Source organism: Peromyscus leucopus, chromosome 19 (assembly GCF_004664715.2).
Source record: "Peromyscus leucopus breed LL Stock chromosome 19, UCI_PerLeu_2.1, whole genome shotgun sequence".
Classification (NCBI taxonomy): domain Eukaryota; kingdom Metazoa; phylum Chordata; class Mammalia; order Rodentia; family Cricetidae; genus Peromyscus; species Peromyscus leucopus.
This window is the reverse complement of record NC_051079.1, coordinates 21,336,540-21,619,147: the sequence shown is the minus strand read 5'-3', so window position 1 is coordinate 21,619,147 and position 282,608 is coordinate 21,336,540. Positions and strand designations below refer to the sequence as shown.

Below are 282,608 nucleotides of genomic sequence, written 5' to 3'. Positions count from 1 at the left end.
TTTTTCGAGACAGGGTTTCTCTGTGTAGCTTTGCGCCTTTCCTGGGACTCACTTGGTAGTCCAGGATGGCCTTGAACTCACAGAGATCCGCCTGGCTCTGCCTCCCGAGTGCTGGGATTAAAGGTGTGCGCCACTACCGCCCGGCTTAAAATTACATTTTTTAACATTCGGCCAGTTCCAGTTCCCGCCCTTATTTTAGAAGGAAAGTAGCGCGTTGTTCTCTGGGACTTGTAGTTAAAAGGTTGGGGAGCGCTGATGAATTACTTAAGGGAGCTCTCAAAAGCGTCTTGCCTGTGCAGGGTCTCGGGTTGAATTCCCTTCGTCAAGAAAGTTAAAAAATTAGATAAAAGAAAGTCATAACATAAGATGATTGGTACTCATAAAACGTTTCATTCCCTTTCTTTACAAAATAAATTGCAACTGAAAAACTATTTAGTCAACAAGTAGAGATCTTTGTCTTAAGAGTCCCTTGATACCTGGGCAATGGTGGCACACACCTTTAATTCCAGCATGGCAGAGGCAGATGGATCTCTGAGTTCGAGGCCATCCTGGCCTACAGAGAGTTCTGTAGCAGGAATCTTAAAAGTTCTTATTAATAAAATCAAACCCGAGGCCAGTTATTGGGGTCCATGCTGGTAGATCAGAGAGACAGGACAAGCCACAGCTATCTCACCTCGCCAGATCCTCAGCTGGTCCTGTTTCCTCAGACTGGAAGCCTCTGAGTCCTCATCCAGAATGAATCTCAGCTGAACTGTGTTGCTCCATAGCCTGAAAGCTTAACCAGCCCCATGCTTAACCAGCCAAATGCTGGACCAGCCAAATTCTTCGTTTCTGGTTCTCACGCCTTATATATCTTTCTACTTTCTACCACCATTCCCTGGGATTAAAGGCTGGCTTTCTGGGATTAAAGGCGTGTCACCATGTTTGGCTATTTCCAATGTGGCCTTGAACTCACAGAGATCCAGAGGGATTTCTATCTCTGGAATGCTAGGATTAAAGGTGTGAGTGCCACCATTTTCTAGCCTTTGTATCTAGTGGCTGTCTGTTCTCTGACCCCAGATAAATTTATTAGAGTACACAATATTTTGGTGAACACAATCCACCACAGAGTTCCATGACAGCCAGGGTTACACAGAGGATCCCGGTCTCGAACCTGCCCCCCCCCCCAACAAAAAAAACTCAAAACCTGATAGAACCTTGTTGAAGAAGCAAGTAGCTACTTAAGGATCTTCATGCTCATCTGGTTCCAGGACTTCTCTGTTGGTAGTCCTCGGTCAGGAAGAGTTGAATGATAGTTGAGGAAGTAATGGCTTCTCTTTGCCACAACAGATTAGAGATTTCTGTATATGGGTGGCAGTGGCAGTGGGCATCCCTCTTTGTGTTAGGAATTCCCTCTGTCTCCAGGTTAGGATGTTGGAGTGGATAGTGTTACAGGCATACTTGGAGTCAGTATAGATGTTAACCTGTTTGTCTTTGGCCAGGGCGAGGCCCTTGTGAGGGCTGCTGTCAGTTCTGCCTGTGGCAAGGTGGTATGGGGAGGAAGGGACTTGACCTCGAGGAGAGTGTGTGGGGTGGGGGAGTGGGGGTATCCTTGGATAATGGCATATTTGGCTGTGTGGGAGGGCAGTGTTGGAACTGCCATCTATGAACCAGTCGTGGTCTGTGGGGAGGGGTAATTAAGGATGTGTGCAAAAGGATTCACGATAAGATCCAGGATCTCAGAGCAGAAATGAGAGGGGAGATATGAGTCAGTGGCTGGGGAAGTAATAGGGGGTGGGGGTGGGGGGTGGGGAGGGGGTAGTGCAGGGAAGGGTTCAAAGGTGAGAGGGTGGGGTCCAGAAGAAAGGTATGGAGGATCTACTCCTAAAATGAGGGTCAGGAGAGGGCGGCCCAGTGACTTCAGAGATCTCTGAGTGAGTGTAAAGTTAGTGTATAAAGCAGATTTGTGGGACAGAATTTTGTTAGCTTCTGGACTTAGAAGCACAGCGACAGCCAGGTCTTGTAAGCATGAGGTCCATCCTCTTGGGACCGTATCCATTTGCTTCAACAGATAACCTTCAGGAGAATAAGTATCTCCTGCCTTTGAGGAACTGCTAGCACTTGTCCTTGATTGGAGGAAAGGAAAAGAAAGGAGGTCCAAGGGCATCCAGGAGTCTCAGGGTAGAGGCTCTGGTGAGACTGTGTGAAGAGGAGAGGTTCCATATTTAAAGGTCCAGTAAAGCCATGGAGTCTCTCTTTGTCTTGGTAAGGTACATGTGAACAGCTCTTACCAGAGAGGAAGAAACAGACCTAGTTAGCAAACAGTCGGGGTACAGACCCATTGTAACATGAATCTTAAAGGGTCTTATTAATAAAAACAAACCTGGGAGCCAGGTATTAGGATGAACGATGAAAGATCAGAGAGACAGAACACAAACCACAGCTGACATCACCTTGCCAACTTCTCAACGGATCTCATTTCCTTAAACTGGAAGTCTCTGTGTCCTCATCTAAATGAACTACTGCTAAAAGCCTAAAAGCTTAACCAGGCTCTAGTTCCTGGTCCTCACACCTTACATACCTTTCTGCTTCCTGCCATCACTACCTGGGATTAAAGGCATGTGTCACCATGCTTGGCTTTTTCCAGTGTGGCTTTGAACTCACAGAGATCTGGATGGATCTCTGCCTCCAGAATGCTAGGATTAAAGGTGTGTATGCCACCATTTTCTGGCCTCTATGTTTATCTAGTGGCTGTTCTGTTCTCTGATCCCAGATAAGTTTATTAAGGTACACAATATATTGGGGGACACAATATCACCACAACCCATGCCTTCTTTTTGGACACCTAATAGCCCTCGGAACCCAGAGCATTGAGACTGTGGATTGGCAGAGCTTGTCCTGGAGACTCGGGCTGCAGGAGAGAAGGTGACCCACAAACTGCACAAGGAAACTAGGAGAAATGTCAAGGGACGCTAAGTCCTTTTGTAGGGCTTGTCCCTGGAACAGGCTACTGTCCAAGTAGGTTGTTGAGAGTTTAGAGTATTAGGCTCCTTCCTTGACAGTAAACTGAGGCGTGAACGGAGGAGTGGAGAGGGGGGTGTGGTGATATAGTAAAAAAAAAAAGGCGACTTAAGTTGAAAACTGAAAAACAGGCAGCGCTGGGGGGATGGGTGAAAGGAGAATTGAGGGGTTGGGGACTGTGGCCTCATTGATTTTCTGGTCTTGAACCAGGCAGGAGAACTCTTTAGATTTTATTTACCCATACCATAGGAGTGTAATATGGTGAGTGGGAATTAGGAGTCCTGCCGGGAGGAGGTGATGAATGAGAGGTGTTTGGCCTATCCATGGATTTGGCAATATGGCGTATTGTTCTTGTGTTATGTAGGAGGAAGGGTCTTTCAGAGAGACAAGGAATGAAGAGTGATGGCAGGCTATGGAAGGATTAGCAGTGTCCCATACCCTAGGGTGAGCCGAGGGCAGCACAGGATGAGAAGGGGTTTTAGGTGAAGATGGTTCAATGTCTAAGTTCAGGTCTGTGGTTAAGAAAAAGATGGAGGTTATTTCTAAGAGGGGTATGTAAATAGAGGCTTTTAATTAGGTGAGGAGGTGCCATCCTAGGAAGGGTACGGGATAATTGCCATCACTATACATGTGTGTGTTAGAGATAAGAACCCAAATTGACAGGGGAGTGGAGGGGTGCTTCTGGGTCATAATGGGACCCCAGACACTCTGGTAATTGTAGAAAGGAAGGAGAACTTGTCTCCCTGCCATTCGGCTAACACAGAAAAGGAAGGAAGGAAGCCTCTGTGTTCAGGACGAAAGAGACTCATCTCCCGGCCACCCTCCCTGTAACACTGACATCAGATGAGCCATAGTTGCCCTGGCTAGGGAAGCTGAACTCAGACCTCCTCATTTTATTAATTCCATGAGTAGATGGTAGGAAGTGGTGTCAAGGTGGGGTGGGGGGAGCACAGGGAGTCCCGCTAGATGATACACCTTCCAGTGTCCCCATTGTCTGCATGTGGGGCACGCCCATCTCAGGGGCTAGGGATTGGGGCTCCCATATCAGAATGAAAGAAGTCCACACACCCAGATCTCATTACAATAATAAGAAAGATTGGGGCTGGAGAAATGGCTCAGCAGTTAAGAGTTCTCTTCCAGAGGACCCTGGTTCAAATCCTAACACCCACATGGCAGCTCACAACTGCCTATAATTCCATTTCCAGGGCCTCTGACACTCTCCCTCAGATGTACATGCAGGTAAAAACCAATGCACATGAAATAAAAGTAAGTTTTAAAAATATGAAAGCAGTACCCCCTGCCCCACTTCCCCAATCTTATGGAATGTTCTCCAGTGAGAATTAACTAGATGTGCTGAGCTCCAGGGCACAGAATTTAAAATAACAGTCATGAACTTCAAAGAATTCATGGAGTTTAAAGACACAAAGAAACAGGTCAATGAACGTGAAAAGAAGTTAACGCCTGAGTGAATCCCAAGAAAACGCAGACATGAGGCTGATGGGAATGATGAAGACAATCCAGAATTTGACAATGGAGTTCAACAAACAGAAACACAGAACATGACTCAAGCTGAAATGAAGATGGAATTTATGAACCTAATAACCCAACTAAAAACTCAGGGAAAGCCTTAGAGTTATAATGAATCAACCTGAAGACAGAACATCAGGACTTAAAGTAGAGGGCTGTTTTAGTTATGGTTTCTGTTGCTACAACAAAACACCATGACCAAAAGGCAAGTTGGGGAGGAAAGGGTTTATTTGGCTTACACTTCAGCATTGCTGTTCATCACCGAAGGAAGTCAGGACAGGAACACAAACAGGGCAGGAACCTGGAGGCAGGAGCTGATGCAGAGACCATGGAGGGAAGCTCCTACTGGCTTACTTCCCATGGCTTGCTCAGCCCACCTTCTTATAGAACCCAGGACCAGCAGCCCAGGGATGGCACTACCCACCATTGGTTACTAAATGAGAAAATGCCTTACATCTGGATCTCCAAGAGGCATTTCCTCAGCTGAGATTCCTTCCTCTCTGATGACACTAGCTTGTGTCAAGTTGACACACAAAACCACCCAGCACAAGGGCCTAGACCAAATAAGAAAGGATACGGAAAAAAAAAAATTAAATACAGGAAAGGAGCATACAGGAAGTGTGAGACATCATGAAAAGACCAAACCTTCCAACTACAGAAATAAATGAGGGAGAAAAATCCCAGGTCACTGGCATATAACAGAGCTTCAATGAGATCATAGATGAAAACTTCCCCAAACTAAGGAAGGACACATACATACCATTACAAGAAACACACAGAACACCAAATAGACAAGACTAGAAAAGAAAATCCCATGGCATACCATAGTTAAAATACTAAATATACAGAACAAAGAAAAAGTATTGAAAACTGTAGGAGAGAAAAAAAATCACTAATCACACACAAAGGAAAGCCCATCAGAATAATGGCTGACTCCTCAGTGGGAACTTTGAAAGCCAGAAGAGTCTGGGACAATGCGCTCCAAGTTGTAAAAGACCACACCTGCCAACCTAGACTAATGAACTCAGCAAAGCTATCTGCCATAGTTAAAGGAGAAAGAAAAGCTTTCTATGATTAAAAAAAAAAAAAAAAAAGTCTTAAAAATCTATATTCAGCGGGTGTGGGGGTGGCACATGCCTTTAATCCCAACACTCAGGAGGCAGAGCCTGGCAGATCTCTGTGTTCAAGGCCAGCCTGGTCTACAGAGTGAATTCCAGGACAGCCAGGGCTACACAGAGAAATTCTTGAAAAACAAACAAAGGCCAAAAAACAAAATGTATATTCAGCAGGCCAAACCTCAAGAAAATACAGGAAGCAATATTTGGGGCTGAAGAGAAGAATGAATATTCTATAAATATCTGTTCATTTGTTGTATTTTGTCTTTTAATTCTGATACTTATTTTTTGTCCATATTATTTGTGTATTGGAGAAATCGGATAGTGAAATAATCTACTCTTAATGGGTTCATATTAATATGCATCTTTCATTTCAGAAGTACACTTTTTTTTTTTTTTTTTTTTTTTTTTTTGGTTTTTCGAGACAGGGTTTCTCTGTGTAGCTTTGCGCCTTTCCTGGGACTCACTTGGTAGCCCAGGCTGGCCTTGAACTCACAGAGATCTGCCTGGCTCTGCCTCCCGAGTGCTGGGATTAAAGGCGTGCGCCACCACCGCCCGGCTCAGAAGTACACTTTTTATGAAATAAGATGCACCAGAGTTTGGTGCATACATGTTTAGGACAGAAATGTCTTCTTGGTTAATGTTCCCTTCTTTATTTCTTCTGATAAATTTCATCAAAACACCAAAGAATACACATTCTACTCAGCAGGACAGAAATGTCTCTAAAACAGATCACATCCTGTGACACAAAATGAATCTTTACAAATTTACAAGAAGATTGAAATAACTCTGTCTACCTTTATCTGACCACAATTCAATAAAATGTAAAACAGACAGCAAACTATCTCTAGTAAATACACAGATTCATGGGGATTAAATAAGTCATTCTTGGCTAGTGAGTAGGTCAAAGAAGAAATCAGGAAAAAAAAAATAGAGAATTTTCTGGAACTAAATAAAAACACAATACAACAAAACGTCTGGGACATATTAAAAGCACTCCTATGAGGGGAATTTATTACTCTAAGTGCCACATTAAAAAAAATCAGAAAGAACACAAATGATGCATCTTAAAGTTGTGGAAAAACAAGAATAAAGCATAAACCCACTAGATGGCAAGAAATAATAAAAACCAGGGTAGAAATTAGTGACATAGAAAAAAAAAAAACAATTCTAGGAATCAGAGGCTCTAAGAGACCATTCTTTGAGAAGATAAAAAGTCAACAGACTGTTGGCCCAATTAATCGAAAGAAAGAAAGAAAGGAAGGAAGGAAGGAAGGAAGGAAGGAAGGAAGGAAGGAAGAAAGAGAAGACTCAAATTAACAGAACTAGAAATGAACATGGAAACATTACAACAGATACAAATAAAATTTAGAATATTATAAAGGGAATACTTGCACTCCACTAAATAACAGAGGTGGGAGGATCAGGAGCTCAGTGTCTTCCTTGGCTACATAGCAAGTTTGAAGCAAGCTTGGGCTACCCGAGATCCTTTTTGAGAATAGAAGGGAGGGAGGGACTGGACAGATGATTCAGCAATTCAGAGCTCTCCCTGCTTTCAGAGGACCTGAGTTTGGTTCTCACTGCTAATGGTCCTACCTGTAACTCCAGATCCAGGGGATGCAATGCCCTCTTGTGGCCTCTGAGGGCAACTGCACACAAGTAACAAAAACACGCATGCACACATACCTTTCTGTGGCTCTGTGACCAGAACTTTTTAGTTTCCACCTTCTCCCAGAACAAAATACTTTTGGAGCTCATTGTTTTAGTGTTCCTGTTTAAATAACTGAAAGCTGAAGGGAAGAACATCATAGTTGCTAGTCTCTCCCTAGTTTGTCTTAACCAGCCTTCCTTGCTACTTTAGCAGTCTACCTCCCAAAGACCCTAGACCAGTGGTTCTCAACCTTCTTAATGGTTCCCCTTTAATACAGTTCCTCATGTTGTGGCGACTCCCCCCCCAGCATAAAATTATTTTTGTTGCTATTTCATAACTTTCATTTTGCTACTGTTGTGAATCATAATGTAAATAAATATTTGTGTTTTCCAATGGTCTTTTGGGGTTGAGATCCACAGGCTGAGAACCTCTGCTCTAGACTCACTGAGGAACCAAATCAGGTATCAGAGTTCTCAGAACACTTTTGACATTCTCGAAAATTATTAAGGACTAGCCTTAATAATCTTCTTCCCAGTGGCCCAGAAGAGAAGCTACATATGGCGTGAATTATTTTCAGGAAAAGAATCTAAGTATACCAAGCTCTTTTGTCCATCTATTTTGTTCCTCTGGGATAAAATTCTGTCTACAAGGCTTCAGTTCTGCTCTCATGCCTAGCTCATTTCTTGCCTGATTTCTCTCTACATTTATCTGCTGTCCCCTCGAAGTTCTATCTTAATTCTTTCATCTTAGTTCTGCCCCATCTAGGTTCTCATCCATCCAGTTCTTTCCCATCTTAGCTCCTCTCCCATCTCCTTTTTTCTCATCTTGTTCTTCTCCATCTGGCTCTTCCTCATCTTCCATCTCATCCCTCTAGTGCTTTCTTGTAGCCCTTCAGTCTAGTTCTTCCCCATCTCAGTTCATTCCTCTCCAGTTCTTACCCACCTAGTTCTTCCATTCTCTTTTCTCTTCTCCATCTGGTCCTCCCAAGTCTCTGAGGTTTACAGTTATATATCCATGTAATAGCAATGCTCTGGTTAAAGCAAGGTCACCAGGCTTGAATTCCCTCAGGGTCAAAAGGAGGGGCAGTAAGATCCACACAAAAGAGCAGTAATTGCCAGCCTTCACCTGCAACCCAAAAGGGAAGTGACTAATGAGGAATAGAATCAACTGAGGGCTAAATTCGGTTAATATCTGAGCAAAGGGGATTTTATGTGCTCAACTATATTCTTAGAAGTGGTTAGTTAAAGTGTTAGGAGTTTATCAGTGATGAGTGGAAATAAAACTGCCTTATTTTCCTTTGGCTCCTTATCTGTCCAAGCTATCTTGGCTACTGAAGTTTTCTGGCAGGATGGGGGAGTGCACTTGGTGCCTGGGCAACCTGAGTCAGCTTGATGTACCTGTAAGTAGAAACCCTTCAGTTCTGAGTTAATAGTTGAAGGTAAATCTAAAACTAGAGATAAAACTTTCGAAAGGGGAAAGTTAAGCTTAATTAGCACATCCGCCAGGCCCTCTCAAGCAGGTAGTCTGGATGCTTAAGTCTGTTCTTAGAGAGTACAGAGGTGTCTCTGATAAGATACTTTCGTCCGTCCGGGGATGGTTCTGGCCGGATGCTGCTAATGATGATAATGACAGGCCTGAAATTCGGGATCCTGGCTGCGCTGCTGCACAGAAGGTTATCTAAATATTCCTCTAGTAGAGGAGAGATCGTGCCCAATGAATGATGGAAAAGCTACAGTAACACATGAGAAATTCATAGCAGGAAACGGCTAATAATCAAAAGCCAATATCACCAAGACTCCTTGAGCCTCAGCTTGACCTCTGGAAGGCCCAAGGCTTCTTCCAGGTATTAGCTTTATCCTAATCAGCTGAAATCCAACTTCGTATATTTTTTTGCAGCTTGCAGCATGACATCATTGGCCTCTGGTAAGGATGAAACTGCTGAGAGTTCCGAGGACATTGCTGGCTTTTAGTCAAAAAAAAAAAAAAAAAAAAAAAAAAAAAAAAAAAAAAAAAAAAAAAAAAAAAAAAAAAAAAAAAAGAAACTGTACATTTCTACCTTAAACTGCCTAGTCAGTTTCTACTTCCTGGTTTTATCGTCCCTTCACTCTCTGAAGAGGAAACCCTAACTGCCATTATGGGATTGGGACAATGAATGATTTGGCTTTTACAGCTGAACTTGAGTGTCGGATGTGGCAGTATCAGGGCATCCCTCCAGAGTGCCTTGCTAAAAGGACTCAAACGTCAGAAATAGGGAGGAAAGGAAGTTCTGGATCAGTGTCTGGAAAGGATTTTAAAATGTTCATTTAAAATCAAAGTTCATTAGAATCTCTTTGTGGGCTCACAAGAACCTCCATGTATGGGCTCAGCAGATACACTCCCTTCTAAAAAATGGCCAATGGGAAACAGCCATTGAAAATGTAGAATTGGGGGCTGGAAATGTGGCTCAGCAGGTAAGATTGCTTGCTACACTCTCATGCAGACCGATTTCAGATCCCTAGTACCCATCTGAAATAGCTAGATGTGGTTGCATGCCGGCCTGTAATCCCAGCATTTGGGTGGGGGATGAAGACCAGAGGATCCTATGGGGCGTTTACCCACCACCCCCACAGTTCCCCAGAGTTTTCTTGAGTGCAATCAGCAGGAAATATTAGATAGAAGGATTTATTGCGGAGAATATCGCAGAGATAAACAGATAGAAAATAAAGGACAGCCTTGAGAGGGCCTGGAACCTATTCCAACGGGCCCCAACTGTCTCTGGCCCACGGTTTTTATAGAGACGCCAAGGGGTGAAGCAAAAGACCTCCTCCCCCCCAGCACAGCCAAGTGCAGACCATCTCAGACACCTGCACTCAGGCCCGTGGTCCTGATCATCCTCTATTTGGACCTGCTGGGTAAAGCCACGAGGAACCCAAGAACGGGCTCCCACAAGATCCCTAGGGCTTGCTTGTTGTCAGCCTACTTCTAGGTTCAGTGAGAGACCCTGTCTCAAGGAAAGGAGATGGAGCAGTGGCTCTCAAACTTCCTAACGCTGAGACCCTTTAATACAGTTTCTTATGTTGTGGTGACCCCAACTATAAAATTATTTCCATTGCTACTTCATAACTGCCATTTTGCTACTGCTATGAATTGTGATGTGTTTTCTGATGGCCTTAGGTGACCTCACTCTTGGAATGCATGGCTTGGTGAGATGGAACGAGCCACCAGCCTTCTGTCAGCCTCAGTTTCCCTACATGGCAAATAAGGACTATGTGTTCAAGTAGAAAGTTCAAGTCCTCTTAGCTGAATTATTCTAAGTCCAGAGAAATCAGATCTTTAATTCTTGTGCTGAACCACTAGGTGGCCCTATATGAGCAGAAATAGACAAAGCTCCTACTTCCTAAGACTGTTGGTCTACGTGCTTTTTCTCAGGTGCCAGTGAAGAGGCTCTTTTGTAGCTGCTTACATGGGAGGATGTCTCAGAAATATTGATCAGTGTAAAAACCAGCTCAGAATACTATAGACCTAACAGGGACCTCTGCCCCAACCCGGTATACACTCAATTTCAGAAAGTTTTACATGTCAACTTGATTTAGGAACCCCTAGTACCCCGGTAAGGCATTATTTGAGTGTGCCTTTTGGAGAACATTACTATGTGAGCTGGAGTGGTCTAAGAGGGGAGAATCTTTCATTGATGTGGGTGACACCATCAAAGTGGCCGGAGACCCGGAAAGAATAAGTGAAGGTAAGAGGATCTGTTCTGTGAAATCTGGGATAGAAATTTTCTGCTGCCTTGAACATCAGACCTCCAGGCTGTCCAGCCTTGGACTCAAAGATTTGCATCAAGAATCCTCAAGTTTCCCAGGGTTTTGAGTCCTCTGCATGTGGAATGAGCCGTCTTATAAGCATCCCATGGTCTCTAGTTGGCAGACAGGTTGAGATGTATGTCAACTTTCATCACCTTCCTGAAAAAATAGTGCTACTTATTTTTAATTTTGTGTATGGATATTTTGCCTGCATGCATGTCTGTTTGCCACAATGTATGCCTGGTGCCTGTGGAGGTCAGAAGAGGGCATTGGATCCCTTAGAACTGAAGTTACAGGAGGTTGTTAGCTGCCGTGTGGGTGCTGGGAAATGAACCTGGATCTTCTGCAAGAGCAGCCAGCATTCTTAACTGATGAGCCTTTGCTTCAACCCCTCATCAGCTTCTGTAACACATGACCCAATTCTCCTGGTAAATTCTATGTTATAGCAAAATTGATGAATTCTTAGCCAAACTAACCAAAAGGAAGAGCAGGCCCAAAGTAAGGAAATCTGAGATGGAAGAGGACATTGTAATAGATGTTACTTAAATTCAGAGGGTCATTAAAGAATATTTTTAAAAGTGCATATCCAATATATTTGAAATCTACAAAAATGAACAAATTTCTAGACACATATGACCTACCAAAATTAAAGCAGGAGGTCATAATTACATAAACAGAGCTATAACAAGCAATGAAATTAGGGCAGAAATAAAGAGTCCTCCACTTAAAACAATAAAACCCAAGACAGGATGCACTTAATGCTTAACTTTATCAATATTTAAAGATGAACAGCCTGGTGTGCGCCTTTAATCCCAGCACTTGGGAGGCAGTGGCAGGTGGATCCCCTGAGTTTGAGGCCAGCCTAGTCTACAGAAGTTGGAGGACAGCCAGGGCTATGTAGAGAGACTCTGTCTCAAACAAAACAAAACAAAACAAAACAAAACAAAACAAAAAACATAAAAAAAAGAACCAATGCTAGTTTTCCTCGAATGGAAGGGAAAAGATCATTACAAACTCATTCTTTTTTTTTTTTTTTTTTTTTTGGTTTTTCGAGACAGGACTTCTCTGTGTAGCTTTGCACCTTTTCCTGGAACTCACTTGGTAGTACAGGCTGGCCTCGAACTCACAGAGATCCGCCTGGCACTGCCTCCCAAGTGCTGGGATTAAAGGCGTGCGCCACCACCGCCCAGCCAACAAACTCATTTTACAAAGACAGTGTTTGCCTTATTCCAGAACTGGATCAGGGCAATACAATAAAAGGAAACAAATATAGAACAATTCCTTGATGAATACCAATGCAACAATTCTCAATGAAATGTTTGCAAACCAGACTGAAGATCACATTAAAAAAAAAAAAAAATCACACACCGTGACCAAGTTGGCTTTATTCCAGGCATGCAGGGAAGGCTTAGCACATGAAAATGAAAATCATGGTCGGAAGTACAGAAATCACTGACCAGAAAGTGTAGCCCAAACACCGAGCTATAGGTTCAGTAAAGAGACTGTTACAAAGCTAAGATGGAGGGCAAGTGAGGTGGTTCACTCAGCAGGTAAAGGTCCTTGCCTCCAAAGCTGACAACCTGAGTTTAATCCAAGGGACCCAAACAGTAGAAGAAGAGAGGTGACTCCTGTAAGTTATTCTCTGACCCCCCACATTCATGCTGTGCCCCCTTTCTGAACAAACAAACAAACAAATTCAATTAAAAATAAAATTACTAAGTTTAGTTCTCTGTGTACTAACTTCTTCAACCATAAATTAGGAATGGCAATATTTATCTGACAGTTGCTATGATGATAAAGAGCATATTAATAGTGATTCCTAGGACATAACATACATTGTCAACATTTTTAATTAGGAACAGTAGAGATACAAAAGAATCGAATTCATGATTCCTGTATTAGCCTGTTTCTCTCTGCTATACTGAAATGCCAGAGACTGGATACTCTACTAAGGAAATTGTTTGTTTGTATCCTAGGATAGCCTCAGTCTTGTTATGTAGCTAAAGACGACCTTGGATTTTTGATAACCTCCCAAGTGCTAGAATTAAAGGTATGCACCATCACGTTTATTCAGTTCTGGGTATTGAACCCAGGCCTTCATGCATGCCAGGCAAGCCCTCTGCCAACTGTGTGTGGGAGGCCAGCTACCTGTCCTGTAGTTACATTGTTGGTGTATACCAAAACCATGGATTTCAGTGGCTTGGCTTTCAAAGTTTACTTCCTGCTCTTGTCAATAACATTGGCTTCACTAACAGGGTGGAAGTGGCCCTTGACTGTCTATAGTCCAGCGGCTCTCAATTTTCCTAATGCTGTGACCCTTAATATATGTAATATATAATTTAATCTTCATGTTGTGGTGACCCCCAATTATAAAATTATCTTGTTGCTACTTCATAGTTGTAATTTGCCACTGTTATGAATCGTAATGTAAATATCTGATAAGCAGGATGTCTGCTATTCGCTCCTGTGAAGGGGTTGTTTGACTCCCAGAGGGGTCACAACCCACAGGTTGAGAACCACTGCTCTGATCAGTCAGCAGGTTCCATTCCTTTCCAATGGCTTTGCTCTTTGTAAAGCGGAATTTGGCTCTACTACTGTATGCTAGCAGATCGAGGAAGGGCGAGTGCAGCCTGGCACCGGTTTTTAAACGAAGTTGCTGCGGCTTCCATCTGGTTTGTCCCCTCCGAAAGTAACGTTGACTTTTGATCGCCACTGTGACAGAGTTGGGAGATGGCGCCTCTAGAGACAATTAGGTCTATAAAATAGTTGCTAAAAATGCCAGGCCGCGTGAGGAGACGTCCCTCAGTCTGTACTCCCTGCTGATCGAAGGACTTCCACCTTTGCCCTCACCATGGCAGTGGGTGCCCTTTTCCTCCAGCACACCTTCTATCCGAACGCAGACCAGAGCGTTGATGAGCCCATCAGCAGAGGAGGCTTCAGAGCGTATAAAGCACGAGTGTGAGAACAAGACACAATTCCTCACCTCTTAGGGGCCAGGGCGACAGGTCCACCTCCTAGCTGTTGGCCTGGAGCTGGGGGCTACGTCTCAAGTTACTCCTCATGGATGGCCTATAGGTATTGGCAAGCTAGGGCTCCGCCCGATGGACTCTCAGCTTCTGCTGTGCTTGGCTAAAGTTATCAGCAGATAAATCTAAATTGTTCGTGATTTCATAAAAAAAAAAAAAAGGTGGGGGGAGCATGTTCAGGTGCTAGATAAGCCACTCTGTGGGTAAAAGCACTGCGCAAGCACGAGGACCAGAGTTTGGATCACAGCCCCACATAAAAAGCTGGGTGTGGTGGCACCAACCGGTAACTGCTACTGGGAGCTGGGGGAGACAGAAGGATTGTTGGAGTTTGCTGGCTGTCAATCAGCCTAGCTCCAGGTCACAAGGGCATAAGGTGGAGCGTGACAGATCAGGACACCTGATGTTCTCCTCTAGCTTCCACACCTGCCTTTGCATGAGCATGTGCGAACACCACACCGCACAGACACCCCCACACACACACCCACACACATACACACTCACAGAGCGACCCTCAGGAATTGTGATTCATCTCTTCCCATGCTTGCTTTCCCTTTCGATTTTCACAGTGTTGTGAAGCTCCTACCAAATGTCGTAGACGCACCCTTGAAATTCAAGGACTCCAGAACTGGCATTCAAGACCCAATTCTTTCCCAGACTCCAGGACCCAATTCTCTCCTTTATGAAGTCAGTCACGGTAACCAGAGCAGGCAGAAGTGTGTTGCCTATGTGTGCTCTATGCCTGCTCCTCGACATGCGTGAGGCTGGGAAGAGAATTACGGCTGCAGACCAGGAGGAAGTGGAAATTGATCTTTGTATCCAGCAGGTGCTCCAGGGAGGGGGAGGACATCTATCCCAGGGCTTGGTGGCAACTCAATGACAGTGCTTACCTAACACGTACAAAGTCTTGGGTTCCACCCTCAGCACCGCAGATGACCATGTTGACAAATAAATTAATTATCTCTTAGCAACAAGCTACCCACGAACACAGCAGCAACATTTGCCTCATGTGTTGAGTTTTCACAGAGCCAAGCTTTGCTCCTCTCTCCCAAGTCTTCCAGTCTCTTCAGGGCAATACGATCAGAAGCCAAGAGTCATGGCTTTGGTGAGGGCTTTCTGCATAAGTACGAGAGCCTGAGTTCAGATCCCCAGCTCCCGTATAAGAGCCAGACACGGTGGCATGGACATTGAGTCCCAGTGCTGGGAAGATGGAGATAGAGGGGTCTTGGAGGTCTGTGTAGAGAAAAAAGTGATTCTTTCACACTGAGTACCTTTCCTCCACCCCTGGTTGCCCTGGATGACCCTCTGAGTGAACAAATACCTCATAGGCTTTGTGACAATAAACCATCGTTAGCAAAGGGCCCTTTCACCCTGGGCTGAGAAATGAGGATGCTATCTGATGGATCAGGACTTTGGTTCCCAAGTCCATCCATTCTAGAAGGGCTATATCAGAACTGCTGGTCTATAAGATAAGTACTGTGCGTGGGTACTTCAAAGTCCTCTAGGAAGCATGAGTGACCTCCACCATTCCCTATGTCTTCCCTCCTTGATGAACCTCCCTACCTCCCAAAGCAGCCATGGGCAAGGTTCACATTGCAGGAAGACATTTACCTGACCCTGTTGGCCTCCTCCTTATCCTAGCCTTTATGGCACCTATGACCCATACATGGTTCCCAACTAGGTGTGCCTCTGTCACTCCAGAGACACTTGGCAATCCTGTCTGGGAAACATTGTAACTTATCACCACTGGGTAAGGCACATTAGTGGGTGTATTAGTTACTTTTCTTATTGCTGAGACAAAGCAATCCAATAAAATACTTGACATCATACTTTAGAGACTTTCAGAGAAGAATGTGATGGTTAATATTGATTGTCAACTTGACTGGGTATGTCCAGTTACTTAGACAAACTTGTGGGCATGTCTACGAGGGAGTTTGTTGTTTGCTTTTTGTTTGTTTGTTTACACAGGCAGGGTTTCTCTGTGTAGCCCTGGCTGTCCTGGAACTCCCTCTGTAAACCAGGCTGGCCTTGAACTCAGGGGTGTGGGATTTATTGTTAACTCCCAGTTGGAGGATGCAGTTCCTCACTGCAGAAGAAGCCATTGGCAGCCGAGCAGGAGACAGCTAGTCACACTGCATCCTCAGTCAGGAAGAGCTTGCCTTTTCCCTGTCAGGAAGACTGAGACCCCACCCCATAGAATTGTTCTGCCTGCAGTGAGGATGTGATTTCCCTCCTCAATTAATCTTATCTAGAACTCCCTCACAGACAAGCCCAGAGGTTTGTCTCCTAAGTAACTCTAGATTCAATCAAGTTGATAACCAATATTAATTATCACAGTTTTTTTCTGAAAGTCTCTGAAATAGGATGTCTCAGGCTGGACCTGGTGGTACAGTTCTATAACCCCAGTTTGTGGGAGGCTAAGACAGGAGGATTGTAAATTCAAAGCCAGCCAGGGCTACAGAGTGAGTTCAAGGCAGATTCTGGGCAACTTAGTGAGATCCTGTTTCAAAACCAAAAGTTTAAGTTTGTCTGGATTCATTTACTAAAACAGCAAGAAAGAGGAAGAGGAGGAGGAGGAACAGGGGGAGCAGGATGGGGAGGATGGAGGGGAAGGTCTTACCCATCATAGTAGGTGGCAGAGGATGGAGTTAGGATTCAGTGGGCTTGGCACATTGTAATCCAATACAGTAAGCACCTAGTATGGCATCGGACTTTGAGTCCTAATTTATCCCTGTACCTTTGGCCATATGACTTGAGCAAGGCTTTCAGTTCTTTTGACTGTAGCTTTCTTACTATGACATGGGTATAAACCTTCACGAGTAGAGTTTTGGAGAGGATTGAAAGCAACCCCATTGCAAAGAGGCTAGCATGAAGGACACACTTGTTACCCTCGCTCTGTAAAACTTTATGAAGAGTAGCTGTGTTCTTGTACAGAGTTCATGGATAGCGTGGCTATTGTGAGCCAGATGGGAAGACAGAGGGAGGCTCTGCGCTGCGATGGTAGAGCTGGGATGGAGTGTTCACTGTGTGGTTTTAGCTGCTATGGCGATGCTGCAGTGGATCGTCATTGGATTGTTTGTCCCCTGGCCGTTTTCTGACTCCTCTCAGAAATGTCTGTTTCAAGGCCAGCAGGAGGTGGGGCTGGGGAGATGGTTCCTTCAGGAACGTGTCTGTTGTGCAAATATGAGGATCCGTAGCACCCACGCACAGAGTTGGCTGCAGGATGCACTTGTACTCCTAGCACTGGGAAGGCAGAGATAAAAAGATGCCTGGGGCTTTCAGTGAGAGAGTCTGTCTCAAAATATAAAATAGAGATGTGGCTGAGGTGACCGCTCTGTGAATAAAGTGCTTGTTATGCTATTGTGGGGACCTGAGTTTGAATCTCTAGAATGCGTATAAAAGCTGGTCACAGTAGCACTCAGTGGAATCCCGTGAGCGCTCTTACAGCAAGAGTGGAGAATCTCCAGAAGCTCACGAGCCAACTAGCCTGTCACAAGCAATGGAAAAAGAGACCAACTCTCAAACAGTGTGGAGAGAACAGACACCCGAGGTTGTCCTCTGATTTCCACATGTGTCCTGTGACATGCACACAACCACATTTACACACATAAATGTGCCCCCCCCCATTCAAAACACATCATACGAACAAAGACTTTTGAAAGTAACAAAAAGTAAGGCAAAGAAGTGGTTGAGGAAGATGCTCCAGCCCGACCTCTGGCCTCCATGCAAACACATATGTGCACCTACACACATGGACATGTGAACACATAACACAAAAATAATAAAAACTAAACGTTAGCATAACATTTGCCTTGTGGATAGAATTTTTGAAATAGCATTAGATTGGAAGAGAGCCCACTCGTTTACTGGACTGACCCAGAAAGACCTGCCCCACATGTCCCTTCTCTCTTTTTGGTTTATAAAACTTGGGGTCTTTCAGACAGCTCCAGGGGACCTGTCAGGATGCCCCATCCTCACTCACGCCTCTGCAGTCACGTGCCCTCCTTGGGATGGGGGCAGAGGTTGTACGATAATTGAGAAAGGTTGGCAACAAAACATTTAGACAGAAGTGCCCTTGCTGCAATAAGCTCCCTTCTGGGCCTTCCTGAAGCACAGCCGTGGGCACAGATCTGTTCTTCCCAGTATTGTGTAGGAGAGCAGATGATCAAATGCCTCCAGATGTCTGTCCAGGGAGGACTGTGGCTCTATGAAAGAATGAGGAGGAGACAAGTTTGCGCATCTGTGAGGTGAAGTGTGTGTGTGTGTGTGTGTGTGTGTGTGTGTGTATGTGTGTGTGCATGTGCTCACTCACATGCTTGCACATGTGTGTGGAAGACAGAGGGCAACCTTAGGTGTCATTCCTCAGGTACTGCCCACCTCGTCCTTTTGAGACGTTGTCTCTCACTGGCCGGGAACTTGCCAAGTAGGCAAGACTGACTAGCTAAGCTACCCCCCCCCCCCCGGGATCTGCCTGTCCCCATCTCCCCATTGCTGAGATTACAAATACACAACATCACACTCGGCAATTTTTACGTGGTTCCTTAGGATCAAACTCTGGTCCTGGTGCTTGCAAGGCGAGTGTTGAATGGGCTGAACTGTCTCCTCAGTCCCTTTAAAGTGAATTTCTGCTACATATTGCATAAGACAAGCTGTGAACAGAAATGTCACATACGTGCCTTTGTGCCACACAGGTATCTGTGACTTCTTGCTTAGCTGGGTGCAGCGGAGGACGGCCACAGAAGTCTAATCTAGAGCAGGAAAGTAAGGGGGTCATCATCTTTGGGAGCTGTGACAAAGGTAATCATTATGCCAGAGGAACAAAATGATCTCTCTGCAAACCAGAGAATCCCCCAAAGGTGAAACTGAAGGACACTTGAACAAATCCTCTTGCCTTTGCTCACTCACTTTTATTTTACTTTTAATTTTGAGGTAGCCTCCCCTCAGGCTGGCCTCCAACCCTCTCTGCAGTCAAGGACACCCTGGACCTCTGCTCCTACTGCCTCCTCTCTGCTGAGTGCTGGGGTCACAGGCGTGTGTTCCCATGCCCAGGTTATGTGGCGTTGGGGGTGGAACCTGGGGCGCATGCATGCTGGGCAAGCATTCTATCAACTTCGCCATTTTCCCAGTCCTCGTTCATTCAGCTGCTTCTGTTACCAAGTCTAGAGACTGAAGTGAAGCCTGGTACTGTTGGACTCCTGATAGCATTGCTGAAGAAAATTGTACTCAGACTTTCTTTTGGGACTACCAGCTCCTAAATAATGACACGGAGACTTATTATTAATTATGAAAGCTTGGCCTTTAGCTTGGGCTTGTCCCCCAACTAGCTCTTATTACTTAAATTAACCTGTTTCTATTAATCTACATTCTGCCACATGGCTTTTTTTTTTAAACCTCTTCTCCATTCTGTATATCCAACTTGCTCTGTGACTTGCTAGCCTCTCTCCTGCACCTATTTTCATCCCCCTAAGTTCCTCTTTCTGTCTGGAAGTCCCACCTAACCTCTCCTGCCTATCTATTGGACATTCAGCTTTTTATTAAATCAACCAGGTACCGTAGGCAGACAAGGTAAAACAGCGTCACATCTTCACACGGTGTGATGAAATATCCCGTAACAGAAGACATCTCTACATGGCCTCATGCTGGGAACGGTTAGTAGATGACTTTTCAGGACTTGGAAGTCACTTCTGTCCATCTCAGTCAAAATGACTGCTCTTAAAAAAAATGACTACTCTTCACTTGGACCCTTGCAAATATCTGCTAGGTGGATTCTTTAACATCAGAGGGCCCAAACAGCACTTTCAGAGCACACTAGCCCTGCCATCTTCTGGACACGGGCACCATGGAGAGCCACGGTGCTCATTAGATGGGCACACTCCTGGATACCTGGATACTTCATTTTCCCTCTCCACCATCTCCCTCTCTCAACTCAGCTCACCTTGCTTCTGCAGCACTTTATTCAGGACCCCAAGAATGAAAATTTCACTGAATGTGGTTGGAGCATGCCTGAAATTTAAGCACTCAAGTATAGAGACAAAGTCAGCATAAAGGCTTGCCTCGCTTCATAGTGAGTTCAAGGCCAGCTTGGACTATATGTGACCCTGTGTCTTAATAGAAAAACAATTAACTAAGCATTATGATGTATTCCTGTAATCAATCTCAACACTTAGGAGATACGAGCAGGGGCATCAGGAGCTCAAGGTCATCCTTGGTCACTCAGAAAGTTCAGTACCAGTCTGGGCTACAAGAGATCCTATCAGCCGGGCGGTGGTGGTGCACACCTTTAATCCCAGCACTTGGGAGGCAGAGGCAGGCGGATCTCTGTGAGTTCGAGGCCAGCCTGGACTACAGAGTGAGTTCCAGGAAAGGCACAAAGCTACACAGAGAAACCCTGTCTCGAAAAACCAAAAAAAAAAAAAAAAAAAAGAAAGAAAGAAGAGAGAGAGAGAGAGAGAGAGAGAGAGAGAGAGAGAGAGAGAGAGAGAGAGAGAGACCCTATCTGAATTTTTTTCTTCTTCAAGAAATCTCATGCTGGAGTGAGATTAGCCTGAATCTCTGGTGCTTGGTGAAAAATGGCTGGAGGTGGATCTGTGGAGGGGGAACTGTGCCCAGGAGTATATTTTGGGAAATAAATCTTTGTATGTGTGTTTTCTGGGTTTCTCTTTCGTCTTCTCTATAAATTGTAGCACAGCTGCTAGCAAAACAGAAAGAAACAGATTTCTTTCTCTTCCTACTTCTGGCCCAGACTGTGACTAGACCCCATTCCTCCTACTGATTCCCGACTTCGGGGGTTCTGGTAAAGTGAGGAACATCAGACTTCAGATCCCGGATGTGCTTTTACATCCAAGTGCCTCTAACTCGAAGCCCATCCCTTCACCCTTTTCTTTTCTACTAGGGCTTAGTTATGTTCCCAGTAAAGGTCAATGCAGTGGTTCTCAACCTGTGGGTCGCAACCTTTTAGGAGTCGAAAGAACCTTTCATAGGGGTCATATATCAGATACCCTGCATATTAGATATTTACATTATGATTCAGAACAGTAGCAAAATTATAGTTAGGAAGTAGCAATGAAAATATTATGGTTGGTGGTTACCATAACCTGAGGAACTGGTTGTATTAAAGGGTCACAGCATTAGGACAGTTGAGAACTACCAGGCCAATGGTTCTGGCTGCTACCCTGCCTTGACCTCAACTTTCTCTCAACTGTGACAGTTCATTTCCAAGTCTATACCCCTACAGGGCCAACTGCCTCCCAAATCCTGAGAGAGAGAGAGAGAGAGAGAGAGAGAGAGAGAGAGACAGAGAGAGAGAGAGAGACAGAGAGAGAGACAGAGAGAGACAGAGAGAGAGAGAGATACCTGATTGGCTCTAGTTCAATCAACTACAATGACTATTGCGCTTTCTTGTTATTCAGAATAGCTATGCCTTTATATTGCCTGTCTGACTTTGTAGGTGTGGACGGCCACTTCTAGCAGCTGCCAGTCCTCTAATTTGGCCGTCTCAGGACACACTCCTTGGCCCACTTCCCGTCAAAGTATCTGTACTTGGAGGCTATGGATGTGGCTCGGTTGGTAGAGCACTTGCCTGCCACGTGTGAACACTTTAATGACAGATGTCCAAGCTGTTCTCCAGTGTCCTCCAACTGGCTCTCCTCTAACACGGTTTAATTCTGTCACATTGCACCTGGATTTAGAGTTAGACCTAGAAGGACGAGAGCTCCGTCTCCTCCTAGTTTATTTTATCATTGTCGTTGTTGTGCATGTCTGTGTGAGTGTGACTGTGTGGGTGTGCCACATATGCTGGAAGTCAAAGGTCAGAAGGCAATTTGCAAACATATGTGTTTTCTTTCCAGCACAGGTTCTGGAACCAAACTGAGGATGTCAAGCTTATGTAGTCCCTCTCCCAGCCCCCTTCCTCAGCTCTGTTAAGGACGGACTCTCAGAACTAAGCACTGCTTACAGATGGTTACCGCCTTGTTAGAAAGGGATGTAACAAAGGATCCAGATGAATCTAGGGGCAGAGATGCAGAGGCAGGGCCTGGGAAAGCAGGGAGAGCCTGCTCGCCTCCTTTGGGTGCCTCTCTCCAAGCATCTCCTGTGCGCGGTACCTGAGAGCTAAGGAAGTCTTGTCCAAGAGTTTTGCCTTCCCAGGGGTCAGTGGGGGTGGAAAGTTTAAAACCTCCACTTCAGTAGTCCTTCTGGTGACTGGAATCATCCCGAGGCTCTCTGGGGCCCACCACCTAAGTCACAACGGGAGCATAAATCTCAAGTATTGTCAGAGAGTTGTGTTGTGAATGAAACACACTCCACACACGTAGGGACCGCTGGTGCTTTACGAGTTCTGTGACACAAACTAGGAATAAAGATACTCTAGAGAGACACTTGCGCGATCAGAGTATTAAGACAAAGGTGCCCAGAATTGGAGCTTCCTCAGGAACGTCATGCTGGGAGAAGGCTGAGGCTCGGTGCCAGTCGGAAGAGGAGCTTGTCGCCACAGGAGACACTTCACACAGAGCTCACAAGTTCTGATAATGAGCAATGAGCGGAGACAGCGGTGGGTCAGTAGTGGGCGGTACCACATCCTTGACCAGGAGCGCTTAGTTATCTATACCCACCTCCCGCCCTCTGTTTAAAATCGGACACCGTAGAAGGAGCTAGAAGGTGGACTTGGGAGGGTCACTAGATATCGCTGTCCCTCTCCACAGTGTGGCTATAGTGAATGTGGTGGTTTGAATAAGAATGGACACCGTAGACTCATAGAGTTGAATACTTCATCACTAGGGAGTGACACCATTTGAAAGGATTAGGAGGTATGGCTTTGTTGGAAGAAGTGTGTTACTGTGTTATTTTGAAATTTCAAAGCCCATACCAAGCCCAGAGTTTCTCTCTCTTCCTGCTGCCTAAAGATCCAAATGTAGAGCTCTCAGCTACTTCTCCAGCACCATGTCTGCCTGCACACTGCCATGCTTCCCACTGTGATGACAATGGACTAAACCTGTGAACTGTAAGACAGTCCCAGTTAAATGTTTTTCTTTATAAGACTTGTCGTGTTCATGGTATCTCTTCACAGCAATAGAACACTGACTAAGACAATAAATAAATCTCCTTTCTGTTTTTGATTATTACTTTTTTTTAAATTGGCCTATTGATGATGGGTGGCTTAACCAAGCTGGCTAGGGCTGCCAGGGCCCACCAAGGTTCTGATTATTTTTTAATTTATTGTTTCATGAGCATTCATGCTTTACCTGTATGTATGTCTGGATGAAGGTTTCAGATCCCCTGAAACTGGAGTTATAGGCAGCTATGTACTACCATGTGGGTTCTGAGGATTGAACTGTGTCTTCTAGAAGAGCAGCCAGTGCTCTCAATCACTGAATGATTTCTCCAGCCCCCCACGCCCAGGTTCTGTTTCTTATAACTCCAATATCAATACCCTACCTCAGCCCCTAGTCAGTACCCGGATGCTTGAGAGCAGAGGTCCTGACTGGCTTCCTTGGAGCATCTACCACCCTTTGAAGCCACTAAACTGTCTGGACAGTCAGCTGATTGTCACCCAGGGCTTGGTAGGTGATAAGCAGAGTTCTTCAGAGGACAGACCCTGAGGCCTCCAGGTAGTGATCATCCACGGGTCTGCTGAAGAGCAGATAGTTTTTCAGGCTGCTGGCCAGGGCTGCAGGAGGCCTGTGGGAGTGGATGTTTCTGAGGACAAAGTCCTGTAATAAATTACGTATACCCACAGTGCTTAGCCACTTCCTCTTGGGGCCATTCTATCTCCTCTGTCCTTTCTTTCCTATACTGCCGGGAGCTTGGAACCTGTCTCCCTACCTGGATCTTTCAGGTGCCCAGGGTGGAGGGGCAGGGAGTCAATAGGACCGCCATACTCTGATCCTGACAAGGTAAGAGAGTCCTGGGATATGTGGAAGGAGGGGTTCCAGGCAGGAGGTGGGTCTGGACACACAGACCTGGGAAAAGGGTGGGGCAGGCCTGTGGAGTAGAGGGCTGCGGATGCCACCCACCTCCGGACGTAGGAAAACCAAAACCTCAGTCCAGCAGGTGATAGATACGGCAGTTGATTTGGGCAGCAGGCTTACTCTGGAAGGCTGAGAAGGTTGAGAAGGGCTATGAAGTCCTATGCTACAGGAGAGCCAGCACCACTCAGGAAAGTGGCCACTGCCACCTCCCATTCAGTCCTCTCTCTGCTGGAAGGCCTCCCACGAAATCCAAGGGGCTGAGGACAGCACAGGTACCGTGCTGTGGCCCTGTTGTACCATATGAGGAGGTCCGTTGTATTTGTGAGATTCTCCGGTGATATTGTCTCCATTTTATAGGCAAGAAACTGAGGTCTGGGCTGAGGTGTTTCAGCCAGAATCACAGCTGATCTCGACTTCCACCTAGGTTCACCCACTTGATCCACAGAGGCAGGTTCCTGTGTTTAGTCAACTCTGAGGGAGGCTGAGGCATTGGTTTGTGGCAAAACAGGCACTCACTGGCCTCAGAGCCTTCTCAACGTTTGAGTGTTGGGTGAATGAGACGGTAAAAGAGATAGAAGGCTGTAGGTACCTCCGTTTGGGGCTTGGTGTGTACCATCCCCATTCATGGAGGAGGAAACTGGAGACAGAAGTCAGTAGAGACCGCTGAGGTTTGGGAGCTAGTAGTGTATGGGTCCCTACCCTGAGCCTCCTAAGTTGGGCATGTGTGTTTCGTATTCCTAGGCCTTCACTTAGGATCTACCTTATATCTGTGGATGCCAACTTTGTTCTAATTCATAAGACCTCTGAACTCTGGTCAGGACTGTAGCTTAAAAAAAAAAAAGCCCATGAGGATCCTGAAATTTCCATGCTTGTACAGTAAGCCCTTTACTGACTGAGCCATCTCCCCAGCCCTCCCTCCCTTGTGCCCGAGCCCCCCAAAAAGTTCACTCAGTTGGTATTGCTTACTCTTCATGATTTCTGTCTCAAACTGAGCAAGAGAACACAGGGACAATTGTCGTCGGCGTACCTGATGTGGGCCAGCCTCTTCTCTGACACACTGTTTTTTAACCCCCAGAACTCTCTCCCACTCCTAGGCAGGGACTCAAGCAGGAACTGTGATGAAAGTTCTCCGGTACCATCCTATTAACTTAATCTGAGTCCAGAAGGTACTCACTGAGATTTCCAGGTTGTGTCCCAGAAAAAAGAGCTGCATCAGGGACACATGGATAATGAAAGAAATGGAGACTGTTTATTAAGAAAGAGAAAGGAGCTGGGCGGTGGTGGCGCACGCCTTTAATCCCAGCACTCGGGAGGCAGAGCCAGGTGCATCTCTGTGAGTTCGAGGCCAGCCTGAGCTACCAAGTGAGCTCCAGGAAAGGCGCAAAGCTACACAGAGAAACCCTGTCTCGAAAAACCAAAAAAAAAAAAAAAAAAGAAAAAAAAAAAGAAAAAGAAAATGTTGCAGGAATCTTAAGAGTTCTTATTAATAAAATCAAACCTGAGGCGAGTTATTGGGGTCCATGCTGGTAGATCAGAGAGACAGAACAAGTCACAGCTATCTCACCTCGCCGGATCCTCAGCTGGTCTTGTCTCCTCAGACTGGAGGCCTCTGAGTCCTCATCCGGAATGGGTCTCAGCTGAATTACCGCTCAAAAGCCTGAATGCTTAACCAGCCAAAATCTTCTAGTTTCTGGTCCTCACGCCTTATATACCTTTCTGCTTTCTACCACCACTCCCTGGGATTAAAGGCTGGCTTTCTGGGATTAAAGGTGTGTGTCACCATGCTTGGCTATTTCCAATGTGGCCTTGAACTCACAGAGATCCAGAGGGATTTCTATCTCTGGAATGCTAGGATTAAAGGTGTGAGTGCCACCATTTTCTAGCCTTTGTATCTAGTGGCTGTCTGTTCTCTGACCCCAGATAAATTTATTAAGGTACAAAATATTTTGGGGAACACAATACCACCACAAGAAAAGAAAAGAAAGAAAGAGAAAGGGACTCTCATACAAACACCTTCATATATTTGTGCAACACTCTGGTGATATTGTCTCCATTTTATAGGCAAGAGACTGAGGGCTGGGCGGAGGTGCTCAGCCGGAAGCACAGCTGATATTGACTTCCACCTAGGATCTCCATATTCCAGGTACGGCAGAAACAATAATAATGTTTCAGTATTGAAACAGGAAGCAAGACAGTGCCTTTATGTAGCTTACATATACACCAATAATAGAATAGGATTAAAAATAAATGAGAAAGCAAGATGAAGAGAAAATCAAGGTGGGAAAAGTGGGTCAGAGAGCTGGGAAAGGTCCCAGGCTCAAAGGCCCCGGGCCAAAAGTCTCCATCTTTTATAGGTCATGTGTGTAGCTTCTGCCATACCTGGAATATGGAGATCTCAGAGCCTTTCTTAACATCTTCTTCATCCTCCCCTCTTCCCTCCCCACATCCCACTTCCTTGTGCCCCTCCTGGGAACCCTATCTCTTGGGTACACAGGTTCTGGTTTGTCACCAGTGTGTGATCTGGGTAAATCTCTTTACTTTGCCAAGCTCCAGTTCTCCCAAATATATGAATGATTATGAAAACATTATATATATATATATATATATATATATATATATATATATATATATATATGATTATCTTGCAACTAAAAGGGATATTGTACCTGCAATTCTTGAACTAATAAATTCTGTAACAACAGCAACGGGGTGTGGTTCAGTTGGTAGACTGTTCCTCTAGCATGAACTAAGTCCTGGGTTCAGTCTCCCTCAGTGCATAAACTGTAAGTGGTGATGCATGCCTGTGATCCCAGTACTGGAGAGAAAGAAGGAAGATCAGAAGTTCAAAGTGGTCATTGGATACAGAGTGAGTTTGAGGGCAACCCAGGGTACATGAGACCCTATCGATGATAATAGATAGATAGATAGATAGATAGATAGATAGATAGATAGATAGATGACAGATAGGGGAAGAAGGAAGAGGAAAGACAGGAAAGGAAGTGGGAAGACAGGAAACAAGCTTGTGCTTGTATGAGAGAAGCATAACAGCTTTTGATTTCTTGACGCTGGCAGGCTCTTTTCTTAAGGCTGACCATTCACAGTGTCCTTCTCTGGGTTTCCTCGGGCCACTGGCCAGACTGGGTTAGTCCTGAATGCAGGTTTGTCTGGCTTAAATCCTGTCACCCACAGAAGTGTGCTGACATGACCTGGGACCCCCTGCCCTGGCTGCGGCTCCTCTCTCCTGCATCAGCCTTCCCTTTCTTTGAGTGGTGACTCCCATGTCCTGGACCCTGGCTCTGGGGCCATGTGGAGAATAGGCAATCTCTGGTGACCCAGGATAGCTTCTATGACTTACTCAGGTCTTGCCCAGCCACAGATATCCTTTCTACCCAGAGAATACTCATACCCTTTTGGTAGGCAAAACTCTGGTATCTTTGGGGCTGGCATTTCACGGGCCAGGGTCAATGCTGGATTTTCTTTTCGGAACCTAGTCTGCTTGCCTGTGAGGCAAGAGATCTCCAAGAAAAGTGTAGGTTCTGTGGCTTACATGACAGAATGTGGACAAAGTTCCCTACGTGCTCTGGCACAAGCCCCCAGCATATAGCACTCCCCCGTCCTCAGCACTTGGGTCTCTTCCCACCCCCATTTCACAAGTGTTTTTCTACTGCCCTCATACTCAAGTTCACTGGCACCTGGGAGAGAACTAGTATAGTGATTCTGTGGAAAGCTTTGAGAGCCAGAAGTTCACAAGTCCTCGAGGACAATCACCCTAACATCAGGTTATCTGGGATGCTGGGATGCTGACCCCATGTGTTAAATTCCATTTTTTTTTCAGAGTTTTCAAGGGGGCCTGGGCTAGGATGAAGGCCTCAGATTCTCAAAGGGCAGAGACTTTCAAAATATAATAGTGTTCCCTTCAGGACAGTGCCTCATCTGCCTTCCTGAGCAGATCTATCTATCTACCTACCTACCTATAATGTATGTATGTATGTATGTATGTATGTATGTATGTATGTATGTATCTATCTATCTATCTATCTATCTATCAATCTATCTTCTTACCTACCTATATCTATTTATCTATATATCTACATATCCATCCATTTGTTCATTTATTCACCCATCCCTCCATCCATCTACACATCCACTAATGTATTCATAATCCACTCTCTTACTCACCTCAATCCATCCATTCACTGGTCCACGCATTCATTTAGAAAACTGAGCGCTGCATGGTGAGTTCTCAAGTCTCACACAATTCTTGGAGAGCCATACACAATGCCATATAAAAACAGGACCAACTGCTAAGGTAGAAAACAGAAGCTTCTGCATGTAATGTGACTAGGTGTATATGTATATGTCTGTGAGTGTGTGTTCCAAATCCAGATCAAATACATAGACACAAAGATAAGAGAAAGCGTGTGGTTTTCAAGGCCTGCATGAAGTTCAGGGTGTAGAGGTGGTATGTGAGATAAACTATAAGCTGAAAAAGTAGACAGGTTATGATACTGAAGAGTTTTAAAAGACAGCTGGGGCATCCACATCTATAAGTCTGTGGGGGCCATTCTTATTCAAACCTTCACATTGCACTCTCTGGCCTCCATTGACTTGTTTCAGAGCTCTACCCTTGCCAAGCTCCCCATCTGGGATTACAGGGGTCACCCAGTTTCCATCTCTGGTATTAGCAAATTGTATTTTGTGCTTTTCTTAATTTTACTGAGTTATTATTTTGTTGGATTTCTTTTTTGTTGTTGTTGTTTTTTGGTCAGGTTTCTGGTTGTATTGATTTCTTGTTTTGTTTTGTTTTGTTGTTGTTGTGCCAATTTCTGATCTACTTTAGAAAAATAATTTCTTTCCTCTTCTTACTTTAGGGTTATATTTTCCTTGCTTCCACAGCTTCCTAACATGGAAGCTCAGGTTGTAGATCTCAGATCTTCTTCCCTCTTTTGTGATCTACATTTTCCATATGTACTTCCTTCTCTGGATTTCTCAAATATTGATCAGCTATACTTAGTTGGTATTTATATAGTTGATATTATTCCACCTTTTTCTTGGGAGTTTTTTTTTTGCCCATGTGTCTAGAGGTATATTTATTAATCTCCAAATAGGTTAAGACTTCTCATTTGTTTGTTGGTTTTTTTCTGAGACAGGGTTTCTCTGTGTAGCCCTGGCTGTCCTGGAACTTGCTCTGTAGACCAGGCTGACCTCAAACTCTCAGAGATCCGCCTGCCTCTACCTCCTGAGTGCTGGAGTTAAAGGTATCTGCTACCACTGCCTGGCAACTTTTCATTTTTTTTTTTTTGTTATTGATTTCTAATTCAGTTGCATTGTAGTCTGAGGAGATGCTTTACATGGTTTATGTTTTTTTAAACTGGTAAGGTGTGCTGTAGGTGGAAGTTTCTGTCCCTCCTGCCAGCATTAATTGTAAATGCTCGGCTGATAGCTCAGGCTTGTTAATAGCTAACTCTTACATTTAAATTAATCCATATTTCTTATCTATGCTTTGCCACATGGCTCAGTACCTTTTCTCAGTATGACCTTCCCATCTTGCTTCTTTCTGCTTCTGCTGTGACTCTCTGACTCTGCCCTCCTTCTTCCCATCATTCTCAGTTTGGCTCTCCTGCCTAACTTTGTCCTTTTCAGCTATTGGCCAGCCAGCTTCTTTATTAAACCAATCACAGTGACAGATCTTCACAGTGTTCAAAAGGATTATTCCACAGCATTTCCCCCCTTTCATCTAATTAAAAAGGAAGGTTTTAACTTTAACATAGTAAGATTATATACAACAAAAGCAGTTATCGAGTAAGAATTACAGTTACAATATCTAGTCCATTTGTATTTGGCAAAATAGGGAAATTATTTTATTACATATTTTATCTTTGTGACTCTAAAGTTTTATAACTAATTTACTTTTTATCATAGTTAAGAAAAACTTTAACTATGACTATCTAGTTTTCAGATCCATCAAAGACTCCAGAAGGGTGAAATGTTACTTAATGACATGGACATATAGATGCCTGGACAGTCACACTAGGTTCTTCTGTAATGTTGGGCATCCAACTTTGGCCTGTAGGCCTGGTATATCTGACAGACATTTCTGAGAAGCAGGGAATTTTGAAGGGCTATCCTACGTTGTCTTGGCAAAGTTTGGCAGTTGCTTTTGTTTGTGTCCTGCTGGTCCAGTTTGGACAGTATATTGTCAGCAATTGAGGCAAGGGCAGTTTTTTTCCCCCAAATGGCTAACTTTTGCCATAAAGGAAGTAAACTTCATATGGAGGTTCTTCACTGCCCATCATCTTCTTTTGAAGTAAATTGGTACTGTCAGGAGCAAAGATGTCTTACTGTCCTGAAAAGCCTTTTGCCATGAAAACATTTTAAGTGCCATTATCAGTAGATCTTTGAGGTATTTGAAGACCATCTATCTATCTAAATATATCTATGTATGACCTTGAAAACATACCTAACATGACTATAAGTTTGACTATTATAGATTACTATTAATTTGTATTTCTTAATTATTCATTATATTTTTAAATGAGCTGTATAAACACAATACTCCAAACAAGAGTATAAATATAAATATAGTATAACAAAATTAACTTTAAATTTGTATCAATATACAAAAATCCATACCAATGTAAATTTTTAAGACTAGTAGTTACTTTTTTGTCTTAAAAGTAGATTCAATAACTTACTCTTTTAGCCTATCATTTCTTTTTTTTTTTCTTTTCTTTTTTTTTTTTTTTTTTTTTTGGTTTTTCGAGACAGGGTTTCTCTGTGTAGCTTTGTGCCTTTCCTGGAACTCACTTGGTAGCCCAGGCTGGCCTCGAACTCACAGAGATCCGCTTGCCTCTGCCTCCCGAGTGCTGGGAATGATAGGATAAGCCGGGCAGTGCGCCACCACTGCCCGGCTTATCCTATCATTTCTATATCTTCCCTTTTTCTTTTCAGAAAGCGATCCTTAATCTAATCTCCTTTGTTGAGCTTTTTTCCTGACCATTACCAATAACAATGCAATCAACCTGCATAAATGATAATAAATATCCATAACCCATCTTTTGAGAATGTGGGCACCATTCTCTAGACTACTTCCTGTTGTTTGGGGGTGCTGGTAATCTTTGGAAGAACCTCGAGAAAATCAGGATAATTGTTAGGTCTTGGCTGGAGTATTCTGTGAGGCTGGATCATTTTAGTCAGCATCCTTGAAGCTGTTCTGGATGCTGGATCACCTGGACCATCTGTTTTCATTGGTGTCTGGTCTCCTTGCTCTGAAAATACAGAAACTTTTAAAGGTAACATACACATCTATATTAATATAGGTATAGACTGTACATTGTATATAAGTCAGCCAAAGATGATTGTTCTTGTTTTATGTTTGAGCAGGTAGAATACACATTGTGTATTTTGTGTTTTTTCTAGGTTTATTGTTTTATGTTTGTAGTCAGAATTTTCAGGGGGTCTTTCTTGATCAAACTTTATTTTCTTTAACCCAGAATGAATCCACAGCCTCTCATTTCCTGTGGAAATAAAACCATAACATCTTCCCCAAAGTAAAACACCCTTTGTCTTAAATTTTGAAGTCAAAATATTTTCAAAATGTATAGGTTGGTTCAATCTATCAATTTTCATAATCCAGTGTCTCTTAGCAGCCAAAAGCAATTAAAGACAACACAATAACATACAGGATTCAGACTCTCTGTGTATTTTCCATCTTTACGTGGCTTATTTCTTTTATATTAACTTATTCCCCTTTTAAGGACTTTATTTTATTATTTTAAAGCTATATATATGACTGTCTATACCTTCTCTTTTTTGTCCCAAGCCTATGTATATTTTTAAACACATTGTAACCTGTTTAGAGGTTTTTTTCCCATCTGAATCTGTCTTTACTATGTATCTGTAATCTTTTCTGACTGCATGAGTAAAACCCCAAACCTGCCACACTGTGTACTGGTGGCACTCTCATTGGTGGCTCAAGCTCACAGGCAGTGACTAGGAGATGCTTCTCTGTATGGTGGCCTGTGTGAGAAACTACAGGAAACTGCCATGCCGCTTAGTTTATGGTGTACTGGCAGCTGCCAGGAGATGCATCTCTGTACTGTGGCCAGCCTGAGAAACACAAGACTAGGAAGCCAAGTTCGGCCCCTTTTTATGTGTATTTGGAACCTTTTTTAAAAGCTTTTCAGGTTTTATGAGGATCTTTGTTGCTTGATGGTGGGTGCCAGTGTGCAATTATGGGCCAGTAAGGAAAGTGATCTCTCTTAACAAATATTCCATGTGAGATTGAAAAGAATGTATACACTGCTGTCTTTGGACAAAGTGGTGTATAAAAATCACAATTTGCACACTTGTAGTGTCATCTTTGATCGATGGTGGTGTTGAGGTTGTATATTTTTCAGACTGATTTTCTGCATGTTGATTCTCTCCATTTCTGATAAAGCGGACTATAATGGTGGATTCTGCTACTTCCTCTTACAGATTTATCCCTTTTTGCCTTATTATTTTAGCACTCTGTTGTTAGGTGTATAGATGTTAGGGACTTAGTTTTTTGTTGTTGTTGTTGTTGTTTTTAAGAATTTAATCCCTAACTATCATGTAATATTTCTCTTCATTTCTCATCTTTTTCAAAAACTGAAATCTGTTCTCTATGAAATTATATGCCTATTCCAGCTTTCCTTTGATGAGTGTTAGTGACATGAATCTTTCTTCATCTTTTTAGTAACACTATGTCTTTATAGTTTGGAGAATTGAGGAGATGAATTAATACAGTCACACAGACTTTGATGTACTCAAGGCAGATCTTCTGGAGAAGTCCAGAAAAACAGGGCTTCATTTGGGCCTGGTGATGGATATGGCCACCAGAAATGGTGCTTTTGGACCTAAATTTTTTAGGAGCCTGGCAGTAGCCCTAAACCTTCAGAGAGATTTCACAGAAATCTGAAAGAGAATACAGGAGGCCAGCTAGAATTCTTTAGCCCACATCAAGCACAGGACTATTGGAGAAATTATTTTGGCCACTCCACGTAGTTAAAAGGATATTTATTTAATGGCGTAACTCACAAATTAAGTAATGGGTAGGTCGCAGGGTCTGGGGAAGGTGTATTGCAATCCAGCGGTGTTCTCCAGAGCTCTGCACAATCCACCTTTCACAGTTCCGAGTCCCGGCACCGAGCGAGCGCACAGAGAGAGTGCTGGCCATCCAGCTCTCGGGTCCCCAGTCGCCTCCCCTCGCCCCGCCTCGCCTCGTAGGCCTGACAGTTGCCAGAGTCTCAATGGGGGTTGGAACTTCCAGATCCAAGCTGGAATGGCTACCCACTACACAGGACAAGATGAGACTTGGGAACTTGTTGGCTCTGCTTATGCAATGAGAGGAGGTCTGGCCACAAGTCGTCCCTACAGCTGAACTTTTCTCCGCCCCTCCCCACAGTCACGTCTTTACCTTCCCACCACTGAGTCTGGTAGAAGTGAAAAAGTGAACTAACTGGGCAGTGAAATGTAGCATAATAGCGGCATGGTAGCAGCATTGCTCTGGCAAGTCGTAAGCAGATCTGAGACGACCTGGGCAGAGAGGCAGAGATGTTCGGGAAAAATCCCATCTGTAGGGTTAAGTCCAATCCTCTTCAACAAGTCTCTGAGGCCCTGGCCCCCTAGTCCTGCATCAGGCACATTGTAAAGTCTCATAATCTGACCTTGTAGACCCCTCTTTGCCTCTGGCCTCAGGCACAATTTTGAAGCTAAAGTCTGTGGGGTCTAACATCACAGCTGCTTGCTTATCTAGGGGCCAGCAAGGGTTGAGGCTGAATCACCTCAAACTAACTTGGATTAACTCCACTACAAAGTGGGGAACTTCAGTGGAAGGAGCTGTCCGATCTTAATCCCCACCAACAGCCCTTCTTGAGTCTCAGGTTTCCTAGCTACTAGCTCAGGCGGACAGTCTTCTGAGTGTGTGCTACAGTCTTTGTGAACGAGTCTCAGAAGTGGTACTCCATCACTCCCAGCCATTCTATTTGTTCTAGATCTACCCTCAAAGTAGAGAGGACCAATTTCCATCCACTGAAATAATTTCATAAAACAAGGTGCTTTTATTAGTCAGCTTTCCATTACTATAATGAAATACTCAATGTAGGCTATTTATGAAATACAAAGAAGGCAGTTTTGGCTCGTGGTTCTGGAGGTTCAACTTCAGGGTTGGGAGGCTCCATTAGTTTGGACTTCTGGTGAGGGCAGCATACCATGGCAGGGGTGAGTGTCATCAATTTCAAGTCAGGAAGCAAGGGGAGACTAGATGGATGGGATGAGGTCACATACTCCACTTAAGGGTACACTGCCCTCCATGACCTAAAGTGACTGCCCCATCTCTTAACGGTCCACAGAACTTCTCAGTTCCACCACTGTGTGTAGCACAAATCTTAATGGTCTTAATAACAAAAACCCATAGCCAGATATTGGAGATATCAGAGAAGCAGAGCAGCCAGCCACTAGGAAGACTTCTTACCTCTAGCAGTCCTCAGACTGAAAGGGCTGAGCTCCTGTCTCCACCCCACCTGATTACTTCCTCTTCCCGCCCAGCCAAATCACTTCCTGTTTCCTCCTCCCAAGTGCTGGGATTAAATTGTGTGCCACCCCTGCCTGGCCTCTAGTGGCTAGCACTGCACTCTGATCCCCAGGCAAGCTTTATTTGTGAGAGCACAAACAAAATATCACCACAACCGTGAGACACAAGCTTTTCATTGGTACTTATGAGGGACATTCAATTATACTCAAAACAGAGCAGTACGTCAAAGAATTGGTGAACTATTCTAAACTACCACAGTAGCTAATAAAACTAGAGTTCTGATGTAGGAGGCCAGGAGGATTCATTTGCCCCGCTGAAGCCCCTTCACCTGGGAAGTCACCTCAGCATGCAGAGGGACAGTGGAAAGCAGTCCAGTGGTGGAGCTGGAAGCTGAGGGTGACTGCTCTCTTTTTCATATGTATTTATTTATCATGTGTGGCAGGGGACATATGGTGCCACATGTAACAGTTGAGAATAGCTTTTGGGAGTCACTTTCCCTATTCTACAACATGGGTCTCCAGGATTTGAACTTACGCCATCAGGCTTGGTGGCAAGCATCTTTACCCTGTCACTCACTAGCCCCTGTGGCTTTCCTTCTGTAACACAAGTCAAAATGTACAGACCAAACAGCAGGGAGAAAAATCTGCAAGCAAGATGGTTCTTGCTTTGTTTGTTGAAAAGGACTGACCAAGGCTGAGTCAGGTTTCTCTATGTCTTTTCATTCCAACACCTCTCTGGCTTCCTTGAGATGGAAAGAGGGCCCAGACTCCCTGCAAAGACCTGGGCCTTCTTGAAAGTCTTCTCAGCATTCTGACAGATGTTTATACTTCCCCACAGCAGAGGGTATGGGGACAAGAGGCAGATTTTAGAGTTAGGGAGAAGATTCTCCTTCTTTGCTTGTTAGATGAAAAGCTTTGCCAAGCAAGGTAGCTCAGTTGATAAAGAGCTTGTAACATAAACTAGATTTACCCCTCCCCCAAATCCCACATTACAAAGAAAATCTGGGCATGGTGATACACACTTATAAGTTCTGGGAAGGCAGGGATAGGCGGATCCCTGGGGGGTGGGGGGAGTCCCTTGCCAGCTAGACTTAACTACTTGCCAAGTTGTTCCAGGCCAACGAGAGACTCTGTCTCTCAAACCCAAGAAGAATGGTGCCTGAGGAGCAACATCTGAGACTGTCCTCTAGCTCCTGTTGTGTGACATGGTTCCTGGGAAGATGTGAGCAAACGTTTACTCACCCCAGATAGAGAGCCGTGACAGACCAAACTAAGATGCCACTGAAGTCCAGCTTGGTGAACCAGTGAGTTTTATTGAGGTTACTTACAGGAGTAGAAATAACTCCGAGATGGCTGCATCGCCAAAGCCCATCCCAGCATGGTGACAGCTCACAAAGCTGGGAACCTGGAGCACACTGCACAGTCTGCTGGCCGATTGACAAGTGGGAGTGTCCTTTCCAGGCAGCTCAGTTAGTCTGAGCCTCTTTCTTCTTTCTTTCTTTCTTTCTTTCTTTCTTTCTTTCTTTCTTTCTTTCTTTCTTTCTTTCTTTCTTTCTTTCTTTCTTCCTTTCCTTTCTTCCTTCCTTCCTCCCTCCCTCCATCCCTCCCTCCTTTCCTCCCTCTCTTCCTTCCTTATTTTAGATTTTATTTATTTTTATTTTGTGTGTTTGCTTGGATGTATGTCTGTGCACCCTGCACATAGAGTGCTCCCAGAGGGCAGAAGAGGGTGTCAGGTCCCCTGGGACTAGAATCACAGATATTTGTGGCGCTGGGAACTGAACCCAGGTCCTTGTGAAAAGCAACCCATCTCTCCAAAGCCCTCTGGTCTGGGCCTGTTCCAGGCAGCTTGGCTACTCTTTGCCTTTTCTGGTGGTTCAGTTGGTCTGAGCCTGCTCTAGGCTTCTTGAAAGTCTCTCTTAGCACTTCTTATGCCTATATAAGTTGCAGGGTCTGGTGAGCCTGATGCGTTCCAAGGACTTCCTGAGGCTATTGTGTTGCTTGTTTTCTGTTTTAGCAATATTCCCTGCTGGATGGAGGATGGAATGTTTCACCTCCCTTTAGAGTAGCCTGCATATTAAGGAGCTTCCCTCCAAAGATGGAATGTTTTATTTGGGAGGAAATGACTAAACAATACCTTCACCACACATTTGCACACATGTACATATATACCCACACATACATGAACATACCATGCCAAGTCTCAGCATTCCCCAGCTTCTATGTTCTCTCCCTGTAGAATGGTTTTTGATGCCATCTATTCTCAGAGCTGCCCCACTACTGGGCATCCTTACCAACCATAGAAGCCATAACTGTAACAACCCCATTTCCAGGGGTTTCCCATGCCCTTTCAGTAGATAGCTAAGGACTGTGTCCCTTCTGGCTCAGGCCTGTGCTAGAGGCAGGCAAACAGGAAATGAACACCATAGATTCAGCACCTGCCTTGCCTGTTAACATATCAGAAAAGACAATAGCACTCAAGTCCGAATAACAGGAAGGGCATCTCCATGAGTGGGAAGGTTGGGGACCTGAGTTCTCCCATCTACCTGAGTGCTTCCATAGCACTCGAGAGCTTCCAGAAGCTGTAACACTGGAGAGCAGCCAGAAGCCGGGACAGGTTTGGAATGTGGTTGATCTGAGCTTAATTCCCAACCATACAGTTCATCAAGGAAGTGACTTTTCCTCTTTTGAGCCCCAAGTCAAATTCAAGGGGCCAGGTCTTGAGAGGCTGGAGGAATGCTAGCTAGCTCAGGACCCTTCTGAGCTATATAAGGAGACACTGATTAAAAGGTTTAGATCAAGGACTGTCTTAGTCAGTGTTCTATTGCTGTGAAGAGACACCATGACCCCAGCAACTTTTATAGGAGAAATCATTTAATTGGGGGCTTGCTTACACTTTCAGGGGCTTAGTCCATTATCATCATGGCGGGGAGCATGGCAGCATGCAGGCATGGCGCTGGAGAAGTAGTTGAGAGCAACATCCTGATCCACAGGCAGAGAGAAAACTTGGCCTCGCGTGGGCTTTTGGAACCACAAAGCCCACACTCAGTGACACACTTCCTCCGCCAATACCACACCTACTCCCACAAGGCCGCATCTCTAATCCTTTAATCCTATCAAAAAGTTTCCACTCCCTGGTGACTAAGCATTTGAATATATGAGCCTATGGGGGTCACTCTTATTCAAATCACCACAAGTAAACAACCTGTGTGCAGCTGAGCCCTTCCTAGGACATATGCTGATGACCAGTTTGCATGGATATATGAGCAGTCAGAATTCTGGATGAGGTGGGCATGGAGGCACATGCTTGTAATCCAGAACTAGGAGGCAGGGACAGGGGGATCCCGAGGACTCACTGCCCAAAGAACCTAGTCTACTTGGAGAGCTCCAAGTTCCAGTGAGAGGACCTTGTCTCAAAAAACAAGGCGGATACTGAAGAAATGGCTAATTAGGTAAAAATGCTTGCTCTACAGATATGACAACTAGAACTCAGGTATAAGCACCCATGTCTCTGAGGGTGGGGCTGCCCACCTGTAACCTCAGCCTTTGGAGGTGGAGTCAGGGACCCCAGGGACAGCTGTCTAACTCCACTCTCTGAGTCAGTGCACTCTGGGTTCAGGGAGAGACCCTGCCTCAATACATAAAGTAGAGATGACCAAGGAAAAATCCAGCATCGACTTCTGGTCTCTTCATGCATGTGGGCACGTGTATGCACCCCTCATCACACACACGTACCATACATACACAAAAGGAAGAAAAAAAGATAAATAAAATAAGTAAATGTGATGGATGGTGTCTTAGGGTTTGTATTGCTGTGAAGAGACACCATGACCACAGCAACTCTTATAAAGAAAAACATTTAATTAGGATGGCTTATGGTTCAGAGGTTCAGTCCTATTATTATCATGGTGGGACAAGGTGGTGTGCAGGCAGATGTGGTGAGAGTGCTGAGAGTGCTACATCTTGATCCACAGGCAGCAGGAGTCTGTGCTTGAGCACGGGGGACCTCAAAGCCCGCCCCCACCGTGACACACTTCCTCCATGAAAGCCACACCTCCTAATGGTGCCACTCCCCAGGAGCTTATGGGGGCTGACCACATTCAAACTACCACAGATGGCTCCCGAGAAACAACTCCCAGGCTAGACTTCTGTCTTCCACATGCATGCACACACAACATACACATGCACACATAGGAATACTCCTCCTCCTCCTACCTCAAAACTTGGGCTTCTGGATGACAGGGCACTGCCCTGCTCCCTGAATGGAGCCCAGTGCCAAGGGTCAAGTGTTCTTTGAAGGGAATGTATGATGAAGAGGACGAGAAACACTTTCTTACACACAGGCTGGGAATGTGGCTCACACATCCCGCTATTCAGAGCTATTTCTGGAGCCAAGCTCCAGTCAAGACACTTGGGGATGGGATGGGCTGACAAATTCACAGGGCACCTGTTCTTTAGGGGCTGCACACTGACAGGCCATGGGACTGATGTTCTGTTTTTTTTCCTCCTACAGGCTACAGGGAGCTGCTGACCTGGGATGTCGGTGTTCCGGCTGGTAAGGACAGCACTTACTGTGGAAGTTTCCCAAGGCTCGGTGGAATCACTTTCAGGAAAAAAAGAGAGCCAAAGAGACACCAGGAGGCAAATTCTAGAGAGAGGGGATGGTAACTGAGAACTAGGAAGGAATCCATTATTGAAAGAAGGCAAGTGTGGCTAACATTTGTGTCTCTGCAAAGTGGCCACTTGGGCACAGAAATTCCTCACTTAGATTCAGGGACATAAAAGGGGGGGGGGTTACTGGGATGGGGAGACAGCTCGGTCAGCAACATGTTTGCCTTGCAAACAAGAGTACCTCAGATTGATACCCAAGAGCCTACTTAAAAAAAAGAAAGTAAATGAGAGGAGAGAGAGAGAGAGAGAGAGAGAGAGAGAGAGAGAGAGAGAGAGAGAGAGCGCAGGTATGTTCGGTATTTGCTTGTAATCCTAGCTCCGAGTCTCAGTTGTCAGCCAGTCTAGCTGAGTCGGTCAATGTCAGTCTGTGAGAGATCTTAGCTCAAAAAACACGATGGGCAGCCCTGAGGAACAATGGTTGAGATCGTCCTCTGGCCTACACACACACACACACACACACACACACGCATGCACACATACATTCACACACCACCACCTCTGCACACGCACTTTACACACACACACACACACACACACACACACACACACACACGCATGCACACATACATTCACACACCACCACCTCTGCACACGCACTTGACACACTTGGGGCCGGAATGGGGAGCTCTCATTTGTTGTCTTATACAGCACTTGCAGAGAGCTTGCTCAGGATAACAGAGTAGGAATGAGTCTGGATCTGGGTGACCTTTATTCCGTTCATTCAGTACATGTCTATGTTTCATTCGCTAGGTGATGACTCCATGTGTAGGAAGTGGAGTGAGATCTTGTTGATTGTTTGAATCAAGAAACACTGAGAAGATGCCAGAGCCTGAGAGTGATTCAAAAGAAAAAAAAAATAGGGGTGTGCTCTTGTTCTCAGGCACTGTGAGGTACAGATCAAGTAAACTGTGTGTAGCTGAGCCCCTCACAGGACATAGGAAGATGGCAGTTGTTTGGCTCAGAGGACCGTGTTCTGCAATACTACCTTAATAAAAGAAACCTTAATTCAAACCACACACTTAGGGCAATGTGATTCATTAATATGACCAGGGTACACACTGTTAAACTATATGGCTTTGTAAGTTCTCAGGTAAGCCTTCTAGAAAACACAAGCCACTCTTTATGTGGTACACAGAGTGGTACCATAACTGTGCTTCTGGTTTTGAATGAGTGTACGTAGCTGACTTACACTGAGAAGCAGCAGACACATAGCAAACAGCATCAGATTGATGGCTACAGCATCCAGAAGAGGACAGCTGAGGAAGCCCTGTCAAAGCTGACTCTGAAGTTAAAAGAACTTAGAGAGGGATGGCATTGTCCTGTTCCTTCCCCATAGTCTGTCCATGGACCTGGAGCTGGAGGGTAAAATAAAAGCCAGAGCACCCAGGACTCAATGGGGGTAGAAACAAGCAGACAGAAAACATGGAGTAAGGGTGTCTTGTGAAGGGACAGACTAGTCTACCTTAGTCAGAGAGAAACAGGCTTGGAGGTACCAGGCAGATGGAGCAGGCATGAAGGGTGAGCATCTCCTGGATCTCCAGCCTCCCCAGGCAGATGGCACAGGCATGAAGGGCAAGCATCTCCTGGATCTCCAGCCTCCCCAGGCAGGCTGACTTCTCTTTGTACCCAGCTTTTGTAGCTACCCCCCAGCATCCTGAAACCTCTTCTTTAGATTCTGGCTGGGCTTGTACCTCCCCACGTTTTCCCTGAGCTGCTCTGCACATTCACAGGAGCTTTCCAAGCCTGGACATCTCAAAGTGTTAGGTTACATTAGCATGGATATGGACAGCGCATGTGGCCTAGGCATACAAGACTTCACTAAAAAATATAACTGCAAACTCCAAGTGGCATTATCTAGACCACATTTTGACCTCCCCTGAGAGCCTAGGCACAAGTTGTTGTTGGGAAAAGAAACTCATAGAAGAAGCAGAAGGAATGGGGAGGTGTGCCCCAAATCCCAGACATGGAACTGTTGCTCCTGAAGCACGTGGAGAAACTTGGAAGAAGAAAGTGGTTTTTTGTTTTGTTTTGTTTGGTGTGTGTGTGTGTGTGTGTGTGTGTGTGTGTGTGTGTGTGTGTGATTTTGTCCCACCCGAGTATGGTGTGGGCTGAGATCAGGTGGATCTGTGACTACTGAATGGGGGAGGGGAGCTCTCGAGTGGCCAAGGGGTTGAGAGTTGGTTACCTTCTGTCTGGGGGAGTCTGTTTCCTTAGACTTCTTCTTACCTAATTGCTTCCCATCCTGACTTTAAACTGTTAGAGCCTCGACCTCATGCAATAGAGGTTTCTCCAACTCTATAACCAATCAGACTCTCACCCTCCACTAATGGAGGTTTGTGTTTTGTTTTGTTTTTCCATATCCTAATCTTGAATGCTTTGTCTGTCTCTGACAAAGTTGTCCTATGTTAAGTCATTTTTCAGCAAAAAAAAAAAAAAAAAAAAAAAAAAAAAAAAAAAAAAAAAGTCAGCAAGGACACCCGTGAAACTCTGGGTCAATACACGGCCAGCAGACTGGACATGGCCAGGGCTATCTGTGAGAAAGAGGAGAATAGCCAGAAAGAGAGAGAATGGAGAGACTAGTGAGAATTCAGCAGCGGCGGGGAACCTTTGTAAAGAGAGCAAACGGTTATCTGGAAGGAGGGAAGCTTGGAGAGGTGAGCAGGGCTAGGATGCTAGTGTGGACTTGGAAATGTGTAACAGGAGCGTGTGATAGAGACTGAGGGAGCCTGGAGGTCTTCCTGCTTTGATGTGCAAGTACAGGTGTATGTCCAGGGAGCCATGCTCCTTCTGCCAGATGTGAGGAAAATGACTCGGTTTGGGAGATGGGAACTGGTTTCACAAGTTCCTGAGGAACGCTGGCTGGCTTTTATCTAACCCAGAAATCTTCCTATAGTCCAGGTTGAGCTCATTCTGGATATTTGGCCTGCCTTTGGGGGTTTGCAGAATTGGTGTTTCCTTTGGCCCTGACACCAGGAGTGGTGTAACTATGGTCCAGCTGCTACTGTCTGCTCGTCTATAAATTCTTGAACAAGCTGCTATTGGCTGCTTGGCTACTCATTCATTTCTGAGAGAGGGTTGTCAAAGTAGCCAACCAATCATGTCTCTCCTTGCAGTCTACATGCTCTGGCTCTTTGTTCTTTCCATCCCCATTGGCTAACACCTCATCACTTGGTACAGACTGAGAATACTCTACTTCTCTTCCATCCCTGCTTAACGTGGGCTTCTCTGCAAGGTGTTTATTATCTGTCTTTGACCTTTATTCTCCTTCCTTTGGATTGATCACACTTTCTGCTGGCTGCCCGGTGCAGTCACTCACACTGACTCTCAGCCTTGCAGTGTGCTGTTCACATTGTCTGATACAGCAAGCAGCAATAGCTTCCCCCTACTTGGTAAAGCTGTATATGCAAGGACTTGGGAGACAGACAGCTCAGTTGGCAAAGTGCTTGCCTTGCAGAAAATGGATCCCGGGCCTCTCTTGCCAGCCGACCGAGCCTACCTGGTGAGTTTCAGTCAAGGAAGAAAACAAACAAACAAACAAAACAAACCCAAGGTAGATGACACCTGAGGAATGATAGCTGAGGCTGTCCTCTTGCTTCCCCATGCTCATGCATGGATGTACCCGTGTGCGCATGCACACATGCATGAACACGTGTACACCGAGTTATATAGACAGGGAGTTTAGAGGATCGGCCCTTTGTTTTCCTGCAGACTGCTTAAGTGTTTAGTGACTCCCTTTGACTTCCTCTCTACCTCCCTAAAGAACTTACGGTTCTGCTTGATAGTTTGGTTTTAAGTGTTCTCTGTTATTGACTTCCTTAAGCACAGGTAAGGCCTTAGCTCCTTTTCCAGTGTTAGCCCCACCACCTGCGTGCTTATGGTGTCTATCCATCTTCCACAAAGGGTTAAATCCTAGTTTCCAGCAGACACCCAGGCTGCCCTCAAACTGTCTACGTAGCCAACGATGACTTCAAACCTCTTTTTTTCCCCCTGTGTGTATATATGTATGTGGTGTACTTACCTGTGTAAAGCATGTTCATATATCTGGGCATATGTGCAAGTAAGTGTATGTAGATGTACATGGAGGCTCAAGGTTGATGTTGGATGTCTTTCTCAACCACTCTCCACCTTGAACTGAAAACTAATTCGTTCAGCTAGTCTAGCTAGCCAGCTTGCTCTGGGGAACTCATGTCTCTGCCTCCTGAGCACTGGGATTACAGGCAGGCTGCCATGGCCTCCTGGTTTTTTATGTAGGCACTAAGGATCAGAACTATAGTCCTCATGCTTGAATAACAAGCTCTTTAGCCATTGAGGTTTGCCCCTGACCTCAACCCACTCTTATCAAAGTTTTCTGAGAAATTATCACCAGACAGTTTTGTTGTGTGAACATAATGGAGTGTACCTGAACAAATGAGGGTAGCTACTATAACTGAGTGGCATAATGGGACCACCATTGTGCATGTGGCCACTGTTGATCTAATTGTTCTTATGTTACCTAAGATCAACTGTGAGATTTCCTTTGCTGTATTTTTTAATTGTCTTTTGTCTGTGTGATGGTCAATATTGACGGTCAACTTGACAGAATGTGTGCCCTGGTTTGCTTTTCTGTTGCTGAGATAAACACCATGACCAAAAGCATGCTGGGGAAGAAAGGTTTCTGTGGCTTACAGGTTACGGTTCATCATCAAGGGAAAACAGGAAAGAGAGCTCAAGGCAGGAATCTAAGGCAGACACTGCACCAGAGGCCATGGAAAAACGTTACTGCTGACTTGCTCCCCATACCTGCTTAGCTTGTTTTCCCATCCAACCTAGACTACCTGCCACAGAGGGCTGAGCCCTCCCACACCAATAATTAACCAAGAAAATACCCCAGGGATGTGCCCATGGGCCAATCTGATGGAGGCAATTCCTCAAGTGAGGTTCTCTTTTCCCAGGTGACCAGTTTACGTCAAGTGGACAAAAATAAGCGGTATAATTTAGAATCTAGAGACGGGTCTGTGTTTTTGAGACTGCTTCTAAACTGGGTTAACTGAATGTTGGTGGCACTATTCCTTGGGCTGGAGTTCAAGAATAAACAAAAGAAAGGGAAGGCGAGCTGAGCGTCAGTATCCATCTTCTCTGCTCCCAGACCACACTCTTTCCTCTTCTTGGTTTACTGCCTTGTTTGGACCTAGCATGCCCCGCAGTAGCTTTCTGGGAAAGGATGCGCATTCTGAACAACTCCTGTGTTCTAACGTAGTATAGGCATGTGAGGTCACTGGAACACAACTTTCCCTGAAGACCGGGAAGCCACTTCCTGCTTCTTCTGACTTCCGGCCTTGCTGTTGTGAAGTTTGGACCCATCCTGTCACCCAGCTCTCCACCTCTTGTGTGAAATTGTTTTTAATCTCTCTAAATGCACTTATGATCTTCTCATTGTCCCCAAGAACTTCGAAACATCACTGTGATGTGTCACGGTTGGGTCTGTTTCCTCTTTTTGTGCTGTTTACCCAAGTTCTCCTTGAGTTGAGTTGTCGGCTTTAGAAAGCTAATGGGAAGAACAGTGACTCTTCAAAAACGTTTGCACTGATCAAACAAATTTTATACACACATATATTTGTTCTTTTCCTGAAATACCTTGTACTAAAATGTATAACATTGAATTTATTAGTGTAACCATTTTATCATACATAGCAGTGTTGAATATCTTCACACTGTCGTGTAACAGATCTCTAGAAAAACCGAGACCAATCCCATTGAACATTAATTACTTCTCTTCCAGCCCTTGGAAACCATATTTCTAGTTTCTGTTTCTATTATTTTGACTCATTTGCACATTTCTTGAACAGAGTCATTTGGTGTTTGTCTTTTTATGATTGGCTTTAAAAAAAAAAGATTTACTTATTTTGTGTGTGAGTGCCTGCCTGTATGTACGTGCATCACATGTATGCCTGGTGCCTAAGGAGAGAAGAAGGCATTAGATTCCCTGGAGCTGGAGGTACAGATAGTAGTGAATTTCCATGTGGGTTCTGGGAACCAAACCCTGGACCTCTGCAAGAGCAGCCAGGGCTCTAACCGCTGAGCCATCTCTCTGCCCCATTATCTTGTTTCCTGCATTCCTTCCTGAGCTCTGGCAGCTCATGTCTTCTTCTCGGTTGTCTCTCCACTCCTGAGCTCTTTTGTCTCTGGCCTGCACTTCAGTACTCTTTATCAATTACGTTGAGACGGTGGCCCACGGCATCCAGAACTGTAGCAGCCTTTTCCTCCTTTGCCTGTTTGTCAGGGCCTGGGCCCGATGAACGCTCTGGCTCTTTCTGGACCCTACGGACGGGGGCATGGGGCGAGGTGCCAGCCTCCTCCTGTTTGCTACGCAGCTCAGCCATCCCCCAGTACCACGGGGGTGGTTCTGTCTCCTTTGTCAATCTCCCAGTTGCTTATGGTGACTCCTGAGAGGATGTAAGTGGACAAGCTGACTTCACTCTTGCTACTCTTTTCAAGATCATTTACTTTTGCTTTTGCTTTCAAAATTTGTGAGCATGTATATGTCGGTGTGTTGAGGGGATACACATCTGTGCTTGAGCGCATGCGTAAGTATGGATGTGCGGGCCAGAGCACTATCTTGAGCATCATTCCTCAAGTGTAATGCATCTTGTTTTTTGCTTTGCTTTTTATTGCATCTATTTTGTTTATTTATGTATGTTTGGGTGTGTATGTGTGAGTGTTCATTCACATGTGCTCCGTGCATGTGGAGGTCAAAGGACAACTTTGGTTTTCTTCTTTGACCTGTGAGTCCTGGCGATGGAACTGAGGTCATCAGGCTTGGTGGAAAGCACCTTTACCTTGGTTTTGGAGACAGGGTCTCTTACGGGCCTGGGACTCACCCATCCAACTAGGTTGGCTGACCAGTGAACCCTATAGATCCTCCTGTTTCCACTTCCCTAGCACTCAGATCACAAGCATACACCAGCGTGCCCAGCTTTGTTTTAAAGTTGGGTGCCAGGGATTGAACTCATCTCCCCAGCATTTCATTTTCAAGTTTGAGACAGTCTATCCTTAACTACCTTACCGCACTGCTTTCCATGATTATGCTTGGATGTTATTTGTTTCCTTTGATTTTTTTCCCATCTTAGGAAGAGGTGCTATGGGCAAGGCTGAGTCCAGGCCCTGCTGTGCTCATTGGTCTAGACAGGACAGGCACAGGCAAGCTTGATTAGCAGTGAGGAGCCCTATGAGAACAGCTAAGGGAGAGGACAAAGAGACAGAGAGGACTCTTGCCACCTGGGAGCTTGGGCTTGACAGCCCCAAGACATGTAAGTCTCTAGTGGGAAAGGGAGGAGGAAAAGGACTCAGACCACTGTCCCTTCTCTGCTCTCTAGGGCGACCATGTGTGGCTGGACCCTCCCTCCACCAGCAAGACCGGTGTGGCCATCGGGGGCATTGTCAAAGAAACAAAGCTGGGAAAGGTCTTGATTGAGGATGACGAGGGCAAGGTTGGTATTGGGGTTCCTCTCCAAACCCCTCCCCATGGGGCTCAGGCACTTGCTTGCTAATACCACCAAGGGAATCCATTTATCCCTGGGGCAATATAGACCATGATGGAGTCCCGCACTGGCGGAAGGACATATTTGTCTTGAAAATGTTTTGAGAGTAACGGTCGGGAGCTGTTAGGGGGGTAGGAAGGAGTGAGTGGATGGGCTGAAGCAGGGAGGACGGAGGTCCAAACACTGTTGTGCGGAGAGAAGGAGGCAGGAGCGACATCTTGGTGAGCAAGGTGTGCAGAGGAGGAGGAAGGGACCAAGGTGTCCAGGTTAGAAGCGGACAGCTCAGATTGGCCAAGCTAGAAGCTCCTCTGAGTAAGACAGGGACAACCAAGGACAGTGAGCGGGCAAGCATCAGCTGGTCACTTCACTCCTCCTTGGGCCAACCTCCCTGTCCCCAGGGGCTATCGGGAGAGATGCTTGCAGACAATGGCCTACAGAGGAAGGTTCTAACTGCCTAGGAGCCCCAAAGGCTGGAGGCCAATAAAACAATAACAGTGTTACACCTGCTTGAGTAGTGCTGCGGAGGGTTAAAGCTGCGATTACTTGCACCATATTCTGCTCCAAGAACTCTCAAGGCTTCCAGCTGCACCCTGAGGCTAAGGCAAACCCCCACTGCTAGATCCTACATCCCTATCTGAAGCTCAGCCCTAGCGCCAGCCCCACATGGACCCCAGGCCCTAGACAGGTGCTGACCAAAGCCATAGATGGGTCTGGCTTTGTCATAGGTATCCCTCGACTCAAACCCAGATCAAGCCTGAGACCTCTGAGACCTGAGACTATGGAAGAGAGAGGAGGGTGGGGTTAGAGGACTGCCCTTTGTGGAGAGTTTGTGCCTGTCCTTACAGGAACACTGGATCTGTGCAGAAGACCTCAGCGCCCTCAGCCCCATGCATCCCAACTCAGCCCAAGGAGTGGATGACATGATCCGCCTAGGGGACCTGAACGAGGCAGGTGTGGTACACAACCTCTTGGTCCGGTACCAGCAGCACAAGATCTACGTGAGTTCACTGGTGCGGTGTCCTCGGGAAAGATGGGGGGGGGCGGTCTGGAGCTTGGCACAGCTCCCCTTATCCTTACTCAGTGAGGTGGGCTAGGTACTTGGGTTTCCCCAGTCTCTGCTACAATCCAAAGAAACGGGAGCAAGGCTAGAGAGGTAGTTCAGTCGGTACTCGCCTAGAATACATGAAGCCCTGGGTTTGATTCCCAACACACAAACTGGGCAGAGTCATGTACACCTGTAATCTCTGCACTAGGGAGGTGGTGGCAGGAGGGTTAGAAGTTCAAGGTCATCTTCAGCTACTTGAGTTTGAGACTCATATAGACTGGGCTCCATGAGACTATTAAAAAAAAAAAAAAGCAAAACTGGGAACATCATACCCTGGGGGATGGGAGGCTAGTGCAAACGACAGCACAGTCAGGCATACAGTAGATGCCTAATAAGTGCTGCCCCTCCCATAAATGCCCGCCAAGTCCGCTCTTCCCTCTCTGTGCTGAGCAGCCCTGATTGGCCAGGCTGGGTGGATACTGGAGGATGGTGGGGTGGGCCTAGCCTTCAGTTCCCCTCAGACATGTTGCAGAGACAGTGTCATCAACGGAAGACCCTTACCCACTTGAAACAGTCTTGTGACAGTCCAAATCCAGGGTCCCTTCCCCAGGTTGAGGGGAGCTTATGGACAGATGAAGGTCCTCTCTCAAACCTGGCAGTGGGTGGTAGCTGGACTCATCTCTCATCCCAGTTCTCCAGAAGTCTGGAATGGAGTTTCATACTTGGTGTCATTATCTCTCGGGGGTGCTCAGGGCTCTGTCCAAGTGGATAAGATTTGGAGAGTTACTGCCTGGGACTCCTGAGTGGTCTGGGCAGGCAGGCAGTCTGGCTAGTCTGGGAGTAAACTGGGGAACCTGCGTGAAGGGAATGCTTAGTGGAGGGGGTGAACTTTAGCCTGGGCCTGGCTGCTTCTTCTCTGGCCCCGGGACGTCAAAGCTCCTAGGACTGTACGCGTGGAGCTCCTCCTCTCCTGCATTCCTGCAGGAGTGTCCTTCCCAGGGTCCGAAGAATAATCCATTGGTCTATTGTGGGGACTCTCTGATCTCACCTCCACAGGAGCAGCTGTGCTGAGTAGGGCCAGGGTATTCAAGAGCAGGCTATATCTTGGACTGAAAGTACATAGAACACGTGATTGGGGTCTGTGGGGACAGCAGATGTCACCCAGCCTCCACAGAGACCTCTCAAAGAGGCAGGTAAAAAGTCATTTATACATTCAGCCCATTTTTGTTTGAGCCTTTTCTAAAACGAGACAGGGTGCTACACATATAATTGCTAGGAACAAGCCCCCCAGAATCTCACCGTCCCAGTGGAACCCCCACCTTCCCAGAGGGAGGAGCTGAGGAGCTGAGAGCAGCCCTAGAGGTGCTGCAGCCAAGACGGGGGTGGGGGGGTGGAGGGGCGTGTGTCAGGTGCAGCAGCCAAGATGGGCAGGGGGGGGGAGCGGGTGTCGGGTGCTGCAGCGAAGACAGGCGGGGGGGGGGGGGTCCAGTCCGCGGCTCTGTCCCGGGATCGGCAGGTGCTAACCACCGGCTCCCTTCCGCAGACCTACACAGGCTCCATCCTGGTGGCCGTGAACCCCTTCCAGATGCTGCCCCTGTACACCCCGGAGCAGGTACAGATCTACTACAGCCGCCACATGGGCGAGCAGCCGCCACACGTCTTCGCTATCGCCAACAGCTGCTACTTCAACATGAGGAAGAACAAGAGGGACCAGTGTTGCATCATCAGGTGAGGCTCAGACCCCACTCCTGGGGCGGAGGGTCAGCGATTGCTTCCAGGCCCCAGCGGATCCCAGAAAGAAAGGAACACCCCTCTCGAGGTTCTCACGGGGCCTCTTCTTAACCACTGCTCTTGGAGGTGTTTGCCCAGAACTGCTCCTGTTTGCCCTGCTCCCAACGACATGTCCCTCACACCTCGAGAACATGTCCTCCACAGCCCAAGGACTTATTCCTCCCCATCCTAAGGACACGCTTCCCACACCCTGAGGATATATGTTCCTTGAAGACATGTCCTCCTGACTCTGAGGTCTCTGAGGGCTGGAGGGACATGGGCCCCTCAAATCCCAAGCCTGGTTCTGCTTCCCTGCCTGTCCCAGCCTGGCCTCCCTGGGCACAGACCTTAACCCTACCGAGGGGAGGGACTGTGAACAGAAAGAGAGAAGGAGTAGGAATTTGGTTCCCGAGTCCCCTAACTTGGTATTGCAATCATCACTCGCCTCTTCATGAGTTTGTTTATTCAGTTCACTGGAGATCTTGTTATACTCCAGGCTAGAGGTGTCGCTTATCTGTTAGCATGTTGGTTTGCATGCTGAAGCACTGGCTTCTGTCCACACCACCGCAGGGGCCTGGCGTCTGCACATCTCTAATGCCAGCACTCAGAAGGCGGGGGCGGGAAGATCAGAAATCCAAGTTCATTCATGAATACGCAGCAAAATTTAGGCCAGCCTGGGTTACATTTTCCTGTCACCCAGTTTTAAAAATAAACATAAGTAATAAATACAAATCAATAATAAGTTCCGAGCATAGGAAACAGCAGCAGGTAGAAGAGACGCCATCTTCTGTCCGAGGGCTCATTGTCACAGAACAGTAGACTGGCAGGCAGCCGTAGCGCGTTTGGATGCAGATGATGCTCAGAGCGTTAAAGGGAAGCAGGGGAGGCTGCCTCTCTGAGCAGGGGCACCAGAATGGCAGCCCAGCCTAGACGCCACTTCATGCCCTCAGTCACTCAAACCTCTACCTGGAGAGGTTGACGTTCTTTCCCGATGATGTTACAGGCCCAGGCACACCTGCTGAAGTTCCTTAGGCTCTTGGGTCCCAGGCCGTGTGGTTAGAAATAGAAATAGATACTGTTTTAAAGAAAGGAAGTATACTCCCGAGAGCGGGGGTGGGCCAATACGCTGGGGAAAAGCATCCACGCTCAAAGTGCCGGCCACCAGGCACAGAACCCGTTGTAGGTGTTTACATAGCATCCGCCCCCTCACTGTATAGTATTTTCTCACATGTGCTCTGTCCGCTGTGTGCGGCCCATGTAGGAAAGGTTTCCAGTCTTTCTCTGTCGACTGGCTTCTCTCATGTGTTAAGCTTGGGGTAGCTTCCTCCGGCCCCTATTTTCTGTTATAGGCCCATAGGTAGAAACTTCAAATCCAGGGTTCCAGAAAAGACAGGGAGGTGTTCTGGGACCTACCTGTCTTTATCTGTCCCTCCCTGCCTTGATGCAAGAGGCCTCCCAAACAGAGCCAGGCCAAAGGGCAGGCTCCCTGGTGCCTGGCTCCCCATGGTGATCTTCTGTGGCATCTTGAATGAGCCTAGGTTCTCCTTTTGCCCTGGCATCTTAGCCCTTTCTTGGCTGCTGTGACAGAAAACCAGACTTGGTACTTTACAGACAGGAAAGTGGGTGGCTCTGGAGGGCAAGAACCAGCCCATCTTTTACCTAATCACTTTTCTTTTCATTTGTTTTTCAGAGACAGGGTCTTTTTTTTCCCCCTCGAGACAGGGTTTCTCTGTGTAGCTTTGCGCCTTTCCTGGAACTCGCTTTGTAGCCCAGGCTGGCCTCGAACTCACAGAGACCCGCCTGCCTCTGCCTCCCGAGTGCTGGGATTAAAGGTGTGCGCCATCACCACTCGGCTTAGAGACAGGGTCTTATGTAGCCCAGACTGACCTCAGATTTGCTGTGTAGCTGAGGATGGCTTTGAATTTCTGATCCTCTTACCCCTTGCTCCTTAAGTGCTGGGATGGTAAGCACGCAGCACCATGTCTTGTTTAAGCGATGCTGGATATTGAAATCAGAGCTGGCTCTCCAGGACAGTGAGCCAGCCCCTCGAGTCCTGCCACAGCAGCCAGCGCCAGCTGCCCAAGACATCTAACAAAGCACCGAAGGGAGGAAGCACTCCCATTCCGTCATGGCAGGGAGGGCGCCAAGGCAAGGGACCGAGGCAGCTGCTCACATCCTCAGTCAGGAAGCAGAGAGAGGGGAAGGCTGGTGCTCAGCTTGATTGCTCCTTTTTATTCAGCCCAGGACCCCGGTCCATGGGAAGCTGCCAACCATGTTGAGGGTGGGTTTTCCCACTTCAAGTCGCCAATCTGGACAAGCTCTCACAGACATACCCAGAGGCTTGTCTCCATGGTGATTCCAGAGCCTGTCAAGTTGGCAACCAATACTAACCATCACACAGAGCTCCTTATATAAAAACACAGATTCTGATTGGGTCTGGCTGATGGAACCCGGGACTCTGGACTTTTGTCCGAGTGACAAATGCCATTGCCTGGGAGCCACACTTTCATCAGAAAGACACCGAGTCACTTTACTTGTTCTGCCGTGGAACAACCCAGGTCATAATGTGCCAAGAGTCTTTCAGCCTATTAGGAAAGGAAAGACAACGTACTAACTTCTATCCGGGGTGTTCAACTTATTGACTCTTCCACAACTGTATTGAATGACATTATAGTTATCCTGGAACACATGTGGCCCACAAGCCACAGGTTGGACGTGCCTGCATCACAGACAGTCTGAGATGCCCCGGGGGACCTCAGGGCAAATGCAATGTGGGATTTCTTCTTGGGAAAGTGTGTGCCTGTCAGCATGGCCCAGATGTGGGCCTGAAGGCTGGGGAGGCGGGGGATGGTGGGTTTAGGGAGGTCAGTATTAAAGAATGAAGAGGCACTACATGGTGGTAAGTCTCTGTCTGAGGCCTCATCTCCCTGCACTCTCTGGCAGTGGGGAGTCTGGAGCCGGAAAGACTGAGTCGACCAAACTCATCCTTCAGTTCCTGGCCACAGTCAGCGGCCAGCACTCGTGGATTGAACAGCAGGTCCTGGAGGCCAACCCCATCCTAGAAGGTAAGCCATGATCCTGGGGACTTGGACAGAATGGCCCTCGCCACATGTGATAGCCATTACTCAAGTCATGACCTTCAAAGAGATGGGTGAACAGTGGTGTGGAAGCATAAAAGGAACAGGTGATTATTATAAATGTCCATGATGAGTGTTTGCCACCAGATATACAGAGCATTTCAGCCAGATGTGGGGGAAGCCAAGGCATGGGGACCTCGAATTTAAGGCCTGGACTACATAACAAAACCCTACCTCAGTAAAAATTGAAAAGAGAGGCTGTAGAGATGGCTTAGCTGGGAAAATGCTTGCCATAAAAGCACGAGAACCTAAATTCAATCCCCAGCATCTACATCAAAACCAGGCACAGTGGCACTGGTAATCCTGGCAGAGGAGAAGCAGAGATAGGCAGATCCCTGGGGTTCAAATGACAGCCAGCCCAGCCTAACTGGTGAGCCTCAGATCCCAGATCCCAGTGAGAGACCCTCTCTCAAAAACTCAGGGTATCCTGAGTTTAATCTCTGGCATCTTGCGTGTGCGCGCACACACACACACACACACACACACACACACACACACACCAAAAAGGAAAAAAAAATAGTATTCCTTTTCAAATGAGGTCCCAAGTTCAAGCCAGTTTGAGAAGTGTCTGTGTGTTTCTGGGTTCCTGAGAAGTCGCTTCAGGGTTACATACATTAAGGCTGTGATGGAGAACCCTAGAGAAGACACAGAGGAGAAAGCAGGAGTAGATAGAGCAAGGATTCAGGTTCAGATGCTGATTGGATAGTTTAGCAAGGATGAGAGGAATCAGGATTGGGCAAGGAGGAGGTCAAGCTGAACATCTTGTGTCAGAGTTAATGCCTGCAGCCACCATCTCACTGGTTACCATGAGAGACGCTGCAGTCATATTTTGTAGAGAGCTCACAAGAGCAACCTAATGACAGAGTCTGGACCGAACTTCCCCTTGTAAGAATTGCATTAGGTGCCAGTGCCCCACCCTCGGGTGTTGTCCCTGGTAGAGGTGGCCCAGACACCTGTTACATTGGCCCCAGGTCTGGTAGCTGCTGGGCACAGTTTATCTCTTTCTCTTCCCCATCTCTATGTTTTTACTTTTTTTTTTTAATCTCAAGGAGGGGTGAACATATGTGTGCAGATGTGCACACGTATATATAAGCATAAGAAGGTCAGAAGTCAACCTCAGGCGCATTCCATCTTTCTTTTGAGATACTGACTTGGGACTTCACCAAGTAGGCTCAGCTGGCTGACCAGTCAACTCCAGAGACTGCCTCCCATTTCACCCCTTTCATTTGTGAGGTTATAGGCATGTGCCATCATGCCCAGTTTTCACATGAGTTCTGGGGACCCAAACTCAGGCCCTTATGCTCACAACGCATGTATGTGTGTACATTTATATGCATGCATGCACATGCAGATGCCACAATGCATTTGTAAAAGTCAAATGGCACTTGCAGAAAAAGTGTCATCCTTTTTCTGTCCACTAAGTGAGTCCCTTGGATCAAACTCAGGGCATCGGGGTTGGCTGTGAGCACCTTCACCTGCTGAGCCATTTTGCCAGCTTATGAGGAGTTTAGATTTAGAAGAACTGTGACTTTGAGGTCAGGCTATCTTTAAAAACAAATTTAGTGTAGTTTTTTTTTTTTGTGTGTGTGTGTGTATGTGTGTGTTATTTCAAAATGTGTATGTGGGTGCCCGAGGAGGCCATAAAAGGGTGTCAAATACCTGGTAGCTAGAGTTACAGGCGTTTGTGAGCCACCAACTGTGGGTGCTGGAAGCCAAGCTCCAGTTCTCTGCAAGTAAGTGCTCTGAACTGCCGAACCATCCCTCCAGTCCCCACCTCCATTTCTGATGCAGGATCTCTCACTGAAACTGGAGCTCACTGATCGGCTAGACTGCCTGGCCTGCAGCCCCCAGGGGTCCTCCTATTTCTGCTTACCCATCATAGGCACACGTATGAGAGCCCTCCCTGTAGTCCTGCTTTACTATTACTGTCGTTATTGAAGGTTTGGCACAAGTGACTTCATTTTGCTTCTGACAGTTTTCAAAGTGCTGTGTGTCACATGAGAAGCCTGCAGTAATGGCGGCTAATGGAAATGTGGAAGCCCGCAAACAGCTCTGCCCAAGTTTCTTTTGGTCTCTGCTGCAACTCACATACCTCCTTCTACATCCAATTTCTCTGGGTCGGAGTCAGCCCATGCCACTCCCATAGGAGCTCATGATTTCCATCTTCACCTCTACCTTTTCACCTTCTCTCTCTCTCTCTCTCTCTCTCTCTCTCTCTTCCATTTTGAGAATTTCATCACGAGTACTGTATTTACAACATTTCCCCTCTCCCTCCTCCAACTCATCCTGTGTCCCCCAACTTTATTCATGACCTCTTTAAATGAATGTTTTAAAAGATCTATTTATTCATTATGTATACAGTATTCTGTCTGCATGTATGCCTGCAAACCAGAAGAGGGCACAAGATCTCATTACAGATGGTTGTGAGCCACCATGTGGGTGCTGGGAATCGAACTCAAGACCTCTGGAAGAGCAGCCAGTGCTCTTAACCTCTGAGCCATCTCTCCAGCCCTCTTTAAATGAATTTTAACAAACTTCCCCTTGGAAGAGTTGCATTAGGTGCCAGTGCCCCACCCTCGGGTGTTGTCCCTGGTAGAGGCAGCCCAGACACCTGTTATGTTGGCCCCAGGTCTGGTAGCTGTGGGGCACAGTTTATCTCTTTCTGTTTAAATTCATGACCTCTTCTTCTAGAATTATTTTTATATTTTATTTATTTATTTTTATTTTATGTGTGTGAGTGATTTGTCTGCATGGATGCCTGTGCATCATCACATTCACGCAGTGCCTGCAGAGACCAGAAGAGGATGTCAGATCCCTGGAGCTGGAGTGCAGATGGTTGTGGGCCACCATGTAGGTGTTGGAAGTCAAACCCTGTGGAAGAAGAGTCAGTGCTCCTAAGTGCTGATTCATCTTTTCAGCCTCATCTTCTTTCATGTGTTGTGTGTGTGTGTGTGTGTGTGTGTGTGTGTGTGTGTGTGTGTGTGTATTGAGTGATGCTCATATGTATATGTATTTCAGGCTGCTCATTTTTAGGCAGCATATGTGCTCTATTGGCCCTCAGAAGCCTCCCTGCCTCCTACATGTGCCCCCCCCCCCCCGCAGGAGGCAGTTCTCAAATTCTGAGCCTAGCGTTCACAGCTGTAAGCCACCTAGCCCATCCACTGTTTGGGCCAGCCTTCTTTCCTCTTCTCTCGGGTCTACACTTAGGCCAGATTCCTACTCTTCAGGAGCCTCCTGTCTTCTGGCCAGCTGGCTTTCCTGTACTGCCCTTGGCCTGCCAAGCCCACCTGGAAAACCTTCTCCAGCCTTCAGTTGCAGGCTCTCCACTGCCAGATTTTAGACACAGGCTTTTCAAGCCATGTTCACCTGACACAGCCTCTTTCTCACACTGCTGGAAAGAAATCCCAGCTCTCCTACCGAAAGTCTGACTTCTAACTTCCTAACCGACTCCCCAGGTGCCTGGAGTCCAGAATGACAGACAGGTATCACTCTTACTTCCCCAAGGGAGTTTATGGTTCAGAACCATGGACTCCAGGGTGTCTACTGGAATAATGGGTAAACCTCAGCTGGATATGTTCCTCTTCTCTTATCCCACTCCTTCCCCAAAGCAGGCTACTCCTCAACTATGTGGCAGGAAACCTCCCCCTTCCTCTGAGACCTATAAGAAGGGACTCCCGCTCTGCCATGTGGACCTGAACTCTCCTCAAGGCTTCAGACATGCTGTCTATCTGCAGTATTGGGGTCATGCTGTCTGTCTGTCTCTCTGTCTGTCCAAAGCACTGGTGACTCTAATAATGAACTTCTGCCCCCAAAGGACAACCACCTCACTGTTGGTCCCTGAAACCCTAGACTCCAGACCTTTCATCCACCTCCCTGGAGAACCTACCCAGATGACTTCTAAATGGAAACTTTCTCCTTTCCGCTCCTTTGGTGAGCACCTCCCTTTCTCCCTCAGCCTTTGGCAATGCCAAGACCGTCCGGAATGACAACTCCAGCCGCTTCGGGAAGTACATTGACATCCACTTCAACTCCAGCGGGGTGATCGAGGGCGCCAGCATTGAGCACTTCCTTCTGGAGAAGTCGAGAGTCTGCCGGCAGGTGAGACTCTACCACCGCCCGGGGCTTCCTCCTTGTCGTGCTCCTCGGCCTCTGTCACCTCCCAGATCCCACGTGTTTCTCAATATTGCTGCAAAGGGACAACTGAATTTTCTCAACTTTGAATTTCTTGTCCAGACAACCTGTCCATATGCATATGTGGTATATGTATGTATACATGTTTGCATGTGTGTGCAGATAAGCATGTGTGCACATTTGTGTGGCAGCCAGACGGTTGATGTTGGACATCTTCCTCTATCACTTCTCCACCTTATTTTTGGATGCAAGTCGCTCACTGATTCAACAAGATTAGCTGGTCAGCACACCCCAGGGGTCCTGTTTGTCTTCCCAGCACTAACTAGCATTACAGGTGTACACCACCATATTCAGCTTTTCACATGAGTAGGGGGGATTTGAACTCAGGTCCTTGTGCTTGCACAGCAAGTACTTTACCAACTGAGCCATCTCCCTAGCTTCGACGTATCCACCTTTCTTTCTTTCTTAATTGCTGTGTAGGTGCAACTCTGAACTTCTAATCCCGTTTTCATCCATGTTCTTTGCTTCACTCTTTGGTGCCGACCTTGCCTCACCTCCCCTGGAATTAACTCTGAGGCCTGGCTAGGACAAATCTGAGACAAGGTGCTTTGGAAACTGTGGCAGAGGGACCGGATAACAGAATAGAAGGCCATGTGACCAGAACTTGGGGCGAGAGACAGGAGGATCCTGGGGGTTTGCTGACCAGCCAGCCTGGCCTCCTTTCCTGGTTCTAGTCCAGTGAGAGACCCTGTCTCAAAAAACAAGATAGACTCCCAAGTACGTACATCCAAGAGTGTCCTACGGCGACCACATTCATGTTTGTACACCCAAGAACACACACTCCTACACAAACAAAACTATATATAGATACATTATATAAGTAAGTTATAGAAACGAATTTAAAGTCTAGAAGAAACACAAACCCTGAAGGGTTTCTGAGGAGGGGAAGTGGAGATTTGAGGAGGAGGAGAAGCAAAGTAGAAAGAACACTGATGACATCCTGAATTTTCACAGTGAAGATGTGCTTATAAATAGTATTTACAAACCCCACATCTAGTCTGGCAGTGGTGGCGCACGCCTTTAATCCCAGCACTGGGGAGGCAGAGGCAGGCGGATCTCTGTGAGTTCAAGACCAGCCTAGTCTACAGAGTGAGTTCCAGATAGTCAGAGCAGAGCTGCTATATAGAGAAACCCTGTCTCAAAAACAAACAAACAAACAAACCCCACATCTACAAATCCCACGAAACAGTGAGTTGCGGAGCCCTATGTGGCTTTCTGGGCTAGGGAGTGATGTCAGGCTAACCTCTTGGCTCCTTAGGTGGTACCTAGACTCTTCTGCTTCTTGGAACACAGGTGACCTAGGGGTGCAGGCTGGTCCTTGTGTAAATGCCAGAGCCACACGTGGCTGAAACTGGGGAGGTCCTGGGAGACTTGCTCACACGTCTCTTTCGATGACCTTCCTCCTAGGCTGCAGAGGAACGGAACTACCACATTTTCTACTGCATGCTGATGGGGATGAGCCCGGAAGAGAAGAAACTGCTGGGTCTGGGCATGGCCTCTGACTACCATTACCTGACCATGGTGAGCCCCCAACTCCTCTTCCCAACTTGCTCCTCAGAAGCAAAGGGAGGAAGGGACGGCCTAGCACGTGCTCAAGCCCCAATCTTGACTGCCGAGGAGCTTCTCCTCTAGCTGGGCCCTGAGGTGAGTGCTGGGTCCCCTTTCCTTCCTGTCTGGAAACAAGTGTGTGACCACCTTAGTGGCCTGCCTCCTCTTTCCCTTCTGCTCCGTGTACTCCTGGAACTCCAAGCTAGGGCTCTGGTCCTTTCCCGTATAACCCATCTTCTTCTGAAGCACCCCCCAAGGCCTACAAGAAGCTCCCAGAACAATAGATGGTTATCCACAGACTCTTGTTCCCTTCCCTGTAAGTTCCCCTAGACCACAAGCTCTCAGAACATGAGCTCTGTCCTCCCTGGCCCCTGCTTTCCAGGACAGTGAGATTCGCAGCCATGGTGACATGTTTTACTTCTGGTATCACTTTCCTCGCCTACCCTTTGACTTTGAAGTAATGGTCACTTCTTCAAAGTCCTCATCAGTCCTCGCCTAGAACAGGGCAGTAGTTGTCTTTTGAGGTGTCCCTGTGACCAGCTTTGATCTCTAATCTATCATCTACTTGCCACTAAGGAGATCTCACAGTGCAAACCTCTCTGATAACAATTAGTTACTAGAAGTTCAAACCTTTGGCATAGCTTCATTCTTCTCCAGGATCTAACCCTCCTTGAAGCAACTCTTGAACGCCACCTTCCAAATCCGTCCCACCAACCTCTGCCTTGTGAGAGGCTCAGCTCAGACACCTTCTGCAAGGAACCTCTCTGTACCTCCCAGTAGGGCTAGGCTTGGCCTCTTTGTTTTGTTTTTTGAGACAGTTTCTCAGTGTGACAGTCTTAGTTGTCCTGGAACTCACTTTGAAGACCAGGATGGCCTCGAACTTACTGAGATTTGTCTGCCTCTGCCTCCCAAGTGCTGGGATTAAAGGCGTGCACCACCACCACCCAGCTAGGCTTGGCCTCTTTGGTCTTAGCACTGGTAAGAGCCCGTGGCAGGTCATTGGCCTCTTGCCTGCTCCTCTTAGATATACAGCAGCTGTGAAGAGCTACAGGTCATTCTTTCCTAACTCCTAGCAAGGAGCACAGGTGCCGATTGTATTCGTACTTGAGAAGTGCTTCCTAGGGGAATGAGGCCACTATATCCCCAAGAGACAGGCCAGACAGGTTCAAGATGGATGGGTGGTCAATAGAAACCGGTGAAGGGACTCACTCAGGGTCACCAGTGCTGCCAGCAAAGCCCAGGTGTGCTTTAGCTACGGTGCCCTCAGAGCTGTCGGGGTCAGAGCCTGGGCCCTGGCAGCTCAACAAGCCGGGCCCGGCCACCTATCCTCAAAACGTTAATTAAGCAGACAAGTGTTTGGGCACAAAGTCAAGCATCCTCCAGGCTGGTCTGGACATGGGGTCCTGACATGAAATTTAGGTTTAAATGGAAGACGTGAGCTATGCATAACTAAGCATCCTTGTCTCAGTTCCAGTCCTCCTAAGAAGTGGTCTGACAAGCTATCAGAACTGTGAAATCTCTCCCTCTGGCTGGCACTAGACCTTTCTCTTCTCGAACATGAAATTCCTAGGGAAATTCCAGTTTCTTAGGGTCCGCTGTTTCAACAGTCTGGAAGGCAAGTGAAGGGGCAGGTGTGTCTCCTTAGAATACCTTCGTGTGGTCTTGCCTCTGAAAATCTCTTGCTTTTTTGTTTTTGTTTTGTTTTGTTTTTTTTGTTTTTTTTGCTAAGTTTAGTTACATGGATGTTGCCCTTCAGAGTCCACCCAGAGCTTCTAGGTTGACTTTTCAGGGAACTTTAACTACGTTCCTAAGCCACCTTGGCCTTGCCGGCTCCAGCCAGGCCTTGCCGGCTCTTGGCTGGAGGAGGTGAGATCTGGGGTGACTGGGGTGACCCGGTCAGCTGAAGTGCTGTCCTCTCCCGGTAGGGGAACTGCACATCCTGTGAGGGACTCAATGACGCCAAGGACTACGCCCATGTGCGCTCAGCCATGAAGATCCTCCATTTCTCAGACTCCGAGAACTGGGACATCAGCAAGCTGCTGGCAGCCATCCTCCACCTGGGGAATGTGGGGTTTATGGGTAATGTTGTTCTTGTCTTGATAACACCCCTGGGGAGGACTAGTAGAGGGATAGGAACAGTAGGAGAAAGAAGTATCTGGCTCCTTGCCAGAAGGATCATGGGATCCAACCCAGTCTTGGAAAAAACACATCCTAAAAATGTGACAATGATTTTGCAGTCCCCATAGTTCTGAGGAGAAGACACTGGGCCTTACAGGTAAAGAATCAGGTCATGGGCCGAGGGGATAGCTATCAGTCAGGCTATTGACAGGCAAGCATAAGGACCTGAGTTTGGATCCCCAAGATCCATGTAAAAAGCCAGGCATGGTGGCATGTGCCTGCAGCCCCGGTGGTAGGAGGCAGAGGCAGGAAGGTCCTGGACCTCACTGACAGGCCTGTCTAGCTGAAACCGTGAGCTCTAGCACAGTGAGAGTTTCCGACTCAAAAAATAAAGTGCAGATGGTTAAGGAAACCCTTCACCAACAACCTCCAGCCTCCACATGTGCATACACACCCACCCCAAAAAATTGTTTAAAAGAATCAGATCAGCCACTCCATGGTTAGTGGGGACCCCAGAGAGCTACCCACTCATGGTCAGGGTGAACCAAACTACACAAACCTACGTGTGAACCTACAAAATCAATTTGTGAGAAATCAAAGTGCTAGGAGGATTGAAGGGTCCTGGCCGGTGGCATCCTGAGACATGCCCAGCTTAGAGCACCAGATAGAGAGATCATGCCAATATGAAACTTAGAACAGTAAACCTCAGGGCCTGGGGGCTGGACAGATGGCTCAGTCAGTAAGATATTTGTCACACAAGCTTGAGGGATTGAGTCTGGATCTCTGGGACCCACAGAAAAGGCCAGGTGCACACTCAATTCAATGCAGGGGAGGCTGAGACAGGAGGATTCCTGAGGCTCACTAGCCAGTCAGTCTAGCTAAATTGAGTGAGCTCTGGGTTCAGTCAGACCCTGGCTCAAAAAAGTGAGGTGGAGTTTGTGTGTTTGTAACTCCAGTGATGGCGAGAGGATGGTGGCTAAGACAGGCAGGTCCCTAGAGCTTGCTGACCAGCCAGTCAAATCAAATGATAAGCCCCGGGTTCAGTGACAGACACTGTCTCAAAAAAGATAAGGTGGCCCGAAATAGCGAAAGATACCCAACATTGACGTCTGGCCTTCATACTTACATGTATGCATGTGTAAGTGCATCCACATCCACACATTAATCCATGTACACTACATGTACTAATAATGTACACATGTATGTACCCTACACACATATGCATGCACATAAACACAAAATATAAGGTGGAGAGTGATCAAGGAAGCCACCTGTTGGCCGCTGGTCATACAAATGTGCACACACATGGACATGTACACACACACACACACACCTCCTAAGTGCCATATAGGAACATAATGTAGGCAATAAAAAGATAATGAAAACAAAGAAATGGTTTTCATAAAACGTAGAGAGTGGTGTGTGTGTGTGTGTGTGTGTGTGTGTGTGTGTGTGTGAGAGAGAGAGAGAGAGAGAGAGAGAGAGAGAGAGAGAGAGAGAGAGAGAGAGAGATGCTTGGGATTGGACCCAGATTCTTACGCACAGTAGACAAGCACTCTACCACTATGCTATAGCCTCAGTTCTCAAGCTTTTAAAGTTAAGACAACCCCCTCAGTCCCTGTTAGGCAGCTACTCCTGAGGTGGACAGTCGTGCAAAGAGAAGGAACTTGAAGTAGAGATGTAGTTAAGGCCACTGCTCCCAGCTGGTACTCCATCATCGACATCATAAATACACAACTATCTGGGCTACTAAACACAGCACAGTGGAGCAAAGGAAGCCGGCAGCCTGTCTTCTCTCGTAACAGACCCCAATCAGGCTCACAAGCACCAGCGTCTACTCACTATCCCAACCCAGTCTCCCACCCCCAGCTAGGTCCCAATGTCCCAATGATCTGGCCAGATAAAGGGGACCATGGCCTGTTTCCCTGGTTCAGCTAAGTTGATAATGACTGGTGGTCAGTGGGGATATTCAGTCTCCCGGGAGAAGGTTCCGGGAGAGGTGATATACTCACCTGAGCACAGTGTTTGCTAAGGTGTAGACACAGCCTGCCCGGGCCCTCTGTGCATCACGTCAGATTTCTCTCTCAAGACTACTGCTTCTCTCCCAAGCTGCTGTCTTCGAGAACCTGGATTCCTCTGACGTGATGGAAACTTCAGCCTTCTCCTTTGCGATGAAGTTGCTAGAGGTACTGGATCATTGTATCTGCTAGTTCAGATTCCTGTGAGAGACCTTGGGGGCTTCGGCTGACAGAGCCCCAAATCTGATTCTCATAGCCCTGTCCAGTTCCCTGCTTGTGTGTCCCACCCTCTCCCAGGCTCTGAGCCCATCTGCACTGTGGACTCCTGGGAGTAAACACCAGGGTGGGGGCAGGGTGAGCTGATTATTAACAATTGAAGTGGCCAGTGTACTTCAGTGAATGTGTCTTCTCCCTCTCTTCTGTACCTTCTCCTGCCTTTCAATGGTTCTATTCCCACCCACTCACTCCCTAAGGGTTACTCTTGGGGTCCAAGCCCCATACCCACCAGCATGTCCATTTTGTATTATCCCACATCAGCTGTGCATTTTTCTGGTCCAAATTAGTCTGTGGCTCAGCAAAGAAGGTCCGAGAAAGCAAAAGAAATCCTCACAAACCAGTCACCTCCCAAAGTCCCACGTCTAAACATCACTGACACACAAATTTGTGGACCACGTGTCAACATAGAAACTCAGGGACACACATTCAAACTATAGCAGGTGCTCCAAACCTTTGGCTCATGACAGCTTGTCTTCTCTGCGTGGAGGGGAGGGCTCACTCCTCTCCAAACTTCTCTTGCTCCTTTCCCCAGGAGACCAGCATGTTCAGGTTCACCAACAGGCAGTCTTCCATAAACATTGTAAAGACACTCAGGAGACCAAGGCTGTGACCCTCGCGGTCCTGGTTTCGGTCCAAAGCATTTCCCGACGTCAAGGGGTCTTTGGTCACAAGAGGAACAGGCGCAAGTCCCAAGCCAGACTCCGCTGCACAGGTGTGACACGGTCCCCATCCCTTCCCAGGTGCAGCACCAGGCTCTCCGAGACTGTTTGATCAAACACACCATCCCCATCCGTGGAGAGTACGTCTCCAGGCCCTTGAACATGGCACAGGCTGCAGACCGGAGGGATGCCTTTGTCAAGGTACAAAGCCACAGGGCGGGGCAGAACAGAGATGGATGGGCAGGTCCCAGCTCTTGGGGTAATATTCCTTGGGAGGCCAGGGTCACCAATCTGCATGCAGCCTCCCTAGGTAATGGTGTCTTCCTTTAGCTCAGAGACCAAAGCGTCACCCTGTGTTTCCCCAGGGCATCTATGGGCACCTCTTCCTGTGGATTGTCAAGAAGATCAATGCTGCGATCTTCACACCGCCAGCCCAGGATCCCCAAAGTGTGCGGAGGGCCATTGGTCTCCTGGACATATTTGGCTTTGAAAATTTCCAGAACAATAGGTATAAAGATCTTAACCTGCATCGTTTCTGAAAACCGTATACGAAGGGCTAGGGTGACCACTCAGTCAGTACAGTGCTTGTCAGGCGAGCTTGAGCTTTTCTCCTTCAGAGCTCGTGGGGAAAGCTGGGCGCGAGGGCAGCGGCACGTGCTCGTAATGCCAGTGCGGGATGGGTAAAGACAGGAAGGAGCCGTGTGGTCCAGTGGCTAGCCAGGCTAGCTGAACTGAAGAGACCCAGTCTCAAAAAGCTAAGTTGCATGGCATCAAGGACCAATATCTGAGGTTGATTACACACACACACACACACACACACACACACAAACACATATGCACAATGCACCCATGCACACCACATACATGCACACATGCATAATGCACCATACACACACACACACACACACACACACACACACACACACACACACATACACACACACACAAATGAGCAGTGGTTCTGACCAAGCTTGAGGGTGCCTGTCCCCTTCCCCTACCCTACCCTAGCCATTAGGCTGAGAGCAAGGACTTCACACTCCCGATTCATAATGCTGGGGTGTCTGAAAGCAAGTCTGGGCCTTTCTGCAAATACAGCCTGTGTACGTCTTAACATCCCAGTGCCCAAAGAAGTCTGTGTAAGTAAAAGCCATCCCCAACAGTCAGCTTACTTCCTAGCATTACACACACACACACACACACACACACACACACACACACACACACACACACACGAACCTCTGACTCCCTTTCTGATCTACAGTGACTTACCACATGGGGTCAGGGTGGTAGCAGAAATCAATAGCACTGACTTGTCGCAGAGCCTTTGTGGACCATTCCCGGCCTTTGAGTTTAGAAATGAGTAAACTCAGGCAGAAAAATCTCTGAACCAGTGTCCCAGAACAACTGGAAGCAGGTGCGAGCATTGCCATCAGTCACCACTGTGATGAAGGCTGGGGAAGGAAACCAGGTGGGCAGGGGGGCCAAATCTGGGCAGGTGATATCCAGGGCAGAGTCCATGGCAACAGGTAGCCAGAGGGGAAGTGAAGGCAGAGGTGTTCTTCCAGAGCTTTTAGGGTCGGAGCCTGGGCCCTGAGAGTCCCCTGGAGTCAGAGAAAAAGGACACATGTTCTTAGAGGTGTACACGCATGAGGCTCTGTGTGCCCACGGCATATGTCTGGGGCAGAGATGCCTCACGACTCCAGGGCTCCCCAGGCTGCAGTGGTACCCAGCTGACCCTGCCCCACCCTGAGATGATGGTGCTGATTCCACAGCTTTGAACAGCTCTGCATCAACTTCGCCAACGAGCATCTGCAGCAATTCTTTGTGAAACACGTGTTCACCATGGAGCAGGAGGAGTACCTCTCCGAGAACATCACCTGGGACTACATCCACTACACCGACAACCAGCCCATCCTAGACCTGCTGGCTGTCAAGCCCATGAGCATCATCTCCCTCCTAGATGAGGAGAGCCGTTTCCCACAGGCACGTGTCTGCATCCTCCTCAGAGTGGAGCCTGGAGCCTGAGTCTCTCCTCTGAGGTCAAGCAACTCCATGGTATCGAGTGTGGAGGGCATACCTGTGCACATGGTTGTCACCACCTCCGCCTAATAAGCCCCAGCTCAGCACACCTCCTGCAGGAAGGCTTCCCAGATTAAGGACCTGGATGATTGCCCAGTGGGTAGAGTAGGAGAGCTGGCCAGGGAATAGCCCCTAATCTCTGTTCCAGAGTCTTCACTATAGGTCACCAATCAATGTGAACTAATTGTCCATCAATAGTGAGCCATAAGTCATCCTGAGCCTAACTTGCTTTGCCTCTGTGGGTTCGCCTGCTGACCTCCTCATGACTCTGGGGCCTCAGCCCATAAAGCCTCTGGGTTCTTCCAGGGGACAGACGTCACTATGCTGCAGAAACTGAACAGGGTCCATGCCAACAACAAGTTCTTCCTGAGACCCAGGAACATCCATGACACCCGATTTGGGATCACACACTTCGCGGGTGAAGTATACTACCAGGCGGAAGGTGAGCACAACTCTGTGTATAACCCACTCGGGGCCAACTCAGGATACCATAGGAAGGAGTTAGTCAGGGGACAGCGAAGGATGAACACAGACTGATGTTCAGCTCCCTTTCTCCTCTTACACAGTCCAGGATTCCAGGCAGGGAATGGTTCCACCCACTGGGGGTAGATTTCTCTGCCTCAACTAATGCAATAAAGATAATCCCCCAGGGGCCTGGCTACCAGGCTGACTCTAGATTCTGGCAGACTGACAAAACACTAACCATTGCACACGTCATGTATGCTCTCTGCGTCTGGTTTCTTTGAAGTTTGTCTGTGTTGATGGACGTGAGAGGGACCGACCCAAAGCCCTGATGCTTGCACACTAAGCGCTTTACCAACTGAGTTCTCTCCCCAGCCTCTTTTGTTTCTTCTGATTGCAGAAGAATATTCTGCAGTATTATCGACCCATATTTTGTTTCTCTCTTCAACTGATGGATATTTCGGTTGTTTCCACTGTACAGCTAGTTTATATAACACAATGGATATCCAGTGCAGGCTTTTGTGTGGACATAGATTTCGGTTTTCTCCGCATATATCCAGCAGCGGATTGCTAGGTCATGTGTAGTTTTTGAGGAGCCACAAAACTCTTTCCAAAGCAGCTGTGCTATTTTTCATTTTTAATAGACATGTAAGAGAGTTCCAGCTTTTCCACGTGCATTTGAACTTGTGTTATCAGAGCATGACTTGTAGGAGTCTGTTCTCTCCTCCCACAATGTGGGTCCCAGGGATGGAACTCCAGTCATCAGACTTGGCAGTGGGTACCTTGACCTGCTGAGCCATCTCACTGGCCTAGAATCGTGCTTTCTGTACTCTGGCTACAAGTACCTCATCAGATATATAGTTTTAAATTTTTTCTCATTCTGAGGGGCTTGTGTCTTTTCAGTGTTGTTTGGCGGCTGTGGGTGAGCTCAGGGCCTAACACACATCCAGTTCCTTGCTTTTTGTTTTTAATTGTTTGCTTGTCTGCTTTTTAGATAGGGGCATGATGCATAGCTCATCCTCCACCTCCAAAATCCCTGGCATTGCCTGTGCGGACCCCACACCTGGCTCCGTATCACTTTCTCAGTGGTGCCGAAGGTTTTATTTTAAAGAAGTCTGGTTTATCTCTTTGCCTTTGTTGCCTGTGTCATAGCTTGGAGCCCACTGGGAGGTCTAGTGTCAGGAAGGTTTTCTTTCTCGTTGTTTTTGGGTTGAGGTCTCCCTAGGTAGCCTTGCCTGCCCAGCAACTTGCTGTGTAGCCAGGCTGGCCTCTAATCCCCCTGCCTTCTGAGTGCTATGAAGCAGAATCTCCCATAGTCCAGGCTGCCTTCAACTCACCATGTTGCTGAAAACCGCCTTCAACTTCTGATCCTCCTGCCTCCACCTCCCAAATGCTGGTATTTGCACCACCTTGTCCAGTTTGTATGGTGCTGGGAATCGAACCCAGAGAATCATGCATTCTAGGCAAGCACTCTGTCAGCTGAGCCATAGCTCCAGCTCTTCTCATGCATATTATTACAAGAGGTTTAGATTTTACTTTTAGACATTGATTCCATGAGTTGACTTCACGTTATAGTCAGGTTACTCATAGTATTGAGTAGAGAAGCAAAGGTCTAATGTGTCATCTGTTGTGCTTAGAAGAATGGGAAGGTGGCCAGTGTGCCCTTGTAGTCAGGAAAACAGGGTAGGTAGGCATCATCCGTAGACATCTTTAAGTAGAGATGCGAATCTAGGGACAATCCTTGCATACTTTTCCTTTAGAGAGACAGAGGAGCAGAAAGGCTGGCAACTTACCAAGAGGAAGCAGGGTGCTGGAGGTGGGGGAATTCTGTTGGAAAACTCGGAAGATGGCAGGGCGCCTTCACAGTCCCTGCCACACCCTGACTTTAAGCTCTTGAGAAGGGGAGAGTCCCTGTATTAGTCAGTGTTCCCTAGAAGAACTGAACTAGTGGAATCAATCTATATTAAAAGGGCATTTATTAGAGGAGTTTCTAGGCTCTGGCCTGGCAATGGCTGTCTCCCGACGGGAAAGCCAAGAATCTGGTTCAGCCCATGAGGCTGGATGCCTCAGTTGGTCTTTGGTCTACGTTGGGATCCTGAAAAAGTAGGTTCTAACACCAGCAAAGGAACGCCTCAGGAACCGGATGGATGAACTTGCCACAGAGAGTGAGGGCAAGCGGGCAAAAAGCAAAAGCTTGCTTCTTCTGTGTCCTTTTATATAGGCTGTCACCAGAAGGTGTGGTCAAGATGGGTCTTCTGACCTCAAATGATCCACATTTAGGGTGGGTCTTCCCCGCCTTCAAATGATCCAGTTAAGCAAAATCCCTCACAGGCGTGCCCAGCTGCTTGGGTTTTAGTTGATTCCAGATGTAGTCAAATTGACAACCAGTATTAAGCAATCATAGTCCCAGAATCCAAAGAGGACATTGAGCCCATCCCCTAGCACCCCTAAGTATTCAAGAGTGAGGGTTTTTGTTTTTGTTTTGAAGTGACATGATACTTAAGAGTGAAAGACCAGACTTAACACAGGACACAAGACCAAGCTTTCAGCCAAAGGAGATTTATTTGATCTAGAGGGACAAAGGGCTGGGAACAGGAGACAGGAAAGAGGGGGTGGGGGACAAGGGAGAGGGGGAGGGATACTTGCCCCAGAGGGACAAAGGTCTGCCTCTAGATAGCGAGGAGACAGATGTGGCACATAGGCAAATGACAGTTTATAAAGGGAAAGGGGAAACCCTGTGTTAGGATGAGGTGTTTAACTTTGATTGGCCAGGTTCATTAGGGTAGCCAAAAAGGGGCTTTTGATTGCTGGACTTCAATACTTTCATAGCTGACCCTTGGTGGTCAGCCTCAGGAGGAGGAAGTGGCCAAATAAGGGAATAGACCTTGGTGGCTAGGAATGCAATCTAACAGTTTGGCAAATTAAAGAGAATGGAGAGAAGGGTAAATGGCAAAAATCTGTCAGCTCTATGTTTGCCTGCTCCAGCCTGTTAGGGCCCTGCAAAGGGGATGCTCAGAGTCAGGACACTTCTTTCTCCAAGCACAAGGACCTAATTTAGAATACCCAGAGCCCACGAAAGCCAGACACAGCTCACATCCACAATCTCATCACCGCTGTGGTGAAATGGCATCCGGAGACAGGGGGATCCCTGGAAGTCAAGGACCAATAGCCTGGTGTACACAGTGTTGAATAACAAGAGATCCAACATCAAAGGCAGAAGGGAAGTCCTCTGACTGCCACACAGACACCACGGCATGCTCACGCCCATGATCTCACACATAAATGCACACGCACACTCATACACACTCATGTGCATGCACACACATACACGCACGCACACATGCATGCACACACAAGTTTTAAAAAACAAAACCAGGGCTGGGTATTTAGCTCAAAGTCTTGCCTAGCATGCATGATGCCCTGGCATTTGAGTCCTAGCACTTTATAAACAAGGCATTGTGCTACACACCTGTAATCCCAGAAGTCCAGAGGTAAAAACAGGAGGGTTAGATGTTCAAGGTCATCCTCAGCTACAAAGCAAGTTTGAAGTCAGCCTGGGCCTCTATGAGACTCAGTCTCAAAAAACCATAAAGCAATAAGCAAAAATGCTAAAGTGTTTCCTTTTCCTTTGGACTACCCTGTTGTACCCATGACCTCACATGATCATGGCTCAGAGCTAGCCATCTCTCCTTGTGACCTCACACAATCCTCTCTCAGAATTTAATGACACTGGCCATACTGGGTCAAGGCCTACCCTCATAACCTCACTTCATCTTGTTCATGTAAAGGCCCCTCTCAGGTTTGGGCCACAGCTCAGTCAGCAGAGTGCTCTCTCTGCAATGACGACTGGAGTCAATCCTCAGAAGTCACATTTTAAAAAAAAGAAAAACGCTGGACACAGCCTGCCCTGGAACCTCAGTACTGGAGAGGCAGACCACTATGGCCCTCTGGATAGCAGCTAGCCTATTTGGTGAATTCCAGGCTAATGAGGGACTCTGGCTCAAAAAAAAAAAAAAAAAATCAACAGCACCTGACCTCCACATACACAGGCACATATGGGTACCACACTTACACAAACATGCACATTCACATGCACACAAAGCCGCCTCTTCAAACAGGAGATCCATACTGGATCCATAAGTACTGGAAGCAAGGACCCCAATAAATAAATTTGGGTAAATGCATTATTCAGCCCAGAACACTATCTATGCCCCGTTTCTGAAGGCCAGGTGTTCCAGTTAGGAAAACTCCAACCCTATCAGAATGCCCAAGACCTCAGAAGCAGAATAACTGTATTCATTTAGACAACAGTGGTGAGTGGAATGGGATGCAGGTGGCTGAGAGTTTTGATAGAGGTCAGATGTGACTTAGTGGAGACAGAAGTTCTGTCTGAGTGGAAAATAGACAGTTTGCTTGAGCGGGACATTCTGGAGTCCCTCCAGGCATTCTTGTCTGACTCAAGGGATGGGGGAGACGGCTCTATTGGCCTGAAAGCTGTCCCTGCTGTCCCCACAGGCTTCCTGGAGAAGAACCGAGACGTGCTGAGCACAGACATCCTCATCCTGATTCACTCCTCCAAAAACAAGTTCCTGAAGGAGATATTCAACCTGGAGTCACCACAGACAAAGCTGGGCCATGGCACCATCCACCAGATGAAGGCAGGAAGCCAGTCTGCCTTCAAGGTGGGCTACTCACCTGCCGCCCTCGCTCCAAGGCACTGGCCCAGACAGATGTGACCAGGAGAGCCTTTATTCACAAGTCCCCAGCATGCAGCAGCCCCAGCATGCAGCTGGCACCCAAGGAGGCTTATGCTGGAGTGAAGGAGAGAAGAGGAGAAAAAGAGTAAATAAAGGAAAGAGAGAGATGGAAGGAGGAGGAAGGAGAGGAGGAGAAAGGAGAGTAATACAGAGGGAAGGGGGAAGAGAGGGAAGTATAAAAGAAGGGAGACGGTTGGAGACGTGGCTCAGCAGGTAAGAGCGCTGGCGGCTTTTCCAGAGGACCCGGGTTCAATTCCCAGCACCCACATGGCAGCTCACAACTGTTTGTGACTCCAGTTCCAGGGCATCTGACACCCTCGCACAGACATATAGGCAGGAAAACACCATTGCACGTGAAATTTTTAAAAATCATCTTTTAAAAAAGGGAAGTAGAGAAGAGGAAAAAAGGGAGAGAAGAAATGAATGAGGGGGGAAGGAAGGAAAGAAGGAAGGACGGAGGGAAGGGAGAGAAGGAAGTGAGAAGGGAAAGGAGAGAAGGCATGGGGGGGGTGGAGGAGGAAGTGTGTACATTTGTCCTGGGTGGCAGCCCCCACTGTGGCCCGGGTCCCCAGTTCCCCAGGCGTAGCCCCCCTGCCCTTACGCCTCTTGCTTTCTCTTGGCAGCCGTCAGACTCCACCAAGCGCCCCCTGACGCTTGCGGGCCAGTTCAAACAGTCCCTGGAGCAGCTGATGAGAATCCTGACCCACTGCCAGCCCTACTTCATCCGCTGCATCAAACCCAATGAGTACAAGAAGCCGCTGGTAACCAGGGGAGGCTGGGGGCGTGCCAGGACGGGGGTGGTCCTGAGGGGCTGAGTTTGACACCTAGAGTTAACATCCAGGGCGTGGCCAGCATTACAGCGGTCAGCTGCCCCCATGTCACAGAAAACTGGTGTGAGTCGGTGGCAGCGCAGTGGTTCACTCACAGCCTAGCCTTTCCATCGTCTGCCGTGCGTGATTGGCCAGGCTCTGAGCCTCATTTTTCTCGACTTCCCTAAAGTCAGACTTAGTCTTGTTTATAGGATGTCAGAAATGAAACTGTGGTCACAAGAATGCCCACGTGACCCAAAGTATCTTTGAAAGGCAAGCTTCACCTCCGTAGATGGGTGATCAGCAGTGGCCAGCTCCAGCAAGCAAGCACACGTGGTGGGAAGTCTGCTGGGCTTCTAGGACTCCATGATGCCGTGCATGCTTTTGTTGGTCAGCGTCTGGCCTCACGTTCTTACACGATTGGCTCACCTCTATGGAGCTGTGCAGTTTGACCCTTCAGGCCAAAGTTGACATTTGGGAAGGCAAAACTCAAGAGAATCAAAACTTACATCTGGGAACTAGAAGCTATAAACTTACGCAGAGGTTTGCAACATGGCATTTCCCCAAAAACGGAGTGGTCTTGTCTCAGCTAACCTTTTGATACAAAAGACACTATGTCACTTGGAAGGGGTAAACACAGGTAGGAGGTGATGCTGTGGCTTGTCTCCCTTGTAAGAAGCCACACTTAGCAGGAGGCAACAGCTATTTCAAATGCTGGCACTTAAGAGTCAGGTCCACTCCTGTGGTAAGACCTGCAGGAGCTTTATCCTTAGGTAGTGGGGACAAGGTGGACACCTGTGATGGACTGATCTATAGAACCCGCTCCCTAAAAGGCTGTAAGCACAGGGCTCCCCAAACTAGGGAATATGACTTGCAAAGACAAGATAACTAAAAACCATACCATAGGGGAATATGTGTACATGTTAATGTATGATGAATGTGTGTATTATAGGGGTGCACATATATGTACACAGAGGATAGAGTTTGGTATTTGCTATCTTCTTCTATTGCTCTCCAAGTCATATAGTTCTTAAATTATTTTGTTTTATATGTATGGATGTTTGGCCTGCATGTGTGCGTGCACCATCTGTGTGCCTGGTGCCCATCGAGGCCGGAGGTGGAACTAGAGCTGGAACTCCCCTACAACTGGAGTTATGGGCAGTTGTGAGCCATAGTGCTGGAATGCAAACCCAGGACCTCTGGAAGAGCAGCCAGTGTTCTTAACCTCTGAGCCATCTCTCCAGCAACCACCCCCTTTAAAAAAAAAAAACAGTATGTGTGTGCATGTGTGTCTGTGTGGGCACATGTGCACATGAGTGCAATTCCTTGTGGAGGCCAAAAGAGAGCATCAGATCCCCTGTAGTTGGAATTGTGGGCCTTGTGAACCTCCTGGACCTGGATGCTGGGAACTTAGGTCTTCAGCAGGAGCACATGCGCTCTGAACTGCTGAGCCACCGTTCCAACCCTGCACCTTATTTGTTGAGACAGGGTGTCTCTAAGAACCTGGAGCTTGCAGATTTAATTAGACTAGCTAGCCAGCAGGCCCCTGAGATCTGCTTACCTCCTCCTACCATCACTGATATTGTCGGGACACGCCTAGGTTTGGTGGTGGTGGTGGTGGTGGTGGTGGTGGTGGTGGTGGCATTTATTGTGGGTTCCAGTGGTTCAAAAGGCAGATTGTCATACTTTTCTAGAAAGGAAATTACATTTGGGCTGACAAATGGCTCAGTGGGTGCAGGTACTTGCTGCCAAGCCTGATGTCCTGAGTTTGATCCCTAGGACTCATGTGATAGAAGTAGAGAACCAGATGCCACAAGTTGTTCTCTCACCTCCATATACATGCCATGATGCGTGTGTGCATGTGCGTGTGCACACACACAATAAATAAATGTAATATAAAAAAATCTAATAAATAAATATTACATTAAGTGAAGTACCTTTTAAGTAGAATGCAATTGTATATATTGAGGCTGTTTTATAAAAGCTAGTTGTCTTCGTTTAGGGTTTCTATTGCTGTGAAGAGACACCATAACCACGGCAGCTCTTATAAAGGAAAACACTTCATTGTGGCTTATAGTTCAGAGGCTCAGTTCATTGTCATCATGGTGGGACATGGCAGTGTGCAGGCAGACATGGTGCTGGAGAAGGAGCTGAGAGTTCTACATCTTGTGTGGGAAATAGGAAGTGGTTGGAGACATTGGGCAGTATCTTGAACATATGAGACCTCAAAGCCCACCCTCACAGTGATACATGTCCTCCAACAAGGCCACACCTACTTCAACAAGACCACACCTTCCAATGGTGCCACTGCCTATGAGTTTATGGGGGCCAATCACACTAGTATAGACACAGCAGCTAGACAACACTTTGATTTGTTTTGTTTTGTTTTGTTGTTTTTTGAGACTGGGTTTCTCTGTGTAACCTTTGCTTTCCTGGAACTCACTCTGTAGACTAGGCTAGCCTTGACCTCAGAGATATCCACCCGCCTCTGCCTCCCAAAGGCTGGGATTAAAGGTGTGCGCCACCACTGCCAGCTTAGACAACTCTTATTCCTCATGCTGGGAAAAACCACCTTGCTCTTAGAGGTCCTGCAGGTAGCCACACTGCCTGCCCTAGGTTGAGGCTCACATTCTGTGGTGTCCCTGACCAGAATTCATCTCAGTGGCAGCAGTTACCTGCTGTGAATTGTGGAGGGGAGGTCTAGACTGAGGACCAGACAGGCTCAGCCACTGAAAAGTATGGCCCTGTCCTTCAGGTATCTCATCTCTAAATCAGAGCCAAGCATGCCCATCATGTACGTTGTTGTGGAGAATAAATAAGAAACTACAGACTTTCAGGACATGCTCAGTCAATAACAGCTGGTCATTCACCCAGGGCTGCCCATGGTGACCCTCACCAACCTGCCCATGGTGACCCTCGCCAAACTGCCCATGGCTTGTCTATTTAAAGGGTGTCATCTCCCCTAATACTTCAAGTTGAGAGTTCCCGCCAGAGTCTCAGAGACAGAAGGGAAGCTACCATACGCAGATTCCTGTCAGCCACACTAGCCTCCGACCTCAGCTCTCTCTCCCTCCATCCAGTTGTTTATGTTCTTCTTCTTCTCCTCCTCCTCCTCCTCCTCCTCCTCCTTCTTCTCCTTCTCTCCTTCTTCTCCTTCTTCTCCTTCTCCTTCTTCTTCTCCTCCTCCTCCTCCCTCTCCTTCTCTTCCTTCTCTCTCTCTCTCTCTCTCTCTCTCTCTCTCTCTCTCTCTCTCTCTCTCTCTCTGTATGGGTGGGTGGTGGGTGGTGGGTATGGAGGCCAGAGGACAACTTTTGCTATTGTTCATCAGGCACTGTCTTAGATAGGGTTTCTATTGCTCTGATAAAACACCATGACCAAAAGCAACTTGAGGAGAAAAGGGTTTATTTCAGGTTACAGTTCCACCTCACAGTCCATCACTCAGGGAAGGAACTCAAAACAGGGCCGGAATCTGGAGTCAGGGACTGAAGCCGAGGCCGTGGAGGGTTGTGGCTTATTGGCTTGCTCCTCATGGCTTCCTCAGCCTGCTTTCTTATACACCCCAAGGACCACCAGCCTAGGGGTGACACTGTCCAACTGGGCTGGACCCTCCCACATTAACCACTGATTACGAAAATGTCCCACAGGCCAACCTGGTGGAGGCGTTTTCTCAACTCAGGTCCCTTCTTCCCAAATGACTCTAGCTTGTGTCAAGCGGACACAAAACTAAACCAGTATCCCCACCCTCCACCTCTTTTGTCTCACTCTGTAGCCAAGGCTGGCCTCGTGATCCTCCTGCTTCTGCCTCCAGGTGTCATATGTGTGGGCCACCGTGACTGACCTGGGTTCCAGTGTCTATGTCATTGTCCTTTACGCCTTTGGAGACATTTCAGCCACGCTCACTGCTATCTTCAGAAAGTCGTTTGAAATCTGTGTACAGCACTACATGCTTAAATAGATTGTCCTTCATACTCAACTATATATCAATTCCCGGGCAACAGCTGTCCCCCAATAAAAACAAGCCATTTTAGTTCAATCACGCATTTGATGAGTTCTCCTGGTCTTTGGGGGGGTGGCTGGGTGGGTCCCTAGGCAAGCTGAACCCCCACCCCCCACCCCCCGGCCCCAGCAGGAGCAGCAGTGAGTGGTCTCAGCCCGGTCTTCTCTCCCCACAGCTGTTTGACCGAGAGCTGTGCATTCAGCAGCTGCGCTATTCCGGCATGATGGAGACGGTGCAAATCCGCAGGTCGGGCTTCCCCATCCGCTACACGTTCGATGAGTTCTCACAGAGGTTCCGTGTGCTGCTGCCCAGCCCTGAGCAGAAGCAGGTGTGTGTCTGGCAGCTGATAGGACCCTGTGCTAACCCACTAACTCTTCTCCGACGTCCTGATCTCTAGGACCCTCCCTGGATCCCGGCCTCAGCACGCTCTCTGTCTGTCCTTCCTTTTGTCCTCCTCCTCCATCTCTGCGCTGTATAGACAAGGTGGCTGGCTCACAGTGGCTTCTAGTTGACGCCGGTGGCTTGTGCGGGTTCCTTTTGGATGTCTGGGGGTTCACTCTGCTCTCCCAAGGCCACCAGGTCCAGGATCTGAGGGGTGGCTAGGGAGCTCTGTGGGATGGGATGCTTTGCCATCCTTCTGCAGCCTGCAGCCATCCTAAAGTTTGGATTGGTCCGGGGCAAAGTTCTCCCAAGCTCCACGGAGGCCTCAGGCCCACCAAGTACCTTATGTGCCCCTCGTCCACTTAACCTGGGGTGCAGCCAAGTGCCTGAGTGTACTCAGACAGCCCTTGTTGGGAAGCCTGTTAGGACAAAGGGACCTCTGCTTGAGCAGCCCTGGAGGAGGCTCTCACCCCTCTCCAGAGTCCCTGGCCACTCCTGGTTTTCTCAACAGTTTCAAGACAAGCACCGCCAGATGACCTTGCGCATTGCTGACCTGTGCCTGGGGACAGACAAAGACTGGAAAATGGGAAGGACCAAAATCTTCCTGAAGGTGCGATCCCCTGGCCTCCTGGGAATGATGGGGCGGAGTCCGGGGGCGGGGGGAGTTCCACCCTGCCTGCCCTGTTCCCAGCTGGGCTGTGGGTTCCTCTAGCCATCGGTTCATGCACTGTTTGTCCCATAATGGGGATGTGGGATCCAGACAGGAAGGAGCAGTAGAGAGACAGTGTAACAGGGGGACTATCAGGAAACTCACAGGAAGATGGAATAGCCACAAAAGGTCACACAGAGCAGCGCAGGGTGAAGTTGGCCGTGAGGAAAGAATGAGAAGAGAAGGTTCACCCCTACACTCCTGGTTCCTTGAGTCCGTGCCCAAGGTCTGGTCCAGTTCTATGTTCCCAAGCTCACCAGGGCACGTGGGAGACTCAGTCCTCCCGATGCTTGATAGAAGGAGGAAGGGAGGAAGGATGAGGGGGACGGAGGGAGGGAGGGAGGGAGGGAGGATGAGGGGGAAGGAGGGAGGGAGGGAGGATGAGGGGGAGGGAGGGAGGGAGGGGGGAGGGAGGGAGGATGAGGGGGAGGGAGGGAGGAAGGGAGGGAGGGAGGGAGGGAGGGAGGGAGGGAGGACGGTTGAGCTACCAACCTCTTTCCACTGGCCACAAGACCACTGCTCTCTGTCCTGTAAAGACAAGTTCTGCCTTCCTGGGGCTACGATGACAGGCCTGTGCTTCCCATCTCAGGCCTCAGGGAACTAGGAGGAGTAAGAGGCAGGAGAGACACCCATGGGTGGGGACAATCCATCATCTCACATCGGCTCCCGTGAGCTCTGCTCATGGGCTTTGGGGACGATTTTCGTACAGAAATAAGCCCAGGTGTGCTGTATAGTCCACTGCAGGCGTGTGGCTTTGGGAACAAAGACTGACAGACCGGAAGAGCAAAAGGAGATGCTAGAATAAGTTTGGCGCTAGGGTGAGATACATTTGCAGCCTCATTCTGATCCACATCAGGGTCCTTTCTAGCTAGTCCTCATAGGAGAGTCTGGGACAAAACTGACTTCTGGAGACCAAGACCCGGTACCAAGCAGGGGCAGTGGGGGTGGGAGGGGTAGCAACACGATGATGTCACCCATCCTCAGGATCACCAGGACACAATGCTGGAGATCCGGAGGAGCCAGGTCCTGGATGGAGCAGCGATCAGCATCCAGAGAGTCCTCCGGGGACACAAATACAGGTGCCTGCCCCATAAACCATCCTCAGGTTTGGATTGGTCTGATGCCAAATGCTCTATCGCTATTCGGAGGCCCCAGGCCCGCCTTGTACCCTGTGTGCACCTCCCCCACTTAACCTGGGGTGCAGGCAAGTGCCTTGATGCAGTCAGCCAGCACACCATGTCCCTCAGGCAGGCCTGGGAGACTGAGGCACAAGATCTCCTCAATGGGGACACTTGGCTATGTTGATAATTCTAATGCATAATTGGAAAAGCACTCCATAAGCGAAAGGTATCTGCCTTAATCTCATCTTTACGTGCATCAATATACATTTCACACACACACACACACACACACACACACACACACACACACACGGGTGTACAGGTCCTCATGTTTGCAAGGCAAGTCCTTTTCAGATGTCTGTCAGTAAAGTGACCTCTTCCTTCTTGGCTCCGGGTCTTGGAAGACAGCAGTCTTAGCTCTTTTGTCGCGGTCCCTTTGGTCCCCGGGTCCCTGCTCACTCTCTTCAGTCCATTTCCTCTCCATCCCGCAGGTTGAAAAACCCTTTATTCTGTCTTCAATCTTACCGACTCGTCCTCTGCTCTCTCCAGACACTGAGGGTTTGTTTTCAGTTGCAGTAGTGTGTGTGTGTGTGTCTGTGTGTGTGTGTGTGTGTGCGCGTGTGCACACGCACGTGCAAGTGCACATGCATTGGGTCACATTGATGATTTCAGCTACCAGCCAGCCACCTTGTTTTGTGAGACAGTCTCTCACCTGTCTGGAGTTTGCCAAGTAGACTGGGTTGGCTGGCCAGTGACGTCAGGGATCCTCCTGTCCCCACCCCAAAGCACCGGGATTATAAGCACATACTACTATGGCCAACTTTTTTTCCTTATGAACATAGATTATTGCAGGTGTATTTGTGTGGACACAGTGTGTGTATGGAAGTCAGAGGGCATCATTCAGAAGTCATGTCTCCCCTTCTACTATGTGGGTCTTAGGGATCAAACTCAAGTCACCAAGCCCCACAGGAAGCACCTTTGCCGCTGAATCATCTTTCTGTCCCAGCTAGTTTTGATGCTTGGGACTGGTCACAAGTCCTCACACGTACTAAGCATAGACTCCACCAATAAACTACACTTCCAGTCCCTTGGATAACTCTTTTTTGCCATGGAGACAGTTCTGTGATCAGAACCCCTGATCTGCCCACACTAGACATCAGTAGCGTTCTTACCTACCCCCCAACATAACAAACAGAATCTCCTAGACTTTGCCGAACGTGCCCTGGGGGGCAGCTACCCCAGGCCCGGAGCCGCTGCTGTGAACACCTGAAGGAGGCAGATTAGCTTTGCTTCGTGGTGCTTTGGTTGATACCTTGGCTGCCTATTAGATCACTGGGGAGGTTAGTTCCAGGCTCTCAGGTATATCAAAATCTAAGAATAATAGTCCTTTATACAAAATGGCATTGCCAGGCATGGTTGTACATGACTATAATACCAGCACCCAGAAGGCAGAGACAGGAGGATCATGACTTCAAGGCCAGTCTGAGCAAAACAGGTTTTTTTCTATTTTATTTTATATTTTTTATGTATGTAAGTGTTTTGCCTGCATATATGTATGCGCACCATGTGTACATAGTACATGCGGAGGCCAGTGGAGGGCATCAGGTTCCCTGGAACTAGGGTTACAGATGCCTGTGAGCCATCATGTGGGTGCTGGGAACTGAACTCAAGTCTTCTGAAAGTGCAGCGAGTGCTCTTAACTGCTGAACCATCTCACTAGCCCCCCCCCCTTTTTAAATGGCACAATATTGGCACATATAACCTAAACCTATCCTCCTGTATAAATTGATCCATCTCCAGATAATGCAATGCAATACCAATGTCATACAAGTAGCTATTAAAGTGTATCATTTGAGGAGCAATGATAAAAATGAAAGTCTGTGCAGGCTCAGTGCAGATGCAGTCTTTTTCAAAGAGTTTCAGTTTCTGGTGGCTGAGACTGTAGCTACAGAGCTATGTGTACACAGGTGTATACAATTAGAGGACTGACGGACCTCACTCGGGGGTGTGTGTGTGTGTGTGTGTGTGTGTGTGTGTGTGTGTGTGTGATCTGTCTGTATGTATGTATGTTTCTGTCTCTGTCTGTCTGTCTCTCTCTGTCTGTGTGTCTGTCTCTGTCTCTCTCCCTGTTTCTCTTTGTCTCTATCTGTGTCTCTGTCTCTGTCTCTCTCTCTCTGTCTCTCTGTGTGTGTGTGTGTGTGTGTGTATACATTAGACAAAGAAGAAACATTCTGATATAATTGTTCTACATGGGACCCAGGAATAATCAATATTGAAGTTCTCTGGTTTTTAAATGACTGAGACATACCATTCTAAACCTAAGAAGTTCATCTGGGAAAGTATTAAAAGTAGTAAGAAAACACAGTTGCGTGTGAAATAAAAGGTCTATGTGGGCCAAGCTCCCTTGAGGGGTCCCTGATCTCTAGAGGCCTACATTCAGATTCTGTCGCAGTCCTGGGCTGAGGAGCTGCCAAGGAACTGAAACTCCCCTCTCAGATGACTCTAGGCTGTGTCAAGTTGACAGTTGAAGCTAATTAGGACACAGTGTGAAGGTCAGATAGATGAGTGTGTCATCCTGCCTGTGATGTCAGCTTTAGAAGGTGGAGGTGGGATCTTCAGAGCGAACTGGCTGTGAAATTAGTCACATCAGCAAGCTCTGGGTTTGGTTGAGAGACTCAAAGAATGGAAAGTTAGAAGATTGATTGAGGATAATTTTTATACCATCCTCAGGCCTACACATACATGTGCACACGAGCACATGTGCCTACACACATGCAGAGACACGTGCACACATACACAAGAAAACAGAAGAAAAAAAGGAAAACGTGGCAATTGGTTCTGTTCCTTTATATATCTTGGTAGAATATGAAGGGATGAGAAGAGATTTCTTGATTATTAAAAAAACTGAGTTATATCATTCAAAAGTGTGGGTCGTTTTTGTTTTGCTTTAGCTTTTGTTTGTTTTATCTGAGGTTTTTTTGTTTGTGATGCTGAGGACTGAACCTGAGGCCTTATACTAGACAAATGCTCGACCACTGTCCTCAGTCTGGAGATGTGGGTTGTTAATACTAAACCTCATGACTCTAACCTGCAGGTACATCTATCTGATGGTCTTGCAAAGGCTTCCCAGCGTGAGTCCTACAGATTCCTTCCTCCCTAATATTTTATTATCCACTTTTGTTTCCAGATCAATCCCTTGGCTCCCAAACACTTTGCAGGATCTAAAAGAGTTATTTAATGCCTCTAATTTGCATTTTTCCCTCTAGGAAGGAGTTCTTGAGGCAGAGACAGGCAGCTGTGACTCTCCAGGCTGTATGGCGAGGCCACTGCCAAAGAAAGAATTTCGAGCTGGTGAGAGAGAGAGAGAGAGCTTGGGAAGATGGGCCTTCAGGGGCAGCAGAAAACTGACAAATCATTCACTATTGTTTCTCTGAATTAGAGCTCCCAGGCAGGAAGCGTTCCATTGTGAAATTGATAGAGAATACAGATTTTTAAATGACCAGACACCAGCCCTTCACCTATTTTTTTCTTTACATAATCTCTAACCCTGTGTTAGGGGGAGGTCAAGATATTCCCCTCCAGAATTTTGGGCATTCCCCCAGTGCTGGACTGGGTTGATGGCTTTTCTTCTCCCAACATGGAGTTAATAGAATAACCATCAGAATGGACCTCACATTGCAAGCATTTCTTTCTCTTTTTTCTTCCCACCACAGACCCCAGATAGTGACTCTGCTCTCTGTGAATCAGAGTGGCCGTCACTGCACTCTCTTGGGCCTCACTTGACCCCTTGTTCTCATCATGGCAGTGACTGTAACTGCAGCATTAGAGGGCCATACCAGCACCTGGCCCCGACTTCCAGCACTCTGTGCTCAAAAAGTACACGGTGGCAGCTGACGAGCACAGAGGAGTCACTTGGGGACCTACTGTACAGAGTGCATGGTTTTATCTAATATTAACCACTCTGTACGTAAAGGAACTGAAGCACAGAGGACTTAATAGATTTGCTCAGGAGCGGGGACATCTGGCATCTATAAGTCCGTGTGACTTTCAAACCCTTAGGCTGGGCCACTGAGTCGGTCTTTGATCAGCCAACAGGCTCATCCTGGACACCCAGGATCCTCTATGCCCTGGTATAGATTGGGCGTTCATCCATTTCTTACTCTCCTATTTTAACGACGCCCACCCCACCTGAGTGGGCTCCACACAGGAGCTCATGGTCCAGCAATGCGGTGACCGCGGCTGGCTGCTGTGAAGCCCATGGCGGTCTGCAAGTGAGGCAGCATTAGACATTTTCCTTGCTGTCACAACAACATGCCTGATAAAAAGCAACTTTTATCAGAAGAAGGAAGGGCTTATTTGGGCTCACAGTTCGAGAGGATACGGTCCATTACAGTAAGGCAATCACGGCAGCAGAAGTCTGAGACTGCTAGTTACATTGCCTCCACGGTCAGGAAGCAGAGAGCAATGAGTCCCTATGCTCAGCTGGGCTCCTCCTTTTTATCCAGTGCGGCGGACACCCGACCCATGAGACGGTGCTGTCTATGTTCAGGGTAGATCTGCACACCTCAATTAACCTTATCTTGAAAACTCTTCACAGACAAGCCCAGAGACTTGCCTCCAAGGTGATTCTAGGCCCTGCCAAGTTCACAGTCAATATAAGCCATCACTTATGCTGTTCACCGGGTGCTTATTTAGTGCTTATTTGACTGATAGGCTCTGCTCCAGCTTACAAGTAATTACTAGGCTCATGCACATTGCCATGTATGGATACTGGTAACACCAGCACTGTACCAAAAAAACGGGTCACCAAATTATATTGAAGATCTCCCAGGGAGAGCCGCTCTCTGCTCTCTCAGGAAAGCCACCTGCAGTAAATCTACCTCCCTCCTGCTCCCACAGATCCTAGTAGGCTTTAGGCGCCTACAGGCCATTGCCCGGAGCCGCCTGCTGATGAGACAGTTCCAGACCATGCGACAGAAGCTGGTGCAGCTGCAGGCCCGTTGCAGGGGCTACCTGGTGCGACAGCAGGTCCAGGCCAAGAGGAGGGCCGCGGTGATCATCCAGGCCCACGCCAGAGGCATGGCTGCCCGGCGGAACTTCCGGCAACGGAAATCCATTGTAGGTGGTCACTTGGTATGAACGGGAGGGAGGGAGGGCTGGCCGGGGCCAACAGGGAAACTGATGAGCAGCAATTAAGAGTACTTATGAGACGTGCTTTAGAATATCCAACATTCTCAGGCAAAGATGTTTCAATCTACACGAGTTACTAGGAACACCGCACGAATCCAGGAAGCAAAGTAGGAGAGGCTCCTGCGGCTGTAATTTAGATAGTGCAAAATGTCTGGGAAGAGAGGTCGGCTGGTAAATGTCTTAGCTAGGGTTTCCATTGCTGTGAAGAGACACCGTGGTCACGGCAACTCTTCTAAAGAGAAACATTTAATTGGGGCTGGCTTACAATTCGGAGGTTTAGTCCGTTATCTTCTCAGCAGGAAGCATGGCGGCACACAGGCAGACATGGTTTTGGAGAGGTAGCTGAGAGGTCTACAACTGGATTGGCAGGCAGCAGGAGGAGAGAGTGAGCCACTAGGCCTGGCTTGAGCTTCTGAAACCTCAAAGCCCGCCCCCAGTGACACACTTCCTCCAACAAGCCACACCTACTCCAACAAGACCACACCTCCTCATAGTGCCACTTCCTATGGGCCTAAGGGGGACATTTTCATTCAAACCACCACAGTAAACTACTTGCCATGTTTCCTGTTGCTAGGATAAAATACGCTCACAAAAGCAATTTAAAGGAGAAAGGGTTTATTTGGGGAAGTCAAGGTCACAGGAAGCCAAAGCAGCTAGCCATCATACAACCAGCCAAGAGCAGAAATCAATGAAAGTCGATGTGTGTGGGTGCTAATGCTCAGCTCTACTCATGTAATCCAGGATCAGTTGCCCACAGAATGGTGCCACCCATGGTGGACGATCTTTCCACCTCAATTAATGGAACCAAGACAACCCCCTCCCCCAGACATGCCTACAGACCAACCTAATCTAGACAGTCCCTCACTGAGACGCCCTTCCAAGGGGATTCTAGATTATATCAGGTAAACAATCAAAACTAACCATCACCCCTCACATGTATGAGGCCCTCATATGGATCCTCAGAATCCATGTGAAAAGGGCAGGTGTGGTGGTATGTGTTTGTAATCCCAGTGGGGATACGGTTGCATTCCTGGGGCTTGACAGTCAGCCAGCCGAGCATATTCAGGCAAGTCCAGGCCAGTCAAAGACTGTGTGTCAAAAAGTAAGGTGGATGGTGCCTGAAGAATGATCTGAGATTGACCTCTGACCTTCATATAATTGCACCCTACCCACACAAATGAACATGCTCGCGCGCGCGTGCGCACACACACACACACACACACACACACACACACACACACACACACACAAGACAGCAGAGTAGATTCCCTTCTCATGGGCTCGGGGACGATTTCTCATCAGGGATGATCAGTCCCCTTAAAGGTTCAGGAAATCTGGGCCAATTGTGCTGTGAGAGGCGCTGTCCCAGGAAGAAGAGAAAACTGTTCAGGGGGCAGGAAAGCTCCAGGATTCACCCAGCATGTAGGAGACTGAGAGGATGGGGAAACAGTAGATTAGCATCACTGTTCTCCTGTATTCGGGGGTGGGGAGGGGAGAGAGGGAGAGAGCTCAGCTGGTACAGTCCTGTCTCACCAACTTGAGGACCTGAGTTGGACTCCCAGAATCCACATGAAAAGCAAGACATGGTGGCGTGCACCTCTAATCCCAACACTGAGGATATGGAGACAGGCCGAGATCCCTGGAGGTCACTGGCCCCCAGCCTAGCTGACTGGGTGAGTGGTCAATGAAAAGACCTGTCTCAAAAACGAAACAAAAAGCTTACAATGTTGACAGCTCCTGAGGAACAATGCACTGGTTGTTCTCTGGCCTCCACACACATATACACAAACATAAATACCACAGAGAAAGAGACAGAGAGACCGCTGCGTTTAAAAAATCTCACTCTTCCAGGATCTTACCACTCCCCGGAGGTAGCTGAGAGCCAATCTCCATCCACCTCATTCTTTACTTCCTGGTTCATTTGTCAAATAAGATGAGGCACAGGGACCGGGTAACACCGGCTTTGTCTCTACAGACACACAGGGGTTCTACCACACAAACTACTAGGACAACAAGCCGGCCACGTGAGAGGACAGATCCTCACACCATCCGTGGCGGCAAAGCACTTGGGCCTCCTCGTTAGTCTAGGTCCCAAGGTCTCCCCTGTGGTCCCTTGACAGAAGCGACTGAGGGGGCCTGAGTGGTGGCTTAGCAGCTGGTGTCTGGGTCCCTGAAGTTTGTGGAGTGCCTCAGTGGTCAGGCCAGTGACCACAGCTCTCCTCCCTGATTATTACTGAGAAAGGAAGAGCCCTGAGGAATGATCTCCACTCATTCTAGACGTTAAACTTTATTATTGGGCAGAGTATATGGCTCTATCAGTAAAGTGTCCGATGTAAGAATCTGAGTTTGAGTCCCCAATGTGCATGAAAAAAATCCAGTCACAGTGACGTTCACCTGCAACTCCAGTCCTGAGGAGGCAGAGACAAGGGCCTCTCTGGACTGGAGAACCAGTTGGTGTCACCAAATTGGTGAGTTCTTGGCTGAATAGGAGATTCTGTCTCAAAAAAAAAAAAAAAAGTTAATGGAGAGCAACTGAGGAAGACACCCATGCACACAGACTCAACCTTTGGTCCCCACACTCATGTGTGCACACACCTCCCGTCCCCACACTCATGCACACACGTGCACACAGACAGAATTATTCTTTTAGGAGAAAACATCTTGATTCAGGCAAATAATGGCAAGTTGAGGGATACTAGGCTTCTAGGGTGCCTTGCCCTGTGAGGGTAGGCCGAGTTGCACCCTGGAGGCCAGCCCTGCCTGTCAGTGACCTTCTTTCTACGGGGTGTGTACAGGGACCTCCGGTCATTCTGGCTAACGAGCCGAAGGGTCAGGGTGCCGTCCCTGACAGGAAGCGTAAGTCCATCTACGACACTGTCACCGACACGGAGATGGTGGAGAAAGTATTCGGCTTCCTCCCAGCCATGATTGGAGGTCAGGAGGGCCCAGCCCCAACGCGCTTCGAGGTAAGAGAACCCAGGCAGGGATGGGAGGACCCTTCTTGGGATAACCGGGACTTGGGGTGTGCACTCCACTGACTGAAAGCTTAGCCCATGTCCTTCCTCCCTGTTTGGCCCTCCCAGGATCTGGAAGTCAAGACGCAGAAACTACTTGAGATTGATCTGGATACAGTGCCCATGACGGAGATGCCAGAGGAGGACGTGGATGGTCTGGCTGAATACACCTTCCCCAAGTTTGCTGCGACTTACTTCCAGAAATCAGCCAGCCATACCCACATTCAGAAGCCCCTCCGATACCCGCTGCTCTACCATGAGAAAGACACTGACCACTTGGTACCAGCTGTTCACTGGTTTCTATGTAGCCCAGCCCCGCTCCCCAACCCCAGAGCCCAAAGTCCGAGCTATGGTTCAGAGGAAATAAGCAAAGGGTCCAGCCAGGTCACCATGGGTTGCAGGGCTGGAATCACCCAGGCCTTTCTGTCTCCTTCTCCAGACAGCTCTAGCTATATGGCCCATCATCCTGAGGTTCATGGGTGACCTTCCGGAGCCAGTGCTCTATGCCAGGAACAGCCTGAGTGGCAGCTCAGTGACGAAGCAGATCCACGACAGGCCGGGCAAGGACAGGGACACTCAGGGTCCAGAGCACACCGAATATGCACAGGTACGTGGTGAGGGCAGCAGCAGGCAGCTGTCCATCAGAGAAGGACCGAGGAAGCTGGGTGGAAGCATCATCCACTGGACCCAGTGCCTGAGACTTAAACTGCATCCGGGAAGTCGAGAGTCAGGAATGGCACCAGGATGCCGGGCGGTGGTGGCGCACGCCTTTAATCCCAGCACTCGGGAGGCAGAGGCAGGCGGATCTCTGTGAGTTCGAGGCCAGCCTGGTCTACAGAGCAAGTTCCAGGAAAGGCGCAAAACTGCACAGAGAAACCCTGTCTCGAAAAACCAAAAAAAAAAAAAAAAAAAAGAATGGCACCAGGACTGTTGGGAGTTTGCAGTCATGAGTGGAGAGGGTCTCCTGAACTCCAAATACTGGCTTTGACTCCAACCAAATTCAAATTAACGTTTTAAAAGAGCAACAGATTTTTGAGGCTGGGGATATGGCTCCATTGGTAGAGTGTTTACCTAGCATGAACAAAGCCCTGAACTTGATCCCTAGACAAGGTGGGGCATTCTTGTTATTCCAGCACTCAAATTCCAGAGGCAGGAGGATTAGGATTCCAAGGTCACCCTTGGCTATTGGATGCCAGAGAAAGATGAGAAGGAAAGGGAACAGGGCTGGGGAGAAGACTCAGGGAATAAGAGCATTAGCCATGAAAACCAGGGTCAAATCCCCCAGCCAGCCAGCCAGCCGCAGTAGCTTGAGCATCTGAGCCTAGCACTTCTCTAGGAAACGGGAAGCCGTCCGAATTCCCGAAGCCTGATGCCAGCCTGGTGTGTAAAGTGGTGATGAGGCCTTGTCTCAAAGAAGGTGGGAGGGGAGACTGATGCCTGAGACTTCCACACATGGACTGGCTGTATACAGACAGACAGACAGACACACACACACACACACACACACACACACACATATGCCACTATTGAATGACAGTCCACTAGATGCTAGTGACTTTTCTTCATTTAATCCCCAGGCATGCCAGCCTAAAATTAAATCCCACCCCTGGTGCATGCTGATCTGCACCCCAGCTCAAAGAATAAGTTCTTGATCCACGCTCCACCACACCCTCTGATGGAACCCAGGGGGTTGGGGAGATGGCTAGTCTGGTATACATGCTGTTGCACAAGGTGACACCCTGAGTTCAGGATCCCTAGCACTCTCCTAAGAAGCTGCTTGTGACTGGAGCTGGAGAGAGAGCTGAGCTGTTAAGAGCACATACTGCTCTTCCAGAGCACACAGTCCCGTTACCCGTAACTCCAGCTCCAAGGGGACCCAATGCCTCTGTCCTCTGTACATACCCACCCACAGACATACGTAATTAAAAATAATTAAAATAAAAGCTTTTTTAAAAAAGCTGTGTGTGGCAACATGTGCCAGTAGCCCTAGCACTAGCAGGGTAAGGAGTAGAAGACAAGAGGATGCCTGGAGCTGACTGGCCAGCCAGCCCAACCAAGGCAGTGAGCTCCAGGTTAGCTGAAAGACCCTGTCTTTCATTACTTTTGTGGTTTTGTTTTGTTTTGTTTTGTTTTTTGTTTTTCGAGACAGGGTTTCTCCGTGTAGTTTTGGTGCCTGTCCTGGATCTCCCTCTGTAGACCAGGTTGGCCTCAAACTCACAGAGATCTGCCTGACTCTGCATCCCAAGTGCTGGGACTAAAGGTATGCAATACCACCACCCTGCAGACCCCATCTTAAAAAGGTAAGTGGAGGGGGCTGGAGAGATGGCTCAGCAGTTTCGAGCACTCATTGGCTCTTCCCGAGTTTGGTTCCCAGCACCCACTGTTTATAACTACTAATTCCAGCTCCAGGGAATTCAATACCTTCTCTGGCCTCTTTGGGAACATACACATATAAAACTTAAAAAATAATATGGAGAAGTGATTAAAAATATCCCTGATACTGACTTCTGGCCTCCATATAAACTCACACATGTGCACGTATACCTGTGCCCTCACCCACCCACACAAACACACACCAATGCCTATACACATATTTACATACACACAGTTTAAAAATAACTCACAACTTCTTTTGGCCACCACTGCCCTGCTTTCCTATGGCTTGCTAATAGCTCTGATCCCCGGGCAACTTTATTTATTAACATACAAATAACATTTTGATACAAATAAAATATCACCATAGAGATCAGGCGTGTTCAGGGTGGTATGGCCGTAGACCAAAAGAAATTACTTAAGTAGCAGTAACAGCAGTAGGAACCCACTGTGGAAGTCCAGGAGTGCTCCATACACCAGGTCACTGAGACTCAGCATGGGTACCTATGAGGTCCCGTGTTCTGACTAACAACAGAGGCGTCTAAAAGCCTCTGCAGCCCGGGTTGCATGGACAACTCAGAGTCGCTGAGGCTTCCTGATCTCTGGAGGTGTGAGCTCCACCAGAGTGTGTTAGGTAGTGACTGCTGTGTAACCAGTGACCTTGAAGCACAGCAGCTTAAGACAGGGCAGGCTGGTTCATTCCGAGAATCGGGAGTGTCTTGAACAGTTGGTTCTGGTTCAGGGCCCCTCTCAGAGATGCTGCCAAACCGTCATCTCCCAGGGGAATAATCTGTAGGCTTCACCTGAGTCCACTCCCCAGATCATGGAATGGTGCATTGGTTCTGGCTACCTGGTCCTTGTCCCGAGCTATCTAAGCATCCTTACAACATGGTTTTTCTTCACGTCGAGTGAGCCAAGGAGGGAGGTGTAGTATCTAGTCTTGGAAATCCGCACACTTTGTGAGGCAGGGGCATACCACAACAGGCATGTCAGAAGATCCCATTGGAGGCAGATGGCCTTCCCAGGCAGGGATCCAGAAGACAATCTAGCTGGCAACTCTGCCCTCTAAAGAATGGACATAGAGACAGTGGACTTGCTTCCCAGGGTCAGATCTCAGTTTTCTTCCATACACAGGTTTGTTACGTAGGCCAAGCAGGCCCTTCCCACATTCCAAGCCAATGTTTCACACTTAGTTCCTATATCCAAAACCAGCTTTCCACAGACAGAGCTGGTATCTGGCCCTGAGTTTCCTCAACCCAAGCTCGATCTCACACCAAGCTCCAATTTGGGCAGCAAATTCCCATAGTGATGCCATCGTGGTAAAGTACATCCTCTGTCCCAACATGTGCTACTGGCTTTGGAAATGGACCGGGAAAGTGGCTGAGTGTCAGAGGCAAACAGTCTAGCCCTGGTGGCTCCAGGGTCAACCACATGAGCACTAATACTCCCTTGGTCCCTTGTCTGCTCCCACAGAGAATAAGCAGCTGGGACCAAGGGCTCAATGATATCTCTTCATAAAGCTGAGGTGGTCCCTCGTGGATCACTGGCCGGATGAGCCCAGCTACATCTGTCTGTCCTGGCTCAGTGTCAGCTTGGTGCAGGGATCCAGGCCTTTGTTTCTATCCCATGCATCTGTTTCCTCCTTGGTCAATAGAGATGGTCACAGCTGTGCTAACAGCTGTCTGTGGGCTTCTAGGTGGCCAGAAAGCTGAAGACTGGTGAAGAGGCATTCAAGTCCGACGTCCCTGTCTCAGACAGACCCATGTCTAACCTGGAGAAGGTGCACTTCATTGTGGGTTACGCCATCCTGCGTCCCGGACTCAGGTCAGTCTCTCCTCCCACTTCTGTTCAGGCGATCAGGCCACTTCACTGGCACTTAGCCCAGGGTGGCATCATCCTTATCATCTGCCATGAGGTACCAGCTCTTCTCCTACTCTCTGGCCTGGGCCTGTGGACTAGGTCTCAGCACCGCGGATGTTAGAGACACCCAGGGCTCTCAGCTTGCCCTGTGAAGAAAGCCATGAGGGGCTGCGGAGATGGTTCACTTGGTAAAGTGCTTGCCACACCTACATGACGACCTGAGTTTGATCCCCCAGAACCCATGTCAAAAAAAAAGGAAAAGGAAGAAAGAGAGAGAGACAGGGAAAGGGAGGGAGGGAGGGAGTCAGGGAAAGCAGTGTGTGTTCGTAATCCCTGTACTGGGGAGGTGAGGACAAGAGGATCTCTGTCTTGCTGGCCAAATAGTCCAGCCAAGTCCGTGAGTCCCAGGCTGAGAGACCCTGTCTCAAAACATAAATAAGTAATGTGGGGAACGACCAAGGAAAACGTCTACAAGCTCATACACACAGATGCGTACGTCCACGTGCATGAGAGGGGAAAGGGGAAAAACCACTGGTCAGTTTTGTTTTTGTTTTTGTCTTTGCTGGAGAGAGGTTTAGTATAGAGAGCTTTGTTTGTTTTGTTTTGTTTTTTTCAAGACAGGGTTTCTCTGTGTAGTTTTGGTGCCTGTCCTGGATCTCGCTCTATAGACCAGGCTGGCCTCGAACTCACAGAGATCTGCCTGACTCTGCCTCCCAAGTGCTGGGATTAAAGGTGTGCACCACCACTGTCTGGCCTAATTTTTTTTTTGAAAGATTTTTTTTAGCACCATTGAATTTTAGTATGATTCCTCCTGTAAACCTTGGTCTCTATAATTAGGATGCCTGTAGAATGTAGCAGCTGTTTTTTAAAGTTTTTCCCCCAGCATAATTATTTTTATTAACTATGATCAAACACAGTTTAAGACAGATTTGTCATGGGCTGGAGAGTCATTCACCTTATTTTGTTGTTTTCTTTTATTGTTTGAGACAGTGTCTCACAGCCTAGGCTGTCCTGGAACTCAAGATTTTCCTGCCTCAGCCTCCCAGGTGCTGGGATTATTCTAGCTCTGGGCATTCATCTTAGAACAGGCTTTAGTACAGGACCCTGTAAATAAGCAAGTTCTTCACTACATTATATGTTAAATATATTTGTTTATATTATATATACTGCATGTGCAATTTGCTTTATAAGGATTAGGAGTCTGGGTTGTCTCACTCAGGATGATTTTTTTTCTACTTTCATCCATTTACCTTAGAATTTCATGATAATTCTTTTTAACAGCTAAGTGATACTCAATTTAAATGTACCACATTTTCTTTATCTGTTCTTCTGTTGGTGGACATCCAGGTTGTTTCTGACTTCTGGCTTTTATGAAAAGAGCAGCGATGAACATAGTTGAGCAAGTGTCTCTGTAGTAGGATGGAGCATCCTTTGGGTGTATGCCCAAGAGTAGTACAGTTGTGTCTTGAAATTGATCTATTCCGAGCTTTCTGAGGAATTCCCACACTGATGTTCCTTGTGCCTGTACAAGTTTGCATTTCCACCAGCGATGGAGGAGTGTCCCCCTTGCCTCACGTCCTCGCCAGCATCAATTGTCATTTGTTTTATTGGCCTTAGCCATTCCGACTGGTGTGAGATGGAATCTCAGTGTAGTTTTGATTTGCATTTCCCTGATAAATAAGATGTTGAACATTTCTTTAACTTACTCTAGATCATTTGTATTTCCTCTTATGAGAATTCTCTATTTAAATCTGTACGCCATTTTTAATTTTTTTTTGTTTTCTTGATGTCCATTTTTTTAGTTCCTTATACATTTTATATACAAGCCCGCTACCAGCTTTGTAGGTGTTAAAAATCAACAATAGAAATGGAAGAAAGTACACAAATTCATCAAAGTTAAACAACTCACTGCTAAATGAAAATTGAGTCTAGACAAAAATGAAGAAGGGAACTAAAACTTTGCTAGAGTTAAATTAAATGAATATATAACATACCCATATGTTTATGGGACATAAAGAAGAGGCAAGCTCATAGCACTAAGTGCCTACATTAAAAAATTTGAGAGATTTTATCCTAGGTATTTCTTAATCTAACAAGTTGACAAGCAAAAGTAGACACCATATCTCCTCTTTGCTCACTGCTGGAGGAGGTGGCCGTCTCCAGGGTACGGGACAGCGTCTTAAGGCAGAGGAGAAGAAAAGTAATTTGAAGTGACTGTGAGGTTGGGGGAAGGAGCAGGCTGGCTTATACATGAACCAGGGAGAGGGGACCAAGGACAGCAGCAGGGAAGGAGGCCATGGGCAGAGGGGGATGGGGAGCAAAGATTCAAAGGAGGAGCTACTTTGTAGGTCTTGGGCAGAGGAGATTGGGGGAGCTAAGAACCAAGGGAGGGGATATCTTAGAAGGAAGACTGAAGGCGAGGCCTTGATGAACTAGGAAGGGGGAGCGGAAAGAGAGCATCTGGAAGACACCAGGTGATGGGCGCGGTCCTAGGCTATGCTAAGACCTGGTAAGGTGAGATCCTCCACTACTGTGTACCTGAGCACCGCCTTGTGCTCCTCTCTCAGAGCCTGTGGTCTGTGTCTTTCAGAGATGAAATCTACTGCCAGATCTGCAAGCAGCTCTCTGAGAACTACAAAAAAAGCAGCCTGGCCCGGGGCTGGATTCTGCTCAGCCTCTGTCTGGGCTGCTTCCCACCCTCGGAGAGGTTCATGAAGGTGATGAAGGCTGGGCTGGGGTGGGACTGGATTGGGGAGGGAGGCAGCTTACAGCAGGGACAGACCCTGAGTCCTAAACCCTGGACTGAGTCCAGAAGTCATAGCTAGTGAGCAGCAATATCTACACTATTCTAGGCCTCAGTTTTCACGTCTGAAAGGATGCTTTACTTGGCTCTTTCAAGCTCCTATCCAGGAGTGCAGGATCAATGCCTCTGGTCCCAGGCACAGAAATTCTCTTCAAGACTAAGTTGGAGATGTAACTCAATTTGTAGCATGCTTGCAAAGCATGCATGAAGCCCTGGGTTCAATTCCTAGCACCACCTAGAAATGGATATGCTCATGTACGCCTGTACCAGCTTTCAGGAGGTAGAGGCAGACCTACCTGTCCCACAAAGTGTTGAGCTTACTGATGGACAGTTAGGGTCTATCTCAGTATGACTAGAACCCAGGGCTTCATCTGTGCTGGGCAAGCACTATCAACCACGCTACACCTCCAGCAATGAAAAGTTTTAAATTTGCTTGGGCAGAAAATAGAAGGTGCCTCCATTCTGAGTGTCTTCCTCTTCCCGCCATTTTCTCACCACCAGTATCTGCTGAATTTCATTAGTCAAGGGCCGGCCAGTTATGGTCCCTTCTGTGCTGAGCGTCTACAACGCACCTTCGCCAATGGGGTGCGTGCAGAACCCCCTACCTGGCTGGAGCTGCAGGTAGGTGCTGGCAGGGATGGGAGATGGGCAGTATAGGGTAGGACACCCTGTCCAGCCCTTTGGCTCCTTCCGCCTTCTCTGTGGCATCTTCTTAAAAAAAAACAAAACCATTTATTCATTTGTGTGTGTGTGTGTGTGTGTGTGTGTGTGTGTGTGTGTGTGTGTGTGTGTTTACATGCATACACATACCTGCATACAGAGGTCAGAGAACACCTTGCTGGAGTCATCTCTCCCCTACCATGTGGGTACCAGGAATTAAACTCGGGTCACCACTCTTTCGAAAAGTACCTTTACTTGCCAAGCCATTCCATTGGCCCCTCTGCTGCACCTTCTGGGCCTCCCTGGTCCTTAGCATGGCCCGAGCTTCAAAGCCACCCTCCCTACCTCTCAGTCCACATTCCCGTTTCGTTCCTGTCTCCTGCCTTCCTGGATGGGAAGATACAGCTACCATGCTCTGTAGAGAGAGCCCAGACAGATTTCTAGCTCCTAGAAGGCGATGGTCCCGCCAGTCCGTTGCCTTTGTAGCTCTGTTATTTGTTGTTTGTTTGTCTCAGACACCTGCGAGTCCTCAGAAAGGGTCGATCCAGACAACCAGGACAGAGGGAGCACTCTGGCTCACGCCAGTGCCCTGTACTGGCCCACATCGAGACGACAGGCCTCCTCTGGCCACATTTCTTTCATGTTCTCTCTTCAGTTCCTAAGTCCACAGGGCTTCCTTCCCGTAAGCCCTGAACTGTTGGTGAACATGAAGCCACTCACATCCCCAGTGTTGTGCTTAGGACCCAATGACTCAAACTGTTGTGTCCAAGTCAACCTTAGCACCGTGGGTTTTCATCTGAGTGTGGCAAATTAGACAGAGACTGCCTCTCAAAAGTCCACGACTCACCTGCTATGTGTGGGCAACGCAGACCACTGGACACCATGCCAAGTCTCAGCCAGACTCTGGGTATTCCTGGGGACTCCACAGGGACAAGCAAGCTCAAGGATGGGGAGCTCTAGGTCTGGTGGTTCAGGGACCGAGGACTACAAGGCACCATCTGTCTGTCCCCAGGCTGTCAAGTCCAAGAAGCACATCCCGATCCAGGTCATCCTGGCGACTGGAGGGAGCCTGACTATCTCTGTGGATTCTGCCTCCACCTCCCGAGAAATCTGCCAGCACATCGCTCAGAAACAGGGCCTCAGGGACCATCTGGGCTTCTCCCTCCAGGTCGCTGTATATGACAAGGTATCCACTAGAAGTCTTAGCCTACGCATGCCTCCCCATACACACCTGAGCCAGGGCACCCTGAAGCTAGAGTCTGTACCTCATTAACCTGCCCTAGCTGCATCCTCAGCCACCATATACACACTCATGGGCATGCACATACATACATGTGTGTGCACAGACATTCATATGTATGCGTGCACATACATACACACATCAGAAATGGCTCACACGAGATGTCCAGTCCTCCTGCCTGCATATTCACAGGCCAGCAGTTTCACCTTTACCCAGACAGGGCCAGACATGAACCTTCACCCCTAACACTCAGGAAACACTAACACTTCCCTGTGAGAGTCCAACTCTACCTCCTTCAGGAGTCATTTTGGGGAGTAATGGCCAGACCGTGATCCTTACAAAGATACCATTTGAGGGCTTGGGAGACAGTTCAGTTGGCCAAGCACGGACTGTAAACATGAGGATCTGAGTTCAATCCCTCAGAACGACGTAAATAATCTGAACATGGTGGACTTTGCTGCAGTACTTCAAGAATGGTGACCAGAGGATCCTGGGGCCTCATTGGTCAGCCAGTCTAACCGAATTAGTGAGCTCTAGATTCATTGAGAGAGCCTATCTCCAAAACTAAGCTGGGAGCATTAAGGAAGACTTGCCACCCACCCATGACCCCCACAAAGCATGCAGATACACACATATATCCATGTGTGTACAAAAAGAGGAAGAAAGGAGCTTTGGTGTCCAAGTGGACTCAGAAGTGGCTTCTTGGCCCACGCAGGGCGTCACAGTCCCTGTCTTCCAGATACGGTGTTAAGGGTAGATGTCTCCGTGGGTCAGGGCACATACCAGCAGCTAACCCCTCTTTAACCCGATTCTGGCCTCAGTTCTGGTCCTTGGGAAGCGGCTGTGACCATGTGATGGACGCTGTGGCCCAGTGTGAACAACTGGCCCGGGAGAGGGGAGAGAGCCAGCGCCAGTCCCCCTGGCGCATCTACTTCCGGAAGGAGTTCTTCACCCCCTGGCATGACTCCCAGGAGGACCCCGTGAGCACCGAGCTCATTTACTGCCAAGTCATCCGTGGAGTGTGGTCTGGCGAGTACAATTTTGAGAAGGTGAGGAGCCCTGAGGAGTCGCCCCATTCCTAGGCTGTGGCCATCAGGATGCTCCATAGCAGAGGGACCCAGAGGCAATGGAAATAGCAAAGAATATGACAAGTCAGAGGCAGAGGGATGAGGGATGGGGAGGGAGTTACAAAGGTGCAGATGTGGGACCTGAACTGGGTACAGCCATCTCCCCCCAAGGATGGCCTGTGCCTTCTTCCTGTGGGCTGCAGGTTTGTTTGGGCATCTGGGATCCTTGGCACCCACAGCATCAGGCAGGGAAGGCCTCCCTATCTGCCCCAGGCTGCCCCCAGGCTGCCTGGCCTTTCACGGCAGCTGCTCGGTCGTGGGGACCAGGAACATGGCCTCAGACCTGGAGCTGTAACTCCATTGGTAGATTGAACGAGGCCATGGGCTTGGTCCCCAGCAGGGTATACATGGAACATGGTTGTGAACACCTGCGATCCCAGCAACTGGGGGGTGGAGGCAGGAGGATTAGAAGTCCAATATTATCCTTGGATGCACAGGGAGTTCGAGGCCAGCCTGTGATACACGAGATCTATTCTGAACTGGGAGGGGAACTGGAGAAGAGGGCCAAGAAGAAGAGGAGGAGGAGGAAAAAAGGGAGGGGAGGAGAGGGGAAGGGAAGGGAGAAGAGGAGCCTTGGGTTCACATCTGGAAGGTATAAAATGCCAAGAGCTCCATCAATGGGGTGCTCTGTGGCGAGGAGGCAGCAGATGCAGACACTGCGCCACGTCAGGAGGCTGGTCTGGGGACCCAGCGGCCACAGCCATCCCAGAGATCTGCCTGCAAAGGGCAGCCACTGTGCTCTCTTGGCATGGGGGTGACTACACCCACTTAGAGCAGCAATGTTGGGGAGGGTTAGGACAGGTGGCCGTTCCTGCTTCCTACCTTGTCTGAGTGGCTGGCTAAGCCCACGGCGCTGAGGCAGGAGCAGCCTCGTGTGGAGGGAGGCCTGTGGGCCCTTGCTCACACCCGCGATGCTCCCGCTGTCCCTGGCATACAGGAGGAGGAGCTGGTGGAGCTGCTGGCCCGGCACTGCTACGTGCAGCTCGGGGCCACCGTGAAGAGCGACGCCGTTCGGGAGCTGCTGCCCAGCTGTGTTCCCTCCAAGCTGTACCGGACCAAGTCTCCGGAGAAGTGGGCTAGCCTGGTCACTACTGCCCACGCTAAGGTCAGCCTGGGGCAGGTGGGGCGCTCTGACCCTGAGCCTTTCTTTGAGGGGAATGAGATGGATGGATCCCTCCCCCCATGAGTCTCCCCACACGCCCCGGGTTCAGGAAGCTTTAACAGGCTCAACCCTGACTCAAGGGACAAATGTCTCCTTTAGCTTAACACCGCACCACAGGTTCCTATCACCTCTCCTCCCTCTTAGTCTCAAGTTTCTCTGCCCAGCAGCACCTAGCTGGCCCTGTCTTCCAGGGCTAGAGATTCCACAGCTGCTGAATAGTGACAATTCTGTGACCCTGGCATAGGCTCATCATTACTTCCCTTCATGCTCACCTCCAAGCCCCTCGACGTCCCCTCATCGGGCACATGGGAAATCTTTGGTGTAGACATCTTAAGCATTTGGTATATGTGGGCAAATGGCCAAAGCACCCTTCATATACGGTGTGGCCATTAACATGCCTAAAGTCAGCACATGAGTGTTTCAAAGTAGAAACAAGAAATGACATTTGGTCCAACAGGGAAAGAGAGCTTGGAGACGTTACCAACACAGCATGGTGGGCCATGTTAGGGAGGGAAAAGGCAAGCCAGATGAAGAAGGGGGCTAGAAGGAGGACAGGAGAAGACGCCTCTGCGAGAGGCTCCCAAATATGAAGGAAGCCAGAGTGAGGTGCCCGGGACCCAGGGACACACAGCAAGACGGTCTTCACAGGCACTCCTCAGCAACAGTAAGCCCGTGTTTGTCCGTTTGCTGTTGCCGTGACGAGACAGCTGAGATCGCCAGCTTAAAAGGAGGAAGGGGGTGGTGGGGATGGCTCCGTGGATAAAGAGCTTGCTGTACAAGGCTGGCAACCTGAGTTCAGATCTCCAAACCCATGAAAAGCCAGATGAAGCAGCACAAGCATGTGCAGTCCCAGTACACACCTGCAGGAAGATGGGAGGCAGGGACCCAGGAGTCCGCAGAACCCGAGAGAGAGCCAGCTAGCCCGGCACATGCAACGGCGAGCATCAAGAGACCTTGCTGGAAGGCGAGGACCAACACTGGAGGTTGTCCTCTGCCCTTCCATGTGGCGGGGTGATGGAGATGAGGTCTGGGGTTTTCCACTCCACACAGGCCCCGTATACCCAGTCAAGAGCCACACCGCAGGCGGTGAGGGAGCAGACAGTGGAGGCTGCCCGTTTACTGTGGCCCCTGCTCTTCTCCCGGCTCTTTGAAGTCACCACGCTCTCCGGTAAGAGCATCTGGCATGGCGGGATGGGGGAGGATAAGGAGCCGCTCCTGGTGGCCGGCATGGCCTTCACTCTGGGTCACCTTCTGGCCAGGCCCCCGCCTTCCCAAGACACAGCTGATTTTGGCCATTAACTGGAAGGGGATGTGCTTCCTGGACCAGAAGGAGAGGACGCTGCTGGAGTTGTCCTTCGCAGAGGTCATGGGTCTGGTTGCCAACAGGTAAACCTCAAGCCCGTTACTTCGCAATGTGAGTCCTTCGTTTGGACGTATAGGGAACTCGAGGACAGATACTGAGAGGGGGGGATCTTGTTGTCCTCAGGAGCCGGGCTGCAGTAGCGGGACAAGCATAGCAACCACAGAACTTAGGGACCCCCCTCTCCTAGGGTTCTCAACTCCTAGGGGTTCTTCCAAGCAATCTAGGAAGCCTCCCCAGGCTCCACTACAGCTCCTCGGTCATAGTCTGCAGAGATGGCCTGAAGCAGGTACACAGTGCTGCTGCTCCCGGGGGGGTGGGGGGGTCAACTGTGCAGCACCTTCCTGGACAACTTCCTTGTTGTGTTCCTGAACTGTCTTGTTGCCATGCAAAACTACCTGGCGGGAGCAACTTGAGGAAAGAGGGGTGTGTTCTGACTCATGGTTTGAGGGTACATACAGTCCATCATGGCAGGCAAGGCAGGCAGCTGGTCCCGTGGTGTCCACAGTCAGGAAGCAGAGAGAGACGAAGACTGGTGCTCAGCTCACGGTCTCCTTTCCACCAGGCTGGGATCTGAGCCTGTGGAATGCTGCACCCACATTTAGTGTCTTCCCACGTCAGTTAATCCAATCTAGAAACCCCATCGGATAGACCCAGAGGATTGTCTCATAGGTGGTCTAGATGCTAACAAGGTGACCATCGGTATTAACTATTTCACCCATTCAATAGAGAAGTAAACTGAGGCACACCGGCTAAGGTAACTGTCCCAGGTTCCAGAGCAAGCCTATAGCATTCTGTGTGATGTTCCTCACCATCTGCTCAGAGCAGCCATACATGCAGGGGAGTGGTGTACCTCACTGCCTCTGAGACCCAGAGATCTGCTGGTCACTTGTCCATCACCTAAGGTGCTAGCAACCTGGACTCAGACCAAGCTCTTTCAAGGACCCTGAGGCGTCCCTTGCTTCCCCATACGTAGCAATGGAGTTGTCACCTTCTCAGAGGCTGCTCGGGGGTGGAGAGAGAGAGAGAGAGAGAGAGAGAGAGAGAGAGAGAGAGAGAGAGTAAGGCAGGCTCCTGTCACACTGCACCCTTGTCACACTGCACGCTTCGCACCCTCAGGGAGGCCCCCGGTGGGCAGAGACTGCTCCTGACCACACTGCATGAAGAGTATGAGTTCGTCTCCCCCAGCAGCGTGGCCATTGCAGAGCTGGTGGCCTTGTTCCTGGGAGGCTTGAAGGAGAGGTCTGTGTTCGCCATGGCCCTGCAGGACAGGAAGGCCACAGGTGCCCACTGGGAAAGGGAAGGGGTGGCAGCTTATGGGACTAGTGGAGAAGGATGGCTTTCTCATATCCACGAGACCCAAAGCGAGGCGTAGAGACATAAGCATCCATATTATGGGGTCAGCAAGGTCCCCATCTGAAGGGGGCAAAGGAGGAGGTTACACATGCACCCCACCAAGGCCGCCAATGCTTTCAATCACTAGCAAGGTTAACTCATACCCGGAGGGACTTACACACCATCTCCACAACCACCCCATTATCCCATTTTACAGACACCAGATCAGAGGCTCAAGAGGGGATCATTGACCCAGCATCACACAGCTTCCCTGAAAGCTCTTACTCCAGTGAGAGCTGGGCTGGAACCTATAGGCCAGCATTAGGCTCCAAGACCTCAGTCATAGAGACTGATGCCACTGTAGGCAAACTGGCTGGAAATCAGATGAAAGGGCTCTCCGTAGGAACCCTTAAACTCTGTGAGGGACATCGGGCCAGAGAGGGTGGCCCTGTTACCCCACTAGTCCTCATAGTCACCTAGGAAATAGCATCAGAGGCTTACAGAGTTGCACATGGGCTCAGAGGTCAGGCCACACAGCACTCTGTCCAGGCATGTAAACCACCGGCTGTGAGCTCTGCCTCCTGCCCAGTCCCTACCCTAGTCAGGCTTCGGAAGTCTATTAGGCTGGGGCCGCAGTGAGAATTCCCATGTCCTGCCTGCTCAAGGCAATCGGGTGACATTTCTACACCACCCTCTCAGAGTGGCCTTGGACCCATGGTTCTGTGCCTCAGTTTCTCCATATGCCAAAGGATGCCATCTCGGAAATGCCAGTGTAGTCTGGGGACTTTGGAGATCTCTCAGCAAATGTGGCATCCTTGTCTCTCTCTGTGACCGGGACCAGCAGATGATGCCACCCTCCTGCCCTTCAAGAAAGGGGATTTACTGATCCTGACCAAGAAACAGGGACTGTTGGCCTCAGAGAATTGGATCCCAGGCCAGAATGACAGAACAGGCAAGACGGGTCTGGTGCCCGTGGCCTGCCTGTACATCATCCCCTCGGTCATCAAGCCCTCAGCCCAGCTGCTGGTATGTCTCACGTACATCTCTGATCAGTTGGGGCACTGTGAGCAGAGTCCTGGGATGCTTAGCCTGGGACCTCACTCACCATCTTCCTTTTAGAAATCCACAAGGGTCACGTGGGCATTAGGGCAGCTCCGACAATCTCCTTTAATCCTGAGTAATGGCCAAGTTGACATATTTATGCAGACACTTAGTGGGTGCTCAGTTTAGCCTGTTCTCTTCCTCTCGCCAGGGAAATGTCCTGGGGATGTATCTCAGGGTGTCCACATCATCCCCTGCCCCAAGGATACCCCTGTGCCAGCCCCAAGAGCTGTCCTTTGGGAAGCAGAGATAGGCCTGCAACTCAAGGTTGCCATCCACAGCAGCTCCTAAATCCCTGAGCAGAAATGTCCTAGGGAAAGAGAGCCATGGCTTGTGAGACCCTGAATGGCCACACCCTGAGAACAGGGTGGGCCAGACTCCACAGCTATTGACGCTAATCTAGCTAAAGAAAAGGAACGCCTTAGAGGGGTCCAATCCACTTGGCCGGCTACATAGTCGGCGAAGGCCTATCGCCCCGGGTTCTGACCACTTGCGACCCACTGAGGGAAGAGCCTTGTGGGCAGCGGCTCCTGGGTAACCACGGGCCTGCCCCCTGCAGAGCTTGCTGGCCATGTCACCAGAGAAACGGAAGCTGGCAGTCCAGGAGGTGTGGGCCGCAGAGCCACTGCGTGAGGAGCAGCCCGCAGAGTCACCATACACCCTGGAGGAGTTCGCCTACCAGTTCTTCAGGTGCACTCTTCCCACTCCAGAGGCTGCCAAAGGGCTGGGGTGGCGGGTGGCACAGCCGTGAGTACAAGGAGAGGAAGGCAGCAGCCACCGCGAGAGGCCAAACAGGGGCCAGAGAAAGCCTCAGCACAGGCCCTTACAACAGCTCTGTCTCTGGCAGGACCCCAGACAAGGAGACCATCAGCAGGGCCACGATGCCTATGGCCCGCAGCCGAGGCCACCTGTGGGCCTACTCCCCAGAGCCACTGCGCCAGCCGCTGCTTAAATGCGTCCACGACAAAGCTAAACTTCGGGATGCAGCCTGCCAGATGTTCCTTGATATCCTTCCCGTCGGCCTACCCTAGCAGCAGGCAAGCCTACAGGCATACTCGCCTGGGTCCCTTCCAGACCCACAGCTACCTGTGAGGGGTCAGGCCTCGTGTGAGCAAGCACCTTGCAGAGCCAATACTCAGCTCCCTGCAAGGATATTTGAGGCTCAGTAAAGGGTCTGGAGAAAAGCGTCCATATGAGGTGGTCCCAGCTTGGGGGCCACTGTGAGCCTGGGTCAAGGGCCAGTGAGGGGCTTGATTCAGGGGGGGTCAGTGTGAGCCTGGATCAGAGTTTAGAGTGTGCACTGGTCCAGAGGTCAATTTGGGACTTGTTTCAGAGGTCAGTGTGAACATGGTTGAGGGGGTCAGTGAGGAACTTGCTTCAGGGTTGAGCCTGGGCCCTGGGGCAGCATTGGGCCAGGGTTGAGGCTCTGGTTGGAGGTTCAGCCTGAGACTGCCCGGGTACTATTCTCCTTCACGGTCACACCCATTCTCAAGTACACAGGCGACTACCCTTCCCGGCAATCATGGCACAGCCTGGAGCTCACAGATCAGATGTTCTCGTTAGCCCAGCAGGACCCGGCCCTTCAGGACGAACTCTACTGCCAGATCCTGAAGCAGTTGACACACAACTCCATCAGGTCTGCCAAGGTGTAGCCTCCTGCCCTAGGCTCCGGACTAGGCCTCTGCCAGGGGCCCACAGTCAGTCACACGTAGGTCTGGATCCATACCCAGCAGCCAAAGCGGCCATGAGAGGTCCGGGGCCCTGTGGGCTCTGTTAGTATCTAAAGACGGTTGACGAAGAAGGGACAGCCCCGCCCTACACCCTGCCCACCACCATCCTTTCTCTGTGTGACCTGGGCAGACTGTGGCCTCTCTGAACCCATTTCCATAAAGTGGACAATAGTATCTGTCTTGTCGTCAGGGCATGAAAGTGCCCTGTTGCACTGGGCAGCTGGACTGCAGGCTGGCATAACGTAGCCTTGGTGTGTACTGTGTCCCCCTCCCCTCCCCATGGAAGCACCCGAACCCACGGGCCTGGTGTTCTGCCTCTGCTTCTGAAGTATCTGGTTGGCCTGGGCATGGCAGAGAGCCCTACCCCTGACGGGAACTACCCCACAGGTACAGCGAGGAGCGAGCCTGGCAGCTGCTATGGCTCTTCACGGGCCTCTTCCCGCCAGGCAAGACGCTGCTGCCCCATGCCCAGAAGTTCATAGACTCCCGGAGGAAGAAACCGCTGGCTCCTGACTGCAGCCGCAGGCTCCACAGGGTTCTGAGGTAGGCCTGCCGCCTTGCAACCCCGAGAGCACAAGCTCTGTGTGACCTCAGGTCCCCTGCCAGGAAGATGGGACCCGGTGGAGGACGGGGCAGGAGGCCCAGGAGGGTCCCGGGGAGGCCTGGGTGTTCAGAGATGCTTCTATCAGGATCAACGGGCATCTTACCCATGGCTCCATAGAAGAGTCAACTGATGTCCCAGCATGACCGAGGCATCTTGGTCTACCCCAGGGTGGCTGAGGTCAGAAGCCTGTCTCTCTTAACCCCTGTACCATCTCCTTCCTCCCTACTATCATCAAGAGGGTCTTCCTATGGGGCTCTGCCAATCCCCATTAACCCTAGAGTGACAGTGAATTTGGCATATTCATGCAGGCACTTAGTAGCTGCTCAATAAAGATGACTCTCTTCCTCTTGCCATGGATATGTCCTGGAGACAAACTCAACCTTCCTTGGCCCATGCTTCATTTCCAACATGAGGCCAGGGTGCCCACATTTTCCCCTGTCCCTTGGAGTCTCCTGCCTTCTCTGCCTTGGCCTTGACCGTGATGAATGTGGGCTGGCAGTGAGTGTGAGTGGCCACACATAACTGCAGTCATGGAGGAAGTAGCATCCTTTGAAGGGCCATGCTGGAGTCCCCACCCCCTGCTCAATCCCCTGACCTGTGAACACAAGAACACTCCTGTCCATAACACCATAGCCAACAAACAGTCCCTGGTATTGCTAGGGAGCCATTGTGTCCCCAGCCTTCTTGAAGGTAGGTGGGACTAGGCCCATCTTTATCTCAGGGTCACATGTAGAGCTTACAGGGCAGAGACAAACCCTAGGAAGTCTGAGGAGCAGGAACCCACCTGCCCCCCTGCACTGGTCAGTGAGGGTCCTTGTTTCCAACCCCAAGACTGAATGCCTTGACAGAGGTTGGAGGTTGGGGTGGATACAAGAATGAAAGGAGTGACATTGTGGCTGTCCTCCTCAGGATGGGACCCCGGAAGCAGCCCCCACATCACATAGAGGTGAAGGCTGCTGAACAGAATGTGTCCAAACTATGCCATGAGGTCTACCTCCCCAATGACACCAGTGAGGTGAGTGCCCAGCCTGGTATACGGTGAGCCTCGGGCCTCAGAAGGTTGCAGGACACAGTCTCACCATCCCAGCATGCTCTTTGTTCATTTCAATAGATCCATATTCTAGGTTCCAAAGGGAGTTTCTCACCCACTCCCCACCCCCCACCCCTCACCCCCACCCCCCACCCCCGCTCACTACCCACATCTGTGCCAGCATGCCTGCCTCCATACTTCAAGGCAGCATGGGGAGCAGCGGACTGAGTTAAGGTGCCATGGGAGGTGGGCGGGGGCTACCAGTGAGATCCGAAGAGGGAACTATTCCAAAGGTATGAGTCAAGATTCTAGGTCAAGGAGGAAAGGGAAGGAAAGCCGGAGGGCTGAGCAGCAAGGCTGAGTCCCGGGTCTCGTGGGCCCCTGGAGGCATCTATGGTGAGCAATAGCCGTGGGCCTTGACCCAGAGCTTGCCCTGGGGGCTTGAGGAGGCGGAAGGGAGAGGCAGGAGGTAGGGGACCACTGGGCCCCAGCTGGGATAAAGAAGGTCAAAGTAGAATGCGCCCAAGGCCACCCTCACACTCTCTGCCATGCCACACCAGCATCTGTGACTTGGGTACCGTTAAGTCCCTGCAGTGACAGTTCCCATAGCCCGCCTACAGGGTCACAACACGGGTCCAAAGGGCCAGACCTCCTGGGTCTAGCCTGGGCCCAGGACAGTAAGAGTTGTTACCAAGCAGTATGGTATGTGGGTGGTTTTCTGGGGCCCGTCCTTCTCCAGACAGACAATGGCCAGCCCAAGGCTTATAGATAACAAAAGCAGGCCCAGGGTGACGGTTCAGTCACTGAAGTGCTTGCCACACAAACAGGGGGACCCTGGTTCAGATCCCTGACCTTGAGTAAACGCTGGGCTCCATAGCACCGGGAGGTAGAGACTCCCTGGAGCTTACTGGCCAGTCACCTCAGCCAAATGGATGAGTTCCACATTCGGTGAAAGACCCTGTCTTTAAAAAAATAAGAAATGTGGAAAGCAATTAAGAAAGACACTTAAGTGACTTGAGTGTCTTTAAAGGTGTAGTGGCGCACGCCTTTAACCCCAGCACTTGGGAGGCAGAGGCAGGTGGATCTGAGTTCGAGGCCAGCCTGGTCTGCAGAGTGGGTTCCAGGACAGCCAGGGCTACACAGAGAAACCCCATCTCAAAAGAAAGGAAGGAGGGAGGGAAGGAGGGAGGGAGGGAGGAAGGAAAGAAGGAAGGAAGGAAGGAAGGAAGGAAGGAAGGAAGGAAGGAAGGAAGGAAGGAAGGAAGGAAGGAAGGAAGGAAGGAAGGAAGGAAAAAAGGACACCTGAGGTTCATCCCTGGCCTTCACAATCATGTGTACACAAATGCACATATCCCCACATACCCATATGCGCGCGCGCACATGCGCGCGCGCACACGAACACACTCGCACACGAACACACGTGCGTGCATGCGCGTGCGCGCACACACACATACAGGAGGACACACCCTAGAGCAGTGGCTTGGGAAGCCTTCTTGCCCAAGCTGGGACCTGGGCCTCACCTGCTATCTCTCTGTGCAGACAATGGAGGTGGGCAGCAACAGCCGGGTGCGAGACCTATGTGAGAGCATTGCCACTCGGCTGCAGCTGGCCTCCTTGGATGGCTGCAGTCTCTTCATCAAGATCACAGACAAGGTGAGCAACTTGGGAGGCCAAGGAGTAGAGCAAGATCCTCTTGCCTGAGGAGGCCTCCCGTGACCTGCAGACCTCAGCCTGCCCAGAACACTGCCCTTCAGTGCGCAGCTGGGGCTAGGGGGATGAGGGGGGCAGGGTCTTGGGGTCCCACCCCCTGCTGGTCAACCCCAGTGAGCCCCCAGCCCACCCAGCCAAAACACAGAGTTTCTAGATCCAGCTCCACTGGGTCTCCTCGGAGGATACTCTCCAGAAGCCGCCATACCTGCCTCTGCCTCTTCCCTCAGGTCATCAGCCTGAAGGAGGGAGACTTCTTTTTTGACAGCTTGAGGCAGGTATCTGACTGGGTGAAGAAGAACCGGCCTCAGAAAGAAGGTGAGGGGCATCTCTGTGGAGGGGGGTGGCTGCTTGATGAATCGCTGGCATGGTTCCGGACCCGTCCATCTGCTCTCACTCACCCCCATGTTCCCTAGACATGCAAAGGGCTAACTCCCAGCAGGCAGGGTGAGAGAGGTAGCCCAGAGCCCCGCCTCATGGCAGTGGGGATGGAGGGGGGGGCGCCCAGGGACATTTCTGGAGGCAACCCTACACTGCTTGATGAAGATGAGTCAGGAGCCAGGGAGAGGAAGGACACAGGCTTTCCAGGCCAAGAGTCATGAAGGCTAAGAGTGTTCTCTTCAGGACTGAGTCTCTGGAGCCTGCTGGGATAGGCTCGGTGCCCACTGCCAACCCTCTTCCAGGGGCCGCCATGACACTTCCCTACCAGGTGTTGTTCATGCGGAAACTGTGGCTCAACGTGACCCCTGGGAAGGATGTGAACGCAGACACCATACTCCACTACCACCAGGTACCCATCAGGCGGCCCTCTTGAAGTCACAAGGGCCATTGCCAGCCTATCCCAAATCTGTCCTGAGACATGGGAGAGGAAGGGGGCAGGGAGGAACTCCCTTGCCCTAGGCACTTGCAATGAGGTGAGCAGGCCATGACCCTGAGGGTCGGCAGCTCTGGGGACAAGGTCTACAGTGTGAGCTGGGAAGGGAGAGCATGCAGAAGGCTGAACCTGACGCACCAGCTTGCAGCTTGGAAGGACAACATCACGTGGACAAAGCCCATGTCCATCACAGCACAATGCCAGGGAGCCCTCACTTAGGACTATCCCCCGAGGTCCTCAGCCTTTGCCCGCTCCAGGGTCCTGTCACCTAAGACCCAGTGTGTCTGCCACTCAGGAGCTACCCAAGTACCTTCGAGGGTTTCACAAGTGCTCCCGGGAAGATGTTATCCACCTGGCAGGCCTCATCTATAGAGTCCAGTTTGGCAGTGACCGGTCTCAACTGGCCAGTGTCTCAAAGATCCTGAAGGAACTGGTGCCTCAGAACCTCACGCGACTGATGTCCTCAGAGGAATGGAAAAAGGTCCTTGACAGGGTCTGACTGGGTTGGGTGGGCTGGTTGGCTTGGGACATGGGCTGCCTGCACCTGGGCTTTCCCTGCCCTGTCCTTAGGACTTCCAGATAGGTGGGCATTGCTTTGGCCTGAGTCTCAGAGCCCCTGGGTGTCCATGCCCTGTACGGAGGGCCCCATCTGGCCAGGGCAGCCAGCCCAGGTCCTCAGTGACCCTCTTTTCCATCAGAGCCTCCTTCTGGAATGTGACAAACACCAACACAAGACAGTGGCAGAGGCCAAGGTGGACTTCCTGAAGTGGATCTACCGCTGGCCTACCTTTGGGTCTTCCTTCTTTGAGGTGAAGGTAGGCCTTGATCCACACCCAGCCCCTGCTATCATCCAGGCCCCATTCAGCTGAGTCCTCGGTGCTTGCGACAGAGCGTGTGTGTTCTCACTGTAGCCCTAGCGAGCATTTAAAAAGTGGTCACCCGGGAGCTGAGGAGATGTCTCAGTTGATAAAGTGTCTGCCTTGCCAACATAAGGACCTGAGTTGGATCCTCAGAACTCAGGTCGGAACACAACAATAACAAAGCTGGTCATGCTGTTACCTGCTAGTGACCCCAGTGCTGGGGAGATGGAGAAGTGGATCCCCAGGATTCACTAGCCTACTTGATGAGCTCCAGGACTGTGAGAGACCTTGTCCCAAAAATATATATATATATACATACATACAAACACACATGTACAATACATATATACATATATACTTACATACAAACAGCCAGTGAGATGGCTCTGTGGGTTAAGGCAATTGTCACCCAAGTCTGATGACCTGAGTTCAATCCCTAGGACCCCACATGGTGGAAAGAGGAAACTGACCCCCACAGCTGTCCACTGACCCCCACAGCTGTCCACTGACCCCCACAGCTGTCCACTGACCCCCACAGCTGTCCACTGACCCCCACAGCTGTCCACTGACCCCCACTCGCCCATGTGCCAATGTAGACACACGCAAATAAACACATGTTTAAAAAGGAATGGCACCCACGATTGACCTCTGACCTCCACACACGGGCACACGTGTGCACAGACCGCACACATGGGCACACATACCCAACCCTGTATACGCATGAACACACATGCGAATAGAAAGTGGTCCCCTGCCGGGCGGTGGTGGCGCACGCCTTTAATCCCAGCACTCGGGAGGCAGAGGCAGGCGGATCTCTGTGAGTTCGAGGCCAGCCTGGGCTACCAAGTGAGTTCCAGGAAAGGCGCAGAACTACACAGAGAAACCCTGTCTCAAAAAACCAAAAAAAAAAAAAAAAAAAGAAAGTGGTCCCCTGACCCCCTAGGCTTGTCTGAGACCATTGTGCCTCTCCCTCCGCAGCAAACCTCTGAGCCTTCCTACCCAGACATCCTCCTCATCGCCATCAACAGACATGGGCTGCTACTCATCCACCCCAAGACCAAGGTAGACAGCACCAGGGGCTGTGCCGGCTGCACCGTCGTCGTCGTCGTCGTCGTCGTCGTCACCCAGTCTGGGGGTGGGGGGATGCCTGCCTTCCTGCCCGCCCCTCCCTCCCCTGAAGCCTGGCCTCCTGCCAACGGCCTCTCTGTCCCCAGGAACTGCTGAACACCTACCCTTTCACCAAGATCTCCAGCTGGAGTAGCGGCAGCACCTACTTCCACATGGCCCTGGGCAGCCTGGGCCAGGGCAGCCGTCTGCTGTGCGAGACCTCTCTGGTGAGCACAGGCCCCATCCCCCACCCCTACGCAGCACCCGGAGATGCTGGTGTGTTCCTATGACCCATCTCCACGTGGGAGTTACTCACCAAGAGAGACTGCTCGCCCAGGACCGGGCGAAGCCAGCCAAGGCCTGCGGGGAGGTTAGATGCATCCCCAAGGCTGGCAGCCAGCAGTCACGTCCAAAGACTAAGCTGACTCTGGACCATCCCAGCTCCCTCTGGGGAGAGGGTGGGACTCGGCTCCACCAGAGCAGTGAGCCACAGCCTCTGACCCCACCCTGTCCTGTCTAGGGCTACAAGATGGATGACCTGCTGACCTCGTACGTCCAGCAGCTCATGAGTGTGGTGAACAAACAGCGGGGCCCCAGGGCCCCCGCCCTGGCCAACCCCTAACAGGTCCCATCTGCACCCAGCCCTCCAGGCCGGGCTTCCATCCCCTTCTCAGCACACCAGATCACCCCCCCACCCCGCCCTCACCCCCTACCCACCCACCCCCCACCCCCGGTGTTCACTGCAGAGGCCAAGGAAGGTCTCAAGCCTCCTGGCAGGTGATTGGCAGCCCCCCCCTGAATTCACAATAAAAATTCACCTACCAGGAGGGAGTGTGTGTCTCTGAGGGGCAGGGTGGGTGCCAGGCAGGCAGCCTCCAATCTGGGGGTGGGGGCGGCTCTCTACCCACCAGAGGGTCTAATCCAGATAAAGCAAAGGGTACCGTGACTCTTCCCAAAACCAGATTGTTGGGACCCATCTAGGCTTCCTAGTGGCTTCACCCAGCAGGAGTGCATGAGAGGATGATTTGATCACAGGCCTGAGTACCGGGTGTTTGGAAGGGTCTACACTTGGCTGTACCTAGCTAAGGGGAGAGGTTCTTTGGCATTGTTATAAAAAGCCCTTTGGAATAAAGTTCTGGGCCGGATAAGGATCCAGGCCTACTCGAGGCTGGATCCTGTGTTTCTCTCTGTTTCTCTCCCCTCTTTATTTCTAACTAAGTCTCTCATCCCTCACTCCTCAAGAGTCGCTGGGGTAAATAAACATGGGATCTGGTCCCCCGCCCCAGATGACAACCATACTCTCCAGGCATGGCTTCATCTTCGTTTCCTCCTTCTTCCACACACACACACACACACACACACACACACACACACACACACACACACACTCCCTCCACCGCTCTCTCTTCTTTCTTGTTCTCAGCCTAGGGAGAGGGTGTCCCTAGAGACCTTGCTTCCTGGGCCCTCTGCACGGTTTTTTTTTTTCCTTCCTTGTGGGTCACCAAGGATGCCTGCTGTGCTCCCAGGAAGGCCAGGTGGAAGGCACATGTCAATGTCAGTACACAGGGCTTGGGAGACCTGTCCAAGTGACAGGCTCTGAGACACACCCCCACCACCACCATACACTGACCAAGCTGGCCACCGCCACCGTGCCTGAGGAGTCCTGGCTGATTTCGTTTATAAATCCTGGTGGCAGCCAACCTGGGAAACCTGAAACTCTCTGGGCTGCCTGTCTAGGGGGAAGGGGGTCGTCTCTGAGTGTTTGTTGATCATCCCCAGCAGGGGCACCTCTACACCACCCTCCTCCATCCCTCCCACAAATCACACAGGCACACCCAGTATGTAAATCAGACTTCATTGTGCAAGTATGTGATGATCCCTTGCAGGTCTGAGCTGGCTGGGGCACTGTGTCCCCTGGAAGTGGGACCCCAGCCTTGGTGGGCAGCCCAGAGGCTTTCTGCAAGGTCTCCTGAGTAGTGAAGGAAAGGGGAATCTCAGCCCTCCAGCTGGCTCATCCCAGAGGTGGCTGGATTCACTGATGCAGTGTGAGCACACACCGACGGACAGTAATGTGGTTGAATAACTGAAGGGCCGCCCCACCCCCACTCCAGAAGCCTCCACGTGCATGGTGCTGGCCCTAGGGCTGGGACAGCTTCCCAGGCAAGCCCAAGGGTCTCTCTCAGACTGAAACTCTCCCGGGAGAATGGAAAGGACCGGTGTCAGGCTAGGACCTGTGGGCCAAGCAAATGGTGGATAATCCTGAGCCCAGTTGGTTCCTGTCCCTGGAGGTTGTGGACACAGGAGGAAATGCCTATGAGGCTGGGACAGGTCTCAGCAATAGAAGAAAGTACTATGTAACCCCAAGGTAGACTGGGGAAAGACATCCCAGAGGGAGGGGGAGGCGGCCAGCAGGAATTGCGGGGGTCGGGGAGGGCAAAGGTTCTGCAGGCAGGCCAATGGAGGCCGAGGACCTTCAGACGGAGTTGATGTCCACAGACTTGGGCTGGGCCTTGCGTGAGGTCATGTCGGACAGCTTCTTCAGCCTCTTCTTCAGCTCCAGGGGGAACTTTTCATAGCACCTTTTACACACGGGCTTCATATCGAACTCCACAAACTTGTTCCTGCAGACAGAAAACCCCAGCTGTCTGTGCCCTCCCCACCCTGACCCCAGACAGTAGCCAGAGGCAGAGCAAGGTTCCCTCAGCTGCCAGTCCTCTGCCCCCCCACCCCCACCCCAGCCTGTCAGAGCCAGGAAACCAGGCTCCGGGGTAAGATGTTAGCCAAAGGGCACTGGGGAAGAGGAGATGAACCGCTAGTCTCCCTTCCCTCATAGAGGCTTCTCACCAGAACCCTCTGTGGCTCTCTGCTGCTCTTGGAAGCTTGAGCCCCCCACCTCACCTCACAATTCCAGTCACCCCCATACCCTTCTTCAGGAGGGTCTTCAGGAGGGAGCCAGCCACCCGACAGCTTGCCTTTACATATACTGTTCCCTGAGCCAGAATGTCCTCCTCCAAAGCCCAGGGTTCTTGTAAGTGTGCAACTGCGTCCTTCATCGCTCTCTGGGATCCCTGGTCTCCCTCGTCTGCCTGGCCTGCTCCTGCCTCACACACACCCAGGGCTTGCCTGACGCCGGAAGTTCAGGGAAAGCAGGCTGGAAAGTCGGGGCTGCAAAGTGCCCACCCACCACTACTCACTTCAGCGTGAGCTTCATGCTGCAGGCGGAGCAGGAGAAGCAGTTCACGCACCAGGCTTTGCCGAGGGCTGACACCACTGTGGGGCCAGATGTGGGATTAGCAAGCCCCGCCCAAGCCAGCTGCAGGCCCAGCTGTGCAGAACCAGAGCCAGATGGGACCTGTGGCTGCTGCGGGACAACCTCCCCTCCACCCGCCGCCGCCCCCGCCGCCGCCACCATCCCCAACCCACGACCCCTCCCACCCACCACCACCCCACCAGCCCCTCCCACCCCCAGGAGAACAGGCTGGTTGGGGAAAAGCAAGGGAGGGAGGGGTTTGGGGACAGAGGCCTCACCGTCACCCTCAATCACGTGACTGCAGTTGTAGCAGACATCCCCAAAAAGCTGTGGACAAAGCAAGCCATCAGTGCCGCCCACAAGCATAACAACCCCACCCCCACCCCCACCACTCCCGAGTCCTCTCTGAGGACGCCCAGCCTGATAGAAGCACTCCCCGGGAAGGGCCCCAGGTTGAAATATTGCTCCCCAAAGCTCCCATTGCTCCCCACGGATGCATCCTACTGAAGTCCTCCTGCAGGACTGAGGGCCAGAGTGGGTGGGACCTCATCCCATCAGCCTCTGGGGCCACAATGGCATTCTATCAAATGAAGACGCTATTCGGACAGCTGCTCACATGTCTTACACACAGGCTTCAAGACTCTAAGCCAGGACCCAAGCCTGACTTCTGGTGCACACAGTGGACTCTGGGGTGCCTGCAGCACCCCCACTCATATAAGAGGAAAACCGGGAAGCCCAGAGACCCTGGGAAGCATCTTGCTGTGCTTTTCAGCATGTGAGGACACACTGTCCCTCAGAGCCCATAGCACCACTTCCAGACATGGAGATGTCTGTCTGATCACAGCCCTACCCCTGCTCTCCCAAGGTCCTGAGTCCCCTGACCGCCCACCAGCCCTGGGTCCCGAGGCCCCTGACAGTCCTCCAGCCCTGGGTCCTGAGGCCCCTGACCACCCTCCAGCCCTGGGTCCTGAGGCCCCCTGACCACCCTCCAGCCCTGGGTCCTGAGGTCCCTGACCACCCTCCAGCCCTGGGTCCTGAGGCCCCTGACCACCCTCCAGCCCTGGGTCTTTTCAGGATCCATCCCAGGCCGTACCTGGTTATAGTGGGTCTCACAGTAGGCTAGGCCTTTCTTCTCATAGTGCCTGTGCCCCAGGAATGGTTTCTCGCACTTGGCACAGACAAAGTGCTGAAGGAAAGAAGGAGCGGCTGAGCAACACCAGAGCTGCCCCAGGGACCCCAGAGGACAGGGGAAGGGGACGGACGAGGCTCAGAGCCGGGCAGAAGAACTGGCACCAGTAATGGATGCTGTAGGAACCCGCTGACCCTTCTGTTTTTACTTTTCTCAAGGCGCTGTCTCATGCAGCCCGGGATGTTTTCAAACCCACTGTGTCGTCAAGGGTGACATTGAACTTCTGATGCTCCACCATACCTGCTTTGATACAGCACTGGGGTCTGAACTCCGGTCTTTGTGTACGTAATGCAAGTACTCTACCATCTGAGCTACACTGCCAGCCTCCTCCTCGTCCCTGAACATGTCACAACGATATCCTGGGTCACCGGGATCCTGCTTGGCAAACAGGCCACGTGCCCACATGGGAGGAGCTGCCCTGGTATTTGGTAGATGCCTCCTGTACCACACACACATCCTCCCTGACACACACACACACACACACACACACACACACACACACACACACACACACGCCCAGAACCACCTACTGTCCTTTTGAGTGTATGAGGACACACCATACCCAAAGACAGGGCAGCACATGCCATAGCCTTTTTTAGTAGCCCCTCCCCCCCCCAGCACGGCTTATGGACATAGAGACGGCCAGGCCACGGGAGGGGCAAGCCTTCTTCCCAAGTTTGTTCATAAGAGTGTGTCAGGGCTCAGAGAGAGGCCAAGAGCTGACCCAGGAGCCCACCAGCTCCCTGTCTGTGTGGGGGTGTGTGCCCAGCAGGTCCTTTCGTCCACACCCCACAAGTTGCTCTGGGCAGACCTGTGCCTAACACCTGACTCTAGCATCTTCCAGATTGCAAAGGGAGGTAAGAGATAAGGTGAATGTGGCTGACTGACCATGGCCTGTGGGCTCCCGTCTCCTCGCTCCCATAGAGTTCCTGCCCAGAACAAGGGCAGGTTGCCCTCAGAGAAACGTGTTCACAGGGGACCAGCCAGGGCATGGCCTGCGATGAGGTTCAGACAGACCGTTAACCAGGCCACTTCTTCACGTGAATCTGTGTTCCACTTACAGGCTTACCTCCACATGCCACTGCTTGCCCAGCGCGTTGACCACCCGGCCCTCAATTGGCCGGCGGCAGGCCCCACAGATGGGGACACCCATCTTGTCATGGCAAGGCAAGCAGAAGAGTTCCCCCTTCAGCTCCCGGGCCTCGGAGGTCAGCTCCTTCCTGGAAGACAGCACAGAGTATCCTCAGGGGCAGCCCTGACCTTCTGCAGGACCACAGCAACCCTTGGTCCGGGGTCCCGTGCCTGGGGCCCCTGCTCTGGCTGAGCCAGCTTGCTCTGATCTCTGGAGACTTCCTGTGTGCACCCCCAGACGGGCCCCAGGGCACAGAATCCCCGCCCAGGCCTGCGGAAAATGCCTGTGTACTGTCCAGCTAGCTTCTTGAGAGAAAGGTCTGTTTCTTCTCATCCCAACCCCCCCAAACCAGACTGGGTGTCTGGGGCAAGCACAGAAGGGATACTAGGGGCCTGTAGGAGATCGTCAGCTTCTCTCTCCTCTTCAACACAGTCCCAACCTTACACAGGCCACACTTTCCCCTATTACATCTCAACCAGAGTCCTGCAGTCCAGGGGAACAGAGAGCCCGGGAGAGAGGGATTTCCCACCTGATCCCACCTTTCCCCTGAAAGCTCTGTGCCTCACGCACTAAGCGCCCTCTGTGCCGACCTTGTTTGCCTCTGCCCTGGGTGGGAATCCCAGCAGCCCTGCTCTGTGACGGCCGTGATTGTCTTTGCCATGCACGGGGCCAGGACTGGGCACCTACCCGCAGTGGGAGCAGCTGAAGTGGTCCGGGTGGTAGGGATCGTTCTTGAACATGAGGGGCTGTTCATCGATGGCTAGGTGGCACCGTTGGCAGATGAATTTGCCCAGGCTCTTGGCCTTCTCCCGGCTGTGGCAAGGCCGGCAGAGGTGCCTGTAGGAGGTAAGAGCCGAGTCAGGAAGGACAATCCTCCCTCCACCTCCTCCCAGAACAGCCATCTCCTGGAAAAGGGAGTCTGGAGCCCTGCTTGCGGCCTCAGTGGCATCTGGGTAATTAGAAGTGAATGAGCCCACGTTTGAGAAAGTTTTCCTATCACCAGACACGGAAACCCACAGGTGAGGCCTCTGAAAGGGATGGCCTCCCACACTCTGCAAAAGACAGGGACCAGGTAAGATGGCTCAGCAGGTAAAGGCGTTTGCCACCAACCCTAACGACCTGAGTTTGAACCCCAGCACCTACATGCTGGAAACCATACACACACTCTAGAATGCCCATGTTTGCTGTCTCTGGGAAGTATGTTTCTGCTCCAAGGCTTCCTGGGCCCAGGACATTGTATAATACAGAAGAGACACTTAGCTGCCGTTTACTGTCGTTTACATTACTTTTCACATGTCTTTTAGTGCACGCTGCAGTGACTGTGAGCCTTAGAAAAGCACAGTGCCCGGCAGGGTGGCCGAATCCACACAGGTTTCCTTCATCCCCTCCTCTGGAGTCAGCCGGATGAAGAAGGGCCCCAGTGCTCACAAGCGCTTTCTGTCCCCAGAGACACAAGCAAAACTGTGTCACATGGCAGCCCCTGAACCAGCCACTGTCACCACAGAGTCCTTTTTGTGAGGACTTCAGTCATTTCTGATGCTGCTCCTCACCCTGAGCAACAGCTGTGGTCTTAACAGAGAAGGAAATCAACACAGGTTCTGTTTCCTCATCATTGACGACGGTACAAAGAATTTAGATTCAGGGTCCCTAGGCAAAGATGCACAAAAGCCCCGATCCAATGCCCCGTGATCCCCAATCCCCACTGGTCACTCCGATAGTAAAATCCTGCTGAGACCTGGCCCTCCTTCCCAGGCTCCTAAATCCACAGGGGCAATCTCCCACCTGTCACTAGTCTCCTCAGCCAACTGACCATTAGCTCTTTCAGTGTGTGCGTGTGCGTGTGTGTGTGTGTGTGTGTGTGTTGTATACATATTTGTGTGTATTGTGCACCTGTGCCTGCAGATGTGTGTGCAGGCATGTGCACATGTGTGCAGGTCAGAGGTCAATCTCAGGCCAATCTTCAATTATTCTCCTTATTTTATTTATTTATTTATTTATTTATTTATTTATTTATTTATTTATTTATTTATTTTGGCACTGGGTTTCTCACTGAACCTGGGGCTCACCAGTTTGCCTAAATTAGCCAGTGTGCTCTAGGGATCTGGCGGTCTCCATCTCCCCAGTGCTAGGGCAATAGACGCATGCTCCCATGCCAGGCTTTTAGATGGGCGCCAGGCATCAGACCTCAAGCTTGCCTAGGGTAACTGAACCATTTCCCCGGATCTCACCATTACCCTGTTTGGCTGACTTGTCACAGAGATTGACTCAAGGAGCCCCTGGTCAGGGGGATCCTCTGCTACCTCAATGTTGTCTGGAGTTATGCCACAGAGCGTTACTCTCTACTTGCCCTTAGTTAGGTCTTGTCTTTGGAGCTTAGCACGGTGCTAGGGGCCCGAACAAGGTGTCTGTTGCTACTTGCTAAGCTACCGGCTGTACCTCTGCTGGACCAGGGGTGCCCATCATTGAGAAGTAGCCGTGGACATAATTCTGTGACACGAGCCAAGTGGACGCTGACCCGGGCCAGTGTCCAAGCACAGGCGGCCCGGGCTCCTCCTACCCCACCACTGGCAGCAGCTGTGGCCTGTGGCTGGAGCCTTCACTTCTGTGATCTCTGGAGCGCATCTTCACCCTGGCATCTGTGCTCACCCGAGACGTTTACACAACAGCCGTGGACACAGGCCCAGCCGCCCACTCTAGCCAGCTCCTCCTCTCTGTCTGTGTCTCTGCTACAATCATGGCCTTATTCCCCATGGCTCCCTTCTAAATCAGATGGGCCCTCCTTAGAATCAACACAGCGTTCATCCAGTACAGAAGAATTGTGCTTCAAAGCTGTAGGAAGATATGGTGGCTCTCACGCCACAGATCAAAGGCGGGAGGACGGTGAGTTTGAGCTAGCCTTGTCTACACCGTGAGACACTGTGTCAAAATCACCAAACCCAAAGGGCGAGAGAGATAGTTCCGTTGACGAAGGGCTTGGTTTTGCAAGCATGAAGTCCCGAGTTCAAACCCCAGAATCCACACTTTAAAAAATTGGACACGGGCCACTGAGATGGCTCAGCAGACAAAGGAGCTTGCCACCAAGCCTGGTGACCTGAGTTCCACATCTGTAGGATCCACATGTGGAAGGAGAGACCCAGCTCTTATAAGTTGTCCTCTGACTTCTACCACGTGCCACGGCACACACCCACCCACATAGATAAATAACCATAGTAAGTTATTTTTAAAAGTGGGGCATTGCCAGGCGGTGGTGGCGCACGCCTTTAATCCCAGCACTCGGGAGGCAGAGGCAGGCGGATCTCTGTGAGTTCAAGGTCAGTCTGATCTACAAAGTGAGTTCCAGGAGAGCCAAAGCTACCCAGAGAAACCCTGTTGAGACAAAAAACAAAAAAACAACAACAACAAAAACGTGGATAGCATCTAAGGATTTGCCTCAGAACAATGAAAAAAGTATGTGAGTCCAAGAATGCTCTGCTCAGGGCAGCCAATTCCATGACTAGCAGTGTGAGTCAGCACCCAGGTCCTCTGCAAGGGCAGCAAGCGCTCTTAACTACTGAGCAGTCTTCCCAGCCTATATATTTTTCTTACTAGTTTCAAAATTATTTTGATTTTTTTACTCATGTATGTTTGTGAGTGTATGTCATGTGTATGCATGCCCATGGAAGACAGAAGAAGGTGTTGGAGCCCTTGGAGCCAGAGTTATAAGCAGTTGCAAACTCCAAACGTAGGTGCTAGGAACAAAACCCAGGTCCTCTGGAAGAGCAGCCAGTGCTCTTAACTACTGAGCCATCTCTCCAGCCCTTCACCTTGTTTTCAGTGGCAGGGGCTCCCCCTGGCTTGGAACTTGCCAAGCTGGCTACCATAGCTGGCCAAAGAGCCCCGACAACCTCCCTGTCTCCACCTCCCCAGTGCTGAGATTACAGGCAAGTGCTACCACACCAAGGGGTTTTCACATGGGTTTTAGGGATCAAATTCAGGTTTTCTTGCTTCCATGGAAAACACTTGATGAGCTATTCCTCCCAACTCCTCAGGCACCACTTCATTTCTCTCTAAGATGCTTTAGAGCTTCATGAAGTCACCACCTAGACACTCAGCTGGGTTTCCTGCTTTATGTACACACATGTGTGAGTGCACACACACACACACACACACACACACACACACACACACACCTAAGGATTCTCATGTCCTTTAATCCCAGCACTCAGGAAGCAGAGGCAGGCAGATCTCTGTGAGTTGGAGGCTAGCCTGGTCTACAGAGTGAGATCCAGGACAGCCAGGGATCACAGAGAAACCTTGTCTTGAAAAACACCCAAAAAAGAATTCTCATGTCAAAATGCCTCAGGCCAACAGAAAGGACTAAATACACGTAAAGTGTTACTCTGCAGTGACATGTGCTAGGGTGGAGAGCCAGGCTCTGCCACTTGCTAGAGTGGATGACCTCACTTCTCTGAACTCTGGCTTCCTCTACTGTCAAACGGGGCAAAATTCCCAGCTGCACAGTGCTGTGTGGAAAGACAGACTGACGAAAGATACCACTGGGCAGGAGGTCCTCTCCAGATGTTAGGCACACATAATTGTAAATGTTTCGCTTGTTTGTTTCTGAGACAGGATCTCCTGTAACTCGGGCTGCATTCAAACTCAGCATGTAGCTGAAGATGACCTTGAACGTCTCGTCTTCCTGCCTCGGCTTCTCAAGTGCAGGGAACACAGGTATCAGTCACCACGCAGTTTCTGCAGCATTGAGGGTGGAACCCAGGGTTTTGCCTTCACACTAGACAAGCACTGTGCTGGCTGAGCTATATGCCCAGCCGTAATTTCAAACACTTCAACTGAAATGTCTTTTGAAACTAAGAATTCGGACTTAGCTGTGTTGTATGGCTACCCTATTAGTGATATCAGCCTTGATGAACTTCGATGAGTCACAGGCAACGCCCAATGCATCCCAGCTTTGAGCCACCCCAGAAGGAGCAAGCCTTGGTCGGGGAGACACTGAGGCCCTCCTGCTGACCGTGCTCTGCCGAGAAGCCCTCCCAGGCAAAATCCAGGCCTGCTGGGCTGAGCTGCATAGACAGCACCCCCTTTATAAGGCGTCTGCAGCTGTGCAGGGCTCCACATAAAGGCCATGATTTATTCCACACATCCAAACGGGGCCTAATTATACAGGACAGGACACAAGGACCCTACAGCAAGTGTCTGAAAGAATCCCCTCTCATCTGGCCCAAGACTCCTCAGCTCCAACCCTGGCATGCATAACAACACCCCCCCTACCCCCACCCCCACCAGTAAGCTTGGGATCCTGGCCCGTTGCCATGGTAGCTGACCCCTCCCTACCCCCCTACTAGTAGAAAACCATACCCTTCTGAAATGTCCTGTTGTGTCTATCAATTCCAGCCAAAGACCCCCACCCGGCCCAGCCCTTGCCCACTCCCAGGCTCCCAGGACAGTCACACACTTGGCCTCTGTGGTGCTCTGTGGCCTGGCTGGGGGATGGGGGTATGCACAATCTGAGGATACACTGGAATATTCAGTACGTGCTCCGTGGAAGCAGACCCAGCTGGAAAAGCAGCCTACCCCACAAAGGACCCCTCAGGAATGAAGCCGCTTTTTCAGGTTCAGAGGCGCTGTGGGCTCTCCTGCTCTTCTTAAATAGTCAGGCCTCCCTCCTACAGCTCCAAGGAGTCCACCTGGAGCACCACCCACGGCCGGCTCACCGCTCGCCTGCCTCCCGTCCTTGCCCTCCTGGGTCATCTGCAAGAGGTAAGGGGCAGGGGTGGGCAGGAAGGGACACTGGGCGGAGGTGACAGTGGAGACACCCTGCAGTCACACAGAGCCCTGAGCTGTGTTAACAATTTCTGTGATCCTGAAATTCTTACTTTTTAGAATTATTATTATGCTTTAGAGTCATGGCTTAGGCTGGTCTTGAACTCTCTATCTAACGGAGGATGACCCTGACCTCTTGCCCAGCTCTCAAGTGTTGGGATTACACTCGCGACCACACCCAGTTTTTGTGCTAGGAGTCGAACCCAGGGCCTCCTGCGTACCGGGCAAGCGCTCTACCAGCTAAGCTACATCCCCAACCCAAATGCTTACTTTGGGAGCAAGGAGTTATGCATTTTCATTTGACTCTGAGCCCCCCAAAGTTAGGTAGCCAGTCCTGGCAAAGCCCCACAAAAGCCAATGGGCAACTCCAGTGTGTGTAATGTGATGAGCCACACTCCCAGCTCTGGCCACGGGGGTCCCCTAGGCTCCCAGAGGTGAAACTGGATCCTGGAAGATGCAGGACTCCCTCATACCCCCAGCCTGGGCTGTGGAACACCTCGCCTTGGAAGGGACTCCCTGCTGGTCTGAGGTCCTGCAAAGGTTTCCTAAACCCAGCTCTCCCCCGGAAAAGCTGGTCAAAATGGAGTTGACCCGCTAAGTGTGGAAAACTCCAGAGATCCTGGGCTTCTCAGGTGCCGCGGCAGACAGCATGCCCAGTGCAGCCCCGATGGAGCCCTGCTAACAAGTGCGGGAGGAGCCAGACCGTGGGACAAAAAGTTGTGACATATTGCTCCTTGCAGACCAGGCCAACAGGTCAGAGTTGGGACTCTGGGACTCAGAGTAGTGGGTGCCAAGTACCTGGCTCTTAGCAACAGACCCTACTTACTCACCCATGGGGAGTGGGGCTTAAGGGACCCCTTCCACAATGCCACCCCTGCCTTGGGGTGAGGTTAGAAGAGAAAATAAGGGCTCAGAAGCCCAGACAATCAAGCTGGACCCCCTCTCCCTCCAGTACTAACTCATCCACCCTCTAAGCTGAGGGATAGGCACAGTGCAGAAAGTAACTTCCCGGTTCTGGGTCTTCCAGAAATTGCCCCAGGCCCTCCTACTCACAGGGAAAACCAAGCCTCCGTTGGATTTGGACTGAGATTGAGGTTCAAAATGCCTGAGGCTCAGCCAGCTCCAAAGGACGCAGAAAATCCCCCAGACACAGGAGTTCCCCCTTGGTAGCTCAGCAGCTATGACAAGCTTAGAATAGCTCCGTTCCTCTCCAGTTAGTGACGGGAGACAATGAAGGCGTCAGAGGTCCTGCCTCTGACCTCGGGGTGCATCCTGGGATCCCACAACTGGTTCCGTATTCCCTCCTGTTCTGCTTTTAGCCCCAACATGAATGGCCTGGAGACAGCCCCACCGAGCCTGGCAGACAACTCCTCCCTGGCTTACTCTGAGCAATGTGGACAGGAGACCCCACTAGAGAACATGCTCTTCGCTTGCTTCTACCTTCTGGATTTCATCCTAGCCTTTGTGGGCAATTCCCTGGCCCTGTGGCTTTTCATATGGGACCACAAGTCAGGCACCCCGGCCAACGTGTTCCTGATGCATCTGGCTGTGGCCGACCTGTCCTGTGTTCTGGTCCTGCCTACTCGGCTGGTTTACCACTTCTCCGGGAATCACTGGCCATTTGGGGAAATCCCATGCCGGCTCACTGGCTTCCTCTTCTACCTCAACATGTATGCCAGCATCTACTTCCTCACCTGCATCAGCGCCGACCGGTTCCTGGCCATCGTGCACCCAGTCAAGTCCCTCAAGCTCCGAAGACCTCTCTATGCCCACCTGGCCTGCGCCTTCCTGTGGGTGGTGGTGGCTGTGGCGATGGCCCCGCTTCTCGTGAGCCCACAGACCGTGCAGACCAACCACACAGTGGTCTGCCTGCAACTGTACCGGGAGAAGGCCTCCCATCACGCCCTGGCCTCCCTGGCCGTGGCTTTTACCTTCCCCTTCATCACCACCGTCACCTGCTACCTGCTGATCATTCGCAGCCTGCGCCAGGGCCCCCGCATAGAGAAGCACCTCAAGAACAAAGCTGTCCGCATGATTGCTATGGTTCTGGCCATCTTCCTCATCTGCTTTGTGCCCTACCACATCCACCGCTCGGTCTACGTGCTTCACTACCGCGGCGGCGGCGCCGGCGGCGGTGGGATGTCCTGCTCTGCTCAGCGTGCCCTGGCCCTCGGGAACCGCATCACCTCGTGTCTCACCAGCCTCAACGGGGCCCTGGACCCTGTCATGTACTTCTTCGTGGCTGAGAAGTTCCGCCACGCCTTGTGCAACTTGCTCTGCAGCAAGCGGCTCGCGGGCCCACCTCCCAGCTTTGAGGGAAAAACCAATGAGAGCTCCCTGAGTGCCCGATCCGAGCTGTGAGCCTTGAACTGTGAGCCTTGAGCAAGGAGGTCCTGTCACCAGGCCAGCTGTAGACTGTTGTAGGAGGACCAGCTCTCCACTGGGGCCCACGCTACCAGGGCCAGCTAAAGAAGTCTATGTTCCCTCACCACTTCCTGAGCAAATAAACTAACATGTCAGCAGCTCTTGCCCTGCTCCAAGGTCTTAACGGCAAGGCCATCCAGTCTGAGCAACTCCACCAAGAGGCGGGGGCAAACTACAGGATGCCCTGCCCACCCTTCCACAGGGACTGGGTTGGCCTGCCTTATTTACAGCTCCCAGACACTCAGTGACTTCACTGGTACTAAATAGGGAAGGGAGCCACAGGGACATTTCTGGAACAATGGAGATCTTTCTTCCCCACGAAACTTCCAGCTTCCTTCATACTGCAGATGCCCACAGCAACAAAGCTCAACAGAATAACCCAGAAAGCAAGCTGCCCAGGACCCCGAAAAGGAAGCAGCACTAATCTCAATGGAACTAGAGGGGCGTCTAATATTTCCTTTGAAGTACATGGTGTATTGTGTATCCATACAGAGTCCTTGCCTGCCTTGGGAGATGATCTCATTCTGAGCTTGGGGGACACAGACTCTCGGATAGCCACACATGAGTACATTTCAGACTGACTGCAAGTGAGTCCAGCAAACACAGCTCTGGACTCCCCTGCTGTAACCCTGTTCCCACATCTGCCTCTAGCCTGACAACGTCTGGAGTTTCTCAGTAGAAGGTGGCCTGGTCAGGCATATGGCATAGATGGACAGCCATTAGAGTCCGCTGCAGGCAGGGACCCAGGTGTGTGAACCTGTCTCCAGCTCACTCAAACCCAGAGGGGGCATTTCCACTCCCTCCCAAGAGGCTTCTGCCAGCCTGGGCTGCCTGGCTTTGAACTGCTGAACTTGTCAGCATGTGTTGACCATGCTCATGTATCCTTTTTGTACTTGTTTGTATGACTCCTAAACATAATCAAGCCTTAAGGAAAAGGAAATTATTATGCTAATTCAACCTGACACATGATGTCTTCCCCTGAAATTCTCTTCCCTTCCACCCAAGAATGACCAAGTAAGGCAATGTCTCCCTTATTGTGGTTTGGGTGGCCCCGTGGTATGTCTGCCCCAGGCAGACCTGAAGCCATGCATCATGGAGTTTCAAGTGCCATCCTAGGTTGGAAGGGCTCTCAAACTTAACCCTCCAACCACACCCTGCCCATCAACAGAGAAACCCTCTATTCTTCTATTACATTTCGTCTTCCAAATGGATGCTACTTCCAAGCATGGGGTAGTGGCCTGTGCATGGCTCATCTCAGAAAGAGCACAGCCCAGACTGATGCCCCTCCTGCTCAGTGTTACTTCTCACCAGTACAGGTCTGTCCACCCTGGTGGTCCCTCACCAAGACGGCCTGCTGAATACAAGACCATGGCATCCTTACAGATGCCAGGACCAGGATGAGGTCATGTGCCCCTCCAGAGGCATAGCAAAGCGGCAAGATCACTGTAGGCTGAGACAGAGGGGCTTTGACAGAGAACCAAGTACCCAGACAGGAAGCACAGTCTCGTGGGAAGCTGGAGGGTCTCTGGAAGGCAGCAAGGCCTTTTCTGGCACAGGGGTTGCAGAAGCAGACTTGGGTCAGAGGAGGAGAAACTTGCAGCTCTATTTGAGACCTGTTGTGTTGAAATCTCAAATGGAGATGCCACCCAGGCAGGGGAACTGAGCAAAGGGGAGATCTGGAGGGGACCCCTGGATAGTCCAGATGTGCTGTTGAGAGACCCAAGACTTCATCTTCAAGGGTGGGTACGGACACAGGCCCGAAGAACATCTCTGTGCAGAGAGAGGCTGGAGGAAGCTAGCACAGGACAGAGGTCTCACTGGGAGAGGAGGCAGTTTAGGCAGGAGGGCCCTGCTGTGAGACCACTGGAGGTCAAGAAGAGGACCTGGTGATACCCAGGCTTGTCCTGAGGCGTAGAGAAGGTCAGCAGCTATGCTCTGAAGGACTTTGGGGCCCAAAGGTGTCGCTGGGAGCTCCCCCAAAGCTTCCCCACGCAGGTGGGAGATGAGGTCATGGCTGCAGGGGAGGTGTAGAACCCACAGGGAGGGAAGCAGGGGTGAGAAGAAAGAATAAGGCTTCTTGGAAGGGGAATTGCCAGAGTACCGATGAAGTTTACGGTTCTGAATTTAGAGTAAACTGGGCAACCTGGTTAAGGACCTTCTGTCCGACATCCTCCAGCCACGTGCATACAGGGAGGAAGGCAGACAGCTGGGGTCAGCATGGTGTGGGAGCAGCAGGTGGGGTGTCAGGGGTCATAGTGATTTGTGAACTTAAAACTCCTCATCCATCCATAGCCACTCAAGAATCCTCATGCCTGCTGTCCCCAGAGGAGCCCCCTGCTCAGAGGAAGCCCCATCTGTCCTCACCCTTCTACCCCATCTTTATCCATGCCTTGGGGACTGTGTTCTCCATCTAGTAGGGGTAGAACAAGGTTCACGGCCAGGTCCGCCCAGAACACTGCAGAGCCTGGAAGGTGCCTGGTACCTCGCTGGACCGTGGCTCTTAGAGTGGGGGCAAGAGACCCGCCTCTCTGGCCACAAATGCGGCTGCCTCACCTGCCTGCATTCTTCACAAAGCCCAGGTCAGCCAGCTCCACGTCACACAGCTCACAGCGGAAGCAGCCTGGATGCCAGTTGGTGTTCATGGCCTTGATCACGCGCCCAATAACAAACTCACCTGGAAGAGGAGAGACCTCAGCTGTCAGTCAGGGCACGCCCCACCCTTCGGCACCTCCCAAGTCCTTATGTAGCCTGGGGCTCCTCCCAGTTTAGCCTTGTCCAAGCACCCCTCCTTTAGGGATCTGAAGAGCAATGCTCACTCAGAGAGATAGAATGAGGTGGTGAGTAAAAGTTCCCAGGTTAAGTAGAGTGCCAGTATTGCCACCCACCCCCACCCCACTCCACTGCGCTTCCCAGGTGGCGTCACCAGCTCTTACCACAGAATCCGCAGCATGGGGCAAACAGCATTTGGAAGTCATGTTCGCAGTACTTCCGGCCCTCGAACTGCAAATGGAGCCACAGACAAAAGACAAGCAAGTCATTCATCATCCCCACAGTCCTTTGCTCCTAATACATAATGAGGGAATGGGGTCCAGAGAAGCAAGCCTTCTCAAGCTAGCTGGAGCCGGGGACTGGCCCATGCAGTTTAGCAGAGTGCAAAGAGTGTTTCACAGAGATGCTGTGGGTCCCAGGCTGCTCTTGGGGATTCCGCTGTCTGTTGAGGACCCGAGGATGCTGACTGCAGGCCAAGTTGAGGTGGGAGCTGGGGCTGGGGCAGAACAGGTCAAATCTGAGTCACATGTGCCGCTTTGTCCTCCGTAGCTGACCAGGTCAGTGTCCCTGGAGACTGTAGAAGGCCCATAGCGGGAAGAGGGAAGAAAGAGGACACAGGAAGGGCCTGAGGAATGGGGGTGACAAAGAAAAGCACCCCAGTGCTGCGGTCAGAGGCTGTCATGTATTGTCTCCAAGTGTGACCAAAGCTTGCCTCAGCCTTCCTCTCCCTTAACAATTTACTTTAAAAATAAAAATAAAATCTGGGCCTGGGGCTGTAGCTCAGTTTGTAGAGGGTCTGCACACCATGCAGGAAACCCTTGCTTCTGTTCACAGGACTGCATGAACAGGGTGTGGGGGTGCCTGTCTGTAATCCCAGCACTTGGGAGATGCAAGTCGGAGGGACCAGAAGTTCAAAGTCATCCTCGATAACTCCCTTCTCCTAAAACTATACATGCAGCTCTCCCAGTGAGCCGGAGAAACTGCAGAGGCTTGAACTCCCTCAGCAGCAACATCTCCCCAACACCCACTGTGTGCATTGCTTGGTTCTGGTCTAAAGCCCCTCACAGAGCTTCTCCCCAACGCTCTGCTGCCTCTACAGCCGGCCAGCATCTCTCAGGAGCCTGGGAAGCAAAAGATCCTCATCTGACATGCGGGCCGCATACCCACATCAGTCAACCCGCGATGCCGCCGTCAGCCCCCCCTCCCGAAGAGAGCACACCCCCCTCTGAGTCCTGGTCCCCCCTCCACTCCTGCCCAGTGGAGTGCTGTCAGTGTTTAACTGACTCTGGGGGGGCGGGCAACGGAGGCCCCGACTCTGGGTCTGCCAGATGCCATGGTGTGAATCTCACTGCCAGGCTGGGACCATTCCAATGTCACAAGTGGCGCCGCATAGGCAGAAATAATCTCAGACACATAAAAGACGTGAAAGTCTAATGGAATAATGGGAAGTAGGACATTTTAATTATTTGTTATCTTCATTTCTTAATAAAGTACTATACCCCTGTATACCGATATGGTTTACTATGTGTGTGTTTATGTGTATGTGGGTGCACCCCACCCCTTTTGGGAACAGGCTCTCTCACCAGCCTATGATAGGCTCAGCAAATAGGCTAGACTGACTGACTGGCCTGTGAGCCTCAGGGACCCACCTGTCTCTCTGCTTTCCCAGTGTGGGATTCCTGCACAAGCCAATGTGCCCTGTTTTTTTTACATTGGTTCAGGGGATTCAACTCAAGAGCTGACAATGTGAGTTGAGCACTCTGATGACCAAGGCATTTCCTCTGCCAGCCTGTGCATGAGTTACTTTTTTAACAACAGCCATGTTTAGAAAGGACTTAACTACTTGCTCTTGTGAGCTGGCGTGGGCAATTCAGGGCCCTTGACTTTGATCTGAACTATCTCCATACTCAATGACCCCACTCCTGGTCTCACCTGGTACCCCAGCTTCTCTCCCAGCTGGCTCCCAACCTCTGTATGGCACGTTGCCTGGGGCCTCTCTCTGTCTTCCACTTTGTTTTTGAGACAGTACATAGTTTCCCACAATCTGGTGTTACAGGCGCATGTCACATGCCTTGAACCAGAGGGGTCTTCTTCACGTTATTAAACAATGATGTGACTCCTCTGTTCCAAACCCAAGTGGCTCCGACCTCTTACAGAAAAGAAGCTCAAGACCCCAAAGGAGAGCCGCTAAGATAGAAAGATCGAGTCTCTGTCTACTGCCTGCCACTCTCCGGCTCATCCCCAGACTTCACTTCTGCCACACCAGCCTCTCCCCAGATTTCCCACACGCTTCCACTTCAGTACATATGCTGTGGCTTCTGCCAAGATCTTCTCCTGCAGAGGAGTGTGTGTGTGTGTGTGTGTGTGTGTGTGTGTGTGTGTGTGTGTGTGTGTGTGTCCCTTCTCTTCCGGCCTCATCAAACATCACCTGGTTGCCCAACTCCAACCACGAGTATCCTTATTTCTAAAGCACCCTCACCAGATAATGGAATCACTCCGCCATTGCGTTTACTATCTGACCCAGTGGAGAGCAAGCACCATGGTGGGGTTCTTCCTACTCCGGGACCCGCCCGGAACCTGTCCAGGGGAGTCTGCTGACTCCAGAAGTTCCCTGGTGAGGGATGGGCCAACACCATGCGTGACACTCAGCTCTGCTGCCTCGGAGCTTGGCCAGGTCACGGAGCCGCCACGGACTCTTCAAGAACAGGCTTCTACCCGGAGCCTCCTCACCTCGTAGAAGAGCCCCTCCGGGAAGGGGCGGAAGCACTGCGCGCACACAAAGCAGTGCTCGTGGTACAGCTCCCCGTTGCTGTTGACGATGCGCTCTGTGGGGGCAAACCGGGCCTGGCAGCGCTGGCACAGGGCATCGGCCAAGCATTCAGACATGTTGCTAGAGGGGACAGAAGGAGAAGAAAGAAGGTCAGCGCTAGGCAGCAGACTTGCAGGGCTGGCCCAGGGACATATATCCCTGCTTCAAGCGCTCAGGTGGATCCAACCTTTAACGGCGGCGACAGACACGGCACAAGGTTGTAAGCGTCCTTAAAACGTGAAATTGTGTACGTGTGGGTACGTGGGGGGGTGGGAGTGGGGGAGGAGACACCTGCAGGGCTGCAAGCCAGAGGGCGACCTCAGCCGTTGAGCCTCAGGCACCATCCACGTATTTTTGTGGCAGTATCCCTCACGGACATGGGACGCACCAGGTAGGCTAGGCCGGCTGACTAGCAGGCACCAAGGATACACCTGGCTCTCTGTGTGTCTCCCCACTGTGCTGGGATATAAGCCCATGTCTGCACACCTGACTCTTCCACCATAACCTCCCCACTGTGATGCCTGACATATCTAAAGCCATGTGCTGGTTAGATTTTGTCAATTTGACACGAACTGGAAACACCTGGGAAGAGGGAATCTCACCTGAGGAATTCCCTCCATCAAACTGGCCTTGGGAATGTCTAGGGGGCATTTTCTTTCTTTCTTTCTTTTTTATTTTTCTTTATTAAGAAATTTTCAGCCGGGCGGTGGTGGCGCACGCCTTTAATCCCAGCACTTGGGAGGCAGAGGCAGGTGGATCTCTGTGAGTTCGAGGCCAGCCTGGGCTACCAAGTGAGTTCCAGGAAAGGCGCAAAGCTACACAGAGAAACCCTGTCTCAAAAAAAAAAAAAAAAAAAAAAAAATTTCTACTCACTCCACATACCACCCACAGACCCCACCTCCTCCCTCATCCCACCCCCCAGCCCTCTCTCCCAAGCCACCCCATATCCCCACATCCCCCAAATCAAGGTCTCCCATGGGGAGTCAGCAGAGCCCAGCACACTGAGCCTAGGCAGGTCCAAGCCCCTTCCCACTGCACCAAGGCTGCGCAAGGCATCACACCACAGGCACCGGATTCCCAGAGGCCTGCCCATGCACCAGGGATGGATCCTGACCCCCCCCCCACGTGGGTGCCTAGGGGGCATTTTCATAACTAATGGTTCATGAAGGAGGGCTCAGCTCATGGTAAGTGGTCCTGGGTTTTTAAGAAAGCAGCTGAGCCAACCATGGGCAGCAAGCCAGTGAGCAGCTCTCCTTAGTGATTTCTGCCTCAGCTCCTGCTTGAGGTCCAGGTCCTGCCCTGACTTCCCTCAAGATAGACAGTGATCCAGTGTGTAAGCCAAGGAAACCCTTTCTTCCTCAAGTGGCTTTTGATCAAAGTGTCCTAGCATGGAGACAGAAAAAGACTCTGACACACTGTGAGCAACGTAAACTCTTCCGCTCCTGAGTAGTAATTTTGTCACAGGGGGAAAAAGCTAACACACAAAGGAGCAAAGACCTTCTGCGAGGAAGGGGAGACAGGGGCATGGCCAGGAAGACAAGGGCTCTAGGCTCACTCCACACAGTTCAGTCCTGACAGCTCCAGCCAGCAGCTGCTGGATCTGGAAGAAAGCAGGGGCCTTTCTGTGTTCGGTCAGTGAAGTGTTTGCCACACAAGCCTGAAGGCCTGAGTTCCAGACCCAGAGTCCCCCCCACACACACACCCAAACACACATGCATGCATGCACACAGGCACACACACACACACATTCATGCATGCACACAGGCACACACACACACAAACACACAAACACACATGCATGCATGCACACACACAGGCACACACACCCAAACACACATGCATGCACGCACACACACACACACATTCATTCATGCACACAGGCACACACACACACACAAACGCACATAGGCACACACACCCAAACACACATGCATGCACGCACACAGGCACACACACACACACACACACACACACACACACACGCACACGCACACACACACACCCAAACACACATGCATGCACGCACACAGGCACACACACCCAAACACACATGCATGCATGCACACAGGCACACACACACACACATGCATGCATGCACACAGGCACACACACCCAAACACACATGCATGCATGCACGCACACACACACACATTCATGCATGCAGGCACACACACACACATTCATGCATGCACACACACAGGCACACACACCCAAACACACATGCATGCACGCACACACACACACACATTCATTCATGCACACAGGCACACACACACACACAAACGCACATAGGCACACACACCCAAACACACATGCATGCACGCACACAGGCACACACACACACACACACACACACACACGCACACACACACACCCAAACACACATGCATGCACGCACACAGGCACACACACCCAAACACACATGCATGCATGCACACAGGCACACACACACACACATGCATGCATGCACACAGGCACACACACCCAAACACACATGCATGCATGCACACAGGCACACACACACACACACATTCATGCATGCACACAGGCACACACACACACACAAACACACACACACATGCATGCATGCACACACACAGGCACACACACACCCAAACACACATGCATGCACGCACACACACACACATTCATTCATGCACACAGGCACACACACACACACACACAGGCACACACACCCAAACACACATGCATGCACGCACACAGGCACACACACACACACACACACACACACACGCATGCATGCACACACACACAGGCACACACACCCAAACACACATGCATGCATGCACACACACACACATTCATTCATGCACACAGGCACACACACACGCACACAGGCACACACACCCAAACACACATGCATGCACGCACACACACACACCCAAACACACATGCATGCACGCACACAGGCACACCCAAACACACACACACACACACACACACACACACACACGCATGCATGCACACACACAGGCACACACACCCAAACACACATGCATGCACGCACACACACACACATTCATTCACGCACACAGGCACACACACACACAAAAAGTCAAGCGTACTGACACCCACTTAGAGCCCCAGTGCCAGGGAAGCAGAGACAAGCACGTCTCTGCAGCTCACTGGCCTGCCAACCTAGCCTACCTGGGTGAGAGCCAGGGAAAAGTGAGACATTCTCTCACAAAAAAAAAAAAAAAAAAAAAGGTGGAGATCTGGGGAGATGGCACAGTGGGTAAAGCCACTTGCCACATTGCTACGCAACTCTGAGGACCTGAGTTGGAATCCCTGGAATCCATGCAAAAGACAAGACAGTATGCCAAGTGTCTGTAGTCCTCGAGTTCCTGTCGGGAGGTGGGACGGGAGAATTCCCAGAAGCTTGCAGGCCAGCTAGGCTGGTGTGCCCAAAGTGGAAGGTGAGGACCAATACCCAAGGTTAAGGGTGTAACAGCACATTTGTACACAGTCCAGGGCTAAGCAGATCTCAAACGGCATAAAGAGAACTGTGATTGTACTGTAGCTCTGGGTGCTTTCAGAGCTCACTAGCTGTGACCAGTCCAGGGAAGGCCTGCGGCCTCCTGTACTCCCTGCCAGAGGGCAGAGGGTCGGAGATGGATGGACATTCCATGCCCTCCTTCACACAGTCAGCCCTAGATCAGAGAGCAGCCTGTCCAGCTATCCTCTGAGGAGACAACCAGGCCCCACCCTCAGAGCACAGAACTGCTCATTTCTGAGAACCAAACCCAGAGTTGATCATGCATACCACCCTGTTCCCTTTCCTCAACCTTTACCCCCAGTGCTCCAAACATTCATATTCTGGACAGATGACACACGCTAAACTATCACAAGACATCCCTAAGCTTATAGGGGAGTCTGGGATGAGACGGGGGATTCCCTCTGCTCCAAAGACACTAAAGCACAGCGGTGGAGGCCTGCTGAGGATCACCTGGGACTAGACTCGTGCCTCTTCCTGTCCCCTTATCTCCCAGGGCATCACACAGGCCTGCCATCCTAAACAGTTTCTTCCTCCACTCCAATCCCTGCATAAGAGTGAGGGGGCCTGGGAAGAAGGATGATGGGACTTGTTTAAAAGTTCTTCTGGTATAAAATAAAGAACAATCAGACCACAGCCCATAGAACCATAGAGGCTATATATATAGTATGGAGGTCCCTAGGACGACTGTGGCTTATAATAAATTTCGGTTCTACTCAATTATTGAAAAAAAAAATAGCCAAATGAATGGAAACACATGAACTATGAACCAAAGGCTGAGGGGCCCCCAGCTGGATCAGGCCCTCTGAATAGGTGAGACAGTTGATTGGCTTGATCAGTTTGGGAGGCATCTAGGCAGTGGGACCAAGTCCTGTGCTCATTGCATGAGTTGGCTGTTTGAAACCTGGAGCTTATGCAGGGACACTTGGCTCAGTCTTGGAGGAAGGGACTGGACCTGCCTGGACTGAGTCTACCAGATTGAGTGCAGTCCTCGGGGAGGATTTGCCCTGGAGGAGGTGGGAAATGGGGGTAGACTGGGGGTAAGGGGAAGGTGTGGGAGGGGGGAGAATAGGGGAACCTGTGGCTGATATGTAGAACTGAATGGTATTGTAAAATAAAATAAAATTTAAAGAAGAGAGAGAGAGAAAAAAACAAAACAGCAATATTGGTCAAAGCCAGCCTATCTGGAGGACTCAGAAAACGGAGATTAAAAAGAATATCTAGAATTCAAAAAAAAAAAAAAAGTTCTTCTGGAACTTGGCATGGTAGCACACCCCTTTTAATTCCAGCACTTGAGGGGAGCAGAGGCAGGTGGATCTCTGAGTTTAGGTCAAATTGGTCTATATAGCAAGTTCCAGACTATCCAGGGTTATGTAGTGAGACCCTGTCTAAAGCAAAGGGTTTTTTCTTTTCTTTTTTTCCATTTGTTTATTTATGGGGTGTGTGTGTGTGTGTGTGTGTGTACATATGTATGTGTGTGTGCATGTGTGTGTTCCTGTACCTTGTCTCCATGTATGAGGCTCAGAGGACATCCGGCAGGAGTTGGTTCTCTTCTTCCACCATGTGGGACCCAGGGACTGAACTCTGGTCATCAGGTTTGGTGGTAAATGTCTTAGCCAGATCTTGAACCTGATCTTCCTGTCTCTACCTCCTGAGTGCTGAGAATCAACCCAGGGCTTCAGGTATGCTAGGAAAGTACTCTACCAACTACATCCCTAGCCCATGCATCAAAGTCCTGCAAACTTTAGTACCCTCGTCTGTAAAATGAGTCCGACATCGACTGTCTATAAAAGGCAATGCCCGCTGGAGAATCTGTGTTTCGCACAAGCTACTTCCTGCCTCCGCCACTGGGTCTTTGCTGAGTGTCTGCACTATTTCAGGCACGAGCCAGGTTTGGGGTAAAGAGAGGCTCCCTGTGCGGCAGGCACAGTCTAAGGTTCCAGTGGAAGCTTCCTCCCACCAGCCGCGGCCAGCTCTGGAACGATTTGGCCTGTCTCCCTGGCCACATCAGCAACAGAGGCCACGGGGCTGCACACAATAAACAGGGTTTGACACAAAGACGGCCCTGTTCCTCATCATGTGGCTACTGGGAAATTAACACGCTGCCTTAGACAGTTGTACACAGGATGCATTTTCACCATCAGAAACATATTCCAGGAGCTGAGGATGTGGCTCAGTTAGCAGAGTACTTGCCTTGCATGTAAGAAAGTCATGGACTGGATCCTTAGCTCTGCTTAATACTGGGTACAGCGGCTCACCCCTGTAATCCCAGAACCGAGGAAGTGGAGGCAGGAGGATCAAGGTCATCATCGGTGACATAGCAAGTTGGGGTCCTACCTGAGCTACGTGAGACCCTGTCCGAAAAGGAAAAAGAAGAAAAGCAGAAGGGAGAAGAGTGTGAAGAGTGGGAAAGGGCAAGGGGGCGTGTTCCTATCCGAATCTCCAAATCCATCCAAAACCTGTCAGAGCTAACACCCCTTCGGTCCAGCGGCTCGCTTTCCTTTTATCAAGAGCAGTTCAAGCATGCCACACCTGTCACAACAGAGAACTGGCATGAAGCATGAACCAGAAGTTCAAAGAAAGCCAAAAGCAGGCGTTGCATAAACATGTGTATGCACATTCCTGGGATCTTGCTGGAGCCTCAGTTTCTTTAGGGAGCCCACATCCCTCCTTGTGCCTTGGTCATGTTTTTTGTTATCTCCACCCTGAGGTCACTCTCAGTTCCCTGGTCCCCTGTACCCCGGCCCCGCAGTTCATACCAGACGCAACCAAAGTTGACCTTTGAGGCCGCCATTCCAGTTGGCCACGTGCAGGTGAACCACAGGTCCCTACCTGAGCAATGGGATTGCCGAGGCCTGTGCTGGCCTGTGCTGGGCCCCTGAAGAAGAACCAGCATATGGCAGTCCCTTTGCAGATAACCCCTGATGGCAGATAACAACTGAGTCAGCGCTGCCTCCCCAGTGCCTTCCCGCTGCCTCTGTTCTCGGCCAAAGATGATGTGTGTGTGCGCACAGGCACGCACACTTGTGTTCCTGTGGGTGTGGAGGTCAGAGGCTGAGGTCAGATGTTTTCTTCTCCACCTTATTTTTCAGACAGGCTCTCTCACTGGACCTGGGCCTCACCAGTTCAGCTAGGCTGGCCAGTGAGCTCCAGAGATCTGCTTGTCTCTGCCTCCCTGGTGCCGGGGTCCCAGACAAGAGGCCAGCTTTTTTTTTTTTTAAGATGGGTGCTGGGGATCTGAACTTTGGCGCTCCTGCTTGTACAGTAAGCACTGTATCAACTGAGTCGTTTCTTCAGCCCCACAAACACCTTTTTTGAGGCTCAGTCCTTTAGAATCCCTGTCAAACTTCCCTGTCACTGGCAGGAAGTTCCGAAGAACCTGAGTGACGTCAGCCTCCGAAATATCAGGTCCTCACTCTGCCCACCTGGGACTGTGGCTCCCCGGCTCTCCTCCCCGACACTTCTTCCTCCACCTCCTCCTCTAGGGCCACTTGGTCCTCAATGCCAATGACCCTATGTCCACTGCCCCATCCACCCCCGCCCCCAGCTTTTTACAGTTCTGTTCCAGCCAGGTGGCCCTTGGGCAACCTGTATAGGAGCCATGTCCTCTGTTCTCTCCCCCCAGGGACTCCCAGATTCCCTCCTAAGCCCAGGTTAACCCTCTGAGCTACTGTGGGGACCCCCTAAACCCTGCTGCCCCGTCTCCCTTCTCTACCTCGTCAAGTTCCCGGAGAATCAAGCAGCTGCTGCTTTAGAATCTGTCTAACATGTGCTGGAATCCGCCATATTTTGGTTAGTGATGCCCTTGACCGCTAGAGCCCGGGTTTGTGTATCTACAAGGTGACACTAAAATCACCCATTCTGTAGCCAAGGACGTGGTTCAGTTGGTTGAGTGCGCCTCTAACGTTTCGGAAGCCCTGGGTTCAGCCCTCAGCATGGCATAAAACCAAGTCTGTGATGCCACTACTTGGGAGATCAAAAGTCCAAAATCACCCTTGGCTACATTGTGAGCCAAGGCCAGCCTGGGACACACGAGACTCGGTCTCACAAAATAAAATAACCTCAGTCTGAAAGTTACCAAAGGGATGACACGAGACAACAGGTCTCTGGTGCCTAGCTTCAGTGCCTTAACCTACCCAAGCGTTGGGATCTCAGACTACATCCAAACCAGCTCCAACAAGTGGCGCCTGCTCCCCCACCCTATCTCCAGCCCAGCCCTGTTCCTGTGCCTTGGCTAGCCAGCCTCTCTGAAGGACCAGGAGGGGTTTCCGAAGCAAGTATTGCAGGCAAGTACAAGCTTTTCCGGCCATTGTTGTCTACAACCCCGCCCAGCCTCTCACTCTTGACCCGAACTCTTTGCAAGCCTTGCTTGGCCGGAGTGGGGCGCTGCGGGTACAGTCCCCCACCCAGCTAGCTCACCTGACCATTAGGCCCAACTAGGCTGTAAGCCGCCTCCCCCTGGTGAGGCATGAGCCTCCTCCGCGGGACAGGAATTGAGTTACTGGCTGGATCGCTAAAGGGCAGCCGTCCGATCTGAATAGAAAGGGTATTGTTCCTGCTGCGCTGCGCGGTCAGCTTCCAGAAAGCAGGGCCTGAGGAGGGGACTGGGCCTGGGCAGGTCCCAAAACAGGGCTGGGTTCTATCTGTCCCTATACAGTGGGGAGCCTGAGCTCCTGGGCACACTGCAGTGGGGAGTGCGGAGTACAAGCCAACCCTTGGAACGGTTAAGAAACTGCAAAGCATGACTTGATAGCATATGCCTTTAATCTCAGCACCCGGGAGGCTGAGACGGCGGGTTTTCTGTGAGTTCAAGGCCAGCTTCATCTACTGTTCCAGGCCAGCTGCAGGCCCCACCATGTGCACATGCCACCTTGCTTCTTTCTCTGAGAGCTTGCAGCATGAAAGCCAACTTCAGAACGCAAACCCTGGGCTCCCGTCCCCTAGGATCTTGGCCAACCAAAAGCTGAGTGCCCAGGCTTGAGAATGGCTCAGAGGGCAGAGCATTTGCTTTGCTAGTGTGAGGACCTCAGTTCAGACCCCCAAAACCAACTTTAAAAGTCGAGCTAGCGTAGTGGTTCACCCCTTGGAATCCCGCAGTGGTGAGTGACATGGGGTGGGGGTGGGGTGCCCAAGGCAAAGCAAGGTAGAGCTCTGGAAGCTCCCTGGCCAGCTATCCTGGATAATGTGGTGAACTTCCAGGAACATAAGACACCCTGCCTCAAAAAAAAAAAAAAAAGCACCTGAGGCATAACATCAAAGGTTGTCCTCTGACTGCATACATGTTCCATGTTCCATGCACACTCACTCCATATATTCAGTTGCCTGTGAGTGCACACACACAAAAGAGCCAAGCATTCCAAAAAGAAGCTCACGCTGTCAATATTTAGAGAAGCCCTCGTGATTTTTGCTTGTAGAGGGTGACACAGTGACTTGTCACCCAAAGACAACCACCCCAGGGGAGTATGGGAGCCATGGCCACCGCTGCCTGAGCTATCACTCTAGTCACTAATGCAGGGGCAGAGCAGGGAGCTCTGGGCTGTCACTGTGAGCCTTCTGGGTAAGATGAGAAAGCATAAGTAGCATCTTCCCAGGCCATCCTAAAGAAACATTCGCCATTGCTCCTGTCAACAGGCAACTGAGTCCAGGGCCAGCCTGCTGCTCTCAGGTGCCAAGAACACCCATCAGCAAACCCAGAGACAGAGTGGTACTCATTAACAAGCCCTGCCCAGAATATCATTTGTAAGGGCAGCCAACTCCAAAGTTGCCCAACAATGATTGATTCAGCAAATATTTTTAAAGGACATTTAGAGGCTGAGTCCGGAGGAGGCAAAAGGCTCCAAGTGCCCACATGCCCACTTCCTGATGTAGATGGCTGCAAATGTGCAGAAGCTTAGGGACAGAGTTCTGGTAGTCAGCATTAAACTCATGCCTCCAAAGTATCTCAGCCTCTCTCATACAGAAGTCTTAAATGCTAGAACCCAGAACTCTCTACAGTGTACCATTTTAAAGACATATGAGTGTCATGGTGCACACCTGTAACCCCAGCACTCCAGAGGTAGAAGCAGGAGGATCAGAAGTTCAAGGTTGTTATTTTTCAACTACATATTGAACAGGAAGCCAGCCTGTCTTTAATATTTGTATGTGTGTCGGGGGGGGGGGTCCTGGTAAGATCAGAAAGTGTGAATGCAACTGAAGACGACCAATGGCGCATCTGCAGAAGCAACCCCTCCCTCTCTGCCTACCTTAGGATAGTCTACCTCTTTCCTGTAGTGGGCAATAAAACATGCAAGCAAAGCCAAACCATCTGAAAGCAGAACATCCCTGGGGGGAAATCCCATGGTAACCATCTTCCTCTGCATGATAAGGGGTGGTATGCCTCCTTGATAAACGGAGTCTGCCATGCAAACATGGGAATGCCCCCCCCTCACAACAGCTGATGAATCAGTAAATGGACTTTGATCCCTGGAAGTACTAAGTGTGGGACAGAATCATAATAGACTGTGGTAGTTGCTACATGGCGTGTGTGTGTGTGTGTGTGTGTGTGTGTGTGTGTGTGTGTGTGTGATAGAGCATGTGACTGAGTCATGTGACCTTCCCAGAGAGGGGAAAACGCTTGCCCCATGTAAGGGAGGAATCACAGTGATGAAGAGACACGCAGACACTGTCCTCTTCAGTAGCCTCTGTTGGAAAAGTGGGAAGTTGGGGGGATGAGATTAAGTAGCTGGCTAATCCTTCTTACAGCTTGCAGAACTAAAGGCAAAGGGTGTAAATTATATCGATGCTAAAGAGCTCTTCCAAGGATCCAAAAACACAGAACCCTTGGGGGAGAATCAGAGAGTGAGGAGGAAGAGAACGTGATAGAAACTATAGAAGATATCCTTGTTTGAGCTTTAAGAGAGAATGGTGAATTCATGATTCAGCATGCACATGGGGACATTAATAAAGGCCCAGTATGGGAAACTGTGGTAATGAGGGAATACTGTGTCTGAACTGCATGAACTAGGGAAGCCTCTATACCTACAGTGAAAGTTTGGAACTAAGCTGGGCAAGACAGTGCAAAGGGGTGAGACCCATTGGGGTGAGGAGTCACATAGTGACCCCATAAAAGCGGCAGCACATTGAGATGAAGCAGTGAGATGGTTCACGGAGAATGGCTGTGGATTATGGAGGGGTTCATGGAGTGGGGTCTCCCCCACACAGCAGCACTGCACTACACACAACTGTAATGGTTGATATTGACGGTTGCATTAATAACATCTAGAGCCAGCAAACTGGCCTCTGGGGTCCTGAGCCCCAGCAGTCCCCCTACTGTGTTTCCTGAACGCACACACAGCTGGACCAGCTGCCTCTCATTCCTGCTGCCATGTCTTCCCGGCCACGATGGACTGTGTCTTCTCAAACTGTGAGCCACAGGAAATGTCTCCTTCCTCAAGTTGCTTCTTGTTGAGTGTTTGGTTACATCAACTTTGTTCCCAACATCGTTCTTTTGAAGAAACAATTTACGTAATAAAATTTGGGAGGGGGTGGGGGGCTTGCTAATGTTTCTTTTTAAGGATTCCTTTAGCTGTCTAAGATCAACTGGTACCTGCTTGGAGTGGATAAGGGTGGGCCTTGAGAGATCCTGCCTACCCTCTGTAAAAGGATTATTTATGTAATGCTAAGCCTGGCATGTCTCAGAGATCTCTAAAAGCATCTGAAAGAATGGTATAGACAGAAGTTTAGGACTTTACAGGAATGCATTCTTCACTAATACTACTTTCAGTTCTTTGAAGAGCAATACATCACACTTCAGAAACGATCACTGTAGCCAGAAATCACTTGCTTGGTCTTGGGCTTTTCCTGAGAGCTTGCTTAGAGATTCTAACAGGGGAGCACAGCTGTGACTACCACAGAACCTGGTGTTGAAGTCTCCAGGCCGTGACACCACCCCCTGGCTGGCTCCTTCTCACACCATGGCGCCTTCTCTTCCTCAGCAATGCACAGGGCTCAGGCCCTCTTTCCCCAGCCCAGCCCTTTCCTGGGCCTCTCCAGTTCTCCCCTCAGACTGGCCCACACCTAAAACACCCTTTCTTCCTCTCAGATCTGCTGAAAAACAGGCCTTCACCAATGCTCCTTACTGTGCATCTCAGAGCATGCCATTGGTGACCTGTTCTCGTAACTGAGATGAAGATGTGCTCAAGAGACATTTGTGTCTCTCCCTTTGGCTATCAGACTTTTTTTTGACAGGGTTTTTCTGTGTCACAGCCCTGACTGTCCTAGATCTCGCTCTGTAGACCAGGCTGGCCTCGAACCCACAGAGATGCCCCTGCCTCTGCCTCCCGAGTTCTGGGATTAAAGGTGTGCGCCACCACACCTGGCTTGGCTATCTGACTATGGAAGCAGTGATCCCCAAGAAACCAGAGTTGCTCCAGGACTGCCATCACGGGGAGGAAAGATGCTGAAGCCTGGGCGAGCCAGGAGAGGGGCTCGTTCCCAGGAAGAGATGTCACATGATTCTGACAGCTGTCAGGCTACCTTGCTGCAGAGACTGGAACTGAGACTGGAACAGGGGAGTGGCGGGCAGCACCACACCCTGCCCGGGACCTCTTACCCATGCGTTCCTCTTGCCTTCTTTTAAACCTGAACTTCATGTCAGGACCTGAGGGCGGATTGGGGTGGGAGACAACGTAGCCATTGACAGGACCCCTGCTTCTCTTCCCGGTGTGACCACACTGAATAACTGTCCTTCCTCTGTCTTTCATTATCACTTGTCTATTTAACTGGCCCATTGAGGAGGTGGCTGAAAGAGCCGTGGCCCTCGCTCAAACAGTTCCGATAACATCCTGTCCACTCCACCTCCAGGAAGCCCTGACCCTGCCTCCCAACTCCATGCCCTCAGCCTCCCTGGCTGCTGGCCTCCTGGTTGGCTTCCCAGTCTCCTCACAGCCCTCTCTGCGCAGCAACAATGGGTGCCTTTACAAAGGATGCTACTCCAGGTCTCCTTTGCTGGCTCCCCGCAGCCCTCCTTCTGCTCTTGCCTGCCACTGCCCAGGGGAGAGGTGACAAGAAGGGTCCTGAGGGGTGTGAGCAGAGAAGGGGTACCCCTGCAGTCTGGCTCCAAGGTCTGGTGGGGGTTCCAGGATCCAAGCATGAAGACCTGCCCCGCCTCACCGAGGCAATGGGCACAGAGCATGTGACATGGAGCTAAAGAACCCCCACAGTTCCTAGGACAAGAAGAGACCTACCCACTCCAAAGTCTGAGTCAGATGTGTGTTCCTCCCAGACAAGCCTGGCTAGGATCTCTGTGTGTACGAGGGAAGGAAGCCAAGCCTGGAACTGTGGTGGACAGGGTCATCTCACAGCGACATAAAACACACCAACAGGGAAATGCTTGAAGGCAAGAACCGAAGAGAGCCACCAAAATGTTCAAAGAGGGCATCACGGAGGAGGGGCACTGTGAACATTTCCTCTGCTGCTGAGGTTCCCCGCGTCTAGGGCTTTCTCTGTTCTCTAGGATGAGCAATAGTACCCAGAGCAGAAAGGAGCTCCCTGTTTCCTGTGACCCCATGGCCAGCAGATCTCCTGATCTCTGTTCCCACCACCAAAAACCTTCCGGAAGGTTTTCTCTTTGCTGACTGCCCATGACCGACCAATCCAGAGAGGGCTGAGGAATCCAGACTTAACAGGTGCCTCATGTGTCTGCTCGGGATCCCACTTCCAGTTTAAGATATAGTTGGGTGCCTGGTTTTCTTTCAAAGCTGAGGACTGAGCACGGAGAGGCAAGAACATGGTAAGGATTTCTGCCAGGAAACCGGGGGCAGGGGGGCAAGCTGAGGGGCACACAGAAGTGACCACAGCAGTCTGTGGGAAGACCTTTACCACCTTCCTGGGGTGGGTCAGGTCCTTGTACTGCACCACATAAAGCAGCAGTCTTCATGCTGGGGGAGTACCCAGAGCTGAGGCTGGGGAGGAAGCATTGGGAAGCCGGAGGGCAGAAACGGTCTCACTCTGTGACAGGATACACAGTGTTTCCCAATCCAGGGCTACCCTAGGACTCCCAGCCACAGCTTCAGCGGTCAGCAGCAGTGTGTCCCTGAGGCAGGACACTGTCCTGTGCCTCAAGGGATCTTCAGGCCACGAACCCACACTACTGGGTGTTGCCCTGACTCCCAGGACCCTTTACCAAATGTTGCAAAAGGGAAAGGCTCCCCAGGAGCCCCAGTGTAGCGAGGCATCGGGCAGAAAAAGCACCCCTGCCAGCTCTTGGCTATGTCTTTCCAGCCCAGCTTTGAACCACACACTTGTACCCAGCCATGTTCCAGAAGTAACTGCAGAAGCCAACACTGGCTGGACTCTTGCGGACATGTGACCCACCTCCTGAACCTCTGGAACCTGAATTACCTCATCTGTGAAATGGTAGGAAGGGACCTCAGAACCTCCCCCAGGGGCTGACTGGAGGGATACTCCCTGCCCCTCCCGGAGCCTCTACACTTAGGGTCTAGAGGTAGTTCCCCCACAGGAGGCAACGGCAGGCTAGCACCCAGTGACTATCACCCGGGATCACACAGAAGGTTGCCAGGAAAGTCCATGGCTCTCAGCCGCGTTTTAAGGTTTCGCTCTTGACCTTGGACAAGTCCCTGGTCTGGGTCACCCCAAGGGGATCACTGGCGGTAGAACTACACCTGCCCTTGCCCACACACACCCTCCAGGAAGAGAGTAGGACCCCCTGCCCGACTCTCAGTCCCAGAGGGGTTGCAGCCTGGGAGCAGAGGGGACGCCGGACTTCCTGCTGCGACCCCCGCAGTCCCGCACCCGTCCCGGCCCATGTCACCCTCCACCTGTAACCTAGGCATCTGTTACCTTCCCGTCATGGTGGCCACGCGCCCAGCAGCCTAGCACCGATCCGCAATCCACTGGCTGTGTCCCTGACAGAGGACTCACGGTCCGGCGGAGGGAGGAACACACCCAATCCGCCAGGGCGGCTCCGCCCAGCCGGCAGCCGGGATGAGGGGTGCAGGGGACAGACAGTCTCAAGGGGCACAGGGGATGCCGGTGCAAGCGTCAACCCTGGAGCCACTAGAGACTGACACTAGAGACACCCAACTTGAGTGGGTCCGTCACGTCCTCGCCAACCCGGACTCCGTTGCCACCTCCCGGATTCCGGGCATACTTTTCCTTTTAAAGGGAATGAAGTTATAATAAACATGCACGAGTTCGCACCCCACCCCACCCCCCATTCAGCCTCCCTCCCACCTCATCTGCCCTCCCCCACCCATGCCTTCCCCCACCCACATCCCGAGACACTTTTAAGGGATGTGGTAGGAAAGTAAAACCCAGAGAGTCCGTGCGTGCGCGCACTTCCTTGCCCCAGGCAGCAGGAAAAACAGTCGGACTTAGGTCTCCCAGACACTTCTAGGCACCAACTGCCTCCCGGGGCACTAAGGGACTCCACTAATCTGTGCAGTCCCCTATCGAGAGGGCAAGGTCCAGAACATCTTTCTTGCATGGGGAGCTGAATTGTCCTTAAGACCCGACACCAGCGCTTTCCTGAGAAACGTAATTTGTTTGTTTGTTTATTTTTGACAAGGTTCTGTGTAATCCGTGCTGTCTTCAAACTCCCTTTTGAGTAGCCAAGAACGACCTGAGCTCCTGATCCTCTTCCCCCTGCCTCCCTCTGCTGGGATCACAGAAACACTCAGTTTACACATCGCTGAGGATGGAACCCGGGGCTTTGCGCATACTAAGTCAGCACGCCAGCCAAACAGTATTTCTTATTAAAATCAAACCAAGACTCCCGGTTATAGTGAAACACTGCTGATAAATCAAGGAGGATTATCTGCCCTAAAATGATCTGATGATATGAAAGCATTTAGGAAATCATTTTCTCATTTGCTGAGAGAAACCTGTTCTCACGGAGCTGACATCATCGAAGAGGAGGGTCTACAGTTGTTGTTATTATTATTACTTTTTGGCACGTGTCTTGGTCCTTTCTGTCAAGCTGTGATTTGAGGGTTGGTTAAATACTAAGTGTGAAAGATTCCGCGGTCCCTCTGCCCATGTCAGGAGAAATGTCTCCACAATTGTCAACACAGAGGAACAGGCATGCGAGGCTGGGCAGAAGTCGCCAGCTGAGTGGTTTAACCAAGCATAGAGGTCTCGAGAGAACCAAAGAGAATGACAGGTCAAAGGCAGGGGCTGGGAAGATGGTTCCTGGAACAAGCATGAGGACTGGGGTTCAAATCCCCACCACGGAAGAAGTTGGAGTCCAACCCCAGTGGTGTTGAGGGCAGGGGCAGGAGAACCACTGGGTCTCACTGGCTGCCCCCGGAGCTCTGGGCTCCATGAGAGAGCCTCTATCAACGGAAAACAGTGGAGAATGACTCAGTAGGACGCTCAAAGTCTTCCTCTGGCCTCTATGCCTTCACCTGCCCACCACCTCCCACTTAGCTTGCTCATACACCACACACACTCACACAGGGACGTTGTATGACTTGTGTGATTGTGGGCATGTGGGGATCTGCCTATGGATCTGGGATCATTTGTTCACCTGCTACTCGAAGGACATTGCTCAGCCCCACTAGAGACGCAGAGCATCCAAACAAGACCAGCCCCTACCACGGGGACGCAGTGGACACTAGAGCATTCTGATTAGTGGCTACTGGGCACGTCCTGCAAGGAGTGTGTGCTGCCTTGAGCCAGGAGGCAAAGGGGTCAGGCATTGTGTCTTCTGCAACTGTTAGAATTTGCTGGGGATATGGATGTGGATGTGGCCCTTGCTAGGCATGACAGGTGCCAGTGGGGCACTTGTGTGGGTAAGTGTGGGAGGGGAGGTGGCTTCCTGGACAGTGGTGGGATGTAGTAGCTGGACAAGTGGGTGTGGGGACGTCTAGGCTGTGGGGATGTGGTTTGTGTTGGGAAGCAGGAGGGAGCAGGGGAGGGACTTAGAACTCTGCTACAGATGTGGGAAGCTTGATTCACGTACAAGTTCAACCTTAGCGTTCAGTGGGTCCCTGAGGATGTGGGTGTGAGTAGAGGGCCTTCCATGAGAAGGGAAGGAGCAGCAGAAGAGGTCCGGGATGAATAGGGCAGGCCTGGTAAGAAGGAGTGGCTGAGGAAACAGCTGGGTCAGTGAAGTTCTTTCCTTGTAATCGTGAGGCCAGAGTCCACTTTAAAAACAAACAAACAAACAAGCCAGGTCTGGTGGTATATGAGTTTGTAATCTGAACACAGGGGAAGCCTGGTGGCCTGCCAACCTAGCCTATTTGACGAGCTCTTGGGCAGTGCGAGATGTTGTCTTTGAACAACCAAGGCAGACAGCACCTTAGGAAGAACAGCAAAAGTTGACACTCTGGCCCCCACACATACAAGCACACACATGCACCTGCATCCACACAAACACAGACAAAGAAAGCAATTCAGGGACGCTAGGGAAGCCAGCAGAAGAGCTCTAAGAGCTTGGGAACAGTGGCCCCCATCTCCAAGGACAGGGAGGGATCTGGGATTGGTAAAAGAAGGCCCATGGAAGTGGGGGTTCCACACGCAGCCCTATCATAGAAGAAGAGGAACAGGCACCCTAGAGAGAGGCTGAGCCCAGGAGGCCGTAGAGGTGTTATAACTGCCCTTTTCAGGAAGAGGAGAAACACACAGATCTGTGAGGTCACCGGGTGCGGAATGGTGTTGCCTTGTGTTTGAGCTGAGGTTGGTAAGATGGAGGAACACTCAGACAGAGGCTTGAATCACGTACTGAGGGCTCTGACTTGGAGAGAGGAGCAGCAGGTGGGCTCTGAGAAGTCTGAGGTCAAGGACAGGACATAGATTGACACACAGTTTGCCCCAGAAGGAAATGGAGGTACAGAAGCTCGCCAGGAGCAGAGCTGGAGCTTAGAGCAGATGAGCCTCAGAGAAGACAGCAGATGCCCTGATTAACCCTCAGCAAGCATGTCCTCCCTCCAGGCCTGAGTCCCACACTCTTCAGGAACGGCCAAGAACTCAAGGATGAAGCAGGGTGTGGGGCTTCTTCTAGCCACCATGCCAGACCAATAAGATGAGGATGAAGAGATCTGAAGGCCTGAAAGTGCCTCAGATGGCTTCCTCCAGCCCCTATCTAGAACCAAAAACAAGTCCCACATGAAGAGGAGAATGAGGATCTTGCAGCCCTTCCAAAGTATGGTGATTAATCTTGTCAATGGGATAAGATTTTAGAATAACCATGCAAAAAAGTCTCTGGGCATATCTGGGGTTACCTAACTTGGGTTAACTGAGGGAGGAGACTCTGAATGTACCATTCCATGGTTGAGTTTCCAGACCCAACTAGAAGGAGACAATGATAGCCAGCATGATGGTACCAGCAGGTAAAAGGCACCAGACAAGCTGAGTTCTGTCCCCAGAGTCCACGTGGCAGAAGAACTAGCTCCCACCGGTTGTCCGGACCTCCACAAGGGAGTCACGGCCTGTGCACACCCAAACACGTGCACACACTATGATGGCTAACCGTGGTTGTCAACTTGGCCACGGAATCGACTGAAACCTAAGTCTCTGGACTCGGCTCTGGAGAATCTTCTTGACTAGATCATTTGAGGTGGGAAGGCTCACCCTTAATCTGGATTTATTGCTGAAGATCTGAAGACCCACCCTAAATCTGGGCCACACCTTCGGGTGCAGAACACATAAAAAGACTCGTGAGAAGGAATCCTGCATTTATTTTCCTTGTTTGCCCTCACGCTGGACGGCAAGTTCACCAGTCCTGTGTTGATGTATTCCTTTGCTGGCTTTAGGACCGACTTCTTCAGGACTCCGGCACAGCCTGGAGACCAGCTGAGACAGGCAGCCTCATGGACTGAACAACTACTGGGTTCTTGGCCTTTCTGTCAGGAGACAGCCATTGTTGGACTAGCCGAACAACAGTCTATGAACCACTCCAGTAAAAATCCTCTTAATATAGATTTGTTCTGTCCTGCTCTTCCAGAGAACTCTGACTAATACACACATACACACAAATAAATAAATGAAGTAACTTTTTATAATAATAATAATAAAAATAAAAAAAATAGCCGGGCGGTGGTGGCGCACGCCTTTAATCCCAGCACTCGGGAGGCAGAGCCAGGCGGATCTCTGTGAGTTTGAAGCCAGCCTGGGCTACCAAGTGAGTCCCAGGAAAGGCGCAAAGCTACACAGAGAAAACCTGTCTCGAAAAACAAAAAAATTAAAATAAAAAAATAAAAAATAATAATAATAGTAAGGTGGCTGAGTATAAGCTTTCATCTGCTTCCTGAATGTGGATCAAATGTAACCAGCAGCCACCTGCTGCTGATGCCGCCAGGCCTGTCCTGCCTTGATAGACTGTGTTTATTGGGACTCTGGGCCTAATAAATTTGTTTGACAGATATTTTGTCTCTACAATGAAACAAGTAACTTGTCCACATAACCACTGTGTGGCCCTGCAGAGGAGGCCGCGTGCCCTCCCCAGCAGACAGGAGGGTGTGGAGTGTAGTCATAGGCAGCCACAGGGGATGTACCAGCTCCCTGATGGCTGGTCTACCTACGCTCTCCCCTCCCTCTAGGCTATGACTGGCTTCTGTGAGCAGTCAGGAAGGGGGTAGGCAGTGAGGATAGAGGTAGGGGGGAGGAAATAACATTCCTACCTGGGAAGGACAATCTCATGTAACACTGGAAAGTGCTTAACCAACATCCATTAACCTGAAACACCTGCCACGCCAAAGCCATCCACTGGATAACATCTCGGTGTTTTTCTGACTATTTCAGTCAAATAATACCATCCGCTTGAGGGTGTTTTCTGTTGGGGCTGAGGAAATGAAATGTGGGGAGAGGGCTCAGAGGGAGAAATGGTCTAGGGAGCCTCTAAGGACCAGCTCAGAGACCACTTGGCTCTGGGGACCCCACCCTTCCTGACCGCATGCTTTCTGCTTCAACACAAGTCCATTTTTACTCCCGAGTCTTTACTTTCTCTGTCCATGGACATTCAGTTCTCTTTTGCCCCCGGGACGAATCTAGACACCTGGGCAGCTGGCCCATGGTACTGACACTCCCTTTATATTTCCTTCTCAGGACATCAGTGGGTAAAACTCTGAGCCACGGTGGAATAACCTAAATCTGTATGGCTGAGGCATGGCCACTCATATATCCCAGGATAAACCTTGTCTTTTATTCCTTTGAGTTCTATTACATTTCTTTATTTGTTTCTTTCTACAACAGTAGTCTACACAGTAAGGTCTAGGTGAGCTAAGGTTACACAGTAAGACCCTGTCCCCTCCACCCCCAAAAAGTGTTGGCACGCTTCCGAGTGGCCTCATCATCTTTCAGTCCTGTTCCAGCTGTTTTAACTGACAACTGACTTGGGAAATAAATCGATAGATTTTCAACGCGGCCCTCCAGTGATTTGCTTTGCTTTGATTTAGTTTCTCATGGTTTGAGGCGGGGCTGAGGGGTGCTTTAGAGATGTCCCATTTCAACTTCTCTAGAAGAACATGAGACACCTCATGGTTGAAGGACTGAAAGCTCCCCTAATCTCTTCATCTCTCCTAAATGAATCCAGTTTTAGTTACGTTGTTAACAGAAGGCCCTGCTCAGGTCTTCATCCTTGGAATAGTTTTGTAGTCAAATATTAACTGTTGAAAGCCAAAGGGTAGATTTGCGCATGACATAATGTTGTCTGGTAGTCTCCAAATTGACGCACTTGCTCCAGGAGGGAGTAGCTCATGAGCCTCAGGAGGTAAACAAGAATGTCACATGTCCGGGAGAACAAAAACTTGGGAGATTCTCTTAGCTCCCTCCCAGGGAAGAGAATTCTTGGATGGTCAGCTGTCTGCAGGCTTCCCAGATAGCCCTAGGACTGCAGCTGGGGTGGGCTTTGGGGTGATGTGTCTACTCTTGAGTCGTCCCTACTCTGTGTAAGTCACCTCAGGCATTTCTAACCCAATAAAAGTCATTGGTCCACCAAGGTAGACATTGGTCTAGTTGTTACTTTGGTCTATCATGAGTTCCCTTCCTTGGGTGACCAGTCGTTAAGTGTTGCATCTTTCCAGGGAATGTGTATTTACTGATGATGCTTGTACATCTCAAGGCAGTAGTCATAGCTGGGTGTCTTAATCACCCTCCACCTTATTGTTTCAGATAGGGTCTCTCACTGCTCTCGAACTCAACAAGTAGGCTAGACTGGCTGGCCAGTGAGTCCCAGGGATCTGCCTGCCTCTGCCTCCCAACTCTGAGATTACAAGCTATGTGTCACTACAGTTTTTTGGGGGGCGGGGGAGGTTGCTGTTGTTGTCTAAAATATAACAAAACAAGAGTTTTAGGATCAAACTCAGAACCTCATACTTGCAGGCCAAGCAAACTCTCTCCGCAGCCCAAGGAGGTTAGTTTAGTGAGGTTGGTGTGCTTATAAAGTAGACTTGGGATATTCACCATATTCTTAAAGGGGAATTGATGCAGTTTCATTATAGAATTTTTGTCAGTTCAGTTCATATCTCTGAGATACATGTTGGATGAAGCTTAATAAAACTGGTAGATAGATGTTCATGCCAAGCAGAATAGGCATTTTTTTCTTTATCATTTTAGTTACCACACAAAATAAGTTTAATTATGACATTTTTATACATATCATTGTACTTTGTTCAAATTTGTTTCCTACCACTCTTCCTTGCTCCCTCATGTGTGTGTGTGTGTGTGTGTGTGTGTGTGTGTGTGTGTGTGTGTGTGTGTACATATCCATACATGTGGAGGCCCAGAGGACAAGCTCTGGAGCCATCTGACTTTTTTTTTCTTTTTCTTTTTTTAGACCCAAGGGTCTTGATGCCCCTGCTGCCTTAGCATTGGAATTACACTGTGCCTCGGTTTTTCACAAGTCCTGGGGGTGAAACTTAGGCCCTCCTGCTTGCAAGGCAAGAACTTTATCAACTGAGCCATGTCCCCAATCCTCCTTGCTTCTTTAGAGTCTCGTTGTTCTCTGGTCTTAGGCTAAAGCTGGACCAAGGAGCCTCCCAAGTTCCCAAAACTCTGAGGAGGAAAACACCATTCCACCTGTGTGTCTGACCTGGGAGAGATCCATCCGACAAACGCAGTTACAAATGGCCCTTGATATTCAGGAGTCCCATGTCTCTGCATTTCAGACCATCTCAACCTTGGTCACCCAACCGGAAGCCACTCTGGGGCTGGGGATGTGGCTGAGTGGCAAAGCATTTGTCCAGCATACACAAGGCCCTGGGCTCCATCTCCAGCACAAAGGGATAAAACCAGAGCCCGCTGAGCACACAGACAAGAGTTTCCCTCTGCAGGGCCACAGCCACTCACTGTCTCTGAGACCATGTCACCTGCAAACCAAGACACATTTTGCTTCTTCTTTCCCATGGTGACAACCAATGCTGATGGGCAACCCTTCCATAAGAGCTTCCCCCAAACGCTTTCCCAAAATGGTCAGCAGCTGACCCTACCATGCCCCAAACCTAATGTGTCTCCAGGGGAGACTCAGTGTGCAGCCAAGGGGAACTACCACACTGACCAGCCCTAAGAGGGCAGGAGGCCCCGGAGCCGTTCCCTCTGCCCTCCCCTAGCAGCGTGAACACAAGCACTTAGGGCATAAAGGGTGGCAAGGGAACTTGGGGTTGGGGCAGAAGACCAGAGCTGGCACCCCCACATCACAGGTTCATTTCTTTACCTTGGTGGCTGAGCCGATGCTCTGTCTCCCTGATAGCTGCCAGCAGCTCCTCTGGGGGCAGCAGTAGCTGCCCAGCCTGTTTGGCACAGCCACTCGGAGAAAGACTGGACGGCAACCAAAGTGTCCCACTGCTGCAGCTCCCAGGAGCTCTCGTCTCACCTCTGCCTAGGCAGGAGACTTGGCCTGAGGTCCAAGCCTAGAAGGTGTGGCCGGAAGCACTTTGGGGTCAGCTAAGGACAAGCTAGGACAGGAGAAGTTTAGGAAGGAAAAGCCTGCCTCCCTGGAGATCCAGGATGGCAGGACAAAAGTAGTAAGAGCCGCCCTCGGGTTTCAGAGGGGCTGGCAAAGACAGCTATCAACGTGAATTCTTCCTGGGGTAAAGAGGTCATGAGCCCTTGGTAAGGTCAATGTTCACAGGGCAGATGGCCAAGAAAACAGAACCCTTGGTGCCTAGGGAGATGACCATATGCCCTCAACCTCATTTACCAAGGTTGCTAAATGCCTTTTTTTTTTAAACAAGATGCCTCCTGATAAGTTTTGCTTGCCTTGAAAGGAGGACCATTTATTTTATCTTAATTATTTTCTTTTATACTTTTCTGCTATGAAACTCTTACTGCATTGGAAAATGTGCATGGATAGGAAGAAGAAAAGTCACCTCCGGACTTGGTGTTCACTGGCTCATGTTGTTTACTGGTTTTTGTTTTAAATATTTATTTTTATTTTTACGTGTATGAGTGCTTTGCCTGCTTGCACATCTGTGCACTATGTGTGTGTGCCTGGTGTCCTTGGATGCCAGAACAGGGACCAGATTCTCCAGAACTGGAGTGACGGATGGTTGTGAAACACCATGTGGGTGCAGGGAACTGAACTCAGGTCCCCTGCAACAGCAGCAATTGCTCTTAATCACTGAGCCACCTCTTCAGCCCCTTTGGTTTTGTTTATTTGGAACAGAGTCTCCTTTAGCCCAGGCTGGTCTTGAACTCACTATGTAGCCAAGGATGACCCTGACTTTCTCCTGCCTCCGTCTCCTTAGTGTTGACATTACAGCTGTGCACCGCCATCCTTCTCTGGGGATGGCACCTAGGCATGATTCATGGTGGGCAGCCACTCTACCAGCTGTGCCACACTATACCAGCCTACGAGATAGTTTCGTGTTTGCAATGTCACAGTCTCTTCGTGGCAATGACAGACTTTGTCACCCTCTTGGTTCTGATCTTGGTTTCCCTGATCCTACAGCCCCTTTCACATGGTGCTGACAGATCCAACTCCCAGGATCTCCTGGGAAGAGATTCCAGGAGTCACATGCACTGTGTTAGGTCTCAAAGAAACCCGGGATAAATGGCTAAGTTGCCTATTAACGTCTCAAATCAGCTGGCTCTCAGTGAGTACCTATCACAGAGTCCTGGCTCCTCAGCACCTCTCACCCTTGTCCCCTACCCTAAACCTCGGCAGTCCCCCTTCCCCCAGAGCTTTGCTTCCCAGCCCCCAGCCCGATTCCTATATAACTCAACCATTCGGCGTTGGTTCCCATGAGCTCTCTTGGCTCTTGGCTCAGCTCTTGGCCTCTTGGTTCTTTTTCACGCCTCCCTTCTCTTCTCTCACTCTCCCTGTCTCTCCTCTGCTGGCCTGTTTCAGTCTGAACTCTTCCAGATGCCTCTGGCCATGCCTTCCCTCATATCTACAGTAAAACCCTTCCCCTCAACCATACCTAAGAGCAGCCATGTCCTCATTTTCATCACGCTATGCATACAATTTCTATATCCAGCATTTATGAGCACAATCAATTGATGGAATTTTTGTGTGTGTGTGTGTGTGTGTGCTTTGAGATGGTGTCTTGTGTATCCCCAGCTGGCCTCTGACTCCCTAAATAGTCAAGGATGACCTTGAACTTCTCATGCCCCTCCCTTCACCTCTTGAGTGCTAAGATTACAGGGGTGTGCCACCGAGCCATGTTTATACAGTGCTGAGGATCATCCAGGGTTTTGGGCATATGAGGCGGGCTCTACCAGCTGAGCCACGGCCCCAGGCCCTGGATGGTGGTTTTCATTTGAATCTTACACCCCTTCAGAGTGGGACTCTTCACGGTCAAACAGTGCAGAACCCAGCAAAGGGCTGGGTAGAGATGAGGCAAGCTCAGGATAATTATCAAGAGAGAGAGGTGCTACTGTGTGGCCATGCTGTTTGAAACAACCGGCCAGTGAGTTATAAATAAGTTGGGGGCCGGCACGCAAACTTCCTATCCTTTCGCTGGCTCCACTCTCTAGACCAAGAACAGGGCTCCATTCAGAAAAGCTGCCCAGTAAATATTTGTCCAAAGCAAGTTGTTTTAAACGTTTTGGAAAGTTTCCTGTTCCTGTGCTGGTCACCTATGTTGACGGTGCACACCACACACTGAGAAATTCAAATGTCATTCTCGGTAACACTTCCACCCCTGAATTGAATTTGTGTGCGTGGGGAAGACTTTAGTAAGTCCCGACGTCTAGGTCCTTTTAAAGGCAATTTGTATTTGCTGCTTTATTTTTTATTTTATGTGTTTGCGTGTGTCTGGGTATATATACACACACACCGTGTAGGAGCCTTTGGAGTTCAGAAGTGTCTAACTCCCTGGAACTAGAGCTACAGATGGAAACTGGAGTTTGAGACAAGCTCTCCTCTAGCCCAGGCTGACCTGAGATTCACAGTTTATCTCAGGTTGGCCACAATCTCAAGTAACCTACTGTTTCAGCCTCTCTGATGCCGAAATGTCAGGAGTGAACCATCATTGCCCAGCGGGACATTTTAGCTACCGTAACAACTCTAAAAACCTGATCTCCATGGCAACAGGTGGCAGGGATTGGCTTTGTCGTTTATTTATTTGGTTAGCGATTTGATTAACTCAGTTTATGGAGGTTGTTTCTTCTAAAGAGGACGGCCTCTGAAGCCCATGTTGAGTTCATCTTTTAGCCTGGCTGCAGAGAGTTTCCTCAAAGTCAGTTTAAGCTATTTATTGGTCAAAAGTTGTACGTAAGACCTCTTGGAGAGTTTGGGCAGTTTTGTGTGTGCGTGTGTGGTCCGCAGAGCACAACCTCTGCTCTTGTTCCTCAGGAGCTGTCTACCTCTATTTTTGTTACTGTTGCTGTTTTGGGTTTTGTTTTGAGGAAGAGTCTCTCGCTGGCCTGGATCACACCCAGTACTCCAGACTGGCTGGCCAGCAAGCCCCAGGGATCTGCCTGTGCCTGTCCCTTTGGTACCGGGGTTACAGTTGCCCATCACCATACCCAGCTTTTGTTTGTTTGTTTGTTTGTTTTTTCTCTCATGGGTATTGGGGATCAAACTCGGGTCTTCATGATTACAAGGTAAGCATTCTACTGACCAAGCCATCTCCGGAGCCCCCAAAGGAAGGGTTTTTGGTGGTGTTTGTGTTTTGTTGTGTGTATGGTGCATGAGGATTTTTTTAATTGGTTTTGTTTTTTACCCTTTGCTACTGATGCACCTGTGAAGCTCAAATGCTGCTACCATGGTTGTTTTGTTCTATTTTTGTTGTTTTCCTATTGTTCAACCACCACCAAATACCAGACTTCCTCATTCTGATCACTTCTCAGAATGTGGCCTTCCACACGCACATGGTCTTCCAGTCCCCTAGGGATACGTGTGACTTGTTTTAAAGTCTGGTTTCCTTAAAGATCTTTGGCTTTGGAGTAGCTTATTGTTCAGGGGATGTTGGGTCAGAGATTGTGGGTCTCTGGGTATTATGGTTAATCTTGGTTGTCAACTTGACTAAATCTGGAGTCAACTAAAAGGAAAGCTGCTGGACACTCCTGTGAGGGATTTCTCTTGATCAGATTGTTTGAGGTGGGGAGGCCCACCCACATGTGGGTGGCACCTTCTGGTGGCAGTCCCAGGTAACAGGACATGGCAGAAGGAAACTCTGGTTTTGCTCGCTTGCCCCGACCCTCCTGTAAGCTCATCTACCCTGCTGTGATAGATTTCTTCACTGATACTAGAACAACTTCCTTGGGCTTTGGTGTAGACTGGAGACCAGCAGCTCCCAGGAAACCTCCTCCAGGTCTTCAGCACAAGATTGGGACTGCTGACGCCCCTGCTTGGGGACTGAGCAACTTGCTGGACCTTTAGTCTCTCTGTTCAACAGCCATTGTTGGGCTCCCCAGATCCACCATGTATGTAATTTAACAATACCCCATTTAAGGTGCAGTCATCCTTCTACCGGTCTATTCCTTTTTAAATCTTTTGTTTGTTTTTATTTCATGTGCATTGGTGTTTTGCCCACGTGTATGTCTGTGTGAGCATGTTGGATCCTTTGGAACTGGAGTTACAGACAGTTGTTAGCTGCCGTATGGGTGTTGGGAACTGAACCTGAGTTCTCTGGAAGAGAAGCCAGTGCTCTTAACTGCTGAACCATCTCTGACTAGTACGGATTGTCGCACCACAAACTGGTTTTAAAGAAACAGAATTGTAAGGATGAATTTCTCTAGTTGACTTGGTACTGTCTGGAACTAGCTCTCCAATTCAGTAACACCTGGTTACTAAAGACTCTCCCGGTGACACAGAGTACTGAAAGCACATGGTGTGAACTCCTTAAAGAACTATGAAAGACAAATGTATTTGGCAGTCCTGTTCACCTCTTGTGGGGAATGAAGAATTTGGTGACTGTATATAAAAGTTTGGGAAGTAAACACTGACGCTGACGAGTTACTTCCAGCGTCTCTGGATAAAGTGCAAAGGGGAAAGAGCAAGTTCAGGGATAAAAATTTAATTTTTGTTTATTGATTCGATGTGTCTTTTACGTCATCTATCTTGATCCCATTCATTTCCCCGTTCCTTCACATCCACCCTCCACCCCTGCACCCCCCCCCAATAAAACAAAATTTAAAAGAAACAAAAATAAGGGGGGAAAAACTTAAAATGTCATCATGGAAGCTGCCGGTGACACGGTGGGTCATGTCATGAACCCCTCTGTCCATGTATCTTTAATGCAAGTGTTCAGTGCAGAGTCATTGGTCTGGTTCAAGGCCTCTGGTTTCTACTGCCTTCTCGATGGTGGGCCTTGCTAGGACTCCTCCTGCATACTCCATTGTTGCCCTGTGTTGTGGAGATCCTGCAGCTTTGGCTCTGCAGGTCAGGTCCCTTCACATGCTCCAGCAGATCATAGATGGGGTGGATGATGGAGTGGGCCAAGCCATATCCTTGGGTCTGGGCCTGGGCAGATGTAGGGTTGGTCTGCCAGACATGAAATGGGGACAGCTCCCCCATGCTTACAACTTAGGGAATGGCTCACCCGCACCTGTCTTGTGTGGAATGATGCCCTCCCCCCCCCCTGGCTCATCAATGCCTGAGGCAAGTGGGAGAGCTGGCCCTGTGGTCATAAGAGTGGGAGATCCATCCTTGACCCCCACCAGTTGCAACACTAGGGAGAACAGGGCTTGCACCTCACCAGGGCAGCACAATAGAGTCAATCTTGTTGGCACAGGTATGGGTGAGCCAGGCCCGAAATTGTGAGCATAGGAGAGCTATCCCCACTAACCATTTGTCTTGTGGCGGGATGAGTCGGGGAGAGTTGTCCTCTCCCCACACACACCCATCAACGCCTGGGACAGGTGGGAAAGCTGGCCCTGTGGTCCTGAGAGCGAGAGAGCGGGCTGGAGAGATGGCTCATTCCCAGCAACCCACATGGTGAGTCACAACCATCTGTAATGATGAGATCTGGTGACCTCTTCTGGCCTGCAGGCAGAACACTGTATATGTAATAAATAAATCTTTTTAAAAAAAAAAGGAGTTGGGCGGTGGTGGCGCACACCTTTAATCCCAGCATTCGGGAGGCAGAGCCAGGTGGATCTCTGTGAGTTCGAGGCCAGCCTGGACTACAGAGCGAGATCCAGGACAGGCACTAAAACTACACAGAGAAACCCTGCCTCGGGGGAAAAAAAGTAAGAGAGCTAACCCTGTTAGGGATAAAAAAAATTAACAGGCCCTAACTAAGGGTGTCTAAGTGTACCCTGGGAAAGGATCTTCCCAATTCCAGCAGCCATAGCACTCAAGTTGCCAAAAAAAATCAAACTGAAACCCTCACTATACAACTGACCGACTTAAAGCTGAAGCCAGCCCTGGAGGGTGTCGGCAGTTAAACTGAGGCCACTGGTTGGAAAAGAGCGCGGCCTCTAACTCGTGTGGGAGGAGAGCGCTGAAGAGACAGAAGCTCTTGAACTCTCACATTCTGGTGGGGTTGCTTTGGTTGAGGAAATAGTCTTGATGTAGAAGAAATGTGATAGTTGATTAACGGGCTGGTCGATGTAAAAACTACAGCTGGCACCCTAAAGAGAACAAGAGAGAGTTCATTCTGGTGCCATTTTGAGTGACTGTGGCCTGAGAACGCAGATTCGTGTTACACCACACTCCATGTTCCAGCGTGGAAGCAGTTTCACAGGTTTTTGTTCATTTGCTTGTTTGTTTTATAGTTTTACAGGACAAAGAAAATCAACTTCAAAATACATTGGTGGGTCCACCAGAGGGATGGGCACAAAAAGATGGGGCCAACTAGAGACCCAAGACGCCATCTGATGAATTCTTAGCTCTTGGGTTGGTGGAGGCCAGTGTTCCGCTAAGTTAACAGATTCTAAGAGGGTTTCGTTTATTATCACATGGTGTAGTTCAGATACACAGTGAGGCAAGGAATGGCTGTCTGAGAAAGCTAACACAAGTCCAAGATGAAGTAATTAGCCTCTGAACCTAGAAAATTCCAGTATCTCCACAGTACTGGAATCCAATTTGTCCATCAGCCTCTGCAGACACAATGCCTTCCAGGAGATTTTTTGTGTGTGTGTGTGGTGTTTGTTGTTTTTAGTTGTTTGTTTGTTTGTTTTCTCACAGACACAGCCTCTTCTCAGAAACGCTCTCATTCACAGGCTGTAGCCAAAGGGACTTGAATGGCTGGAAAATTGGTAATAAAGACATTTGGGGAAGAAGTTTTTAGATGGATCTCTCCAAATCGACAAAGGATGTGAGGATACTTATGTTCAGCGAGAGGTGACTTCTACAGAGGATCAGGGATCAAGTAGATAGGATGACCTGTTTTGTGAAGAGTCAGCTTCCTAGTCGCTTTTCTACTACCGTGACAAAACACCATGACCAAGGCAACTTACAAAAGAAGGAATTTAATTGGGGTTTGCTTGCAGTTCCAGAGGGTGAGTCCATGACCGCCGTGGTGGGAACAAGGCAGCAGGCAGGCATGGTGCTGGAGCAGTGGTTCAGATCTTAGATCTGACCCCCAAGCAGGATGCAAGGAGAGCTAACTTGAATGGTGGGGGTGTTTGAACCCCCGAACATACCTCCTCCAACAAGGGTACATCTCCTAACCCTTATCAAACAGTTCCACCAACTGGAGACCAAGCATTCAAACTTGAGCTTTTTTTTTTTTATTTTATTTTTTTGGTTTTTCGAAACAGGGTTTCTCTGGGTAGCTTTGTGCCTTTCCTGGAACTTACTTGGTAGCCCAGGCTGGCCTCGAACTCACAGAGATCCACCTGGCTCTGCCTCCCGAGTACTGGGATTAAAGGCATGCGCCACCACCGCCTGGCAAAAGGGTAGCGTTACATATGAGCTTATTAGGGCCATTCTCAGTCAAACCACCAGAGCTTCTTTCTCAGGCCGTCCGTGTTATTGCCCAGCGGGTTCATGAACAAAATGGTTATGGTGGCAGAGGTGGAGGCTATGCGTGTGCCCAACAACATGAACTTCCACTCACAAGGCCGACCTGGATCTAGCTACTGCTGAACGGCAGATCTGCCAGCAGCAGAGAGCAACAGTGAACCCTCTGTTTGGCACTGGGGACAGACGGAAGGGTGTAGGTAGACAGGGAAAGCAAGAACAGACTCCGTAAGGCAGCAGCATCTTTTCCCAGAAGCCATTTCAAGAAGAGAGACAGTAGAAGGCCCAAGGCAGATAGTAGAAACATAAGTGAAATATTTTATGAAACTTAAAAACCATTTTGTGTGACTTGGAATCATGATGCCTATAAGGTAGGAGCTTGTCACCAGCAAGCTCTGATGTGTTAATGGACTGGCCACATGCAGCTCAGATACAGCCAAGCCCAAGACAGGCCTCGATATACTAATGAACTAACCCCAAGGTCGCCCTGATAGGTTGGTGAACCAGCCCCAAGTTGTGAACCCTGATAGGGCAAAGCCACCGCCCAATGAAATGATACAAGCATGGAAGCTTTGGGAATGGTCTCAAGGATCCCAATGCCCTGCTCCCAGGACAACGCCTTCCCAAAACTGTGTTGATACCCACCAGCAAGAGGACTTGAGGTTGGCCTCTGTGTGTGGTGGCCCTGGCTTCAGTGACCGTTGAATTCCCACCGTCGCTGGGCTCACACACACTCACTTGCCAGCATGAGCAGCTGGCCAACATTCTCAAGGACTTCCTGGACCACTCCCAGTGCCATCCCTCCAGCCTGCCAGAATTGAAGGACTTCTCCGCGGATATGGGTTGGGTCTGCACGCTTCCGAAGTGTCCTCACCAGAGAAGATTACCCAGCAGAACCATGCAGCAGCACTTTCTGCACACAAAAACTGTCCCCGTTGGGTGTGATGTCGGTTTAACTTTCATATATATATATGTTAAAGTATTATATTTTACATATGATAGTGTAAGGAATGTTTGCCTGAATAACCTGAGCATATTCAAAAGACAAATCTCATGTGGATATCCTAATTGCTGAGTGCCTCAGCCCATGCTCTCTGCAGCAGGTGTCTTAACAGGATCAACATACAACAGAGGAGGATCAAGATACACAGGCGCCCTATAAAACAGCCAATCCCAAGTCCTGTCCGCCAACTCCCCGCTCTGGAACCCTCCCGTCCCACAGGGAGCTGTTTGCTTGCTTCAGTAGAACCTGTAGCTTTCACTTGTGCTGTGTCTCAGTATTCTCTTTCCTAGAAATTCAATTCTTGGGTCCAAAAAGTCAGTGATCCCCAGATGAACACCAGCACTCCAGTTACAGACCATTCCCTAGGGTGGACCAGCCAGTGACCTGATGGCAAGCAGACCACATTTGCCCCATCCTGGAATGGTATCACTTTGCCCTTACTTGAAATAGATACGTATTCTGGCTATGAATCTGCCTTCCCTGCATGTACCACTTCAGCCCAAACCACCAGGCACATTATATATTCCACACAGCACTGCTTCTGGTCAAGGAGCTCTAAGGCCAAAGAAGTCCAGCAGTGGGCCCATGCTCATGGAATTCATCTCTTTTACCACGTTCCCTGCTATCTATCCTGAAGAAATCTGACTTGACAAACAGCAATAATTATGTGGCAATGGCCTAGATGGCTGGGGCAGGGTCCTCAAAAGGCTGCTGTATACGTTTAGAATCGGCATCCAACAGACGGTACTGATTTTCATATGGACAAGACGCATGGGTCCAGGAACCAAAAGAAATGAGAATTGGTTCCACTCTGACCATCACTTTAGTGGCCCACTAGCGAAATTTGTCCTTCCTGTTCCCATGACTTTGCGCTCTGCATGCCAGAAGTTTTGGTTCCAGAAGAGAGAGTGCTTCTGCCAGGAAGCACAACAAATGCTCCATCAAACTGGAAGCTAAGATTCCTCCTCTTCCTGGCCGCTTGGGCTCCTGATGCCCTCGGATCAATGGGCTAAGGAGCAACCGGACAACTGATTGATTTAGACTTCCAGGAAGAACGAGGATGCTTCTGCACAATGGAGTAAGAAAGAGGATGCCTCTTGGTGTTACCATGTCAATGAGGATAACCCAGTAACCCAATCCAGACTGGATGGCAAATGGCCCCTCAGGAATGAAGGTGCTGGTCACCCCTCTGTGGTGGTAATCTAATTGTACTGAAATATTATTTTGATTGTATGTTAATAAATAAAGTTGTCCGGGGGTCAGAGCTATTAGAGCCATAGCAAGAGTGTGGCGGTGGTGGCACACGCCTTTAATCCCATAGATATCTGTGTGTTCAGGGATATAGCCAGCATTGGAGACATATGCCTTTAAGACCTAGGGGGCTGTACATTCAGACAGTGACGAGGCAGTCATGTGTTTGGGTTTACAACCAATGAGAAGGCAGAACAACATACTATAAAAAAAATGAACAGACAGGAAGTAGCTCTCTTTCGCGAAGCTGGGACAGCAGGAGGGTGAGATTTTAGCTCTGAGCTCTGACCTCTCGGCTTTCTCTTTTACATTGTTTCTGTGTTTCTTATTTAATAAGACGGTTGGTTACATCAACACCCCTCCATGAAATGAACTCAAATCCGCTGAGATGCCTGCTGAGGGTCGGTGAGACGCAGAATGGCTAGTGGAACAGGGTAGGTAAGGCCACACACAGGATCAGTTACAGTAACAAGGGCTGTAACTGTCATAAGCATGTCTGTCCATGTCTTAGTTTGAGTTTCTGTTGCTGGGATAAAAACTCCATGACCAAAAGCAACTTGTGGAGGAAAGGATTCATTTTACCCTGTAGTTTGTAGTCCATCATCCAGGGAAGTCAGGGAAGTAACTCAAGGCGGGAGCCTGGAGACAGGAACTGATGCGAAGGCCATGAGGAGTGCTGCTTCCTGGCCTGTTCCTTGTGGCTTGCTTTCTATACCATGTTCAATCACCTACAGAGGGGAGGCACTGCCCTAAGTGAGCTGGGCCCACCCGCATCAATTATTATTTAAGAAAATGCGCCCCCAGGCTTGCCCACTGGCCAATTTTGTGGGGACATCTTCTCAGTTGAGGTTCCGTCTTCTCTGTGACTTTAGTTTGTGTGTTGTTTACAAAACACTAGCCAGCACAGTCCTATTCTGTTCAGACAATGTTTGTGAAGATATGCATGTAATGTATAAACACATACATTAAGCAGATATTTGTGTTTCCTTTCCTGTTTGTTTATAATGTAATATAAGACTGGCTGAATAATATCAGTGGTTAAGTGTTACAAATCTGAATTACCAATCTTAAGTTATGGGACATTGAAAGACTAAGCACTCCCAAGGGACTTTACCACCTGTTTGGAAGAAATAATGTGTTTGAGGTTGTACATGAGAACACTGTATCATGTTAGGCAGAATTATGACCTTATTATATATATTGCCTTTGGAAATAACGCATGATAAAAGGAGAAATTATCATGTGTCAAGTTGACAAGGGGTAGATATTTGTCAACTGAATCAGAAATCAACTAAAAGACAAGCTGCTGGACACTCTGGTGAGAGATTTTTCTTGATCAGATTATTTGAGGCAGGGAGGTCCACATGTGGGTGGCGCCTCCTGGTGGCAGCCCTGATAAAGACTCCAGAAGAAGTCAAGTCTGCTTTTGCCTGCCTCGACAAAGGTGGCCTCTGTTGCTGCCACCAATTCCTTCACTAATGTCGGAGCCAGCATCTTCAGGGTGAGACACCCAGTCTCTGGACTCAGCGACTATTCAGTTCCTTACCTCTCTACTGTGAAGCAGGTACTGTTGACTACCTACATCACATCATGGAATCCAATCTAATAAATCCCTTCCTTCATACATGCATTCCGTCCGTTCTGTTCCTCCTGAGAACCCTGATGTACTGAAAACGGATCCCAACACTGTCCACATCTTGTGATTGCTCCTGTGTACGGGAAGCCCAGCTTTACGCACAGATTTCTGCCTCCTAGGGGTGTTCTTTCTAGAATCGTCTAGATCTGTTACATTGCTGAGTGCCTTGTCATTTTTCTTGCTGCTGTCATGGAGCCGCCAAGTTCTCCCTTTGTGTATGTGCTCACGTGCTAAATAAAGAGGCCAACAACAATACACAATGGAGAAAAGACAGTGTCTTCAACAAACAACTCTCACGTCAAAGGAATAAGGGATGTAGTTTATTCTGGAGCCAAATATGAGTGACCATGGTCTTGAAACACAGATTTAGGTAACAATTTCATAAACTTTTTATAGTAACAGAACAAAGAAAGCCATAAAGCAAGACACTTTTCAAATACATTTGTGGGTAAAAAGCAGGTGGGTTATACTAGAAGGGGAGAACTCTAGGCCTTGGATGATATCTGAAAACATGTTTGGCTCTTTGATTAGTGGGAAATCAGGGTTCTGATAAGTTAGTACATTCTAAAAGTTGTTTAATCTGTTGTGGAGATGTTAAACCAAGCTTTATGTGAGAGTACAGAATGTCAGGTCTGACATCGGGGCAGAGCACAAGGAGCAGCTATTGAGTAGGCTAAAGATCACCCCAAACAAACTGTAGTCAGACTCTGCCCTAAGCTGCTTGCAACGCTTTCTGTTTTCCTGACAGATAAATTCTCAAAATACACCCTGATGTGCTGTCTCGGCAGTGAGAACCGATGCTAACAAGCTTGGGCCTCTGAGTGTCGGGATTGCAGGTGTAGGCCACAATTGTGACGCCACCACTGACTCACTTACTGCATCTTAGTTGTCTGTAGCCCCAAAGTATTTTATGGACTAGCAAGATGACTCAGATTGTAAAGGTTTGTGCTGCCAAGTATGATGACTGATTAGCAATGGCCCGAAACCCACATGGTGTAACAAGATTAATTTCTGCATGTTGCTCTATGGTTCCATTTGCATGCCTCCCACAGCCAAAAATAATTTAATAAATGTTAAAAAAAACTGTTAAATGCTTTTGTTAATTCCTTTATGTGTGGGAGGGACAAAGTAGATTTGTTCACACAAAAGAAAAATGTCAACTCAGATTAGTTTTGTAATGTCAGTGACATGGTCCTGCATCTGTTTGTAAAAGGGTTATTTATTTACATGTAAGTAAGTATGAGCATGTGTGTTCAGGTGCCTGAGAGGGCCAGAAGAGGGAGTTAGACTGGGGCTGGAATAACAGGTAGTTGTGAGCTGCCAGTGTGGGTGCTGGGAACTTCTGCATGAAGGCGAAACCATAGAGCAACATTTTGTTGTTGTTGTTTTCGAGACAGGGTTTCTCTGTGTAGTCCTGGCTGTTCTGGAACAAACTCTGTAGACCAGGCTGGCCTCGAACTCAGAGATCCACCAGCCTCTGCCTCCCGAGTGCTGGGATTAAAGGGGTGACCCACCACTGCTCAGCTTTTTTTTTTTTTAACAAGAAAGAAGAAGTTGTTATGGAGTGCTTCTCAGTATGAGCGTGCTTAGAGCCCATGAAGTCACAGACAAGGAAGCACTAGGCCCCTTCCTCTCCTCGCTGGTGGCTGGTGGCTGCTTGTCTCAGAACCCTGAGAGTTACACAGTTGCCAGCAGTCTGGGTGACTGGGCCCACCATCAGGAAGAGGGGGCAGTTTCAAGTCCCATACTCTTCATTAGATAAGCCGATAGGACGGGAAATCTGAAGAGGGGCAAGTCTTGGCCTACGGGAAGGGAAGGAGGGTGGAATTTCTCAAGATGAGGGTCTTTAAAAACAACTGTCTGTCACAGATCGGCACACCTGCCGTTCCCTCTTCTTCTCTATGCTTTTCTACACTGACCCCTTGAACTTGTGACTCTAGATCAAGCATCTTATTTCCCACACGAAGGACCTCTATGCAGCACATCTTCAATTCACAACAGCCAGCCACACTCCAGCAACTTGTCTGGAGCTTTCAACCAACGGCTGCAGGGACATCTGTTAAGGCTTCAAGCACATTTACTGCCCTGAAAGACGGCTGTGTTGACTCATCCCACACACATTCATTTATATCTTTGTTCCAGACCTGTCGGGTCCTGGAAAGGGGTCACAAGAAAGACCCTGTCCTAAAACGGTGACTCACAGTTCCCACTAGCAGAACATGGACAGTGTGCAAAGTAGTGACAGGAGGAAGCAGCAGCCCTGGGTGGTGGTGTGGCCTCTGTGTCACAGGCTGACATGTCTCCAGAAAGGTGTGAGAGAGAACGGCACACACAAGCCACCTTAGAACAGACAGAAAACTGACTTCAATGACATGAGTTTAGCAGGTCAAAATAGCGCTCCTAGGTCATGGAAAGGCAAGCCAAAGACATGAGGGAGGCACGTGCACATCTTGGACTGGAGAGTCAAGAAATGGAAACCGTCACACTCAGAGAACACTGCAAGAGAGGGAGCAGAAAGATCGGGGAGTCTGCTGTGAGACTGTCCCCTAGGAATGTCAGAAGCTACACCCCCTAAGTTTCCTCAGCATGACCGCCCAAACATAAGCTGAACAAGAACAACAGGACAGGCTAAAGTGGATGGGAGACGTCAACCCTGCACAAAGAACTGCAGACAGCTTGGGAATGCTGAGTGGGAGAAACAGTCTTCCCCCGGGAGAAAGGCACCCTAACTGGTTATCCAACACCAAATGGCTAGTTCTGAAAACATACAAATACTATTATACTGACTGAGCAGGTTATATCTGAGAGTGTATACACATATATATATGCATGTGACAATTAAAAAGTCCACGAATTTGAAAGAGAGCAAGGAGGGATATTTGGGAGGGTTCGGAGAAAGGAAAAGGGAGAAACAATGTAATTATATTCTCAAAATATAAAAGAAGTAATAATTAAAAAACAGAAATACATGGAAACCAGAAGAGGAGTGGACTGGGAGTTAGCCCTGTTCTGCTTTCAAAAGGGATAATCTAAGCTCTGCAAGGGTGAAAATTTTATTTATTTATTTATTTATTTATTTATTTATTTATTTATTTATTTATTTATTTTTGGTTTTTCCAGACAGTGTTTCTCTGTGTAACAGTCCTGGCTGTCCTGGAACTCGCCTTGAGATCCACCTGCCTCTGCCTCTCAAGTGCTGGGATTAAAGGTGTGCACCACCACCGACGGGCCCAAGTGTTAATTTTTAAGTTAAAGCGTGTGTGTGTGTGTGTGTGTGTGTGTGTGTGTGTGTGTGTGTGTGAGAGAGAGAGAGAGAGAGAGAGAGAGAGAGAGAGTGAGAGAGAGAGAGAGAGTGTGAGAGAGAGAGAGAGAGAGAGTGTGTGTGTGTGTGTGTGTGTGTGTGAGAGAGAGAGAGAGAGAGAGAGAGAGAGAGAGAGAGAGATAGAGATATCTACCTGCATGACTGTACATGTACCACATGCCTACAGCGTCAGGGGAGGCTAGAAGAGGGCGCAGATTCCAGCCAGATTCCCTGGAACTGAAGTTACAAGTGGTTGCTAGATGCCATCTGGGTGCTGGGATCTGAACCCGGGTCCTCTGCAGGAGCAGCAAATGCTCTTAATCACTGAGCCATCTCTCCAGCTCCTTCATTAGAATTTTGAGATAGACGCAGACATGTAGACGAAAGATAGAGAGAAAGAAAAGAAAAAGAGAAAGGAAAGAAGAAAGAAAGAAAAGATAGGAAAGAAATTCCGTGTACCCTTTCCCCAGATTCCTCCATTTAGCAAAATTTTAAGTGTTAAAAGTGACATTGTTAGCCGGGCGGTGGTGGCGCACGCCTTTAATCCCAGCACTTGGGAGGCAGAGGCAGGCGGATCTCTGTGAGTTCGAGGCCAGCCTGGGCTACCAAGTGAGTTCCAGGAAAGGCGCAAAGCTACACAGAGAAACCCTGTCTCGAAAAACCAAAAAAAAAAAAAAGTGACATTGTTAATAATAACACCTGACAATATCCATTATGCCAGCAAAAATATCCCCAGTGCATCCCTTTATTGCTACAGCCACTCTCAACTATCTTTTATTTATCCCTTGACTACAACACTCACACGATCAGGACCCGGGAGACGAACTACAACACAGCCGCGCATCCCACTCCGGGACTTCCGCAAAGCCTCGGACACCGCCCTTCCGCCGTGGCCGACCAACCGTCGCCTGAGGATCTAGCTACTTCCGCTTGCCGGGGGGAGGGGAGGGGACGCGCCCGAACCCGGAAGTGCCGGCCTCGTTTCCATCGCCGTCCAGTCCGACATGGCGGACCTCCACCGCCAACTGCAGGACTACCTGACGCAGGGTAAAGCCAACCGGCCGGCGGCTGCGGAGCCGCTGCTCGCCGCGACGGCCGCCGAGGAGCCTGCGGCCGGGGACCGGGCCGCCGGGGCGTGGCTCGGCCGCTCGGCTCTGCCGTGGCCGTGGGCGCGGAGCCCCGCCGAGCCGCCGCCGCCCGCCGGCCCGCGGTGCCTCCCGACCGTGACCCGCGGGCAGCGCCTGGCGGCCGGCGGCCTGGGTCTGCTGCTGGCCGCGCTCTGTTTCGGCCTGGCGGCGCTCTACGCGCCGGTGCTGCTGCTGCGCGCGCGCAAGTTCGCGCTGCTCTGGTCGCTGGGCTCGGTGCTGGCGCTGGCGAGCGCGGCGCTGCTGCGGGGCGGCCCGGCCTGCGGGCGCCTGCTGCGCGGCGAGGAGACGCCTTCGCGGCCCGCGCTGTGCTACGCGGCCGCCCTGGGCGCCACGCTCTACGCGGCCCTGGGCCTGCGCAGCACGCTGCTGACGGCGCTGGGCGCCTGCGCACAGGTCGCCGCCCTGCTCTACGCGCTGCTGGGGCTCCTACCCTGGGGCGGCGTGACGGCGCTCCGCCTAGCGCTGGGTCGCCTGAACCGTGGGGCGGGCCTAGCCAACGCTCTCCCGGTGTGACAGCCCCAGTCGTCGGAAGCGGAACCAGCCCGGCGCGAGCGACGGTGCAGGCACCGCCGCACTCCACGGTGCCCAAGCGTGCAAGGACGGGGCACCAACTGGACCGTGCTACGGAGTCCCTGAGCTTGGAGCACCTGCCACGAACTGACCCAGGCTGGCGGGTCTCGAAAGATCCCTGGGCTTCAGCATTCTGAGGTTCTGGGCAGCATGCTCCCCGAAAAGACTGGATTACCTGATTGGTAAACACTGTGCTGTGGAACTGGTTTCCAACTAACTGGCTTTACATTTAAGGGAGGAAAAGAAACAAATAGCTTTTTGACTTGGCTGCTTTAGTGGCTTTGGAAGAACTGCCATCTCCTCTTTGTCATTTAAAAAAAAAAAAAAAAGCAGTGGTATATGTGGTTGAGCATAAGGTTTCCGTTTGGCCGCTCCTTTTCAAAGCCTCCTTATTGCTATTCACTGTAAATCAATCCAGATTATCAGATTAAACACTAAATTTAGTCACTGGATTTAAAATAGTGAGTAGTTAATACATTCTACCTCAGGTTTTGTTTTGTTTTTTTTTTTCTTCAGTTAAGTAGTAAATACGGTGCTTTATATTTAAGGAAAATTAATTGTAAAAGCAATAGACCAAAGAGCAATTTCCTGGATCAAGAAGCCAAATATCCAGTATGATGCGTGCAAAGTTTACAAGGGTTTCTGCTTAGGAATCCTGGGACTACAGGAAAATCTTACACCTGCAGTTACTGTATTTGCTATAAATGAGGTTTTGCCAAGTGTTCAGTATTCCTAACATTGCTTTTTAAAGTACTATACAATTTGGTACTAATGCAATGTAAAATGCTATTCATATATAATTGTTTTGTTTTTGTTGTGCTGGGGTGAATCAACATTTAAATCTATCACAGTCTATTGTCAAAAACTGGGTTCAGTATTGAGTCTTGATACACTAGCAAGTGAAGTGTATTTAGAAGCTTATAATTTTATCAGTGGTTCTCAGACTACACTTGCACATCAAAAGAAGCCACATTTCATCAGTTCCTTTGTAATACTGGTGGATTGTATAATGTTTTCATGTTCAGCTAAATTGAGAACCACTTCTGTGCTCTGACTGACTTGTACAACGTGAAAGTTAACTGGTTTCCAGGCTGCCCAAATGTTGCCTTAACAGGATAAGGTCAGACATCAGCAAATTGCTACTGGCTGCAGTCCCCCAAGATGTGATTCCACATTGGCTAATACCCCTCCATAGACTTCCCAGCTACCATTCTCTCGATCGCTCCCAGGCAGTAAATAGGAAAAGAAAGGCTGTCTGCAAGTAGTGATGTGCACATTGTTGTGTTACTATACTCAAGATATTAAAATTGTCTCAGGAATTCTTTACTTGAAAGTTAAGTTTTATAAATTCTAAGCACAACATCTTATATTTTGACAGCAGTATTCAAAATGCTATATGTAAATTTTTATTGTATAATGTAGAGGTTTATAAATGAAATCATTCTCAAAATGTGACCTGGATGGTCTCTGCATCCCTTTGTGGTTTCATGGAATTTGGTTGTAAGTTGTTTTGATGTTATGCCAGGGGAATGCAGGTGAGGAGGAATATAGCTTCTAATAGTGTAGGTACTGACATTTTTATTTATTTATTATTTATTTATTTATTGGTTTTTCAAGACAGAGTTTCTCTGTGTAGTTTTTGGTGCCTGTCCTGGATCTCACTCTGTAGATCAGGCTGGCCTCAAACTCAGAGAGATCCACCTGGCTCTGCCTCCCGAGTGCTGGGATTAAAGGCGTGCACCACTGCTGCCCGGCCATTTTTATTTTTGAAGTAAAAAGAAAATTGTTTACTTGAAATCTTCAGGTTCTAGCACCCAAATCATCAATATTTCTTCACTCCATACCCCAGAGAGAGCCAGGGGAAGATTTCTGTGTACTTGTCCAACTATGTCCTATCTCTTTTCAACTTGCCAAGTAAGTCTGTATTCATGAACTAAAAATCTGGTAATGTGAGTTAGCAGCTCCAGGACATGTGTTTAATTCCTAGCACCCACCTGGTGGTTTACAACTGCCTGTAACTCCAGTTCCAGAGTATCCGATGCCCTCTTTCAGCCTCCAAGGACGACACCAGGCACACAACTGGTGCACGGACATAAATGCAGGCCAAAAAAAGTAAAAAAGGCCAGTATAGGAAGGGGTACCTCAAAGTGAAATGTTGACTTTCACCCTAAGACCTCTGTCTGGTTTTGGAGGGGTAGGGAGTAGTGAGACAAGGTCTCGTGTATCCCCAGGCTACCCTGAAAATTACTATGTAGCCATTGAACTTCGGATCCTCCTGGCTCTAATTCCCAAATGCTAGGTTATACATGTGTACCACCATGTCCAGATGTCCATCTCTCCCTCTCCGTGTGTGTGTGTGTGTGTGTGTGTGTGTGTGTGTGTGTGTGTGTGTGTGTGTGTGGCTGTCTGTGTGTGTGTGTGTGTGTGTGTGTGTGTGTGTGTGTGTGTGACTGGAGTTAGAGGTAGTTGTGAGCTGCCTGATTGTAGGTTCTGGGAACTGAATTCCAGTCCCTGTATGTGCTCTTAACTGCTGAGCCATCTCTCCAGGGCCTATCTTTGTTATTGTTTTATGGGGGCAGGTTAATTTTGAGATAGTTTCTATGTAGCCCTGGCTGTCCTGGAACTCTCTCTATAGACCAGGCTGGCCTCAAACTCAAGAGATCCACCTGCCTCTGCCTCCACACTCGGCTTTATCTGTTTGTTTGTTTGTTTGTTTGTTTATTTGTGGGGGCAGGGCAGTGTCGAGATAGGGTTTCACTGTGTGGCCCTGGCTGCCCTGGAGCTCTCTCCACAGACCAGGCTGTCTTTGAACTTACAGAGCTCTGCCTCCTGAGTGCTGGGATCAAAGGTGTGTTGCTTTTTTAATGCAAGAAACCTGTCATGGTAAAGAACTTGGGCGCACTCTGTCTTCTACCCTAAACCCTGAGGTCGCCATAAAGCAAATAAAAGGAGATTGTGTCTGAAATACGGATACTGTGTTCCACTTGAAGTGCATGAGAACGAAGATATATGTAGTCAACAAAGATGTCAGTTTACACCAGTGAAGACAAGACACTCAAATCGGAACTGCGAGGAGATGCATCCAAGGGAGATCAGACTCTGGTTAAGTACCCAGAAGATCACGTTTTTCTTCAGGTGTCATTTGCTACACAGAAGAGCAGGTCTGAGGTTTTGAGCCAGCCCTCTTGAATAAAGTATTTCTTACTGTACAACAGTGTAACAGGAAGGTAAAAAACACTCGGAAAGCACAAAGCTGACATGAACACCACCTGCCGTGGGTAACAGTAGTAACTGCACCCGACAGGTCAGATCTAGTAGAAAGCAGAGTTCCTTAAGGCAAGCACTACACAACCGGTTGTTTTGTTAATTCTTGAGTAAATCACATTCTGTATTCATACAAAACAAGGTTTTTTCTCTGACAAACTGTACATATAGAAATAAATTTCCAATTGGACATGAACTCAACTTTGTGGAGGTGCTCCATTTCTTCTGACACGTTAAAAAAAAAAAAAAAAAAAAAAAAAAAAAGATTCCAGCTTTCATCTTCACAGACAACATGGGAGGGAGCATTAGGGTGACGAGGTTGGACAAGACAAAATGGGGCCAACTACCCTGGGTAGTGGCAGCAGTCTCTTCATCGTGATAACCGCATTGGGCTCCTCGAACTCAGCTGCCCCAGAAGAAGAGCTCGGCTACAGTGGTAAAGGCTTCTTCTCGCTTCCTTGGTGAGTCCACAAGAACTTCTTAAATACTATGCAGAGGCCCAGGGCTACTCAGCCCCTACTTCTACCGACCCCTCCCGCCACCCCTTGAAGAGCCTCTCCGTGGAGGTCCAGAGTTCATGTTACTCCCTCTACCCCAGTTACTGCCACTCCGGCCCCCTCGAGAAGATGAGCTGCTGCCTGGAGGGCCACCAAAAGGTTCATCTCTGTGGTACCCATCATGATGGTCTCCATCCAAAGAGCTGGAACGCCCGGACTTTGGCACTCTCTGGGAAGGTCCTGGGCCTGTTCGGCCTGAAACAAAACATGATTTGAGACATGACATTCCATATCACAGTGGCTGCTTCTCTGTAATTTCTGGTACAGCTTTCACTCCCTGACGACAGTGGACCACCAGGAGGTCCTAAGGAGATACACAGTGGCTTTCAGAGCACAGAAGCGGGTTCCTCTGTCCCATCTGACCTCATTTCCACCCTGGCTCATGGCCTCAGCATCTGTGGAGACCATCCATCCCAGGGCTGTTGGACAGAAGGCCAGAAGCCAGCCAAACACTGCGAATCCCCAGGAAACCTGCACCACAGCTGATGGTGTTTTTGCACATACTCAGAAGCACCTAAGATACATAGGCTGCTGCAGATGTCAGCAACAAGGGCTCCAGTTAGGGCTTGGGTGCGTGTTCCATGACATGTGGCACTTTGGCTCCCTACACATGTTTAGTGATGTGAGATATTCTCAAAGAACAAAAATAAACTGGCTTTCAGAGATTGACTAAGTTTGACTTGTTTTCAGATTTAGGATTCCCAGATGTTAGCTAGAAGGAAACTGTCTTAAAAAACCTTCCTTAGGCTAGTGAGATGGCTTGGTGGGTACAGGCACCTGCTAGTAAACTTAACAACCCAAGTTCCATGCTCAGGACAAGACAGGAGAGGAGCAAGTCTGGCAATTGTCCTCTAAGCTCCACGTGTGCACATGGCACCCACGTACAGACGTACAAAGCAAATACAATTAAAAAATGTAAGAGAAGCTACCTGGGGAGAGAAAGCCAGCTTCTTCAGTGGTGGGCCCCATGATAGGTTGCCCATGATGCAATGGATGGCACCCCATACCCATGCACACATGCACAGTGCTAACTGAACTCAGGTTATACAAACAAGAGGAAGATACATTAAGTTGGGAAGGTGCCATGAGGGGATTGGGTCTGGGATGAGTTGACTTAAGTATTTTGTGTTTTAAACTGTGTAATAAATTACCAAAGAATAAATACAATTTTTAATTGTTTTTTCTTCAGCTCAGTGGAACTCAGTGGTACAGTGCTTTGCCTACTGTGTGCCTAGATCCTGTGTTTCATTCCCAGCACTGCGAAAGTAAATGAATCCATAAACAGAACTTTGTCTCCTGAACTGATGTGACTGACTCATCTACAGCATGTTCTTCCAACACAATCGCCAGCTCTATTTTGTCTGCAATGTTTCAATGGAAGTTAATCGAATGGAGATGAAGATGTGATGGGAACTTGCCAAACAATAAGACTGGCTACTTATTATGCAAAGTATGTTAGGTCAACTGAACAGAGCTGTCATCTGGCCACATGTCCTTGGCCAGGGCACCCTGACTGCTCAGGAATTCATCTAGGACCACAGTATATTGAACAGTACTGCATTTAGCTGGCGGGGGAGATGACCGGATACACACAAGTCATTCTGGAAAGACTGCAGTGAACAAGGTAGAGCATCCAGCAGCTTCCTTTCCAAAGCACACCACACAGGCCACCACCCAGCCCAACCTAAAGCCAGACTTGTAGTCACTGTCACTGACTGCTACTGGTTAAAGTGCCACTGATGTTCCTCCTGGGCCCAGGCTGAAAAGCAAGGTACAGGACCTGGGAGAAGATAGCTCTCCCTTCCCCGAGAGGATACCCCTGAGGGCTCTAAATAGCCACTGCTGGAGGATACAACTGCCAGGGCTCAAAGGAGCAGAGTAGAAACCCCGAACAAGGACCCACCCCGAACAAGGGCCTCCCGGAGAGTCTGCAGCTCCCCAGCGGTGGCAAACAAACCACACTCACACAGAGGCAGGGCGGAGGCCGCCGCGGGGACAGACTCCTGCAGCTCTGGGATGGGGCTGCAGCCCTCTTACCTTTGCTTCCTCGGTCCTCCGAGGGGCCTCCCTGGGCATCCATCTCTCTGTGTTCAGAAGTGCCCGACCCATCATGCCAGGGACGTTTCCGGGGTGGTAGGGAGGCCATGTCCATGCCTTGGAGAGAAGAGGAGCGCTCTCTGCTAGCTGGTGAGTGGCCATCATGAGGGGGATGATCGGGGCGGGGAGCATCACGGAAATGTTCATGACCTGGTCCTGAAAGGAAAAACGAAGGTCCATGGTTAAGGATCTGACACTATCATCTCAGCCAATCAGTGCAGCCCAAAGCAACTGGAAATAAGGCCGCTTCGAGCAACCTGAGAACAGGAATGTCTACGAAACAGATTGGGTTGAGCCACACCATGAAGAAAGGAACTCCTCCCGGGATAAGAGGATACAGGACTCCGGTTATCGTCACGGTCTTTAAATGGATTGAAGGGGGTAGGGAGCTGGCTCAGCGGGAAAGGGCTTGCTGTGGGGGAGGAGGACTGGAGCTCAGATACCCACAGCCACATAAAAGCTACATGTGCGGACGGTCCCGGGGAGGCGGCTGGCTAGACTAGCCAAACCAGCAGGCTCCCGACTCAATATCTAAGACGGACAGCCACTAAGGAAAGTTGTTATCTGGCTTCTATACACACACAGACACAAGCATCCCACCTGTATTCATGTACACCCACACACGTGAACACACATACATACACATGCATAACTCACATATATACACATAAAGAAAATTTACTGAGGACTCCAAAAAGTCCACTAACAAAAAATATGTCTACTGGGCTGGACGTGGTAGTGCACGCCTCTAGTCTCAGCACTCGGAAGGCAGAGGAGGAGGATCTCTGAGTTTGAAGCCAGCCTGTTCTCCATGACAGTCAGGGCTACATAGAGAAAACAAAAGCAAAACAACAACAAAAACACATCTACTAATTTTATGGTATGATAAATCAAGATGAAGAAAATTTTAATTCTTTTATCCTTATTTTCCAAATATATGACAATTTAATGAAAAGAATGGTATTATTTGTGTATGTGCTGGTATGTCTGGAAGCCAGAGGCCAATATAAAGTATCTTCCTCGGGTCTCCATTGTTTGGATTTTTTCCTCCTAAAGCCAGGATCTTACTATGTGGCCCTAACTGGCCTACAATTTCTGTGTAGACCAGAATGGTCTCAAACTCGTAGAGATTCACTTGCCTCTGCCTCCTGAGTGCTAGGGTTAAAGGTGTGCATCACTCCTGACCTCACAACTTTATGAGACAGGGCCTGGTGCTAAACCTAAACCAGCAGCTGACTGAACAGGCTGGTGAGTGAGCTCTAGGGATTTCCCCTCTCTCTGCCTCGTCAGTGTGGAACTCCAGGTGCTAATGCCAAGAATGGCTGAGGATTTAAACTATATCCCTAACCCAAATGTACTGTTTTATACTTTTTTTTTCGAGACAGGGTTTCTCTGTGTAGCTTTGGAGCCTTTCCTGGAACTCACTCTGTAGCCCAGGCTGGCTTCGAACTCACAGAGATCTGCCTGCCTCTGCCTCCCAAGTGCTAGGATAAAGGCGTGTGCCACCACCTCGCTAGTATTGTTTTATACTTAACACAAATCTCTTTACTATCTTAGGAAAAAAGGAAAATAAATAAATAAATAAATAAGCTGGGTTCTCCCACTTATTTCTGCATTAAATCTATTGAGATAAAACACCCGAACAGACAGACAGGAAGACAACCGGCCTCCATGGGGTAAAACTAGAAAAGACAGAACCTGGCGATGATCTCTACTTTGGGAACTACCAAAGCACAGGTACGTCTCCTTCCTTCCTTACCGGGCTCTCGGTTTCCATCCCAGGAATCTGGCTTCCGTCCTCCTTCAAAGCGAGGGAACTCGTCAGGAGTGGGGAGTAGGCACTTCCTGGATCCCCCTACGAAGAGGAGCAAACGGACCGCTCAGAGGCCGCCCAGCTGTGCTCAAGGCTGCTGTCCCTCAGACCAGCTGTTCTCAACTGCTCACCTCGTGGGTTGGCACGTCCTCGTCCTCTGAGATCTCGTCCTCGGGATGCTTCATCAGAAGCATCAAAACCCTCTTCTGGACCAAAGTCATCAGGACCAGGAAAGTTGTCCCTTCCTCTCGGTGGAGCACGGCCTTCATGTCTTGGGGGGGCTCCTCTTCTAAAGCTGAGAACAAAAACACAATGTCCACCTTCGGAAATACATTCCTCTTAAGTATGGAGAGAACAGGAAACTTTAATATACAATGTAAATGGAGATAAACATCGTCTATTTATTGATTATTATTCACTTTACAGCACTAACATTACAGTCCTAAGTAGACGGAAGGCAACAACGTGGCAGGATGTAGGTTACTTCCACTGACAGGGATAGACTTTCGTGTATTACTGTCTCATCCCTACTCACCGACCTTTCCACTACAACGGGTACCTTTTGTTGTTGATCAGTTGTTTTATTTTTTATGATGAACATTCTTTTTTACATACACAGATGGAAACAGGGGTGCTGATCTCACAGAGGTCAAAGAATAACTTTCCATCTTGTTCAAGCAGGGTCTCTATTGTTATATTCCAGGTTGCCTGGCCCTCAAGCCTCCAGTAAAATCTCCAGTCTCTGTCTCCTGTCTTGCCAGGGGTAACTTACCACATCTGGCTTTTTCCTTACATGAGTTCCAGGGATCCAAACTTAGAATGTAAAGCTTGCATGAAAGATACTTAGCCACCTCTCCACTTCTGTACGGAACACTATACAGACTTTTGCTCATTGTCTTATTTCCTAAACAATACAGTACAGCCTGCACACTTTTAATTCCAGCACTTGGAAGACAGAGGCTGGTGGATCTCTGTGAGTTCCAGGCTAGCATGGAATCATTGTGAGACCCTGTCTCAAACACACAATACAATACAGTAACATTCTGGAGCTGGGGAGATGCTCAGTCAGTGAAGTGACTGCCATACAAGCATGAGTATCTAAGTTCAGATCTCCAGCACACATATAAAATGCAGGGCACAGCAGGCTGTGTCTACAACCTCAGCTCTGGGAGACAGAGACAAGAGGATCGCAGGAGCTTACAGATAGCCAGCCTAGCTGAACTGGTGACTTGTAGGTTTAATGAGAGACTGTCTCAAAAAATACCGAGGCAAGTGATTGAAGACATCTAATTCAACCCGAGACACACACACACACACACACACACACACACACACACACACGTTCATATATAACATGCACAGTACTTATATACATTCATATTATATGAAGTACTGTAAGTCATCTTGAGATGTTTCTAAAGCACACAGTAGGAAGTATATATGTTATATGGAAACCCTACAGCACTTTATACAAGTAACTACCTAACTGCTTAAGGACTCTGATGTGTGAGAGTCCTCGGAAACTGCCTTCAGATACCAAAGGGTGACTGTATAATTCCTACTGAAAGACTGTCCTAGAAGTACTGCAAAGAAAGTACACAAAGCTATTGGGGGAGGGGGCGGGGAATGGGGGAGAGCTCCAACCAGAGTGAGCCATGGCTATCTACAGAGTCTACAGAGTGTTGTTCCAAGTGGAGGAAAAGCAAACACACAGAGTAGCACAGATGTGGGACAGCACAAGAGTCTAGGCTGAAATCTGTCACGATAGATTTTCAAAAGTATAGACAAAAATATAAATGAAGACATAACAAACTGTGATGTCTGCACAAGACACAGAGATTCAAGAGATCAATGATCAATGATCATTATGCAGACGTCAATCTTATACATCAATCATGACTATCACTGGTTATGCTCAATATCATTTGAAATTACACCAATGTGTTTTCTCTCCTCTACATTGCTCCTAGTCTTTATATCCAAGGGCTGAGAACTCAAGCCTGACCTAAGGTGAATAGGAAGATGGTGTTTATTTCAATCTGACTGGGTTAAGACCTTTGGGCAATTCCACAAAACCTTAGCCTATTTTATAAGCTCTTTCTTTTCTTTTTTCTTGTTTTTAATTTGTGTGCACTGGTGTTTTACCTGCATGAGGGTGTTGGGCACCCTGGAACTGGAGTTTCCAATAGCAGTGAGCTGCCATGTGGGTGCTGGGGTTCAACCCAGGTCCTCTAGAACAGCCGGCGCTCTTAACCTCTGAGCCATCTCTGCAGCCCCGCCAGCCCTTTGTTTTCAATTATAATATCTGGTTCAGATCTCATCAGCTAATTAACCTGGACACCATAAGTCAGATCCAAGACACTCGCTGAGCATACATACACAGTCTCCCATCTCTTTAACTCAGAAACGTTAGTCAGGGGTAGTGGCACACTGCTCTCAGGAGGCAGAGACAAGGCCTGGGAATTCAAGGACAGCCTGGACTGCAGCATGAGACTGTATCACAGCAACTTGAAAGACAAAGGTCTCAAGTGCACAGATCATAAAGAACCACAGATAACATAACTTTAAAGTCTAAATGCTGTCAGGCAGTGGGGTCACACGCCTTTTATTTTAATCCCAGCACTCGGCAGGCAGAGGCAGGCGGATCTCTGTGAGTTCGAGGCCAGCCTGTCCTACAGAGTGAATTCCAGGACAGCTAGGGCTACACAGAGAAACCCTGTCTCAAAAAAACCTAAATAAAACAAAGTAAAAAAATAAAGTCTAAATGCTAACCACATAGAACGTAGGGCTAAATCAACATAGTACTTTCCCCTAGGAAAGGAAAACCATCTTTGTAGTGAGGGCAGGGAAATGCAGAAAACCCATGGAATACACTTCCTTACCTTTCTTCTCTGCGTCCTCGAAAACGTGGGTCATCAGGATCCCTGGAGAACCGTTCATCTCCAGGTCTGCGGCCTTCCCATGCCCCTGGAGGGCCTCGGGCTGCACCCCGGCCATCACCCTCACTGAATTCCCTGTGATCGGGTGGAAAGGGAGGTCCAGGGCCCCCTCGCCTCCATTTCTCTTCTTGTGGTAAGGGTCCTCCTCGCCCTTCAAATTCCCTTAACCGGTGGCCAAAGCGCTTGTCAGGGTGGAAGTCGTCTGGTCTGCTGAAGTCGTCAGGGAAATCAGGGTGAGAGCCACGCCTGTCAGGAGGACCCCTGCAGTCCTGGCCACCCCGGAAAGGGCCCCTCTCAGGCCCATGCTCGGGGCCACCCGTCTGCTCGTGCCGCCTCTCTGACATGGGGCCCAGGTGATGGTTGGGAGGGCCTCGAGAGTCACCTACAAGAAACAAAGTTGAATGTTAGTTACCATGGCTTCCATGAGGCCTGCTGTGCAGGCCTGCTCTACAGTACCTGTCAATTCTAGGAGGTACTTTGCCCTATAATGCTTTCCCTTCTAGGTTCTCAGGGTACTTAGAAGATAAACATCCCAAAGCATCATTTAATGGGGAGACCATGGGGTTTGGGGTACAACTTTCAGCTTTATAATATGACCTAAGGATAATCACTAATCTCTACAGAGTGTCCACTTCTCGGCCACATGTTGAAAACATAAGTGAACTTTCAGCACGAGAATGGACTTTCCTACCCTGTCCCTTCCTGCGACTTCATCAGGGCCCCTGATTAGATACCCAAGAGACACAACAGAGAAAAGCTGGGCTGTAGACTGGGCAGCTGAAAGCTAAGAGACTGTGTTATCAAGAATTCACATCAGCCAGGGGTAGTGGCATACTCCCTTAATCCTAGCACTTAGGAGGTAAAGGTAGATGGATTTGAGTTTGAGACCAGCCTGATCTACAGAGAGAGTTTCAGGCCAGCCAGGGATATACAGTGAGACCCTGTTTCAAAACTGGAAATAAATTTTACACACACACACACACAAATTCACTTCTGCTCATGTAAAGACCACAAAGCCATCACAGGCCCCAGGTCTACACTGCTGCCACCTACTGCCCACTCTAGTCCCTGGCCTGCTGCTTTATGCCATACGGCCTTGTAGGAATCTTAACACAGTCCTCCATAAGGTTCACGGAACCATGGGCCCCTCTAACAGCTGTTTGGGGACAAACGAGTTCTGCTGGCCTTCAACTTTGGGGTTTGCATTTACATCTTATTTTGCTCTTTCTGGGAATGATGGGCCTCAAGTATGTTATTATTAGCATGTTTTACAGACAAGAATTTTATTCGAAACTTCCCAGCTCCTGCCTTTTGCTGCTATTTCTTGTTAATAAGACAACTTTCCTGTATCAGTCAATCAACACTTCTGTTCACTGCCTCCAACTCACACCCTTCCATTTTTCATTTCCCCAGCCATTTCAACTCCTCTCCACTCAGCATGGACTGAAACTTGGAAATCTCAGTATAAAAAGGTGATGTCAGAAAAAGTCTCTGCACTTGAGCTCCACTGTCCTTTCTCCAGGCAGTCTGCAAATATCTGGGTCCACTCCCCTAACGGACAAGCACTCAATGCTCACTGCTCTCACAGCTGTGCTGGTTAGTCCTACATCAACTTGATACAAGCTAGAGTCACTTTCCAAGAGGGAATCTCAACTGAGAAAATGTTCTCATAGACTGGCCCCTGGGTAAGCCTGGGTGCTTGACTGAGGACCCAGTTCTTCTGGGTGGTGCCATCCCTGAGCTGGTGGTCCTAGGCTGTATGAGAAAGCAGGCTGAGCAAGCCACGGAGAGCAAGCCAGTAAGCAGCACTCCTCTATGACCTCTCATCAGCTCCTGCCTCTAGGTTCCTGCCTTGAGTTCCTTCCCTGACTTCCCTGGGTAATGGACTTATAAGCTGTAAGGTAAAATACACCCTTTCCTCCCCAAGTTGCTTTTGGTCATGACGTTTTATCACAGCAACAGAAACCCGAACTAAGACAATTGCTTCTCCAACGTCAGGTTGTCTGAACTTAGTGACAACTGACCAGAGGATATGACACGAGTTCCATCTGGACTTCATTAACCTATAAACACTCATCTCACCATCTCTGGTTAAAAGGAGCCTGTCAACTTTCTTCCAAGGAAAGAAACCTACCACTACAAACGGTGATGTTGTGTTGGTGGCAACTAATCCAGGAGGGGATGGTAAGCCACTTGCATGTCTCTCCCTTCTCCCTCTGGTCCCTAGGAGAAAGAGGGGAGGGAAGGCAGCAGGGCAGGTGGGGAGGAGGAGGGAGAAAGGGAGAGGGGGAGAGAGAGGGGCGAGCAAGATGCGCAGGAACAAGTGGAGACAGACGCAGGTGTGGCAAAGAGGCCACTTTCATTCATTAATGGAAGTACCGCGTGGACAACAAATGCCCTTCCCCAAGGGTCCCCAAGCCTCCAGGAAAACTCTTCCTTTTCTTTCTCTCACAAATCCTTCTGTGTATCTACCGCTACCACTTCTATGGTAGCAACGGGGATGGAAATAAAAGCGCTTGAATCCCTGTTCTTTCTTACCTTTTAATGTCTCACATCAACTCAAAGCTGAGCTTTAAATGTCTAAACTCCAGGGCTATAAATGTTGAAAGGCCTTCTCTTAATCCAATAGGATGGGACAAAAACCTCTAACATGTACCACATGGGGCTGCGGGTTTGGCCAGTTAGTAATAAAGGTGTGTAGCACTGTGAGGTACCATCCCCACAGTGCCCCATGTGCCAATGTACTATTCTTTCCTAAGGGTGCTGAGTGGGACCATTCCCCTCCTACCTCACTTCTGTTCATATTCCCCTAAGTTCTTCCATGCCAACTCTCCTGCCAGCCCAGCCCTTACCCTTTACTCCAAGGCTGCCCACCTGGGAGCAAGGGCACAATGCCGTTCAACCAAATCCTCTGGTTAAATGGTAACTTCCAAATAGCCATACGCCCTAAATGTTGATAGTCTTCATCTTTGCTTTTCATAATATTAGTACATTGCTTTCTTCTTCAAATGGTGCCTTACAATGTATGCAGTTAAAGAGCCAATATGGAACAATGGGGCAAAGGGGAGTGATAATAAGAACTTATTATCACTCCATTAACATGCTGCATCCTCCACCCTATCAAGGAGCCGAAAGCAGAGGCGGTTCTGCTCTTTGGAAGGCCAGACATATGGACCTGCATCCCACAGGCTCAAGAGCCACTTCCCATTCCAGTGTGGGCTGTGCTGGCCACAGACACAAATGCCAGGGCTGTGGTTTCACCACACGTCTCTGGTAGTATGGGACTCATTTTCTCTGCCAGCATCACTGCCTAAGCGAACATTATCTATGGCAACCAAAGACTCAGCAAACTACCACCTAAAGTGACTGTGACCTTCTCAGCAGGTCCAATACAATGCCACCGTATCAAGTGCCAACAAAACTATTTACTGTCAAATGTATACAACAGAGGGAGAATACAAACTTCCTTAGCCAAGCATATATTTACCTTTGTTAGGGCCAGGTCCTTGTCCAGGGTTCAGAGGAGGGATTCGGCCTTGTGCTCCCTGCTGCCCTAGGCCTGGTATCAAGGGTGGGGGACCTGCACTCTGTCCTTCCTGAGGTGAAACATGTAAAGACAGGTGTGAGACCATGGACAGGCGCTTCATGAACAACAACCATAACGTGTGAAAATTAGCTAGAGTTAAATATTTAGCTAGTGACATTAGAACAAAATCCCCCTGAAGTGGGCTGGGGAGATGGCTTGGTAGATAAAGAGCCCTGCAAGCATGAGAACCGGATGGAGCTTGCATTCCCCAGCACCCAAGGAATGTCAGATGAAGCAGCCCAAGTCGGGGACCCCAGTGCACTTGGGTGAAATACAGCTGGAATGGGAGAGTCCCAAGATACACAAAGGCCAGCTAGCTCGTCAGATGCAGGACAACCTGACTCCAAGAAGGTGGCATGCACACACCTGCACTCACACAAAACACAAAGGAATATACACATAAACAATTCTAAACTGGGGAAGGAGTTATTTCTTTTCCACAATCAAAGGAAGAAGCATCTGTATTTTAAACCTCCTGATAGGTTTCAGTTAAAGCCAGAGCTTCCCTTGTAAGGTCAAGCAGGAACCAAGAGAGTCACAGTGTAGTGCCCTAGCTCTTGCCGACCACGAGCTCCTCACACTGGGACAGGCCTGGCCTCTACCAGGCAGGCAGCTTGAACTGTCAAGTTGTGACACCACAACCAACCCTCTCAAGGCTACATCTGGATGGAACTTCTTGTTACTATTTATTTATTTTGTGGCAGAGGTGCACACTGTCACATGCAGAGGTAAGAGGACAGCTTTCAGGAATTGGTTCTCCTTTCCCACCTCATTGAGGCAACATCTCTCTTATCGCTGTTACTATACTGTAAGCTGGTGGCCTGTGAGCTTCTGACCACATCTAGCAGCTGTGCTCGGACAAGATTACAGATGTGTGCCGCTGCATTGGCTTTTTTTTTTTTTTTTAAGATTTATTTAATATTTGTGTATGATGTTTTGCCTGCATGTACGTATGTGTACTACATGTGTACTCAGTATCCATACAGGCCAGAAAAGGATATCAGATCCCCCGGAACTGGAGTTACAGATGGTTGTGAGCCATCATGTGGATATGCGTAATCAAACCCGAGCCTTCTGCAATAGCAACAAGTGCTCTTAACCACTAAGTCATCTCTCCTGAACTCTGTGTGTGTGTGTGGTGTGGTGTGTGTGTGTGTGTGTGTGTGTGTGTGTGTGTGTGTGTGTGTGTGAGAGAGGGGGGGGAAATGTCAATGTGTAGAAAGGTGCACATGCTTTTGTGTGCACATGCATGTGCAGGAAGCCTGAGGTTGATTCAAGGAATCTTCCTCAATACTCTTCCATCTTATTCTTTGAGTCAGGCTCTCAATCAACTCCAAAATTCATTATGGTTAGTCCTGGTCTCACCAGCCAGCTTGCCTTAGGGACTCTGTCTTCACTTCCCAAGGTTGGAAATACAGGTGAGCCACCATGGCCACTTAGTATTTGTTCTGATTCCTCACATTGCCCAAAGACCTTGGAGCAGGAGTCTTAACAAAGCTAAACTAGACAAACCAGGCATGGTGGCATGCACCTTCGATCCCAGTACTTGGGAGGCAGAGGCAGATCTCTGTGAGTTCAAGGCTACACAGTAAAATCTTGTCTCAAACAAAGACAACAAAACAAAAGCAAGACAAAACAGAAAGTATCTGGAAATTCTTTCATACAGAAAATACACTTAATAGCCTGGCATGTGGCACATGCTTTTAATCCCAGCACTTGGAAGGCAGAGGCAGGTGGATCTCTGTGAGTTCAAGGCCAGCCTGGTCTACAAAGTGAGTTCCAGGATAGCCAGGGCTTTTACACAGAGGAACCCTGTCTTGCTGACTGGCCTTTGTATGAGAGAGACTAGCACAGGTTCACACCTCAGTAGTAAAATTACTCACATGTCACAAACCAGTCAGTCACATGAATGGACAGTGACAGTGCAGTCTTGGTGTGTAAAGTCTGACCATCTGAACCAGACTCAGGACTCCACTAATGTACAAAAACTAATTCATTAAAATGCTCACTAGATATGGTCTATAAACCCAGAACTCGGAAGGCTGAGGTAGGAGGACTCAGAGTTCAAGGCTGGCCTGGGTTACATGATGAGTCCATTTTAAAAAACAGAGAGGGAAATGCCATCAGTAATGCACTGCCAGAAATTTCTGGGGCTTTGGCTTTAGTGTACGTGCATACATGCATACATGCCGAGGTCAGACGTCCTGCTCTATCACTCTTCACATTACTCCCAGGAATAAGCTAAGCTCTCTCACTGAACCTGGAAATAGGCCAGCAGCCAAAAGTCCCGTGATCCTCCTCTCTTCCCTCACAGTGCTGGGGGGTTCCAGACGCGAGTGTGACCATACCCAGCTTTCTAATGTGGGTGCTAGAGATTCAAACTCAGGTCCTCATGCTCCTGTATCAGTTGCTCCTATCCCATGAGCCACCTTTCCAGCCCTCAATGGCAAAAATGTCTAAACCGCTCTGCTGCCCACTTTTACCCTGAACAGTTCTTAACAGTATCTTTCTTTCATGCTGCTATTTTAACACCTGATTCCACTGAAGTAAAGCAATGAAAAAACCACTTGATCAAAGTGGGGAAAGTCAGACTTTAGGATATAAGAAACAGGAGCAAATTTTCCATCAAGAAAATTCTGAGATTTGAAATGCCTTAAACACAGTATCAAGTCTTTCAGACTCATTCTAGTAATTCAAGTCAACTAGAAATTTTGGAACCATGATGGTTTTCATGTATAAATTTGACGGTCCTCTTCTCTAACATGTCCAGAGTTTCATTCATCATATAACAGTAAGTTTCTTAGTTTTATAATCCCCCGAAATGAAAACTATTCTTTCATAAAACAAACAAACAAAAAAAAAAGCAGTTAATAACTAGAGTAAGTAGTATACACATGCAAGTACACAGTGAATTAATAAGCTATATAGCTGGGCAATGGTGAAGCACACACACCTTTAATCCCAGCACTCGGGAGGCAGAGGCAGATGGATCTCTGTTCGAGGCCAGCGTGGGCTATGAAGTGAGTTCCAGAATAGCCAGGGCTACACAGAGAAACCCTGTCTCAAAAAACCAATTGATAGACAGACAGATAGACTGATCTACAAACACACACACACACACACACACACACACACAAACACAAACACTGTGGAGTTTTAGAGCAATTTAGGATGACAGTTCTGAACTATATCCAGTTCATTCTAAATTCCATGAGGTGGAAGTAACTCAAATGACATTTTCAAGTTTTGGGAAATGTACAGAATACCACATCACATGCTCAGTAACTCCAATGGTTACATTTCACACTGTAGCACATCTGTGCGCCAAGGCACACATGGAGGTTAGAAGACAATGTGTGGGTGCTGCTCTCCTACCATGTGGGCTTGGGGGACTCATACATCATCAGGTTTGCTTGGCAAATGCCCTGACCTGCTGAGCGATCGCACTGGCCCAAATGGCTATTTTTAGACCATGGACTCTCAGTGGAATCTGGAACAGGGCTGTATGCGCTGAGCGGTACATTGCCTGCCCAGCATGCACGATGGTCCTGGGTTCCATCTTCAGCCTTCTCCTTCCCCAGTAAAAGGTTAAGGGAAAAAAATGGGTTCTTTGGTTTGTTTGTTTGTTTGAGACAGGGTTTCTCTATGTAGCCCTGGCTGTCCCGGAACTCACCGAGATCCGCCTTCCTTTGCCTCCTGAGTGCTGGGATCAAAGGCGTGCGCCACCACTCCAGCAGCTCCCCCACCCACCTGAAGAAAAGATTTTTATTGTATTATCTTTCCCACCCCGTACCCGAGTGTCCTTCAGAGCAGAGCTGTGGGGTCCTTCGCTTGCTGTTGTGTGCCCACAACTGAATTCTAGCAAAAAGCCCAGCTGCTCATTCCCAAAAAATACAAAGACTGAGAACTTCAGAGTCATCACCTCATACGCAAACACTACTAAATCCACTCACACCTCTGCTGTCTTGTGTAATTCACCCCCAAACAACTTAAAACTCTCTTCACACCATCTCTCATGCAGCAAATAATGACTGAGTAGCAAAATTTCTTGAAGACGGAGTCCTTGAAAAACAACCAGATACCTACACAAATACTCCTTCCTACAAATACTACTTTTAACTTTATAATTTGGGGACTGGGTAAGATGGTGCACACCTTTAATTTCAGCATTTGCAAGGCAGAGGTGGAGGGACCTCTATGAGTTTGAAGCCAGCCTAGTCTGCAAAACAAGTACAGCCAGAGCTATACAGTAAGACCCTGTCTTACAACATATATACATATATGGGGGATGGTTTTCTGACATGTGGTCAAGGATGACCTTGAACTCCAGATCCTTCTGTCTCCAGCCAACATGTCCCACATGCTAGCAAAGCATTTTGTCAAATAAGTTACAGCCTCATGATCCTGCAGATGAAAACAGCTTGAAGAGAATTTAATGCACAAAGCATTATTTTTGAGTGCTCTGGTCTGGAATCAGTTCTTCTATAAATGCATCCACTGAAATGAAAATAGTAAAGCAGATGGCATTCAGTATCCTCCAACACCCTCAGGCCATCTTTAAAAGTGGTGCATTTGCCACACACACACACACACACACACACACACACACACACACACACACACACACAGTAAATAGATATAAATGAATGTAATTAAAACAACAGTGACAACGTGTAGAATGGCTGAGAGGACCTGCTACCACATCTAACCAGGTGAAGCAGATTCCTGAGGCCCAAATGGGAGAAGGAGAGAGAGAATCAATTTCTACAAATAGTCCTCTGACCTCCACATGCTTGCTATGGCGTGTGAGCATGTGCACACACATGCACATAAAATAAGTAAATGGAATTTTAAAAAATTTAAACTGGAGTGGACAGAAATGTTGAAGGTGGACTGCTTACGTGCAGGCCGATGGAATAATCAGATTAAAAAGTCCACAATAGACTCCAACAGTTGTGGAACTGCCCACAATCTAACACACTCCCCTCTTATAGCCACAACTCTTTGGAGCCTAGGCACAAGTAACTGTATTCCATTGAAAGCTGATCTGTTCTGGAGGAATCTCTGTGAAAAATAATAAGGTGCAAAGTAAAGACACATGAGATCTACTTAATGACGGTGTAACTAGTTCCTCATCTCCATCTCACCACGTTCCTCCAGCCAGGCTACCACTGTCATAAGCCACTATTGACACTTAAAGATCAGGTGAGCCCAGCTCTAAGTGCTTTTCCGCATCCTTACGAGTACTGTGCAGTACAGAGTCCATTCCCATGTGTTAATGCGTTCAACAAGAAATGAGTAATACCTGATTGAAGGGAGCCCGGGGCCCATCACCTAGCAGAGGTGTTTTTTGCTGCTGGAATGGTATTGGCCCTTGAGATGGATGTGGCCCTCTTGCCGGGTTCTGCTGTCCCTGAGGTCCAGGGGGTCCTTGCATGCCACCCTGGGGTGGAGGTCCCAAAGAGCCCTGGGGTGGCCCTTGCTGTCCTTGTGAACCTGAGGGCCCTCGAAGTTCCTGTGGAGGGCCCAACATGGATCCCTGTGGTGGAGGCCCCTGCAGGCCCCGCATCTCCTGAGGACCTCTCATTTCCTGAGGGCCATGTCCCAGCAATCCACTTGGAGGATGAGGTCCTCTCATCTCTTGAGGTGGGTGGCCAATCATGATCCCTTGAGGAGCAGGACCCTGGTTCTCCCGAGGTCCTGGAGGCCCCTGCATTCCTCTTGGATTCAGTCCCATCAAAGGTCCCTGAGACACTGGACCTTGGATTCCTTGAGACCCTGGTCCACCCTGTATCCCATGAGGATGAGGAGGTCCTTGCATTCCTCGGGGACCAGGTGGTCCCTGCATTCCTTGAGTACCAGGAGGCCCCTGCGGGCCCATGTGGCCCTGAGGAGCAGGTGGACCTTGGGGGCCAATGTGACCCTGTGGTCCAGGTGGACCCTGGGGACCCATATGACCTTGAGGACCAGAACTACCTTGAGGTCCAGGTGGCCCTTGGGGACCCAAAGGGCCATGAGGTCCAGGGTGCCTCTGCATTCCTTGGGGACCGTGCATGTCTTGAGGCCGAGGCAGTCCCTGGGGAGGGCCCTGGGGTCCTTGTGGTCCCATGAATCCTTGAGGTCCCCCACCTCCTTGATGCAATGGAGGGCCTTGTGGTCCCATTTGTCCCTGGGGTCCAGGAGCTCTGAACTGGCCCTGGGGACCTGGAGGACCCATCTGAGCCACCAATGGCATCTGCTGAGATGGATGAGGTTGCTGAAAACCTTGAGGAATCTGAGATATTGGACCTTGTCCAGAAAAGGGCTGAGGTCCGAGAAGAGGGGTACCAGACGAGGGTGGAGGCTGGATCTGATCAGCCTGTTTCTGTGCAAGCCTTTCAATTTTAAGTTGCTGGAAAGGGGAGAAAAAAAAAATTAGTGTACAGAATAAATAAAATAAGCTAAAGCCCTCAAGTAAGACTGCCATATTGCCTTCTGACATCCACATGAACACCATGCCACATACGTACGTGTACACACATGCATGCACGCACGCACGTATCATTTAAAAACAATAAAGAGTGTGGAAAGGATATCAATAAAAGATGATGCTACCTCTACTTTCTTAGCTTACACACCTCTAAAAGCTGTGGATTGGTATACTGTAATGTGGCCATTTCTTGCTCAATTTCGGCTTGTGTTTTTTTCTTCTCTTCCAATTTGATATCCTCTTTCCTGTCATTCAGTACCTCATTTGGAGCAGGAATTGGAACTTTATTTTGCATCCAGGCCTTAGAAAAAAGAGAAAATTAAATGACAGACAAGCATGAAAATTATGGTAGGTTGAAAATATTCTCGAATATCATCAGTATACGTGGCTGAACTGTTTTCCCCTCTAAAGCCAATTCTTTGTGACATAACAGAGTGGGGCAGGTGCATTAGTCATTGGAAATTACTAAAATTATGACAGCTACAAGCTACCCCTCGGTATCCTCAAAAGTTCATATGGTGATGGGTTGGTATCCAGGTGATGACTTTGGGGAGGAAGTGAAATCCTAGGAGGCAGGGGCTTGAAGGAGTGAGTCGGTCATTGGAGGTACACCCTTGTAGGGGATACTGAGACCCAAGCTCCTTTCGCCCTCTCTGCTCTTTGGGAATTAGGAAGTGAGCTTTATTCTGCAACATGCTCCCCATCATGATGTTCTCTCACACCACAGAACCATGGACCTTCTGAAACCATGAACCAAAACAGACTTTTTTATTTTTTAGTTTTTATTGCAGTTATCAAGAATACAAGGCTTTGAGGCTGGAGAGATGGGTTCAGCAGTTAAGAGCACTGGCTATTCTTTCAGAGGAGCCAGATTCAATTCTCAGCACCCACATAGCAGCTCACAACTGTCTGTAACTTCAGTTCCAGAGGATCAGACACCTTCACACAGACATACGTGCAGGCAAAATACCAATGAACGAACACACACACACACACACACACACACACACACACACACACGAATGCAAAGCTGCTAGCCACTTGAGTATTTGTATCAGTGAAGCAGACGACAGCAACATACACTGCCTGCTGATTCTTTCTCTTCCCTCTGACAATGTAAATGATAAAAATGAGGCAATAATAAGAGAAGGCAAAGAGAAGATGGATGTGAAGCTCAGGATTTAACTTTAAAGCAGCAAATGGTAAGTATGTTTAAAAGGAGACTATGTGCAGAAGGCACCCAAAGGGCTGACGAGCTGATCCAAAGGCACCTACTTCTGAGCAGCAGTGAAAGGATCCAGCCACAGACCCCTCAGCACAAGGTGCTGTTAGTGACTCACCTGCTGGAACTGAGCGGGAATGGGCTTTGCATAAGGGACCTTCTTCTGCGGAACCTTCTTCTGATCCTTTTGCATCACTTCCTCCATTCCCCAATCTAGGCCTGGAATTGTCATCTCGATTTCATTTGCTTCATCTTTCCCTGAAACCACAGAAAGAACAGTTAGCCCCTTAAACGAAAGAATGTAGCCACTTAATAAATGAACAAATTGTTGGAAACAACATTTTTAAACTTTATATAGTCTGAATTATTTTTATTCAAAATCCTCAACATAAACCATGTAAGCATTTCAACACAACTTATTAACAAACTATTTTACCATGAAAATAAGATAGAGGTCTACAAAAACTTATAAAAAAAATTAAATGGATGAACATAACTGCCCTTACCCATCTGTTCTTGCTCCATAGCTAATTTCAGTTGTTCTGGTATTCCCATCCCTGGGATGACTGCCAGGCTATTAGGTTCCAGGTCATCTACAAATAATATACCCATTGTCAATAGAGAGTTTCATAGTGTTCCCTACAAATGATGCTTTATAAAAATAAGTAATATCACTGGGTGCAGTATCACATGCCTTTAATCGCAACATTCAGAAGACAGAGGCAGTAGATCTCTATGAGTTCAAGACCAGCATAGACTATATAGCAATAGCAAGTTAAGTCAGTCAGGAATACCCAGTGAGACCATGTCTCCAAACAAAACAAAACAAAAAAAGCAAGCAAACAAACAAACAAATAAAACAAGTGGTATTGCTGGTGAGTTATAAATCAATAAATTATAAAATTAAAACTAAGGCTGGGTGAGCTGATGCACGCCTTTAATCCCAACACTTGGGAGGCAGAAATAGGCAGGCCTCTGACTCCAAACAAAAAACTAAATTATTTGGTGGCTGGTTTATTTGATGTGAGGGTTGAGAACAGGGCATCAAGCATGCTGGGTAAATACTGGATCACTTAGTTACATCCCTTGCCCCAAATTAGTTTCGTAGGAGCCGCCTACAAAACTTACTGGTTTATAATGGGATATCAGGAGACTTCACAGGACAAATTTTAGTCTTACCATACTCTACTCCATCCTCCGACATGCCAGGTAAAAGGTTCAGATTATAGCGATCTCGCATCTTATCACCAGGCCGGTTTCGAGTCCAGAATTTGCTGATGAAATAAAAAGTAATGGGAGAAAGAGCAGCATGGTTACAGTGTTTCCTCTAGGCACAATAGCTCAAATAAGTTTTTAAAATATCGGTCTTTGAAATATTTCAATCAGAATGCAAAACAAAATTTAAACAACCAAAGTTAATGTTTAATACTCCATCTCTTTATTATAATACACTTATGCCAATCACTACAAAAATGGCAGATTAGATGCTGTAACTCCGTGAAGGCAGAGTCAGAACAAGAAATAATAGACTCAGGCTGTGTATGATGGGGCTCCCTTGTAATCCCGGCACTCCGGAGGCAGATGTAGGAGTAGCAGCAGCTCAAAGTCATTTTCAGCTACAGAGCAAACTGGAGTCTAACCTGGTTTACATGACTCTTGTTTTTGTTTTTGTTTTTTAAAAGGTGAGGATAGAGACTAGAATCAGAGAAGAAAATGAAAACATCAGAAACACAGAATGGTAAAAGGGCTGGAAAGTGTGAGAAAAGAAGGAGTAGGAAGTAAAGAGAGCTTTTTTTAAGCTCAAGTGAGATCCACAAAACCCTCCAGGGAAGAAAATGCCAGCGGCAGCTGCCTGCGAGCACTGGGCCCTACTGACGCCCTGCCTGGGTCATCAGCCGCTGCCATCAGAGGACAGACACTGGGCGGACTGCAGCGGGGATGTTCCATGGGTGGGGGGGGGACACTCCAAAGGGACAGCACTGGCTGTGAAGACCTCCACAAAAGTGGAGTATGGGAACCTAAAGCTAAGATTCTCATTGAGCTCAAGAATACTGAAGGCATCACCTCAGCCACTGCCTACTCCAGCAACAACACAGAACACGGGACCTGTCCCGAATCTGGCACAATGTAGCCATAGGCAGCAAGTATCCCACACTGTTGAGCATTGTCAAAAAACAGCTCCCATCTGTTTGGGAAGAAAACACCCCACAACAAATACAATTATAAGCATGAGTACACAGAAATCCCAGTGTGGAAAGTGTAATCTCTCCATCAGAGAGAAGAGGGTGACTGGCTGTGGAGCTGAGCAGAATGAGGGTTGTCTCAGATTGGGTGCCTCCTACAGAATAATGAGTCAAACACACAAAGTCTTCTGTGGTTTGGGTTTTGTTGTTGTTTTATCAAGGTCTCCCTGTGTAGCGCTGGTTGGCTTGGCCTCAGATTCACAGAAATCCACCTGCCTTTGCCTCCTGGAGTGCTGGGATTACAGGTATACCCCACCACAGAAACTCTCATCAGCAGGGATCTAACCTTTTGAATTACTGAGACCAGCAGCTCTCTCTCCACTTGCAGAGCCAGCTACAAAAAACCAAAGGGTAGGGAAACCACACAGTCACCCCAGCTGGGAAGAAATACTATGTTGTACTATTACCCATTTCCTTTAATTTATCCATTGCGGTGGAAGAAAAACACTTGATTCTAACTAATCACAAATACTAAGATTTAAAGGAGGCCACTCAAACACTTGCCCAACCCCAATTTCTGTAAGACCTGCAGTAGTTCGAGCCAGGTTCAACCCCCCGGACTCTGGTGTTTGAACACTTGGTTCACCGCCGGCAGCACTAGTTGGGGAGGTGTAGGTGGCACAGCCTGGCCAGAAGTCTGTCCCTGGAGATTATACACATAGCCTTGCCCTGCTTCCAGTCCTTCCCCGCTCCACGCTTGTAGTTGAGGATGTGACCACTCAGCTTCCGGCTCCTGCTACCATGCCTGCCGCTTGCTGCCAGCCTCTGCCCTGCTACGATGTACTCCTATCACTCTGGAACTACAAGCCAAAATAAACTCTTTCCTAAGTTGCCTTTGGCCATGGTGTTTTGTCACAGCAAGAGAAAGGTAATTAATTAATACATTATCTCAGTGAAATTCTCTTGGTAGCAACCCTGAAATCCAAGAAAGCATGGAATGAAATATTTCAAGCCCTGAAAATAAAGTCCATACCAAATTAAAGAACACATTAAGTGGATACATATCCATCACAGATAGCATCAATTGTCAATGACACAACCCTAGACACACCTGGGAAGAAACCTCAAATGAAGAACTGCCTCCATCAGACTGGCCTGTAAACATGTCTGTGGGCATTTTCTTGATTATTCATGATGATGTAGGATGAAGGGCCTAGGCTATATAATAAAGGAAGCTGAACATGAACCTGAGAATAAAAAAGTGAGCAGTGTGCTCCATGGTCTCTGCTCCCAGTTTCTGCCCTGACTTTCTCAGTAATGGAATGTGACCCAGGAGCTGTCAGATGAAATAAACCCTTTCTTCTCCAAGTTGCTTTTGGTCATGGTGTTTATCACAGCAACAGAAATCCTAACCAGGACAATGTCCAAAGTGGCTTCATCCCAGGAATAAGATGGATTCAATGGATGCAAATCAATAAATGCAAAGCAATACATGAATAGAGTTAAAGACAGGAGTCACATGATCATCAATAGATGTGGAAAAAACCTCTAACAAAGTTCAATATCACTTCATGATAAAAGCCCTGAAGAAAGTAGGAACAGAAGGAAGGACATATTCCTCAATATAATAAAAACTACACATGACAAACCTATAGCCAACATTATAGTGAATGGGAAAAGGCTGTGAAGTATTTTTCCTAAAATCTAGAATGAGACAAGGATATCCATCCCTCCCCCCTTTATTCAAACAATGCTTGAAGTCTTAGCTAGAAGATCAGGCAAGACAGTAAAATAAAAGTGAAAGAAATAGGAAGAGAAATCCCCGTCATTCGTATTGGCCGATGACATGCAGATAGTTAAAAGATCCCTAAAGATCCTACCAGAACATTCTTAAGCTAGATAAGCACTTAAAACAAAGTAAAAGGATACAAAAGAAATCTCCAAAAAAAAGCATTTCTATATACCAATACTGAACTGTCTGAGGAAGAACTCTAAAGGTAACAACAGCTTCAAAAACTTTAAAAAAACAGACATGACAGCCCATATCTATAATCCAAGTACCTGGGAGATGAGTATCAGGATAAAAAGTTTAAAGCTTCCTTGGCTACACAGTGAAATTCAAGACCAGCCTGGGAATAACATGAGACCTTGTCTTAAAAAAGAAGAAAGAAAGAAAGAAAAAAAGGGGAAACAGAAAAAGAAAGAAAGGAAGGGAGGGAGGGAGGGAGGGAGGGAGGGAGGGAGGGAGGGAGGGAGGGAGGGAGGGAGGAAGGAAAGAAAGAAAGAAAGAAAGGAGGAAGAGGAGGAAGAAGAAAACTAACCAAAATGATGAAAGACCTCTACAATGAAAACTTTCAAACACTGACTAAAGAACTAAAGAAACTGAAGAACATACTAGTTGCATTAACAGAATACTGTGATGTTAAAAATGATTAGCAGATTCAACCCAATCCCCTCACAACTCCAATGGTATTCTACACAGAATTCAAAAGGGGGGGGGGATCTAAAACTCATATAAATGAAAATAAAAACCAACAACAACAATAATAAAAAAAAAATAGCCAAATTAATCCTTAACAGAAAGAATAATACTGGAAATACTACAATATTTGATCTCAAATTATACTACAGACACACAGTTAACAAAACTGCATGACACTGGTACAGAAACAGACATGTAGACCTGCAGAATAGAACAGAGAACTCAGAAATAAAGCAACAGGTCATATCCACTTAATTTTTTTAACAACGGTACCAAAAACATACACCAGGAAAATGACACTTCAAGAAACAGTGCTGAGAAAACTAGGTGTTTCTCTATATTCAGAAGAAAGGGGACAGAGGAGAGGGGCAACTAAGAACAAAGGTTATTTATTACATGTAAGAATGAATATGAAACCCACTTATTTGCATGCGAACCCTCCCCGCCAATAGTGTCCCCTATAAAAGTATTTCTAAAAATAATTTGAAGGGGCTGGGTGGCGTTGGTACACACCTTTAATCCCAGCACTCGGGAGGTAGAGGCAGGCAGATCTCTGAGCTGGACGCTAGCCTGGTCTACATAGAGCTCCAAGATAGCCAGAGCTATACAATGAAACCCTGTCTCAGGAAATAAAAAAATTGAAATATAAACCAATATATACATATACATATATGTGTATGTATGTATGTTTCCTACTACTCCTTGAGTACAGACATCTCTTAGTATTAGTACTCACCTGGTATGGTCATTTGAGCCTGAGCAGAGAATATGTCCAAGAGGATGCCAAGCCAAACTCCAGATCATCCCTTCATGAGCCATCTCCATCCCACCTACTTCCTTCTCTACCCTGCACAGGCACCAGTGAAAGAAATTGTTAAACCAAAATTCCCAGGAGAACACTCAAAACAAACACACACACACAAAAAAAGAACAGTAAATACATCAAAACAAAACATGATATTCTTTAGCATTAAAAGAAGAAGTATCACCATCTCTACTGAGTCTTGTCAGTGCTATGTGTTACACTAGTTTTTCAGCAGAAGTAGATTCGCCCAGTCAAACAAAAAGGAACCACAGAAAAGCACGCTTCATAAACTATTTCAACTAAGGAATCTACTTTATTCTTCCATAATGATATCTACATCAAAGACACAAGTGCTGTGTCTTCCACTCCATTCGAGACTTACAAAATTGAAAAGTGCAGGGCACTTTCTCCAATATGGACACATTTGCACAGAGAAATGCAACACTGATCCTATTTATATACACTTGAGAACTCTTCATAACATCCTCCTTATAGTCATTTATAGTCATCACAGCACTGTACACAATATAGTACGTTCTCTGGAGGCCAATTCAAAACAGACTTTTTAATTTAAATTTAGTTTGTTAATGTATGTGTGATGTGTGTGGTTTGCATGTATGTGGAGAGGGAGAGTGTGTGTGTGCACACATGATGGTACACAAAGGGAAGTCTTAGTGAACTTTTAGGAGTCAGTTCTCTTCTTCTGCAATGGGTTCCAAGAACAGAAATCAGGGTGTCAGGCTTGCACCGTGAATGTTTCTTACCTGTTGAGCAGTCTCACTAGCCCAAGACCACTCATTTTCATCTGCGTCTCTTAGTATATTATCTGTCCAAAATCTGCCCTGAAGGACCCTGTCTTCATACTTGGAGAAGTTCGTCACATGCAATGGCCATGTGCGGGTGCTTCTCAAGAGAACACCAATGGAGTCGGGAGTCAAAACACCCCAGTCCCCAGCCACTGAAATGTCCCTAGCTGAGGCCCCCAATACAAGAGAGCCAAGACTCTTCTGCTGCCATACAATGTGGGAATGTGTACACAGGCAAACGCTATCACTTCTCCACAGTAAATGGTACATACCCAACATGCCAGAATAACAGAGAGCCATCAGACCCGCCACTGGCAAACAGTCCTTCGTGAACAGGATGCCAGGCTACAGCTGCCAAACCAAAGAACAGAGAAAGAGGACATGAGTACAAAGTGAGACGGCTGCAGGGAAGGGTCACCAAATGAGAAGCACGTCGAAGGCACACACCTGTGGCTTCCTTCTTGTGACCTCGGAACACTTGAAGCTCTTCTTTCAGGTTTCGAATATCAAAAAGCTTACAGAGATGGTCACGCGATGCTGTGAGGAGCCAGTTGCCATTGAGGTTCAATTTCACTTCCATCACTGTGTTCTTATGGGCGTGACTAGAAACGAAGCACCGAGAGAGTACAGCATGTCAGGATGCAGAGAGCAAGCATCACTTAATGGAGATGGTCCTTTTTGTTGAAAGCACGTGGATGAAGATGGTGAAAGGTGTGGCCTGGTAGTAATAAAGCATGTGACCATAACTAGATAAGATCACACTGAAAATACACTTGAAAACTCTTGTCAGTGCCAGGAATGGGGGTACACACCTTTAACCCCAGCACTTGGGAGGCAGAGGCAAGGCGAACCTCTGTAAGTTCATGGCCAAGTTGGTCTATACAGGTTCCAGAGCATCCAGGGCTACATAGAGACCTTGTCTCAAAAAGAAAAAGAAGAAGAGAAGAGAAGGAGCAAGAAGAGGAAGGAGACGGAGGAAGAAATAAAAGAGGAGAAGAAGAAAACTCAAAAAATAAAATGAAACCACCTCTGTGGATGACAGAAATAAAGTCTAGTATCTAAACACCACTCTCAAAATCCAGCTAAAAGGGCAATGGCGATGGGATTCTGCTGGAATAGAAAGGTTCATCTGGAAACAGGGGAAGTACTTGGAATAAATACACTGATCCTCTATCATGTTCATCAGATTTTAAAAACTATGAAGTTTCTCTCATTTAGAGAAACTTTACCTATGGAAGCAGGCACTAGTTTACAGATAGTCTGAGGGTTAATTTGAACTAAAGGCATGAATGCTTTGTCTCAGGGCCTGCATAATGCTTCTATCCAAGGGATCACAATGTACTGTGTGTGGCCATGTTTCACAGCAGCCTTGCCTTAACTAATTTGAGGTGTGGATGTTTCATTTCCAATTAGGACCAGGATAAGGCATCCACGCGCCCTAACAAAACACATGCATGTAACTGTAACAATTACAAATAATGCTAAGGAAAACCAGAGCTACCTAAGTAAGCAAGTCTCCAAGAGAGGGGAGACAGAGATGGGGAAGAGATGGGAGGTGGGTGGGGATAGGGAGGAAAAAGGAGAGGAAAGGAAAGGGAGGGGGAGGGGAGAGGAAGAAGAGAACAGGAGAGGGATTAAGACTGGAGAGGGAGGGGAGAAACAGGGGAGGGGACAAGGGGAGGAAAGACAGAAAATGGGAGAGAGAAGAGAGAGAAGAGGACAGGGGAGGGGAGGAGGGGGAGCAGGTAAAAAGGAGAAGTGAGGGAGGGAGAGGAGAGGAGAGGAGGGAACTGGCACACAAATGAAGAGAAATCTTTGTATTCAGATGGAGTGGGCCAGGGGAGGTGGGGCCTCGGCTGGAAGGAGGCGCAGGTACTAAGACCACAGGTGACGGGTGCTCTGAGGAGACTCGGGGACAACAGGAGAAACCTCCTCTTCCCACCAGTCCACAGGATAGCCCAGTAAAACTTAGGTCTGGAGCAGAACAAGTATCATCTTCCTTCACTAGAGACTTAGAAAGAAGTCGTATTTAACAAAACATCCAAAGACGCAACTCTTTGTGTCCAAACCACAGGAGAAAGCTAAAAGTCAAGTGATGCAGGCTGCCTTTGGTCCCTCTTCTTCAAGGGACAAGGTAGGATTCCTATCACTTACAGTGTTGCAAGACTCTGCCCAGTCTTGGGATCCCAGAACTTGATTGGCTGTTGGCTATCTTTACTTCCTGAAACGACTAAACCTTTGGTTGGATGCCAGTCTACACACTTCACATCAGCACCGTGACCTGTTGGGAAACAAGTCAGAACAAAGCCTCAGTGGTCATATGCATTGCAAGTGGGGCTCCCTTCTAAACGACAAAAGCCAAAAACTTGGCCGATGAGCTGCTCTTAGTGTTTGGTTGACTCAAACTTCCTGCTGGACCAAGGGCCAGCTCCCCTCCGATGCTGCCGTGCTTGCGGCCAGCCTAGCCTTCTTCTCTGGGAACTACATGAATCTTCCTCACCTACCTGCTGGCGGGCCAGCGAGGCTTTTTGGAAGATGCATTCTGTAGGCTTTTTAAGCCTTTAATGCTATTCCTGATTATGTTAGTACTAAGAGTCAACCTGTACTGCTCAGTTCAGTGTTCCTTCTTCATGGTAGTCTGGGTAGGTTTACACACTGCCACTTTCTAAACAGAAAGACAGTAAGCATATTCCAGGTTTTTTGCTGTTGTTTACTGAAATGCAGGAGGAGAAACAATGTCTGACTGGTTCACACATGAGTTAATATGTGAAAACAAAGAATTAAGTTACTAAAAAGCACCAATGTGAAAAGTCAACTGAACAAAGCAGAGCAATGTTTATGGTTTCTGAAAGGCTGTACTGTACAGGGTCAAGTAGTATTATGTGGTAAATGCATTTAAAAGGGAGTGCAGAGTGAGAACTTTTCCAATAGCTCCCTCCTTCACCTGGAGCAAATCCAAGTCCTGTAAACTTCAAGTGAGAAGGGAAAAGAAGGAATGAACAGAGATTAAAAAAAAAAAACAACTAAGGAAGGGAGAGACGGTCAAGATATTGGAAGTGATCTACATTCATTCAGAAGGCAAAATGCGTTTACCCTGTGTATCACATGGGTTGAGCTCAGACCAGTTCTCCCTCGCCCCCTCCCCTAAGGCAGGTGGGGAGGGTGCACCAAGAGCAGGAAGCACACATCCTGTGATCTCATCCTAAGTCATAAAGGATGTTCAGAAGGAGTTCTCTAAAGGATATATTGATGCAGTGTGTTTTTAAATGTTCTTGAGTAGAGTTCAAATATATTCCAAAACAATTGCCATGCAGCACAGTACTCAAAGGAGTATAATTAATTCAATGGTGTGACTCAAATGTCCATAATACTAAGTTTTTTGGTTGTTGAAATCAATACACACTATCACTGTGGCAAGCAGACATGTGAATGTTTAAGTGACTGTGTGCATACCCAGGTGTAAGAGAAAGATAAAAAGTACAGACACCCACCTGAAAGGTGATCCTTCCTTCCCCATGTGTTTCTGTTTCTATTATCTTAACACTGAACATATTTTATAACTAAGGTATGAGGATAGGAAAGGGAAAGGAAGCTCTGTAGACTCTGAATATTATTAAGAAGAAGAAGTGGGTACCAGCAAGATGTATCACTGGGTAAAGACACTTGTCACCAAGCCAGAAGTGTTTCATCCCTGGACCCTACATGGCAGAAAGAACCAATTTCCCCAAATTGTCTTCTGAGCTCCATACATGCATCATGTACACCCCTTCCCAACATATACACATTACATAATTTAAAATGTAATGTAATTTTAAAATTTAATTTTTTAAAAAAAATTTAAAAATGTAATTTTTAAAAAAAGAAAGTAAAAAAGGACTGGTATGTCTGAGCATGGTTGTACATGCCTACAGTCTTGGTGTTTGGGAGGTGGAGGCAGGGGGATCAGAAGCTCAAGGCCAAACTCAGCCGCACAAGTTAGAAGACAGCCTGTGCTACATGAGACCCTGTCTCTAAAACAATAGGGTCGGGGGCCCAGTGAAGTGGCACAAGTCTTTAGTCCCAGGCAGAGGCAGGCTAGCCTGCTCTACATAGAGAATCCCAGGCTAGCCAGGGCTACATAGTGAGATGCTAGCTATTGCAAACCAAATAAAACAGGCTCAGGGAGAAGGCTTCTTGCTCAAGCATGAGGGCCTGAGCTCAGATCCCAGCACCCAATAAAAGCTAGGGCAGGACTATTCAACTGTAACTCCAACAGCTAGTGAGAGATCCCAGAAGAATGGCTGACCAGCTAATCAGGCCAGAAGGGTGAGGTCCAGGTTCAATTATAGATGCTGTCTCAAAAAATATGGTGGAAAACTGATTGAAAAAAAGACAGCCCAATGTCAACCTCTAACCTCAACATGTGCCCACAACAGGCAAGTGTACCCCTCAGAGATGATAGCACCACCTCCACACACAGAGACAGAAAAAAGAATCAGGATATATGAAACCATGTGGTCCTCCCAACCTGCCTGATGAGACTACAATGCACAGGGAATATAAAATCTAGAGGCCATTTCCATCTAAAAATATAACACACAGCCATGTATATGTGTGGATTTTGACCAAATAGTTTATGCAAAAGCAACATGTGCTCTTCACCACTGAGCCATAAATTTTTTTAAAAACCAATAATACAAACAAGACAATATATTCATTCATGTACAGTACTCATCTAAGTACCACATACTGAGTCATTGTCTTATACTACAAACTCCAACAGATTCTACAGAACAATGTGGCACAACAGGAAACCTGAGTATCCCTGAATATATCACTGGAAAAAACAAGAAGCCCACCCCAGAGCCTCTGCTGGTCCTCCGCTTCCGCCCCCACGTGCTGGGATCACAGGTGTGCACCGCCACACATCAGCACACGTGCTGCCGAGGCAGCTTAGGCGGGCCCGAGGCCGTGTCTGCTCTTAAGCACTATTCTAGATTGGTTTCTTACAAATCAAGACAGGTTTAAAAGTTACATGGAGAGCCAGGCCTTTAATCCCGGCATTTAGGAGGCAGAGGCAGGTGGATCTCTGTGAGTTCCAGGCCAATCTGATCTATACAGTGAGTTTCAGGTCAGCCAGGGCTATGTAGAAGAGACTCTGCCTCAAATAAATAAATAATGAAATTAATTAATTAAAATAAAAGCTTTTATTATGGAGAAAAGAACAACAATATTTGCTTTCCTGTTCAGGTCTGTATGCATGAAGACATCGGAAGGGTGGAGCCTAGCAGGAGCTAGAATAGGGAGACAATTCATCCTCCAGCCTTGATATTATGAGGCCCCTATTCTCTTTACTGTTTTAATTAAAAACATTTTAGAGTGTGTTTGTGTGCTGGTGCTCCAGGCTGGGTGTGAAGGTGTGGAGGGCGGAGGTTGCTGTCAGATGTCTGCCTCTATCATCGGCCATCTCAGGTTTGGTTTTGTTCTGTGTTTTTGGTTTTGTTGGAGACAGGGTCTTTCACTGGTTCCAGAGCTTGCCCTTTCACCACACTCCTGGGTGGCTAATAAGTGAGAGCCCAGGAACTGCCTGTCTCCAGCCCTCCAGTGCTGGAGTTCCCGGTGGTTTGGGGGTCCAAACTCTGGTCTTCAGGTTTGCACAGCGTGAACTCGACCCTCGGAGGCACCTTCCCAGCCCCACTATACTTAGAATACAAATAAACTGGGGCTGGAGAGGCGACTCAGCACTTAGGAGCACTGGCGGCTCTTCCAGAGGACCTGGGTTTAATTCCCAGTAAGCATGCGGTGGCTCACTCATGACCCTCTGTGGCCACAGTTCTGGAGGATCCAATGCACTCCTGTGCTTCATGAGCATCAGACATGAACATGACCGTGACACATAAACATGCAGGCAAAAGACACACACACATAAAATAATAATTTTAACATAAAAGTAACTTAAGAAAACATGAGCAGCCTACTAATAACATTTGTGGCCTAAACAGACATGCGCCCCCGCCCATGCCCCACCTGCAATCCCAGCACCTGAAGGCTGAAGGAAGGTCTTGATTTCAAAATGAGCCTGGGTTACATACTGAGTTCCAGGAAAAAAAACTAAACAAAAAATATACAACTGCTCAAAAATACATAAAAACATGTATAAAAAGAACACATATGGAGCTGGATTGGAGCTCAGTGATACAGCACTGGCCTAATGAGAATAACTACACATACCCCATACACTCGTACATAAAAATCCAAGAATATAATTGCCTCTAAGGGCAAGTCAGTAAATTTAGGGACAAGAGTTTTCACTATGTAAACTGAGTACCTCTAACCCAAATATCCAATATCTGAAATTGCTTATGTACCAGCATACATAAGCATCAAATTCCACACTACAAAACTTCATTTTGTATACAAAATTACTAAAAATACTGTATACAATTACCACCATATTATGTGCAGAAAAATTTTATTTTTAGATTTGGGTTACTAGTCCTTAGGTCACTCAGTATGCACAAGCAAGTAACTCAGGCTCAATATTACTTTGTGAACATCTAATATTGAGGAGAAAAAATTCATTTAAAAAAGTCTACTAAGCCAGGTGGTGGTGGTGCATGCCTTTAATCCCAGCACTTGGGAAGCAGATCCAGGGCAGCCAGGGCTGTTACACAGAGAAACCTTGTTTGGAAAAACCAAGAAAGAAAGAAAAAAAGTCTATTAAATTTACTAAGTCATCGTGGATCACCCTGGAAAGTAGGCATGAAATCTTTAAAGTGTCATAGTTTGTTTTTGACCTATGTGTACACAGGTGTCCATGTGTGTGCATGCCACATGTATCTGGGTGCCTGAGAAAGTTGGAAAAGGGTGTCAGATGCCCTGGAGCTGAGTTAGAGGTGGCTGGGAGATACCCAGTGTGGGTGCTGGCAACACAGACCCTCCTGAAGAGCAGCATGTTCCTAACCACTCAGCAATCTCTCTGGCCCCTAGCATTTTATTTTTAAACTGGGGGTGGGGGTAAGAAAAATAAACTAGACTGGCACAAAAGCAAATTGATATGCAACTGATTCTTTTAATGAGTGTTTCATTATGTTGCTCATGCTAAGCCCTCTTCCCTCAAACTCTAAGTATGGCTGGGGACGGTGTGAAAACCACTCCCTCTTCCTTCTTCAGGAGCCAGAAAACTTCCCATTCCATGACAAAAAGTATTTCAAGCTAGGCGGTGGTGGCCCACACATGCCTTTGGTCCTGGCACTCAGGAACCAGAGGTAGGGGGATCTCTGAGAGCCGGAGGCCACCCTGGTCTACAGAGTGAGTTCCAGGACAGCCGGGGCTACAGAGAAAGAAAAAAGGGGGGAAAGTATTTCAAATAATAATGTGAGATGGTTTAGCAATAAGAGTACTTGCCCCAAGCCTGATGGCGCACGCGCACGCACATACACACACACACACACACACACACACACACAGAGTAAGTGAATGTGAAAAATGGTAGAAAGACTACCACAGATTTATCCTAAGAAAATAATTTAAGATGATTTTTTTTATTTATTTAAAATACAGCCAGATATAGCAGCACATACCTGAAGTCCTAGTTATTTGGAAGGCTGAAGCAGGACCACTTAAGTCCAGAAATTCAAAGCCAGTATAATTCTGTCTCAAAAAAAGAGCTCCCACCCAAAACATTGTTCATAATAGCAAAAATTGGAAATAAAATTTAGAAGTAGAATAAGATTTGCCACAGTCCCCAAATTTATTTTTTTTTGTTTATTTGTTTTTTGTTTTTTTGTTTGTTTTCCGAGACAGGGTTTCTCTGTGTAGTTTTGTGCCTTTCCTGGGACTCACTTTGTAGACCAGGCTGGCCTCGAACTCAACAGAGATCCGGCCTGGCTCTGCTGGAGTTCCAGGAAAGGCGCAAAACTACACAGAGAAACCCTGTCTTGAAGAAAAAGAAAAAATAAAATAAAAAGCCGCAAGGAAAAAGAAGAGAAACGATTACCAGAAGTTGTCCTATGTTCTCCGCGCACACTGGCTGTGGCACGTTCACTACACTCCCATACATCAACATCACACACAACCAAAGTAATGCTTGCCTAACAGAATAAAGGCAACAACGGGACATTCATAAACTACAAATGCTATGAAGTGATTCTAAGAGTGAACCCGGTTATAAAAATTTAGATACACGCTTGGGAGGCAAAGGCAGGCAGAACTCTGAGTTCTAGGCCGGCTTGGACTACACAGTGAGCTCTAGGAGAGTCAGGGCTATGTAGAGAGATTTGTCTCAAAATAAACAGACAAACAGAAAATGAAATTTATATTGGAATAGTGAAACAAATTAAAGGTATTCTATTCGTGTTTTCTAGAGTGTGATACTGTGGCTTTGCAAATGAATAATATGGGGTAAATTTTGTGCACAGCTTCCTTGGTATGATTTTTTTTGTTTGTTTTTTTGTTTTGTTTTTCGAGACAGGGTTTCTCTGTGTAGCTTTTGCGCCTTTCCTGGAACTCACTTGGTAGCCCAGGCTGGCCTTGAACTCACAGAGATCCACCTGGCTCTGCCTCCCGAGTGCTGGGATTAAAGGCGAGCGCCACCACTGCCCGGCTCCTTGGTATGATTTTAATGTACGAAGAAAACTGTGGTGGCTTCTACCTGTTATCCTAGCACTTGGGAGGCTGGGGCGGGAGGATCATGAGAGAACAGTTTGGGCTATTTAGAGAGATTCTGTTTGGGGGGGGGGATAAAAAAAGAAAGAAAAGAGCAAAGGGAGGGAGAGTCACCACTGAATGTCACTCTGGTTAACACCCTTGGTACCAAGTTCCAGATGTGAAGTCACTCTGCTAGGCAACACTCTCAGCACCAAGTCCCACATTAGCAAACCCTATGCATGGCAGTGTTCCAAGTTGGTCAGAGGCTTAGGGCAGGCTCCTTCCTCTGTAACACTCAGAGAAAACATGTGACCATGCATACTATCAAAATCTTACTGGCTCATACATAGCCTGTATGACAAATCCTCTAGTAGAAACTGACTGTGTGCCTGCAGAAGCATACCAGGCATTGTGTTCACAGACACATACATCATGTCTGAACTGACCAGACTGAAATCATCTACGTGTGAATCAATGAGTGGTTAGCTAAGGGAAATCAAAGTAAACTCAGATAATAATAGTCCAATACAACTCTTGAAACTAAAGCAGAAATATGGACTTTTGGTGCTGAAATTTTCTGTATACTGGATACAGTTCATATATTTGTCAAAATTCATAGAACTGTATACCTAAAAGGAGTATGACTTTATGCAAATGCACTGCAGTAAGACAGCATTTAAATAAATATAGGCAGGGCCAGCCAGATGGATCAGTGGTTAAAGGGACTTGCCACCAAATCAGGGACCTGAGTTTGATCCCTGGGACTTACATGGGGGAAATATCAACTCCTAACAAGTTGCCATCGGTCTGACCTCTACACATACATCACAGCACACTTCCCACCCTAAATACACAAGTCAAAAAGCAAGTGCAGTATGGTCCTAGGTATCTAAAGGAAAGTTTAATTAGTAATAATCTTTTAGGAAAGAGTCACTGTGTGGAGATTTAAAGTCACACATTACTCTTTCATAGCACTGGAAATTTCCTGCCACAGGCTCCCATTACTTTGACCTCACCTCTACTCAAAAATCAAAGGGTGGCTTATAATCCAGTTAATATCTTCATTTGCCAACACAGGTAGGCAGGCCTTTGAGCCTAGAAAAACGAGCCTTGGTCCTCAATAAGAACCTTACACTTAAAAGAGATGGCTTAATTTCAAGAACACATGTGAATTGGCAAGACACATCTAAAACTCATTAACTTATACAAAATCACCAGAAAAAAATATAAATTACCAAACATGGTTTATTGATTTCAAATTTCAACCCTAAAAATTTCTCACATCCTGACTAAAAAATGGCTCAGCCAGGAAAATACCTACCAACTCAAACACAGGCACCTGAGTTTGAATGCTCAGCACCAATGTAAAAGCTGAGCATGGTAGCATGTCTGTAACCTAGTGCTGGGGGTGTGGGTGGGGAAGACAGGCCAATTCCTGCAGGTCATTAGGAAGACAATCTAGCCAATTGGTGATTTCCAGTATCATCGAAAGAACCTGCCTAAAACAACCAAGGTGGGGAAATAGAGGAAGACACCTGGCTCCTACATGTGCACCCCACACTCACACTTACTTAAAAGAAATCATTATATTAAACATGATGTTTGTTTGTTTGTTTGTTTGTTTGTTTGTTTGTTTGAGACAAGGTCTCTCTATGTAGTTCTGGCTGTCCTCGAACTCAGTATGTAGACCAGGCTGGCCTTGAACTCACAGAGATACTCCTGTCTCTGCCTCCTGAGTGTGGAGATTAAAGGCATGTGCCATCACATCCAACAGGAACATTTCAGTTTTGAAAGACCAAATTTCAGAAATCATTGAACATTCTTTGTACCCCCAAACACTGAAATTCTAAAATATACATAGCATTTGCAATTTTAAAGGAATACTAACTTGATATAAAGTTTACTCAGGTAGCTCCCATATAGTCTAAAAACATTTGGTAATGAATAATGTTTTTAGGACTAACAACTTCTCGCTCTTGGAAAGGATGTCTAAAAGTGGCATGGTGGTGCACGCCTTTAGTTCCAGTACTCAGGAGACAGAAGCGGGTGGATCTCTGAGTTTGAGGCCAGCCTGGGCTACAGAGTGAGTTCCAGGGCTACACAGAGAAACCCTGTCTTGAAAACCGAAACAAAAACGCAGAGATTTTTTTTTTTAAAGGTTAAAACACTGGACACTAATAAACCTGCATTAAGACCCTTCAGGTCTGCCACAGTTGGGCTCATGAGACACATTCAGCCCTTCAGAGGAAGAAGCCAGGCATGAGGATTCTGAGTCTAGGATGACTAGGAAGGTCACAGTATTTATCCATTTTATTCAGATTATAACCTGACATGGAAAATATGAGGGGGAGACAAGATGTACAATTGCAAAATTTCAAAATATATATTGTTTGTAAGTCTCTGTGTGGAATTCCTTCTAAACACAATACTTAAGAACTTAACCTATATGGTCCAATACATACATGAACACATACAGAACACACACACACAAATCTTATATATAACTTAATAATGAAAAGATGGTTCTTAGGCTAAGGATGTTGCCTACTTGGTAGGTGGAAGTGTTTGCCTAGCATACACAAAGCACTGGCTTCAATAATCAGCATGGCATAAAACTTGTTGTGGTCATACACGTTTGTGATCCCAGCACTCGGAAGGATAAGGATTTCACAGTCATCATATACATCTGTGATCACAGCACTCAGAAGGATAAGGATTTCATGGTCATCCTTAGTGAAGTTAAGGTTAACCTGGGCTACAGGATATATTGCCCTCTCCCAAAGGAAGGTTACTTTAAACAATATTTTAGAAGAAAAAGTTCTAAGACTAACAGGATGTTTAAGCTTTAGTTAAGTTAATGAGCAGATAGGCTAGGCTTTTATACCAATTGGAAACTTCAAATAGTTTCCTAATATAGAAGTGTGGTGTGAAGATCTGAAGCCAGAATGGCTTGATACAGAACATCCTTGATACCTCCCTTTATAGAAGTTCCCTGGCTCCATGAAATTTACTATAACCTTTGTGACTGTGCATTTTCCCAGGACCTCCTTCCCTGTCCAAAACCTCATTCAGATCATGGGGCCCACACAGGTAAACAGCCTTGACTTAACATGGTACATATGACCCAAGGCTCGGTAAACAGTCCGAAAAACAATACATAATGAGTTTTATTTGAAGGTCAGAAGTAATGTCCATTTTCCCATTTTATTTTTCCTGGATCAGGTCATTATATGAACAAATATCAAGAAGAATATACATGACTTACAAAAACACCAGTTTTTCTAATACAGAAAGAAAAGAGGCAAACAATGAATTCAAGTATCATTTTGTACAATATTAACAGTTAAAGAACTGTCACTCAGAGAATGTGTTAAACATTAACAGCAAACTCAGGCTTACTGACAGCTGTGGAAACATAAATGTAACATCAGTTTAAGTGTAAACAAAGCCATGATCCACAGGCTAGACACTTCCAAAGATTAGGAGACTCCAGAACTGGGAAATTTAAGCAGCAACAATAACTTGTGAACTGGTCAGTGAGTTTGGGGCTTATTTGAAGTTTATCTCCCCATTTTGCAAAATCATTCTTAACATATCTAATAACAAGATTGCCTGGGAATGACTGCTAACTGTATGCTTGTTGTGCAAATCTAGAAAATTACATCAGTGACAAACTATGGAACTCAAAGTTGATTCCAGAATGGGGACACTCCTAGGCAGAGTTTTCACAATGTATGTTCCAAGCAACGTCACATCGACTCATATGCAATGATGAAATTTTTAAAAAGACAAGTTTGTTTTTCTCCCCTACACACCTCAGAGCTTCAGTGCTTGCAACATATATTACAAATATGTGGGGAAATTTGGTCACAAAGTTTTTCTCAGTGTATTGCCACATTCACCACAAGACCAATTTGGGATATTTGAAATGCTAGCTCACTATGTTGCCTGACAATGACATACCTAAATTCAGGAAAGTAGACACATTTGGACAAGGAGAAGGAAGGGCCTTCAACCATTATCTGTAATGTGTATTTATTCAAAAAGAAATCAGAATAAAATATGGCAAAATGTAAAGATAGAAAAATTAAACCTAAGTACTATGCAGAACTATTCAACAAACCTATAACAGTTTTCAAACGTATGGTGTTAAAAGTGCGACCAATAAACAAACTCAGACCCAATGGAATAAAAAGGGAGGTGTAAACAGGTGAATTGGTTCCTCCAGTTTTCTACCAATTGCATGTTTATATGGAAAACTCCCAAAGGCAGACCTAAAAGAAACTGCTAGCCGAGCGGTGGTGGCGCACGCCTTTAATCCCAGCACTCGGGAGGCAGAGGCAGGTGGATCTCTGTGAGTTCGAGGCCAGCCTGGGCTACCAAGTGAGTTCCAGGAAAAGGCACAAAGCTACGCAGAGAAACTCTGTTTCGGGAAAAAAAAAAAAAAAAAAGAAAGAAACTGCTAAGTAGCTTAGAAAGTGGAATTAGGCATATAATTTGTAAGACAATATCATGCAACTGAATACTTCTAATATCAAAGTGAATTCTGTTGCATGTATGGTAACATATATGTGAGTCCAACAACCATACAGGCATAAATTCTGCTTAAACTTAAATGTTATACTACTGTTAGTTTTGTACACAGTATGTGGACAGAGTATAAACAAAGGGTACAATTTCCTCCTGAGCAGAGAAGTCTTGAGGATTTTCGAAGGGGGCAACCAGGAGGCTGACACAACAGGAAACTATAATAGTCTTCCAAAACTACCACCTAAGGATGTTCAGAATGCTCATGAGTCCTCTAGATTCTTCAGCTACAACTGAGAAACAATTTTGCTGTTGTTTTGTGTCAACCCACATTTCAAAAATTTAAAACCTGTTTAAAAGTGATTTTAGAGTCTTCATCTAACATTAAAGGGAAAGAATGTAACAACCTAATGCTCTTCAGTGCTCTGCTCTCCCAACTGCTTAGATTAACACCAGGGTCATAAGGCACTTCAGTCATTTAAAAAACACTGCCCCACACGTATGCAGAGTAGTTCAAGTTCCTTTAAAAAATGGTCTACTGAGATATGTGTATATAGGTGTGTGTGTATATAGGTCAATAGTCAAATACCTCTAGCAAACGTTTCCATAGACATAACTTAAGCAGGATAGTCAAAGTCATTATTTGAAAAGCTACAAAAATGTAATCAATAAAGAAACATGCACAGGATTGGTTGTGGGGGCATGGTCACCCATTCCATGAATGCCCAGAGTAAAGCAGGATGATCGGTTCAAAGCCATCCTCAGCTACATGCCATGTCTGCCAGCCTGAGTTCAAAATAGGGGTAGGAGGGCACACACACTGCACCTTTCATTCTAGCAATCGGGAAGCAGAAATGGGCAGATCTCTATGAGTTTGAGGCCACCTTGGTCTTCATAGAGAGTTCCAAGCCAGTCATGGCAACACATGTGAGACATGTCTCAAAGAGAAAAAAAAAAGAAAAAAGATGGCTAGAAGTCTGGCAGTAACAAGATCAGTGCAAAAATCTGTAAGCCAATGGCAATAGAATATGTGTACAGCTTAATGTACTCAGGAAGATGTGGTGGAACAACATTGGAATTGAGCATTTAAGGCCAACCGTGGTAATATTTTGAGAGATTTCTCTTAATAACACGGGAGTTGAGAAGCAAAGCTGGATCCATGCTGTAGTAACAGTACTGGTACAGAAACTGGAGGCACAACTGAAACCTCTCATAAAAGGAGAATCAAGAACAAAAAAACAAAAGCTGATTATGTGATACTCTCAGGTAAGTCTTCCTCCAAAAGTCAGGTAGAGGAGGTGAATTGGCTCATTTTCAGTTGGTCAGATAGTGTCTACACTGTTTTTAATGTCCTAAGTTTAGATACATAATGGTATCCGTATCTTCAAGAAAAGAAGAGATGTGACAAAATGTCACCAAGGTCCCGTGAATCCCCAACTACTGCTAGGAGTAGGTATCTACTGTACAATCTCCTACAGTGTAACTTGCTGCTCTAAGGCTTTTTTCTTTGCACAAATGAAGATTCTGAGATGACACATATCCCAACTGGATCTTGACAATTATCCTCACTTGTTAAAAGCAGAAATGAGAAAAATTCAAATGGGAGATGATTAGTTTCCATCATCTTAAAAGTGCCTCAATAAACACATTTAATCCACACTGATTAAATAAGTGAACATATATACTGGAGTAGAGGGGAATCTCCCAGGAATGATTCAGGTAGTTACTTCTCCACTCTCAGGGAGGCTAAGAACACATACTCCCTGATTGTTGAGTGGAAGCTATGTACCGTGACGTCACTCTGAAGGTGCAGTATAGAGAAGGGACATAACCAAGGGTAACATCAAGTCTCAGCAACAGTATGCATCCGTGATAAGGAGATCAAACAGCACTTGTGTTCTTCTCCAAACAGTAACTCTCAAGTCTAGTCATGAGGAAGTACCTAATAAATTCCAGTTTTGAGGGACAGGTTACAAAATACATCAAAATCATTCAGAAATACAGACTCCAAGACAGTGTGTGTGTGTGTGGGGGGGATCCTGGAAGTTCTGAGATGGAGAAAAAAGCTCTGAGCTGGTTGGGATGGTACAGGCCTTTAACCCCAGCACTCCTAAAGCACACATACAAGCCTACTCTACAGAGTGAGTTCCAGGCTAGCCAAGAAAACATTGTGAGACCTGTCTCAGAAAACAAACAAAAAAGCTTTGCATCTAGAATTCCCAAGCCATTCAAAGCCTTATTATGATAAAGGCATGAAACAAGGATCATAGGAACTCTTTAAAGTGTTGCGCCTTCTCCTCTCCCTCCCTCTTTCTCTCTCTCCATTGTAGCCCAGGCTAGGTTTGACACTGGAACAGTCCTGCCTCAGTCTCACATGTGCTGTGATTGCAGGGCTGACCTTATTCTTTATCAAATAAATAATGACAAATCCAGAGATCAAAAATGTTTTATAAAGTCCAGGAGGTGGTGCATGCCTTTAATCCCAGCACTCGGGAGGCAGAAGCAGGTGGATCTCTGAGTTTGAGGCCAGCCTGGTCTACAGAGGGAGATGCAAGACAGCCAGGGCTACACAGAGAAACCCTGTCTCAAAAGAAAAATGAAGGAATAGTATATAAAAAAAATTTATGAAAAGCCAAAAGTGTTGGCCAGGTGTAGCAGTACACACCTTTAATACCAGCACTTGGAAAGCAGAGGCAGGCAGATCTTTGAGTTTCAAGCCAGCCTGGTCTACACAGTAAGACCTGTCTAAAACCAAAATAAACTACATAGAGTAAGAATGTGGCTCAGAGGCAGATTACTTGCCTACCAGATGAGGCCACAGATTCAAACCCCAACAAAACAAAACAAAAACAAAACTATCTTTTATGAAATAGACTGATTTATTCTGCCCTCATCTCTGAAGAATACCAAGAATAAATCACAGGAATTCTCATTTCTAAGTACAACCTTCAATAATCCCCTTGCACACTATAGGAATAACTCTTGGACACACACTTGTAGTAGCAGCATTCAAAACACTAAAGGAAGAGGAGCTCCGATGTGAGGTCAGCCTGTGCTACAGAGATGCTGTCTAAATCAAAGGGAATGGGAGTCGGACAATGGCTCAGCAGTTCAGAGCACAGAGTGGCTCATCATCATCCCTAACTCCAGTTCCAGGAGGTCCATCACCCTCTGTCAACCTCCTCCAGAACCAGGCATGCACCTAGGGCAAACATACACACAGACAAAACATTTATACACATACAATTCCAAAGAAGTAAAATTCTTTTAAAATAAACAGAGTAACATTAAAAGGTAAAATATTGAGCTAGAGAGATGCTCAGCAGTTAAGAGTGCAGGTTACTTTTCCAGAGGACCTGGGTTTGGTTCCCAGAGCACACACGACAGCTCAGAACTATCTCTAACTCCAGTCTGGGGATCTGATGCCTTCTCACTTGCTCAGGTACCAGACACACACAGTACACATACATACATGTAAGAAAACACTCATACAAATAAATCACTCTGTAGACCAGGCTGGCCTCGAACTTACAGAGATCTGTCTGACTCTGTCTCCTGAGTGCACCACCACTGCACAGCAAAAATAAAACTTTTAGAACAAGTAAAATAATTTGGAGTCAATATATTTTAATTCCAATAGGTACTTGTGTTACCTATACAATAAGTAATAGTAAAAAACTTCAAGAAAAAACAGACCAATCATGTCTCAGACTACTTATGTCATTATGCAATGTACTGAACCCTTTGTAAGCCATAATACTGGCACATGTAAAATGCAGATTACTATTCAAATACTAGATTATTTCAGAAATTACATGAAATACATGAAGCATTAAGCATCATGCTTATGATACATACTCAATAAATAAGAGCTTTAGTTTTGATCTAATCTCTGTCCTGAAGACACTCACTGTGGGACTATTTCAACAGACCTAGTTACCCAAGAAGAACTGTTGTCACTGGGAAAAGTACAGAACTCAGAAAATGACTTGAGGGCCCTTTCCCAAAATAAATCCATTAAATTTTCAGTTTTCAAATGATCCCTGAAAGAAAAGATCTAATTCTCAGCATCTCAGCCTATACAAGCCTCTGGTTTGATTTCCAACACACTTGTGTGTGGGTACACACACACAAACACACACACAGCATACGTGTGTTCAAAATTGCAAACGATACTTTAGCACTACAGATTCTACTAGATTAAAGTGTCATCTCCAATAATAAAAATACATCAACCACTTCCTTTTCATTTATGGTGTAAATGTGTTGTTGATTTTCTTTACATCATTTTCTCTATTTTAAAGAATAGTAAGGTATTTCAGAGGACATATGAAAAATAACAGTAGGTTTAACTCATGAATCTTTATTTTTATTGATCACTTACCTCTAAATCCTACAATGTCATGAATAACCTTAAATCTAACTATGTGATTTAGGGCTGGGGGAACAGCTCGGTGGTAGAGTGTCTGCTATCTAGCAAGTATGAACAACCCAGACTTAAATATACACACACAGCTGGGCAGTGGTTGTGCACAACTTAATCCCAGAACTCGGGAGACAGAGGCAGGCAGATCTCTGTTGAGTTTGAGGCAAACATGGTCTAGAGAGCAAGTTCTAAGACAGCCAAGGCTACACAGAGAAATCCCGTTTCAAAATAAACCATAAAAAAATAAGAAAGAAAAGAAAAAAATGGAGAATTAAGCTGTGTGTGGTGGCATATGCCTGTAGTCCCAGCCACTTGGAAGGGTTAGACAGGAGGTTCACTTGAGTTTGGAAGTTCTGGGCCACAGTGCACTGTCGATCAGGTGTCAGCACTATATATATTTGGAATCACTACGATGACAGCCTGGGAGTAAAGGATCCCCAAGATGCTTAATGAAGGACAAACCAGCCCAGGTCAAGAAATGGAAAAATAAGCCAGACGTGTCAATATATGCCTTTAATTCCAGCACCCAGAAAACTGAGAGATCTCCTTGAGTTTGAGGCCAGCCTGCTTTATACAGAGTTTGAAGACCTTGCCTTCAAAAGCAAGAATAAATACAAAAACAGACAAACAAAAATAAAAAGCAAAAATAATTAAAAGCAGGGAGAAAGTTTCTAGCAAGAAGCTAGAAACTTATTGAAAGGAACAGAACCAGGACCCAGTGCAAAGAGAACTAACAGTGGACACAAGCAATATCCTCAACTACAGTCAAAAGTCAACAAGATGACTCAGTGGATAAAGCCCATACCTCTAAGCCTAACAATCTGAGTTCAGACACACATGGCGGAAGGACAAAAAACAACTCTTCCAAGCTGTCCTCAGACCTTCATATGTGCACCAAGGCATGCGCGCGCGCGCATGCGCGCGCACACACACTAAATAAATGTAAAAACAAGTAAAAATGTAGTAAAGGCTAGGTTAGTGGCAGTTTAATGACAAGGGTTGAGCTGCAGTATAGGATTCTCCATAGGGTAACTTGTCCAGGAAGCCATTCCTGATTCCCAGTTTAATAGAACAGCTATCCTCGGCTATTGCCAAACAATTGCTTTCTTAGCAAAGAGTAAATTGGAAAAATACCTACAATAGAATAAGGCAACATAAAGCTTATAAAAATGTCACAATACGGACCATGATGGATGGAAAGGGGAATGAAGAAAAGGGAAAGAAAATGCAATTCAACCTAAGAATAGAATAAACTAAAACAATTCCACATCAGCCTATAACACTCTCTTCTCACTACACATACACCATGAGGTCTAGCCTCCAGGAAAACGGTGGCCCTAACTCCAAAAGAAAGATGAGATAACTTATCAATTTTACCAGTCAAAAGATGCTACTATTCATATAGGGTTGCCGGGAGGTGGTGGCGCACGCCTTTGATCCCAGCACTCGGGAGGCAAAGGCAGGTGGAACTCTGTGAGTTCGAGGCCAACCTGGTCTACAGAGTGAGTTCCAGGAAAGCCAGGACTACAGAGAGAAACCCTGTCTCAAAAAAAAAAAAAAAAAAAAAAAAAAAGAAGAAGAAGAAGAAGAGGAGGAGGAGGAAGAGCAGGAGGAGGGAGGAGGAGGAGGAGGAGGAGGAGGAGGAGGAGGAGGAGAAAAAGAATCAACTGAGGATTACTACAAGTTTGAGAAAAGTTGAACAGAAAGATCAAGACAAAGGAACAGGTTAAGAGGCTCCAAGAAGAATAAAGGGGAATATTAGAGGAGCCAAACAACATCTGCTTCAGTGGCTACATAAGAGCCTCAAGAGATCTGTCATCAAAAGCAAACATACTGGGCTGAGGTGTAGCTCAGTGGTCAGTTACCTGCCTAGCATGCTTGAGGTCCTAGGTACCTTCACCAAGATTGAAAAAGAGGAAGAGGTAATAAAAGATCTAGCAGAGAAGATTAAAACAGACCAAAGAAAAATGAAACTTGCAAAATAAAGATCATCAGATGTGCTGAGTAACAGATTCAACACCTGTCTCCTAAGAATATAGAGAAATGGAAACAAAGAAAAAATATTCAAATGGAATAAAGATTGCAAACTATAAAGGAGTCAAAGAAAGTTGAAGTTTGTATTCTCACCTAAACACAGAAAAATAATAACTAAAAGTGCACAGAAATGCTGGAGAGCTGACCTAGGTGAAGAGAACTTGCTGCTCTTCCAGGTCCCCGCACTCGGTCCCAGTTACTTGGCCAGCTCGCACCACCTGTACTGCAGCTCCACGGGGTCTACCACCCTCTTCTGGCCTCCAGGGGCACACGCACACGCGCACACGCACACACACACACACACTTACAAAACAAGCATTTTTTCAAAGTATGTGCAAATGCCCAAGGAAGCCAACCTACTCTACATACTAAGTACTAGGCCAGCTAGGGCTACTCAGAGAGACTCATTCATGTCTCAAAAATGAAAGCTTGTAGGGGACAAATGAAGAGGCAAAAACCAGGAGGCTCAAACTAGTATCTAACTTCTTGTCAGGAAAACTGATAAAGATAGTTACCTTTAAATTTCTGAGGGAGGCCTGGCATGGTGACAAAGCCTTTAACACCAGCATATGGAAGGCAGAGGCAGGGAGAACTGGATCTCTGTGAGATTCCAGGTCAGCATGCTCTGAACAGCCAGCTGAGGCCAGCCAGGGGCACATAATGAGACTGTCTTAATAAACAAACAGAAACACTGTATTTAATTCTCAAATAAAAACATTTTTTACGAACTTAAAAATTTCTGAGGGAAAAGTTCTTCAAGAGTTTACACCCTACTGAAGAGATCGCTGAGCAGTTAAGAGCACTGGCTGCTCTTCCAGAGGAACTACGTTTGATTCCCAGTACTGGCATGGTGGCTCACAACTGTATTAAGTCCAGCTCCTGTGGATCGAATGCCTTCTTCTGACCTACTTGGACATCAGGCATCCATGTGGTACATAGGCATACATGCAGGCAAAACACTCATATACATTAAAAAAAAATAACCAAAATAAAATAATTTCTTAAGATAAAATTTGCTCAAAATGCAAAACTGAAATTCTCAAATTTGAGGTTGGAGAGATAGGTGAGCAGTTAAGAACGCTGGCTGCTCTTGCAGAGGACCCTAAATTGTTCCATTTGGTAGTTTATAACAGTCCATAACTCCAGTTCCAGGGAATCCAGTGTGTCCTCTTCTGTCCTCCGTAGGCACCAGGGACACACAGTGTACTTAACATACATGCAGACGAAACATTCATACTCATAAAAGTAAATAAATCCTAGGCCAGGCGGTGGTGGCACATGCCTTTAATCCCAGCACTCGGGAGGCAGAACCAGGCGGATCTCTGTGAGTTCCAGGCCAGTCTGGTCTACAAAGTGTGTTCCAGGAAAGGCTCCAAAGCTACAGAGACACTCTGTCTCAAAAAACCAAAAAAAGAAAAGAAAGAGAAAACTACTAAAATCTGTAGAGGTAAAAACACAACTAGGGCAAGTGAGAAAGACTAAAGATAATTTAATTGTGACATTCTCAATAGCTTATAAAATGAAAGGGTCAAGAAAAAAATATCTCGGGCCAGAAAGAAGGCTTGGTGGGTAAAGGCACTTGCTATAGAAATTTAATTACCCTGAGTTTGATCCCTGGAATCCACTGGAAAGAACCAACTTCCAAAAGCTGTCTTTCTGACCTCAATACATGAACACACAATTCACACACACACACACACACACACACACACACACACACACACAAAACAGTAAAGTAACATTATTTAAAATAATGCAAAGATTATCTTAGCTTGATATTCAACAGGCAGAAGAGCTTTTAACTGACACAGCATTATCATTCCTCAGGTTTAATTACATTATTGTGTTCTGTATGCTGTTTCTTGGCTTTTCATTCCTTGGCTTTTCATTCCTTAGAATTTGTGTGGTGGGGGTGGGGTGGGGTGATGGGTGTGCACAGATGTGTTCCCCCAATGGAGGCAGAGGATAATCTCGGCTGTTGTTATCCAGGTGCTGTGGTCCCCACATTCCTCTTTATTGATCCACTTACTTTTTTTTTTTTAAAGGCAAGGTCTCTCAGTGGCCTGAAACTCACTGGGTAGACTAGGTTGCCCAGCCAGCAAATCCAAGGGATCCACCTGTCTCCACCTCTAGAGTGAACTACCCCCACAACACACCCCAATGTGAGTTCTGGGGACTGAACTCAGGTCCTTATACCTGTGTGGCAAGCACCTGAACACCAGAGCTCTCTCTCCAGCCTGCTCTTCTTAAAGTTTTAAATAAAAAGAGACCAGACAATAGCTATTGTTGAAGAACAGAGCAAATGTATTTAACATCTTTTATAATGTAAAGGGTAACTAAAGGTAGAAAAGCAAAAGGAAAGAAGACAATTAGGAGAAACAGATTTCCTCCAAAAAACTTATCATGAACAGAGACATACTGCCCTAAACTGGGACCAAAAATTTAAGATTTAAGACTATGTAAAACAGGAGGATCTGAGTTTGAAGCCAGCATGGTCTACAACGTGAGTTCCAGGACAGCCAGGGCTGCCTAAAAACAACTAAAATTCCTTTCAACAAAATCAGGAGACAGAGGCAGGGCTAGTGGGTGAGATCACTGAACTAATCACTTTTCAGGACAGAAAGAGACATACTATGCACCTTGTACTATTTTTATAATCAAAAAATGTTTAAAACTCGGAATAGTGGGGCTGGAGATGGCTCAACAGTTAATAGAGCTTACTATTTCTGTAGAGGATCTGAGTTGAGTTTGGTTCCTACATAGCAGCTCCAAACCTCCAAGGGCTTCTGTACACAAATGGTCCACATTCCTACACTAAGGTGCAGTGTACACACACACACACACACACACACACACACACACACACACACTAAGTTATTTTAAAACTGGTATATGGAAGAACTGAAGAGATGGCTCTGTGGTTTACAAGCACTTGATATTCTTGTAGAGGACCTGGGCTTGGTTCCCAGCACCCACATGGTAGCTTACAACCATCTTTAACTAGTTCCAGGTGATCTGGGTGACCTGGTGTTCCACAAATGTATATATGTATATGCAGGCAAAGACTCATATACATAAAGATATTTTAATTCAATATGGGGATTTCCTAAAATAGCTTTCTTAAATACTATTAATGACCTTTGAAGACAATTTATCTTCACAAGTGTAAATGATCACACACAGTTACAAGGCTACCCTAAGGTTAAATTTCCATGAGCAGACACAAATATAAAAGTAAAAAGAAACTTAGACTAAAACTGTCTTAGCAAAGCCATGCAGGGTAGAGCATTACCTGTAACCTCAGCACTAGGGAGGCAGAGGCAGGAGGATCAGTGAAAGCTCCAGGTCACCATGGTCTATGTGCCACACCAACCAGAACTTGACAAAACGAAATCTCCCCTTCTCCCATCCCCTGCTGCTTCTCCCACCAAAAAAAAAAAAAAAAAAACCAAACCAAAACCCCTTTGTCTTAGAAAATACATGGCTTTGGCTTTAACTCCAGAACATGAAAAGGAGGCAGAAGAATCATGAGTTCGAGGAGGGTGGGGGTGGGGGAGAGGAGAGAAGGGGGGGTTATAGAAGCTATATGCCACAATGTTACTAAGCAGTCAAAGACTGAAAATAAATAAAGATAGCATAAGATAGATGAACCTGAGATAGCCTATAGAAAAAAAAAACAAAGGGCACATGAGTATGTGTAATGAAAACAATTTTCTGAGGTAATTTTTTAAGTTGTTTTTTTTTATGTTTGTATAGGAATCCTGATAGCCTATAGACAGAATAGAGCGCATGAGTATGTGTAATGTAAAATACTTTCTGAAGTAATTAAAAAAAAATTGAGAGTGTTTTTTTTGTTTGTTTCTTTCTTTCTTTGTTCTGTTTCTCTGTTTTTCATGGTTTTCCTGTGTAGCCCTGGCCATCCTGGAGTTCCCTCTGTAGACCAGGCTAATCTCAAACTCATCTGCTGCCTCTACCTCCCAAGTGCTGGGATTAAAGGTGTCCACCAGCACCCCCAGCATGTCTTAAATTTTCAGGAGAAATCACTTCTACATTCATCCCTCCCAGCTCTTCCCTGGGTCCCCACCCTCCAGATCTTACAACTCTCCAATTCTAACTTCCACTGGACGAATAAAACAGGACGTCTGTTACCTTGCATGGCCGCAGGGGAAAAAGGCACCTTAGTATTGCACTTCGTCTTCAGCTGGGTTGGTTAGGAAATGGAGCTGCTCATAAAACCAAATTACAAGTGCGATTCCACAGAGGTCAGTAATGTCATGTGTGCTGTTACGGTCATCAACTGTGATTTTCCCAACCTTACAGGACAAGACATGTCAACACCAAAGGAGATCCATTTAACCCGGTCGAATAAAATCTTCAAACAACGTATACCAAAAGCAGGCACGAGTGATATGTTTGGTGTTTCCTCAAGAGTGTATCAGAGATTATGCATGTTTTTATGAGAAAAGCAAGCAGAAATCACATGATCAATGTGTCCCAGTTGAAAAGTGCTGGTTAACCAGGTATGTGTAACAGGGCTGTCTCTGTCTGGGGACCTGTGTGGTGTCAGAATGTGTAACAGTGTGGCTCCTCAGTCATCACAGGACACATGAAACCAAAGTCAAAGCAGTGGGGCAGCAGGAAGGCCTCCAACACCCTCCTCTGTACTTGAAGAATGTTTTCCTGGGGCTGGAGAGATGCTCAGTGACTAAGAGCACTGACTGCTCTTGCAGAGGACTCAGGTTTAGTTCTCAGCACTCAGATCAGGCAGCTCACAACTGCCTATAACTCTAGATACAGGAGATCCAATGGCCTCTGTTGGCACCTGCGTGCATGTGATACCTATAAACTCATGTAGGCACACATACAAAATAAAATACATGAAAATAAATAAAACTTTGGAAAAAATGTTTTCTTTCAAAGCACAATCTTAGGAACACCAACAATAAAAGAAAGAAAGCAAAGGGTGATAGAGAAATAGGTTAGAAGGCAACGAAAGTCCTAATTCACAAATATTCATAATGGAGGATCTGGTTGTTCTGTTTGGTTTTTGTTTTTATTGAAACAGGACCTCACTTTGTAGCCCAGTGTAGCCCCAGTTGGCAAACTCACAGCAGTCCTCCTACCTCAGCCTGCCAAGTCCTGGGATTATAGGCATGTACCTCAGCCACCACACCAACTGAAGTATTTCATTTTGACCATAATTAAAATGACTATTAAAAATGTTCAAAATAAGGGTCAACATTGTGGCTCAGTGAGGAAACTATTTGCTACCTAACAGACTGAGTCAGAGCCCAGGATCCTGAAAGGAAGGAGACCTGAATCCCAAAAATTGTCCACTAACCTCTATACCCAATCAGCTGTACGTACGTACGTGTACACACACACACACACACACACACACACACACACACACACACACACACACAGAGAGAGAGAGAGAGAGAGAGAGAGAGAGAGAGAGAGAGAGAGAGAGAGAGAGAGAGAATATGATATATGTTCAAAAGGGATGGCAATAAGGCTTCATTGGTAGAATGCTGGATTCAATTCACAACACTGCAGAAACTGGAAGTTCAAGATCATCCTGATACATAATGAATTTGGGGGTAGCCTGGGATATATGAAACCCTGACTTTTAAAAAAAAGCTCAAAATAACTCAGGTTCCAAGATATTATAAACCTGTTAAAACACAGCAATGGAAAGAACATTCTGCTATAAATCTATATAGTAAAACTCGGTATAATATCTCAATAAACAAGAATTTACCCACCTATAAGTTTAAAAAGTAGCTAATGGGTCAGGAAAGAGTTAAAAACACATGTATTCAAAAAAAGGGCCTGGTGTGGCAGGGGAACCACAAGTATAAGGCTAGCCTGAACAACACTGTGAGACTGTCTCCCAAACAAACAAATGCACACATGCTAGTAGACAATCAAACACTTAGAGATGGGAAATGTAGGGAGTGAAATTTCCTTAAGTAAGCCCATAATTCTGACAGGAAGGCAAAGGTATGAAGATTAACATAAAAGAAAGGTTTGTTTTTTTTTTTTTTTTGGTTTTTCGAGACAGGGTTTCTCTGTGTAGCTTTGCGCCTTTCCTGGAACTCACTTGGTAGCCCAGGCTGGCCTCGAACTCACAGAGATCCGCCTGCCTCTGCCTCCCGAGTGCTGGGATTAAAGGTGTGCGCCACCACCGCCCGGCAAAAGAAAGGTTTTTAAAAGCCTCAAATGATAGCACACATCTTTAGTGCTAACTCTTGAGTCAGAGGCAGGCAAATCTCTAGCCGGCCAAGATGTACCATCAACCCATTCTCAAAAGAAAAAAGTCATGTTATAGTTATGTGCATGTGTCTTACATATATTATCAATGATACATCTAAAGGAGAATCACTATTGAAAACAGTATAATCACATGCTATCCTAACTCTCAACTCAATCTCCTCCCTAAACAGATCTTTTACCTCATCACTTCCAACCTCTTCATAAATCAGCTAAGATGTACATTCTTTTCCACACTCATGCTATGCCTTTTAGCATCTCCCCTTGGTGTATCTGACATAAGCAATACACATGTGCTTGCTGCCCCGTACTGTGTACAGTGCTTCCTGTGCATGCCCAGGACCCTCAGATTGACCTAGTGAGGAAATTATCATTAACTGTAATTTAGACCAAGAGACACAAGACTACCCTACTAGCCAAGCCAGGATTCTTGGCCATAGCTGAATAATGTCTAAAGTAAATCAAAGAGCTAAGAGCCCAGGAAATGATTCAGTGGTTACAGTAACTGCTACATAAGCATGAGCAACGGAGTGTAGATCACCCCTAGAACCCACATACATGCCGAGAGTGTAGTGGCCCACCTGTAATTCCAGTGCTCAGAAGGCAGAGATGGGGGCTCACTAGGGCAGGCTTGCTGGCCAGATGACAAGCTCTGGATTCAACCAAGACCGTGCCTCAATAAATGAAGCAAAGAGCCAACAGGAAAGACTCCTGATGTGAACCTCAGGCCTTAAGAGCATGTTCACTTGCACACAGGGACATATCCACAAAAGTGAACATGCATGCATGCACACATGAACACACTCTACAAACATATACACATGAACTAAAAAGAAGAAGAAAAAAAAAAGAGTCAAGATTCCCATAAGCAGAAACTATGTACCTAGAATTCTGGAGCTGTCGGAGGTAAGAGGCTCAACCACTATAAACATTAATTACATTTTTTATTTTTCTGTTAAAGTCTTTAATGGCATTCATTTTTATCTGGGAAAGGGCACACACATAACAACCAAACGTACATGGGTGTCAGAGAACAATTTCAGGTGTGTGTTTCTTTATCAATTGGGTCTTGAAGATCAAACTAAGGCTGACATCAAGTTTGGCTGGGAAGACATTTATTTACCTGCTGAGCCATCCTGTCAGTGCTGTTGCTGCATGGTAAAGGTAGCAACACACCCAATGGCTTACTCTTGCTTTTCACTTCTTTGTTTGTTTATTTATTTATTTGTCTATTTATTCTGAGGGCGGGTTTGTTTTCCATACCTTATCCTCCTTTTCCAAAGAAACAATAGACAGACTAGGAGCAGACTTGCTCTCATCTGTTATACAAAGGATGTAAGCCAGTGTTTTGGCTTGATTTTTTTGAAATGAGATTTATCTATAAAGCCCAGGCTGTCCTTAAAACTCATGGCAAGCCTCCTGCCTCAGCCTCACAAGTACTGAGATTAAAAGGATGCACTGTCACACAGATATACACACCCCTGCACCTACAGTGGACTGCAGGCACAGTTCAATGGTACATTTATCTATCATGTGCAAGGCCCAGGATTGTCTCTCCAGCACTGTACAACCGAAACAAAAACCTAACTTGGACCAATCTTTTTGTGTGAAAAATCTTGTTCTGAAAGCTTTAATACCAGGAGGTATGGTGACTCATAACTGTAGTCACAAGAAAGGCGGAGGCAGGAAGACCATGAGTTCAAGGCCAGCCTAAGTTACTTTACAAATTTCAGGCTGGCCTAAAGTTTTACATTTTTAAGTTTGTCCCACATAAATAATATTTAATTTTATTATGCTTCTGCATTCTAAATTAATTCTTTTGTTTCTAGGATCTGGAAAACAAAGAGTTCCGTACTTTATAATATTACTTTTTCTATGGGAAAATCTTCAACCAATGGTAGAAGTAATATTACTTCTTTTTGAGGGTGTGGCTGGGGGAGATACCTTGGCTGGCCTGAAACTCACCAAATAAGCCAGGCTGACCTTGAACATAGATCCATATGCCTTCTGGCTAAAAATTATCACTTTTATAATCACAAAATTTACCAGCCGTCGGTGGTGGCGCACGCCTTTAATCCCAGCACTCGGAAGGCAGAGGCAGGCGGATCTCTGTGAGTTCGAGGTCAGCCTGGGCTACAGAGTGAGTTCCAGGAAAGGTGCAAAGCTACACAGAGAAACCCTATCTCAAAAAAAAAACAAAAAAAGAGAAAAAAGAAAAAAGAAAAAAAAATTACCTAGTTATATAGAAATAGCCTCCATCCTATCATACAACTATGCAATGCTCATTTTAAAATATTGTGCAAAGTTAAAATAAGATAGTATTTGTAGCCATCATTTGCACTGCTCCTGAGGATGTTAGTGCTAGCATTTGTGAACCCTGGGCTCCATCCCCAACAGGGCAAAACAAAACCAAAGACCAAAAAACTTTCTTTGCTTACAGTCAATTTGATAGCTAACAGGGAATGTCACAATATACTTTGTTACTTTAACAGTTCACACATCATCTCTAAGTCTTTGTTATTTACTGCTTCCTGTTAAGTTAGATTGGACATAAAATGAAAAACCGACTCTAGTCAACTGTAAAGACACATCTCATGAAGTATTTACTAAGAGCTCATGTTTAGACAATAAGCTGCTTTCCTACTATCAAGAGACTAATCCAGGGAGCTACAGATGCTTCAACAGTTAGAGGCATATGCTGCTCTTCCAGACGACCCCGGTTTTATTCCCAGCACCCACATGGCAGCTCACCATCGCCTGGGTGGTGGTTTAAATGAGAAATGGCCCCCATAGGTTCAAGTCTGAATGCTGCTTGGTCCCCAGTTGTTGAAAGTGTATTGGGAAGGATTAGAAGGTGAGGCCTAGACACACTCAGGAGACAGAGGCAGGTAGATCTCCAAGTTTGAGGCCAGCCTGGTCTACAGAGAGTTCCAGGACAGCAGGGCTACAAAAGAAACTGGGGGGGGGGGGTGAGGAGAGGAGTGGCACACACCTTTAATCCCGGCACTCAGGAGGCAGAGCCAAGGCCATCTCTGTGAGTTCAAGGCCAGCCTGGTCTACAGAATGAGATCCAGGACAGGCACCAAAACTACACAGAGAAACCCTGTGGGGGGGGGGGGATGGGGGGGTGGCGACAAGGGAAGGAGGGAGGGTGGGTGGGTGGGTCTTGGTGGAGGTGTGTCACTGGAAAGAAGGTTTAGTTTTTTGTTTTTTTTTTTTCTTTCTTTTTTTTTTTTGGAGCTGAGGATCGAACCCAGGGCCTTGCGCTAGGCAAGCGCTCTACCACTGAGCTAAATCCCCAACCCTAGAGTAAAGTTTTTAAAAGCCTAGGCCAGGCCCTGTCTCACCCCAACCCCACCCCACCCCAAACATACACCCTCTACTCCCACCAATAATAAGATGTAGCTCTTAGCTACTACTTGAACGCCATTCCTCCCTGCCTGCCTGCCGCCATGTTTCCACCATGGACTCATCCTTTGAAACTGTAAGCAAGTTCCCAACTAAATGCTTTCTCTTATAAGTTGCCCTGGTCATGATGTCTCATCAGAGCAAAAGAAAAGTAACAAAGATAGCTTGTAATTCCAGTTCCAGAAGACACGACACCCTCTTCTGTTCTCCATTACTCATGTAGGCTCACACAAAAATAAAGAAAAAATATTTTATTGGTTTTTCGAGACAGGGTTTCTCTATGTAGCTTTGCGCCTTTCCTGGAACTCACTTGGTAGCCCAGGCTGGCCTTGAACTCAGAGATCCGCTTGCCTCTGCCTCCCAAGTGCTGGGATTAAGGGAGTGCGCCACCACCGCCCGGCTAAGAAAAAAATATTTTAAAAGAGACTAATATTGGAAAACTCGGTTATTTATTTTTCAGACATTTTGAGACAACATCCCATGTAACCAAACTTCCTTTGTAGCTTAAAATAACCTTGAACTTTGATCCTCCCGCTTCCCCTCCTGAGCACACCGGGATTCAATGCATGCACTAGGATGCCTGGTTTACACAGTGCTCAGGATCGAACCCAATGCTTAGTATATGCTAGGCCAAGCACTCTGCTCTGGCTCCTGGGCTCCATTCCCAGTCCTTACTGCCTGTGGAGGCCTGCTGGGAAGGCTGTAGTGCAAGGCCATTTTTGATGGCTGTAAGTGAGGTTCCTGGAACCAAAGAGAGCACACAGCTCTTCTTAAAACTGAAGGTGTTTATGCCCGAGAGGAAACAGAATTCTACTTGGGTAAGAGATGTTTTCATGTGTATAAAGAAAACAAACAAACAAACAAAAAAAAAAAAAAAAAAAACCCACAGTGACTCTTGGAAGCAAACAAAACAAAACCAGAGTGATCTGGGGAAAAGTAACTAGGGCACATGGAAACAGTAGCATGGTTCGTGTCAAATTCCAAAGCAGCCTTCCTGCAAAGGCCGTCGGACACAGAATCCGTGTGATGCTGTACCTTTCCAGGATTTAAACTAATGAAAAGTAAATAAATAAAAGTGGGGGAGAGCCTGGTGGTAGAAGCACATGACTCTAAAACCAGCTCTTGGGAAACAGAGGCAGGTGGATCTCTGAGTTTGAGCTCAGCTTGGTCTACATAGTGAGTTCCAGGACAGCCACAGTCACACAAAGAAACCCCTCAACACCCCCCCCCCGGGGGGGGGGGGGGGATGGCTCAGAGGGTAAAGAGGCATTTGCTCCCAAGCCTGACAACTGAATTCGTTTCCCAGACCCATTGACAGAGTAGGAGAGAATTGACTCCTATGGGTTTTCCAGTGTGCCATGAGATGCAACTAATAAATGCTTTTCTGATTCACAGAGGGGAACTCTGAAAGACTTTGGTACACAATATTTTCACATCAACACCATATTACCAAGTACTAAGTAGCTCAGATGAAATATACTGAAAACTGTTAGGATGCAAAAGTGTTTGCCATGCTGGGCAATCAATGGTGGCGCAAGCGGGTGAATCTCTGTGAGTCTGAAGGCAGCCTGGTCTACAAAACAAGTTCCAGGACAGAGAGATAGATGGGGGGGGGGGGGGGGGGGGGGGGGAGGGAGGGAGGGGGGGGAGGGAGAGAGAGGGAGGGAGGGAGGGAGGGAGGGAGGGAGGGAGGGAGAGAGGGAGGGAGGGAAGCCAAGCTAAGCCTCACAGCCCTCTTCCCAGTCAGGGTCTTATGAAGCCAAGGATGGCCTCCAACTCCCTGTGCAGCCAAGGCTGACCTTGAATCTTCCTGCTCCAGGCATGAGCTCCCACCCCAAGCTTCCTGCTGGGAACAGACTCTGGCACCAGAAAGAGCAAACTAGGTGCTTGCCGTTCAGTACAACCCTGAAAGACATTTTTAATGTGCAAAACCTCCTGCTCTGCAATCAATGTTATTTTTGTTAACTATTAGTCACACCCAGACAAGAAGTATAAAACTGGGGCTGGAGAGATGGCTCAGAGGTTAAGAGCACTAGCTGTTCTTCCAAAGATACTGGGTTCAATTTCCAGCACCCACATGGTGGCTCACAACCATCTGTAATGAGATCCGGCGCCCTCTTCTGGCCTGCAGGGATACATGCAAACAGAACATTGTATGCATAAGTCAATAAATCTTTAAAAAAGAAATATAAAACTGAAAAAGCAAACTTAGAAAAATTAAATAAATAACCAGTTTCAGTGACATAAAAGAAGCCTACTGCATAAGCATGGATCCTGTCTGTCAGATACACACTTTAGGGTTGGAAAGATGACTCAGCAGTTCATAGTACTTGCTACTCTTTCAGAGGACCTGTGTTTGTTTCCAGGCATCCACATGGCAAGGGACCTGACACCCTCTTCTGGTCTCCATGGGCACCAAGTACACATATGATGCACAGAAATACATACATAAAGGCAAACACTCATACCCAAAAGTATAAAACCTAAAAGACAGACATCCTGAATCTACTCTATTCATATCTGCATGTTCAACACATTGAATTAAAATAAAGGATGCCTCGGGTGAGTTTCAGTAGGAGAACATTCACTATGTCCCATGCAAAGCACTGGGTTTGAATTCCCAACAGTGGGGATAAAAATGACAGAAGCAAAAACAGAAGTCCTACGGAAGTTGAAGGGAATAATATTTAAAACAGTAGCCATCTCTGCCCCAAAGAAAAGAAAATATATAGTCAACTATAAACCTAGCTTTAAAAAAAAAAAGTCAATAGTTTAAAAACCAAACAAAAAAAGACCAATGTCTTAATTTCCAATAAAAATTAAAGAACCAGATGTGATGGTGCAGAACTTGAATCTACAATTCAGGATGCAGAGGCAGATGATCCCTATAAATTTGAAGCCAGCTTGGTCAACATAGTGAGACCCAGGCTATTAAAACAAACCAATGAATAAATGCAAGCTGCCTGCGTTTTTTATGACTTCCTTCTTTTTGGAGCCTCTGTGCGAGGTCTAAAATACTGTCTTTTAGGTATTTACACCATGAGTGAGTTTTGACTAAGTCAGAAACACTGCCCCCTTCATTGACACTACACAAGCTCCCTCGTTAAGGACTTAACCATCCCTCCTTCAGACTAGTCTTTCCATTACCTACCATTTCAACAAGTTTGCATTTCTAGTATCAGCTCCCTAAATGAAAATTCATTTTATTTCTCATTACAGAAGAATACACTGTGGTTTGTGTTTGGGGAGGTATACATGCATGTACATGTGGAAGCCAGAGATCAACAATGGGAAATCTTCCTGAATCATTGTCCACCTAATTTTCTGATACAGGCTCTCTCACTGAACCTGGAGCTCACCAATAAAGCTGGGCTGGCTGGCCAGTGAGCTAAGCACTCCTCCCAACCCTAGGATTACAGGTACACACCAATGCAAAACCATGAACATAAGTGTTGGAGACTAACCCCGAGTCCTCGTGCTCATGTACCAAACACTACCAAATGTGTCATTTCCCCAACCCTTTATTTTAAAAGAGATTTTATAGCAACTAACTTCATGATTTACTTGCTAGAATTCAATAAGCCAAATAACTCAGGTTACTGGTAATTTGCATCTCCAAGAGAAATATTACAACTATAAAGCTAAACATAAACTCAAAACCTAGAATGGCACTATATTTTAACAATATGTAAAATGGGATAGATTGCATCAATTTCTGGAAATTAAGTGGTCGGATCACCAGGAAAGACATTATGGACTATTATTAACATAAAACTGGTAACTAAATAATTGGGGTCCATGGAAATGTAACTAACCTGAGTACTGTGCTATACAACCTCAAGGAACAAGCAGGAGTTAATACAAAAACAGAATGTTCTTCAATTTCAGACATCTTATTACTACCCCTGTTTTTTATAATTGCTTGGTCAGACCCTGCACTGTCCATACCCTAGGTGTGAATTTGGCTCCAGCACAACAACTAACCAATATCTCTTAACACTCCAGTCAGCCAGTTGTTGGCCTGATGTATGATAGGAAAAAGTACTGTAGAGAGGTTGATGGAGAAGCCTAATAATCTTATCTACCAATACAAAAAAATGCCAAAGCCCTTTCAAAACTCCAAGCTTTCTGCTGATCACATATCCAAGGTGAGGGGAGAAAAACAGATAAGAAATTAAGTTAGTTATTAGGCGTCTATGGCATTCCTGTTTACTTAGAGCACTTTGCCAAGTCACAAAATTGTGTCTGAACAAGGCAGAGAAACTAGGATTACTAAAAACAGTGATGATGCAAGTCAAAGGCCAGACCATCTAAATACGTATCAAAGAACAAAGTACTACACCTCTGAATAATCATAAACACTAGATTTAGGTAACAAGACAGATCGTTAAATGCTTCTAGAAGACCTTGATAAGGCCAACTTTAATGTTGAATAAACCAATGGCTACACATATATATACACATTACCTTTATATTAAAGCCAGTACTACAATAATGAACAATAACCTTAAAAAAATAGCTGAAAATACAGGCTTACATGCACAAAATCCTAGTACTACAAAATAAAGCCAGCCATTTGCATCCATGTGTCCCACACCTGCAAACTAAACCAAGCTCAGACCTGTGACATCAGAAGTAAACCACTAGGTCTGTACTAACAGGTAGGCTTTTTTCTCGTCCTTATTCCCTTAACAACTATTTACCTACCACTAACATTGTATTATATAGTACAGGTAATGTAGAGATGATTTAAAAGAACACAGGAGGGTTGGGAGCACACACAGCAATGGACGGCATGCTTAGCATGAACAAAGCCCTGATTTTAATCCCTAGTTCCAAAATAAATAAGGGGCATGTATAAGCTATCTGCAACTACCATTTTATATAAACAATGTGAGCATCTGCAGCTTTGGTATCTGCAGAGATCCTGGAACTCATTAAGAAGGGACAGCCATATACTTCCGAAATAATTTTTACTGTACAATCAAGGAGGCTGTGAAATTAGCTCTGTAAATCACTTAACAGTAACTAACATTGCATACTGTATGTTTAGTAACTACTCTGACAGTTCTCATAAACTCATTTACTCACAAACTAACTCAAAAGGCTATTATTAATCATCGTTTGCTATCAGTAGAACTTGCCCCAGCGTCCCAGATTGCTAAGATCTAAAACTGTGACTAACATCTGGAGTTAGACTGTGTGGTTATAATTTTATATGTTCTCTTTCCTCATATTCTCATTTTTGGTATTGTTGGCTTGCTTTTGTTAGGGAAGAGATGTTATTTTAAGATAACATTTGCAATAGCTATGGCTTAGTTTTGCAAACTTAACACAAACTAGAGTCACCTGAGAAGAGGGAACGTCAACTGAAGAACTGCAAAGATCAGATCAGTCTGTAGGCATGACTGTGGGGGCACTGTCTTGATTGATGACTTTTTTCCCCCCAAGACAGGGTTTCTCTGTGTAGCTTTGCACCTTTCCTGGAACTCACTTGGTAGCCCAGGCTGACCTCGAACTCACAGAGATCCGCCTGGCTCTGCCTCTGGAGTGCTGGGATTAAAGGCGTGTGCTGCCGCTGCCACCACCACCACCACCACCACCAGGCTATTGATTGTGGGAGGGCCACTGCAGTAGAGCAGTGCCAGCTCTAACCAACAAAACATGAAATAAAGGAAACCATAATCTAGAAGAGGAAAATAATAATAGAAGTATTTTCTAAGCTAGGAACTTAGCATGCTAAACTGGGAAAAGAAGCATGACAGAATCTCTGGAGATCTAAAAAATTTCATCTTATAGAGTGGTTAGATGGGTTTAGTGTAAATACATAAAAAAAAAAAAACAGGTACAATTGGTGTATGTGTGTGTGTGTGTGTGTGTGTGTGTGTGTGTGTGTGTGTGTGTGTGTGTATACATGCAGGAGAACAATTTAAAAGTGGTACAAGTCAGGCACAGTAACTCAATGCCTGTAACCCTAGCACCAGAGACAAAGGTCACCATGAGTTTGAAACTAGCTTGTGCTACATGATGGGCTCTGCCTCAAAAGACTAAACAAGGAGATGGCTTAGTGGGCAAGACTGCTTGCTGCACAGGCAAAGGTCCACAGTACCCAGGTAAAAGGTCAGGTGTGGTCATGTCACTTCTGACCCCAGCACTTCAAGGGTGTAGAGGAAGGTGGTTCGGACTTGCTGACCAGCCAGCACAGCCATGAATCCTCAAACTCTAGCCTCACTGGGAGACCGTATCTCAAGGTAATAAGACATCTAAACACAATACCCAATGTACTCTAGTCTTGATGCAAATGGATGGGGTTTGAGCACCAGCACACACCTGTACATATAGACACTCCATACTTAGGATTGAGGCCTTGAATAGGAAACACCACATCCTCAACCCTTTTCTTAAACTACATGGAAACATAGTCTGCGTAAGTATTGTGAAAACCAACCACCCACCAAAAACAACTTCCTTGACAGCTAGTAAGAAAATGTTGCACAATTTCAAGAGACACCAATAGTTGATACAACAGCCCACTCTGTACTCTTCTACACAAAACCTTTCTACAATTAAATTCAAGTATGATGTTCTATATTCTCCATCCTCAATATTTTAGAGACCCATACAAGGTAAACCCAATCCTACTTCCATACAGAATCATCTAAGTATCTCTAAATGAGGAGCTGAAGAAATGGATCAGTTGGTTAGGTGCCCACTGCACAAGTATTAAGGACCAGAGTTTATCCCTACCACCCATAGTGAGGGAAGGAAGTGCACCTGTAATTTCAATGCTGGGAATATGAAGTAGGATCCCTGAGACTTGCTAGTCAGCTCATCTAGAACATCAACTTTAGATATAGTGAGATGGCTGGATGTGATGATACACATTTGTAACCCAGCACTTGGGAGGCAGAGGCAGGGCAGGGAGCACTGTAAATTCAAGATCATTTTAGTCAACATAGTCAATTCCAGAGTAGCCAGGCTACATGAGTCTAGGGGATGGAGGGCTAGATGGTGGTGCACATCCTTTGTTGCACTGCTCAGGATACTTTCCATCCTCATGAGAGCTCACAACCATCTTCAAGCCTCCAACGCCTTCTTCAAGTCTCCAAGGGCACCAGACACCATGACCTTTGGCAAGGTTGACTGCTTAAATTACTAATGTTAACTTACTGCTGTAAAAAACTGAGATCAGGGGCTGCCTTGGTGACACATGCCTTTAATTCCAGTCCTCAGGAGGCACAGGCAGGTGAATCTGAGTTCAAAGCCAGGCTTGTCTACACAGCAAGCTCTAGGATAGCCAGAGTTACATAGTGACCCTATCTCTAAGACTGGAGTCCTAGCAGGCAGATCTCTGTGAGTTCAAGACCAATCAGAACTACATATTAAAGCCCATCTCAGAGAGGCTTTATAAGCGAAATTGTGTGTAGGAATGGCTCCTGGTTTTTGTGTATGGTACTGGATGAATCACACCCATAATGCAAAGTGAATGCTCTGCTATTGTGCTACATTCCCAGTCCCTGACTTTTTTGGAGAGAGTTTCACGTAGTCTAAGCTGGCCTTAAAATCCTGATCCTCCTGCTTCCTGCTGGGAAAAACAGATGCATATCCATTTAACTGGTGTTATGGATGGAAACAGGACTTTGTGCATGTTAGGAATACCATTCAGCTATATCCCCAGCACTGCCCCTCTTTAACCTTAACTAAAGTACTAAAAGCAAGGGCAGTGTGCCAGCACTCAGGAGGCAGAGCTAGGCAGAGCTCTGACTTTCAGGTCAGCTTGGGCTACACAGTTTCAGGCCAGCCAGACTTACACAGTGAGAACTATTCTCAAAACAAACAAACAAACAAACAAACCTAAAAGCCAGGTGTATAATACAGGCCCTTAATCACTGCACTTGGAGGCTGAAGAAGGACAATGAAGATTTCCAGGACACCCTGGGTTAAATAGTAAAGGCTGGTCTCAAAACAAAAACAAAACAAACAACAACAAAAAAAACCCCACTAGTTATTATAGCAGCATGCAACTCAACTCTACTATCTCCAAGAAAACATTGGTCTTCAAAACATTTTTTTTTCATTTCATGTACAACATTTAAAGTAAGCAAGGATGAAAAGAATAAAGCTCAAAAGAAAAATTCCTATAAAAATATAAATGTATACATAGAATACTGAGAACACTAATTTCTTTAAATGATATGCCTCAAAAGTTATATACTGTCTTTTCCCTCTTATACATGAGTTAAAAAAGACCCAGTCTTTTCAGAAATATGAGAGAAAGGATCCTTCAACATACTCTTCCAGCCGGGCGGTGGTGGTGGTGGTGGTGCACACCTTTAATCCCAGCACTCCAGAGGCAGAGCCAGGCGGATCTCTGTGAGTTCGAGGCCAGCCTGGGCTACCAAGTGAGTCCCAGGAAAGGCGCAAAGCTACACAGAGAAACCCTGTCTCGAAAAAAACAAAAAACAAAAACAAAAAAAAAACAAAAGCAAAAAAAAAAAAAACTCTTCCTCAGAATAAGAAACTACCACAAAGATAGAGATAGGCTTGTGTGTATAAAATGAACCAACAAATATGTCAGAAATATTTAAACATCAGCACACATTCTGCAAATGGAAGGAGTCACTCTGGTGTCTTAGTTACTTCTCCATCACTGTGATAAGACACTATGACCAAGGCAAGTGAAAGAAGGAAGCGCTTATTTGGGGCTTCCAGTTTCAGAGGAAAAGTTAAGTCCATAACTATCATGGCAGGACGCATAGCAGGAGACAGCAGGTAAGCAGATGTGGTTCTCCAGTAGTAGCTGACAGCCTACATCTTGATTCACAAGCACAAGGAAGAGAGAACCGTGTTGCAGACAACAAAGCTAGAACAGAGCCATATAAGCCTTTGACAACAGACATATAGCTACAGCCTTTGGAGTCTGCCCTGCTGGATTCAGTCTTGCTTTGGTCCAGTATTTCCTGACTAGACCCCTATTGCTCCCTTCATGTCACTGTATGTTGAAAGCATGTGGCCGCTTTTTGATTTTACAGAAAGTGACAAGAGATTGCCTTAAGTCTCAGAAGAGTTTTTGGGCCTTTTTTGTTTGTTTGTTTGTTTTTGTTTTTCTTTGTTTGTTTGTTTTTTTTTTTTTGTGTTGTAGTTTTTCGAGACAGGGTTTCTCTGTATAACAGTCCTGGCTGTCCTGGAACTCACTCTGTAGACCAGGCTGTCCTTGAACTCAGAGATCCACCTGCCTCTATCTCTGAAGTGCTGGGATTAAAGGTGTATGCCATCACCACCTGGCATTTTCTGGTTTTAGGTTTTGTTCAGGACCGGGTCTTACTATATAGCTCTGTCTATCCTGGAACTACGTAGACAGACTAGCTTTGAACTCAGAGATCTGCCTGTCTCTGCCTCACAAGTGCTGGGATTAAAACCATGTACCACTAGCCCTAGCTTTTGAACAAAATGCATATTTTTCAAGACTATGGAAGCCAGGGAGTGGAATGTGGTGGTTTGAATGAGAATGGCCCCCACAGGCTCATGTTAAATCTATGGCCCACAATTGATGGAACTGTTTAGGAAGAATCAGAAGGTATGGCCTTGTTGGAGGTAGAGTCACTGGGAGCAGGCTTTGATGGTTCAGAAAAGACAAACTATTCCCATTAGCTTTCTTGCCTACTGTGTCTCACAATATAAGCTCTCAGCTACTATTTCAGCACCATGCCTGCCTGAAGCTGCCATGCTTCCCCCAATGATGATCATGGGTTCTAACCCTCTAAACAGTAAATCTCCCCAAAATCTCTTTCTTCTATTAGTTGCCTTTGTCAAGGTGTCTTCCCATAGCAATAGAAAAGTAACCAAGACACAAATACAGACTATATTATAAAGATAACAGTGTTTGTGTTTTTTTGTCTTGAGAAATAGACAGGATTTTGTAGAATGCTATATAAAATGTGTTAAGTAGTAAATTATTCACAATGAAGATCACATTTTTTCCCTGAATACTTTAAAGACACTGTAAACATGCCTTTACACAGTTTAAAATCATTCTACCAAACTAAAAGATTGTTGTAGAGGAGGCTTTAGTTTATTTGGTAAAAATCACAGTTGAAAGCTATGAAGAAAAACTACTGAATCTGATCATGAATGCTGCCAGGTGGTGGTGGCACACCATTAATCCCAGCACCCAGGAGGCAGAGGCAGGCAGATCTCCATGAGTTCAAGACCAGCCTGGTCAACAGAGCTAGTTCCAGGGCAGCCAAGTCTACACAAAGAAACGCTGTCTCTGAAAAAAAAAAAGTATGAATGCTGTTCATTTTCTTAAGCTGTGTGGTGAATGTGTGGGTTCATTTGAAGAGGCCAGAATGAGTCCAGAAGAATACCACGAGTTCTAGGACAGCATATGCTACATAGTGAATTCAAGACCAGCCTGGACTGCAGAGTAAGACCCTTTCTTAAAGCAAAGCAAAATAAAATCTAGTAAAACAGGTCAGGCTTGGTTTGGCTTTTAGAGTCACACTTTGCCCAGACTGGTCTCAAATACTATGTAGCAAAGGATGACCTTGAATTTCTGATCGTACTCCCTCCACCTCCACACTGCTAAGACCAGAGGCATGCACTACCAAACTCAGTTTTAGGCGATACTGAGGAATGATCCCGAGACTCAGTACATATTAAGCAAGCATATACCAACGGATTCATTCCCAACCAAGGCGTTTCCTCTATAACTATTGCAGGGTACCCCTTCCTGTACATTTGTATAACCTAGTAGATACCTTGTAACCCATTTGCAGTTTCAACAATTCAGTGTGATTTAATGTTTTTATAGTTTGATATGTGGTATATAAAAAAACTGTAACCTATATGGACAGTTTTTAAGACTAGTATTAAAATAAACTGGAGTTCCCTCTGCCCACTCTCCCTCTCCTCCCCTACCAAAGTCTTTACTTCGTAATTCTATCGCCATAGCCCAGGTACACAATCTCTGACGACCATCTTTTAAAATCTAAAAGGTTAGGGAGATAGCTCAGTGGCTGGGTTACTTGCCTAACATGTGCCCTGCTGTGAGTAGAATAAACTCAAGTCACACAGCCTGCCTTTAGATCCTAGCCCTACTTCTTACACTGTATGTATGATCTTTGGCAGGTTTATTTAACTTTTTAGTCACCATGTCCTTCATTTGTAAAGTGGAGAATAATCAATTCTTATTCCAAAGTGTTGATGATGATGCTAAATTAAGTACTTACACTGGGCCTGATCACTGTACCAGCTATTATTGCTAAAATCAAGAAGGAAAAACAAAACTTCAAGTGCAGTGGATTTCTGGAGTAGATTCTCTTTTTAAGTATAATGCTTCTCGTTAAAATTTATTTTGGCATTCTTAACGCCTAAATGTAGGCCAGGCGGCGGTGGCTTAATGATTACATGTTTTCAACTTGGCAGTAAGAAGTTTGTTTTGCTTTTAGAAACAGGGTCGCAGGTCTTCTTCCCTCTTCTGTGTCAATAAAAGTATTTCTAACAAGTATTAAGTTTATTCACTGGTCTCTGCTTTTAAAATGATAAAAGCTTGTGAAAATATCTTGCCTACAAAACTTTAAGCACTTTTTACTAGAGAAAAAGGACAAGTGTGTATAAACTTCAGTATATAAGGGACATTAAAAAGATGTTCCCGGGCTAGAGAGATGGTTAAGAGCACTGGCTGCTCTTCCAGGGGTCCTGAGTTCAATTCCCAGCAACCACATGGTAGCTCACAACCACCTGTAATGAGATCTGGTGCCCTCTTCTGGCCTGCAGGGACACATGCAGACAGAACACTGTATACATGATAAATAAATCTTAAAAAAAAAAAAAAAGATGTTCCCAATTCTATGCTATATTCAATTTCATGAGTTTATGAATCAACCAATCCTTTGTACAGCAAACCTCCCAACAATTGCTCTATGTCCATTTTAAATATTATGTTTCTCTTGTATAACTCATTTTTACACGAAGAGTTAAGAATATGAGAAATGACACTAAAAAAGGCAACTGTAAATTCTATACTGAAATGGTATTGTGGCTTCTGAAGAATACTGTGTGCTTAAAGCTGAAAAACTTGGAGGAAAAAAAGACATGACCGTTATTTTTAAATATTTAATTGGCTGTCAGACAGGATAGATTATAGAGGTTTTTTATTGTTTTTGAGAGAGTGTCTTACATAGCCCAGGCTGTGCTCTACCTCTCTCAAGTGTTGAGATTATAGCCATGCACTAAATGTTTTTGCTTTTTTCCCCTTGATGTCCCAAACAGAAGAGCAAGTTATAGAAAAGTAATTACCAACATAATGGAAGAATGAGCTAAAAATTGGACCTGATATCGGTAAAGGGAAACATGAGGTAACAGATACTAAAACTGAGTAAAAGTATGATTTTATGGATGATAGAGAACACAGCCTCAGACTATATGATCATCACCTCCCTCAAACAGCGCTTTCTTGATTTTCTAAAATACCTAACCTCTCAAATTGAGTGCCTGACACATACTACAAGAGAAAGAAGTGTGCCTGCTTGCCTGTCAGATAGGTATGGGTGGACTATATTATTGCCCTTAACACAGGGCAACTGACATTTTAGAAGACAGAACATTCATCCTGTCCCAGCTTGACTTTGGTGTTTTTGTTTTGTTGAGCTGAGGATCGAACCCAGGGCCTTGTGCTTGCTAGGCAAGCACTCTACCACTGAGCTAAATCCCCAACCCCCCAATTTGACTTTGGGATCCCATGTTTTCCATGAGAAGCTACCCTCAGGTCCTTCCTTCTAATTTTTGTTGAACAATTTTGCATTGTGCCAGTGACGACTGTACATCTGTCTCCACCATCAAGTAGAACAGAAACGCTCTTAGTGTCCCAGAATTCAGAGAACAGAGCGACAGAAAACGGTAACTGGAATCTAAAATCTCATGGATTACGTGAGACTTGCTCTCACAACTGTTTGAGCTGTTTAATTGATTTAGTTGACTACATTCCCATTTGTCTCATACACTCACTGAATTATTAAGCAGTAAAAGTGTTTTTACAAGGAAGAAAATGGCATACATATGTATAAGGAAAAACAAAAATCCTAAAAGTACACGGGCATCCAGCATATTTTGTGTATATTTGAAACACCCATATAAAGCCTAAAATGGACAGTCCTCATGTAGAGAATAAAACTCTCATTTAATTAATATACATGATAATATACTTGAGTCTGTGTTGCCTATTTAACAGCTTCCATTTTATCTAAATTCACCTGACTCAAAATAAAAATAAAAAAGCTCACCTTAACTCAAACTTAAAAATATCAACTGCTACTTATAACACTAATTTCAGAGACATTGCTGGGCATATTTAGAGCCGTTTTCAGAGCTCTTCATTGGTATGTAAGGTGAAAAGAAATGTTAACATAGAAAAGATTTTGTTTCAATACAAATTGTTGACCAGTTTTATATGAGAATTCTGTTATCATATTTCAGAATATTGCAAAGTTTATCACTGTAATCCCTTTATTCCTAAGGATTTTTCAAAGCCTAGAAAACATTGACCTATGTCTGTTTAACATCTAATATTTCTAAGAACAGTGAGGAAAGATCCAACGTAAGTATACTACCAGGATAAACGTCAAGTGGTTAAGATTCTAGTTATGGCATTGGACCTATTATTTTTTTAACATGTCACTTAAATCTTCCGGGTCGTGGTACTCTTCCATAAAGTGATTTAGACTAAGCTCTCAAAGACTCTACCTCATTCTTAAATTGCATGGTATCATGACCTTCACAGTGTATATGCCCCTCAATTTAACAGGCACCGACAAGATCCCTGCACTAGCTATAGTGATGCATAACTGTACAGGGATCCAAGCCAATGTGAAAATACATTCAATGATACTAGCTTAAAATATGTGTTTTTAAAATTTTTCAAGTTTAGTTTTGTTTGCTTTATTCTGAGACAGGGTTTTACTATATAGTGCTGGCTGGTCTGGAACTATATATGTAGACTAGACTAACATGGAACTCAGAGAGATTTGCCTGCCTCTCCTAGGATTAAAGCGTGTGCACAACCACACCTGGCATGGTAAAGTATCTTACCAGCTTTAAGAAATTTACAGTTCCACCAAGACAACTAACGGCTGACTCTAACATGAAGGGAAACCTCTGAATCATAATGTCTTGACAAATGTTATCTCTGGTACCCATTCTCAACCCTGAATTTCCCTTTCACATAATGTTACTTCTGAGGCATTCAGGAATCAAGGGCATGGAGCAAAAAAGGCAGTTTGTAAACTAGTAGAGGTTTAAACTAAACACTTGAAAATACTACATTCTGTGCTGGAGAGATGGCCTAGTGGTTAAGACCACTGACTGCTCTTCCAGAGGACCCGGGTTCAATTCCCAGCACCCACATGACTGTCTGTAACTACAGTTCCAGGGGACCTACACCCTTACACAGGCAAAACAACAATGAACAATAAATAAATAAACTTTTAAAAAAAGAAAGAAAATACTACATTCCTAGTGAATAATAAACCAAGTACTTAGAAGTACAAATGGTTTTATTGTAATGTCTGCACTAAGAATATATAAAACACAGCTAATTCCCAAACTCCATTACCTTAGAATTCATATAAAGGGTGTTGACAGCCCCACTATACAAAGTGAAATAACCTACAAATTCCAAGTAAGCCAGCTGCAATGAAGCGCAACTGCACCCCCAGAACTGGGAGTCTGAGACAAGGGACTAAGAACTGTAAGTTCCAGGCTAGTGTAGGCTACACAGCAAGTTCCAGGCCAGCTTAATCTTCCCAAGGAGAACATTTCTCAAAAAGGGAGCAAATAAATAGAGTTACTAACACCTCTCTTTTAGCGGTTAATGTGTTACATGTGCAAGAGCTGTCATGAATATGTGGGCTGTCTATTATTTTGAAATGTCTGTGTCAGGAAAGAGTACTTCCCTAAGGGATACACAAAGATAAAGAAGTGATAGGGAAAAGGAGAGCTCATATTTACTTTATAGCTGAAAGAATTCAAAGATAGTGAAATTATTATTAGTGAAAATTTACAAAATGAATGCAAACTAGAGAACAGCCGTGTTTTCTTGGCAGAGATGGTGAATGTATAAAAAAAATACTTTAATGGAGATACAAGCCAATATTGTGTATTGTGATGATTTAAACAAAAATGCCTTCCCTATTTAAATATTTCAATCAGTACTGTTTGTACACATACCTCGGAGAATTCTTTCCTCATGGCAACGAAGAAAATCCCAGATTCTAACAGTGCCGTCATCAGAGCATGTAGCAAATTTATTATCCGTGGGTGAGAAACTGTTACATGAAGACACACAGCAGGGGAAAGAGGTCAGCATTTAACAGATCATCCATGCTTCTCAGACAGGGAAAAATAAAAACACTGTGCTGCATTATAAACAGGAGAAGGAAGTATCCAGTGAAGAAGCCCTTAAAGAAGAATGTAGTCAGCTAACATATGCATCTCATCAAAAGACTTCAAAAGAATAGGGTTTTTTCTTTTCCATTTCCATCAATATTCAGAGAACTCCTCAGTGCATTACTAGTCCTTTCATTACCTGTGCTCCTTGTAGTATATTTCCTGTGTCAACAAAACATGGGGAGCTGCCTTAACAGTGAAACTAAATGTGTTCTATTCTTACCAATATTTCCGCACATAGTCATTTAAGCCACAGAGGAATACTGCTCAAAACATGAGCATCAGTTTCTGCCTCAGACATTTAAACTTCAAAAATGATAGGCTAAAACACTTTTAAGCAGGCTAGTAAGACTGACTGTTCAAGATCTCCATATACCATGTTTTCACTTATTTAAAAGGCCTATGAAAACTGTATGCCTTCTTCCAGGTGTAAAGCAATCCCATGAATGTTGTACCTTTGGAGGAAAACTTAAAATATACATCAGATTTCTTTTTAAAGCCAATGACTGCTACACAAGAGGGAGCCAGTTTTCTTCCTGGCTGTGAAAAACCATCAAGATTTTCAATGAACTGTATGAACTCCCTTGAACTTCTGAATGACTAACAGTGAAAAAAATATTATGAGCACGACACTGAGGCCAGGTCTATAAAGCAGAAACATGTATATGCAACAAGTTCTGTGGATTCTGAAAGTAGAAATGGTGTTTCTAAAGTCAACCTCTTCCCACATGAAGATGGCACAACCTTAAAAGAATGCTGCTTAGCTTTATTCTGAGGCTGCAGCACTTCTTCAGGCTTCTTTTTGAAACTCTTTCCCCCAGTTTTACTATACATTTCTCACTGTTATGTAAAAACATACAACTCACTGAAAATGTTTTAACTCCACTCATACATTTGCATAAGTCTTGTTATCAACAATGAATCAGAAGAAAAGTCCTAGAGTCTTCTTTGACAAAGGTCTGCTTACAGCTGCAAAGCATGAAGAACCCATTCATTAATCCGTTAATGTTTGCCACGTCCAGAGAGTTATCTGTGAGGTTTTTAGTCCTATACTTTCTTTTTGAAGTCGTGGCAGAACCAAGCCAACCAGGTCTTCACTTAAGCCTCTTTTTTTCCTTGACTTTTGTGTGGATTCTGAAGGTGATTTCTGTAGGCTTTAGATTTTATTCAGTTGTATAATTAAAGACTGAATTCTTTATTTGGAATATTCTTGTCTTACACAGTAGATAATAAAAAGGAATAACGTATACACATTATTAACCATAAATGAAAAGAGAAAACCAGTGCAAAATGTGTCAGACAATACATCTCTAACATATTGCAAAGGCTGATACCAGGACAAAACTACTTCAGAACGGTGCCAGCAAAATGGTGAATGTGTGAAAACAAAGAGATATATTGTGTTCATAAGGTGCAGAAAGTTTCCCAGAATCTGAGAGAGCCCATGCATCTCTGCACCCAGAATACACTTAGAGAGTAATTTAACCATGACAATAGGGACTACAGAAAATGGTATATTGTGTATAAACCTGGCCTCTCTAATCGCCTCCTTATGTGCCTGGAACATCTTGACGTTGTTCATGTTGGATTGCCAATATTTCACATATCCTCCATGGTCTGCTGTCAACATCCACATGTCATTATGTGACCAAGTCATGGCCCTCACAGGGCTATCATGAGCCTGTGAAAAGAGAAAACATTTTAAGTTTTTCTTTAAGAGAATATATGGCTGGGCTGAAAGGAACCTATATTAACTCAGAGCAGTAAACTATTCAATTGTTAAGTTTTACAATGCCAATGAAGTTGACTGTACCCTCAAGTTCTTAGATGAGCTACCATCTGGTGGTTACTGTTACCTGCAATATGGTTTCAAAGTTGAAAGTCAACCCATTCCATAAGGTGAACTCTCCACTAGAAGCTCCAGTGACCAAGCGTCTTCCTTCTGGGGTCCACTGCAGAAGAAAAGGAAGACAGGTTACATACAAGCACCAGTCTTGTAGCTTCACTAATTTAAGAAATATTTTCAAAGGCATTTCTGTTTGCTTGTTTGGGTGCATGAGTGAGTTGAGCCAGAGTTACAGGCAGTTGTCAGCTGCAGTGTGTAGGGAACTGAACTCAAGTCCTCTGGAAGAGTAGCAGGTGTTCTTAATTGCTGAGTATCTCTCCAGTCCCCAGAACCTTTATTCATAAAATATTAGCTTATCCAAATAAAGTAGTCAACACTGTTTTATAGTTGATGTACCTTTATAAGCAAGTGTACTGTTAGAAGAGAACTTGCCTGACACAGTGAAGGGAAGCACTAAGACTCTGGCTCCTTAGCTAAGTTTAAAAAGGAATGTATAGTACTATGCACTTAAAAAGCAAGTCAAATCATAATATGTAAAGAGTTCACTCTTATCTAGGCTACGCAGTTGATGAATATAAATGAGGTGGGCAGTCGCCAGAAAAGTTCAAATGACTGAATGAAAAATAAGAAATCTTTCGATTGCTGTGGGACTCTGGCACATATATAGAAAATAATCGCCGGGCGGTGGTGGCACACGCCTTTAATCCCAGCACTTGGGAGGCAAAACAGTAATAATTACTGTGTTAAGAACATTGAAAATACCAAACCTTTCCTATAACTAAATATTTTTTAAATGTTATGAGAGGGGCTAGTGATGTTAGAATGTTTGCCTAGAAAACAGAAAGGCCCTGGAGTTTGATCCCACATGCCAAATAAACTAGGCATAGTGGCACTTTGCCTGTAATCCTAGCATTCAAGAGGTAAAGGAAGTAGGATCAAAAGGTCTAGGTAAGAAACTATTTGTGCAGATGAAAAATATTAATCCCAACCTGGCTGTGGTGGCGCATGCCTTTAATCCCAGCACTCTGGAGGCAGAGGCAGGCAGATCTCTGTGATTTTGAGGCCAGCCTGGGATACAGAGTGAGTTCCAGAGACACCATCTCAAAAAAAATAAATAAAAATAAAAATGAGAGAGAAAAAAATCAAGGTCGGAGGTGGAGAGATGGCTAATCGGTTAAGAGCACTGCCTGCTCTTCCAGAGGACCCAGGTTCAATTCCCAGCACCCACATGGCAGCTCACAAGTGTCTGTAACTCTAGTTCCAGCAGATCCAACACCCTCACACAGACATACATTCAGGCAAAACACCATAGCATATAAAGTAATAATATTTATTATTTTTGTAATTTTATTTTTTACAATTATTTTATAATTTATTATTATTATTATTATTATTATTATTATTATTATTATTCAAGGCCATCCTTTAATACATAGTAAATTCTGAATGCCCTAGCCTCTGTGAGACACTACCAAAAGAAAAGCCTGGAGGCAGAGGCAGGCAGATCTCTGGGAGTTCCAGGCCAGCCAGAGCTACATAGTGTGATCCTGGCCCCCAACAAAAAGGAAAAAGGAAAAAGGAAAAACCCACATTATGGAGTTCTAGCTCAGCAGTAGAACACTCGCCTAGCACGCATAAGCCCTGAGTTCAATCTCCAGGACCACACACACAAAAGAGTTATTTTATGCTCTTCTAAATTCAAGGCCAGCCTCAGGCTGTATTAATTTTTAAAAAGTAAAACAAGAGTCCATGCTGCCAGTAATAATGATCTACATTAGGAATCCCAACACTCAGGAGGTTGATGATATCGGAAGATGCTAAGAGTTCAAGGCTACCCTAGGCTATATAGTGAACACCAGGCCTGTCAGGGTTCAATACCAAGAGTCTATCTCAATACAGGAAGACATAAGGAAAAAAGAAAAAAGTCTTAGTACATTAGAACAAAAAGCACTACATAACTATTTTAATGCCACAGTTTGTATGCTGAAGTGAATCTGTGACATACTTGCTAGTCACCATTAAAATATAATGTATACCAGGCATGGCGGCATACACCTTTTATCTCAGAACTCAGGAGGCAGAGGAAGGCAGATCTCTGAGTTCGATACCAGCCTGCTCTACAAGGTGAGTGGGTGAGTTCCAGGACAGCCAGGGGTCCACAGAGAAAACCCTGTCTCTAAATGAATGAATGAATGAATGAATGAATGAATAAATAAATAAATAAATAAATAAAGTGATTTATTTTTGCCAAGCATGATAACACTATAATCCCAGTACTATGGAGGGAGAGGCAGGAGGATCTCCATGAATTTGAGGCCAGTCTGGTCTATACAATGAGCTACAAGCCAGCCAGGGCTATATAATAAGACCCTGCCACAAAATAAACAGTTAAGCAAGTGTCTGTGTGTGTATATAATTCATTTTTCCTTTTGTTCAGTTTCACTCATTTTCCATAAAGAATATAAATACACAGAAGGTCAGTACAATTTTATTATCCTATGTAAAAACCAATACTGCAAAAACAGGTGTGCTTAAGAAACATGAAGTTTAGTTGGAAAATGACACAAATATGTGTGACCACTTAGCTCTGTATTGCCTTATCAATAAACATCATTTTGATGATTCTAAATAAAGTACTCCTATCTTCCTAGATTTTTTCATCTGCTATGGTCCCAACCCCATCAATAGTAAACCAAACTGTAAATAAAGCATTTCTTAATAACTTTCAACAGACTGTGTCTCTAATACACACAAATTTCCCCCAAGATCTCATACCTTGATCTCCAAAGAAGAAAACTTATCCACCACACGGAGAAGGTGAAGGGAGACCAAGAGTTCTAGGGCAGCCTGGGCTATACAATACAAGATGAGTTCAAGACCAGCATGAAGTTTATTGTTTTGTTTTTTCTTAAGGGGTGGGGGGCTAAGGATATAATTCAGAGCATATGCAAGGCCCTAGGCTCTATCCCTAGTAATAAGGAGAGAAAATAAAAATACAGAATGTGCAGGCTTCATTTCAAAAGTTTCCTGTATCATAAAAGGATAATAAAGGGCTAGAAAATGACTCAGCAGTTCAAAGTGTTTGTAGCTCTTCCAGAGGACCAGAGTTTGCTTCCCAACACCAACATCAGATAGCTCACAACCACCCTTTAACTCCAGCTCCAGAGAATCCTGACAACCTGAGTTCAACTCCTAAAACCCACATAAAGGTTAAAAAAGGCACAACTCCATAGGTGACCTGACCTCCACATATATATCATAGGGGAGAGCCCCCTATATACACATACAATAATTAAGTTTAAAAATAAAATAAAATAAACAAGGGTGCTGTGGAATATTATTTGAAGATGTGTTACATTCGTTTATGCTGTGGAATATTTGTTTAATGACGCAAAGATTTGTTTAACTCTGTAAAGCTGTGTTACTTTGCCTGTCTAAAACACCTGATTAGTCTAATAAAGAGCTGAATAGCCAATAGCTGGGCAGGAGAGAGATAGGTGGGGCTGGCATGCAGAGAGAACAAATAGAAGAGGGAGGAGCAAGACAGGAGGAAAGGAGGACACTGGGGACCAGCCACCCAAGCTCACAACTAGCACAGAGTAAGAAGAAGCAGAGAAAGGAATATAGAATAGAGAAAAGTAAAAGCCCAGAGGCAAAAGATAGACGGGGTACTTTAAGTTAAGGAAAGCTGGTTAGAAACAAGCCAAGCTAAGGCCATTCCTAAGTAAGTATAAGTTTCCACATGTTTATTTGGGAGCTGGGTGGTCGGCCCCCAAGGAGTAAAGAGTAAAAACAAACAACTACACAAGGGAGCAAGGGAGTTTGAGAGATGGCTCAATGGTTAAAAGAAGATACTGATCTTACAGAGGCCTGGGTTCAGTTGCCAGCATCCACATAAGGCAGCTCCCAACATGGAACTCCAAAGGACTGGGATACCCTCTTCTAGCCTCCAAAGGAACTTCTACTAACATGCACATAGACATGCATGTATACACATCATTTAAAAAAAAATCAAGCCAGGTGGTAGTGGTGCACACTTTTAATCCCAACACTTGGGAAGCAGAGGCAGGAGGATCTCTGAGTTAGAGTCCAACCTGTTCTATAGAGGGATATCCAAGACAGCCAGGGCTACACAAAGAATTGCTATCTCAGAAAACAAAAAACAGAACAAACAAAAACCTGAAAAATTCTAAAAAAAATAATAAAAACTACAAAGGATGGAAGGAGAAAGGAAATGAAATTTAAAAAAAATCATTTATAGGACTATGAACTGAATGTCTTGCCTGGTCAATATGGAAAATAACCTTTTTTTTTTTTAAACTGCAAAATCCCTTCAAAATATTGAGCAATGTGAATATATTCCTGATTATAAAACTGTATTTTGTAATTCCAAAGAAACTACTGGGCACCTTCACATACATAGCTGTTAAGTATGATGTACCATAGGTTTTTCAGCTATCAACAACTGACAGCTTTTCATTCACCTTAGGATGCTGTTTTTCCAACAGCAACAAAGCCATTTTTATTCAAGGGCTATCCTGAGACCTGCCACACTATGAATATACTAAATATTCCAGAATTCTACAACATGATGAAAAACAATTCAGAGCACATTATCCTACCATCAGTGGAGAAAATGGATAAAAGAGTACAATTCAAAGTAAAACTATTATTAGCAAACCAATTATTATCTTAAGCATACATTTAATATAGTATTTAATTTTTGTTTTGTCAAATACTTTTTTGTTCGTTTTTAGAGTCAGTCTATCTATGTAGTCCTGGTTATCCTGAAACTATGTAGACCAGGCTGGCCTTGAACTCAGAGATCCTCCTGCTTCTAGGATTAAAGGCATGTGCTACCTTGCCCAACCTTGTCAAATAAATTTGTAAAACTAAGAATTTAAAAAAAAAAAATACATAACAGAATACTTACCCTCACAACAAATACTGGGCATTTTACTTTGTTTGTTGATGTCCTAACAAATTTTGTTGTAACTGCATTCATAGGATTATTCAACATTCCTATAGGTGGGACCAGCTATTAAAAAAAGAAAAAAAGAACATTGGGTTTTGTAACACCTGATAACACACAGAGAAGAAACCAAGGTACATAGCAAAATAACTATTAAGAAAACTTCAGGACAACTTTCCAAAGCTTTTAGGACATTAAAAGTATTCTACATTAAAAGAAAACTAAGATAAAAAGTTAAACACCTATTAATATTAATCTGGAACTTAATTTCAATGTCTGCTTTAAGTATCAAATTTTCTAAATTACTTCTCAAAGTCAATACAGCAAAGCATGTTTGCAAAACCTCAAATTAAAATTTAATTTTTCTATTAAAAGACTTTGAAGCTGTTCAATCTTTTGACATTGCTTCTGCCTAAAGTTTATTCATCATTAAATTTAAAGGAATATTTAAGTTGAGACAAAATTAAATCAAGGTAAATACAGACATACTACATTATACTTTTGCAAATATGTTAACTATAAAAATGTAAGAAGAAGGGGCTAGAGAGATGGCTCAGTGGTTAAGAGCACTGGCTGCTCTTCCAGAGGTCCTGAGTTCAATTTCCCAGCAACCACATGGTGGCTCACAACCATCAATAATGAGATCTGGCTCCCTCTTCTGGCCTGCAAGCATGCATGTACACTGTATACATAATAAATAAATAAATCTTAACCAAAAAATGTAAGAAGAAAAGACAACTTTGATGGAGAGGTTTGAGGTTTACATGACCAAACAAGGGGGTTTGTATTAAGCTAGTATGATAGAACTTATACTTACATCATTATAATAACCTGCATCCGGCTGAATGGCCCGCATATCTCTCTGATCTCTTTGCCATATCCTATTCTGTTAAAAATAAATTAACTAATGAGTATGTGGCCTTGTGACAGTCATGTAAAATTTAATAAATAATGAAACCTAATGTATTTCTTTTTCATTTATGTGTATGGATTTTTGCCTGCATGTGTATGCATGTGAGTACCAAGCAACATACGCATGTTTAATACCCACAGAGGTCAGAAGAGCGTGAGATACTCTAAACTGGAATTACAGATGGTTATGGGTCACTATGTCCCTGCTGAGAATCAAACCCAGGTCCTCTAGAATAGCAGCTCATGCTCTTAACCACACTGAGCCACCTCCCCAGCCCCAAATGTGTGTTTTGAGTTTTGTTTTTTCAAAGCCAGGGTCTCACTGTATAGCTTGCAACCCCCTACATATACCAGTGTGGCTTGGAACTCAAGAGTTCCTTTGCTTCCAGGGCATTGGGATAAAAGGAGTACACACCAACACACCAGGCTATTTTCTCAAACACAGATAACAGGGATGGTGGTGTCTTAGATGGTCCCCCTCTCCTGCTGCTCCTGTTTAGAATTTTATTCAAGTAGCCCTGACCCTATTCATCCAGTTCCTCTGATCCCCAACACGTCCTCACTCATTTATCATTCTGATAAATGGAAGTGGGGGGAGGAAGCACTGGAAAGATGGCTCTTCCAGAGGACCTGGATGTCAGTACCCACATGGCTCACAGCTTGTTAACTCCAGTTCCAGAGGATATATATAACCCCCTCTTCTTCCCTATATGGGCACCAAGCATACATATACACAGTAGACATACATACATGCAAGCAAAACAATTCATACACATAAAATAAATAAGTTGGTGAGGGGGGAGTGAGGAGGATAGACTGGCAATCATACTTTTGCCAAAACCATTAGCACAAAACAATTTATTTTATCTCTATTTTGGCTTTCTTTTTTTTTTATTCCTTCCAAATTCTAGCTTCATACTCTAGCTTCCCAAATGATATTGCCAAGAAACTCTAAATCAACCAATGCTTTAATCTCAGTACTTGGAGGATGGAGGGGGGAAAGTTTGGGAATTCAAAAACAACCTGTGCTCTATAATATCCTGTCTAAAAAAAAGAGGAAAAACTAAAAAGTCTAAATCTGCCCTTGACACGTTTTGCCATGTGCCTGTAATATATTAACTAGTTCAATGTGCAAACAGGCCTTTAACCACTCAGCTAAGGTATGAAAAGCAGACTAAACCAGGTGGATGGCACAGTAACATTTAACAGGCTAACACAAGTACATGAAGAACTCAAATGCACAGAAACAGCTGAGAGCACTTTAAGCAGATTACCTACAGTCCATGACTATAGCAGGTATTCAATCTTCAGGGTAAATATAGAGCTACTCCTCCAGACTAGAGTTTACCATTGGGAACTCAGAAGTGGGACAAGTCATGTTCTCAGTGCCAGTGTCTCAGAAATATTACTATGTTGGTAGTCACTTATTAGTTCACATACACTGTGGGTCATTTTTCAGAAGATGATTAATGAACTCTTTATCTAAAACGTTAATCCATCCCACTAATTCAAAAAATACCAGTAATACTTACTACCCTTTATTTAGTTTTTAAAAAAACTATTTTTTTGGCCATTAAAGTTCATTGGACTTACCTCCAAATACTTAATTACAGAAGGATTATAGTCTATGGTTTTCCGGTTTACAGCTTTCCTCATCCGTTTTCCATCAAAGGTAAGCTGCTGCATTGCCTGCTGCTGTGCAAAATCGGGGCGCTTATAAAACAGTTGTCGGGGTGCCTGGTGTTGAAACCTCGGCATATGGAAAAATCGTGGAGGAGAGCCAATTTCTGTAGCCATGGTGATGTTTTTCTACTAGGTCACTAGAATAGAAGAGGAAGTATTTTAAGTAGACGTATCAGCATGACAACCGTGCCTAAAAGCATATTTATTTTTTTAACCTGAAAACATTTTTAGACTTTAAAAAAAAAAAATATGCGTGGGTGTTCTGCCTGCAAGATCTGAAAAGGCTAGAAGAAGGCATCAGATACCCTGGGACTGGAGTTACGGATGGATATGAGCTGCCATGTGCATGCTGAAAATTAAACCTGGGTCATCTGGAAGAACAGCCAGTGCTCTTAACTGATGAACCATCTCTCCACTCCTAAGCTAAAACCAATTTTAAGTAGATACTTTTTCTTAATGCTATTTATCTATCTATCTTGGGTTTTTGAGACAGGGTTTCTTTGTGTAGCCCTGGCTGCCCTGGAACTAGCTCTGTAGACCAGACTGGCTTTGAAGTCACAGAGGGCTGCCTACCTCTGACTCCTGAGTGCTAGGACTTTAAAGCCGTGTGCCACCACTGGCCTAGCCACAATTTTTTTTTCTTTAAAGATAGAGCTTCTTTGTGTAGTTTCGGTGCCTGTCCTGGATCTCACTCTGTAGATCAGGCTGGCCTCAAACTCAGAGATCCACCTGGCTCTGCCTCCCAAGTGCTGGGATTAAAGGTGTGTGCCACTGCCGGCCCGCTACAAAATTTTTATGTATGTATTTATTTGCAGGAAGAGAGGACATGTGCTAAGAATTGTATGGAGGTGAGAAACTTGCAGGAATGGGTTCTCACCTCTCATCATGTGGATCCCAGGACTCAACTGTTAAAGGCAGCAGAAGCCTTTACCCTCTTTAACTAAGCCACCTTGCCAGCCCAGTGAACATTTTAGTTTTCCTCCTGTAGCGTCTGTTAACATTCAAACACTCTATTTATTAAATGAAACATGAGGCTGATACTATGGCTCAGTAGCAGAGTTTACCTAGGATGCATAAAGTCCTAGATTCAAATGGCAGCACCACTAAATAAATATAGGAACTAAAAGACCAAAACATTTGAGAGGGCTAATTTACAGAGTAAGTGCCAATAAACATCAATTGTAAAATTTGGCCAGATGGAAGAGAGTACAATGCATAATGACTTAGGGTATTGTGTTTGTTTATTTTGTGTTTCTTCTGGGGAAGAAAAGGCAAGCAACAACTTAGAATTAACATTTCTAAAACCTTACGTGTCCACACACACACACACACACACACACACACACACACACACACACACACACACACACAAACAGAGGCGGAGAAGGAAGTGATGGAAAACAGGAGCTGAATTAAGATTTTTATTTTTATTCATATGTGTGCACAAAGTGTGTGGGTGCCAGAACCCTTGGAGCTGAAATTACAGTGGCTGTTTGCCACCAACCTGGGTGCTGGGAACCAAACCTTGGCTCTCTTGAAGTCCTCTGCTCTACAACTGCTGAGCCATCTCTCCAGCTCCACCCACTACTAACATTTTCAAATAAAATTTTCATTTAGATATTTTACAGTCAACCTATTTTTAAGATTATCATAAAACTATTTTATCCTCTAGAAGTTGTAAAGCCTGACTTTCAAATTTCCCATCAGTAGCTGAATAAAGCAGCTGTAATTTCAGCATTGGGGAGATAAAAGCAGGGAAACACAAGTTCTTCTTTTGGTTTTTGGTTTTTTCTGAGACATGATTTCTCTGTGTAGCTCTGGCTGTCCTGGAACTCACTCTGTAGACCAGGCTGGCCTTGAACTCACAGACAAATCAACCTGCCTCTGCCTCCTAAGTGCTGGGATAAAAGGTGTGCACCACCACTGCTCAGCCACAATTGTTTTTACTGCAAAAGAAAGAATGCAATTTCCACTATTTTTCTGTTCTTTTATTTGGTTTATTTACTCTCCAGATACTTTATGGGGTTCAGAAAAAAATTGTGATATTCTTTAGGTAAAAATGGTCTTGGTGTCACCAGAGAGGTTTCACTCAGCAACTGATGGGAGTAGATGCAAAGAACCAGTCAAACATTAGGTGGAGCTTAGGGAATCAATCCTGCAGAAGGTTGAGGAAGGATTGTAGGAGCCTGAGGAGTCAAGACACAAGAAAATGGGCCACAGGCAGGAGAGATGGCTCAGTGGTTAACTGACTGTTCTTCCAGAGGTCCTGAGTTCAATTCCCAGCAACCACATGGTGGCTCACAACCATCTGTAATGAGATCTGGTGCCCTCTTCTGGCCTGCAGGGATACAAGCAGAAAGAACACTATATACATAAAAATCTTTAAAAATGATATATAGACAGAGAGAGAAAAGAAGAGAAAATGGGCCACAGAATCAACTGACCAGGGCTCATGGGGGCTCACAAAGACAGCTGGGGAGTCTGTATGGGCCTGACCTATGTCCTCTGCATATATGTTATGGTTGTGTAACTTGTTTCTGTGGGACACCTAACAATGGGAGTAGGGGCTGTCTCTAACTCTTTTGCCTGCTTTAGGGACCCTTCTCCTCCTACTGGGTTGCCCCATCCAGCCCTACGAAGGGATTTACCTAGATGTATTATAACTTGACAGTCCATGTTTGGCTGATGTCCCTGGGAGGCCTGCCCTTTTCTGAAGGGAAAGGAGGAGGAGTGGACTGCAGTTGGAATGTAATATATGAGAGAAGAAAAGGAAAAGGGGAAACAATGGTCTTGGTACTGCTCCATTCATCTGCATCACTTCAGTCCCGGTAAGTGTGTGAGGCAAGAGAGGTGGTAGTGATGGTGGGGAGAAAAAGAAATCCTGACTACACACCAAAACAAACAGGGTAACAAAATAGGTATTAATGTGTTACCTCTACAAGGAAGCAGTTCTTGATCTACAGCCCCAGCAGGTTAGTTTGTAACGAGATGAGAAGCATCCCACCTATTAGAGGTGTGTATGAATTTGATTGTGTACAAAAAGCACTTGAGAGTCTGGTGAGGAATCTGCTTACTCAGAAACCTCATGAACACATCTACATCTCAGCAATGAGATTTAAAAGCTTCAATCCAGATATCTAGGCCAATTTTTCTAAAGGCCTAGAATTTTTTCTAAATTTGTTTTGAGATATAGCCTCATTATGTAACCCAGTCTAGTTCTAAACTCAGAATCTTCCACTCTCTACCTCCCAAATGCTGAGTTGTGTGCCCAATCCCTTTAAAAATCGTATTTTGGGCCAGCCTGGGCTACAGAGTGAGTTCCAGGAAAGGCACAAAGCTACACAGAGGAACCCTGTGGGGGGGGGGGGTGTTAAGTCGGGCGGTGGTGGTGCATGCCTTTAATCCCAGGACTGGGGGGGGGGGCAGAGCCAGGAGGATCTCTGTGAGTTTGAGGCTACAAAGTGAGTTCCAGGAAAAAGTGCCAAAGCTACACAGAGAAACCCTGTATTGGGGGGATCATATTTTGGAACCAGTGGTGGTGGCAGCACACGCCTTTAATCCCACCCAGCACTGGGGAGGCAGAGGCAGGTGGATCTCCAAGTTCCAGGCCAGCCTGTTCTACAGAGTTCCAGTACAGTCAGGATTATACAGAGAAACCCCTGGGTATAGGGGCGGGAAGCATACTCTGAGGTGGCAAGATGGCTCAACAGTTAAAGGTACTTGCTGCCAAGCCTAACAACACAAGTTTGATTCCCAGGACTCACATGGTAGGAGAGCAGAACCAACCTCCCACCCCCAACTTCTGGAGGTCCTCTAATTTCTATACTCATGTGCTATCGGGGACTATGGGGGTCCAGCCCCTCAATAGTCCCCTCCCAGGGTCCGGGAACAATCTACAACCAGCTGATAATCTTTGATGAAATGAAATGAATCTATGTACACGAAACTCCTTAGTCCATATACTTTATTATTCTGTGACAGCTATAAGCTTATATTCTGCTCTCATATTTAGGTCATCTTTAGCCTGATTTCTCTCTACACTTGTCTGCGATCCCTCTAGGTTCTGTCTTAATTCCTTCATCTAGTTCTGCCCCTTCTAGGTTCTCATCCACTTTGTTCCTTCCCATATCATCTCCCCTCCCGTCTCCTCTCTCCTCTTCTTGTTCTACTTCATCTTGTTCTTCCCCATCTGGCTCTTTCTCATCTTCCATCTCGTTCCTCTAGTACTCTCCTGTAGCCCTTCAATCTACTTCTTCCCCATCTCAGTTTGTTCCTCTCAAGTTCTTACCCATCTAGTTCTTCCATTCTCTTCTCTCCTCTCTGTCCTCTGCTTTACCGTTATATATCTCCCCAAAATCACAATCCTCCCCTCCACCCAGGACACTCAGCCTGAACTTCCTCAGGCAGTGATTGTCCACTATCAGGATCAAATGGAGGGTTGATAAGAATTACAAAGAGGGGCACTAGTTGTTAATTACCATTTGTGACCCAAAGGGGAAGTGACTAATGAATTAACTAAAGGCTAAATATGGGTAATATCTAAGAAGAGGGATCTTACGTGCACAACTATAATCTTAAATGTGTTTGGTAAAAGATGTTAAAAATCTATAAGTTGCTAGGTCAATGGGAGAAAATAAAACTGTCTTTTTTCCTGTGGCTCCTATCTGTCCAAGCTGTCTGCCGTTTTTCTGTAGGGTGGGGAAAGTGTGCTCAGTCTCTAGGCAACCTGTGTACAGCTAGATGCCTCTGGTGATAGTTAAAGGGAGATCTGGAACTGGAGGTAAGGTTTGGGAAAGGAGGAAGTTAAGCTTAATTAGCACATCCACCAGGCCTTCTCAAACAGGTAGCCTGGATGCTTAAGTCTGTTCTTAGAGAGCACAGAGGTATCTCTGATAAGGTACTTTCCTCCATCCGGTGATGGACCTGGCCGGATGCTACCAATAATGATAATTACAGGGAGGCTTGAACTGGGAGTTCTGGCTGAGCATAGCTGTTAGCACAGAAGGTTATCTAAATATTCCTAGAAGTGGTTAGGTAAGTAGTTAGAGGTCTATAAAGTTAGTAAGGCTGTAAGAAAGGAGGGGTCTGAGCTAAATTGTGTAAAGCTATTACTTAATGTCTACCTGACCTAGGCGGTGTCCCCTTGTGGAATTTACCTTAAGTCAGGAGACTCGCCTGTGGGTTGTTATCACTGTTAATCCTCGGAAATTGGGTAACCACCTGGGTGATGTCTCCTTTAGTCCTTGAAAGTGGCTAGGGGAGATATCTGATTCCAGAGAAAGCCTTTCCTGAGGCTGTTCTCCAAATGCCTGGAATGTGTATGTCCAGAGAGAAATCAGTCTACACTGTTAGCCCTTCTTAGGGAAAAGTCAATTGGGAAAACTATGAAGGCACACATGATTTTCATAACAGAAGACAGCTGATATATAACAAGCCAAGTAACACCAAAAACTCCTTGGGCTTTGGCTTCCTCTGGAGGAATTCCCTGATCCCACCAGGTAGTGACTTTGCCATAACCAGCTGAGTTCTTTGATATATTCCTGCGGCCCGCAGCAATGTGCATGTATACTTGTATACATATACACATACATACATGCATGCATACACACACACCCCACAAAATAAATGTAGTATTTTTAAGTAAAATAAAAAAAGAACAAAAATAAAAATCCTTAAGTTTAGGGAATAGAGTGTAGGGTACTGCGGATTGAGTCTCTAGCATCTCACAAGTAGTAACACTGAGGTACAGCCTCAAGCCCAAAAAAAAGCATACTTAGAAAGTTCTATTTTTTACAATTATAAATTTTCTTTTTCTTTCTTTCTTTTTTTTTTTTTTTTTTTTTTTTTTGGTTTTTCGAGACAGGGTTTCTCTGTGTAGTTTTGGTGTAAATTTTCTAATTTTACTGGAATAAAATGAGTTTTGATAACAAAAAAATTATACTAGTTATAACATGTATAATGTTGGAAGTGTGTGAAATGAAAGCAGCCAAACACAAAAGGCCACATGTCATGACTCTCTTTATATGAAAAACCCAGAGAAAGCCTCTTAACTACAGGTTACAAGAGTCCAGGAAGAAAGGAATGAAAATGTGACTACTCCTTCCAGGATAATAAAGGGGTTGGAACCAGGAAGAGGAGGCAGCTATACAACACTGAATGTGCTAAATGAGCCAAATGGTACACTTTAAAATGGCTTAAAAGCTAGGCCGTGGTGCACGCCTTTAATCCCAGCACTCAGGAGGCAGAGGCAGGCGGATCTCTGAGTTTGAGGCCAACTTGGTCTACAGAGGGAGTTCTAGGACAGCCAGGGCTACACAGAGAAACCCTGTTTTGAAACACACACTTCCCCCCTCCCTCCTGCCTAAGAGACCCTAAAAAATGGGAAATTTAATCTATTTAAGGAAAAATTCAAATCGATATCAAATGAAATAATAACAAAGCTGATGACTGTTGAAGACAGATGCTTCAACTGGAGAGAGCACTAACCAAGACCCAATCAAGGATTGATGGCATGAATGACTAAGGTCCAATGCAAAACAAGCAAGTTGGTGAACAGAACTGGTTCAGCAAGGGCTGGTAAAGTGCTTGTCCCAACTGTAGCACCACATATACCCAGGCTGATGGCAAATACCTGTATCCCTGGCACTAGGGATAAATGAGAACTCTCAGAAACTCAGGACCACCCCTGGCTACTCTGCAAGTTAAAAGCCAACTTGGATTGGGGGGGGGGGAGGTGCAGACAGAGAGCAAGGACAGTGAGTTCCAAACTATATAGTCAGTGAGATCCTGTCTCAGAAAAATATATAAAACCAAATCAAGTTAAGTGTTCTGAGAAAGGTCTTCTTGTTTTGTCTTCTTAAATGGCCAAAGTTCTACTCACGTTAAAGAAACCAGAATTCTGGAATGATGAAAAAGAGCAAAACAAAACAAAAACCCAGGGGTGAGGAGTGGCGCGTTCACACACCTTTAGTCTCAGCACTGGGGAGGCAGAGGCAGGCAGATCTCTGTGAGTTCCAGGACAGCAAATGCTACACAGAGAAACCCTGTCTCAAAAAAAAAGGATGTGTGTGTGAGACTATACTGTAAAACAAAATTCAGAACATTAAATATTAGATATTTCTGTCAAATGCTATAAAACTTTTTTCTCTCCCCACCTTGTAAAACTTTGATGTAAATGTTTCCCCCCCCCCTCCAACTAGGTAAAACTTTTGTTTGCACTTTAAAGATCCTGCCGCAGTCTCAGAACTCAATGCCTTTTCTTTATTTGATGTCTTTAATTTCCTTTGCTCTGATTCTTTTAAACCAGGAAATTAAGAAAAACGGTGAGGTTAAGCCAGGTGGTGTCAGTGCAGGCCTTTGATCCCAGCACTCAGGAGGCAGAGGCAAGTGGATCTCTGTGAGTTCGGGCCAGTCTGGTCTACAGAGGGAGTTTCAGGGCAGCCAGGGCTACAGAAACCCTGTCTCAAAAAACCAAAAAACAAAAAGAGTAAGGTTAGCCCCAGCACTGGGGAAAGTTACCACCTGCTTCAAGGTGAAGCCAAGTGAGCTCCCTGCCCCAGTGTGCTGCTCCTTCCCGTCCTGCTGGTCAGAAGGAAAGCCTGCCTTGTTGAGACACTTTAACTGGAGGGGTGGGCTCTTCCTTTGTGACACCTAACTGATTTCTAAGACTAAGGCCCAGGAAGATAGCTCAGCAGTTTAAATGCTTGCCACCAAGCCTGATGATTTCCCAGGAGCCACATGGTGTAAAGGAAGGAACCAATGCCACCATGTTGTCCTCTGATGTCCACACACACACACCATGTTATCCTCTGATGTCCATCCACACACACACCATGTTATCCTCTGATGTCCATCCACACACACACCGAGACTATAATAACCCTTTAATTACCGTAGTAAAAGGTGTATGTACAATTGCTAAACAAACTTCTATTCTAAGAGCAACAAAGGTAGAATGAGCCGGGTGGTAGTGGCCCATGCCTTTAATCCCAGCACTGGAGAGTCAGACAGAAGACCTCTGTGAGTTCTAGGTCAGCCTAGTCTACAGAATAAGTTCCAGGACAGCCAAAACTGTTACATAGAGAAACCTTGTCTTTAAAAAAAAAAAAAAACAGAGCTGGGGAGATGGCTCAGAGGTTAAGAGCACTGGCTGCTCTTCATGAGGTCCTGAGTTTAATTCCCAGCAACCACATAGTACCTCACAGCCATCTGTAATGGGGTCTAGTGCCCTCTTCTGGCATACAAGCAGAACAGGGTATACATAGCAAATAAATAAATCTGAGGAGAGAGAGAACAAAAACAAAAAAAATTAAATGAATAGAAAGGAATTCAAGAGAGCTGATATTCAAACTGGATTTAAATGGGAGGACTATGACCAGCCAGCACCAAAAAAAGAAGGAAAAGAAAATATTTAAAGAGCACTGAAAGGACACACTGTGTCCTGTCATCAAGACACAAATCAGTCATCAAGAGTTTAAAAGTACAGAAGATGACTGGAGAGGCACTCAACAGTTAATAGTGCTTGCTGCTCTTCCAGAACCCCAAGTTCAGGTCCCAGCATCCAATTCCTCTGTCCTCCACAGGCTCCACACACATGCAGCATACACAGAGAGATACACACTATACACATAAACAAAAATTAAAATAATCTTTATCTTCAAGTACAAAAGAGCTCAAAGAGTGATCCTGGAGAACAGTTCAGTAGGTAAGGGCCCCAGTTTGAATCCCCAGGAAGCACAAAAAGCCAGGCACAGTGGGACACTTCCATAAGCCCAGCACTGGCGGCAGCACGGACAGATGAAGTCCTAGAGCTCAATGGACAGCCAGTTTAGTAAAATCAGCAAGCTCCAGGTTCTGTGGAAAACTTTGTCTCAAAAACTTTAGTGGAGAAGCTGGGCATGATGGCATACACCTTTAATTTCAGCACTCAGGAGGCAGAGGCAGGCAGCTCTCTAGGTTTGAGACCAGCCCAGTCTATACACAAAACAACCAGGGTCACTCGTGCAATCATGAAAGAAGGCAGCCGGGCGGAGGTGGCGCACGCCTTTAATCCCAGCACTCGGGAGGCAGAGCCAGGTGGATCTCTGTGAGTTCGAGGCCAGCCTGGACTACCAAGTGAGTCCCAGGAGAGGCGCAAAGCTACACAGAGAAACCCGGTCTCGGAAAAACCAAAAAAAAAAAAAAAAAAAAAAAAAAAAAAAAAAAAGAAGAAGGTTGAGCTGGGTGGTGGCGCACGCCTTTAATCCCAGCACTCGGGAGGCAGAGCCAGGAGGATCTCTATGAGTTCGTGGCCCGCCTGGTCTACAAAGTGAGTTCCAGGAAAGGCACAAAGCTACACAGAGAAGGGGGGGGGGGGCACGGGGCGCAAAACAAAACAAAATGAAAGCTGAAGTCAACCTCTGGCCTCCATACACAAGCACACACATGTGTCTACAAACACATGTACATACACCCACATGAACTTGCCCCTCCAGCACACATAAGTGATGTGAGGCTCTACTGCCACTGTTACTACTACCATTCCCAGGATGACGGCAATAGGGATACAGACAGGATTACAACACAAATCAGCCTCTGAAAACCTAAAACAGGTGTGGTGGGCCAAGACTATAATCTAGGTAAATGGAAGGTCATCCTTGCCTATGGGCTAAATTCAAGGCCCTCTGCGCTACAGAAGACGGGGGGGGGGGGGGGGGCGCGGCCGCGTGGCCCGCAGAACTAACAGCTTAATGTGAGAAGACATTTTTGGAAGATACTTGAAGAGAAGAAAGAAACAAATTAAATAAAGCCATCTCTCATTCATTCAGCTTATTCCAGGTCATCATCATGTTTTCCCTAAAAGAACACAGTTCAAAATAAGCCTAAACCACCTAGTTCAAACTATAACATCAGAGAGTACAGAAAGCATCTCATGTTGTTTACACTAAGCTCTCAGCTTTTGGCAGATTCCCATAAAGAAAAGTCACACACAATAATAACATGTTTCACATTGGGCATGGCAGTCCATGCCTTTAATCCTAACACTCAGAGGTGGTGGCAGGTGAGTCTCTGAGTTCGAGGCCAGCCTGGTCTATAGAGTGAGTCCAGGACAGCCAGGGCTACACAGAGAAACCTGTCTCAAAAAATTAAAAAAAGAAAACCTGTTTCACAAATAAAGTTTTTACTTTCAAATGTGTAATTAAAAAATAATTTGGGACTTGGGAGATCACTCAGCAAGTAAAGTGTTTGCCACAGAAGTGTTAGGATCAGAGTTTGGGTTCCCACTACCCATGTAACTGCCAAGAGGGCATGGCAGCCCACCTGTCATCCCAGTGATGGAAGGTAGAAATGGGATCCCCAGAGTGTATCCCAGGGTTCTTAGAGTAGGTCAATCAGTGTGCTCTGGATTAAGTGAGAGTCCCCGACTCAATATAAAAAGTAGAGAGCAATAAAGTTATACAATCTCAACTTCCGCCTTCCATCCACATGCATGAATGCATTTCCACACACAATGCACACAACAAACATGCAAAAAGCCCTTCAAAAACAAAAACAGACTTAAAATGTTTTTATACTGAGAGAGAGAGCCTCCCTGTTCAGTCAGGAGGAGCTGGGCAGGTGGCTTAGCAGTAAAAGCTGTCATTGCTCTTTCAGAGGTTCCATTCTTAGAGTACAACTAACAGCTCACAGCCACCCAGAACTCCAGTTTCAGGATATTTAATACCTTCTGACCTCCATGAGCTACTACTGCACACACATGTGATACATATACATATTCCCAGAAACACAGACACACATATAAAGTAAGTATTCTGAAAAACAAACACTACCCAGGAGACTAAGTATTCCAAAAGGTCTATGTCGAGGTTAGTCAGTATCTATCTGCCATCTCCTAAGGGTCTTTGTTCAATGGGGACTCCTGCTCCTTTTTCTTGCTTCCAGTCTGTGTTTGCTTGTTACAAAAAAGAACAGTTTCTAAATAAATTTCCCTGATATGGCTGGGTGTGGTGGCACATACCTTTAGTGCCAGCACTCAGGAGGCAGAGGCAAGCCTGGGTCTAAGTTCCAGGCCAGCCTGGTCTACATAGTGAATTCTAGAGAAGTAAGAGCTATGTAGTGAGACCCTATCTCAAAAAAAAATAAATAAATAAATAAAAATAAACCCTGCTTGTTCAGGATTCTTGTTTTTTTTTTTTTTTAAATATAGGGTCTCATTATTTAGACTGGGCTGACTTTGAACTCAAGGTGCCCTCCAAATTCTTGTACCTTCCAAATTCTGACAGACTTTACGCAAAACTAGAACACCACTAAGAACAGCAAATGTGCCTGCAGAGTGTAGAGCACACCTGTAGTCCCAGTATGTGGGAGGTAGAAACAGAAGGATCAGGAGTTTGGCTACATACCAAGTTTGAGACCAGCCTCAGCTACATGAGACAGGGAGAAAGAAAAAGGAACAGGAGGGAGGGAGGGAGAGGAGGGGAGAGGCCAACCATTCACTGATACCCAGCCGAGGGGCCACAGAGTTGGGGTCTAGTATAACAGAAACTATTACCAGAGGCAAAGTCAGCCTTTCAGCACAGGTAAGAAACATGCATTCAAAACTAACACCCAGCCTCCTCCTACAGTCTCAGAAGACTAACCTTGGTTACATATATGAATATATTAGTATACTGTGATTTTGTGCTGGCACAACAGGAAACTTTTTAAGGAGACAAATGTTTGAAATAGTTTCCTCTAACCTTTAAAACAGTATGTCCTTAGGTTTTTCTGTTTTGTTTTGTTTTGTTTTGTTTTTGTTGTTGTTGTTGTTGTTGTTGTTGTTTTTTAAAGAGGAGGAGAAGTGGTTAACTGGGCCAGTAATGAAACTATCAACATGTTCACTTTTTTCATTTTGTTCTAACATTAATAAATAGGAATCTTGCCTGGTGTGGTGGCATACGCCTTTAACCCAAAACTTAGGGAGGACAAGGCAGGCTACAGGCAGCCAGGGCTACACAGAAAACCCTTTCTGGAAAAACCAAATTAATTAAACAGGAATCCTGAATAAATCAATAATTATACAGAAACCATTCTGTCACATAAAGGACAAACAAGGAAAGAAGCCATTAAACATGTAGAGTCCTCCTCCCACCAAGTCCTTTTTTTGTTACTTGGTCAGTAGGTTACTAGCCTTCTTTATATGAAAAATAATCTTCACAGAAAATTGGTTTAGTTCTCAGTAACCTGTCCCTGACCTCTGAGCTATCCAACAATTCTTCTAGGCAGGACTGAAATCCAACCAACTGGCTTCCCTTTCACAGCTCTTCTCCAAGACTCCCACAACCTCAGTGCAAGTTGTAGTTACAACAACCCCTGCATCCAAACAAAGGCAAAGGCACTGGGTTGACCACCAATGCTTTCCATACTGCATTTATCTCCAGTCACCCCCACTTGGCTTTCACAGACCTTACAAGGCTACATCTATTGAGAAGCCTGTGGGCCAGCCCAAGCCTGTACAATGTGCACAATCTGCTAGGCCAACTCCCAGACCACACTGTGGTTCATGACATAAACAATATTGTTAGCTACACAAAATATCATCACTCTGCATTTCCAAGCACAGGAGTTAGTTTTACTCTACACTCTTCTAAATTTCCCTTGGCATCTCTCCTTGACTTTAACAAATGCCATGCTACACAAAAGACATCCTTACAGGTGGCTTGGCACCGAGCTGAAGGCTCAGCAGTGACACAATGTAGTGCACCTTCACTGCAGTGGTAGGTATCTGAATCTGCTCAAAAGGATAGATTCTATGCTGCCATTTACATCTTTTTTTAACTTCCTTTTTTGAGACAGGCTCTCACAGGTCAGCCTGCCTCAGTCTCCTGTGCTAGGATTAAAGGCCTGCAACACCAGGCCCAGCTTTGCTTTTCTGTTTTTTCTTACTCTGAGTAAGTTTTCCGTTTTGATTTTGTTTGTTTTAATAGATAGGGCACAAATATTCCTTTTTTCTCCAACGCTACAATAAAAAAGCCATAATCAAGTGTAACAAACTAAAATAATAAAATATAAAACTTAAGTTTTGATATGACATTTCTGAAATGACAAACAATAACTGGGGACCATATTAATGAATGCCAGAAGTTATGGATGAGTATAGGTGGGTATGCTTATAAAAGGGGATGTTTTATGTTGATAGACTACTATTTAACTATCATAGTGGATATACAAGCAAATAATAACAATACATAATAAAACTGCAGAGAGCTGGGCGGTGGTGGCGCACGCCTTTAATCCCAGCACTCGGGAGGCAGAGGCAGGCAGATCTCTGTGAGTTCGAGGCCAGCCTGGGCTACCAAGTGAGTTCCAGGAAAGGCGCAAAGCTACACAAGAGAAACCCTGTCTTGAAAAACCAAAAAAAAAAAACCTGCAGAGAACCAGACTCATACATGTACACCTAAAACTGACAAATATCTTCACAATAAATACTCTTTCTTGTAACAGTTTTGCAACTGGAAGAAACTGTATAGAGTACACAGGATCTCTCGTTTGTTTGTTTGTGCATGTGTATGAGAGAGAGCACTCACCTGCCACCATGCACTTGTAAAAAAGTCAGAGGACAAGCTGAGCAGTGGTGGCATACACCTTTAATCCTAGCACTTGGGAGGCAGAGGCAGGTGGATCTCTGTGAGTCTGAGGACAGCCTGGTCTACAGAGCAGGTTGCAGGACAGCCAGGGCTACACAGAGAAACCTGGTCTTGAAAACACACACGCACAAATGCATGGCCAGCTCTATTTGGACCTTTTTGCCCTTTAAAAAAACAAAAAACAAAAACAAAAAACCCTCCATTTTGTTTTTTCAAGACAAGGTTTCTCTGTGTAGCCCTGGAACACAGTCTGTAGACCAGGCTGTCCTCAAACTCACAGAGATCCTCCTGCTTCTGCCTCCCAAGGGCTAGGATTAAAGGTTTTCACCACCACCGCCTGGCTCACACTTACAAAATAATCATTTTCATAAACACTCCAGACCCAAGTACCATGGCACATGTTTTAATCCCAGCCAGAGGTAGGCTCTGGAAGTTGGAGGCCAGCCAGAACTAAGAAAGCTAGGTAGAGTGAGATCCTGGTCTCAAAAAGCATACTGGTCTCAAAACTGACTTGAGTTAGCTCAGCCTGGACTACGAACTCAAGATACAAAAAAACTCAAAAAAACTCAAGTTTTTTGAGATACCCCCGTCTCAAAAAACTAAACCAAAATAAAGTAAAATCACCACTGGTCTCATCAGAAAATGTACCAATTATGCGAAACACCAACTTCACAGTAACAGATACATATTTAACATAATTTAAGTATTAAAAACTCAATTTTTTGTCGATGATAACAAATAACTGTTTTTCCTTAAAGCAATAGACTATCCTCACATATTTCCAAAAAAAAGGATAAATGGCATGTCCTCACATTTTTTTCAACTACATTCTATATAGACTTTATATATTTTATAAAGAGAAGGAGGGGGCTGGAGAGATGGCTCAGTGGTTAAAAGCACTAGCTGCTCTTCCAGAGGACTCAGATGGGTTCAATTCCCAGAACTTACATGGCAGCTCACAACTGTAACTCCAAGTGTCAGGGTACCCAACACCCTCATACAGACATACATGCAGGCAAAACACCAATGCACATTAAAAAAATAAAATAAAAAAATAAAGAGAAGGAAGAAAAATGCAAACCCACACTATGGAACATGTGACTTTGTTATTTCCTTCCACCTTTACATGAGTTCCAAGGATACAATTCCAAGTCATCAAGATCTGTTTGCAGGCCAGGCAGTGGTGGCGCACACCTTTAATCCCAGCACTCAGGAGCTAGTTCCAGGACAGCCAGGGCTGTTACACAGAGAAACCCTGTCTTGGGGAAGGGGGTGGGGGTGGGGGATTTGCTTGCACTTTTACCCACTAACCCATCTTACCAACCCACCTCCCAACTAGCAATATGCTTTCCCACCGCCCCATCCCCGTCCCTCCTTTTTCTAAAGACAGGGTTTCACTGTGTAGCTGGCTGGCATGGAATTAGCTATAGACTAGGCTGCCCTTAAACTCAAGAGATCTACCACCTCTGCCTGCCAGTGCTGGGATGAAAGGTGTGCACCCCCATACTGGGCCCAGCAGTGATGCTTTTAAGGTTCTTCCGTATCTTTTTTACAGTTGATATGTAGCAGGAATCTTAAAAGTTCTTATTAATAAAATCAAACCCGAGGTCAGTTATTGGGGTCCATGCTGGTAGATCAGAGAGACAGAACAAACCACAGCTATCTCACCTTGCCAATTCCTCAGCTGGTCCTGTTTCCTGGTCCTGTTTCCTCAGACTGGAAGCTTCTGAGTCCTCATCCGGAATGGGTCTCAGCTGAATTACTGCTCAAAAGCCTGAATGCTTAACCAGCCAAAATCTTCTAGTTTCTGGCCCCCACGCCTTATATATCTTTCTGCTACCACCACTCCCTGGGATTAAAGGCTGGCTTTCTGGGATTAAAGGCGTGTCACCATGCTTGGCTATTTCCAATGTGGCCTTGAATTCACAGAGATCCAGAGGGATTTCTATCTCTGGAATGCTAGGATTAAAGGTGTGAGTGCCACCATTTTCTAGCCTTTGTATCTAGTGGCTGTCTGTTCTCTGACCCCAGATAAATGTATTAGAGTACACAATATTTTGGGGAACACAATACCACCACATTGATACATTATCATCACAGGGTTATGCTACCTATGACCTAGTGAAGGGCATTCTGGTTGCTTCCCTGGTTTGCTATGTAGTGTAACTGCCATAAACATTAATGTGCAGATTTTTCTGAGAAATTATTTAACTTTTGTATAAAGTACAGTTGCTACACTATATGTAAAAGGATGCTTCTGCATCCAAAGTGGCTGCTTCATTTTGTATTCCCACCAGAAATGAATGACAGCTTGTTATGTTAGGTGTGCTGCTTTTTGTGGGGGGGGAGAGGATTTGATGTTGTGTGTTTTGAGATAAGGTCTCACTACATAGCTCTGGCTCACCTGGTAAGTTATGTATAGCCTAAGCTGGCCTCAAATTGGAGTCCTAAGATTGTAACAGTGTGCACACAAGCATAATGCCCAGCTCAGCATCATTCCACATGCTTATTTTGACATCCATATGCTAATGTTTCTATTCAGATCTTTCTGTCCATTTTCTTAAATCGAATTAGTTTTTTAAATTATGTTTTATGAGCTCTTTGTATGTTTTAGATATCTCATTCTTAATGAGTCTTTTTGTTTTGTTTTGTGTGGTGGTATTGTGTTCTCCAAAATATTGTGTACTCTAATAAATTTATCTGGGGTCAGAGAACAGACAGCCACTAGATACAAAGGCTAGAAAATGGTGGCACTCACACCTTTAATCCTAGCATTCCAGAGATAGAAATCCCTCTGGATCTCTGTGAGTTCAAGGCCACATTGGAAATAGCCAAGCATGGTGACACGCCTTTAATCCCAGAAAGCCAGCCTTTAATCCCAGGGAGTGGTGGTAGAAAGCAAAAAGATATATAAGGCGTGAGGACCAGAAACTAGAAGATTTTGGCTGGTTAAGCATTTGGCTGGTTAAGCATTCAGGCTATGGAGCAATACAGTTCAGCTGAGACCCATTCGGGATGAGAACTCAGAGGCCTCCAGTCTGAGGAGACAAGACCAGCTGAGGATCCGGCGAGGTGAGATAGCTGTGGTTTGTTCTGTCTCTCTGATCTACCAGCATGGACCCCAATAACTGGCCTCAGGTTTGATTTTATTAATAAGAACTTTTAAGATTCCTGCTACATCTGGCGCCCAACGTTTGTGTTACGAATTCATGAAAAAGCTGTTTGCCTGTGGCCTTGTGAGCCCCAGCTCAGGCCCAAGCTACACTCAGCCAGTTGTGGTGGCGCACACCGGTAGGATTTGCTGAAGGAGACAGAGGCAGGAAGATCCCGAGTTTGAGGCCGGCCTAGGAGGCTTGGGAGAAGCTTTGGTCCTGACTTAGCCACAAACAGTGGTGGGACCATGGAAGCAGTGGCTACTGCTCCACGTTGCCAGCTCCTTTTCATCGTGTTGGTGACTGTGGTGATGCTGCTACCTGGGACAAAGGGTTTACTGCTGCTGGTTCAGAGAAGAATTGCCAGGACCATCGTGTTACAAGAAAGCATCGACAAAGGTCAGTTTGGAAAAGTTTGGCACGACAAATGGTGGGGAAAAATTGCTGTGAAGATTTTCTGTTCTAGGGAAGAATGTTCATGGTTCCGAGAGACAGACATTTATCAGACTGTGATTGCTCCAAACCACAGAGGAGGCAAAAAAAAAAAAAAAAAAAAAATCCGCAGGGTACCAGGACCATGCCTAACAGTGACTTTGAAATCTTCAAAAAGATGACAGGATCCTACAACGATGATTCCACATGGACTATGATAAAGCCATTAAGCCGATTAACACCATGGAAAAATCGACTTTGGACTACAAACTGGTCAGAACAATTTCGAGAGGACTAGTTGAGATGATCCAGCCTGACAGACTACTCAAACAAGGACTTGAAACAAGCCCTGAACTTTCCTATTATCCAGAGACTGGACAAATGATACAGGACTTGATGATTAACCCAAAAATTTTCTTTTCAAGATTCCCTAAAGATATCTTCACCCCTAGAAAGCAAAAAGAAAAAGAGAATATAGATATGAGATAGATCATAGAATCTACTCTGAGAAAAAAAGATAAAGAAATAATAGGATAAATAGGTAGATCATTGAATCTACACTGAAGAAAAAGGGGAAGATATAAAAATGACAAAAGGTAGACTAATGAATCTATTATGAAAAGAAAGGAGAAAGAATATGGATATGATAAGATAAAAAGGGAGATTATGGAATTTACTTTTAAAAAGGAACTACTTGTTTTAAATAAGGTAAGTAATGAAAATTTTTTGGTCTGAGTTTATCAGACGTTACTGGACTGGACATTGTTAATATATATAATGGAGTTTTTATCTGAATCTGTCAAATGTTAATGGACTAGACATCATTAATGTAATTTTTGGCTGTATATATTGTATATACTTATTGGATAGTTTTTTCTTGTATTAGTTATAAGCTTTTTTTAATTTTAGACAAAAAGAGAGGAGATGTGGTGGTATTGTGTTCTCCAATAAATTTATCTGGGGTCAGAGAACAGACAGCCACTAGATACAAAGGCTAGAAAATGGTGGCACTCACACCTTTAATCCTAGCATTCCAGAGATAGAAATCCCTCTGGATCTCTGTGAGTTCAAGGCCACATTGGAAATAGCCAAGCATGGTGACACGCCTTTAATCCCAGAAAGCCAGCCTTTAATCCCAGGGAGTGGTGGTAGAAAGCAAAAAGATATATAAGGCGTGAGGACCAGAAACTAGAAGATTTTGGCTGGTTAAGCATTTGGCTGGTTAAGCATTCAGGCTATGGAGCAATACAGTTCAGCTGAGACCCATTCGGGATGAGAACTCAGAGGCCTCCAGTCTGAGGAGACAAGACCAGCTGAGGATCCGGCGAGGTGAGATAGCTGTGGTTTGTTCTGTCTCTCTGATCTACCAGCATGGACCCCAATAACTGGCCTCAGGTTTGATTTTATTAATAAGAACTTTTAAGATTCCTGCTACAGGTTTGGTTTTTTGTTTTTTTTTGGGGGGGGGGATGAGACAGGGTCTCTCTTGGATGGCCTGGAACTTTCTATGTAGACCAGGCTGGCCTTGAACTCAGAGATTCATCTGTCTCTGCCTCCTGAGTACTTGTGATTAAAGGTGAGCACCACCATGTCTGGTGGGATATCTTTTTCAAACATTTTCTCAGGATCTACGGTTTTTCTTATTCTTTTAACTTAATTTTGTTTATATTTATTTTTGAAGCACTAGGTATCAAACCCAGGCCCTTGCACACAACTAGACAAGTATCTCTAACACTGAGCTCTAAATTTATTTTGAATATTACACATAATTCCTAGTAACCAGGTCAGCAGGTTCAGGATCCAACACCTACTTCTCATACCTGCACTCAAACATGTGCAAACCCACAATCAAACACACACATATATAGAAAATTAATTTAATATTCATTTTATGCAATATGATTCTGTATTTTAATGAACCCAGTTTCACACACTGACCATAATCAAGATATAGAAACTGGGGCTAAAGATACAGCTCAGTTGGCAGATGCTTTTGCTAGCACGCCTGAATGAAGCTCTGGGTTTGAACTATACTACACAAACCAAGTTTAGTGGCATATATCTATAATCGTGGCACTCAAGAGGTAGCAGCAGGAAGATCAGAAGTTCAAGATCATGTTCAGCTACACAGTGAGTTTGAGGAGAGCCAGAGATGACACCTATCATTACACTTACAGTCTCTCTTTCTCTACACACACACACCTCATTCCCACATATATCCTATACTGTTCCTTGTACCGGTCTCCAGCATTACCCCTAACCACAGTAACCACTGCAATGTTCTCCATCACTGAAGTCTATATTTTCACATAGTACAAACAAAATTACATCTCATGAAGTTTTTTGAATCTAGTAGCATTTTCCACTTGCAATGATGTTTTGAAAAACTAACCATGCTGTTTTAATTATCCTTTTCTTTTATTGCTAAATTCTATGGAGATAAAGTTTATCCATTCACTGAGGACATTTGGATGTATGCTGTGTTCAGCAATTTGAATGAAACTACTATAAACACCAGTACAATTTTTTCTGTGAATGTATTATCCTTTTCCTAAATAACTAGAACTGAAACTTGAGTCATTTATATTTGTGATTAATCTTCTGAAAAACTGTCAGTACCACTTTATGGTACTAGCCTACCATGTTCCATCCCCAGTACCATTAAAAAAAAGTATGAGGCACATTAAAAAGTTTTCCTTAGCCAGGTGGCCTACATCTTTAATCCCAGCACTCGGGAGGCAGAGGCAGGAGGATGTCTGTGAGTTCAAGACCAGCCTGGTCTACAGAGCAAAATCCAGGACAGGCACCAAAACTACACAGAGAAACCCTGTCTTGGAAAAAAATTCCATTATTTTTAAAGGGTTTTTAAGAACTAGAATTCTGTCAGGCATGGTGGCAAAGACCTTCAATCCCAGGAATCTCATGACACAGGCAGGCAGATCTCTGCATTTCTAAGCCAGACTGGTCAACATAGTGGATTCCAGGCCAGCTATGGGCTACATAGTAAGACCCTATCCCAAAGGTAGGGGGAGGGACAGAGACAAGAAGGGATCGGAGGAAGGCAAGAAGGGAAGTGGAAATGGGGTGGGGATGTCATGTCCTGTTGAGAAACAATAAATACCCTGGATGTTTCAAGACAGCCCAGCAGACTGTACAACTGCATAGCAGAACAGAAACTACCATCACATAAAGAGCCCTGACAGATAAATTCACCTAGTCTGGCAGTCACCAAGTTAGGCAGGAATGACTTATACCAGAACTAGTGGCCACAGCACCATTTTCTCTACAAATCAGGACAGTCACAGCTCCCTTGGCCATCCATGTTCTATGCTATGTTTTTGGAAGTTTTTAAAAATTCTTTTTTTTTTTTTTAAAGATTTATTTATTATGTATACAGTGTTCTGTCTGCATGCAGGCCTGCAGGCCAGAAGAGGGCACCAGATCTCATTACAGATGGTTGTGAGCCACCATGTGGTTGCTGGGAATTGAATTCAGGACCTCTGGAAGAACAGTCAGTGCTCTTAACCGCTGAGCCATCTCTCCAGCCCCAGTTTTTAAAAATTCTTTAGCCTTCCTGATGCTATTAGCTCTTGTGAAGGTAGACTGATTTTTTGCTCTTTGGTTAGTTTTGGTAGTTTGTATTTTAACAAAATTAATTTCTCCCACATCACCAATTTTTAGTGCATACAACTGTTCATGGTATCTCATTAGTCTTTTTTGGTTTGTTTTTGTTTTGTTTTAGTTTTGGTTTTTGAGACAGGGTTTCTCTGTGTAACAGCCCTAGCTGTCCTGGAACTCGCTCTGTAGACCAGGCTGTCCTCCAACTCACTGAGATCCATCTGCCTCTACCTCCCGAGTGCTGGGATTAAAGGTATGTACCACCACCGTCCAGCCTTAGTATTTTAACATCTGTAAAATCTTCTCTAAAATTCTTCTTTCATTCTTGATATTGTGTCTTATTAAGATATTACAGCCCACAAAGGATCACATAAACAAATTTGGTATCCTACCATTACAAAATAAAAATCTCATTGCCTAGTAAAGCCATATCATAGATAGCATAAAGCATTACTTGGATTTGTAAAGATGCTGGTATATGTCAAGTTCATAAAAATATAGCACATACAATTCTGAATTATGTACAACACAATGGCAATAAACAACAATTATATACACTTGACAATGGCAATAAACTATGATACTACAGGCTTATGTATACTGTATATAATACTCTTAATTTAAAGTGTACTTCTATTTAGTGTGTGTATATATACACAAATGTATATATACATGGGTTGTGTATATTTACACACACACACACACACACACACACACACACATATATGCCACCACTGCCAGACTACACACACATATATGTGTATATATACAGTACAACAAACCATGCCTAGTACTTGGTAAACTGAAGCAGAATGACACTTAATTCCAAGGACAGCCTCAGCTACCTAGACAAAAAAATAAATAAAAGTTCAGAGTATACTTTATTATGTCAGCAGAATTTCATATTTGTCTTTTGGCTACATAAAGAAGTCGTGTAGAGGTGCTGGGAAGATGGCTCAGAGGTTAAGAGCACCGGCTGCTATTCCTGAAGTCCTGAGTTCAACTCCCAGCAACCACATGGTGGCTCACAACCATCTGTAATGAGATCTGATGACTTCTATTGGTGTACAGGCATACATGCAGGCAGAACACAATATACGTAATAAATAAATAAATTTTAAAAAAAAGTCATGTAGAAGCCAGGCAGGTCTGGTGCACGCCTTTAATCCCAGCACTCAAGAGGCAGAGGTAGGCAGATCTCTGAGTTTGAGGCCAGCCTGGTCTCCACAGTGAGTTCCAGGACAACCAGTGCTACAATACTGAAACTCTGGCTCAAAAGCACAATAAATAAATGAATGAATGAATGAATATGAAATACATTCCCCCCCAAAAAAGAAATCATGTAGATTGACTGACCTATACCATCACAGTGGGTGTGTAAGCACATTTTGTGGTGTTCATGCAATGACAAAAAAAAAAAAAATCACCTACTAGGTCAGGCATGGCTCACAACTATCCATAACTCCAGTTCCAAGGGATCTGATACCCTCTTCTGACCTCTGCAGGAACCAGGCATGCATGTGGTTGGTATACATACATTATATGTAGGCAAAATACTCATAAACATAATTTTCAAAAGCAAACAAAATAAAAATTAAATAATAAGCCAGGCAGTGGTGGCACACACCTTTAATCCCAGCACTCGGGAGGCAGAGCCAGGTGGATTTCTGTGAGTTGGAGGCCAGCCTGGACTACAGAGTGAGTTCCAGGAAAGGCCCAAAGCTACACAGAGAAACCCTGTCTCAAAAAAAAAAAAAAAAAAGAAAGAAAGAAAGAAAAGAAAAAGAAACCTGTCTCCAAAAACCAATTTAAAAATTTGAATAATAAAGCTACCTTGGTTGTATGCCTTAAATCAGTCATAGGAAGATATATCAAATTAGGGACTGGAAAGATGGCTCAGTGGTGTAAGAGGACTTATGCTCTTGAAGAAGACCCATGTCCAAGTCCACGTGGGGACTTAAAACTGCCTATAACTCTAATTCCAAGATATTTTATACCCTCTTGTAGCATGAATCTTAAAGAGTCTTATTAATAAAATCAAACCTGGAGCCAGGTATTGAGGTGAATGCTGGAAGATCAGAGAAACAGAACAAGCCACAGCCACCTCACCTCGCCAGTTCCTCAACTGGTCCTTTTTTTCTCAGACTGGAAGGAAGCCTCTGAGTCCTTATCTCAGCTTAACCAGCCAAAATGCGTCTAGTTTCTAGTCCTCATGCCTTATATACCTTTCTGTTTTCTGCCATCACTCCCTGGGATTAAAGGCTCACTACTTGGGATTAAAGGTGTGTGTGTGTCACCATGCTTGGCTCTATCCTTGAACACAGAGAGATCCAGGCAGATCTGTGTCTCTAAAATGCTAGGATTAAAGGCGTGGGCTACCACTGCCTAACCTCTATGTTTAATATTGTGGCTGTTCCTTTCTCTGACCCCATATAAGTTTATTAGCCACACCACCACACCCTCTTCTGGCCTGGGAGGGCTCCTGTACACGTGATGCATATAAACTCAGACAGGTGAACACACATACACAAAAATATATAAATAATAAGCATTTTTTAAAGACTTACAGAAATTGGCCAGGCGGTGGTGGTGCACACCTTTAATCCCAGCACTCAGGAGGCAGAGGCAGGCAGATCTGAGTTCGAGGCCAACCTGGTCTATATGAAGTTCCAGGACAGTCAGGGCTACACAGAGAAACCCTGGCTCAACAGAGAGAGAGAGAGAGAGAGAAAGAAATTAGACTTACTGCTATGTATTTTCTAAATTTTCCATCCATAATAAACACTGAGTCATTTTGTAATAGACTACACATTTTAACCACCCTTTCACGAGGACAGGCAGAGCTGGAGAGCTCACTGGTTAAGAGCGCTATGTCTGCAACCCCAGTTCTAGGGAACCTGCCACCTTCTGGCCTCTGTGGGAGCAAGGCCAGCATGTGGTACAGACACACATAGAGGTAAAACACTCACACATAAAGTAACACATTTGAGAAAAACCAGATGAATTAGGGTATAAAGTTGAGAAAGAACTTAGTCTGCAGCTTTTGAATTTTCTATCAAGTATACTATCTTCCAAAAATTAATAAGATTTGTTTTGTAGGTCATACTTATTGATTTCAAACATTGAAAACTCGATTTGGGGCCAGCAAGATAGCTTAGAGGGAAAAGGCACTTGTCACACAAGCCTGACAGCCTGAGTTTAATCCTGAGGACCCATGTAAAAGGTGGATGGAGAAAAGCACCTCTCCAAAGTTGTCCTTTGACCGCCACATAACGCACTGTGGTATCAGAGCCTAAATATATACAGCTACACATAAACAGATTAATGACAACAATGATTTCAAAGTTTTCCCATACTGCCAGATGGCAAGAAAAATGGGTAAGAAATCAAACATTAAAACACACACACACACACATACACACACACACACACACACACACACCTGGGACAGGACAGTGGTGATACACATCTTTGATCCCAACACTTAGGAGGCAAGTTGCAGGCCAGTCAGTGCTACATAGTGAGGCCTTGTCTCAAGGGAGAAAAAAGACCTTTTGCCCAATTAATATGATGATTTATTTCTCCTTTTTTCATTTTTAGATATTTTTATTTTATTTTATGTGCTTTTTGCTTGCGTGTGTACTATGTATTAGTAGAGGTACAGAAGAAGGTGCAGTCCTAAACTGGACTTACAGATGGGTTGTGAATCACTGTGTGGGTGCTGGGAATTGAACCCAAATCATCAAGAACAGCAAGTGCTCTTAATTGCTAAGCTACTCTCCAGCCTGGGGTTCTTTTTTTCTCTTACTGAGTTAGTTATAAGAGCTCTTTACACATTCTGATCCCCTCCATCTTCCTGCCTGCCTCACTGTGGGACAGTGTCTCACTAGCCTGCCACTTGCTGAGATTGTATGCTGACACGCTCTGATGTAAGACTCTCATTAGATTTATGATTTGTAGATATTTTCTCTGTAGATTTTTCACTTCTTTTTTTGTGTGTGTGTGTGTGTGTTACATGGAATCAGAACCCAGAGCCTCATACATGCTAGGTTGTGCGCTGCTACTGTCCAGCTCTCTCACTTTATTTTTAAAAAGATTTATTTTTATTTTATATGCTTTACCTGCATGTACGTAAGTATACACATGTATGCAATACCTGTGAAGCCAGAAGAGGGTACCAGATCTTCTGGAACTGGAGTTACAGACAGTTGTGGGCCATCATGTGGATACTGGGCTGAACTTGAGTCCTCAAAGCAAAGAACAGCAAGTGTTTTTAACCACTTAGCCATCTCTCCAGCCTTACTTTTTTCTTTTTTGTATGTTTTTATGTGTGTTGTATATGTACATGTTTTTGTGCATTTATGCGTGCGTGCGTGCGTGTAGACCAGAGCTTGATGCTGAGTGTTTTCCTCAATTGTTCTTGTTCTTTGAGACCGGAATTTCACTGAGCCATCATTCGGCTAGACTGCTCTTCCAAAGGACCAAGGTTCAACTCCCAGAACCCATATGACAGCTGACAACTATCTGTAACTCCAGTTCTGGGGGAATCTGATAGCCTTTTCTGGCCTCTGTAGGCAAACATACATGCAAGCAAAACACCCATACACATAAAAAAATTTTCTCTTAAGTTCAAGACTAGCTCTGGCAAGCTTAAAACAAAAAAAAAAAGTCCACAAATGTGTATATAACTTAGCAGTAAAAGTGCTGGACTAACATGCACAATTCTCAACAATTCAACAAACAACAACAACAAACAAACAAAAGCAAGGTATATCTCATGGAAACTATCCTGGGCTACATCTACTCCACCCCAATCAAAAAGTCATTCTTCAGGCTGATTGTAATATCACATATCTGTAGTCCCAGTACTCAAGAAGCGATGGTAGCAAGAGAATTGTAGGACTGATACAAATTAGAGGTCAGCCTGGTCTACATAGTGAGTTCCAGGCCACCCAGAGCTACACAGCAAGACCCTGTCTCAAAAAAAAGAAAAGAAAAGAAAAGGAGAAGACAACAAAAGAAAGGAAGAAAGGGAGAAAGAAAGGAGAAGAAGATTAAAACAACCAAGTGGAGACAGCTGGAGCTGTGGCCCAGCAGTAAACACTTCGTAGCATACTAGACTGAGGGTCATACATGCTAAGTTTTTGTGCTCCACCCTTAACATACAAAGCATTTGGAGAGGGGGGGTTCGAGATAGGGTTTCTCTGCGTAGTTTTTCATGCCTGTCCTGGATGGATCTCACTTTGTTTTTGGTGTTCTTTTCTTGTTTTTTCTTTTTTCTTTTGGTTTTTCGAGACATGGCTTCTCTGTGTCGCTTTGCACCTTTCCTGGAACTGGCTTGGTAGCCCAGGCTGGCCTTGAACTCAGAGATCCGCCTGCCTCTGCCTCCCGAGTGCTGGGATTAAAGGCGTGTGCCACCACCGCCAGCACAAAGCATTTTTAAAGAAAAAAAAAAACAGTTGGTTTTCTTTTTATTAGAATCCCCAATGGTTTAATCAACAACCATCAATCACTAGTCAAAACTTTGACAAACAAGGTCCTCACAACCAAAAGTCACTGTCCACAATACAAGTGTAACTGTAAAGTTTAACTTTAGCAGGGAGGCAGGGAAGCTCCAGACAGGGTTTCTCTATGTAGCCCTGGCTGTCCTGGAACTCCATCTGTAGACCAGATTAAAAGCCTTGCCACCACTCCCAGTATCTTTTTTTTTTTAAGTTGGGCACAGACTCAGTCATACCTGGGCTGGCCTCAAATTCATCTGGCCTTAAACTCCTGATCCTCTTGCCCCCATTCTCTAGAATTTATGGCTAACTTTTAGAAATACAAAAACATACAGTAGAGCTGGCACGATGGCTCATCAGGGAAAGGCACTTGCCGTGTATAAACCTGATGACCTGAATTTGATCTCCACACCCAGGTGCAGTGCCACCGACTATAATCCCAGCAGGGGAATCCCTGCAAATTCCAGGCCAGTCAGGGATGCAAATGAATCAACAATCTGCCCCCCAAATATTAAATAAAATTAAAATTGATAACAACAAGAAGGTACTACAAAATCTACTACCTTTAAAAAGCACAAGTCTGGCAGGCGTGATAGTGCTTATAATCCCAATATTTTAGAGGCTAAGGGAAGAGGATCACCATGAGTTTAAGGCCAGCCTGGACTTTAAGATTTCAGCCTCGTCTGAACTACAGAATGCCCTGTCTTACAAACAAAAAAAACTGCCAAACGCCTTTAATCCCAGCACTTGGGAGGCAGAGCCAGGCGGATCTCTGTGAGTTCGAGGCCAGCCTGGTCTACCAAGTGAGTCCCAGGAAAGGCGCAAAGCTACACAGAGAAACCCTGTCTCGGAAAACCAAAAAAAAAAAAAAAACTGCCAAATGAATACACTACACAAAAACAGGGAAATGCAAACTAAATGTTGATCTGTCTTCAAGCTTCCTGGGGCACTTCACACACCTATACAGACAATGGATGCAGGCAAAACACCCACACACACAGAAAATTTAAATCTCAAAAAAAAAAAGGAATGCTGGCCAGGAGTGGTGGAGCACGCCTTGAATCACAGTCCTGGGGATGTAGAGGCAAGACGATCTGTTTGAGTTCCAGGATAGTCAGAAGGACATAGTGAGAACTCTGACTCAACAACAAAAATGCTGGAAAGGATGTGAAGTGTGCAGAAACCTAATCCAGATCTGCTAGTAGAATGTAAACTTCTGCAGCCACTAGGAATTCCTCAAAAAGCTGAAAAGGAGCCAGGTAGTAGTGGCAGCACGCCTTTAATCCCAGCACTTGGGAGGCAGAAGCAGGCGGTGATCTCTGTGAGTTCCAGGCCAGCCTGGTCTACCAAGTGAGCTCCAGGAAAGGTGCAAAGCTACACAGAGAAACCCTGTCTTGAAAAACCAAAACAAACAAAAAGCTGAAAAGAACTCACCATTATGACCAGCTAACCCACTCCTAGGTATTTACAGACCAGAGATACTTGTACACCCTGTGCTACTCCCGATAGCCAGGAAATGGAACCGGAACCAAGCCAGATGCCCATCAATCAATCAATGAAGGCAAAGTGGTAGAACACGGAATCAATCCAGATACCCATCAACCAATGAATGAAGGCAAAGTGGTCAACACATTTATAATTCCTTCACTTGGGAGGCCGAGGCAGGGGATCTCTATGAGACCAGCCTGGTCTACCTCTCAGCGGTGAGTTTATGCAGTATACACATTCAATAAATTTTCATATTTCTTACTGGGACTAGAAACAGTGAAATTACTTTCACTTTTTTGTTTTTTTGAGATGGGGATTCACTACATAGCCTACATTCACTACATAGTGTAGCCTCAAACTCACTATGTAGACCAGGCAGACCTCAAACTGCTTGCCTCCGCTGCCTGAGGTTCTGGGATTAAAGGCATGTACTATCCCACCCATAGCAATTATCACTTTTTTTTTTTTTTTGGTTTTTCGAGACAGGGTTTCTCTGTGTAGTTTTGGTGCCTGTCCTCGATCTCACTCTGTAGACCAGGCTGGCCTCAAACTCACTGAGATCCGCCTGGCTGTACCTCCTGAGTGCTGGGATTAAAGGCGTGTGCCACCACCGCCGCCCAGCTTAGCAATTATCATTTTTATATATAAGGAAATTGATACTCAGAGTTTCATTAACTGACCCATTTTAAAAAAAAAAAAACTGGGGGCTGGAGAGATGGCTCAGTGTTTAAGAGCACTGACTGCTCTTCCAGAGGTCCTGAGTTCAATTACCAGCAACCACATGGTGGCTCACAACCACGTGTAATGGGATCTGGTGCCCTCTTCTGGCCTGCAAGAACACATGCAGACAGAACACTGTATGCATAATAAATAAATCTTTAAAAAAAAAAACTGCTTTAGAGCTGAAGGTAAAGTTCAATGATGTAACACGCACTGAAAACAGGTAATCCCCTGAATTCATACTCTTCACACCCTTTCCTCTTGATCTAAAGCTAGCTGTGATGAACTCAGCCTGCAAACTTAGGCCACTTGCTACATACAGGATCCCATGATTTTCTTTCCAATACATCTCCCTTGGGTCTGGAATTTATAAACACTTAAATTATGAAAATAAGGCACTACACAAATTTTATAAAGTTGCTATTTACAGTCCAAAAAGATTAACAGTAATATAGGTCACATTCTCCAACATGGCAGCGTCGGTGTCTAAGAGAAATGATTTGTGGTGGGATAGGTATGTCACCAAAGAAAACATGTCCAAGTAGAATCTTTTTTTTTTTTTTTTTGTCTTGCTTTGTTTTGTTTTGAGACAGGGTCTCTCTGTGTTCTGTGGCTATCCTAGAACTCCCTCTGTAGACCAGGCTGGCCTCCAACTCAAGAGATCCACCAGTCTCTGCCTCCTGAGTGCTGGGATTATAGGCATTCAACACCATGGCCTGGTCCAAGTAGAAATCTTAAACCTAAATCACAGCTAACAACAAAAATAAACTATTTAAGTATTAAAACCATGTTCAAAGGCAGGTGTAGTCAGGGGCTCAGTGGGAAAAAACAGCTGACAAGATCAGAATCCACAAGGTGAAAAGAAAAACCAATTCCTTTAATTTGTCCTCTGACCTCTATACACACAAACATACACACAAAGTAAATGTAAATTTTAATGGAAAAAACTTTTTTTTTTTTTTTTTTTTTTTTGGTTTTTAGAGACAGGGTTTCTCTGTGTAGCTTTGCGCCTTTCCTGGGACTCACTTGGTCGCCCAGGCTGACCTGGAACTCACAGAGATCTGCCTGCCTCTGCCTCCCGAGTACTGGGATTAAAAGGCGTGCGCTACCACTGCCCGGCGGAAAAAAACTTTTGATAGTGACCATTTAGCTCCAACTAATACCATTTTACCTAAAAATTAAAAACGTAAGTAAAATACCAAATTTTTTCTAAATAACCTCAAAAGGATTACATAAATGCATTCATATAAATTTAAAATAAAAAACTTTCACTAATATCTTTGTTGGAGTTATGAAACTTTAAATTTTCATTCTGAAATACAAAAGTTTGAGCTTGGCAATAATCAAATAATATCTAACCCCCCCCCCAAAAAAAAGAGACTTTCTATTACCTAATGATCTTTATGTTAATGGACTCTGTTATTTAGCAAAGCAAACTCTGAATATAGGGCTTAAGAGGTCAGTAAAAATATTATTAAAGGTTTAGGTCAGGATAAAATTGTGATGACAAAATTCACTAAGCTTTCAGCTTCATAAATAACAATTTACTATTTCATTTGTTTGCTTTTGTTTCGTTTTTTTTTTTTGAGACAGGGTTTCTCTGTGTAGTTTTGGTGCCTGTCCTGGATCTCGCTCTACAGAGCAGGCTGGCCTCGAACTCACAGAGATCCGACTGGCTCCGCCTCCTGAGTGCTGGGACTGTTTGATTGCCTTTTTTTTTTTTTTTAAGATTTATTTATTTCGTATACATGCATGCTTACAGGCCAGAAGAGGGCGCCAGATCTCATTACAGGTGGTTGTGAACCTCCATGTGGTTGCTGGGAACTGAACTCAGGACCTCTGGAAGAACAGACAGTGCTCTTAACCGCTGAGCCATCTCTCCAGCCCTGTTTGCTTGTTTTTTGAGACAGGGTTTCTCTGTATACCCCTGGCTGTACTGGAACTTACTCTGTAGACCAGGCTGGCCTCAAACTCAGATCTGCCTGCCTCTGCCTCCCAATTAAAGGCATGTGCCCCCGAGCTTGGTGGTCAAATTACTTTTTCTAATGCACTGTGACGTAGACCAGCTTTATACCAAAATCCTTCCCAGAATTAGAAGGGTATCAAAATGTTCCCCAAGTCTCTATAGTAAATCAGCTAAATACAGCACTTCAAGTTTTGTCTCAAACCAAATCTATACACTATTTTACCTCTACTGAGCATGGAAACAAATTAAAAATGCAAAAGTACCTAATAGAAACAAAACGTGGGTCTCAAATGCAATTAAGATTAGGAGAAGAAAAAAATGCCACCAGGGAAACAATTAAAGTGTTTTCTTTTAACAGTCACTAAGAGCTTTGTTCTTTGTTTGGGTTAAACATTCACAGGCAAAAGGCTGCCTGTATTATATCCAGAGAGTACATGAAAGTTTTGTTCCCAAGTGGTCTATGTCACCACTGTGGCTTGGTTCCTGTCATCCATAGCTGCCAAATAGCTACTGCCTCCCATCATTCCTGACAGTCTTTACATATGTTAACACACACACTTTTCTGACTTTGACTTCCAATCCAAGGAGGTAATCCCTCAACCAGCCGCTCCCTTACTCCGGAAGGGCCACCAACCACAAGAGTTACAACCCAATATCAACACTTTGTTTAAAAAAAAAAACAACCAAGAATGTAACTCAACAGATGGCTCAGCGTTAAAGTACCTACACCACCTAAGTTCAATCAAGACTCACTTAGTGGAAAAGCGTTCTCCAGCAAACTGTCCTCTGTCCTACCAGCGAGGGGGGAGGGGAAGAGGGACGGAGCGCGTGCACGCATACACTCATATGCAATTCTTCAATTTAAAAAGAAAAAAAAGCACAAATTCTCGGTCAGGTGTGACCCACGCCTTCAATCCCACTCGGGAAGTGGAAGTTAATTAGCAAGTTAGTGCCAGCCTGGGTTACAGCCCAGTAAGTCTAGTGAGGCTCAGGCTGGTCATGCCATCGGTTGGGAGAATGAGAGGATGATTAGCGCTGAGTTCGAAACTTAGGCTACATAGTGAGTTTCTAGGCCAGCCTGGCTACACAGTGAAACTGTATCAAAAATAAAATAGAAATCAAACCAAACAACAAAAGGACCGCTAGCCAAGCCAGGCAGCGCGCGCTTCTCTCTGGCTTGTGCCCGGCAGGTGGAAGACTGGAAATTCTCGGCGAACCTGGGCAACACGACTAGACCAGTCTCAAACAAATAGGAAAACGGAGAAAAGAAAACGAGAGGCGCTTTCTAACACCATGAATATCTAGTTGCCAGAAAGCCTTTGTTTCTCTCACATACTGAGACCAGAATTTAATTTCCAGTTGGAATGGAGAACGAGTGCTTGGTGGGACATTTGCAAGGAACCAGAGAGGACTGAAACTCGTGCAAGAGCGCAAAGCTCTGCCTTCCTCCGAGTGCCCAGCACGGATCTCAATTTTAGAAAGCATCCAGGCTGACTCTCCTCCAGCTGTTTCCCCTGGATTCCCAGGAACTTCTCCGGCCCCCTTCTGGGCAGCCCTCAAAGCCGCGCTCCATTCCACTCCCCTCCACCCCAACGCGCTTCCTTCCTCCGAACTTCGCGTCTCTGCGGCCGGCCTGGCCGGGGACGGCGAGGCCGAGGGAGCCTCACGGCCGCCGCCGCCTCCCCGAAGTCCGTCCACTGGGACCCCCGCCAGCCGCGGCCGGCCCCGCAGATGCCCGTCCTCCCCTCTCCCGCGACCTGTCCCCCCCACCCCCCGAAGCACGCAACGGCCGGGCCCGAAAATGGCGGAGCGCGGCCGCCCGCGGCCCTCACGGGCCCCGCCGCACACTCACCGTGGAGGGCCGGGAGGGGCGCCTGGCCGCGAGCGCGGTGTCCTTTGGTGCCGCGGGGAATGTCTCTCCCGTCCGCTCCTCTCCCCTTCTCCCTACTCTCAATGCCTCTCCTTCAAAGATGCAGCCGCCATCTTCCCCGAGGAGCCACCGAGCGTACGCCTGTGCGTCATCACGGCCCCGCGGGGCTACGTCACGCGCGCCTATGCCGCAGGTCGCCCGTAGGGCTCGTGTCAGAGCATGCGCGCAGGTGAGGGGTGGGGCCTGTGTCTCCGGCGCCCAAACATTGGAGTTGGTTTGGGTGCAGAGCCTAACGCCAGAGCCGTACTGACTTTCTTCACCTGGTGAGCCATCGCGGATGCTCTCAAAAAACATCCCGCTTTATAAAAACTAAATAAGACGGCTTGTTCAAGCCGGGAGGGGTGGCTCACGCCTGGAATCCGAACACTTAAGAGGCTGGGACAGCCAGGACTGTTAACATAGAGAAACCCTGTCTCCAAAAACCAAAAAGAAAAAAATAAAAAGAGCCAAGAAAAGCAGGGCGGTGGTGCCGCACGCCTTTAATCCCAGCATTTGGGAGGCAGAGGCAGTCGGGTCTCAGGGAGTACGAGGCCAACCTGGTCTACAGAATGAGTTGCAGGACAACCAGGACTGTTACCCAGAGAAACCCTATCTCGAAAAAAAAGAAAGGAGGAGGAGGAGGAGGAGGAGGAGGAGGAGGAGGAGGAGGAGGAGGAGGAGGAGGAGGAGGAGGAGGAGGAGGAGGAGGAGGAGGAG

The 282,608-nt window shown here is 46.7% G+C and overlaps 5 protein-coding genes across 7 annotated transcripts; 3 read left to right on the top strand and 2 right to left on the bottom strand.

Annotated features, from left to right (window-relative positions):
- Positions 1 to 39,125: 39,125 nt before the first annotated feature.
- Myo7b (myosin VIIB) lies at positions 39,126 to 109,718 on the top strand. Its single transcript, XM_028867072.2, has 46 exons — positions 39,126 to 39,169; positions 46,638 to 46,751; positions 47,648 to 47,800; positions 49,391 to 49,575; positions 52,561 to 52,682; positions 56,710 to 56,852; positions 58,353 to 58,466; positions 60,419 to 60,572; positions 62,721 to 62,797; positions 63,646 to 63,765; positions 63,930 to 64,072; positions 65,337 to 65,547; positions 65,950 to 66,085; positions 70,621 to 70,787; positions 71,486 to 71,623; positions 75,844 to 75,996; positions 76,561 to 76,659; positions 77,743 to 77,837; positions 81,146 to 81,230; positions 82,779 to 82,997; positions 85,865 to 86,035; positions 86,153 to 86,362; positions 86,523 to 86,690; positions 90,153 to 90,280; positions 92,907 to 93,033; positions 93,621 to 93,740; positions 94,792 to 94,965; positions 95,841 to 96,068; positions 97,084 to 97,251; positions 98,359 to 98,476; positions 98,568 to 98,694; positions 99,788 to 99,951; positions 100,848 to 101,029; positions 101,664 to 101,794; positions 101,952 to 102,109; positions 102,587 to 102,740; positions 103,222 to 103,377; positions 104,348 to 104,453; positions 106,008 to 106,121; positions 106,406 to 106,493; positions 106,859 to 106,965; positions 107,345 to 107,530; positions 107,748 to 107,864; positions 108,888 to 108,971; positions 109,124 to 109,243; positions 109,537 to 109,718. Exons 1-46 carry the CDS (start codon positions 39,152 to 39,154, stop codon positions 109,636 to 109,638), a joined length of 6,354 nt encoding a protein of 2,117 aa, XP_028722905.1. The 5' UTR covers positions 39,126 to 39,151; the 3' UTR covers positions 109,639 to 109,718.
- A 1,137-nt stretch (positions 109,719 to 110,855) lies between these two features.
- On the bottom strand, positions 110,856 to 150,882 carry Lims2 (LIM zinc finger domain containing 2). Of its 2 annotated transcripts, none has more exons than XM_028867079.2 (10): positions 150,573 to 150,882; positions 128,331 to 128,490; positions 125,765 to 125,831; positions 125,385 to 125,505; positions 115,275 to 115,424; positions 114,525 to 114,675; positions 113,360 to 113,452; positions 112,545 to 112,593; positions 112,211 to 112,286; positions 110,856 to 111,637 (listed from the first exon to the last, which is right to left on the bottom strand). In XM_028867079.2, exons 2-10 carry the CDS (start codon positions 128,484 to 128,486, stop codon positions 111,490 to 111,492), a joined length of 1,011 nt encoding a protein of 336 aa, XP_028722912.1. In that variant the 5' UTR covers positions 128,487 to 128,490; positions 150,573 to 150,882; the 3' UTR covers positions 110,856 to 111,489. The 2 variants fall into 2 exon arrangements, with proteins under 2 accessions (XP_028722912.1, XP_028722910.1); XM_028867077.2 differs by lacking the exon at positions 150,573 to 150,882 and adding an exon at positions 142,763 to 143,059.
- Gpr17 (G protein-coupled receptor 17) lies at positions 119,942 to 125,376 on the top strand. Its single transcript, XM_028867075.2, has 2 exons — positions 119,942 to 120,344; positions 121,727 to 125,376. Exon 2 carries the CDS (start codon positions 121,734 to 121,736, stop codon positions 122,766 to 122,768), a length of 1,035 nt encoding a protein of 344 aa, XP_028722908.1. The 5' UTR covers positions 119,942 to 120,344; positions 121,727 to 121,733; the 3' UTR covers positions 122,769 to 125,376.
- Positions 150,883 to 166,064: 15,182 nt separating the features above from the next.
- Sft2d3 (SFT2 domain containing 3) lies at positions 166,065 to 168,577 on the top strand. Its single transcript, XM_028867080.2, has one exon. It carries the CDS (start codon positions 166,409 to 166,411, stop codon positions 167,063 to 167,065), a length of 657 nt encoding a protein of 218 aa, XP_028722913.1. The 5' UTR covers positions 166,065 to 166,408; the 3' UTR covers positions 167,066 to 168,577.
- Positions 168,578 to 170,477: 1,900 nt separating this feature from the next.
- On the bottom strand, positions 170,478 to 282,025 carry Wdr33 (WD repeat domain 33). 2 transcript variants are annotated; one of them, XM_028867073.2, is made up of 22 exons: positions 281,835 to 282,025; positions 249,412 to 249,638; positions 247,724 to 247,792; positions 246,868 to 246,972; positions 241,945 to 242,040; positions 241,618 to 241,769; positions 239,870 to 239,967; positions 197,500 to 197,626; positions 195,793 to 195,947; positions 195,618 to 195,696; positions 194,471 to 194,581; positions 190,249 to 190,343; positions 189,576 to 189,662; positions 189,188 to 189,327; positions 187,996 to 188,148; positions 186,684 to 187,769; positions 181,280 to 181,388; positions 177,736 to 178,174; positions 174,985 to 175,148; positions 174,800 to 174,895; positions 172,981 to 173,196; positions 170,478 to 171,138 (listed from the first exon to the last, which is right to left on the bottom strand). In XM_028867073.2, exons 2-22 carry the CDS (start codon positions 249,613 to 249,615, stop codon positions 170,909 to 170,911), a joined length of 4,011 nt encoding a protein of 1,336 aa, XP_028722906.1. In that variant the 5' UTR covers positions 249,616 to 249,638; positions 281,835 to 282,025; the 3' UTR covers positions 170,478 to 170,908. The 2 variants fall into 2 exon arrangements, with proteins under 2 accessions (XP_028722906.1, XP_028722907.1); XM_028867074.2 differs by lacking the exons at positions 170,478 to 171,138; positions 172,981 to 173,196; positions 174,800 to 174,895; positions 174,985 to 175,148 and adding an exon at positions 179,927 to 180,015 and having other exon boundaries at positions 177,867 to 178,174.
- Positions 282,026 to 282,608: the final 583 nt, after the last annotated feature.

Bases quoted from the DNA above. Each gene is read 5' to 3' on its own strand.
- Wdr33 (XM_028867073.2), bottom strand. From the start codon at position 249,615: ATGGCTACAGAAATTGGCTCTCCTCCACGATTTTTCCATATGCCGAGG. The intron at 181,389-186,683 runs GTATTACTCATT...GTTTCACCTCAG, and splicing joins CCCGGGCTCCCTTCAATCAG to GAAGGACAGAGTGCAGGTCC. The intron at 174,896-174,984 runs GTGAGCAGTTGA...TCCTCTTCGTAG, and splicing joins AGGACGTGCCAACCCACGAG to GGGGATCCAGGAAGTGCCTA.
- Lims2 (XM_028867077.2), bottom strand. The intron at 125,506-125,764 runs GTAAGAGCTGGT...CTCCTCTTCCAG, and splicing joins CCCATGCTGCGGATTCTGTG to GTGAGTTTGTTATTGGGCGC. The intron at 112,594-113,359 runs GTACGGCCTGGG...CTTTGTCCACAG, and splicing joins GTGAGACCCACTATAACCAG to CTTTTTGGGGATGTCTGCTA.
- Sft2d3 (XM_028867080.2), top strand. From the start codon at position 166,409: ATGGCGGACCTCCACCGCCAACTGCAGGACTACCTGACGCAGGGTAAA.
- Gpr17 (XM_028867075.2), top strand. From the start codon at position 121,734: ATGAATGGCCTGGAGACAGCCCCACCGAGCCTGGCAGACAACTCCTCC.
- Myo7b (XM_028867072.2), top strand. The intron at 90,281-92,906 runs GTCAGTCTCTCC...TGTGTCTTTCAG, and splicing joins ATCCTGCGTCCCGGACTCAG to AGATGAAATCTACTGCCAGA. The intron at 97,252-98,358 runs GTCAGCCTGGGG...CACTCCACACAG, and splicing joins TCACTACTGCCCACGCTAAG to GCCCCGTATACCCAGTCAAG.